This window comes from Leptopilina boulardi, unplaced genomic scaffold (genome assembly GCF_019393585.1).
Source record: "Leptopilina boulardi isolate dan_hultmark-lab unplaced genomic scaffold, ZJU_Lbou_2.1 LbouV2_368, whole genome shotgun sequence".
Classification (NCBI taxonomy): domain Eukaryota; kingdom Metazoa; phylum Arthropoda; class Insecta; order Hymenoptera; family Figitidae; genus Leptopilina; species Leptopilina boulardi.
In genome coordinates, this window is record NW_026137938.1 from 925,952 (window position 1) to 1,157,218 (window position 231,267).

General features: G+C 26.5%; 9 protein-coding genes and 2 non-coding genes across 15 annotated transcripts; 6 read left to right on the top strand and 5 right to left on the bottom strand.

Annotated features, from left to right (window-relative positions):
- Positions 1 to 7,793: 7,793 nt before the first annotated feature.
- On the top strand, positions 7,794 to 19,432 carry LOC127287267 (probable deoxyhypusine synthase). Its single transcript, XM_051314107.1, has 8 exons — positions 7,794 to 7,944; positions 8,152 to 8,303; positions 17,173 to 17,447; positions 17,558 to 17,776; positions 17,918 to 18,110; positions 18,340 to 18,443; positions 18,892 to 19,017; positions 19,080 to 19,432. Exons 2-8 carry the CDS (start codon positions 8,159 to 8,161, stop codon positions 19,176 to 19,178), a joined length of 1,161 nt encoding a protein of 386 aa, XP_051170064.1. The 5' UTR covers positions 7,794 to 7,944; positions 8,152 to 8,158; the 3' UTR covers positions 19,179 to 19,432.
- An 8,180-nt stretch (positions 19,433 to 27,612) lies between these two features.
- On the bottom strand, positions 27,613 to 64,331 carry LOC127287263 (ecdysone-induced protein 78C). 2 transcript variants are annotated; one of them, XM_051314101.1, is made up of 9 exons: positions 64,200 to 64,331; positions 63,045 to 63,124; positions 37,347 to 37,471; positions 36,804 to 36,945; positions 34,411 to 34,868; positions 34,042 to 34,341; positions 31,244 to 31,648; positions 30,736 to 30,887; positions 27,613 to 30,637 (listed from the first exon to the last, which is right to left on the bottom strand). In XM_051314101.1, the coding sequence occupies exons 1-7, from the start codon at positions 64,268 to 64,270 to the stop codon at positions 31,256 to 31,258; spliced, it is 1,569 nt and encodes a 522-aa protein (XP_051170058.1). In that variant the 5' UTR covers positions 64,271 to 64,331; the 3' UTR covers positions 27,613 to 30,637; positions 30,736 to 30,887; positions 31,244 to 31,255. The 2 variants fall into 2 exon arrangements, with proteins under 2 accessions (XP_051170058.1, XP_051170057.1); XM_051314100.1 differs by lacking the exons at positions 63,045 to 63,124; positions 64,200 to 64,331 and adding exons at positions 44,671 to 45,375; positions 49,094 to 49,845.
- Positions 46,989 to 47,059, top strand: Trnag-gcc (transfer RNA glycine (anticodon GCC)). The gene has a single exon. It is a non-coding gene; the product is annotated as a tRNA-Gly (tRNA).
- Trnag-gcc (transfer RNA glycine (anticodon GCC)) lies at positions 53,945 to 54,015 on the top strand. The gene has a single exon. It is a non-coding gene; the product is annotated as a tRNA-Gly (tRNA).
- A 5,564-nt stretch (positions 64,332 to 69,895) lies between the features above and the next one.
- On the bottom strand, positions 69,896 to 96,928 carry LOC127287250 (protein PFC0760c-like). Its single transcript, XM_051314076.1, has 13 exons — positions 96,577 to 96,928; positions 92,499 to 92,690; positions 90,706 to 92,424; positions 88,411 to 88,645; positions 87,657 to 88,168; positions 87,298 to 87,521; positions 85,742 to 86,054; positions 84,426 to 85,423; positions 82,513 to 82,676; positions 81,546 to 81,712; positions 79,013 to 81,464; positions 78,266 to 78,348; positions 69,896 to 74,314 (listed from the first exon to the last, which is right to left on the bottom strand). Exons 2-13 carry the CDS (start codon positions 92,595 to 92,597, stop codon positions 73,595 to 73,597), a joined length of 7,686 nt encoding a protein of 2,561 aa, XP_051170033.1. The 5' UTR covers positions 92,598 to 92,690; positions 96,577 to 96,928; the 3' UTR covers positions 69,896 to 73,594.
- Positions 96,929 to 97,376: 448 nt separating this feature from the next.
- On the top strand, positions 97,377 to 106,392 carry LOC127287256 (uncharacterized). The gene is made up of 9 exons (XM_051314089.1): positions 97,377 to 97,570; positions 99,217 to 99,451; positions 99,594 to 99,824; positions 99,900 to 99,994; positions 100,274 to 100,343; positions 102,078 to 102,248; positions 102,338 to 103,525; positions 104,623 to 104,849; positions 105,903 to 106,392. The coding sequence occupies exons 1-9, from the start codon at positions 97,563 to 97,565 to the stop codon at positions 106,075 to 106,077; spliced, it is 2,400 nt and encodes a 799-aa protein (XP_051170046.1). The 5' UTR covers positions 97,377 to 97,562; the 3' UTR covers positions 106,078 to 106,392.
- Positions 106,393 to 110,102: 3,710 nt separating this feature from the next.
- Positions 110,103 to 138,045, bottom strand: LOC127287251 (mediator of RNA polymerase II transcription subunit 13-like). Of its 2 annotated transcripts, none has more exons than XM_051314079.1 (16): positions 137,898 to 138,045; positions 127,946 to 128,270; positions 127,126 to 127,294; positions 126,464 to 126,609; positions 125,950 to 126,382; positions 125,311 to 125,866; positions 124,583 to 124,792; positions 122,463 to 124,274; positions 118,125 to 118,509; positions 117,761 to 118,053; positions 115,957 to 116,148; positions 115,470 to 115,814; positions 114,934 to 115,272; positions 113,508 to 113,789; positions 113,033 to 113,304; positions 110,103 to 111,640 (listed from the first exon to the last, which is right to left on the bottom strand). In XM_051314079.1, exons 1-16 carry the CDS (start codon positions 137,964 to 137,966, stop codon positions 111,508 to 111,510), a joined length of 5,961 nt encoding a protein of 1,986 aa, XP_051170036.1. In that variant the 5' UTR covers positions 137,967 to 138,045; the 3' UTR covers positions 110,103 to 111,507. The 2 variants fall into 2 exon arrangements, with proteins under 2 accessions (XP_051170036.1, XP_051170035.1); XM_051314078.1 differs by having other exon boundaries at positions 125,311 to 125,881.
- Positions 138,046 to 138,263: 218 nt separating this feature from the next.
- On the top strand, positions 138,264 to 144,003 carry LOC127287273 (39S ribosomal protein L50, mitochondrial). The gene is made up of 5 exons (XM_051314113.1): positions 138,264 to 138,448; positions 138,513 to 138,607; positions 143,199 to 143,401; positions 143,584 to 143,703; positions 143,779 to 144,003. Exons 1-5 carry the CDS (start codon positions 138,266 to 138,268, stop codon positions 143,913 to 143,915), a joined length of 738 nt encoding a protein of 245 aa, XP_051170070.1. The 5' UTR covers positions 138,264 to 138,265; the 3' UTR covers positions 143,916 to 144,003.
- A 1,678-nt stretch (positions 144,004 to 145,681) lies between these two features.
- On the bottom strand, positions 145,682 to 151,477 carry LOC127287276 (trafficking protein particle complex subunit 4). The gene is made up of 2 exons (XM_051314117.1): positions 151,070 to 151,477; positions 145,682 to 146,233 (listed from the first exon to the last, which is right to left on the bottom strand). The coding sequence occupies exons 1-2, from the start codon at positions 151,242 to 151,244 to the stop codon at positions 145,755 to 145,757; spliced, it is 654 nt and encodes a 217-aa protein (XP_051170074.1). The 5' UTR covers positions 151,245 to 151,477; the 3' UTR covers positions 145,682 to 145,754.
- A 493-nt stretch (positions 151,478 to 151,970) lies between these two features.
- Positions 151,971 to 177,259, top strand: LOC127287254 (HEAT repeat-containing protein 6). Of its 3 annotated transcripts, none has more exons than XM_051314085.1 (11): positions 151,971 to 152,252; positions 157,760 to 158,008; positions 158,144 to 158,371; positions 158,436 to 159,258; positions 173,230 to 173,513; positions 173,603 to 173,944; positions 174,270 to 174,517; positions 174,594 to 174,891; positions 175,027 to 175,233; positions 175,360 to 175,476; positions 175,544 to 177,259. In XM_051314085.1, exons 1-11 carry the CDS (start codon positions 152,091 to 152,093, stop codon positions 175,670 to 175,672), a joined length of 3,087 nt encoding a protein of 1,028 aa, XP_051170042.1. In that variant the 5' UTR covers positions 151,971 to 152,090; the 3' UTR covers positions 175,673 to 177,259. The 3 variants fall into 3 exon arrangements, with proteins under 3 accessions (XP_051170042.1, XP_051170044.1, XP_051170043.1); XM_051314087.1 differs by lacking the exon at positions 151,971 to 152,252 and adding an exon at positions 154,095 to 154,399; XM_051314086.1 differs by lacking the exon at positions 151,971 to 152,252 and adding an exon at positions 154,095 to 154,289.
- A 279-nt stretch (positions 177,260 to 177,538) lies between these two features.
- Positions 177,539 to 183,531, bottom strand: LOC127287268 (serine/arginine repetitive matrix protein 2-like). The gene is made up of 2 exons (XM_051314108.1): positions 178,970 to 183,531; positions 177,539 to 178,854 (listed from the first exon to the last, which is right to left on the bottom strand). The coding sequence occupies exons 1-2, from the start codon at positions 180,081 to 180,083 to the stop codon at positions 178,850 to 178,852; spliced, it is 1,119 nt and encodes a 372-aa protein (XP_051170065.1). The 5' UTR covers positions 180,084 to 183,531; the 3' UTR covers positions 177,539 to 178,849.
- Positions 183,532 to 231,267: the final 47,736 nt, after the last annotated feature.

The following is a 231,267-nucleotide window of genomic DNA, read 5'->3' on the forward strand; positions in this document are numbered from 1 at the left end:
AAATTATTCTCTATTATGAAATATTACTCTAATTAAACTAATAAAATGATTAATTAAAAAAAATTGAGGTAAGTTTCATATTTCTAATTTCAATTAATTAGTAAAAAAAATTTTTCAGAAAATTTCTACTTTATTTAGTTATACTTGCAATGTTTAAATAAAAAGTTATTTTAGTACATTGTGTATGTAAATAATTTTGAGTAATATTTTTTAGAATTTTTTTCAATTTTTAAAAAATTGTTAATTGGCTTAAATTTGATTATCACAATTGGGGCCATGAATTTTTTATCAAAATAATTAACTAGAATTTTTATTTTAAAGAATTATATTAAGAATAATTATTTGTTAGACGAATTTTCAATTTTCGAATTAAAATTTGGCACATTTTCTTTTTATACGAATTTTTACATGAAAAAACTTTTAACTACAAAATTTTTTATTCGCAGAATTATTATTTTAGTCATTTTCTTTACATGACTTTTATTTATAAAAGAATTTTAATTTAAGCAAATTTAAATTAAGAGCATTTGAACCTTCGTGACGTCACAAATCATGGCGCATGACACGCAAACTTCTCAGGTATGTGAAAAGCACAATTTTGAATATTTTTTAAAAAAACCTTTTGGAAAATATTCAGAATAACACAGACTCTGTCTGTTATGTGCGAAAAATTCAAAATTTTGCGTTTAAAACGTTTTTTAAACAATGCCTACATATAAGCAATTCGTGTATTTTTCCTTACTTGTGACAACCAACTTAAACAGGTCCGTTAACCTGGCTTGTCCACATTGTCCGATCTGGATAAAACCTATTTGAAAATTAAGGGCTAATTTAAGGCTAATTTAATGCCCTAATGCCGAATTTAATGCTCGGCATTTTCTTTAAAAAACTTGTGGACAAGCTAGCTTAACATTAAGGTGGCTTGTCCACACAATGAAGGAGCACTCGTAGGAAGGTCTACTAAAGGTCAAAATTTAGGGCTTTTTTAAGGCTCTTGAATGCTCTATTGTCGAATTTAATGCCGGCATTATTTCGCGAATTATTTGCAAAAATTCAATTTTTACGTTATCTCAGTTTGTCCACATCATGAAGGAACACTCGTAGAAAGGTCTACTATAGGTCAAAATTTAGGGCTTTTTTAAGGCTCTTGAATGCTCTATTGTCGAATTTAATGCCGGCATTATTTCGCGAATTATTTGCAAAAATTCAATTTTTACGTTATCTCAGTTTGTCCACATCATGAAGGAACACTCGTAGAAAGGTCTACTATAGGTCAAAATTTAGGGCTTTTTTAAGGCTCTTGAATGCTCTATTGTCGAATTTAATGCCGGCATTATTTCGCGAATTATTTGCAAAAATTCAATTTTTACGTTATCTCAGTTTGTTCACATCATGAAGGAACACTCGTAGAAAGGTCTACTATAGGTCAAAATTTAGGGCTTTTTTAAGGCTCCGCAATGCTCTATTGCCGAATTTAATGCCGGCATTATTTTAAGAATTATTTGCAAAAATTATGTTTAACATTACAAAAGTTTGTCCAAAAAACGAAGGAATACTCCTAGGAAGGTCTACTATAGGTCAAAATTTAGGGCTTTTTTAAGGCTCCGCAATGCTCTATTGCCGAATTTAATGCCGGCATTATTTCACGAATTATTTGCAAAAATTATGTTTAACATTACAAAAGTTTGTCCAAAAAACGAAGGAATACTCCTAGGAAGGTCTACTATAGGTCAAAATTTAGGGCTTTTTTAAGGCTCCGCAATGCTCTATTGCCGAATTTAATTCCGGCATTATTTCACGAATTATTTGCAAAATTTATGTTTAACATTACAAAAGTTTGTCCAAAAAACGAAGGAATACTCCTAGGAAGGTCTACTATAGGTCAAAATTTAGGGCTTTTTTAAGGCTCCGCAATGCTCTATTGTCGAATTTAATGCCGGCATTATTTCGCGAATTATTTGCAAAAATTCAATTTTTACGTTATCTCAGTTTGTCCACATCATGAAGGAACACTCGTAGAAAGGTCTACTATGGATCAAAATTTAGGGCTTTTTTAAGGCTCCTCAATGCTCTATTGCCGAATTTAATGCCGGCATTATTTTAAGAATTATTTGCAAAAATTATGTTTAACATTACAAAAGTTTGTCCAAAAAACGAAGGAATACTCCTAGGAAGGTCTACTATAGGTCAAAATTTAGGGCATTTTTAAGGCTCCGCAATGCTCTATTGCCGAATTTAATGCCGGCATTATTTCACGAATTATTTGCAAAAATTATGTTTAACATTACAAAAGTTTGTCCAAAAAACGAAGGAACACTCCTAGGAAGGTCTACTATAGGTCAAAATTTAGGGCTTTTTTAAGGCTCCGCAATGCTCTATTGCCGAATTTAATGCCGGCATAATTTCGCCAAATATTTGCAAAAATTTAATTTTTACTTGATATCAGTTTGTCCACACAATGAAGGAGCACTCACAGGAAAGTCTACTGTAGGTCAAAATTTAGGGCTTTTTTAAGGCTCCTTAATGCTCTATTGCCAAATTTAGTGCCGGCATAATTTCGCGAAATTATTGCAAAAATTCAAATTTATCGCTATATTAGTTTGTCCACACATTGAAGGAATACTTTTAGGAAGGTCTTCTAGGTGTCAAAATTTAGGGCTTATTTAAAACTCTTAAATGCTTTTATGCCAAATTTAACACTATCTTAGCAAGTCTAAACGATTTTTTTTTAAATAAGCACTTAAGAATTACTTGCTTATTTATTGCTCGTAAATAGCACTGTATTGGCTGTTTAAAAATGATCTACCAATCCTAAAAACTACCCCCGACTAGTTCAAAAATTTAATTTTGAATTTTTTTATAGAAAATAACGATTTTTTTATAAACAAATTATTTTTTTTAATTTTAGACCCGTTGTTTTACTTTTTTTATATTTACATACATGGAAATACTACTAAAATACTTTGTAAAATGTTTTACTGATAACCTGATTACCCTTTTTGGATGACTACTCGAAATTTTTTTTTGCAAAATGTTCTTACTATTTTCAGGTATGTAAAAATAAAAAAAAGTAAAAATAATAGCTTTCACAGTTTAAAAAAATTAATTTGTTTATTAAAAATCGTTATTTTCGATAAAAAAATGTAAAAGAAATTTTTGAACTACTGAGGCGAAGTTTTTGAAGTTGGTGGATCGTTTTTGAAAATGCAATTTAGTGCTATAATAATGAGCCTTAAATTAGCCCTATATTCCAAAGTACTTGTTTTTTGTAAAAACTGAGTTTGAAGTACTCAGGGGTAGTTTTTGAAATTGGTGGATCATTTTTGAACATCTAATTTAGTGCTATTTAAGAACCCTAAATTAGCCCTAAATTTCTAATTACTTGATTTTGAAAAAATTGATTTTGATTTTCTCAGGGGTGGTTTTTGAAGTTGGTGGATCATTTTTGAATATCCAATTCGGTGCTCGTAAAGAGCCATAAATTATCCCTAAATTCCTAAGTACTTTTTCATGAAAAAATTGAGTTTGAAATACTCATGTATAGTTTTTAAAATTAGTGGATCACTTTTGAACATTTATTTAGTTCTATTTAAGAGCCTTATATTAACCTTAATTTCTAAGTACTTGTTTTTTGAAAAAATTGAGTTAGAACTACCCAGGGGTAGTTTTTGAAGTTAGTGGATCATTTTCGAACATTTAATTTAGTTCTATTTAAGAGCCTTAAATTAGCCCTAAATTCATATAAGTACTTGTTTTTGAAAATATTAAGTTTGAATTATTTGAGGGTAGGTTTTGTGTTTGGTTTTCTATCAGTTACATGGTTGGGGTGCTTGGGAGTGCATTTTTAAAAAGTCAATTTAGTGCTATTGAAGAACACTAATTTAGCTCCTATGTCCTATATGATTATTGTTAGGTTAAATCAAGTTTTAATAATTGGAGATGTTTTTTTGAACTTAGGGGTGGTTTTTGAAAAATTTAAATAGTCTTAGTTGAGAACCCTACTCTCTAAATCTGAATTAGTAGTTTTCTACTAATGAAAGAGTGCGTATTCGTTTACTAATTGAATTAGTAACAGTTATGACTAATTTGTAGTAAAAAAAACTACTAATTGCTAGTAGAAAACTACTAATTTATGGAGTAAGTCGTATTTTTTACTATTTCAAATTAGTAAGCCGATTTACGCTATGAATTAGTAGTTTTTTTTACTAAAAATTAGTAAAAACTGTTACTAATTCAATTGGTAAACGAATACGCACTCTTTCATTAGTAGAAAACTACTAATTCAGATCCAGCTTGACGTCAAGCTAGCAGTACGAAGGGTTACTTTAAATAGGTAAAGGGCCCTAAATTTTTGCATGAGGTACTAAATTAGCACTAATTGAGCCCTAAATGTTAGCATATATAAAAACTTTTTTCGTGGAAGTGGTACTTCTAGGATTAACAACCTTTTTGGCTAGACTTTTCAGACGAGCGACGCTATTTAGGGTCTGACTAGTGGCTGAGTAGCAGCAGAAATGGGCAAGCTTATCAAGTAAAAGTTGAATTTTTGCAAATATTTCGCGAAATAATGCCGGCATTAAATTCGACAATAGAGCATTCGAGAGCCTTAAAAAAGCCCTAAATTTTGACCTATAGTAGACCTTCCTACGACTAATCCTTCGTTTTGGAAAAACAGTTGTACCCCCCCCCATTCGCTAAATAATGCCGGCATTAAATTCGACAATAGAACATTCAAGAGCCTTAAAAAAGCCCTAAATTTTGACCTATAGTAGACCTTCCTATGAGTGCTCCTTCATTGTGTGGACAAACTGATATCAAGTAAAAATTGAATTTTTGCAAATATTTGGCGAAATTATGCCGGCATTTAATTCGTCAATAGAGCATTGCGGAGCCTTAAAAAAGCCCTAAATTTTGACCTATAGTAGACCTTCCTAGGAGTATTCCTTCGTTTTTTGGACAAACTTTTGTAATGTTAAACATAATTTTGCAAATAATTCGTGAAATAATGCCGGCATTAAATTCGGCAATAGAGCATTGCGGAGCCTTAAAAAAGCCCTAAATTTTGACCTATAGTAGACCTTTCTACGAGTGTTCCTTCATGATGTGGACAAACTGAGATAACGTAAAAATTGAATTTTTGCAAATAATTCGCGAAATAATGCCGGCATTAAATTCGACAATAGAGCATTCAAGAGCCTTAAAAAAGCCCTAAATTTTGACCTATAGTAGACCTTTCTACGAGTGTTCCTTCATGATGTGGACAAACTGAGATAACGTAAAAATTGAATTTTTGCAAATAATTCGCGAAATAATGCCGGCATTAAATTCGACAATAGAGCATTCAAGAGCCTTAAAAAAGCCCTAAATTTTGACCTATAGTAGACCTTTCTACGAGTGTTCCTTCATGATGTGGACAAACTGAGATAACGTAAAAATTGAATTTTTGCAAATAATTCGCGAAATAATGCCGGCATTAAATTCGACAATAGAGCATTCAAGAGCCTTAAAAAAGCCCTAAATTTTGACCTATAGTAGACCTTTCTACGAGTGTTCCTTCATGATGTGGACAAACTGAGATAACGTAAAAATTGAATTTTTGCAAATAATTCGCGAAATAATGCCGGCATTAAATTCGACAATAGAGCATTCAAGAGCCTTAAAAAAGCCCTAAATTTTGACCTTTAGTAGACCTTCCTACGAGTGCTCCTTCATTGTGTGGACAAGCCACCTTAATGTTAAGCTAGCTTGTCCACAAGTTTTTTAAAGAAAATGCCGAGCATTAAATTCGGCATTAGGGCATTAAATTAGCCTTAAATTAGCCCTTAATTTTCAAATAGGTTTTATCCAGATCGGACAATGTGGACAAGCCAGGTTAACGGACCTAACTTAAACATTGTTTAAAAAACGTTTTATACGCAAAATTTTGAATTTTTCGCACATAACAGACATAGTCTATGTTTCTCTGAACATTTTCCAAAAGGTTTTTTTTAAAAAATATTCAAAATTGTGCTTTTCACATACCTGAGAAGTTTGCGTGTCATGCGCCATGATTTTTGACGTCACGAAGGTTCAAATGCTCTTAAACAGAATTCTCATTCAATCGAATTTTTAAATTGACAGAAATTCAAATTCACCGAATTTCAAACTTGTCCGAATTTTAAATTAATAGAATTTTTTAAGGCGCCGAATTTTCATTTGACCAAAATTACAAATGACCGAACAAACAAAATCGATAAAAAGAAAGATTTCGACGCAATTTTTAAAATTGACCAATCACGATTTTCTTGATAATAACTAGTAAGAAATTGAAAATTATTTCTATAATTGGTCAATTTTTAAAAATTGAGCCGAAATCTTTTTTTCTGTTGATTGTTTGGTCATTTATAATTTTGGACAAATAAAAATTCAGACAAATTTGAAATTAAGTGAATTGGAATTTAAAATATAAAAATTCGAATCAAATAAAATTCGATTGAATGAGAATTTTGTTATATTAAAATTCGATTGAATTAAAAATTCCCTTAAATAAAAAGTCATGAAAATTAAATAACTGTAAAATAAAAATTCGGTAGCTAAAAATTGTGTTAATTAAAAATTTGTATAAAAAGAAATTCTGTCGAATGCTAATTTGAAAAATGAAAATTTTTCAAAAAAATAATTATTTTCTTATTGTCATAGTTGTCCTTTAACCTAATTTTTTCTTTGTTCAAAAAATTTATTAAAATAAACCAAACAGTTATTTAGATCAAATAAATATTTATTTGAATTAAACAAATTTTGTTTGAACTAACCAAAAAATTGGGTAAATATAAAAAAATGGTACATTTGGTTCAAACATATCTTTTTTCTGAGTGAATTCTTCGATATTTAAAAAAATCGTCCGCCATCTTGAATCTATTATGAATTTTGAAAATATGTCATCGAATTCGTGTTCAGCGACCCTAAAAACCCTCGAGTAACAAAATATACAAGCAAATACAATCGATTTTTAAAAAAATCATCATATTGGATCCGCCATTTTGAATTTTGAAAATCTGACATCGAATTCGTGTTCAGTTATACCGAAAATTTGCAGAACTATTTGAAATTTAGATGTTTATAGTTATATTCTTTTCTGTTATCAAAGTTTTATCTGTTCCTATTTAGTTTTGGAATATCGAAGAATTCACCATACTCAAGGCGTTTGTATACCTCACCGATCCCAAGTATACTTGCGTCATGTACCATTGGAGTAAAAAAGACAAAAGATATGTCTGTCTCTTTTACTTCAATGGTACACGACCTCGTGATCGGTGAGTAATGGAGCGGTCACACCTCGGCTGCAGGAGCAATTGCCCATGGCAACCGTGTAAGAGTAAGAGAGATAGAAGATTTTCCATCTCTCTTACTCTTACATGGTTGCCATTGTCAACTGCTCCTGCAGGCGAGGTGTGACCGCTCCATAATACAAGCGCCAAACGCCTTCAGAAAATTGAATGAACGATTACTCAGAGACAAACAAAGATTTTTAAAATTTTCAAAATGGGTTTTAAAGGGGAAGAATAGCACTTTCAGATGCAATATTGATCTTTTGGAAAAAAAATTATCTCTTGAAGCTGTATGACCTCAAATGCAGTTAAAAAAAAGGGTTTTTTTTTGCACATTAAGGTTAGAATATCTCGAAAATCTGATATGCATGGTCAATTCTGAGGCCGGATTCGGATTCAGCACGTCGAAATCCTTCGGAAAAGTATTGTCTGATTCTTGGAAAGTAAATCTTGTTGCCCTGTGTTATAAATTCATTGGGTATGTTCCCAACCCTGACTCGGTAACTAACATTCGAACTAGTGACTTGGGGATAATATCATGAGTCGATTCTGTTCATGACTGTAGATCGAGAAGCACATGTGCGGCTTGTTTGGCTGTCATTGTATTTTAAATAGCAGATAATTCTTGTTTTCATAGGTATCAACTTTTATTTATTCTCATTTTTCTAAAGGAATCATATTATTTATCTAACATTTCAATGTTAATTAACATCTGTTGAATCAGAAAAATACTCCTTTATACATAATTTTATTAATTATAAACGGTTTCAAAAAATTCAGATATATTATGAAGGTTAGGATATCTCATGAAATATATATTTATATTGTATTTAATTTTATTTAGAATAATTATGGATAGTCAAATTACTAAATCTCATTCATTGGAAACTATGAAAGAAAATAAGGACAATTTCATTGACAAAGTATCAGATGAATTGAAAAAAGCTGTTTTATTAGAAAGTGATCCACTTCCTTCCTCCACACCTGTTGTAAAAGGTAAACAAAAATAGAATTTTCAAATTATAATTTAAACTGATCGAAATTAATCTCGAATTATAAAATTTTTCTAAAATGGTGTTTATATTTTGAAAAATATTATAAAAATCTAAGTTTAACATAGATGGTTAAAATTAATACTTATGAACAAAAAAGTTCAAATCTAAATAATTAAATGTGATGTAAAAAATTTTATTGTCCACAAAATTCATTCAAATTCATAAAATTAATTATTTAATTAATAATTAAGAAACCTATTTATAAAAATAATTAAATTTTTTCCAGATTTACAGTTTAGATTTTTAGAAATAATTTCATTTCGGGTGAAAATTACCCAACTGGGCCACCTAAAACTGACTTTTCAAATTTAAAATATTTTTTTTCATAATCTATTGCAGGAAGCCGAATTAAAAACATTCCTGAAATGCGTTTTTAAAAAAATTAATTTTTTAATTATTTATTAACAATTGAATATTTTGTTACCTTTCCACTAAATTTGCAATTACTCTGTTGCTTGTTAATGAAATTTAATGAAATTTGGTGAGTATAAAGAAAAATTATGTGTCTTTGAAATGCAATAGAAATTTCAATTAACCTTTATTGTTAATGCAAAAAAAATTGTTTATTTATTAAACAAATGTATATTTAAACTATTTCTCACATGTTTGACTAGAGTTATTGAATATCAAATTTTTTCTTTATTTTATTATTTAACAATCATATAACTTTTTATTACAACTGTTCTCTGAGAATTTTTTCAAAAAACGAATATTCATTGAATTATTTTGCAAGTAACAGAATTAGTATCACTAGAGAAAATTTTACATTCCAATGTAAAATTTTCTCTAGTAATACTAATTTATACCAATACTAATTTGGCTAAATAAAAATTTAGTATAGCGAACATTTAATTAAATAAGAATTTAGTTAAATAAAAATTAGGCTTTAATAAAAAATTCTATTAAGAAAAATTCGATTATATAACAATTCGGTTAAATAAAAATTCTGCTATTGAAAAATTTGGTTCTACGTTAAATTAATTTTCTAAAATTCAAACTTATTACACATTGAGCGTCTCAATTAAAATTTTTTTTGATGAAATAACAAATTCATAAAATTAATTTTAATAATTAATTTATAATAATTTAATATATAATTTTAAAAAAAAAATTTATTTCTTATAAATATATGAACAAATTTAATTTTATGAATTTGTTATTTCATTGAAATGATTTTAATTTGGACGCTCAATGTGTACTAAATTTGAATTTTAGAAAATTAATTTAACGTAGAACCACATTTTTATTTAACCGAATTTTTTTTAATAGAATTGTTATTAAAGCCTAATTTTTATTTAACCAAATTCTTATTTAATTAAATTTTCGCTAAACCAAATTTTTATTTAGCCAAATTACACTGAAAAAAAATTTATTTGAATCAAATAAAAAGTATTTGATCCAAATACATCATTTACTTGTCTATTATCCAATAAATATGTATTTGAACCAAATAAACATTTACTAAACCTAAGTATTTTATTTCATCGTATCAAATAAATAGTTATTTGAATCAAATACAAAGTATTCAAATCAAATAAATGGAATATTCAAACTAATAAATAAGTATTTGAATGAATTATGAAAATTATTTTATTCAATATTGTATGTTTTTTGATTCAAATAAATATTTATTTGCATTAATAAAATATTTTTCTTAAAACAACTAAAAATTTTCTTGAATCAAATATTCGATTATTTGTCGTAAGTAATTGTTTTAATTTAAACTAAAACCTCTTTAATTGCGGCAATTATTATTTTATTTGATCCAAATACATAATTTATTTACATAAAATGTAAGAATTTTTTGATTCGCAAATAAATCAAAATTTGAATGGAATTAATAACATATTTATTTACTCATTCTTCCATTTCTAAATTAAATTCCTACTCAAATAAACAAATTAAAAAATATGTAATTTCTACATACTATGATCGCATATTTTCATTTTTCAACTAATTCATACATAGAATTAATGATGAAACGCAAAACTTGAGAAATAAATAAATCTAACTAGAGCTGTGCAAAAGTTCGAATTTTGTATGGGCTCGGATTGAATATTCGATTCGAGCCCATGTTAATTCTTATGGAGCGGTTCGAATTTTAAAAACTTGCACAGCTCTAAATCTAACGCATTATTATCATTTCAAATGAATATTTAATTGATTGAAATATTTTTTTATTTGTCTTGATAAAATAGTGTATTAGGATTAAATAATGAATTATTTGTATTAAATAATTCAGTTTATTTGAATCAATTACATAAATTTATTGTGTCAAATACTTTTTATTTTTATCAAATAAACGAAATATTTGAGTGAAATAAATGAATGAATAGTTTCAAGTAACTCATTATTTGTATTAAATAAATTCATCTATTCAATTCAATTAATTATTTAATTGAACCAAATACGATTTATTTGGTTCAAATAAATGCGATTCAAATAATTCAAGTTATTTGAATCAAATACATATTTTTTTTGATCCAAATAAAGAGTATTTGAACCAATTAAATATTTTTCAAATAATTTAAAGTATTTGAATCAAATAAATTTTTTTTTCAGTGTAGTATTAGTATAAATTAGTAATTAGTATACTAGAGAAAATTTTACATTCCAATGTAAAATTTTCTCTAGTGAAACTAATTCTGTTACTTGCAAAATAATTCAATGAATATTCGTTTTTTGAAAAAATTCTCAGAAACCAGTTGTAATAAAAAGTTATATGATTGTTAAATAATAAAATAAAGAAAAAATTTGATATTCAATAATTCTAGTCAAACATATGAGAAATAGTTTAAATATTCATTTGTTTAATAAATAAACAATTTTTTTTGCATTAACAATAAAGGTTAATCGAAATTTCTATTGCATTTCAAAGACACATAATTTTTCTATATACTCACCAAATTTTATTAAATTTCATTAACAAGCAACAGAGTAATTGCAAATTTAGTGGAAAGGTAAAAAAATATTCAATTGTTAATAAATAATTAAAAAATTAATTTTTTTAAAAACGCATTTCAGGAATGTTTTTAATTCGGCTTCCTGCAATAGATTATGAAAAAAAATTTTTTAAATTTGAAAAGTCAGTTTTAGGTTGGCCCAGTTGGGTAATTTTCACCCTTTCAGAAGATTTGAAATTGAGATTTTTTGTAAATTTAAATTGCTGAAGATTTTTTTTACAAATTTCCTACAATAATTAAATTTTTGTAAAACATTAAAATTATTAAAAATAATTATTTGTCAAAGAATTTTTGATAAAAATTTATAAATAACTGAATTTTAGAAGATTTGAAATTGAAAGTTTTGGTTAATTTGAATTGTTGAAAATTGTTTACAAATTTTTGATAATTAAATTTTAGATAATTTTTAAATGAAAATTTTAAAATTATTTGAATGTATAAAAAAACTTTATACAAATTTCTGAAAAAAATAGTTTTTCTAAAAAAAATTAACTTTCTAACGAAAAATTACAGTTTTGAAAATAATTAAATTTTCGAAGATATCTAGATAAAACAAAATTTTTATTAATTGAAATTTTGTAAAATTTGATTAAAAATAATTAAATTTTATTTAAGGAGAGGGACCAGTAAAATTTTAACCTTTGTCTATTTACGCCAATTTTTTGTCTAACGTAATTTCGTCATAATTTTGATACCTGAAACCATATTCTATGATAAAAAAATTTTGGAAATAATACTTGACAATTAAAAAAAAATTTTTTAATTTATTTTTTGAAAAATTTGAAATTCTTTAAAATCCGTACTATTGATTGTTCAGAATCATTAAAAAAATGTTATAAAAAATTGTTAGTGAAAAATAATTAAATTTGTAAAAGAAGTTATTAATTTCTTGAAAAATTAATTTTCCTTTTTTAACTTTACGCCATGAGTCAATGGTATTGTTTTGACGATATTGCTGGAGCCATTTACTGATGTTTTATCAACCGAACCTTCTAATACTATGGTTACTTGATTATTCATTAAATGATGTTGAATATAAAAAGTTTTATGCCACCGCAGGTCATATAAATTCTTATCATCTAAACTTAAATGCAAAAAATTTCTTACAGCAACACTCAGCCTGAAATGTTATTTAGTTTAATTAATATGATGCCAAAAAAATAGTGGTGAAATTATATTAATGCTTCCAAAAACATCATTGATTTTTGTTATGTTGTATATCAATTTATCGTTCAACTCATTCTTAACATACTTAAACGAATAAGCAGTTAAAAGATCAGAATAAAACTTTTCCTGTGATTTTTTAAAAACTTGTATCCGAAATTAATGTCTTTTTCAGTATCTCTGGTCGAAATTAATATAAAAAAATCTATTAAAAACTGATCCATTGTACTGAATCGTTTTGCAATACTTTTTATTTTACTATTTAATAATTCAATTCTATTACACTGTGTTACAAAAAAAATTGAAAAACACTTTTTATCGGACCTATTAGAGGTTGTAGGTAACAAAAAACTAAAAAAGAATGGTATATTAAAAATTTCCCTAACACCCCCAAATTTTAATTTTAGAGCCAAAAAACCGTTTTCACGTATATTTATGACTAAAACCCTTGTAACTTTTTTATTTTTGCACCGATTTAAAAGTTTTTTTTATTTTTAAGCTAAAAAGCAGGGCTTCTCAACCCACATGAGTTTTTTTTAAAATAATATTTACAAGAGAAAAGTTACAAAAAATTTAGAAATTGTTAGTTTTTCCTCAATTTTTCAACTTTAACTGATGTTTACCGCATTAATTATGTTTCAAACATTTTTTTTCTTCATGTAATATTGAAGCGTACTAAATTGTGCGCCGAACGAACCCTATTTGAATAGTTTTCTTTAAAAATTGACTGATTTATTGCAATTTTTCTATTTCAAAGACCAGTAGCAAATTTAAGTATTTGTCAGTTTTCCTTAATTTTTTATTCTTAATTGTTTTATGTAAAGTGCTTTTAAAGTTTTCATCATTTTTTTGTATCTTGATCTTTCTAAAAATAAGTTTTTCTGTAAATATTAATATTATTTTTCCATATAAAAAAACGTAGCTAGCCTCAAAAATGAAATTGCAACATATATAAAAATTCATTTTTTGCACTTCCATTTGGACCTCTTTTCTGTAAACCTTGGGCAAGTAAGTGATGATCAAAGTGAAAAATTTCATCAAGAAATATATAAGCAATAAAAAACACTTCTAAGAGAAAAGCACAGTGAATATGATCTCCGAATATTGCTAGACGCTTAAATGTCACGAGGACGATTCAAAAACACTTTACATGAAACAATTAAGAATAAAAAATTAAGGAAAACTGACAAATAGAAAAACTGCAATACATCAGTAAATTTTTAAAGAAAACTTGAAAGCTTAAAGCTTGAATATTACATGAAGAAAAAAATGTTTAAAACATAATTAATGCGGTAAAGATCAGTTAAAGTTGAAAAATTGAGGGAAAACTGACAATTTCTAAACTTTTTTGTAACTTTTCTCTTGTAAATATTATTTTTAACAAAAGAACTCCTGTTGTCCTGCTTCAAAATGAAAAAAAACTTTTTAATCGGTGCAAAAATAAAAAAGTTACAAGGGTTTTAGTCATAAATATACGTGAAAACGGTTTTTTGGCTCTAAAATCAAAATTTGGGGGTGTTAGGGAAATTTTTAAAATACCATTCTTCTTATTTTTTGTTATCTACAACCTCTAGTAGGTCCGATAAAAAGTGTTTTTCGGCTGTCGCACAGTGTTATTTGTTGTATTTAAATAACTTCTCATCAAAAAGTCACCACACATAGACCACTCTGTCCTGATGTTGTGCCAATTTGAATCGAAGTAATCTTGTACTGATTTCGGTATTGGAGATTTAAATATTTCATAAAAAGACATATATTCTTCTTGCGTTTGGGAAACTTTCCTGAATCACATCCCGCTCCAACATATCCTTATCTGCCATAACTGTTTTAATATAGAGATCCAGTTCTTTTTTGAAGCAGTTAAATAACCACTTCAAAGTTTCGTTCGTTTCATGGATGCAATGATACATGCTGCAACGAAATTAGTGAAACCTTCACCATCCTCGTTAACAACTAGGTATACGGAACATCTTAAATCTAGCAACTTATATGTTGCATCAATTCCAATAAATTCCGGATACTGCAACATATCTTTTTTCATGGCGGGTGTAACAAGAAAAAAGACCTTAAAATACTTCATCCTGTTCTAAATATTCGCAATTTTCATCTGTAAAATTAAAAAAGAATTAAAAAAATAAATTTCTTATACTTCATTAATTTAATTAAAGTTATTGAACTTACTGTAGTCTTCTTGTAACATTTTCATAACGTTATAAAGATTATTCCCGTTTAAACAAAAAATTGTTTTTTTACAACAACTTTAATTAAAAAATTAAATAATACAATAATAATAATAATAAAACATTAAAAATATTAAATAATAATTTAAAAATTGACGTACCTTCTAAACTTTTAAAAATTTCACTCATGATTCAAATACTAACGATAACTTATTATAATAATGTAGTAACCACAAGGGTTGACAAACGACTACACTCACGAAATACAAATTTTGGATAACAATAATTTTTGACAGTTGACAATACTCACCTTGTTTAAACGAATAGTCTAAAATAAACAACCTTAACAAAACAATTCATTTTGGAGCTAATAAACTTTGTATTAAATCACATTAATATATTTTAATAAACAATTACCTCATTCTTAATTGCACTTAATACACTCTAAATCTGAATCAGTGAAATTTTCACTGATTCAGATTTAGAGTGTATACAATTTATATAATAAAATACATTTTATTATTCTAGAATAAATAAATAAGAAAAATAACAAAATATTTTAAATATACTTACTGCAAACTAAATAATGTTCATTTTGGTGGTTTTTTAAAATAAGCGGGCTAAAAAGCCAAAATCCTGTATTTCTCCCGCTAGCGGGCTAAATAATCTACACACTATTCCTCCCGTTAGCGGACTAAATAGACACAGCGTTTTCATAATATATATTTTTAAATACTCAATATTGTCTGAAAATAACCTTAAACCGCCTAAATTTCGATAGGTTAAAATTTCACCGGTCTCTTCTCTTAAAGAGTGTTATTAAAATTTTTGTAAATATACAATTTGTTACGTATGAATTTCGTAACGTATTATTAATAAATTATTAACATTATTAATAATTCATTAATACAATACTTGAAAAAGAGGACACATTATGCAATACAGAAAACAAATAACACTTTATAAACATTATAAGAAATGCCTTTAGAATTTCTTAGAGCTGTTCAAATAATTATATATTAAATATTAACTTTCAATTAATAACCTAAATTTTAAGGAAGACCTATTTAACTTTCATGAGAAAATTGAGAAACTAAGTGATTTAATTTAATACAAGAAACAAAGGATGATACAATATAAAGATTGCTGCATCCGTGGTATGTCCATTCAAACTGAACTGGAACACTACCTAATATTGCAAAGGTTGCAATAAAAACATTGACAACAATAAATTTGTTAAATAAAATATACTTTTCCCCACCAAAAGTCAACTTAATAAAATCAGTTGACACACGAAGATCGAGGTCTTCCAAGTGTGGTCTCCGAGTGAGACAGGTGGAACAACCCCTTACAATTAGACCAGGGTTGTTTAGTGTCAGTTGTTGTTTGGGAGAGAAGAGAGAGAGAGCTCAATGTGGAGCTTGGAGTTTTTGAGAGTTTCGAGTTTGAGTCTCTAAGTTGAGAGACTCTTTGAAACAAAGCTCTACTTTCGAGGTTGTTTCCATTTAGAGTTTTATTCTGAATTTTGAGTTGAGATTATTTAAAGAGTATTTATTTTTGAGTTGAGATTATTTGACAAGAAGAGTATTTAGTATTGAATTGTGATTTGATTTAAGAGTATTGAGTTTTACAAAGAATTAATAATTGAAGTTTTTGAATAAAGAGAATCTGATTTTGAGTTTGATTAAAGAGTATATAAATGAGTTTTTTGAGATCACTTAGTTCTGAATTGAGATTGAAAATAAGTAGTAATTGAGTTTATGTTTTCTATTGAGTTTTGAGATTTGTTTGTCATAATTGATTGAGATAAAGAGAATATTAAATAACTATAATAAATTGGAGAATTGATTTAACGTTTGAATTGAGTAACGTCGAGTATATTGGAAGATACAATTCTGAGGAATTCCAAAGGTAAATATACGAAAGAGTCAAGAGACTCTTAACAAATTACACACACAACATCCTTACACTTACATTACATTCATACGTAAAATTGTATTTGAATACAAAATACTGTACTATTGTAATATTTGGGTTTTTATACAATATATATTTATATACAACTATTTAAATATTTGTTTAATCTTTTCTTTCAAATATTTCTAAACCAATTGTTCTATTAATATGGAATCTCAACCAACTCACTGAATAATAGTGAGGTAAGGAGGGGATCCACTACGTATGTTAAAGTACCAAGATCTTTTAGAGTTTTTGAAAATATCAATCTTTGATTGATATTGTTAAAAACTAATTTTCTAATTTTCAAAATTCATCTTTAACACAATTGAATTTTTGAAGAATTTTAAATGAAAAATATGTAAATAACAGAAGTATTGAAAAATTATGATTTCTTCATCTCATAAAAAAATTTAGATTTAAAAGGATTAAGAGTTACTACGTTAAAATGTGAATCTCGAAAAAAACTATTTTAGACCTTGGAAATCTTAAAAAGGCTTTAAATTGTTTTTTCAAAAACTGTTAGACACCGTTACATAAATTTCAGGTTTTGATTGGAACAGTGGTGTTAATTACGATGCACTATTAAAAAGTTACACACAAACAGGATTTCAAGCAACAAATTTTGGCTTAGCTGTAGAAGAAATCAAAAAAATGTTAACAGCACGAAATGTCAGTTTAGATAAAGAACAAATAGATTCATTTGAAGAAGATGAATTTATTAAAAGAAAACATTCTTGTACTATTTTCTTGGGATATACATCAAACATGGCGTCATGTGGAATTCGTGACACAATACGATTTTTAGTTCAACATAAACTAGTATGTAGGATCTATTTAATTTTTTAATTTTTTTTTTCCATGTAAATTATTGAAAACTTTTTTGTCAAAGTTTGTAAAAATAATTCTTTAGGAAATTTTAATGCATCTAGATTGATTGTATTGTAACAACAGCCGGCGGTGTCGAGGAAGATTTAATTAAATGTTTAGCACCAACATACATTGGAGATTTTTCATTAGATGGAAAATTCCTTAGAGATAAAGGAATTAATCGTATTGGAAATTTATTAGTTCCTAATAATAATTATTGTCTTTTTGAAGATTGGGTTATGCCTAAATTTGACGAAATGTTGAGGGAACAAAAAGAAAAGGTAGAAATTAATTTTTAAAAACTATTTTTTATCATATATGATATTTAATTAATTTTTGAAAATTATTTTTTATCCCATATGATAAATTTTTTATTTTTAAAAACTATTTTTTATCCTACATGATGTTATTGTTGTTTTAAGGGGATGCTGTGGACTCCATCTAAAATCATTGAAAAATTAGGTAATGACATAAATAATACGGAATCAATTTGTTACTGGGCTGCTAAAAATAAAATTCCAATATTCAGCCCTGCTTTAACTGACGGTAGTCTTGGTGATATGATGTATTTTCATTCGTTTCGAAATCCAGGATTAGTTGTCGATATTTTATCAGGTATTTATTTCTACTTTGTCTAAATATTCATTTAGAAGAATTGTAATTTTTTAACATTAATTTAACATTAATTTAACAGATATTTAATAGAATTTCAATTTGAACATGTAGTTGGATTCGTTTCAATAAAAATTAAAAATTATATAAGAAGAGCATCCATGTAAATATATATTTACACTTCCTCCTTTTTTTTACATTTTATTCACTTAAATTAGAAAAATATTTTCAGATTTAAGACGATTGAATACTATGTCGGTAAAAGCCGTTAATACTGGAATTATTATCATTGGAGGCGGTGTTGTGAAACATCATATTTGTAATGCAAATCTAATGGTAAATAAATGTTTATGTATAATTATAAATGTAACATTAAATGATAGTACATTTGACTTAGGTATTGCAAAAAATATCATATTTCACTTACAAGTAATGTTATAAAAAATGAACTGCTATTAAATGAATTAAAGTTATTGCATACAATTAGTACAGTCAGAATATAAAGTGACAATACATTACAGAATTTATAGCATCAAACGTAGTTTTCAAAAAAATTTATTTAATTCTCACTTTCTATTCTATGTATTAACATATAATTAGAAACAGGAATTTTATGCTTTTCACAAAGAGGAATTATGCTCTCAAAAAATTTGCAATTATGCTTTCAAATAGTGTCAATTATTATGATCTTAAAAATTTATTTTTACGCTTTTATTATGTTTTACATCTGAGAAATTTTCACTTAACTATTAAATATATATAATTTTAAAATTATTATTTTTAGAGGAATGGTGCTGATTATTCTGTATTTATCAACACATCTTCTGAATTCGATGGCAGTGATAGTGGTGCTCGACCTGACGAAGCTGTTTCCTGGGGAAAAATTCGCAAAGAAGCTACTCCAGTAAAGGTAATTAATTTACAAAATGTGAATTTATTTTTTTATTAAACATACCTTAAATTTGATTTTAGATTTATGCTGAAGCAACCTTAATTTTTCCTCTTCTTGTGGGAGAAACATTCGCTAAACATTATCATTCCTCTAAAGTGAAAACTGTGTCAGATGTTTAAAATAATTTAAATTATTTAAAAAAACACATTCTTAATTATAATAGACATAATTTTTTTTATTTCAAAATATAAACTAAGCAATCAGTTATTGTTTTTATATTTCTATAGTGTTTTTTATTGCAAGTGAATTTTATAATGAAAATAAAATAAGTGCTCCCTGTATTTTAAATATCCCGATAAGGATTCAACGAATAACGAGTTATTGTCGTTTTTTTAAAAAATTAAATTAAAAAATAAATTTTTTAAAAATTAAACCAGTTTTACTTCATGTCAAAAGGCATGGACAGTTAATCGTGGAAAATTTTTGTTAAATGTAGTGATATATTAGTAAGTAAATATTAATTATTATTCAAGAATGTTGAATGAAGAACTTATCCGAAAATGAGACCATTTGTTTGAACAAAGTTTTTATATAAAACAACAAAAAATATTAAAAATAAATTTCTTTAGCTAAATTATTAGGTCTCGCAGCAAAAGGGTTTGTTTAATATTAATGATGAATAACAAATAACATTAAAAAATATGGTATCTCATATAACATATTTCTATATAGAGGAAAATATGCTTCGACCACTTTTAAAAATTTTATAAACAAAAGGACTACAAAGCTTATTCCTCCAAAAGAAAACAAAAATAATAAAAGTCACATATTGCAAACTAAAAAATTTGATAAAAAGAAAATTGCTTTAAAAGTAGAAAAATTTTTAACACGGATTATTTTCATTTTTTGATGTAGAAAAATATTAAATTAAATTACAATCTAATTTATTAATTTTGTTTATTTATGAATCTCAGAGTTTATTTTTAAAAAATTAATATGAAGAAGTATAGCACCATTATTATTATATAGTATTAGAAACATTTTTCTATTTGTAGTTTTTAAAATTATATTATTAATAATTGTTATATATATTTTCTATATTATTTTGTGTTCGAGCAATGAAAGAATTGGACAATTTTTATTTATAATTGTCCATGTATTAATAAATGCGGAAAAAAATATATTGATAAGGCTTTTACTAAACAGATTTGTTTTTGGACGGATGATCATGACGATTTTGTATTTACTGAACCGATATTGTTTTTAATTTTTTGTCAATGAGAAATAAAATGAAAATTCTTTTTTCTTATTTGGCATTTTCAAAAGTTATACATTTTTTTAATTAAATAATTTTAATACTTTAATTAAAGAAAAAAAAAATTGAATTTGTCCTATTATACTCTGTTTAGTAAAAGCAGTGTTACAGTACGTGAAATACGTAGCTATTTTATTTAGATTTAATTATAGTAAGAAAGAGAAAATTAAATGGCATTAAAACGTGTGAATCTAAATTAATAGGTAATTAATTGCCTTTACAAGTTATTGAAATAACAAAGTTTTTTCTTAATTCTTTATGTGAATAAAATTATTGCTTTTTAATTATTTCCTTCTTACTAATTATCATTTTGTTGCTCACTAAACTTGTTAGAGCATGTCTAAGTTTTTAGTCTGCAGCAAATAAACTTAATAAATCATAAAAGCAGATAAAAAATACTTTATGTTATAGATTTGAAAAAAAATTATTGAGATTATTTCAATTAAAAATTGAATTCAATTATTAAAAAATTAATAAAGTAACCTTTGACATGCTCTTAAAAAGTAGAATTTACCGCAACTCTTCTCTCCTTCTGATTTGCCATTTTTTAGGAACATTTTTGAGTTCTGATGGAAGTTTTAATTAAAGAAATATTCGCTTGAATTTGATTTATTCAGAAAGCTGTTTTTTTCTGGTTGCTATTAGTTTCTTTTTCACTAAATCTGAGCAAAAACATAAATAATAAATTTGAATACAATATCTAAAAGATGATTTGTCAACATTGCAGAGTGATTTAAAAATTATATGTTTACGGATTAAAAAGAACTATATATGTATGTATATTAAGACAGAATAATAAATATATAGGAAGCCAGAAATGTTCGACATATTTCGGTTTCGAAATCGATTAACAAAACATTTTTTTTTTATTTGTTAAAAGTTCATTTTTTTTTAGAGATGCAACAGTAGTGTAAAAACATGGACTTTTATTAAATTACTGAAAAGAATGAAAAACTTCTGATTTCAGAATTAAATAATTTAATTTTTATGAAACTTGGTTCGATAATTTCATAGTTTAAATCGGATAATAAAAATTAAAAATGGTAAACTTAGTATGGAGGACAAATTTTTAAATTTTTATCGAATTCAATTGAAACAGGCCTCGGATTGTACGGCTTTTTCGACTTATTTTACAAAATAAATTTAAAAATTAGTTAATTTTTTTAAATTAAAATTAAAAAACCTAAATTTTTTTAGTACAAACTGTTGCTCTTCCAAAACTCAATTATTTAAAAAATTTGAATCTAAAAAGAGTTTGTGAGAAATTATTTTAAATAATTAAAATTCTTCGAGAATTGAATTATTTAAAATATTTTTCAATTAAAAATTCTCTGAAATTCAATGATTGCCTAAAATTCTTTTAAAACAATTTAAATTCAATTTACAAAATTTTTTGATTTAAAATCTAAAAAATGATAAATTCTAAATATTTTTGACTGTACTCCTGTAAATTCAATAATTTTAAACATTTTCTTTTCAAATTCTTCGCTAAATTAATTATTTTCAATTATTTTAACCAAATTCTTATAAAATTAAATTATTTAAAATATTTTTTAATTATTTAATTAAAATTTTTTAAATATTCAATTAGTCGGTAATTTAAAAAAAATCTGCAATTCAATTTTACAAAAATTTCAATTTAAAATCTCTTAAAATTAATTTATTTAAAAAAAATTTTAATTTTCTTAAATTACTCTTCCGAAACTCAATTATTTTTAAATGTATCTAAAATTCTTCGCCAATTATTTTTAACCATTTCAACTTCAAACTTAGACAAAATTTTAAATTCTTAAATAATTTCAATAAATACTTAAAATATTTTTTTAAAACTAACTTTCAGATTTTTCTGCTTAAAAATTGTTAAATTCATGAAAATTTGTTTTAGTTCTATTTTTTTTTTAATTATCTTTTTTAATTTGAAATATTATCTACATAAAATTTCTTCATAAATTCTTATGGAATTATTCTTATTAAGGAATTATTAAAATTTATTTTTAACATAGCAATTGCCTTAAGGCCAGGTCCAAGTCGTGTGAGCTGATCCATTGAAACTTCAAAGGAACAGCTGACTCGACTTGGACCTGGCCTTAAAGTCGATCCGAGGCCTGGTAGTAAGAATCCTTTTAAAAAATAATTATTTTATAAAAATTTTATAAAAAATATTTTTCAAAATTATCAGTAATTTTGAAATAATTTTTTTTATACATTATTGAATGAAGTTAAGAATTTTTTTTTATAAATATCTTCGATACATCAATGTTTCTAATATTGCACCTCTAATTTTTTTTTATTTTCAAATAATACAATAATTTTTATTTCAAAAATTTTCATAAAATTCTTCTTTTTATAATAATTCCGAAAAAATTAAAAAAGTTTTCGTATAGAAAATTTTAATGAGCAAGGCGTACACTTTTTTTACCTGGCACAAAAAAAAAAACTTTTAACAAAATTATTGTACTGTCTGAAATTATTTTACAAACATTCGACAGTGATGAAATTTTGAAATTTATACTTTTTTTTAAAAAAAAATATGCAAGATTAGCGGCAGGATGTTTAGTTTTCATTGTACGATTTATATACTTTTTTTATATTTTATATATTATTTATTATATAGATCGAATGAGAAATGAAGACTAGAAATTTAGAATAAGTCGATCATAAATGATACATTTGTTTTTATACACAACTCGGTGCATCTGAACTGATTGAGTGATTTTATTTGAAAATTGTTTATACATGGAAGTTTTTTTTTTTTAAAGTTTCTCACGTTAAAATACTCATAACTTTTATAAAGTGTTCCTTTTATATTTTTATGAGCCCAGATAATCGAATTTTGGTGCCGTATATTCAAAAAATTTCAGTAGAATTTTTTTTTGTATTTAGAAAATTTTTTCGACTTTTTTAACTTAAACTTTTTACTTTTTAGAATTTAGAAAAATTTTCCATTTCTTTGAAATTTGAAAATTGCTTTCCAAGGAGAAAATTTTTTAGTTTATTTTGTTTTTAGAAAAAGTTAATTTTTGAAAATTTTTTTGTTTTTTTTGAACTTAGAAAAATTTGAATACCAATTGTTACAAGTTTGTAGGGTAAATATTTTAATATACTACTGACTATCTGGGAGTTTATTTAAAAGTAATTGAAATTTTAAGTATTTCTTTTTATCAAATAAAAAGCAATTGCAAAATTGTTAATAAATTTTTGCTTTTTGATATGAAATTTGAATTTTTAATTCAAATCAAAAAACAAAAAAAAATATCAACAATGACATTTAAACTACAGATTATTTTCTTATGAAAATATCTATTCATCTTGACATTACATATTAAATATTCACCAGAAAACTAAATTTCACTCTTTTATTATGTTATATAGAAAAATATTAGGTACTATTATTCACGTTTTACTTAATAAGCACATTATTTTTTTTTCTCTTAAAATAATGTAAATTTTGGCACCTATAAATCATTTTTTTTTTATTCGTAGAAAAGGCGAAAGATTAAAATATAGTTTTTGGTATACTTATTACAATACATATTATATATATATATGTAACATAAGTGTAACAATTTTTAAAAACTATATATATATATTTTTTTTTTAATTAAAACATGTGAGTCCATATATAAACAATTTCCACTAATTGATTTAAATGCATATATATTTTTTTTTCCTAATATATATTTACAACATTATTCTAGAGCAAAGTATTCGGAATCAGACGTGTCTAACACTGTTTTTTTAAAAGTTAAATTAAAAATTGTACACATTATTTTATCGAAAGTGATAAAATAAAAACAGTCATATTATTTTACGTTTTACGAATTAGAGAATATATTATTATTATTATTATTATTATTATTAATATTAATATTATTATTATTGTTTCGGAATAACATTAATGCTAAATACAATATATGAAAAGAAACTATTTCGACACTCCCACGTCTGAATCAGTACACTATGTGACAATTGATTTTTCTACTTAAAATCTTATCAAGGATATCTTATTTTTCACTTTTTTTTTCTAATCCACTTTGATAGATTATAATAATCACGGCACAATTTTCTAATCTCAATCATAGTAGATTTTAATCACTTATGATAAAACGATATTTATATTCTTCTTCTTTTTTTTTAAATATATTAGTTTGATATGATATGTTTATTCACAACTTGATGTGAGCGCTTATAAGTTATTTATTAAAGTGTAAAGTTTTATGCAAATTAAAAAAAAACATTGGCGGATATTTCTGTTTCACATTGGCAAGGGGTTATTTTCAATTTTAAAGAAAAAAAAATTCATATTTATCTTTTTTTTTTCCTCAACCGTTTTATTTTGATAAAAAATATTTATTTTATAATATTTTTGTAATTAAAATTAGTTTTTTAAACAAAAATAGAGAAAACATTATGTTTTAAATTACTTAGATCGTGGTAAGGTGGTTAGCGTTCTCAATTTGTGTACAATGAACCCGGGTTCGATTCTCCATGACTCGCAATGATTTTTTCTTGAAATTAACTTGAAAAAATATTTAATAAAAAATGTAAAAAATTTATTTAGAAGTAAAAAAAAAAAGTTTTAAATAAAAATAAATAAATACAAAATATTGAATATTAATAACATAATGTTTGCAGCAATTTTTTGTTTCAGTGCCCTTTAAAAACACAATAAAAAAGAATTTTTTTTTGTTTTTTATTTAAAAAAATTTTTTTTTCTCAATTTAATTAAAATTCTCTTTTTTCAAACGGTTGGGAAAACTATGTATCCGTAACAATTTAATTGTTTCTTATTTAAAAATTGAAAATCACAACCTTCAATCAGTTTTGTTCAACATTTCGTTCGTTCAACGAAGCGTAATTTCTTTTTAATTTTTTTAATTCGAAATCCAATTTTTTTTAAAACCCGTTAATTTAGAAAAATGTAAAAAAAGAAATTCTGAAAATAAATAATAATAATAGTTATTATCGATAATAATAATAATAATAATAAAAATTATTATTATTATTATTATTATATTTCATATATTTAATAATTTATAAAATATATATTAAATTATAATAAAAAAGTAAAATAATTTTAAAAAAATTAAATTTTGATTAAGTAAAAATTTCAATTTAAATTAAATACGAAAAAAAACTGATTGAATGTTAATCCATTAAATTATCGCCAAAATATATCGTTATAAATAAAATATCATCTTAATGTGTAAAAAAAAATTGTCATAAAGCATTGTAGAAGGAAAATGAAATGCAAAAAAAAAGAAAAAAATATCGTGCGTTTCAGTTTTGGCAAGTATGCTTTTAAAGCTTTAGAAAAAAAAATTGTTTCAATAATATTTACTTTAAAAATATAAATCATTTCTACAGACATTTTAAAAAGTAATATTTGACATATTTCTATATCAATAATAATGTATAGTTGAGTTTTTTTCTGTTTTAAATCATTCAATTGTAAAATAAAAACGAAAAATATTTTATCGTTGATCAAATTTTTTACATTATGTTGTACGCTATCACACACATATTTTCAAAATGCTTCTCTATATAATAAATTGACGAAGTTTATGACCATCGGTACAATTGAAGTTCGCAGCACAGGAAGAATTATTTATTAAAGTAGATTTCATCATTTTACATCTAACAGTATGAATTTTTTTTTTTTTTTTTTTTTTAATGAATTCTTTTCCACAATGGCATTTATACAGTTTTCGAATATGCAAATGAAATTCTACATCTTTTTTTTAAATGGAGATTTCTTATTACAAATGGCATTTTCTAAAAGATTTAATTATACAGATGGTAATGAAAAACATTATTTTTCGAGTGTCATTGAAACAAAAATAATATTTTTTTTTATCAATTTGCAATTTTTAAAAATATTCAAATTAATTTAAACTTATTTTTTCTATAATAAATTGAAAAGTAAATTAGAAATGTAAAGAAAAATTAAAAGAGAATTAGGTTTATTTGTTCATTATATTTGGTCAATGTAGTGGAAGAGGATGAAATTACAATTTTCAAAAAATCGAAAATTGATATCTGTGGAAGCAATACTTTACAATATAAATACTACAACTTGGCAACAGTATATTTTCATAATTATGCTTAGAAAAAAAAATTGAAGTAAAATAAGAATAATCGATATATATCGAACAATCGATGTGACTATATATATATATATATCGATCTTTCGATATATTGAACTATCGATGTATCGATATTTCAATTTTACGATGTATCGAACTATCGATGCGTCCAACTATCGATATGTCGATCATTCGATGTATATAACTATCGATATGTCGAACTATTGTTGTATCCAACTATCGATATATCGAACTATTGTTGTATCCAACTATCGATATATCGAACTATTGATGTATCCAACTATCGATATATCCAATGATTAATATATCGAAGAATCGATATATAGAACTATCGATATGCTTAACTATTAATATATCGATCGTTCGATATGTCGAACTATTGATGTTTCCAATTATTGATATATCGAAAAATTGATATATTGAACTATCGATTTTCGATACATCGAACTATTAATTATCGATATATCGATTCCATAAATTATGTTTAGAATTTTGCTGCCCAATTCCAAAACATTTATTTAATTAAAATGAAAACAAATATGGAATTCCACTTCATATATAGTGGCTTATTACAAAATTATTTTTATTCTCCTTAAAATATGCAGAATAGTTTTGAATATAAGTTTTTCATTTGCATTAAATCACATTTTGTAAAAAGATTTTTTTTTCAAAAATATATAAGCTGTTATCTTAAGTATAAATCTCTCAAATAAAAAGAAAAAAATTGTTGACAAAATTCTTTTTCTTCAGTTTCCTTTGAAAAATTGCATTATTAATTCTATTAGAATGTAAATAAATGTTTTTTTATATTTTTTAATTTTTAGTAAAAAAAAACTTTTATTCTTAGCAGTGACACTTGAGAAATCATGTTCTTAATGTTTAGATATGTTTAGATATAATAAAAATTGATTACGTGAATAGAAACAGATTTGTGAATGGTATTATGAAGTTCAATTGAGATTTTCTTGCTTCTAAGAAAATAGAATTACAATTTTACTTTTATATTGCAAGTTCTATATATTTGGACTACACTTAAAATTTAATAAATAGACCTATTTACATAATGTTGGTTTCAAGACGAGAAAATTTGAGATTTTCAATATATTTATATATATATATTAATTTTCTATAGATATTTATTTTTTTCACAACATTTTTCTATAGTATTTATAAAGAATTTTCATTACTGCGTGCAATTTAAGAAAATGCATTTTATCACTAAAATAAGAATTCTTAGTTTTATTATATTGCACATAAAAATTAAAATAATAAAATAAATTTTAAATAAACATTAAATTTAAAAAGAAATTTTTTTTCATCTTTAGCAGATTTAAAAGTAAATAATAAATTAAATATATTTAAGAGATAAATAATTCTTTTTTATTTAAAAATTAAAATTTTTAAATTATTTTGCAATAAACGATTTCTAGATAGAGACCGTTTTCACTGTGTGGATAAATTTAATCTTCCGATAGGTTTAAGGCAGTAAATATATTCTGCGTCTGCGCAGAAGCTGTATAGAAACATTCTGAATAGACGCAGAATATAACGCACATATAAAAATGTAAATATTAATTATAATTCAAAAATGTTGAATGAAGAACTAGTGCATCTTCTCCGAAAATGGGACATGGAGAAATATATAAACGCTTCAATAGTAAATATAACGAATTCAGTTTCGTACACTTAATCTAAAAATGAAAATTAAATATTTTATTATTAGAACAACATTTTTATATAGTAAAAGAAAATATTAAAAATTTTCTTTTTATAATTACATCAATTTTCTTAATAGAAGAAAGAATTTTTAAAAATAATGACCATGTGCCTTATGTTTGAGGAGAGCGTGAAAAAATTATTTCCCGAGAAGAGATTGAGGTTGTAATTTTAGATTAACTTGAGAAATTCCCAAAGATACATATTTTTTGTTTCGTAAATTTTTGTTCATTTAAATAAAATAAATTTTAATAACAATATTTATCGAAAATATTTAACTTTATTGCATTTCATAAAATTTTTTTGCATAAATATTGTTTTAAAATTCACGTTTTCTTCAAGAAGCCTATCACGATGCAACTGCCAAACCTCATGGTTATCTACTTTTAGATTTAAAACAATCAACGCCTGATAATTATCGTTTTCGTATTGATATTTTTCCTACAGATGGTTTTCCTCAGGTTTATGTACCAAAGAAAAATATAAAAAGAGGTACATCAATAGATCAAGTACCAGTTGTGCGATTATAATGGCGTTGAATAGAGTTCTTTGTAAACATATTAGTAAACAAAATGCTGCCGTTTTGCATGCATTATATCATCTCAATTCCAATCAACGTCGAGCAATTTTATCCACTGCGGATTATAAACTAATCAAGTGTATTTGCAAATGTGCTCTTAATGTTTTGGCTGGTAATATTTCTTTAAAAAAATGTGAAAAACGTAAATTAAAAAAACACAGGAAAAATTTAAGAAAATTGGCAAATTTTAGTGGAAGTTGGAAACAAAAGAAACGTTACATTGTTCAAAAAGGTGGAGGATTTCTACCGCTTTTACTTGCACCTATTATTGGTAGTATAATCTCTAACCTCTTCTCAAGTAATGATTAGTATAGAAACAACCGTTTGAAGACAAGGATTGCAAGAAAACTCATCTCACCTCTCATTTGTTTTTTCTCATTGAATTCTAATATGGAACATGCAAAGAAAATGGTTTTAATTCCCAGCGAACAAGTTCATAAAATACAAGAACAACAACAACAGTCTAACTTTTTACAATTAAATAATGGAAACAATAAAAATTTTAATAATAGTAATGAAATTGGAAATGCCAAAATACAAACACCTGGAAATATTATGAGCCGCCTTGACAGCGAAATGAATAAAATATTATATTCGCCAGTTTTAATAGATGAAAGAGAAAAATGGAAAATGTAGCAACAAATTTTACAAAAATATTTATTCTTTATTAATTTAAAACGCAAACCGTTCAGATCTAAAAAAATATTAAATAATAGCAATGATAAAGAAATTGATACTAATGAAAATGAGGAAGATGATGGTGATGATAATTTTAATGAAGATAAAATAATGAGTAATGAGGAAATCCTTGGTACTGTACCAAAAACTTTTAAATTAAAAGCCAAATCTTTATTAGAAAGTATCAGTAGACCCGGCATACGTAAACGTATAAAATGGGACTTGCGTGGTAAAGTTATTATAGATGGAAAACCAGTAGAAAATTCAAATATAATTGATCTTATTAATGATGCTTTAAGGTATAGAAAAACTGTAAACCCATCAAGACGAGGTCAGTTTGCTAGTTTTAAAATAAATCCATAAACTGCCTTTAACCTTTCGGAAGATTAAATTTATTCACACGGTGATAACAGCCTCATCAAATATTTTTTCTGAAAATATCAGTTTAAACAAAATTTAAAATCGATCGAAAAAATTCTTCTCTTAAAAAGAATGTGAATCCTTTAAGAAATGATTTTTGAACTTTAAATCTAAAAAGCCAAAATATTTTTTATAATATTGCTTCTTGAAAAGTGGTGATTTTTTAATTTTTCTAATTATCAATTTTTTGTTTCAGTCACCTAAGATGTTTCTCCAACATTATATATATAGAGTTACCTTTCCATATATATTTAAAATAGCATTGAACATTAGTGTTACGCAACTTTTTATTAATTTCTGTTTGCTATCAATAAATATATGCTGTGTAGTATATAATCTTAGTTTTTTTTGTTTCTTTTTTAAATGACTTGTTAAACAATTTTGGCAAGATTCTCAACCATCTTTTTTTATGTAGTACAATTCACTTCCTTTGACAAAACTTTCTTTTTAAGAAGTTTTCATTCTCATGGAATTTTAACATTTCTTATATGAAATCTACATTATTTTTTTTTGTCCTGTTTTCGATGTAACGGAATTGTATGTATATTGCATCATTGAAATATGATTTTTAAGAATCGAATAATGGAGTAGAAAATTACATTTTTTTGCTAATATATAGGGCCCGCACCAATCCGTTGGCAGGAAATCCTTCCAATAGTTAAATAGTGAAAATGTTTTTTGTTCTTTCACTTTTATGAAAGTAAAACGTGAAAATACCTCAATGTAGATGACAATTTCTTCGATACAATTCATTTTTCTTCTTTTTTTCCAATGATTTCGACTAGGATTTGATGTGATCGAAAATTCAAATTTTCTAAATACCTGAAAAAAAGAAAATTAGAGAAAATATATTGTTTCGATTATGAAAAACAAAATTTAATTAATCTCTGAAAAAATTTAATTAATGCAAAATTACTTACGCGATATACATTTTCGCAAAAGTTTCGTTTTGTAGAAATTGAACTAAATGTAATGTCTTTTAAAGTATTTTCCTTCCACTTGCTATAACTTCTAGTGATTATCATCGCATAACATTTTTTCACCATACTGAGCAATTTTTTGTAGATGAAATCTAAAAATATTATTTCATTATTATTTTATAATTATATTTATTACTCTTCCAACTTTTGTTTATCGTTAACGGAAGTAATAATAATGAAGTAAAATAACATATTTTTAACTTTTAAATTAAAAAGAAAGTTATTTGATTCAAATAATCGGTTACTTGACTATTATCAAATAAATATTTACTTGAAACAAATTATTTTTATTTGCATTAAATAAATTGAATTTGAACTAATAATTTCTGATTTTAAAACAGAATTAATAATTATTTAATAAAAATAAATATTTATTTGATAATATTCCAGTAACCGATTATTTGAAAAATTTGTTTTTCAATGTATTTTGAAAAATATTTATAATAACCTTTTTTTTGTTTTATTGTAAATCCTCTTCACATTTCGGAATGTCAAAAATTTCAGCAAATAATCCTGGTAACTTGAGTTTTGTCCAATTTTTTTTATACCAATCAAGAAGATTTGAATGTCGAATACCAAGTGATCTGAGTTCGGGTATTCTTTGTAAAATGCTAGGATTGCTTGTACTCATTCCATTAACATTGATTTCATTAGTTACTGAATTACTTCTTGACACTAGTGTATTAAAAGCTTCAAGTAAACGATCCTGTGACCTTTGTACTGCTTTCAAATCATTTAATTCAGGTCTCTCACTAAGAAGAATAGCACCAGAAAATAAACCTAATTCATCATCCGTGAGCTTATGAGCATTTAATAATGTAGTAAACTGCAATACGTCTGACACGAAATCGGGCTGTTTAAAAAAAAATTAATTATAATATAGTCCAAAATTATTATTTACTATCAAAATATATGTCTGATTTTATTTCAAATTCATACAGGGCGAATTGGTTGAAAATTCTAAATTAAGTTTAATACAATTTTTCTTGTTTTTTAGGACAAATAGAGAAACACATATTTTTTTGTTTTGCAAAAAAAAAAATTTTTTTGTTACGGGCATTTAAAAATTGTAGGGCAAAACGTCTGATAAATTTCAAATCTTTATAGTTTTTTCAACAATTAATATTTTTCAATTCTGTTTTTTGACTTCAGTGTGCTCTTTCTTTTCTAATTTGAAAATTATTAAATTATTATTTAGAAGTACGACATTCGGCCAAAAATCAATATATCCAAAAAATCCGACGCTTTTTTTTAGCTACTGTAATAAGGAATAAGAAACAATTTTGATAATTATGATATTTCAAAATTTACAGGAACGGTTGGTGAGGCTGCAGATCCCTCCCACTAAGAACGAGTTTACGGAAATCGGCTGCAGCGCCGCACACTCTAAATCTGAATCAGTGAAAATTTCACTGAATTCAAATCAGTGGCTCAGATTTAGAGTGCAAAACACCATGAAATTTAATAATAATTATTTTTTACATTTCGATAAATGTACAATAAAGTCCCCAGATCATAATTTTGTTCATAGTTTCTTTAAATAGTCGAAAGATAGTCGAAAGACAAAAAGGTAAAGGACTGTAGAAGTTACAGTCAAAAATGTCCATGAAAAAGGAACCTGTAATGTGTTATATCGGGTGTTGTTTGTGAGGTCAGGGGAAATCGGAAAGGAAAATAGGAGAAAAGGTTCTCTTACAAAAACAAACTTAGATTCGTTCTGACTCAGAGCGAGAGCAAACCAGTCAGCCTATGCTGGTGCTGTCTCTAATAAAAGTTAAATCCATGGTAGCTTATTTTAATCTGTTTGTTTAACTCCATTCTAAAAAATCCAATTGGTGCAACCAAAAACCCTGAGTGACAATTACATGTTGGTGAAAAGTGCACGAGCCAAGGTCGAGTGATTGCAACTCTAGGGACGTCTAGAATTGTACCCTGAAGGAAGATTTGGTCGCAGCCACACTCAACGATTCTGGGAGGACCAGGAAGACTTCTTGATTAATCAGCGGACAAATTGGATGATATACTATTGTGAATCCCCGGCATGGTGATATCATTGTAATTCGACGGAGATAAATGTAAGTTGTTTGCTCGTATGCGTGTGAATGCTCTCGGAGAATGATTGTATATTGTTGAAATTATAATAGAAGGTTCCACTTAATAAAATTGACATTTTGATTAATTTTAATTGATTGATTTAATTATTTTTGATTAATAAAAATTCTAATTGGAAAAAATGTATTCTACGCCGCCACAAACTGTGGTGCACTCTCCTCAAACCCTGATGACGAAATCTAAGGAAAGTGCGGTTAGTAGCGGAAAACTTGCGAAAACTAAGTCTGTTACAAAGTGGTCCTGCCCAGAAGGCACCACTAGAGCTTGTCAAGGTGGCTATCATAAGGGCCCCATGAATATCGAAAGGGTGAGACAGGTAAAGAGACAAAGAAGCGAGTACTTAAGCTGGTGAACCCAACAGAGAAAAGCTTCAAGTTCAAGGGGGTTAGAATGATGCGTGAAAAAGGAATTGTCTTGGAAATGGTCACTGACCAGGACCTCGACAAAATCATATCATACGATCAGGTAAAATCAGATGGGTACAATGTCAAGAAAGCCGGAGCGGCGAAGCCGAGAATCCTCATCTTTGACGTTCCATCTGAGTTGAACGAATACGAAGTTGCTTCTACCGTTCTGGAACAGAATGACAACTTAAAGTCAAACCTGAACGTAGCTGAATTTATGACGAACTTTAAACTTAAGTGGGAAAAATGGGAAAAAGAAACGAAGCTCTCACAAACTGGGTGGCAGAAGTAACTCTAGAAGTGAGAAACTCCCTCCGAAGTACCAATAGATCTCGAATTTACATCGGTTGGTCTGCCTGTAGATTTGAAGATTTCATAGCTGGAACACGGTGCTTTAAATGCTAGTGTTATGGTCTATATGTTATAAAGTTTAGACGTTTCACCCTACACCAAAAAAAACGAGAAATGACTTCCCAATTTCAGGCAACTGAAATTATTTTTTTACAGGCTATAATGTTATCAATAGCTGAACCACAAATTAAATATCAAGATTTTACTTTAAATAATTAAAAGATTTGCAACTAGAAATATTAATGGATAATCGTAAACTAATTCAAGTCGACTTAATCCAATTAGAATTGCACCTAAACTTGGAACCATTTGCACATTTCTGATTTATATCTAAACTGAATTTAAATATAGATATTATACGGGTGGACTTAAAACTTACCTCGTATATCAATTCCAATTGCTGCTTAGTAATGTAAGTACCATCTTCAAAAGTCATGGAGATGTTGGTGGTCATTTTTGAAATATGACTTAGCCATATTTCAAAGAAACCCAATTTTATTAAAATTAACTGATCGTCTTGTAGGAGATCAGAAAAACCAGGTACTTGTTTTGCAAATTCAACAATTTTTTCAATCGATAATTTCACTTTATTTGCAAACTGTTGACACAACCAAATTCTTTGTGATTCCACTGTTTCCGCCATTGATGACGCAACTTCAGGATCCTTTGGACTTGAAGGCTAAAATTAGAAATATTTTGTTAATTAAAAAAGAAAATAATTCATTTTTTTCTATGTGATAATACTCACTGGTATTATGATAGGCTTTTGAACTAAATCTTTTATAGACTCCTCCGTGTAGACGCAATGAGTACGATAAGCTTGTGAAACTCGAAGAATAACATCATAAATCGTCAATTGCTTTTCATCGATGTCCGATTGATCAGCTTCAACGATAGTAGGAGGCGGTACACGGGAAACAGTATTCTGACATTGGATATTGTTATTGTTATTACTAGTACTACTGCTGCTACTACTGCTGCTGCTATTATTATTATTGCTACTATTATTATCGTCATCATTATCATCGTCATTATTATTATTGTTTGAATTATAATTAATGCTGGATGCGAGTTGATGTACACGTGAGGTCGTCGTGGTTGTAGTAGTTGTAGCTGTTGCTGTTGTTATCGTTGTTGGTGGTACTGCTCCTACATCATCAGTCGTTCGATCTCGCGATCTCTTCGGAACACGACCATATCTTACCGCTGAAACAAATGAAAATAATTTCAAATCTCTTACACTCAAGTAAGTGATCAGTGTCATAACTTTTATTAATGAATTTTGTATTTATCTAGCAATCAGTTCGGGCAAAAAGACTAATCCAAGATCAATCCGGAATTGACATTTTAACGTCCCATTATATTTTTCGCTTAATTTTTATTTTTTTTCTTATTGATTCTACAAGGAAAAACATCTGTTTCGCTAAAACCAGATCTTTAGTATCTGGTATACTATCTTTAGTATAAATTATTTCTTTCTTTCTTGTAGAACCAATAATGAAATACTAAACCTTAAGTGGTAAATACTTGTAGGTTGCACTTCGAAATTTAGAAAATTCATAGAAACCGAAAACATTTGTAAGCAATAAAATGTAAAAAATATAACCATAAAATCGACACAAAAGTCTATGAGTGCATCCTCCAGATGTTGACCACTGGGGTTTTTTCCTCTCTTTTTCTCACGACAGGTCCAAGAGTTTCTGTTGCCCAGATTTTCTTCTGTTAGTAAATAAATACTAACTAAATAATTATAAAAATATGTGTTTTCTAAATAATTTTAAAAATTCGTGTAATTTTAAAAATTCGTTTCAAAAATAAATCTTGGCTCCATCTTTTAAAAATAGTTTTAACTTTAGATCACCACTTTTTCTAGACACCCTAATCTTAAGATACGCCCACACAAAGTCATCCCTTGCAAAGGCTGGGCCTAAAAGACCCAATCACATTTTTCTTTCGATAAGGATTTTCTATTCTTGTTTTTAATAAATCCAATCATTGATATTTTCTAATTTCACACTTTAAAAGATACTTTTAAGATACGCCCACACAAAGTCATCCCTTGCAAAGGCTGGGCCTAAAAGACCCAATCACATTTTTCTTTCGATAAGGATTTTCTATTCTTGTTTTTAATAAATCCAATCATTGATATTTTCTAATTTCACACTTTAAAAATATTCATCCCCAAACTTACACCCGTCTTTAAAAAATTAAGAAGGGATAGCAATATAAAAAACTAAAGACCCTAATGAAAAAGTCAGTAGTTTTTAAGTTTTCAAGTTCAATTCTCTCAGTTCATTCTTCTATTTCCAATTCTTTCAAGTTCCAAGTTCATTCTTTTAAATCATTTAATTTTATAAATATTTCTCCAGTGATTTGTCAATTTTATCTTCAAGTTCCAGTTCAAGATATCATTATTATATACCAAGGGTCCAAGGTTCATTATTAAACGAGTTTTTCCCACAATTATTATAAATAAAATTGTAACAAGTAAGTAATTTTATTATTTATCAATTCTCTTTCTTTTCTTCAATTCACTTTTCAAACTTCTAGTTCCGAAGGACGTAGTGCGATTAATTTGCGCATTTTTAAATTCACCCCTTTTTAAAAGAAACCAATTTGAAAGATTCCTGAGTTGTGGACAATGAGTCTAGTCTCAAAAGTAAATTAAAATTTACTAATTATGTTGCGTTGTCGGACGTAACATTAATATAACTTCAAGGAACAAAACTTATGATGCAAATTCGAGCGCATATCCTTTATGATTTGAAGCCTCAATTGTCGAGAAGGCGAATTCTAGGTGAATGCTTTGTCGATTTGTCACCATCAGGAGGATATATATAAGAGTTGTATATCCCAGTGGTGTAAATCCAGTTGTTAAGTTACATAATCAGATGAATTATGTAGGATTGTATTTATCAAAATTGTAATTTAGATATCGAACTCTAGATTTCAACTTTAGTATGCAGCTGAATAATTCGCCAAACCAATCCCAAATATATTTATTCTAAGTTCAATGAACATTTAAGTTTCCCATATTTATCTTATATCGCAATTATTAAGAAATCTGAGTCGATGGAAAAATTTAAAAGATATTGTTTGGTTCCTTCTATAAAAATGAATAAATTGAAAGTTAATACTCACAGTCTCTAGACATGCCAACTGCTAGACATTTCTTGAACCTGCAATATTGGCAGCGATTTCGATTTAGCCTTATAACCAAACATTTTCCATCCCTTAAGCATCTGTACTCTATCTGTTTTTGAATACTTCGTCTAAAAAAACCCTGAAAAATAAAAATCGATTGTTAGAAAGCAATTACATATTCGAGACGTATTGTTCCTATTGTTATAATATTGTCGTTAATATAAGTAGTATTTGACTCTTTTAATTTAGATTTTTCTAAGGGTTCTTAGGGAAAAGTTTTAATTAGTTCGCATTAATTGCCTAACAACATCCGGATATTCAAGATATCCTACGTATATGCTAGAGATATTCAAATTTCCAGATACGGATAGGACGTTCATAGGATATTCTGAAATGTCCGTGGCTGTTGGGGTTTTTAATGATTTTTGAATCATCTTCCATTAATCCTCTATAAAAGCGAGTTGCCAGATTTTGATCATATATTTTCAATGATCGAAAAGTGTATTCAAATTATAACAAAGATAAAATTTTCAAACTCACCTTACAACCCTCACAACTTGTGACGCCATAGTGATATCCACTTGCTTTATCACCGCAGACCTTACATGGAACGAAACTTTTGGCAGGCGTTGAACTATTGGAATCAGCAGCTGCATAATGTTGTTCTGTAGAAAAAAAAATTTTGTTTAAACAAATGTCTTTTTTAAGACAAGAATAGTAATATTTAATAATTTCTTAATAATTATCTATAATAATCTTAATAATTCTTAATAATTTTCGACATAGTTTTCTTCACTTTGTACTGAAGCACAAATAGAATCTCATGGTGACATTTTTCAGTAGGTCTAATATAAACTATTTGCGGTTATTTTTCAATAATTTCCTTAATTCTATTTATCGGTAGTGAAAATCTTACTGTAATTCAAGAATGTAATGGTCATCAAAAACAAGAATTAAAATTATTATTCTTATTCTATATATCAAATATTCTAAAGATCTTTATTGAAAGTGAAGATTTGATCTGCTTATATCAAGGATATATATATATATATATATATATATGAATAAACTATACATTAGAAAGCGTTCCACATAATGTAATCCAACAGTTTCTCTTTCAGGATATTTTTTTAAAGATTTTCTTATACAGCTTCAACTTTAGTCCTCAAACACCATTTACTTGTTGCTCTTATATTATTTTGCTGTTATATACACGTGGTTGTATATCCATAACGTGGTCGCAAATTATAAGCCCCGTTGACCTTTATGACTCACACACTGGTGCAAATAGAAAGTTCTCAAGCTTAAATCGCGATCAATAAACATGCTCATTGTACTCTCTGTACGTACATGATCTACACGTATATATATATATACCTTCATTTGATAAAATTTGTGAAAGTCTAAGACAAAAACTTTAAATACCTCATATATAAATTATTACAATTCTTAACAAATATTCAATCTCATTAAATGCGACCGAAAGAAAATAATACAGATTGTTTGATTGTTTCAATGTTGAATATTTTAATTAACCAAAAATATTAAATAATTGAGTAATAAAAGTTTTTGATCAATTTTATATAAGTGTTACTGATGATAAGGGGTCGTCCATAAACTAAGTTACCAATTTTTTATTCTTTTTAGACCCCCTTCCACCCTCATTACCATTGCGTTAAATGCATTTTGTAGACTTTTTGACCCCCCTTCCCCCTAAAATAGGTAACGTAATTTATGGACGGACCCTAATAGTTGAAATTTAGCAATTACTTCTTAGAAACCATTTTCCCTGTGTTGATAAATTTAATCCTCCTAGAGGTTGAAGGCAGTAGATATTTTTTAGATTTTCTGCGTCTGCGCAGAATGTTTGTATACAGCTTCTGCGCAGACGCAGAATATATCTACTCCCTATAACTTCTTGAAGGATTTAATTTAATTATTTATTTTATTTAAAATAGTTTAAATTATTTTTTTGGATGCTGTGTAAAAATAAAGTAAACTACATTGATTTTACTTTCATTCTATCTTAACAGTATTTAGTGTTAAGAAAATTTTGAAAAAATGGAGTTTTGAAAACCAGAAAAGACAATTTCGAAGAAAGATTTAGCAAGATCTTATATCTATAGGTTTCATGGCTGCTGTATAAAAAGCTAGTGAACTACATTGCTTCTAATTTAATTCTATCTTAATCGTATTAATGTTAAGAAAATTGAAAAAAGGATTTTTGAAAACCAGAAAAGACAAACAAATTTGAAGAAAGATTTAACAAGATCTTACAACAGGTTTCGTGGTTATACTGTATAAAAAATAGTAGACTACATTGATTCTGCTTTCTATTTGACAGAGTTTTCATTTTTTCGAATAAACATTTCTGAGTGGTTAATTTTAAGTTTCGCGCTCAAAATTTTCCGACCTAAGTTAATTCGAACAAATAAAAAAATTCAATCATATAGAAATTCTGTTAAATAAATATTCGTTCAAATTCTGAAAGTTCAAACAGATAAAAATTCTGCAAAATGAATATTCAGTTTCATAAAAATTGTATGATATAGAAAATCGGTTTAATAGAAATTCTGTCAAAAAATAATTCAAACAAATATAAATTCGTCTAAAAATTTAATTAATTGAATTTAATTATTAATTTTTTATTATTATTTAATTATTTAAAAAATTAATTTCACTTCTAGCCGAATTTTGATTTCTTCGAAATTATCATTTCATAGAAATTCCATGTAACCGATTTTCTAAATTACAGAATTTTTTATTGGTTTAAAAAAAATTTGCATGTACAAAATTTGCAAAATAAAGTGTTTTTAACAATTTGGACATTATTTATATTATTTCTTTTTAATAGGCACATTAGAAAGAAGGGAGTTTTTTTCCTCTACAAAAGTAGTAAGTTTCAAGATGGGGTGAAAACAATTAACAAAAATACAGTGTATGGAATGAGATAAATCCAATCGTTTGCACTGTATCTTTCCTAATTGTTTCATCCTATTTTGAAACCTACAGCTTTTGTAGAAAAAAAACACCTTCTTTATTGTAAGCCTATTAAAAAAAGAATTACAAATGTTCAAATTGCAAGAAACATTTTATTTTGCAAAAATGCATAATATTTTTTTCTTAATAAAACTGATAAAATAATTTTACAAAATAGGCGAAAATTTTTCAAAATATAAAAATTTAAAAAATACAATAATAAAACTAATTATTAGTAAAAAGTAATAACTAATTTTCGTTGGAAATAGTTGAAAAAATAAGTAAATTTAACTAATAATTAGTTACGTGTGAATTTTATTTTTTTTTAAATTTCTTTAATTCGTAGAAAAAGAATTTTTTACAAAAAGTTGCAAATATTCGAAATTATTTTTCAATTTTAGAGAATATTTTGAATTTGTAAGTATTGAGAGAAAATTTTTTTTGTTTAATAAAATTAATGTCGAACATAATAATATACATATATCATGTCTAAGTATAGACAAATTTGAAATGAGTGTAAAATTTCATTTCTCACTCATCCGGTTTGAATCGTAAGCGAATGTAAGTACGATGGTACGGAGTACGGTTAACGGTAATTCGAAGGTGAATGCTCGGGCAAATTGTGCATTACGATGCACGTACATTTTTACTCTTACCTAAGACATAAGTGAATATATCACTGTCTATTAATTAAAAAGATGTAATACCCAAAAAAATAGTTAATTGTTTTTCACATCCCACTTAATAGTTATAAGCAGAAATTCTATTTTTTAAATACCTATTACATATTATTTATTTATTTAAATTGTATTTATTTAATTAAATTTAATAAAATTGAATTTTATTAAATTCAATGCAATAATTTAATTTTTAAAACAAAATTTTTACAATTGCACTAATTAAAGTTTTATGAATAAAATATATTAAAATGACGCGACAATTAAAAATTACTGAAAAAATCAATTCACTATTTTAATGGAAATATAAAAAAATGTTAATTTTGTGTGAATAATAATTAGAGTTTATATATTATGGCACTAAACCAACAAGAAACGTATGGAAATGGGGACAAATACTTAAATTATTCCAAAGAGTATCTAAGTGTCTTGGATACCAGAATAGTTTGTCCTGTGATGCATTATTAGTCGGTTATTTTGGAACACGTGTCTCTCACTCATAGTCCAGCAAAACTCGATTTCATTTCATGCAGAATGCATCCTCTTTTTTATAATTAATTTTTTTTTAATTATTACTCTTATTTTCAGTTTAAATTAATCTAAATAAAAAGTATTCTATTTAGAAATTAAATTTTTAATTGTAAACAAATTTATATTAAATAAATGATTAAATATTTACTAAATTTATTTATTAAATTTATTTAATATATAAATTAAGTAATTTTGTCAATAGAAATTTAATTTTTCTAATAATTGTAATTGTATTTAAAAATAAACGCGAATTATATTAAAATTAATTCGAATGAGAACTGCGGTAGTAATTCAACATTTCCAAATACATATAATATTTATAATTAATTAATTAATTCAATTGCATAATTATTGTTATTAATAAATCAATTTAAAAATTTAGTTTTATTAATTATTCGAATTCGAATGTGCAATTCAATTTTTTTAATTAAAGGAATAACTCATTTGACTCATAAGCGAAAATAGTACGATATTAATTCAATATGCGCAGATTTTTATTATTATTAATAATTATTTTGATCAATTAAAGATTAAAGATATAATAATAATTTTAAATAAATTAATTATTCGTTTTATTGATAAATATCATCAATAGCTGATTTATAATAATTGTTTATACCTATATAGTAATATAAAATACTTCCCCTACGGAGGAAGAAATAATTCAATTCCGAGCAATTCTTATAATATAATTAATTCAGTTACGAAATTTATTATTAATAATTCAAATTCAAAATCAATGTGGTTCGATTATAATTTTTCAAATTTGGATCTCGGTATGCAATTCGATTATTAACAATAGTTCATTCAATTACTTAATAATGAAAAATTAATTTAATTTAATTAAATCGATATTTAATTATTATCAATCCCAGTGTGCACGAGTAACATGCATGTAACAGTTCCATAACAATTCCATGAAAATGTCCGCTTATTCGTGTAACGTGTTACTGGTACATGAATGTTATGTAACAATTATATATACCAGTAACACGTTACACGAATAAGCGGACATTTTCATAGAATTGTTATGGAACTGTTACATGCATGTTACTCGTGCACACTGGGATAATTATTTCGATTGAATGAAGATTCAACACGAATCAATTAATTATTCAAATTTGAATAACATTAATTTCAACTTATCGATAATTAATAAATATAATTAAAACGAAATTTTTTTGTAGAATTATGGATTAATATGATTATTTTATTCAAAAAGAAAAAAAATTACTTATAGACATTTCAATACCATTCATTTAAATTATAAAATTTAAATAATTAAATTAATTTGATTAATTAAATTAAAAATAAATAAATAGTTAAATTCACTTTTAGGTTAAGTTCAAATAACTAATGGTAACTAAATTAATAAGAGCCCTTTTTCACGGTGTGGATAAATTTAATCTTCCGAGAGGTTAAAGGCAGTAGATATATTCTGCGTCTGCGCAGAATGTATATAGCTTATGCGCAGGCGCAGAATAGATCCACTGCCTTTAACCTCTCGGAAGATTAAATTTATCCACACGGTGCAAACGGGCTACTATTTTTTTGTTATTTTACACTGAAAATTAGTTATTTTTTATTAATTACTGAAGGAGAAAGTCAAAATTTTATTAATAATTAATTACTTTTATAAGAGAATTGCGTAATACGAAAGGCGGCATTACTCGTATAATTGAATAAATAAATATAATTTTTTATTTATAATTTTATTATTATTTGATAGAATTTCATTGGATAGAATTTTTTTTAACTGAATTTATATTTGTTCAAATTATATTTTGACAGAATTTACATATAACCGATTTTTTTATATTACAAAATTTTTTACTTAACCGAAAATTCATTTCACAGCATTTCTAATTTTCATTTGACAGAATTTTCTGATAAATGATTTTTTGGTTATGTATAAATTCTGTAATAAGAAAAATCAGAAATTTTGTCAAATAAAAATTCGATCAAATAGAAATTATGTGAAATAAATTTTCGATTATATAAAAATTCTATAATGTAGAAAATCAGTTAAACGGAAATTTGGTCAAAAAATAATTTAAACAAAATATAAAAATTTTGTCCAATGAAATTCTAAGGAATTAATTTAAGACATTGATGCATCCCTTTTTTTTATTCAATTTTGAATTGATAAATTTTTTTTTTTTTGGTATTTAATAATTTATTTATTTCAATAATTAATTGTGTAAATATATGAGATGTATCTTATATAAAACAATAAGACCAAGGTGTACTTTGGAGTGCACGAAACAACTCACCTTTCTACATGTAAAGAGCGTAAGTGAGTACCTCAATAAGCTTACATAAGGTGGAGGCAGTATAACCAGGGGATCTAGGGAGTATTGCATATACAATCACGAATCACGCATATTTGCCATAAGCGGTTGCGCGAACACGGAAGAGTCTGCGCGCCTTGGAGAAATGGCGATATATGCAATACATGTAACCAACTTATAACGCGCGTTCACGTGCTCGTAAGAGTTACAAACCATAACAGAGTCGTTTTCCAAGCTGCTGGTAATTTATCTTCAATTTCATATATATCATGGTGTTAGTTCTGATCACGATATACTTTTCGGGAAGTTGCTGCAAGACTTGCTCTCTAAATATAAATTAACTATTGGTTTATTATATTTTCTTCTTTAACCTTTTCAGAAAGGAAAATAAGTCGCCTAAAGATCAAATTCCATAAAGTCGAATAAGATCCTCTAAGAGACTTCCTTTTACTTCTTTTTTAAAAAAAAAATATTTCCTTTGACTGTAAATGTTTTAAGGTTTCTATAAATACAACATTCTATCTTAATCGTAGAAAATTGTTTGAAAAAGGAGTTTTGAAAACCAGAAAAGACAAAAAAATGTATCAAAATCTTATATCCATAGGTTTCATGGTTATTATGTAAAAACATAATAAACAAATTGATTTTACTTTCATTCTATCTTAACGGTATTTAATGTTAAGAAAATTTTGAAAGAAAGAAGTTTTGAAAACCAGGAAAGACAATTTTGAAGAAAAATTTAGATTTACAACAGGTTTCATGGCTGCTGTATAAAAAGATAGTGAACTACATTGCTTCTACTTTAATTCTATCTTAATCGTATTAATGTTAAGAAAATTAAAAAAAAAGGATTTTTGAAAACCAGAAAAGACAAACTTTGAAGAAATATTTAACAAAATCTTACATCCATAATTTTTATGACTGAACAGAATTAACCAGAATTCTACTTTGATCATAGCTTTATTTTAATATTAACCTGCATTAAACCAACTTCGACCCTTCCTGAACCTTTTTTTGACTCTAATTTTACCCAATATTTAATCTTTTTTGATTCTACATTAACTTACACCCTACTTTTGATTTACAAAACTGAATTACAATGATTCCAAAGAGAATCAAATTCCATACATTCGAATAACACACTTCCTTTTACTTTATTCTTTAAAAAAAAATATTTCCTTAGACTATAAATGTTTTAAGGTTTCTATAAATAAAACATTTATATTGTTAATATAAATAAATAATCTTTTAATATTTTATTCATTTAACTTGAATAATTTTCAAATCTAAATACAAAAATATATCATTTTCGTAGCCAAGAGTTAAGAATAAGAGTTAGTGTGTGATAAAGTAAGGAAAATTTTCAACAGATCAGTAAAAACCAACCTTGTTTGATGACAATTCCTGATGGTAATTGAGCAGTTGGTAATGTTATGGTGGTCGATGTAACTGTACTACCAGAAATCACTGGTGGTGGTGAAACGCTTGCACTACCAACAGAACCTGGATCACTAAAACCTTGTGTACTATTTTCTTCAGGTCCATCAAAAAAACTTAAATTAAATTCACCTCCTGTATTGAAAGTCACTTCTGGACTGAGAGTATCCGGTGCTGTAGTACTACCCAAATTGGCAGTAAGTGATTGATCAATTTTATAAACATCCATTGTTTAAAAATTCTCTATTAATTTCTTCAGTTATTGCATCTTGTTGAAAATATTCTTTAAAAACATTTCATTCACAAAAATAAGCACTGAGAAAATAATTAATTAAAAAAAATTAAATGTTTTTAAAACTGATTTTGATTCCATTTTTTTCTGTAGAGAAAACAGTTTTTTTTTATTTCATTCAGAACAAGTTCTTTATTTAAAAATTTCTTTTTCAAAAATAGTATTTTCCATTGTATTCATAACAAGTCAAGATAACAGGTAACTTCAACCCATTATTTTTAAATTTCATACAGAGTTCCATTTCCATGAAATTTTTACACTTCTTTCCTTTTTCTGTTTGTACTTTGCTTTCTTTATTACATCATCGAAGTTTATTGGTTTTCCTTTACTAGGCATCATTTACTGCATCTTTGTTCCCTTTGCTGAAATGAAATAGGGAAAATAAAATAGAAACAAAATAAATTAAAGATAAGACAAATAATATTCTAGATTATTTAATTTCATAACGATGCTATATTGATTTTTTGCGAAAACTTTTGTTTAAACTAAACAAATTTCGGACAGACAGACAGACACTATAAAATTATATTTCACTTAAAATCATTAAAAGAACATTAAATAAATATAATCGTAAAAAACAGGAAATGTCCATCTCATTTCTATCGACTATCAAAAATGAAAGCAAATCTAAAACTTGATGAATGTTTTTATTTTATGTGGTTTGCATCATATGCCATGTTCTTTCTTACTTTCTCTTTCCCTTTTATGCAAAATATTTTTCTTACAAACTTTTCAAGATTAAATAAAGAAAAAAGAATATTATTGATATAGAAAATGTTATAGAAAACAAAAAATAAAATAACGTAATTAATTAACGTTTTATATAATTAAAAAAAATTAGCGCCTACATCCGAAGTTTTCTTGGCTGCTGTGTAAAAATAAAAGTGAACTACATTGATTTTACTGCAATTCTATCTCAACGGTATTTAGTATTAAGAAAATCTTGAAAAAATGGAGTTTTGAAAACCAAAAAAGACAATTTCGAAGAAAGATTTAGCAAGATCTTATATCTATAGGTTTCATGGCTGCTGTATAAAAAGCTAGTGAACTACATTGCTTCTACTTTAATTCTATATCTTAATCATATTCATGTTAAGAAAATTAAAAAAAAGGATTTTTGAAAACCAGAAAAGACAAACTTTGAAGAAATATTTAACAAGATTTTACTTCCATATAGATTTCATAACTGTTATACATAACAAAATGAATTAACCAGAATTCTACATTGATCCTAACTTGATTTTAATATTAATCCTGCACTTAGAAGATCATTCGCTATATTGTTAACGTTTTTTAAAAATAAGACATTTATCCACGATAATTCAAATGAATTTTCATCACATCTTCCAGATTAGAATGTTGAGTAATTTGTTTATAGTTAAAATGTAGATTTTCTACATCAGTATAGAAAATCAAGAACAAAGTTTGGATTCATCTTTGAAGATCTATTTAATCCTCCTGAAAAACCTTGCCAAGTTTGGTTAGAAAGTAAAAAAAAAACAACTAAAAGTTTTCTTTGGAAAAAGTGGCAGGCAGAGAGGATCTAATACACCACAAGGTCCATCAGTAGGAATCTCAACTGCAACTGAAGCGTCAAAGAAACGATGAACTCAACCAACAAAAGCGCACAAATCTCCTTCTTGCACGAAAAGACTAGCGTATATCTATCTTCAATGGTCCACTATACAGCTTTGAATCCAACTCATACAGATTTTTAAATAATCGGAAAATAATTTATTTTTAAGGATACTACATCCTACTACAGAATCTTTTATAGGATCTGTCGGTCCGCATAAATTTTTTCTTAAATCGTCAATTTTAAAAATTTTACAAAGAAAAAATTACAAATATTCTATATTCTGAATGGTTAATTTTATAAACAATTCCTTTCAGTAAAAAAAACAAATAATTTAGTTATAGCACATTTAAGAAAACTTAAAATTTACTAACTAATGAATATGATGATTTTACATAAGCATCGGTGGTTCAGTGGTAGAATGCTCGCCTGCCACGCGGGCGGCCCGGGTTCGATTCCCGGCCGATGCAATTTTTTTTATTACCGAATGCATTTTTAATTAATAAATAATTAATAAAAATTAAATTAAATGTGTTTTTTTCTAATTAATTACAGTGAAAAAAAAATTGGATTTTGATAATATTAACGAAAGGTAAAATAAAAATTTTTCATATCGAAAAAAGGCAAATATAAGTGTAATAACTGAATATTCAATAGCTATAATAACTTTTATTTAATAAGTATAATACGATAATAATAGAAATACTGTAATCCATAAATAAGTTATTTTCATCGTATAATAATAATAATAATAATAATAATAATAATAATAATAATAATAATAATAATAATAATAATTTTCTAAAACTTTTAAATATCTTTATCATCATTATCATCAGTCATTAGAAAATAATAATATAAATAAATTTTTTTATATATATATAAATATTTACAAAAAATAAAGAAAAAAAACCCAAAAACTCTCTAAATCTGAATTAGTAAAAATGTTTACTAATTTGAATTAGTGACTCACTTTTTGCTTCTGAATTAGTAAAATTTTACTAATTATTAGTAACTTTTACTAACTATTAGTAAAATTTAACTAATTCTAAAGCAAAAAGTGAGTCACTAATTTAAATTAGTAAAGATTTTTACTAATTCAGATTTAGAGAGAAAATAATATAATTTCATACTCATTTAATTTATCTAAAAAAACGTTAGTTTTTTACTGAAAGGTTTTAAATAAGAAATATATGTACTCTCTAAATTCAAAATTTCTACTAATTTTTAGTCAATTTTCACGAAAATTTTAGTAAAAGAATAGATATATAATATTACTATATCGAATAATAATAATAATAATAAAGTAATATTTTACTAAAACTTAATAAAAATTTACACTATAATTTTTAGCAGCAATCTTTTACTAAAACTTTAATAAACAAAATATTACTAAATCAAATAATAATATTTTATTAAAAATTAGTGAAAATTTTTACTAATTTAAATTAGTTAACGAATTCTCACTAATTTAAATTAGTGAAAATTTTTACTAATTTAAATTAGTTAACGAATTCTCACTAATTTAAATTAGTGAAATTTTTTACTAATTTAAATTAGTTAACGAATTCTCACTAATTTAAATTTAGAGAGTATAAATTATTAAATTTATTTTTAGTTATATCCTAAATTATATTTTTATAATTATTAAATTTTATTAAAATAATTATATATTGTAATTTCTTCTTTAAATGTTGAGTTTAAAATAAATTGTCTCTCTCTAAATCTAAAATTAGTAAAAAAAGTTTACTAATTTGAATTAGTGACTCACTTTTTGCTTCTGAATTAGTAAAATGTTACTAATTATTAGTAACTTTTAACAACAATTAATAAAATTTAACTAATTCGAAAGCTGAAAGTGAGTCACTAATTTAAATTAGTAAACATTTTTACTAATTCACTTTTTGTTTTTGAATTACATAGTTAAATTTTACTAATTTGATATAATTACTAATTACTAATTTCTTTTTATTATTGATTAGTTAAATTTCAATCAATTAAAATTTATAATTAAATTATAATTTACGAATTATATTTTAATTACGAATGATATTTTACGATAGTACATTTTTAAAAAAATTTAAATTAGTTAAATTTTACTAATTCAAAAGCAAAAACTGAGTCACTAATTCAAATTAGTTAAAATTTTTACTAATTCAAATTTAGAGAGTATTTTGAGAAATAATTTATAATATTGCAAAGAATGTAACAGTCGCGAATATTAGAATATAAAGAATGAGGAAGTAATCCAAAAGAGAAAATGAATTTTTCACTAAGGGTTAAAATAAAAATTATTTTAATATGATTTTTTTTATTTTCAAATACTATGGGCAATATACATGGTGATTTTTATGTGACCCCCTAAAAAAAAAATTTTTAATTCGTTTAAAAAACGAAAAAATGAGATTAAAAAAAAAAATTTTTTAAGGGGTCCAAATCATAAAAATCATCACTCTTATTAAAAAATTAAAGAAGTAAAAATACTTCTACTTTTATATAATTACCATATAATTTGTTGTTCTCCAAAATATTTTCTTGACAATTTTCCATAGTATTTTATTAAATATCATCAAGTCATCAACTGTGTACTCCAAAAAATGTCACTTTTTATATCACTAATTACTTGATATTTCCTCATATTAAACTTTTGATTTTCCATTTCTATTTTCTCTAAAAAAAAAACTTTCAGTTTTAAAAAATATCTCTTCTTTTTTTGATAAAATATTTTTAAAAAAAATCACATGGATTTAAATATCGTTCACTTTCACCTTTTTTATCGCTTAAAACACAAATCGATTTTTTTTTCTTTAAAAAAAAAGTCAAGCACGTGTATTATGACACAATTGTTATACACTTTTATATTAAGTCACTGTTCGTTTATTTATATAAAAAAAAATTCCCAAAAAATTTAAAAAGAAGAAATTTCTAATTTTTAAATATCACATTTTTTTTAACAATTGATGAAAAAGTGTGTTAAAAAAATGCTGCAAATTGAATATATTGCTGGAAGTTGTCTTTTCTCATTTGCGTTCAGTTTTCGCGTACCTGGTGAAGGTAAATAATAAAAGAGAAGATAAGTTGGTGGTGTTACGGCACTGCACTCGCGCAGGCAGGGAAGTATGTACAGTAAAACGATGTTTCACCGCACACAGGAGTGAGGAGAGATTTTTGAGAGAGAGAGAGAGAAAGAAAGAGAGAGAAAGAGAGGAAGGGGAGGTTAGAAATATTGGAAGGAGGGAAGACTAGAAAGAAGAGAGAATCGAGTGGATAGTTGTATATATGTTTACCTGTTTGGAGTGGGGGGAGTAGTTGGCAGAAGCCATTGGATGTCGAGGGGAAGAGCTGTCCAGGAACGTGAGGAGTCACTATACTAGCAGAGTATGGTGGGACCGGACGGAACAAGCTGCTGCTGCTGCTGCAAAAGACAGAGCTTGGAAATCGGTGAGGAGGGAGTGGACCAACTGGGTTCACCAACGATAATAGTTCAATGACCGAAAAGTACCGAGAAGGCTCTAACAGTTGCTATATACCTATATAGTTCTATACCCATGATCACGGTACCCGCTTGCTTATGCTAAAACAGATTTTGCTCTTTATATCCCATGCTTTCTGTTTATATATAAGCATCAGATATATCTATTTTTCTTCTTAATTCTCATTATCTTCTGTATATTAAATTCCTTTATGTTGGAACAACAACTATATTTGCGACATATTTATTTTCTATGTACAAATAGTGAAATTCAAGAAAAGTTGTCCGTTTATGACCTCCCCACTTCATGTACATCCCCGAACGAAGGTCCTAAGGTCTGTACTCAGGTAATTTGATGCCAGTCCTCGTTTACCCGTTGTCAAAATAAAGCCTATACTATTTTTCATGCCAAAATTCCTTGTGTACATTTTATTTCTCTATCCAGTCTTTGCGCGTATATTCTCTGTATTAAGTTAATATTCTAACACTTTAATATACTGTATATAATAGTATCTACACCTTAAAATTTTTTTCCTCTATGGAAATTTTTCAAACCTGATACCACTCCGTATCTTTAGTTACTAGCCTGGCGCTAACTATTAATTTTAAATTCGTTCACTAAATATTACTATTTCCACTAATTTTTAGTCAAATATTAATATTTGATTTCTTTTTACTAAAGTTTTAGTGAAAAATAACCTAAAAATTAGTGGGAATTTTCACTGATAGTGAACGAGTTCAAATTACATAATTACACTGGGACGAAAAAAATTCATGTTCTAAACTCGAGGTCAAACAATACTTTATATTTTTGGGGTCGATGAAACCGAATCTGAAGTCAGTTTAACCCTATAACGTAAGGCATTTGACAGAACCTCAAAAAACCTCAAAATTTGTCCTCAAACTTTTAAAATTAAAAAAATTCGGATCTATATTATGTTTTTGGTGTCGCTGAAGCCGAATCTGAAGTTCTCTCTAAATCTGAATTAGAAAAAATGTTTACTAATTTAAATTAGTGACTTACTTTTTGCTTTAGAATTAGTGAAATTTTACTAATTGTTAGTAAAATTGTTAGTAAAATAACTAATAATTAGTAAAATTTTACTAAATCAGAAGCAAAAAGTAAGTCACTAATTTAAATTAGTAATCATTTTTACTAATTCAGATTTAGAGAGAGTTCAGTTAACCCCATCACGTCTTACTTTGTCTACTTTATGTTTTTAGGGTCGCTGAAGCCAAATATAAAGTCTATTTAACCCTGTCACGTCAGGATTTTGACATAACTTTAAAAAAACATTTAAAAAATCAAATTTTGGAATTGTTTTTAGGTTATGTGAAACCCCAAAAACATAAAATAGACATGGTAAGACTACACTGAGAGCAAAAATTAGTTAGGGTTACCATTTTGAGATGACCATTTTTAGTTAGTAAACTATACTGCTGCTAATTTATTAGTTATGGTTACTATTTTTATTGGTTGGCATAACTATTTTATTAGTTGGTTTAACCAACTGGTTTGTTGGAATAACTATTTAATTAGTTACCTTACTAACAAAATGGTTAGGTACACTAACTAAATGGTAACAGTATAACTAATATAAATTAGCAAAAATACTCTTACTAACGAAATAGTAATTGCGCAACAAATCGTTTCTCTCAGTGTAGAATTTTTAATTACGAAATTTTAGGGTCAAATTTTGGGATTATTTCAGTTTGTTTCAAAAGCCTGACGTGATGGGGTTTAATAGACTTCAAATTCGAATTCAAATTCGACTTCATCAGCGACCACAAAAACATAAAGTATATAGTTATTGTAAAACTTAAAAATACGAATTTTTCTTGATTTTAATTAGGTTTTTTGAGGTTATGTCAAATATCTGACATAACCGAATTATGAAATGACCGAAAAACGCAATCAATAGAAAAATTTCGTTGCGAATTTTGAAATTAACCAATAAAAAATTATCAAGAAAATTGTGATTGGTTAATTTCAAAATTCGCGCCGAAATCTTTTTTTTATTGCGTTTTTCGGTTATTTGCAACTTCAGACAATTGGAAATTCAGTTATGTCAGGTATTTGACATAACCTCAAAAAAGCTAATAAAAAAAAAAGAAAAATTTTTCAATACCTGATACCACTTCGCATCTTTAGTTACTAGCCTGGCGCTAGCTATAAATTAAAATTATAATAATAATAATAATAAAAATAATAATTCTAATAATAGTTAATAATAGTTAGTTATTTAGTATAATGAAAACTGAAATGAAAATAAATGTGCCGATATCGAATAATTAGATATCATAAGGAATTAATGTTAATTACTATTAACAATTATTTCGATTGAATAAAGATTCAACATGTAACGATGAATTTTGAATCAATTATATAATTATAGAAATTTGAATAAAACATTGTATAATTATATAGGAGTTTGTCTATATATATATATGTTTTATCATATATAGTCTGATAGTTCATATTTATTATGGTATAATCTTTAGATATAGTTTGAGAAATAAAATTATATAACCCATTAATGGCTATATGCTTGTACCTACTACGAGTTATGATATGAAAGTAACTATATATATATTGTTTCAAGAAATTTCAATAAACTACTCTCTCACTTCAAAAGGCCAATATTACCGCCGCTTTTAGTGCAGTATAGAATTTTTATTTTTCAACTCAATATTTTTATTGAATATTGTCTAAATATTTATCAATACGATTCTTCAGTTTTAATAAATTTTTATTTAATAAAATTTAAATTTAACATAATTTTTATTTAACTCAATTTTGATTTTTAAAAAATTATAATTTTGAACAAAATTTCGAAACCGTATTTTTAGATTCTAGATTTTTCATTTAAATGAATTTTTATTTTAAAAAAATTTTTAATAAAATTTAAAAGTAAAAAATAAAATTTTTAATAAATTTTTTAATTTAAAAGCTTTTGATACTCTAAAAAAAATTCTCAAAATCGTCAATTTTGTTTATTACGCGCATTGTGACTTTACCCCTTAATTTTTTGCAATGAGTAGTTTCGAAAGTGAAATTTCTAGTTGTAAACAATTTTTTGTAAAAAAAAACTATTTACTATAAAAATTTAGTTTGAAGGTTAAATTTCTAAATATCTCAAAATACGTTGTCTCCGATTTTGACAAAATCTATGTAAGAAGAAAGCTACAATATTCTATTTTTCTTATTTATTTATTATAGGTACGTTATTTTTGAGCAGATATTTGAAAAATTTAAGAAAAAATGAACAAATTTCAGATATAGCATAATTTTTAATTTATTAGTGCAATAGATTAAAAAATGTCCCAAAAACACACTTCCATCGTTGACGTTAAATTTCAAAAAATCATAACTTCCTTCATTTTTATCAAATAAAAAAATAAAAAAATACGTATATCCTTATTTTTCATATAGATATCGAAAAAAATGTTTCGGGGAAAAAAAAAATTTTCAATGAAAATCTCCCGTGAAATGCCCCATATCTAAAAAATCAAGTTATACTCCAAAAATTGGGAATATGAAAGATCAGATAATATTCTTATGCTCAAAAAATTCAAATAACCGTTAAAAAAAAATTCCGAGCTAACTTTTACAAAACTCAAAACAAAAGCAATGTACACCAAAAAATTAAACCAAAATTTATCATCTCTACTAAAAAGTAAAAATGACAACTCTAAAATATACAAACATATTAATATACAAAGGCAATGCTCACCAAATACTTTATAAAAAAAACAGAAAAAAATTACAACTCTACAATATACAAAGGAAATTTAGTTAAGGTTTTCATATGTAAGGAAGTTTATAATATGTTACGCGGGCTACCCTAGATTTGTTGAGAACGAACGGACCAATACCATATAAGCATCGGTGGTTCAGTGGTAGAATGCTCGCCTGCCACGCGGGCGGCCCGGGTTCGATTCCCGGCCGATGCAATTTTTTTTTTTTTTAAGTTTTACAGGCATTTTTAATATTTTTTGTACAAATATTGTCCAACTTTTTTTGAATTATCTTAAATTTGATATTATCTTCGATGGTACATTGAGAATTAACTTTACAACAAAATATGTTTTTCTAGTTAAAAAATTAAAAAAGGAATTTTTTTACATTTCCATTACATTTTTTTTTTAATTTTTATTTTTTTACTAGTAGAAATTAAACGCGCGCAAGCGCGCCAAATTTAGTATTTAATTGTTTGTTATAAAGAAATTAAAGATTAATATTATCAATAATAATTTAATTTATTAGAATATTATTACATATTAAATGATAATAATGAAAATTATATGTTTACAGGCCTCGGATTATACAACTTTTTCCGACTTTTTTCAAAATACGACTTTTATCGACTTATTTTAATAAAATGCGACATTTTTTATTACATTTGAAAAAAAATGTTAATAAAATACCTTTTTTTAGTATAAAATTTATATCTTCTTCAGATCTTCTTCAATTCAATTATTTAACAAATTTTGAACTAAAATGATTCTTCACTAAATTAATTATTTTTAATAATTTTAATGAAATACATCACAAATTCAATTATATCAAAATTCAATTATTTTCTAAAATTTCTATTCAAATTTCAATTCTAAATCAACTAAAATTCAATTATTTTCAAAAATTTCAATCCAAAATTAATAAAAATTCAATTATTTCCCAAAAATTTTCAATTTAAAATCAAATAAAATTTAATTATTCTCAAAAATTTGAATTCAAAATTAATTGAATTTTCAATAATTTGAATTTAAAAGCATTTAAAATTTAATTATTTCTAAAATTTTCCATCGAAAATTTGTTTTTCAAATTTAATAATTTCAATTATAACTCTAAAGAAATTCAATTATTTTTAACTACAGTAAAACCCCGTTTATCCGAGGTGGTGTCCCAGTAGAAAATTCTGTATTATCTAAGTCTAGTCTACTTCATCCGAGTTATTTTTAATTTTAGTTTTTTATAAATATGAGTTTACTTTTAATAAATTCAAAGTGTTTAAATTATTATGGGATATATACAATATTATTTTCCCGTTTGTAATAAATAACAATTGTTTAAACAATAATAATGTTAAATTGTAATAACAATTCGGATTATCCGAGTTTTCGCCTTATCCGAGGTAGGTCCGGTCCACATTAGCTCGGATAATCGGAGTTCTACTGTATTTTAATAATATTCTTTGAAATTTCAACTATTTTTCAATTAAAAATGATTTTCAAATTATTTTATTTTGTCCGCATTTTCTAATAAATTTTTAGTGAAATCATCTAAAATTTTAATTACAAAACACTTAAAGTTTCAATTAATTTCAAAAATCTCAATTTTAAATCTTTGAAAGTTAAATTAAATTTAAAAAATGTTTTCCAAAAATTGTTTGATAAATTATTTTTAGTTCTGTAAAATTTTATAATTCTTTGAAAATTAACAATATCTTTTGAAATTTAATTATTTCTAAAAATTTCAACTTTAACCCTTCGAAAAGGATTATTATTAAAAAAAAACATTTTGATTTAAAAATCTCTAAAATATTTTTGATAAAATAAAAAACAAATCCACTTTTTTTTGGAATAAAAATCGATTAAAACGACTTTTTGTGTCTTTAAGTTGATTCGAGGCCTGTGTTTTTATAATTAATATTTAATAGGTATTCGTTGGCCCCTGGTACCTGAAAAATTAATTTTTAAAAATAAAATTTTTTCAAATTACTATCTTGTACGAAATTTCCTGGCTCATCTTTTTTCTCATCATAAATTTTTTTTATTTGTATACAATTTTTGAATCAATATACAACTTTAAAAAAAATTTCGTTGGTAAACGTTGTGTACTTCAGCTTCGTAAATTGAATTTTCGAATTTGGAATTTTAAAGAAACTTATTCCGAAATTTGGAAACACAATTATACAACTTTGGCAAAAATGAGAAAAAGAATTGTCAAAATTTGACACGTCATAAGATTACTATTCAAAAAAACACGTGAAATCAGAAAAGGCCAACTTCAAGGTAGGACAGAAGGACTGTTTAAAATTAAACTTTAAAAAAATGTTACGTAAGTAAAAATAAATGTGATTTTATCCAAAAAAATCAGATTTAAATAAAAATAATCGGATTTTTTTATTTTTATTAGTCCTGTTGCTTCCTCATAAAGGCAGTATTTTGTTTTTTTTCTTCTTTTTTTATAAAACATAAATTTGAGACAAGGAAAATTATAAGTTTATTTTTCAGAAGGTTCTTTGGTACAAATTAAAAGAAAAAAAAATTATTAAATTTCTTATATAATTAGCAAATGTATATTATACAACAAATTATTTTCGTGCAGGGGACAAAACCTTAATATAAATTTTTGCACTTATAACTAGACTGCGAGTATCCGATCATTGGATTGAATTGCAGTGAAAGTTATGGCTTTATGTATATATATACACTTTATTTTACTTCAACTATATACTGATGTTTTATTATAATGCATTATAATGTGAATTCGATTTTCCAAACAAAAATAATTATTTTATTATTTATAAAAGTACATATTTTATTAGAAATAATAATTTTTTAGCCGAATTTTTTTCAATTTTTGAATAAAAATTTAACAGAATTTTTTTTTTATACGAATTTTTACATAACAAAATTTTAATTTACTTAATTTTTGATAGAATTTTTATTTGTCCGAATTTTTATTTGATAGAATTTTTAAAACGTCGAATTTTCATTTGTCCGAAATTATAAATGGCCGAACAAACAATAGACAGAAAGATTTCGGCGCAATTTTTGAAAATTGACCATTTAGAAATTATCAAGAAAATCGTGATTGGTCAATTTTACAAAAATTGCGCCAAAATCTTTCTGTCGATTGTTGGTTCAGTCAATATGTAATTTCGGACCGATAAAAATTCGGCGTCTTAAAAATTTTAACAATTAAAAATTTATGCAAATAAAAATTCTATCAATTAAAAATTCATGCAAATAAAAATTCTATCAATTAAAAATTCTATCAATTAAAAATTCGGACAAATTAAAATTTCTGTCATTTATAAATTCGTATCACATAAAATTCGATTGAATAAGAATTCTATTAAATTAAAATTCGATAAAATTAAAATTTTCTCCAATAAAAAGTCATATAAATTAAATGACTATAAAATAAAAATTCTTGTCAAAAATACGGTAACTAAAAATTTTGTTATGTAAAAATTTGTATAATAAGAAATCCTGTGAAATTTTAATTCAAAAATTGAAAATTCGTCTAAAAAATAATTATTTTTAAAAAAAATTCTTTAAAATGAAAATTTTTTAATATTTTTTAAGAATTTTGTTATAAAAAAAATAAACTTTTTTGCTTTTGTTAATCAAAATTCAAAAATCTTATTTATATATTTCTATGTATTTTTTTCTCTCTTTCTTATAGTTGAAGAATTTTAACTGAATTTTCATTTTCTTACAGAGCACATTCTCACTATAAGTATATATAAAAACATCTCAGTATATATATGAAAGGAGGAAGTATGTGAGAACGGAGTAGAAATGGAAGTCTTCTACTTTCATTTCTTCTTTAATAATTTTATTTCAAGTAATGTATTAAAAATTAATTTTTATTTTCTCTTAAAAAAAAAATTTTTTTTTAAATTTATTTCTTTTACCCGCATCGAAATTGAAAAAAAATTATAATATTAATACTTTGCCATTCTCTAAAACTATCATTGACATTTCACTATATGATTAAATGTTACAAGACATGAATCATTGAATCATATTAATGTCATTTTTATTTTCTATTGAAATTTATATTATTTACAATTCAAACAAATTTTTATCAAATTAGATTTTAGGAAAAATTTGTCTAACTTTTTAGACTCGATTAAAGTTTAATCAGTAAAAAATAATAAAATTAAAGTAAACTGAGATTGGAACTGATACTATTTTATAATAAATTGAAATTGGATCACCGAAAAATTAATACAATTTAATTTTCGTTTTTAAATAATTTTTTTTACTCCTAAAATAATCATAATTATTATTTGAGTTAAATGTTTCTTTCAAATAGAAAAATTATTTATTCAAGTAAATATTTATTTGCAATTAAGTAACCAATTAAATATTTTTTCTCATTGTATCTTTATTAAAGATATTTAAAAATTGAAAAAATTATTTAATATGAAAACAAGTTTTTCGTTTACTAATTTACTTTTTTTCCATTTTTCGAAATAACTTTATTGTGCGAATATCTTATAAAATAAATTGGACTGTAAGTTTTGAAAAAAAAGTGTTTCTATAGCTTAAATATTAAATATTGGTATAGAACTGTATTATGAAAAATGAAATGCATTTTTAAGTATTTGAAGTAGTGATATAACATTACTACATAGATAAATCTGAATTAACCGGTTTTCCAGGTTCATTACTCTCAGCAGCACATCTCCTTTCTCGACAAGTGAACACTGTGTCTGGTTACCACACTCAGTCGACAAATTTTCTCAAATGAAGCTTTATCCTTTTTCCAAACAAGTACTCTTATTTTTATACAATATATTATTTATAACATATTATTGTCATTAAATAAATATTTTTAAAATTAAAAAAATAACATTTTGCGAAAATCAATATAAATATTCTGTTATAAAATATTTCTAATGAATTCGAGGGAAAACAGATTTACAACTAAATTTTAATTAGAATTCGTTTATTAATTTAAATTAGAGAAATTTTTTACTAATTTTTAGTTATTTTTCACTAAAACTTTGATAAAAAAAAAATTAAATCAAATAGTAATATTTTACTAAAAATTAGAGAAAGTTTCTGTTTACTTATTTTTCACTAAAACTTTAGTAAAAAAAATACTACTAAATCAAATAATATTTTAGTAAAAATATTACTGAACGTAATTGCAATATTTTACGAGTTAATTTTTTTATGTTTGCAAGAAATAAAAAAAAATTGTAAAACTTTGTAATAAGTACACAATGGAGAAAAATAAATCTAATTCAATCTAGTAATATTTAACTAAAAATATTACTAAATCAAATTCTGATATTTTACTAAATTAAATAGTAATATTTTTTACCTTAAATTAATCACTAATTTTACTATAAATTAGTAAAAATTTCTACTAATTTTTAGTCATTTTTCACTAACACTGGTTTAAAAAAGAATGAATCGAATATATTTTACGAAACATTTTTACTTCATTAATTACTAATTTTACTAAAATTTAGTGAAAATTTTTATTAACTTTTGGTAATTTCTTATTCAGGGTAGCCACGGGTCAAGGAAATCAGGAAAATCATAGAAAAGTTAGGGAATTTTATGAAAAGGACTGGAAAAATATCAAATTTTTAAAAATGCTACTAAAATTATAATTTTTGAAATTTTCAATTCATGTTTTTGCTTCTAAAAATTATTGTCTTACATTTTTGTAATTGTAGGCCTCGAAACGACTTTTGAAAGAAAAAAAAGTCATTTTAGTCGATTTACATTACAAGAAAAGTCTAAAAAGTCCATTTTTTTATTTTCAATAAATTTCATTAGTTGATAAATATTTTATTATCATTCAACAATTTATAAAAATTAAATGAAATTTATAAATTTCTTAATAAGAATGTTTCACAGAAATATTTTCAACGATTTTTCTTTTTAAATCACCGGATTAAACTGAAACAAATTTTCAGAACAAATTTTACCAAAAATAATTTAAAGATACATTAAAAAAAAAAAGAAAATTTTTTCAAGTCTTATGCATATTATTCGAATTTAGAATTTCGGAAAATGTTTAAAAAAATTAAATTTTCGAAGAATTTGATTAAAATATTATTGAAAGAAAAAATTAATTTTAAATAAAAATTTGTGAAATAATTGAATTTCAGAAGATTAAAATAATTAATTTAGCGAAGAATTTTTAATAAAAGTTTTAGAAATAATTGAATTAGAGAATTTTAGAGCATTTTTAATTGAAAAATGTATTAAAAAATTCAATTTTTGATTTATGATTTTTGAAATCTTTTATTTAAATTTTAATAAACTTGAATTATTGAATTTTTTTAAAAATTAGTCTTGTATTTTATTAATTATTATTATTAATCAAATTTCGATAAATAAAAATTTGAACAAAATAAAAATTGTTTAATGAAAAATTTTATAAAAACTTGAATTTTTGAAATTTTTTAAAAATTATAAAAACAAAAAATTTAATTTTAAAGAATTAATAATTAAAAAACGTTTTATGTAATTGAATTTTTGAAAAACTTGATTAAAATTATTAAAATTAAATTATTCAACAATTTCAATTTTAAATTGAAATTTTAGAAATAATTCTATTTTAGAAGAGTTCGAGTTAAAAATTTGAGAAATAATAATTGAATTTCAGGAGATTCTTAATTGAAACTTTCAATTTGAATTGGTGAAATTTTTTGTAAAACTTTAGACAATAATTGTATTTAAAAATTCAAGTTAATATATTTTTTTTAATAATTCAATTTTTAAAATTAAAAAAAAAAGTCGAAAAAGTCGTACAATCTAAGGCCTGTTATTGAAAAGCTCTTGAAGTATTTTCATTAGGGTCGGGGAAAAAATTTTAATTTTGATTGGAAATCAGGGAAAAAGAAAATAATATTTGTGTGTCAATCCTGTTAATTTATTTATTTAATACATATACCCACAGTCCTTTGAGAACCATAAACGGTATAATAAAACTTTGCTAAAAACAATAAAAATAAATCAAATAAAATTATACTAAATATTTGTAAAAGTTTGTATTAACTATTAGTAATTTTTCACTAAAATCTTATTAAATAAACTAGTAAAATTAAAAGCGCGCCAAATTGAGTATTTAATTGTTTGTTAAAAATAAATTAAAGATTAATATTATCAATAATAATTTTAATTCAATTATTTTCTAAAATTTCTATTCAAAATTTATTATCCAAATTTTCAATCAAAAATGAACTTCAATTAAATTATTATCCAAAATTTCAATTCAAATTCAATTATCTCTCAAAATTTTCAATTCAAAATGAACTGAAATTCAATTATTTTCCAAATTTAAAATCAAATAAAATTTAATTATTCTCAAAAATTTGAATTCAAAATTAATTGAATTTTCAATAATTTGAATTTAAAAGCATCTAAAACTTAATTATTTCTAAAATTTTCCATCAAAAAATTTTTTTTTTGAAATTTAATAAATTCAATTATAACTGTAAGGAAATTCAATTATTTTGAACTATTTTAATAATATTCTTTGAAATTTCAACTATCTGAAACCATTTTTCAATTACAAATGATTTTCAAATTATTGTATTTTGTCCGCATTTTCTAATAAATTTTTAGTGAAACATCTAAAATTTTAATTACAAAACACTTAAAGTTTCGATTAATTTCAAAAATCTCAATTTTAAATCTTTGAAAATTCAATTAAATTTAAAAAATGTTTTCCAAAAATTGTTTGATAAATTATTTTTAGTTCTGTAAAATTTATTAATTGTTTGAAAATTAACAATATCTTTTGAAATTTAATTATTTCTAAAAATTTCAACTTTAACCCTTCGAAAAGGATTATTATTAAAAAATATTTTTTATTTAAAAATCTGTAAAATATTTTTGTTAAAATAAAAAACAAATCCACTTTTTTTTGGAATATAAATCGACTAAAACGACTTTTTTGTGTCTTTAAGTTGATTCGAGGCCTGTGTTTTTATAATTAATATTTAATAGGTAATCGTTGGCCCCTGGTACCTTAAAAATTAATTTTTTTCAAATTACTATCTTGTACGAAATTTCCTGGAGCATCTTTTTTCTCATCATAAATTTTTTGTATTTGTATACAATTTTTGAATGAATATACAACTTTAAAAAAAATTTCGTTGGTAAACGTTGTGTACTTCAGCTTCATGAATTGAATTTTCGAATTTGGAATTTTAAAGAAACTTATTCCGAAATTTGGAAACACAATTATACAACTTTGGCAAAAATGAGAAAAAGAATTGTCAAAATTTGACACGTCATAAGATTACTATTCAAAAAAACACGTGAAATCAGAAAAGGCCAACTTCAAGTTAGGAGAGAAGGACAGACCAAGCATTTTATTATTATATAATATTACTTTTAAAAAATAAAATACATAAATATATAAATAATAATAAAATAAAAAAATTTTAGTAAAAATTTTTGAAAATTTCTTTTTTTTAGTCATTTTTTACTAAAACTATAGTAAAAAATATTTCTAAATCAAATACATATTAATATTTTACAAGAAATTACTAATTTTGCTAAACTAATTATTAATTTTACTACAAATTAGTGAAAATTTCTATTAATTTAAATTAATAAACGAATTCTCACTAATTCAAATGTAGAGTGTTACAATTTTTTTTTTCCTTTTTTTTTATAGATTTGTACACAAATCGTTATTCTTTAATAGGCCCAACTTCAATATGACATATTGAATTATTTGTTTACTTGCAAATTAATTCAAATCACCAATTTAATTTTAAGTAGCATATTAAGACCCAACATTTAAAAGAACGCCTGCAATTGGTGAACACACTATCTATATATGTATATAAATATATATATATATATATATATATATATATATATATATATATATATATATATAGTTGGTACACTTTGAGCTTTATTCATAACTCAGGTAAAAAAAAAATTCTAGGAGAACCGGAAAAACTGGTATCAGTAGCTATATATACAGCAATTTCATGTTAGTCATTAAAAATATTTAAATGAAGAAAAATATATTTTGGTAGTTACGAATTTTCTATTTATGTTATGTAATTTATTATGTAGAAATAATAATAATAATAATAAAAATGATAATAATTATAATGTAAGACGAGATAAAAAAATTAATCCTGCACAAATTTTAAAAAATACGGAAAATTAACATATAAAATAGGCAATATACTTTGAATTGTCAAAATTTATTTTCGCATATAAACTGACAATAAATTTTTTTAGGAACTTACCTGCGTTACGTACTTCGGCACCAAAACCAACAGTTTCCAAAGAATTTTTGCTTTCCTCTACCTTTGTCTCGTTCTTCACACTGCGAAAAAAATTCAAATTATTAAAATTTAAATGAAATTGAAAATTTTAATTTACACCATATTTTTATTAAAAAAAAAATTAATTAAATATTTATATATTTAAAAAAATATTTATCATCTTTTAAAAAAATTGAATTTTTCTAACAATTTGTATTTATATTTATAATAAATATTTGTATATTTCATAAATACAATATTGTATTTATTATTTATTTTTTATTTATAACAGTTACTTACAGTAATAATAATAATTAATAAAAAATATTAATTAAAAATAATAATAATAATAGTTAATATTTTTAAAATCAGTCTGATTTAAATTATTCAACATTAAAGTCCTGTAATTACCTCTTTTTTCAAAAAAAAAAAGTTTCGTTCAATATTAATGACCTTTTATTATTTAAAATTAAATATATATGGTTTATTAATAAACCATCGTCAGTTAATCCTTTATAACTAATATTTATTTTAAAAAAAACTAAATGTTTTTACTCAATAATAATTTACAAAAAATATTAATTATTCAAATAAATATCAATACGATTTGAAAATAAAAAAGTATAAATTGATAATTTCAAAAATATTATTGTTATAAAAGGAAAATTGAAAATTCTGTAAAAATTTAAAATCATTATTAAATATACATATATAGAGATAGGAAAAAATCTAATGAATAATTCTATATGATTAAGTTGCAAACATGCTATACAGACGTTATTTAAATAATATTGTCAAGATAAAAAAAAAAAAAAACGTTTTTTATTTCAATAAAAATGATTATTCTTCATGCTACATGAATTCAAAATACAACCCTTTTCAAAAGAAATCAATACCCCGAACAGTAGAATTGTTTACAGGCCTTTAAATTTTACTTAAGCTGAATTACACGTTAGCTAAAAAAAAAAAGAAAGAAAAATGACATTAAAAAGAAAGGAAAAAAAACTCGATATATTTTTATTTGCATTTAAATAAGTAATTGCTTTTTTTATTTATTAAAAAAAGAAAATAATTTTTTTTTCCAGAATATTAGCAGAAATGAAATTGGAAATTTCCCGTCTTTGGAATGACAGTTACCTGATGACAGTTGAATCCGCTATTGGACTTGAGGGTGTAATTGAGGCCGTATTTCTGTCCTCCAAATTCATTGTTCATTATTACGTTAAAGGATAAAAATCTTCATTAGGCCAAAAATTCAACTATCACCGAAAAAAAAGGAAAAAAAAATGGAAATCACGTTATTTCACAATAGTCACTGATAAAAAAAATTAATAACGAGAGAAAGAGAGGGAGAAATATATATATATATATAATTTTTGACTTTGGTTTTATTTTCGTCGCACTGCAGAATAATAATAATAATAATAATAATAGATGGATTAAATTTTTATTATTATTATAAATATATTGGAACTATCGATATATATATATAAAAAGAAACACAGAGTCTATTTTGTTGAAATCGACCACGAACCCGGATGTAACAAAAACAATTTATAAACGACGTTTCCACCACCTCTATTCTCTTTACTGAAATCTATTCCCTGCAACCCTGCGCCGCGTGCACCTGTTTTATCTGTTGGGGTTGAAAAATAAATGTACGCAAGCGCAAAACCTTGCGAGGGTGGAAAAGCTTCTTATAATATGCAGTTATATACTTGAAAATTAAAAACGTTCAATTATTATTATCAAAATCAATTGGTGCATTGTATATGTATCTTTAAATTAAAATATCATGAAAAAAAAATTACATTTTAAAAAAATGCAATTTTTTTCCAAAATTGCAAAAAGAAGAAAAATATCTTCAATTTTAATGGGAAAAAAAAGCTATGAGGACTCGAAAAATGTTTAAAAATTAAAGAAACTTTTTGATTTGCTTTTCTTTAAATTAATCCCCTCTGAAAGTGCCTAAAAACAAAACTCCAAATACTATAAATTCGCAACAATCAAAAGTAAATTGAAAAAAATTTATTTTTAAAAATTAATTTTTAAGGTAACAGGGGCCAACGAATACCTATTAAATATTAATTATAAAAACACAGGCCTCGAATCAACTTAAAGACACAAAAAGTCGTTTTAGTCGATTTATATTAAAAAAAAGTGGATTTGTTTTTTATTTTAACAAAAATATTTTACAGATTTTTAAAAAATTTTTTTAAAATAATAATCCTTTTCAAAGGGTTAAAGTTAAAATTTTTAGAAATAATTAAATTTCAAAAGATATTGTTAATTTTCAAACAATTATTAAATTTTACAGAACTAAAAATAATTTATCAAACAATTTTTGGAAAACATTTTTTAAATTTAATTGAATTTTCAAAGATTTAAAATTGAGATTTTTGAAATTAATTGAAACTTTAAGTGTTTTGTAATTAAAATTTTAGATGATTTCACTAAAAATTTATTAGAAAATGCGGACAAAATATAATAATTTGAAAATCATTTTTAATTGAAAAATAGTTTCAGATAGTTGAAATTTCAAAGAATATTATTAAAATAGTTAAAAATAATTGAATTTCCTTAGAATTATAATTGAAATTACTAATTTTCAAAAAAAAAATTTTCGATGAAAAATTTTAGATGCTTTTAAATTCAAATTTTTGAAAATAATTGATTTTCAATTGAAATTTTGTATAATAATTGAATTTCAATTGATTTTGAATTAAAATTTTGGGAAATAATTGAATTTTAATTGATTTTTAATTGAAATTTTTAAAAACAATTGAATTTTATTTGGTTTAAATTAAAAATTTGGAAAATAATTGAATTTGAATTGAAATTTTAGAAAATAATTAAATTTTAGTTAATTTTCAATTGAAATTTTAGAAAATAATTGAATTTTAGTTGATTTTGAATTGAAAATTTTTAAATAATTGAAATTTAATTACAATTTTAGAAAATAATTGAATTTTAGTTGATTTTGAATTAAAATTTTGGGAAATAATTGAATTTTAATTGATTTTGAATTGAAATTTTTAAAAACAATTGAATTTTATTTGGTTTAAATTAAAAATTTGGAAAATAATTGAATTTGAATTGAAATTTTAGAAAATAATTAAATTTTAGTTAATTTTCAATTGAAATTTTAGAAAATAATTGAATTTTAGTTGATTTTGAATTGAAAATTTTTAAATAATTGAAATTTAATTACAATTTTAGAAAATAATTGAATTTTAGTTGATTTTGAATTAAAATTTTGGGAAATAATTGAATTTTAATTGATTTTGAATTGAAATTTTTAAAAACAATTGAATTTTATTTGGTTTAAATTAAAAATTTGGAAAATAATTGAATTTGAATTGAAATTTTAGAAAATAATTAAATTTTAGTTAATTTTCAATTGAAATTTTAGAAAATAATTGAATTTTAGTTGATTTTGAATTGAAAATTTTTAAATAATTGAAATTTAATTACAATTTTAGAAAATAATTGAATTTTAGTTGATTTTGAATTAAAATTTTGTGAAATAATTGAATTTTAATTGATTTTGAATTGAAATTTTTGAAAATAATTTAATTTTATTTGATTTGAAATTGAAAATTTGGAAAATAATTGAATTTTAAAAGATTTTGAATTAAAAATTTTGAAAATAATTAAGGGGAGGCACCACCCCCAATTTTGACCCACTTAAATTTAAATTATTAAATGAGGTTATATTTTTTTTCTTGCATCATTTGGGTCCTAAAAACATATAAGGTGGTCAAAAAAAGAAAATTTTAATTTTTGACCATTTTAGAATTTTTATTTTTTGAAAAAATTAATATTTTTGAAAATCCATGCGAGAGATTCTGACAAATCATTAAAAAAGTGTGGAAAAAATTTGACGATGAAAAATACTTAAAATTGTGAAAGAAGATACATATTTAATAGGAGAGTGCAATGATGTTTTAACTTATATTTTTCGCTCTTTTTTTGAAAAAATTAAAATTTTTGAAAATCCATGCGAGAGATTCTTAAGAATCATTAAAAAAAGCGTGGAAAAAAATTGGCGATGAAAAATAGTCAAAATTGTAAAAAAAGATAGATATTTAAAATATTAATTTTTTTAAGACTTTAATTTCTAAAATGGTCATAAATTAAAATTTCATTTTTTGGACCATCCTGTATGTTTTTAAGACCCAAATGATGCAAGAAAAAAAATAGAACCTCGTTTAATAATGTAAATTAAAGTGGGTCAAAATTGGGGGTGATACCTTCCCTTAAATTTTATGTTTAATTTTGTATTGAAAATTTTAAAAATAATTGAATTATAATTGATTTTAAATTAAAATATTTGGTAATAATTGAATTTGAGTTGATTTTGAATTGAAATTTTGGATAATAATTTAATTTAAGTTCATTTTTGATTGAAAATTTGGATAATTAATTTTAAATAGAAATTTTAGAAAATAATTAAATTTTATTTCATTTTAAATTGAAAACTTGGTAAATAATTAAACTTTAAATTGAAAATTTTGGATAATTATTGGATTTTTAATTGATTGTGAATTAAAATTTGAGTTAATAATTGAATTTTAGTTTATTTTGAATTGGAATTTTTAAAAAATAATTCAATTTTATTGTGGTATTTTTTTTTAAATTATAAACAATTGTTAAATTTCATAAAAATTTTAATTGAAAAATAATTTTGATGTAATTGAACTTGTGATGTATTTCATTAAAATTATTAAAAATAATTAATTTAGTGAAGAATCATTTTAGTTCAAAATTTGTGAAATAATTGAATTGAAGAAGATCTGAAGAAGATTTAGATTTTATACTAAAAAAATGTATTTTATTTACATTTTTTTCAAATATAAAAAAAAATGTCGCATTTTAATAAAATAAGTCGATAAAAGTCGTATTTTTGAAAAAGTCGTATAATCCGAGGCCTGTAAACATATAATTTTCATTATTATCATTTAAGATTCTAATAAATTAAATTATTATTGGTAATATTAATATTTAATTTCTTTATAACAAACAATTAAATACTTAGTTTTTCGCGCGTTTAATATTGCTAGTAATTAATAAAATACAAGACTTGATGCATTATTATTTAATTATTTATAAAAATACATTTTGAAATTAGTTTTTAATTGTTTAAAATAATTTCATTTGTTTAAACAATTTTTTTAAATTAATAATTTTAATGATAATAATAATAATATAAAGTTAATAATTTAAATTAAATAATTTAACAATAATAATTAAATGTAACATAAAATTTATAATAATTAATAATCTTATCATTCTTAATACAAAAAAAATGTTTATCAAAGAAAATATTTTTTTTCATATTTTTATATTTAACTAATTATTTTAATTTATTCAAATCTGAATTTATTAAATATTTCAAATTATTCAAATCTAATTAATTGATTAAATAATTTATGTATATATCAAATAAAATTCTATTCGGTTCAATAACATTCAGTAGATATAAATTTCAATCTTATCGGGGGTTTTTTTTTTATTTTCATGAAAAATTATTTTAACAAAAAAGTAAATATTTTTTTTCATATTTTCAGATTTAATTAATTTTTTTAAACTTTTTTTTTTAATCTTCTGTTAACTTTATAGCATTTTATGAAAAAAATGTTAAATATTGTTTATAAGAAAAATTTTCATTAAAAAATTTTTACTTTTTTCAAAATTGTTTAAACAAATAGCATAATAATAATAATTTTTTCTCTCTTTAGTTTAAAAAAATGGTAAGTTATTAGAAAAAATGTGTTAAAAAACAGAATTAGATGAATAATAAATTGTTTGAACAAATAAAAAATTATTTAAATAAATAAAAATTATGTAAATAATTAAAAATATATTACAAATAGTTATTTAGTGAAGAATGAAAGAAACCTAAATAATTCTAAATGAATTTAATAAAATCTAAATAATTCAAATTGTTTAAAAAAAGTAGTAAAAAATTAACAAAAGAATTAATAAAATAAATTTCTTTCACCCTTTTTTTCTATCGTTAATATATTAAGAATCGGCAATATTTATTTTTTTTTTCTTTTGTATATCTCTCGTTACCCATTTATGGTTCAATTCTTGACTGCGGGGAATGTATATAAATAAATATTATTTTTCAAAAAATAGTTAAAACTGAAAATAAGGTTAAAAAATTGTTTAAAAAATTAAAAAATAATTAAAAAACCAAATCTTGTATTTTATTAATTAAAAATCGTCAACAAAAAACGATGTAAAAATTAGAAAAAAAATGTAATTCTTATAGGCCAAATAATAATTTGGTTAAATAAAAATTAGGTAAAGTAAGAATTATGCCAAATAAGAATTCGGCTAAAGAAATATTAGGCAATACGCACCGAAGAGTTTGAAAAATTTTTCATCATCTCCGAAATAAAGTGATAACTTTCAATTATCAAAAAAAAAAAAAAAAAAAACAACGCACAAAGAACTTTGACAAATTTCTATAATTTCAAAATGACAACTAAAAACTTTATAATATCAAATGAAAGCAATTCTCACTAAGAACTTTAGAAAAACTTTTCATTACGTTCAAAAAATAAATGACAACAACTTATTGTTTTATTTAAAAGTTTTCGTAAAAATATATATTTTTTTTTTTTTTGCTATGTGAGTTAATTTTTGATTATAATTTGATAAATTAAGTAAAATAAGAAGTGGATTTTTACACTTTTATGAAAACAAAATAAAATGAAAAAATCATGTAAGAAGGAAAACATTATAATAACAGATACGATATATATGTATAATAGACTTTTAATGAAAATTAAGTAATTATTAATTAAACGGGAATTCTATTTTATTTACATCACATTAATAAAAAGAAAAAAAAAATTAACAATATGTAAATCGAGTCATCATAATGCCACTTTTGTTATTGAAATACATTTACATTTATATAAAAATGCAAAGCTGGTAACCAGTCAAATAATTCAATACAACATTTTATAATATATATATATATATATATATAATGTCTTGAATTTTTTTTCTAAATATGTATTATTTTAATCAGTTATTATCATATATTTTTGTTTGACTCGAAAAATTCTTAATTTACTTAAAAAATACTATTTCGTTGTTGATATCATCACTGTCAGAAAATTTGCAGCACATTTATGCAATAAAGTGCGTGCGATTATTATTTTTTTTTTTTTTTGTATTATTTTCAACATTTTTACATTTTTATTCATAGAATTCGAAAGTTCTCAAGAATTATTAATTTGGATGAAAATGGCCCCGAAATATCAGTCTTTTAGGTATTATAATTTTGTTTACAATTATATTATGTATAATAATAATAATAATAATAATAACAACAACTGCAATATTGAGCACAGCTTCTGGAAGCTCAGAACAAAATAAATGTTAATAATATGTATATTAAATACGACAACACATATTTAACTTTTTTTTAAAAAGTTCCTTATCGTTATGCACAGTCAACTGTCTCATAATATAATAATGAAGAACTTATTTTAAAAAACATATAACAAAAGTTTTTTTTTTTTTTATTCCATCATTATTTTCAATGAGCACACCCAGAGAAAATATATTTATTTGTCACAGAGCCAAATTAATATTTATTCGTATCAAATATTTATTTTTATCAATTATTTATTTGTATCAAATAAATGTTTAAATAAAAAATTTATTTACGATAAATAAACTTTTATTTGTACTAAATATAATTTTTTATTTAAAACAAAAAATTATTAGGCTCTGAGACAGACATTTTTATTTGATTCAAATAAATTGTTTGTTTGCCTTAAATAAATGCAAATAAAAAATTTCTCTAGGTGTAGAGAAAAATTGTTTTTTTTAACATGTTTATAATTTACGCAATTAAACAAGTACTTTTTTAAGAGATAAATTTTTATGTACAATTTGCATTCACTGATCATGCACAACTTTACACTAAATTGTTGATTATATCCCCAAGTAATTTAATAACAATAAAAAAAAAATTCTGATTAGAAATTTTTTTTATTGAAATTTTACTTATAGTTAAAATTTTAAAATTATAATTTTCGATATCGTCAAAATTCATTAAAAATTGATTAAAAATTCATTGAAAATTCATTATCATGAATTTTATGGAAAGATTTTTTTCCTTTATTACATAATAATAATAGTTTGTGTTTTTTGAATCATTTTATGATTTTTAAAAATCATAAAAATTAACAATCATTTTAAATTTCGATCATCTGAGATAAAATTTAGAAAATTCATTAATTTTCCAAATTAAAATCATTTTATAATTTTTGTTATTATATTAAAATGCAAAAAATTTAAAGATTTTTTTAATAAAAATTTTTTTTTCCCAAATAAACAAATCTTAAAATTTTTAATAAAGTAATTAAAAAAAAAAAAATTTATTGGTTACAATTTTTATATCCAAATGATTTTTTTTTATTTTTCAAATTTGTTTTCAAATTATTCTTTATATTCTTTCACATAAATTTAGACTTTTTTTTGAAAGAATATAGAATATGATTGTTTTTTTGTATTTTCATTAAATTTCATCGAAAGTGTAATCAAATCAATTATTATTAATAAAATTATTATTAATAAATGTTATTATTATTATTAATAATATTGATCATAAATTATAAAAATAAGCGTAAAAATTTCTTTTTAGATATAATCAACGTTTCAGTGTAGTTTTTACTGCCCAGATAGCACAACTTTTTGCACAAATTTTTTTTTTGACAATAATTTATGTTAACGAAAAATTCAATCGAAAACCAAATTTAGTCCAACTTTATATTTTTCTATTTCAAAAACAAAAAACAATTAATAATTAAGAAATTTGTGGAAGTATATGAAAATTTTTATTTTAATTTTAATTTTTATATTTTTAATATTTTATTTTAAAATTGACATTGAATAAATATTAAAATATTCTGAGATTAAAAATAAGAAATAAATTTTTTTAACATAAACTAAATTTATTATAATCGTATTTTTAATTTCAGATTTTTTTTTCGTCTTTATATAAAGGCAAGTTTTAATGGTTCGAAAAGTAGCAAAAATTATAATTTTTCACACTTCCATTGTAATAATTTTAAATTATAATCATTCAATTTTGAAATAGAAAAATTTAGAGTTGAACTAAGTTTCAATTTGACTTTTCGATTTCTCTTTAAATTCGCCTTAATATTACATCCTTGTTTTTTATGCAAAAAAGTTCTCGCTATCTTGGTCCATTTATATAGAGATACATGAATATTCCCCACTTTGAATTTATTGGAATTTCTATGGTTTTTCTATTTCTAAGCTCGAATTTCTATGATACAGAATTTTATAAAGTAGAATTTCTAATGAATTTAATTTTTATTTTACTGAATTCATATTTAATCGAATTTTTATACAACAGATTTTCTAGTTGACCGAATTTTCATTTGACCGAAATTGCAAAAAAGTTTTGGCGCGAATTTTAAAATTAACCAATCAGAAATAATTTAAAAAATTGCGTGGATGAATTTTAAATTTCCCGCCAATTCTGTCGGATATTTGTTCGGTCATTTACAATTTCGGTCAAATGTAAATTCAGCGTTTTTAAAATTTCTGTCAAATGACAATTCGTACAAATAAAAATTTTGCCAATTACCGCCAAATGAAAATTCGGCATTTTTGAAATTTTTATAAAAATTATAATTCGTACAAATAAAATTTCAGTGAAATAAGAATTCTGAGATTTAAATATTCGACTCAGTCATGAATTTTTATTTAACTGAAAAATTATTTTACAAAATTTCTAATTGATAGAATTTTTATTTGTTTGAAATTGCAATTTTTAAAACTAACCAAACATAATTTTATGAATAATTTTTGATTGGTTTAATGAAAATTCTGCTAAATACAAAATTCGAAGAAATAATATTCTTCTCATTAGAAATTGTATCCAACGAAAATTTTCGTAAAATGCTAATTCGAAGAAATAAAATTCGTCTCAAAGGAAATTATATCCAACGAAATTCTATTATTGAAAATAATTATTAAAAATTCTAATTGATTTTTAAAATTTATCCCCTAAATTCAGTGTCGGAAATATTCTCATTTATAAATAAAATTGTCTCCATTAAACAATTTTTGCATACATAAGTACTTACGGTAAGAGTCAAAAACAAAAAAAAAGGTAATTAAAACTCACACTTAACAAATAATGAAATCTAAAGCTATTACTAAATAATTAACAGTAGTAGTATTAATTAATACCTTAATTATACTAATTCATAATTAATAAAGGAAAAAACCCTGAAATGTTTCAGTACTGTCATTAAAATTATTTCACTTTAAGAAAATAAAGTACCTTCTTTTTTTTTAATAATAATAAATAATAGTCAAGTTTATAAATATTGTAAAATTAACTAACAAAATTGAATAAACAGTAATTATTTTTTTTTTGTACACTTGTCTGAGCTTTAAAAAAAAATTTCTTTTTAAAATTTTCTTTTAAAAATGTTATTCTTTTTTTTCTTGAAAATACTGTTACGCTATACTTTAAGTTTACGTTTTTTGGTGAAAGCAGTTTTTACCACATTCACTGTTTCTAATATGATACTGTCTAATATCGCTACTGTGAGTTCATTTTTAACAGCTAATTCATCATAATGAAACTTTGTCCATTCTTCTTCTTCAGCTTGTGCTTCTCTCGCAAGTAATTCATCAACTCGATCTCTACGTTTTCGACTCCAACGCATCACCATATTTTCACGTTGTAATTTTGTCTTAAAACCAAAAAGTGTTGCAACTTCTTTATTAACATAATCAGTTAATTCATCTAAACTTTTTGGAACTTTAATCGCTGTTTTTGTTTTGACATTTGGTCGTGTCCAACTTGGACCTGGTTTATCATCATTAACACAATAAACTTCGGCAATTGTCTCTTTACAAAGATCAAAAAGAAATGTATTATATATTCTTCTATCTTTTTTCAATGAATCATTGTCCTTTCTTAATTCCCATATTTCAGGCGGCGCTTCTAAATTCATAATATTTTCACCATTCTCTTTGGCTTTAAATATAATTGATGTTGCTCTTTCAATAAACACTGTGAGATCATCGGCATTTGTTGGAATCACTGCCGGTGGTGGTGATGGAGAACTTTTTGATGAAGAAAGTTTTCCACTACTAGGAGGCGTGTACGGTGGTGGAGGTTTGTTTGGTATTTCCCTAACATAGAATGATACCTCTTCGGCTTCTAATTTTTTTATCTGCAATAATAAAAATGTAATATTTAATAACATAAAACAGACCTCGGATTGACTTTAAGGCGCAAAAAATGCTGTTTTAGTCGATTTACATTCACAAAAAAAAGTCGAAAAAGTCGAAAAAGTCGATTATTTTATTTTAATTAAATTTAATCAATTAATAAATATTTTACTTTAAACAACTAATGTTACTAGATATTAAATTCATTATATTAACTAGCAAAATTAAACGCGCGCAAGCGCACCAAATTGCGAGTATTTAATTGTTTGTCATAAAGAATTAATTTATTAGAATATTATTACATATTAAATGATAATAATGAAAATTATATGTTTACAGGCCTTGGATTATACGAATTTTTCCGATTTTTTTCAAAAATACGACTTTTATCGACTTATTTTAATAAAATGCGACATTTTTTTTTATATTTGAAAAAAATGTAAATAAAATACATATTTTTAGTATAAAATCTAAATCTTCTTCAGATATTCTTCAATTCAATTATTTCACAAATTTTGAACTAAAATGATTCTTCACTAAATTAATTATTTTTAATAATTTTAATGAAATACATCACAAATTCAATTATATCAAAATTATTTTTCAATTAAAATTTTTATGAAATTTAACAATTGTTTATAATTTGAAAAAATATATCACAATAAAATTTAATTATTTTTTAAAAATTCCAATTCAAAATAAACTAAAATTCAATTATTACCCGAAATTTTAATTCAAAATCAATTAAAAATCCAATAATTATCAAAAATTTTCAATTTAAAATTTAATTATTTACCAAGTTTTCAATTTAAAATGAAATAAAATTAAATTATTTTCTAAAATTTCTATTCAAAATTAATTATCCAAATTTTCAATCAAAAATGAACTTTAATTAAATTATTATCCAAAATTTCAATTAAAATTCAATTATTTCCCAAAAATTTTCAATTTAAAATCAAATAAAATTTAATTATTCTCAAAAATTTAAATTCAAAATTAATTGAATTTTCAATAATTTGAATTTAAAAGCATCTAAAATTTAATTATTTATAAAATTTCCCATCTCAAATTTTTTGAAATTCAATAATTCCAATTATAACTCTCCTGAAATTCAATTATTTTTAATATATTCTTCGGAAAATTCAACTATCTGTATTGAAATTTCAATTCAATATCAACTAAAATTCAATTATTTTCCAAGCATTCAATTCAAAATAAACAAAAATTCAATTATTTTCTTAAATTTCAAGTGTAATTCAATTATTTTTAAAATTTTCAATTCAAAATCAACTAGGGTTAGTTCACTGACTTTCGTCTAATAGTGGTTGCGACCAAATTTTAAAAAAATCTAGTTTTAATATATGTGAAACTCGATGATTCCCTGAGTTCATTAACCATAATATTATGATAAAAATTTTATTCCCTTTAAAAATATTAAAAATCAAAAGTAGGAGGTTCACAATGTGATTTTGTAACCTTAAGAGCATTTGAACCTTCGTGACGTCACAAATCATGGCGCATGACACGCAAACTTCTCAGGTATGTGAAAAGCACAATTTTGAAAATTTTTTAAAAAAACCTTTTGGAAAATGTTCAGAATAACATAGACTCTGTCTGTTATGTGCGGAAAATTCAAAATTTTGCGTTTAAAACGTTTTTTAAACAATGTTTAAGTTGGTTGTCACAAGTAAGGAAAAATACACGAATTGCTTATATGTAGGCATTGTTTAAAAAACGTTTTAAACGCAAAATTTTGAATTTTTCGCACATAACAGACATAGTCTATGTTTCTCTGAACATTTTCCAAAAGGTTTTTTTAAAAAATATTCAAAATTGTGTTTTTCACATACCTGAGAAGTTTGCGTGTCATGCGCCATGATTTGTGACCTTAACATTGTTTAAAAAACGTTTTAAACGCAAAATTTTGAATTTTCCGCACATAACAGACAGAGTCTATGTTATTCTGAACATTTTCCAAAAGGTTTTTTTAAAAAATATTCAAAATTGTGTTTTTCACATACCTGAGAAGTTTGCGTGTCATGCGCCATGATTTGTGACGTCACGAAGGTTCAAATGCTCTTAAATTTTTCAATTTTTTTAAAAACGCTATTGTTAAAAAGCTATTAAAAATTAGATGTTGGAACTCACCAAAAACATAAATCACTTTATTCTGCACAGAGGAACGAAAGAATTATTGGAAAAATTTATTAGTTTTGGATGATTTACGATTTTAAAAAAAATTTTATTTAAATATTCTCAAGATTTTTATTTACTTATAACTTTTTTGTCGGTGCTCCGAAAAAATTGAGGTTTTGCACAAAGATTTTTTATAATATTCTTTACATTCTATTAAAATCTTACGAAGGTGTTTTGCTTCGTTTTGGAGATATTAATTTTCAAATTTTTTTTATTTAAAAAGGTTAATTAAAAGACTTGAAGTTAACTGACCAATTTCAAATCGCTACATTTTAATATATTTTTATAAAAAATGGAGCGATTTGAAATTGGTCAGTTAACTTCAAGTCTTTTAATTAACCTTTTTAAATAAAAAATTTTGAAAATTAATATCTCCAAAACGAAGCAAAACACCTTCGTAAGATTTTAATAGAAGGTAAAGAATATTATAAAAAATCTTTGTGCAAAACCTCAATTTTTTCGGAACACCGCCAAAAAAGTTATAAGTAAATAAAAATCTTGAGAATATTTAAATAAAATTTTTTTTAAAATCGTAAATCATCCAAAAATAATAAATTTTTGCAATAATTCTTTCGTTCCTCTGTCCAGAATAAAGTGATTTATGTTTTTGGTGAGTTCCAACATAAATTCAATTTATTACAAAAATTGAATTTCAAACGTTTTTTTAAATTGAAAAATGCTTTCAGTTAATTGAATTTTTGAAGAATATTATAAAAATCATTAAAAAATAATTGAATTTCAGAAGAATTAGAATTGAAATTATTAAATTTCAAAAAGTTTTAGATGGAAAATTTTAAAAGATTTTAAATTGAAATTTTTGGTAATTAGATTTGATTTTTTTTAATTGTCAACAATTTATTGAACTTTAGAAAATTTTTAATTGAAAGAATTGAATATAAAAGTTTAAAAGAATTGAATTTGTGAGAAATTTCATTAAAATTATTAAAAATAATTAATTTAGAAAAGAATTTTAGTTAAAAATTTATTTAAATTCAAAATTCTTTAAAATTTAATTGTTTAAATTTAAATTTAAATTCTGGAGCTAGGAAAATTTACAAAAAATTACAAATTATAATCTAAAATTCAATAAATTCTAAAAATCTTAATTGTAAATCAATAGAATTCAATTCAAGTAAATAAATTTTTATTTAAAATTTTTTGTTAAATCAATTTTTTAAAATAATTTTAAAAGAAATTTTCATATTAAAAATTCTCTAAAATTCAATTATTTTTTGCAATTTGTAAAAAAAAATATGTAGAAATCCTTTAAAAAGAAAATTAGTTTAAAATCCCCTGAAATTTAATAAATTCTAAAAATGTGAAATTGTAAATCAACGAAAATTCAAATAAACAAGTTCCTATCTAAAATTATTTAATAAATCAATTATTTTTAATAATTTTAATATAGTTTATCGAAAATTAAATTATTTAAAAATTTTCAAATTAAAACACAATTTCCTCTTTCAAGTTTTAATGTGACTTTAAAAATGTCTTTTAAGATTTATACAAAGTATACATTCAAAACAAATTAAATCTCAACGTTAAATAAGATTTGAATTTTTTTTTTAAATAAACTAAATATTTATCTTAAATGATAATTAAAGAATTCACTTAGGTTAAAAGAAAAATCAGTTCTAAAATTTGTTTTGGTGAAATTTTGATTTCTTCAAAAAAACTTTTAACATGATTAAAGTTATTTTTTCTATTTTTAAGGTAAATAATTATTTAAATTAATTTTTTATAAGCACAAAACTTACCTCAAGTTCAATTTGAAGCTGCTCTATTTTGAGGAGTGTTGCATCACATTCTGCAACTTCAAGGCCAGGTTGTTTAAGAGAAGCTGTAAAATGACAAATTTCACATTAGTGTCCTTTACATTTAAATGAAAATGAAAATTTCAAAAATTTATTAAAACAATTGACAATTTTCATTTGGCTTAATTCGTTCCAATTTTTATTTGGACTGTTATTTTAAATTCGATATAATTATTTTTTTGAATCTAATTATCATTTTTTGAATTAACAGTAAAATTTTTTTATAAACGAATTTTGTACATAACAAAATTTATAGGTACCGAATTTTTATTTTACAAAATTTAACTTTACCAATTATTTACTTTGAAAAAATTCTAATATAAATAAATAAATATATTCGAACATTAATTATATAAGATTCTCATGTAATAGAATTTTAAGTGATTTAAATTTTTAAGTAATAGAATTTGCCAATTAATCGAATATTTATTTGTCCGAATTTTTTGTCGATTTTTAGTCAGCGATTTATAATTTCGAACAAATAGAAATTCGATGTTTTAAAGAATTTTTTTTGCTAAAATCTTAGAACATATAAAAATTACAAAAAAGAATTTTATGTTCAAAAAAAATACGTGTTTCTCTATTTTTCAAGTAGAAAAACACATTTTGTGATTTTAATTCTCAATAAAAATCTAATTTTGAAATTATTGAAAAATAATAAAAAAATTTTGAAAATTAAAATATTCCTACCTTTTAATTTGTCTATCGTTGCCATAATTTCTTTCTCCGCATTTGTGACAATAGGCGTTACTTGATAATCGCCTTTTGATTCCAAATTTTGATGAATCGTAATACTACTCAACAAATCATCATTTAAATTATCAATTTCCAATCTCGAATCATCTTTATCTCTCGGTGATGTAATTATAGGTTCAGAAGTATCTTTATTTGTATCATCTTCACTAGATTCCGAAGAATCATCACTTGAATGCTTTTCATAATAATTCATTGAAATTTGATGATCATCATCATCAATTCTTGTCTCTCTTTCATCTTCCTCTTCTTCCTCTTCATCATCATCTTCTTCATCATCATCCAATGATTGTATTTCATTATTTTTTCCCAATGAATATCTTTCCGTTTCTATTTTCTCCGACACTGGACTCGATTTTTCAACATCATTTGTATTAAAATTCTCCTCTGAAATATCTTCGTATTTTGAATTATCAACTATAAATGTCTTTTCCCAATTCTCTAAATTCGATGTTTTCTCCAAAGTTTCCAATTTATCTTCAACTATTTCAACCAAATTATCCAATTGCTCACCTTCTGAACTATATTGTTCTTCTGTTGATTCTGAAATTTCGAAATTATTTATTTCTTCGGAAAATGAAAATAATTTTCTTATAGATTCTCCCATGTCTTCATTATCATTTTCCTCTTCTTCACGTAAGGAAATATTGACTAAAGATGATTTTCTATTTTCAGAATCAACAAAACTTGATTTTTGAATCAAAGGAGAAAAATCGTCCCTTTTTGTCGAACTTAATAATTCGTGATTTTTTTCATCAAACCAAATTTCATCATTAGGTGTTTCTTCTTCTGTTTTTTTCAAATCATTTTTTTCAATTGTTATTGAATTTAAAGTGTCGCTAAATTCTTCTTTTTCTGAATTTAAATTTTCTAAATTTTCATTTTCTTTTTCCGATTCTGTTTTTTCCAATATTGATTCAATTAATTGTGAATTTTCCGAATTTATTTTTTCTTTATCACGAGATTCAAGTGAATCTGATAATTCTTTTTCATGAATTTCTTCTGAAGATGAAATTTTATTTTCTTCCGTTATCGCTGAATATTCTTCAGTAATACTATTTTCATGATAATCGAGTTCCAAATTTTCGGAATTTTTTCTATCATTAAAAAATTCATTATTTTCAAGGAATTTTAAAGAATTTTTTGTATTTTCATTCAATAATAATTTTGATAAATCATTATCGTAAATGGCACTATTTTCACTGACACTTTTTTCAGGACTTTTATTTCTTTCAGTGGGAGTTTTTGATAATGATAAAATTTCCGATATTGTATCATCTTTTAATGTAACTAAATCGTTGGATAAAATTTTATTCTCATGTAAATTATCTGTTTGATGAATTTTCATGTGATCGCCAATTATTGATTTTTCAATTTCATTCAATATTTCTTTACTTTTTGCTTTGAAATCAATATTTTTCGATAATTTGTCATAACTGTCATCGTCATTAGAAACAATGTCGTCAACTTCATTAATACTGTCAGCGTCATTGATTTTTTCAAATAACGATGGTATAGACGAAGTTTTTGATTCGAAAGTTTTGGAATTTTCCAAAATTTTCTTCTTGTCACTATAAATATTTTCATTTTTATTAATTGATTTATTAATCGATTTTTTATTACTCAATTGAAGCATCATTTCGGAAAGTGTTTTAAGATCACTCTCAAGAACGCTGATATCATCGTTTAAATTTTTTCCATTTGCACCCAATGAATCTAATTTTTTTGAAAATGAAATATTTTCCGTTGAAATTGTTGGCAAATCATCATTTTCAACAGAATGGGTTATTGAATCCGAATATTTGTCCGTTATTATTTTTTCCTTTTCCGAATTAATTGATTTTAATGTATCAGATTTATTCAGTGAAATATTTTTTATTTCCGAACTATTTTCTTGAAATAAATTATCTGATGTTTTCGAATTATTTTCTTGATATAAATTTTCTGATATTTTTGAACTATTTTTTTGATATAAATTTTCTGATATTTTCGAACTATTTTCTTGAAATAAATTTTCTGATATTTTCGAACTATTTTCTTGAGTTTGTGTCAAAATATTAAATTCACTATTAGATTTATTTGTAGTGTCTTTGATCATTTCCGTTTCTTCGAATTCATTACTAGTGGAAAAATTTGATTGTTTCGTAATTTCCTGACGATTTCTCAGTAATTTACTATTTTGAGCAATAATTTTATCATTATCTTCAATTTCTTGTTGTGGCAATAAATCGCTACTTTTACAAATGTCATGAATTTTTTGAATGGGAATTTTTGGTACTCTAAAATCAGAAACTGATTTTGATTCAATTGGCATTTTTTCACAATTTTTTATAATCTCTTTCTTTGTTTCTAATGCCTTGCGCATATCGTGAATTGTTGCATCGTATTTCTATTTTGAAAAAAATAATTACACATTAATAAATAATTATTAAAAAACGATTATATAGAAAAAAAAAAGATGTAAATTTACCTTAATTTGATTAAGTAAACTGACTTCCATAGCACGAAGCCTCTGTTTCGCTTGTCTTTTGGCTTCTTTTTTTAATTTCGCCATTTCTGCACGACGATCTGCTAATTTTTGTGCTAAAGCATCAATTCGTCCTTCTACATCGCTAGCCTCAGATGAAACGCTAGTATCTATTAATTGCAATTTATTTTATTATTTATAAGTATTTATTTACAAAAATTAAAAATATCTTCAATTATTCATTTTAAAAATGAAATATATTTTCAATTATTTCATTATAAATATTTAACATAATTTCAATTAATGTATTCATTATGTGTCGATATTTTCAAATGATTAAATTATTAAATATATTTTTAAATATTTAATTAAATAATTGAAATTATTTTCAATTATTCAATGAAATAATTGAAATTATCTTCAAATATTTAATTAAATAACTGAAATTATTTCCAAAGAATGAATAAAAATATTAGAATTATTCTTGAAATAGTGAATAAGATAATGGAAATTATCTTCAAATAATTAAAAATTGTTTTCAAATAATTAATTAAAATATATATATTCAGTATTATGCAACAATAATACACTTTTGGTAACTCTCTTTTAAAGATTTTTGCTATTTCATTTCAAATATATATTTCAACTAGAAAAATGCCACTCGAATTTAAAAAGAATCGATTAATCGCATTTTATACTACAAAAGTCGAAATATGTCGCATTATTTTAAAGTCGAAAATAATCGTAAAACTCATACACTTCAAACTCAAACCTTAAATTTGTGATCTTTGGTTTAAAATTAAGGTCCTTGAAAACTGTTTACTGATTATTTTCAGTAAAAATTTATTTATTTATTCTTTTCTTTTTTTGGCATTTAAATCATAATTTACGCAATTTTATCGTGAACGAAATATTTTTAAATAAGTTCGAGGGGATATTAATAATCACAAAAGAAAAGAAAAATACGAACCATGATAAAAAAGTGCTTTTGAAGTTGCATTAACCAGTTTATAGGCAGCTTGTTCCATACGAGCCACGCGATTTTCTTCCTCACGAAGTCTAGTATGCCAAGCGATCCACTCTTCAACGCAACTTCTGCGCGAAGCGAGTGCAGCTTCTCGTGCATTTAAAATTCTAAGAAATCAAACATTATCATATTTTTTTAGAAAAATTTTCATTTTTTTCAAATAATTGTTATATAATTGATCAAATTATTGACTTTAAAACAAAAAAAAATTATTTTTCTTAATGACATCACTGCGCGCACAAAATACAAATAATTAATTTTGCGGGACCAAAAAAAAAAAAAACGAAAAACAAACGAATCAAAATATTGACATTATTTTTACTGACAATATCTCTTAGTTAAGTACAAACTATATAAAATGCAGATAGCCACTACACAGATTCTATTTTTACAGTGGCTCACATCGTGGTGAAGACACGTTTTGCGACTATTATTAGAAATCTAAAGCCTGGGAAAGAAAGTTTAATTTAACAAATTTTTATGTTTATTATATTTTTTAATTTTTGTTTAAATTTATTTTATTTCTTTGAAATTGAGAAATTTTATTTGTTCAAAAAAATTTAATCTTCCAAGAAGTGAAGGAAAGAATTTCTACTTCGTCAAGTACGAAAAGGAAATTAGTTGAAAAGTGGCTAAAAAATTTAATTCTCCGATTTTTTATTTATCCGAATTTGGGTTACTACTATTTTTTTCGGTAGAACTGAAAATTAAAAAAAAAATTAGAAAAATAACTAACATACAAAAAAAAAAACTTAAAAATATTTTCTAAATTCAGAAAAACTGAAATTTACTGCTTATTTTTAGCTCAGAAAAGTTATTTTGAGAGAAAAAATTTTAGTTTTTCTGTATTTAGAAAATTTTTTAGTTACTTTCTTCTTTGTTGTGGAAAATTTCGAGTTTTTTGTATCTTCAAAAAATTCAAGCTCTAAAATTAATTTTTTATAATTTTCAATTTACAGAAATTCATTACCTATAATTTACATTTTAGCCGAATTTAAACTTTAAACTTAAACGAATTTTAATTTTACGCGACTAATTATTTCATCAAATTTTGAATTTGACAGAATTATTATTTACTTCAATTTTCAATAAACAAAATAGTCATTTATAAGAATTTTTGTTTTTTTTCAGAAAGAATAATAGAAATAAATTCTTTTCTATTCGAAATTTTATTTGTTCGAATTTACATTTTACAAAATTCTTAAAAAGGCCGAATTTTCATTTATCCGAAATTGCAAATGAACAAACAAATCAACAGAAAGATTTCGGCGCGAATTTTAAAATAAACCAATCACAATTTCGTTGATAACTTCTGATTGGTTAATTTTAAAATTTGCGCCAAAATTTTTCTGCCAAATGAAAATTCTGTAACATAGAAAAATTCGGCGTTTTTAAAAGTCTGTAAAATGTAAATTTAAACAAATGAAAATTCGGCTAGAAAAAAAAAAAATAATTTTCAATATTCTTTCTTTAAAATAAAAATTCTTTTAAATGGCTATTTTGTTTATTGAAAATTGAAGTAAATAATAATTGTATTAAATGCAAATTCGTTGAAATAAAAATTCTTTTAAGTAACAATTCTTTAATATAGAAATTCGGTTAAATTTTTATACGATAATTATGCGCCCTAAAAAAGTTTACAATTTTTCAGAACTTACAATTTTTTTGTTACTTTTTACGAATATTTTTTTTAATTTATTAAATTAATTAATTTGTAAAATAAGTCGAAAAAGTCGAAAAATAGTAGAAAAAGTACAATTCTGTATAAATAAAGAAGCAATAAAGAAAAATTGAGAAAATAAATGAAAGAAAAAAAATTTATAATAAAAGAAAAGCAAAATAAATAATATACTCACTGCTCAAGTTTTTTTGATGTCTTAAAACGATGATCATGTGAACGAATAACAACAGATCTCGAATAACTTTTTTCACTATCACCTGAGCTATGACGAGAAATTGTCAATGTACTGACTTGTGATCTTGTTGACAAATTACCCATATTTGAACCAACTTGTTCTTTTTGTGAAAAATTTTTCGATTTTTCACTATTCTTCTTATCGAGAGCATCAAAATTTTCAATATTATTACCTCTATCCTCTGAATCGCTGGTAATATCTCTCAAAAGTTGATAATTTTTCTCATTCACTGCTTTTGAATGTTTCAATAATGCATGCAATGAATTTTGACTCTCGCTAAAATCGAATTTTTCCAATATTGAATTATCATAATTATCATCCGATTGTTCAATATCTAATTTAGAACGTTTATTATGATGTCCCGATAAATGTTGACAAATTTGTGAATCACTTTTTGATTTTAATACACTTTCCAATAATTCATTGTTTGCAACTTTTGTCTTTTGACTTTTATAACCTTTACGTTTAGAATTTGTTTTACAATCGGAAATATTTTCAATTTTTTTCACATTTTTTTCAATTTTTTTCGAAATTATCGAATTAATTTGTAAAAATTCATTTGTTCTCTCATCAATATCAGATTCAGAATTTGTTGTTATTTGTTGTGATTTATCTGAATTTAATGTTTTTGTTTTTCTTGTTAATTTTTCATCAGATTCACCTCTTTCATCGATGCAAATTGATTTTGGCGAATTTGTCGATGATAAACAAAGATTTTCACTTTCTTTACTTGATTCAGGTAATTCACAAAGAGAATCACGTTTTAATTTCGAATGTAATTCTATTTGACGTAATACATCACCACCAGGCATTTTCTCTTCAAATTTTCGTGATTTAATATCATATTTTGTATTTTTCACTGGTTTTATTCTACAGATATTTGATAAATTATCGTCATTCTTAATATTAATATTCTCCAAATGATCGCTATCGGATTTCTGAAAATTAAATTAATTTTTTATAATTTTTTACGCCCACAAGAAAGATGTTAATAATTTTCACAGCGTCGATTTTGAAAAATAAATTCAATTTATTAAAATTTTATAAATAAAACTGAATATTATATCAACGTAAAGTTTTCTTTATAAAATTCTAATAAATTTAAATTTTATATTATTTCAAAATGTGAAAATTATAACAACTTTTTTGTGGTCCCATTTTATAATAATTTTGTATTAATTTTAATAAATTTAATAATAATAATTTAAAAGAATTTATTAATGAAATAAATATAAGAAAATTTGAAAGAAATTTACCTCAGCCGCAACATTGTGAACATCAACTTTAAAAAATTGTTTACTACTTTTTTGAAAACTAGTATCGCATGTTTTAAGTTGTGATCGATCTAATTGCGATTTATCAGAATCAACTAATGAGCTCATTGAACTATTACTACGAATATCATAACCCTTCATTGGTCCTGATAAACGTCGTGGTGATTGACAGTCTGCACTTCTCTTGAGTTTTGTTAAAATATTTTTTGTCGACATTTCAGGATTAAACATATCTCTATGTTTTTGTAACATGAGCTTTCGTTCTTGACTTGCTATCTTATGTAGTTCCTTTAGTCTTTGAAAAAAAATAGAAAACATTCAAAAAAAAAATCTCGTATATGAAAATAATTTTCTAGACAATTTCACAAAATTAAAACTAATGAAAATTGATATTTTGAATATAATTTTTGTTAATTAAAGTACAAAAAGTTTCAAGAAAACTGTTTCTAAATTGAAAGATAAAAAATTTATTTATTAAATTATTAAATTATTTTTCTAAACAATTTGGAATTTTAATGTTTTCTTTTCTTTTATTTTTAATTAATAATAAATTTTTAAACAATTTTTAAAAATTCAATTAAACAAAAAATGATTTATTGTAGGTTTAATTTAAATATTTTGTAACTTAATTAGGATTTTTAAATTGAATTGTTTTTAAATAACATTTTTTTTTTATTATTTGTTATAAACAAAATTGACATAATGTCGTATCAACAACTAAATTTGTAAATATTAATTTTTTTTCAATTTTAACTTCTATAAAATATATAAAACGATAAATATAAAAAAAATATATGTAAAACAACAAAAATAACATACCGCAGAACACAATTTCGAAAATAGATGAGAATTTTAAAAATGAAAATTTCCAAAAGGTTGAGATAAAATTTGCAAAAAATTGTAAAATAGATTTTGCAAAAAAGTAAATGGAATAATATTTATTTCATATCGAAAACATCGATATTTTCAACTTGCAGTTTTTAAATATTTTAGGTTATGTATAATCATGATAACAATCGTTTTAAAGGAAAAAGATAGAAAAATTTCCAATAATCATTCAAATAGATAATCCATATCTTCTCTTATTCCTCTCGCAATTCTTATCATAATTATAATTAACCTAAAAATTATTTTAAATTGCAAGTTGAATTAGTGATTCATTTTTTTTTTATTTGAAAATTCGAACAATTTTTATAATCGTTTTTATATTTTTTTCTTAAAAATTTTAGAAAAGGATTTCAAACTTAAATGTAATACTTTGATTTTAATTCAATAAATAGACTTTAATTCAAGATTTATTAACTTATAACTATATTTATTCTACAATAAAAAAAATAATAAATTAATTTTTAGGGATTTATTATTATTTTCGATTATTGTAATGAAAAAAGTTTTTAATTTGCAATTTTCTTCGTAAATAAAATTTTAAATCTAATTTAAACATTTTTTTAAATTGCTTCAATCCTTTTATTTGACTTCAATATTTTAAAAAAAAATTAATGAAATAAATAAATTCTTAAATAATAATTTTGACTTACCTATTCATTTCATCTTTTTCTTGTTGAAGTTTCAAAAGTAGAGCGCGCTGCTTCTTTTTAACAGAACTTATCCGACTATCTTGACCAGTATCTCTCAATTGTCGTTTTTGTTCTTCTAGTTTAACTAATTTTTTTGTACGATCATTAAGTGTTTTTTCATGTGATTTAAAAAGCATTTGAATTTTATCATATCTTTGCTTTTCATCCTGTACAAGTTGAGCCATCTAAATTTTTAACAAAAAGTCAAATAAATAATATAATTTAATAAAAAAAAATTCAAAATGCTAAACTATTAATTTACAAACGTTTTAATAAAACTAAATTATTTTGGTACGCATAATAATATAATTTGTACTCACCTCAAGCGCTAAATCTTTATTAAATGAACATGTTACATCTCTAGTTGATATACTAATTTCAGTACCGCTTTCAGTCTTAATGGATGATGTTGTTTCATGTAAACTTATTTCTGACATTGCTTTCATTCTACTCGCTAATGAAATATCATCTAATTGACCAAAATCTTTATCTTGATCTAATGATTCTAATGAAAATTGTGGAATATCCCTTGAATTTATTGCTCCTCTTTCATAAGTAATACCTGATAATTCTTCAAGTTTTTTCAACATTCTCGATTGATAGAAATTAATATCTGTCTGTGTTGCAATATCATTTGCCGTTTGTGTTTGAACTTCTGCCATTTTTACAATTAATTTAAGTTTATTATCAATATTATTAGTGTCCAATTTGTCAGTTAAATTTTTTGTTAATAATTCCTGTCCATGTATATTTTCCTCAAGGGTCTTTTTCAATAACGTGGATCCTTTTGTTGGCGTTTTATTTACAAAGCAAATATCCGCATCGTGAAGAGCTGAAAAATGTTATAATTAAATTATTTTCTATCTTTTCGTTAATGGCGCAGAGTATCATTTTTTCAGAGACAAAAGAATAACAAATAAATTTTGTTTGAAATTCTGTCTAAATAACTAATGAATTTGAAAGGATATTTTTGCGCCTCACTTTTGGTTATAACAATTTTTAATTACATTCGTGTAATGAAAGTTGGATTATTAAAACTAATGTATTGTTAAATTAAGAAAACAATAAACATACCTTTAGTAAGTGAACGATTTTCCTCTTTATTAATTTCTTCATTTGCTTCACTTCGCAGGGCAACTAATTGCTTTCTAATCTCATTATTAACTGTTTCTTCACTCTGCATTCCGTCTTCACAACTTGAATTATTATAAAGATTACTTTCATAAGTAGCTTGACGTACAGATTCACTAAAACTATTAAGATGTCTTTCTTCTGCTTGAAATTTCATTTTCAAAACTGCAGGATGTAACTAAAAAAAATATTTTCTTGGTTAGTCAATAGTAGGTCAAAATTTCATTATTTAAAAAAAATCAGATCAAAAACTAATTCAACTCTATGTAGTCTTTAATTTTTTTATTTTGGTAAATAATACCATTATATACTAAATCAAATAAATGTTTTCGCTTTTACAACATATTTTTTATTTAACAAAAAAAAATCCCGGTTGCTTCAAGAATAAATTTTACAAATTTTCTCAAATTTTCCTGAAATTAAAAAATATTAAATTTTATTGAATTTCATGAATTATAATACCAATCTAATAATTTGAAATTAGAAAATCCGTCTTCAGTCTTTTCACTAGAACAAGGATTCAATTTCCTTTTTTCTTGAAAATAAGTAAAAAGGTTAATTATTAACAAAAAAAAAGGTGAGAAAAAGTTAATGAAAAAAAAAATAAATAAAAAACTGATATTTAAAACTAATCAACGTGAAAAATAACTAATTTTTTATCAATTCAAATTTGAATTAATTGAAATTTTTAATCAATGATTGAAATATTAATAATTTAAAGTTTCATTAAATTAAATCTTTAATAAATTAAATTTTGATTAATTAATCAAAATTTGGGTTAATTAAAATTTGGATAATTTGAAACATTAATCAATTAAAATTCGTATAATTTGAAATTTTAATCAATTAATTTTGTGATAACTTTAATTTTAAGTCAATTAAAATTTGGACAAATTGAAACTTGGTTAATTTGAAACTTAAATCAATTAAAATTCGTATAATTTGAAACTTCAATCAATTAATATTTTTATTATTTTAATTCCAAGTCAATTAAAATTTGGAAAAATTGAAACTCGGTTAATTTGAAACTTCAAAAAATAAAAAATTTGGTTTAATTGAAATTCTGATAATTTGAATTTTAAGTAATTAAAACTCGAATAATATGAAACTTAAATTAATTATAATTTTGATTATGATACAGTTGAAATTTTTATAAATAATTGAATTTCATGATTTTAAATTGGAAATTTTTAATTTAAGATATTTTTAAATTATAAAAAGTAATTCAATTTTTACGAAATTTTTTGTTTAAAATATTTCAATTTATTCAATTTTCGAAGAATTTAGTGAAAATTATTGGTTGATAATAATTTAACTATTTAAGATAAATTTTTTTAAAAAATAATTGATGATGAGTTATGATTAAAATTTTTAGAAATAATTAAATTTTAGTAGGTTTCTAACTAAAATTCTTAGAAGTAATTGAATTTCAAAATATTTTAAATTAAAATTGTTGAAAATTTTAATTCCTGAAGATTTTTTTAAATTTCTGGCGAATAATTAAATTTTTGTTTTTTTTTGGTTTGAAAAATTGATTTTTTGAAGAACTTAAAATTATTGGATGAAATTTTTTAGAAATTTCAACCAGTTATTGAATTTTTAAAAATATTTAATTGGAAAATATTTTCAGATAATAGAATTTTTGATAAATTTTTTAAATTGATTTGAAATTATTGAAAGTAATTAATTTATCGAAGAATTTTAGTTAAAAATTTATTAAGTAATTGAATTTTTAAATAGCTGCACTGTATAATAAAAAAGGCGCATGTTTTTTTTTATTTAAAAATGTTAAAGCAATCAAAAGTCACATTTTAATAAAATAAATAGAAAAAAGTCGTATTTAAAAAAATAAAAAAAATTGGAATAAGTATAATCCAAAGTCTGTTAATTAAAATTTTCGATCAATGATTGAAGCATTAATAGTTTAAAATTCAGGTAAATTTTGATAAATTGAAACTTAAATTAATCCAAATTTGGTTAAATTGAAATTCGGATAATTTGAAATGTAAATCAATTAAAATTTTGATAAATTAAAATTCGGATAAGAAATTTAAAATTCATCTTTAAATGGATTAAAATTTCGTTAATTTAAAGCTTGTGTTAAAGTTTTAAAAATTCAAATAATTCACAATTTCTTTTTTTATATTAGCAACAAGAAAAATATATAATTTTCTTTTATCTTCCTTTTTCCTTAAAAAAAAGTAAGTTTATAATAATATAAAAAATATAAATATTTACCGATTGACTGCTTTTTTCCTCAGTTTCCATTATCATCGTTTGTTTATTTTTCACATTTTTCTGTGGCGATTCCTTATTACTTTGCAAAAATTGTCGTCTCCTTCTGTTTGATCGTAACATTAAATTCATATCGGGAGTAACTAAATCGGAAAATTCATTTTGCTGTGAATAACTATTATCCCTAAAGGAAATTTTTCTAGGATCAAGAAGCATTTCCGACAATGATGTATCCATTGATATTTGTGATTCTGTATTTATTTCATCATTTGTCATACTATTATTAACATTATTATTATTATTATTATTGAGCGATGAATTATCATTTTTAACACTATTTTGCGGATTAAAAAATTCCACTTCCGAAACACGTGATTCATTTGTTTGAATTAAATTTTGCAATGGTACTTTATCCTTAATTTTTGTTGCTTGAGAAAATGTTTCACACGATTCACTTTTTTCCTTTTTTGGATAACTAACATTTGAATCGGAAGCAGTTTCAACTTCCTCTAAAATATCTGATGTTGAAAGACTATATGAATCAATTTTACTATTACTGTATTTATGTTTAATTCTCTTTATTTGTTCCTTACATTCAATATCACGATTATTATAAATTTTCGATTTGGAATGTCTATTATCGGATAATTTATTTTGATCATCCTCATGTAAATTATTTTCCTCTTTACTTTTCCAATCGTCTGATTCTGTAAATGTATCGCTATATGATTCTTTTGTTGAAATTCTATCTTGTAATTTAGCGCTTCTTTCGGATAAACTAATTGATTCACTATTAATAAATCGGCCTTTTAATTTCAATGATTTGTCCTTTAATGATTTAGAATATTGAATATTTGAGCAACGATATTTTTTCTCATCGTCTTTTTTCAATGTTGACGTTGTAAAATGTTTATTTCGCGATTTTTTCATTCCAAAATCACTAACTCTTGGCGTGTGACATAAAAAATGTTCAGCGCCAATTTTTTTAAATACCAATTCAGGTACATCACGTTTAGTTGTTGATTTTGTGGATTTTAATCTTTTTGATGAATCTTGTGAAAAATTATCACCTTTTGATGAACAACTTGAATCATCTTTTTTAATTCTTTTCGATCTATTTTCTTTATCTCGCGAATGATCACGATCTTTTTTCTTTATTAAACTTAAAACTGACACGTCCGTTGGATCATTGTCGTCATCATTATCAATTTGTAATAATGATGCATCTGATGATGAGAAATCTAATTTACGTTGAACACGATCGGATGATTTTAATAATTTAACTTCCTTTTGTATATTATCTTTTGAAATCATATTAAATTTTTTCACCGATGAAACTTCACTTAATGATGAACTTTCTCTTTGTGGATAATCAATTGTTTTTGGTGAAATTTTTAAATCGGGTACTTTTAATGGTTTTATGAAATCCATTTTTTCTGCCAATTGACAATTTGAAATTTGTCGTTTAGTTGTTGATGATTCATTGGAAATTTTTTGTTCACGAATTTTTTTACAAATATCACTACTCATTGATTGTTCACCTAAGGCAAATTTTCTTTTTACTGCCGTTATAAATGTAAATGGATAAGGTTTAACGTGATCTAATGAAATTTTTAAATTTTCCCCTCTCTCTGTTTCATTTCGTGAATCCAATTCCGTTATTAATTTATTTTGATTTTTATGCCATCCTTTTTCATTTTGAGAAATTTTTTCAACTTCTGACTATAATAAAATAGAAAATTACTTATTTTTTCTAATTAAAAAAAAAAATTAATTAACCAAAGAATAATTCTTACATTTATAGATGTCTTAATTTTATCTCCACTATCATCTGAATTATTGGATACATGTTGCTTTTTATGATTATGATCATCGATACATTGACAATTCTTCATTCTATTCTTCCATACACCTCATTTCCTTCGATCATTATTGATTTTTAATATTTCCAATTTTATTGGAATATTAATGATAAATAATCCATACTTCTGAAATTAATAATATTATTTAAAAATTTAATTACAGTTCTTCAACACTGATATAAAATTTAGTAAAAGAAAAAATTTTTATTAACAATAAAATTTCCATTTAAAAAAACATCTAATCAAAATTAATTATAATTTTAATTATTTTTTGTTAGAAAAGGGGAAAATGGGATAAAAATCATTAATTAAAATTTTCTATGATTTTTTAAAATAAAAATTTATTCGATTATTTTATTAGAAATGGATTTGTTAGACGAATTTTCAATTTTCAAATTAAAATTTCTTAGATTTTCTTTTTATACGAATTTTTACTTAAAATTTGTAGCTATCGAATTTTGTTTAGTAGAATTTTTTATTTTTATTTTCTTAATATGATTTTTTATTTAAAAGAACTTTAATTTAATCGAATTTTTAATTTAACATAATTCTTATTCATTCGAATTTTATTTGATTTAAATTTTTAAATAACGGAAATTTTAACTTTAAGTTGTCCGAAATTAAAATTGTCCGAACAAACAATCGACAGAAAGATTTCGACGCAAATTTTGGAAAATTGACCAATTTGAAATATTAGAAATCGTGATTGGTTAATTTTGAAAAATTGCGCCGAAATCTTTCTGTTGATTGTTTGTTCGGCTAATTGTAATTTCGGACAAATGAAAATTCGGTAACTTTAAAATTCCATCAATTAAAAATTCAGACAAATTTTTAATTCGGTGAATTGGAATTTGTCATTTTTAAAAATTCTAATCAAATTTTGATAAAATACTTTAAAATGAAAATTCTGATTAATAATTTTAATGGGATAAATATTTTTAGGAAAAAGTAAATACATATTAGAAAAAATGAATTAAAAAAAAACGTTGGTAAGGAAAATTTTCATTTAGAATTTTTTTTTCTCTTTTTCTAAGAAAAAAGTATTAGGTACTATAATTTTCTTTTAAATCGTTTCTATTTAATTTATATTTTTACATTTTTTATTATGATTAAAATTCAATAATCCCAGGCCTCGGATCGACTTTAAGACACAAAAAAAATCGTTTTAGTCGATTTATATTTCAAAAAAAGTTGATTTTTTTTATTTTAACAAAATTTAATTGGTTAATGAATATTTTACTTTAAATAATTAATGTTCTTAGATATTAAATTCATTTTATTAATTCTGTAATGAGAATAATTCTATAAAAATATTATCAAGAAAATTTATTTCGAATATTTCAGAATCGAACTAATTATAAGACAAATTTGCAAAATTTTATTTAAGTAGGACAAATTTCTAAAAAAAATTCTTAAAGTTCCAGTTTTATAATTTTTTCAATTCTGATTTAAGCAATTTATCAAATTTAAAATTTTGTCATAGTTTTTAGTTTTGATGATCAAATTTCGGACAATCATTAAGTTTTACAGATTTTTAAATTCTTTTTTTTTAAATAATTAATCAATTTTAGAGTTTTTATTTAAAACTTTTTTTAATAATTGAATTTTTGAAAAAATAATTGAATTTCAAAATAATTTTTTAAATTTCAGGCATTAATTAAATTTTACAAAATTAAATTTAGATGAAATTAGATGGAAATGTTTTAGAAATAATTAAATTTTAAAAGATTTTAAATGAAATTTTTGAAAATAATTCAATTTCAAGTGATTTTGAATTGAAAATTTTTGTAATTTTAATTGATAATTTTTTTTTTATTTTAAACAATTATTGAATTGATATTTTTATATTGAAAATATTCAAATTTTTGCCTGATTTTTATTGAAATTTTTTTTTTATGTTTTTGATAGATTTAAATTGAAATTGTGAAAAATAATTGAATTTTTGCCTAATTTTCATGGAGATTTTTTAAACAAATAAGTTTTCGACAAATTACAATTCTAATTTTGCAAATAATTGATGTTTCGAAGATTTACAAATCAAATTTTTAAAAGTAATTGAACTTTAGAAGATTTTTGTTTCGAATTTTCGGTTATTTTTGTTACAAAAGAATTTATTAAACTTATTATTTATTTATTACATAAATTGAATTTATTACAAAAATTGAATTTCAAACGTTTTTTTAAATTGAAAAATGCTTTCAGTTAATTGAATTTTTGAAGAATATTATAAAAATCATTAAAAAATAATTGAATTTCTGAAGAATTAGAATTGAAATTATTAAATTTCAAAAAGTTTTCGATGGAAAATTTTAAAAGATTTTAAATTGAAATTTTTGGTAATTAGATTTGATTTTTTTTTTTAATTGTCAATAATTTATTGAACTTTAGAAAATTTTTAATTGAAAGAATTGAATATAAAAGTTTCAAAGAATTGAATTTGTGAGAAATTTCATTAAAATTATTAAAAATAATTAATTTAGAAAAGAATTTTAGTTAAAAATTCATTTAAATTCAAAATTCTTTAGAATTTAATTGTTTAAATTTAAATTTAAATTCTGGAGCTAGGAAAATTTACAAAAAATTACAAATTATAATCTAAAATTCAATAAATTCTAAAAATCTTAATTCTTGGCGTGTGACATAAAAAATGTTCAGCGCCAATTTTTTTAAATACCAATTCAGGTACATTACGTTTAGTGGTTGATTTTGTGGATTTTAATCTTTTTGATGAATCTTGTGAAAAATTATCACCTTTTGATTTAAGCAATTTATTCAAATTTAAAATTTTGTCATAGTTTTTAGTTTTGATAGTCAACAAAATTTCAGGCAATACATAAACAAAAGATTTTATTAATTTTCAGACAATAATTAAATTTTACATAACTAAAAATAATTTATCGAATAATTTTAGATAACATTTTTTTAAAAGTAATTGAATTTTCAAATATTTACAATTTAGATTGAAAAATGCTTTCAAATAATTGAATTTTCGAAGAATGTTATAAAAATCATTAAAAATAATTGAAATTTTTGCAAATAATTAAATTTTAAGTGATTTCGAACTAAAATTTTTTGGTAATTTTATTTGTTAAATTTTTTTTTTTTTAATTATTTGAAAAAAAATCTGAAAAAGTTGAAAAATTCGTATAATCCCAGGCCTGAGTTAAGATAGAAAATGAAAATTTTTCAAAAAGGAAAAATAACGATTTAATTTACAATTTTTAATGAAATATATATCTTACTTTATGTAGGTCAATCGATTTATTTCAATTCGAATAATTTATATTTTTTATTTATTAGAATGTATTTTAAATCGAAAAAAACCGTATTGAAAATATTTGCTAAAAAAAATTTGTTTCAGTATTTTTTAAAATTTCTGCCTAACTTTTAAAAGTTGGTTCCATTTCGTAGTTTTATATTTAAATTATGTTCAATTTAAAAAAAAAAACAATAAAAAGCTAAAACCTTTGATTTCGCAAAAATCAAGTAAAAACTGTGGAAACTAAGAAAGTATTCACAAAAAATGTTGAACTGTTTCTTAGATAAATATTACAGCAATAAAAACGAATTTTACAACAAATAAAAAAAGTTAAACAATTTAAATTAATAGAAAAATTACAAAAATATAAAAAAAAAATGAAAAATTAGAAAAGATAAATTTTTGTGTCGGTCAGTCGCTTACAACTTTTAAAATCTTAAAAAATTATATCAGTCTTTCTAACAACAAAAAAAACATAGTTATTCACGTGAAATTTAAAAAGTAAAAAAAAAAATATATTTCAAATGTTCGTTTATAAATAAAATATCAATATCCTTCGATTGTAAAAAATTTATAAATAGTATTTTTAAAGCAATGCATTTGCTGAAATAATAATAAAACACATTATTTTGATCAATAAAAACCTGCTGTTTTGTTTGCAATCATTTGTACATTAATATATATGACACATACGCGTACATGTAAAATTATATACTTTAAAAAAAATGTTATTGGAGAAAAAATAAAACTTACCTGCAGCAATGTGATATTATTAATAAGTATATATATTGATATGTAATATAAACCGACAATTATTAATAATACATAGAAATAATTAAGTATTCAGAAATTACGTTGATATTCCTAACCTCTATTTACACTCGAATAGATTTTTACATTTTTTTTTTTTTTTTTTATAAAATCCATACGTATAACTGCACAGTAGTTCAAAGATTTAACTTAAAAATATTAGAACATTTAAAAAAAAAATTACGAATTACGCGTTTAAAAAAAAATAGTAGAAAAAGACACTTTAATAACTGACAAACTTGTATGCATAAAACTCAAACAAACGTCAATTTAGACGCTCTGAATGTGATGGCCTGTTCATGGCCATGAACTATGTGGCTATATGTACGGCAAATAGATGTGATAAGGGATGATATAAAGGTGCTTTGACAATGGACATACAAGGAATCTATTCGGCTTTAACGTCGGCGAAAAACGTCAAACATGAGAGTGACAGAGATAGTGATATCTTTTTGTCTCTTTCATTCTTATGATTTTTTTCCGCCGACACTTTTACATCATGTAACGGCTTTATACATAAAATATCGTGAAAATCATGTATTATTTCAATTATATAATTTCAATTCATGGAATTTATATATGAATTTATTTTGCAATTCTATCAATTATATTAATAAATTATTATACCAATTAATCTTTTTTTAACGATAAAGCATGCGCGCGCATTCAATTTGAATCATACTGTTGTGAAATCACCCTAATTATGTCACTCAATAATTTCACATTTCGAATCTTCTAACTTTATGATAAAATTTTTGTTTTTATATACATATGAGGAAAACCATAATTAACCAAGAAAGGCTTAGTTAAATATGGAATAATTTATTTTTAATATTGTTTATTGTTGATTCAAAACAATAATGCATTGAAAACAGTAAAGAATACAATTTTTGTGATTTATATAAAGCAGCAGATTGTAAATATTCAACATGGCAAAGTATGAAAATTTTAAAATCAATTATTGTAAAATTTTATGTTTTTATAAAACAATTTCTTTTTTTATTTAGACAAAAATGTAGAATTCTGAGTAGTTTAATAATTTATAAAGTATTTTTATTTTAAAATAATTATGTGCATGCAATGAATTTAAAAAAAAAAGATGTAAATTTTTAATTACACAATTTTTTTTTCTGTAAAATTGTAAGATAAAATATTATTATTAAACATGTGTAGACTGGCATGTGCATAATTTTACAATATGTAAATAAATACAATAAAAAAAACAAATTTTTAGAAAAAATATAAGAATATAATTTTTTATTTCGCTTTTTACATATTTATATTTCAGTTTATATATTTTTTTGACATTATTTATTAAATATAAGAATTTTTTACGTCTTAAATCGTAATGAATTTTTTAAACAAATAATTTAATTTCGTTTTATATTTTAATTTTCTTTTGTAATTTTCTTTTTATTGTATCTTAAATTTTATTTATTTTTATTTTATTGTATTAATTTATTTTAGTAAAAATAATTAAAATTTACTTTTTAATAAAGAAAAATTCAAAAAATGTGAATTTAATTTATTATTATGAAAAAAACGAGTAATTTTTTTCATATGAAATTAAATTGAAATAAATTCTATGTACTTTTCATTTGATATTTAAATTATTTTAAATTATTAAATTTTTTTTTCTTTTCTTGATATTTCAATTTGTTAATAGAAATTTAAATTTAATAAAATAGTTTAAAATTAAATAATATTTCAATAGCATTTAATTAATTATAATTTACCTTTTATTTCATACATTTTCAAGAGTTTTAATTAATTGTTAAAAGTTTAAATTTCCAAAAGTTTGAAATGTTAAAATTTTGAATTTCCAAAAGTTCAAAAGTCCAATAAAAATATTGTAGATTTTCCGAAATTTATTTTCAATTTTATTTTACACTTTATTTAAATTTCCTTTAATTTATTATAAATTAAATTTAATTAAAAAAAGGAAGTTCTGTTTATTTTATTGTATCTATAAAATGAAGTTAATAATATAAAATTTTATTTACTTCTACAATTGAAATTAAATAACACCAATTAATTATAGCACTTTTGTCTTAATTAGTAATTTTGTAATTTTACTTTTCAATTTGATTCACATTATGATTATTCGTTTAAATTAAAATAAAAATGTAATTAAATTATTATTTAATAATTCATATTATCTTTAAAAAAATTATTAAATTATTTTACTTAAATTACGTTTCTTCAAATTGTTTTTTAATTTAATTTTTTATTTTTATATTCTCGTGTGAATTTTATTTAAACAAAAATTTATAAGTTTATGTTAATTTTATCTAATCTTTTTACAATTAGTTAATAATTTTTTTTTCTTATTCTTTTTTTCTTATGTCAAATTTGGAGATTTGTAGATTATTTATTTATTAAAATATTAAAATTAATAAAATTCAATTATGTCGTTTTTAAGTGAAATAAAAAAAAATTTAACAGTAATAATTTATATAATAAATTAAACAAAATATATTTATTTATGGTATTTAAAATTGTAATTTTTAGTATTTTAATAATATTTAATTTAATATTATTAATTGTATTATTATTAAAATTTTCGTATTTTTTTCCAATTAGGGAAATGATGATAGTATTTGTTTATAATACAGCAAAATGTAAAAATGAGGACGATGATCCCGCTGAATCTGTTATGTATTTTCATCCATCATGGGTTTCACCGTCACAAAAATTACTTTTGGCAGGTCAATTAATGGGTGTTAATCAATTTTTAATGTCATCATTTTCTTCACCATCTCTAATTTCACTGCGAGGTGGAAAATTTGTTTTAAAAAAATTAGGCCAATACGTTCTCGTAAGTTTTTACATAGAATCGATTAAGAAATTAATTTTTATTGTCTATTAATAATAAAATAGAAAATTAACTTTATTTTTAATATTTAAATTAATAAATTTTTTTTATATAATTTATAATAATTTTTTGTTTTCTATTTTAGGCAGTAGGTACAGATAGAAATATACAAGATTGGATTTTACAAAGGCGAGCAAGCACTTTGGAATCATTATTAAAATTTTTTCACTGCGACATTGAAACAATATCAACTTCACTTAATAATGACAAAAATAAATTTACCGAAAAATTATATCAAATGTTTGAAACATATTTGCCTATATTACAATATAGTTCAAGTTTATTTTCCAGTAATCCATCTTTAAAATTACCAAGGGTTCGTAATCTTAACATTGTTATAATTTTTAATTTTCCAATTAAAAGAAATGTAAATATTTTTCTTTTTCTACAGAGTGCAAGTCATGTTTTTTTAGAAGCAATTCAAATTTTACAAAATTGTCAAGAAATAAATGGTATTATGGGTGGAGCTCTTTTTTACAATAATAAGTGAGTTTTTTTTTAAATTTACATACAGTGAAACAATATAATTTTTAAACGTTCATAAATTATTATTTTCTCCCATTATTGAGGAGATTATCTTCTAATATTAAAATGAATTATTTTTTAATTTATCGGTCTCCTTTAAATAAAACGTAATTTTTAATTAAAAATCTTTCAATGAAAATTTTAAGTAGCTGCAAAATTTTAATTATACAAGGGTAGTATAATAAAAGAAATTTTTTAAATAAAAGTTATTAATGTTTATAATTTTTATTTAAATTTCAGAGTCGTAGCATCTCAGTTAAGTGCGGAAATTACTAAACAGTTGGTCATAACGGATCCTTATCGAATTAAGGTAATTATTATACTTCAATGTTAATTTTAATATTATTAATTTTTCTAAAGTTATTTTTTGGTAAATTAATTATTTCAATAACTTTTATTAATTTTTTTTCAGTAATTATATTATTTGAAACAGTTTTTAATTTAAAATTCACTAAAATTCAATTATTATTTAAAATTTTGTTAATAATTTTCAATAATTCAAATTTACAATAATTTCAATTATTTTCAATTTATTTGTTGAATTATATTTCTAAAAACTAATCTAGCTTTTCAATTGTTCAGCTATTCAAAACATTTCTTAATTAAAATTTTTCTAATATTCCATTACTATTTGAAGTATTTCCCGAACTTCTGAATTCAAATAATTTTTATAAATTAGACATAAATTTTCTTTAAAAAAAAGTAACTAAAAAAATGTTTTCAAAAATTTTTTCTATTCAATTGAAATCTTGAAAATTTGTCTGAATTCAGTTTTAAATTTTATTCTTAATAAAAATGTTTGAAAATATTTCTATGAAACATTTTTATTAAGAAATAAATATAATTTATTTAATTTCTGATAATAAAATATTTGTTAACTAATTGAATTTATTAAAAATAAAAAAATCAACTTTTTTTCCATGTAAATTGACTAAAACGACTTTTATTTGATAGATTTTGAAGTAAAATGCTTTATAAAATTTGATAAATTTTTGAAATTTTTTCCCCTATTTTTAAATTTTCAGTCCCCTATTGCCCCTAAATTATTATTTATGATTACTATAAAGCCTTAACGCTTGAATGAGCTCTAAAATAAATTTGTTAGAATTGATTTGATTTGCAATTTTCCATTTTAATTTATGAATTTTTAAAATTTTGATTTTTCCTGAAAATTTTTCTTTTATTCTGAGAATTTCTCATTTTTTTGATTTAATTTCCTAAAATTCTCTACTTTTTCTTAAATTTCTTCGACAATTTGTTTTCTTAAATTTGTTTAATTTCCTTTTATAAATAAAAATCGTTTTTTAAACCATAGTTTCTCCCAGTCTTTTTTTTTAGAATTTTTCTTTAATTATTTAGAAAATTTTAATACCAATTAGTCCAAAATTTACAATTTTTCTTGTAAATTCTTTCCTTTTTTTGGAGATTTCTAAAATTTTTGATTTTTATTTCAAATTTTCTCTTTAACACTCCATTTTCTTAAATTTTCTATTTTCTTTCAAGTTCTGTAAAATTTTCACGAGATTAATTCTTTTTAAATTTTTTCCTAAAATTTCTTTTTTTTCTTGATTTTTCCTCGTAAACTCTTCGGTATTTAAAAAAATTTTTTTTTACTTTTTTTAAATTGAATAATAAATAGTAAATAAATACTTGAATAATAAAGAAATGAAAAATGTATATTTATAATTATTATTGTTAGGTATTATTTATGTTAATTTTATTTAATCTTTTTATATTTATATGTAATTAAATATTTTATTATCAACATTTATTGAATAATTCTTTCAAATGTAAAATTTTATTATTTATTGTGAAAATTTAAAAACTAATTTAATGTTTTAATAATTTAAAGTCAATATAAAACTAAAAAAATACTATAAAAAACGAAATGTTTTGAATATTATTTTGTTCTTGTAAATGCAAAAATATTTTTTTGCACGTTTACATTTTGCTACTTTTTATTTACTAACTAAGGAATGCGAAGCGATATTAATTAAATAATAATTATTATTAGCTATTTATTAATTAATTAATTTCTCTATAGGCTCCAGCTGAGAGAATATCTACCATGTATCATTTACCTGTTGGAGTACAACTTTTGTACGTTTACATTGAGCAAAGTCAAATTAGAAAAATGATTCATAATGCAAATCTCGAGAGAAGTTACAGTTCTCATTTGGCAGCTTCTATTAAAAAAGTACTGCATAATAAGAAGGTAATATATTTATTAAAATAACAAATTTTCTTTGAATTCTTCAAATTATATAAATAAATAAATTATTTTAAATTAAAAATGACTTTTAGAATTTCAAGAATAATTCCAAAGATCAACCGCTTGTTTTAAAACGAGATATTTCACGTATTTTCACTGTACCAGAAGAGGGTGAACTTGATTCAATAAATGATAATTCTTTCTTTAAATTTCAATCTGAAACTTCTCCAGTTAACCAAAAAGAAGAAAGTATAAAGCAACAGCAACAAATTCCCATAACGCCAAGCGTTTGTTGTACACCACTTAAAGATGTTCAACGTGTTTTACATGGAACTGCTGTTTCAATATGTAGCACCACAGACGAACCAGAAATGTGGACGGAAATTGTCAATAAATCCGATGAACGAAAAAAAGACTGCAATGACATTCCCGATATTGTGAAGGAAGCCCTTTTATGTAAAAAATTAAATAAATTAAAAAATGCCCCATCAAGTGATAGATTTATTAAATTTGACGATAGTAATAATAAAAAATGTTTAAGTTTAACTGACATTAAACATGATACAAATCAAGATTTATGGGAATCAGATGATTACAAATCGCGAAGAAAAACAAATAAACGATATTACAATACAATAACTGATCCTAATTTTCCGGTATTTAGATCCGATGGCGTACAAGTGACACATTCATTGTACAGTCAATACATTGCTTCTCATTATCAAGAATTGAATCAAGATACAGAGACATCGAAATCTTCGAAAAGAAAATTAAATTCATCTGATAGTGAAAAATTAAAAAATGATTCTATTCTCAAACAAAAATCAAAAATTCCCTCTAATTTAAAATTACAAAATATTAGTAAACAGGAAGTACATCGTAGTGCATTAAGTCTTCCATTAAAACCACTTAATGTACTTGAAAATGAAGAAAAATCTAAATCAACTGTATTTGAAAAACAACGTAAACTCGATGGTCTACAATTAACGCCTTTAATGTCAAAATTAAGTCTTATTATTGATGAAAAAAAAGGGGGATTTGAAACAACACCAAGTGAATTTCGTGATTTTTCTAATTATTCATCATTAACAAATAATATAATTAAAAATAAATTTGATTCATTGACAAATGAACATGAAAATGATGAAATTGATTTTAAGGCAAAAATTAAAAATTCTGTGGAAAAAACTGAATTATTTTTGTGTGGACATCAAAATATGGTTTTAATGTTGTTATTAGAAAATGGAATGTGCTCGGATCCGGAACTTATACATTCTCTTGTGAGTATTTATATCTATTTTATTTTTTATTACTTTCATTTATAATCGCACAAAAAAAAAATATTTTTGCCCCTTTCGATAATAATGTAAAAACACTGAATTAAGTTAAACAGAAAAAAACAGATTTTCATATATTCTATAAATAATTGACCCAAGCTGGAATTTATTAAAACTTTTCTTCAATTTAAAAATTATTTATGTCAAATTTTAAAAAAATTTAAATAAATTGAAGCATTTATTGATTAAAATTTATTGTAATCGCTATAAATTTAAGTTTAATTTATCCAAATTTTTAACAATCCAAATTTCAATTAAGTCTAAATTTTAATTTTAATTAAAAATTATCTAACTTTCAATAAATTCTAATCTTTATTTATCAAAACAAATTTATTAATTATATTTCAATCAAATGCAAATTCAATTAATTAAAACTTAAATGTATAACAATATTTCAATCTATCTAAAGATTAATCAATTTTAATTTCAAATTTTTCGAATTTTAATTCCTTTATTTTTAAAATTATCCAAATTTCAATTTATCGAAATTTTTATTGATTTATAAGTTTAAAATTATCCGAATTTCAATTTATCCATATTTGAATCTATTCAAATTTTAAATTCATAAAAATTTACGATTCATTTATAAATTATCCAACTTTTAAATTAATTCTAATTTTTGTTGACAATAGCAAACTTATTAATTAAAATTTGAATCAAATGCAAATTCAATCAGTAGAAACTTAATCAGAATTAACTTATCCAAATAATTGATTTAAATTTTAAATTATCCGAATGATTAATTTCAGCTTCAAGTTATCCGAATTTTAATTGGTTAAGGTTTAAAATTATCAATTTCATTTCATCCAAATCTAAGAATCTCTTAAAATTTGAAGCGATCCAAATTTAATTCAATCAAAAATTTTAATTTAAATTTCACGTTTCAAATTATTTGAATTGCAATTTATTCAAATTTTAATTGATTTAAGTTTCAATTCATCCAAAATTCAATTTAACTATAATTTATTGAATTTAATAAAAAAAATATATTTTGCCACGGAAATTAAAAAATTTTTTTTTGGCAAACTGGTTCATTTTAGTGGAGAACTTGCATCAATAATTTAGGAAAATTGGAAATATGCTTACAACAATGTTTAGATCCCTTGCCAATAACTGAAAATAAAGAATTATACAGTGTTCTCTCAGTTAATTCCGAATGGGATACAACCTATCGTTCCGGATTGTGGGGTGTTACTGAACTCGATATATTGGCAACACTTCACAATAGATTTTCAAATAAAAATAATCTCACGGACATAATAATAAGGTAAAGATTTTAATAACAAATAATTTAAATAGTACAAGGGCAAAATTAAAATAAATACTGTAGCGTAAAACAACTACTTAAAAATTTTTTTAAGTAATTATCAAAAATTTATTCTACACCTTACTTCATTAAAAAAAAAAAATTTCTTTTTACGCTACACTATTTTATTTCATTTTTAAACGTACAATAAATGTGACGCGCTTTAAATAAAGATAAGAAAAAATTATTGGTTATGTTTATGATTGTTTTTGTGTAAAAATAAACAAAAAGGATAAATTCTTTAAAATATTCAAGAAAAATTGATTTTGATTTTATACTACTATGTAAAATCAAAATTAACTGAAAAGAAACTTTTAATCAAGGTAAAACAATCATAAACATAACCTATTATATTTTAGGTCCTTTTCTTCAGAGTGCGTAACAAATATAATACTATTCAAAAAGCCATAATTAAAATAAGAAGAAAAATAATATTATTAATTTAAGTGTGACTAGCTGTGAACAAAAGACAGCAAAAAATTATAGGTTATGTTTATGATTGTTTTGAAGTGAAAACAAAAAAAATATAAACTAAAATATTGAATAAAACTTGATTTTTATTTTATATTACTAATGTAAAATTAAAATTAACTGAAAAGAAACTTTTAGTCAAGGTTAAACAATCATAAACATAACCTATAATTTTTTTGCTTTTTATGTCCCTTTCTTTAGAGCGTTTAACAAATAATATTATTCAAAAAGCCATAATAAAAATAAAAATAAAGAAAAAATATTATTATTTTAAATGTGAAGACCTCTGAACAAAGGACATCAAAAAATTATAGGTTATGTTTATGATTGTTTTACAATAAAAACAAACAAAGAAGTTAAATTCTTCAAAATATTCAAGAAAAATTTATTTTGATTTTGCACTACTATGTAAAATCAAAATTAACTGAAAAGAAACTTTTAATCAAGATAAAACAATCATAAACATAACCTTTAATAGTTTAGATCCCTTTTCTTCAGAGCGCATTACAAATAATATATTAATTATATATTATCCATTAATAGAAGCGACGATGCAGTCGTTTATGGAAATCAATGTGGAAATGTTGAAGTTTTTTATCAACAAACATTGTCATCTGGTACTTATGGAGGACTTCCAACTCCTGCTGATTTAATGGGAATAGTACCGCTTAAAGCAAAACGAAGAATTGAAAGAGATCATGATATTATATTGTTGTAAAAAAAAAAAGAACAGACAATCTGTTCTCTTGTTATTCTATTTCAATAAGAGACAATTTCTTTATAACAAAAATAATATTGAATCCCATCAAATTTTTCTGCAGATAAATCAGAAATTTATAAAATTGAAAAATCCTATTTACATTTTTATACAGTACAATTTTTATAAAAAAAAACAAACAACAACGCAAAACTCATTTTCCAAAATAGAAGTAAAACAAAAGCTATAAAGAAAAAAAAGAAGATTTATGTAATTTTAAATTAATTTATTGTAATTATGTGAATGTTTATTGTTAATTATTATTAATGTGAATTTTATGTTAATTATTAAATTATTGCTTATAAATTATTTAATGTAATTTTTGTATAATTAGTGTTATAATTATACAGCTGAAATTAAAAATATATTCATTAATGATTATTTTATTTTGTAATTATTGAATTATCTATTTTATTTCGTAATTATTAAATTATTTTATATATTTTTAAATGGTAATTTTATATTGATTAATGAATGACGTGCTTTGAGCAAAGGAACTCTAAATAAAAACCATTCAAATTTAAGTTTTCATTACATCCAAAATAAAGTGATTTTGATTTTACGTAATTAAAACACGGAACTTTTAATTAAGTAAAACTATCATGAACATAACCTATAATTTTATCTTTTAATCAAAATAAAACAATCATAAACATAACCTATAATTTTTTGCTTTTTAGGTTCCTTTCTTCTAAGAAACTATATTAATTAAAATAAGGGACTTTTAAGTAAATCTATCATAAACATAACCTACAATTTAATCTTTTAATCAAGGGAAAACTATCATAAACATAACCTATAATTTTTTGCTTCTTAGGTTCCTTTTTCCTGAGAAACTATTAATTAAATTTAATTATTAAAAATTATTAATAATAATAATAATAATTTTAATAAATCCCTTATTAAAATAAAGGACTTTTAATCAAGATAAAACAATCATAAACATAACCTATAATTTTTTGTTTCTTAGGTTCCTTTTTCCTGAGAAACTATTAATTAAATTTAATTATTAAAAATTATTAATAATAATAATAATTTTAATAAATCCCTGATTAAAATAAAGGACTTTTAATCAAGGGAAAACTATCATAAACATAACCTATAATTTTTTGCTTAAATTCTTTTCTTCAGAGCGCATCATTTTATTTTATTGAAAGACTGTGGATTTATTCAGTGTAAAAGGAAAACAAGAGCTGAAAAACCGAACAAAATATTGGAATAACTTTCTTTAATATTGGATTTAAAAGCGACACGTTCGTACTTTAAAAGAGAAAAAAATAATTAATTTGTCGATAATACATTATAATAAATATTTACACATGCGTTTTTATACGATTCACACATGTTTTTGAAGTCATTCATTTTTCGGAATTCGATATTGAAGTCATTGATCAAATTTTTCAGAATAGAAATTTTCATTCATTTTAAAATTTTCTCTACGAGAAAAGTTAAATATCTATTATGCATTTGGAATATTCTTATATGTAATGTAAATTTGATTGTGTTATTATAGTAAAAAAAATTTATCCAGCTACATGAACTTTTTTTTTAATAATACTTTTCACTTAGTGTGCAAATAATTCCAATCTCGGTAAATATAAAAATAAATTAAGAAAATAAAATCAAAAATATTATGTAAATTATGATTAATAATTTTTTTTAATTTTTCAACTGAAAAAAACATTGTTTTATATTTATATGGGTAATTTAATCTGTTGAATAAAAATTTTGAATAACAAAAATTTTAAGACAATAATATCACTTTTTTTTATTTTAAAAAATGATAAAAACATAAAATACGAAATTTAAAAAATGAGTTCTCCATTCAAATCTTTTTCTTTCGTAACTCTTTCAGAGAAAGTAGAATTATTTTTTTTATGAATACTGATTATTTATATAATCATAAAGCTTTAAAAAAAACAATGGCTTTTGTTCATACAATCGGTATATCTGCAAAAGTTACAAAAATTTAACGGGTTGAAAATTTCCGTAAATCCTATTCAACAGAAATAAATTGAAAAATTTTTTTTTTAATATGTAATAAAGTAATTGAAATCAACTTCAAATAATGAATAAAATATTAGAAAATGTCTTCGACTATTTAAACAAATTATTAAATTTATCTTCAATCAAATTATTAAAAATATTTTTTTAATTCAATAAAATAATAGAAATATAAAGTTTTTAATTACCAATTAATAATTAAAATTATTTCATACGTTTTTTTAAAAATATTTCATCGTGAGTTTCAAAATTAATCAATTACAATTTTTTTTTTAATAATTTTTAATTTTATTAATTTTGAAATCAACATTGAAAGTTCACTTAATAAATTATTTTCAGTCATCGGTTACATGACTTTCTGTTAAATGAAAATTTCATTAAAATTTCGAAGGGAAATTTTTTACATTGAAAAAATTAGTTTATGTTTATTCAAAGCTTTTCAAAAATTTCTTTAAAAACATAATCTCAAATTCCCGACTATGTATTTGTGACACTATCTAAAGGGACCCTAAGAAGCAAAAAATTGTAGGTTATGTTTATGATAGTTTTATCTTGATTCTGTTTTAATTATGTAAAATCGAAATCACTTTTTATTTTCGACTCAATGGTTTGTATTGAGTTTTTTTTTTTTATTTGAAAACACCTCGTTATGTGTTTTCGTTCCAAACGATCATAAACATAACCTATAATTTTTACTTAGGGTTCTTCAAATCGCGTCACTAGAATAATAAAATAATTTTTCTCCTATTTTATATTGTAATCCAAAGAAATGATTTCTCATCAATTTTGTTTTACCGTTTTATTTTTGTTTAAAAAATTTAAGATAATTTTCGGAGTTAGGAATTTGAGGTTGTGTTTCTAAATAGCATAAACTATTTTTCTCCCTGTAGTATATTTATATCGAATGTTAATAAAAAAAAAAAAATTTTTTCTAGAGGAAAATTAATTCTAATCTCTGAAAGAGTTAAATTAACAAACTTTTTGAATTATCATTATTTACAAAATAATTCTACTTATCTGTTCGCATCGCAAATTTAACAGTATTCAACAATATATAAATATTTTTATATACGTAATTAAAGAGCGCAATTAATTTAATATCGTTAATTCACCTCATAAGTCAAATATATAAATGTTGCGTAACTTTTAGGAACCAAATAGAAAATACGCATTTTTATGATTTATATAAAATCTGCAAAAAAAATTGATTTATTTTTAAGTGATTTTTTAAAAAAATTTAATTCCTGGCAAGTTTTGATAGAAGTTAAAAATTAATTTTTTTAAAAAATGCATATTTTCGGTTCTGCTGTGAAAAATTACACCTCGTTAAATATATTCAACTTAGAATGAACAATATGGTGACGTTCTCTATATAAAGAAAGGGATCTAAGAAGCAAAAAATTATAGGTTATGTTTATGATAGTTTGAAGAGTGGAAAATAGAAGATTTCAGTCATTCATTAAATCTAAAAATTTATTTTTATTTTACACAATTAAATGTAAGGAACTTTTAATCAGGGTAAAACGATCATAAACATAACTTATAATTTAATCATATTAATCAGGGTAAAACGATCATAAACATAACCTATAATTTAATCATATTAATCAGGGTAAAACGATTATAAACATAACCTATAATTTAATCTATCAATCAGAGTAAAATGAGAATTTTTGGTACTTTTTGAAAAAATTATTATTTTCCATTGAAATTAAGTTTAAAGAATAGGAAAAATTAAATTTTAAGAACTTTTGGTAATTTTTGATAATTTGCTTTAACGAAAAAACTCTAATGAAGAAGAAGAGTAAAACGATCATAAACATAACCTATAATTTTTTGCTTCCCTTTCTTTAGAGCGTCACGTATATATAAATATAACATAGTATAAAAAAGTTTAGTCATCAGAATAAAAGATAGGATTGATGGAAGTGCCATAAGATATTCAGAGAGGATCTGGTATGCAAATATATATACACGTAAAATTGTATTTTGTAATATTAATATAATAATAATAATAATAATAATAATAGTAATAATAATAATAATATAATCCCAATAATGAAGTACTACCCAAGTAATAAATACTATAGATACAGAGTGAGTGAGTGAGGGTGAATTGTGAGTAAATTAACTAATGGGGCTTTAAAAGGTTTTCCTATGTACAAGTCAACTTTGTACTATGCAACTGACGCAATTGGCCACCTAGGCTTTCAAGCAGACGCACTTTTCTCTCTCTTTCTCTCTCTCTCTTATTCACGATTTCAGTACTCTCCCAATTTCTTCTTCTTTTATCTCTTACTGATCTACTTGACTTTTTTTTGTGCCCTCATCGCCTCTCTTTTATTTTTTTCTTTTTCGTTCAGTCCGCTTAATACATAATTACCTAATCTCAGTGACATTTTTTCACTTTTGATAAATTATTTTAAAAACAATATTTTACACTATAAATGGATATTATAATATAATGACGTTACTGGATTTTTTTTTTTTTTTTTTTAATCTTCAACTTCATTGGAGAAAAGTAACAGCGTAAGGATCTAAGAAATAACACAGACCCAATACTGTGCATATTTTTACTTACTTATATATACTTATCACCAGGGGCTTATACGAGGCTTGCGTTCATTAATTAAAAACAGAAGGAAAAAAAAAGAGAAAAAAAAAAATCTACCATAAGTTTTATTATAAGATTATTTCAAGTTAAAAGATCATTTTTTTTTTTTTATCAATATTGATTGGAACACTATGTAATATAATAAAAACTTTTTTACAAAATCTAATATACAATTAAAAACATTTGGATACAACACCTTAAAATTTGATGTTCAATTCATCTATCTACTGTAAGAGAGCCTAATGCAAAAAATCACACCCACATTTTTAATTCATACGTACAATACATACATACAATATCATTTTTCGCGAGAAACAATTTTCTCATTTTCACCTTTCTACCCATTTTACAATTTTTTTGATATTTACTAATTTAACGTAATTTACGTTAATAATTAAAAAAAAAAAGAATTAACCTATATGCTAATTGTGTGGGTAAGAAATGTTTTTTTTTTTACTGCATTTCCGAAGTCTATTTTCTTTTTTTTTTTTGTTAAAAACCACTTTCCGATGATACAGTAGTACAATATAATTGATGAATTTTAATCAATGTGAACCTATATCAATAAACGTTCAGTATATTTTTTTTTGTTTTTTTTTTTTTTTTTTTGCTTTTTTGTTTTTTTATTATAATAATCTCTATGGTCAAACCGACGGTAAAGATGAGGCGTATGAAATAAACTTTTCTCGCAAAGCCCCAAGTGATGACGGAACAATAATAAGTGCATGAGAAAAGTGCGCATCTTGTTGCGCAACATCAAAAGACATTGTTGGTCAGACGAGAGCTGCTGCTGTGTGATAGAGTTTCATAAGTGCTTGAACATGAACTGGCAAACATGAAAGTCTGTCTTTCGTGTTTGCATCAACTGCTAACCAAGAAAGTGCATTATACCCTTCTAATACGTATCTGTAATTAAATAAAAACAAATATTTCAATAAAAAAGATCAATGTGAATGTAAAATAATTTTTAATTTCATTTTTACCATTTTCTTCGGAACTATATTAACTATATTCGCGAGTGAAGAATTAATTTATTTGAATTGTCAATTAAAATTTTTTGGTGCATTTCATGAAACTTCTAAGGAAAAAAATCAAGTTCCACATTCAAAAATTTAAATACAAATTTTCACAATAAATAAAGGAGAAATAAAGTAAAGACATTCGAACAAATTAGTATAAAAATTTTTTTGCTGTAAAGTTCCGAAATCGATTTCTTCTTTAGAAAATCTCTCAAAGAAGAATTACAAAATATAATACCAAAAATAAAAAAAAAACAAACAAAAACAAATGCATTATTAGTACAGGTTGACAGAAAAATATTATTTTGTTTTTCCCTCAATTTTCCCTGATTTACAGTCAAAATTAAAATTTTTTCCCTGACACTAATAAAAATATTTCAAGAGGTTTTCAATAAAATCAATTATTTTCAATAATTTATAACAAAATCCTCGAAAATTATATGATTTAAAAAAGTTTTCAATTGAAAATTTATATTAAATTTCGATTATTTTATATTAAATTAGTTCAAAAAAATTTAACTAATTGCTCTTTCAAAACTCAATTATTTCTCAAATTTTTATTTTCAATTTCTTTTTCAATTAATTATTTCTAATAATTTTAATCAAATTTTTCAAAAATTGAATCACATAAAATATCGTTTAATTATCAATTCTTTAAAATTAAATTTTTGTTTATATTTTTCTTACAAAATTTCAATAATTCAAGTTTATTAATTAAAAAGTTTTCTAATTAAAAATACTCTAAAATTTTATTATTCTATAAAGTTTGTAAAAAAAATTTTATCAAATAAAATTTATGAAGATTTCAATTTAAAATCTTCTGAAATTGAATTACTTAAAAAAAAAAATTTTAACTAGAACTCTTCCAAATTCAATTAGTAATTGAATGTTAATTCAATTGAAAATTTTTTTTCCAAATTTTTATCTATATAATTCAATAGTATTAATCTCCTGAAATTCAATTATTTCCGAAATTTTTGTTTAAAATTAATTTTTTTTTCAATAATATTTTAATAATATTCTTCGAAAATTTAATTATTTAAAACAAAAAAACAAAATAATTTTTTAAAATCATTTTGCAAAGTTATATTAAATATAAAAGTAATAATAGTTATTTTTTATGAACGCGCCGGAATTGATGCACTTACACTAGCACAATTTTTACTTTATTAAAATTTTAATTCGAAAATTTCGAAGGTTAAAAATTTGTCCTCCCTGGTTTCAGGTCAGAAATTATTAATTATTTTGAAATAAATAAATAAATAATTGTAATACAAACCTTAATACATCGGTGGTAAATTGGGAATCAAGTGGATGAGCAGTGAGAGCACTTTGTTGTTGTAATAAATCATCACTATTCTGTTGAATTGCGGGACTATGTAAATGAAGCGCATTTTTCAAAAATACTGGACAAACTCCTTCCAAATGTGGACATGCTGCCCAAAACCAAGAAGGCATACTACCAGTTGGAGCCGTTGATACTAAATATCCAAGAGCCAATGGTTGTTGTAAAAGTGTACCAACTTCTTCCGCTTGCTCGGATGCTGCGACCTAAAAAGAAAAAAAAAATCAAACTTCCTCTAATTTACATATTACAAATGTAATATTCTTTTTTTATTCTCTCTATCTCTTTATCATTCCGCTTCTGGTATTGTAAATTTAAATTATTTACTTCTGGATATTTTTAATAATTGTCAAAATTGTAAAAAAAAAAATGAAATGAATTGAAAAATAAATAATTTTTCTTGACTTACTCTTGGTGTGTTGCACTGAAATGGACTACCAGGACCGTCATGATTTCCTAAACCAGAACCACCACCTTCACCACCAAGTGGCGACTCTTCCTGACGATGAGGACTTCCACTAGGACTTTGACCACCACCAGCACCAGCTTCCGGCCATACATTAAATATATCATTAAAATCTCCCATTCCTTCCATTCCCTCTGGCATATCGTCATTTAATGCGGAGAATAATTCTTCATCTCCAAGTTCCGGTCCATTAATATGTTGTTCTTGGAATGCAGTCTGAGAAGACTGAAAAAAGAACAAGAGAAAAATATTTATTTCATCTTTTTTTTAAAATAATCTCTTTTTAGAAATAATTGAATTTTTCGAGATTTTTTTATTGAAATTATTGGAAATTAAAGTTAATGAAAATTATTAATAAAAATTTATATAATAATTGAATTTTAGAGAAATTTTAAATTGAAAAATTGTTTTAAATAATGGAATTTTTAAAAAACTTGATTAAAATTATTGAAATAATTAATTTACCAAAGAATTTTAGAAATAATTGAATTTCATGAGATTTTTAATTAAAATTTTCGTAAATTTAAATTGCAGAAGATTTTTTTTAAGCTTAGAACAATAATTGAAGTTTAAACATTTTTTAAATTGTAAAAATGATTTAAATAATTCAGTTTTTTTAAGAACTTGATTAAAATTATTAGAAATAATAAAAACAACAAACAATTTTTGATAAAATTTTTAGAAATAATTCAAATTTGAAAAATTTTTAGAAACAATTGAACTTTTGAAGATTTTTTATTGAAATTATTGTAAATTAGAGTTAATGAAAATTATTAACAAAATTTTATACAATAATTAAATTATAGAGAACTTTAAATTAAAAAATTGTTCCTAATGGAATTTTTAAAGAACTTGTTTAAAATTATGGAAAATAATTAATTTAGTAAAGTATTTTTTAGTTTATATTTTTCTTAATAATTCAAATTTGCAAAGATATTTATATTTTATCCCCAAAAAAAAATTTGTATTTATCTAAAAACTGTTTTTAAAAGTCAAAGAAGCGATATTTTATTAAAATAAGTCACATTCATGGAAAAAAAATCGAAAAAGTCGTTCAATTTGAAGTTTGCAAAATATAATTTGATAGAAATTCTATCAAAACTTTTTGATAAGTATTAAATATTCCATTGAATAGACTTTGATGGATTTTGAATCCAAATTTTTTAATTACATAATGCTTTAGATATTTATTTGATAAATAATTATTTTATCCAAATATTTCTTATAAATTCATTAAATTTTGGATACGAAAAGAAAAAAATATTCTCTTAAAATTCATAGCTTTATACTAATTTTTTTTTGTGAATAATAGGGGAAATTTTTCAAATATGGGTACTTTTAGGGACAAATAGAGATAAAATTGACTTACTTGAGTAGTAGCTGAAGTTGGAAATACAAGAATATGAGTACACGTAACATCTTGCGGAGTTGATAACTGACAGTTAACCGATGCCTGACTAAATCGTTCGTCAGGAGTAAACTGATCAGCCATTAGTCGTAATGTCGAATCCGGCTCTAATGACACTAAACAAGCACTAAGAACACATGGAGCTGCGGTAGGATACAAAAGACTGCATTGTCCGCAAATTTCCTTTAAATGTTTTGACGCCTTCAAAAGAGCTTTTCGTGAAAGTAACCAGCTCCAACCTTTTAATTCCCCATGTCCAATGCGACCTATTCTTCCCACAACCAATCTCCATGGTTGGACCTTTCATAGCAAAAAAAAAATGCATCTTTTTAAAAACAACTTCTTCGGAAGTAAAAATAAATTTCATAAATCAAAAAAATTGAATTTTTCTAAAATGGAATATTAAATATAATTTTAGAAAATATTAATTTCGTTTAAAAATTAATAAGTCAAGGGTCAATGAATTGTAAAAAAAAAGAAAGATAAAAATGACTCACCCCCTGTGACATAACACCAAGAATGAAGTCCATTAATTTTTGCAGACCAATACGTCTTGCGGAAGCACGTTTCCTTCGTTTTCGATTTGGGACGTCAATATTAATAGCTGTATTCTCAAATATTTCTCCACGATCATCAGTTGCAACGGCCAACAATAAAGATTGATCCTCACTTAAGCAATAGCTCAAATAAAGTACAGCGCATTCTTCTGGTCCAGCAATTCCAAAAGATTCGGGTGCTTCACTTTTTGCTCGCAACGGTGCGAGGACATATGCCGGTGCGTACAGTCGATATGGTGATTTATTTCGTTCCTGATGTAGAGTGGCAATAGAATTACTAAGTGACTGAAAACGATTTGTCCATGGCTAATCGTTTCTTAATTATCATTTATTCTTTTCTTTTTTTTTTTATTTTTTAAACGTATTTCTAACAAGAAAATAAATCTATTTCTAAAAATAAATAAAATAAAGAAAGAAATATACTTACATCTTTACTTTTGAGGAAAAGATCGGCAGCGGCCGCAGTACCAAAACCAGTTAGACTTTTAACAGTTGAATTATGATTGAGAAGACGTCGACCTTGTAAGAAGACAGTTAAAGCTAGGGCTCTCATTTCCTCCTGAATTTTTAATTTTTCACGAGCTCGCCCCAATTCCATTACACTTTCTAACGATATTAACTGTTAAATTAAAAATAAAAGGCAATTTTATTTTTCTATGATTACAACAATTGCAATTACATAAGATTCTTTACTTCAAAATTATATTTCAAAGAATTTCACTAGATTCAATTCTTTTTTAGGGTCGCTCCAGCAAATATTATCTACAACGGATTGTTTCATATTTTAAAAAGAGGCACAACCTTTTATTTGATCTCTTTCTTTAAATCCATACGCTTGACTTTAAACTCATGAAAAAAGCCTATAAAAAAATTGGCAATGAAAAACAGAGTATTTATTTAAAAATCCCTTGGGTGAAGATATATTTTCTTCATGGTATATACCATGATTGATTTAAATCAGATCATTTTAAAAAATCATCTTTCAAAAACATATTCTTTCAAATTCTTGTTTAAAAAATAAAAATTCGTCTGAAAAAAATTCTTTAAAATGAAAATTTTAACTCATGATTATTTTTTGGGGAAAATTCATACGCCCTATAAAATACAGTGGTAACGTTGCGTTCTATTACAGTACTATTTCTACATAATTAAAAGCAGTTTTAATTAAAGAAATTTTTAAATAATTACATAATGAATTTAAATATGGATGAATTAGAAATTAAAATTTCCACCATTTTTATTAATAGAAATTAGAACATTTTTGAAATTTCAATGAATTGAAATATAAATTGATCAAAAATTAAATTGAAATTGGGACTAATTCAATTATCAGGGCTGATAATAAATAATTAAATTTTCCAAAAATTGTAGTTGTAATTTTTAAGAATAATTAAATTTTTCAACAGATTTAATTGAAATTACTTTAAATAATTGAATTAATTTTTTAATGAGCTGAACTTGAAATTTTTGAAAATAATAATTGAATCTTTTAATTTCAATTCATCAATTTGAAAATAATTGAATTTTTAAAGACATTGATTGAACATTTTTTAAATAATATTGAATTTTTTTAAAATTTTAATAATTGAAAGTTTTTGAAGCAATTGATATTTCGATGAATTGTGGTTAAGAATTTTTTAAATTATTGGATGTTTTAAGGATTTTAATGGAAATTTTTGAAAATAATTGAATTTATAATGGTTTAAATGAAAATGTTGGTAATAATTGAAATTTAGAAAAATTGTAATTGCAATTTTTGAAACGAATTAAGTATTTCAATTAAAATTATTGTCTTTAATAATTTAATTATTAAGTGTTTAATTGCAATTTTTTTGAAAGTAATTGAATTTCCAAGGATTTCAATTTTAAGTATATAAAATAATTGAACTAATTAGAAATGTTATTAATATTTTAAAAAATAATTGAATTTTTGATGAATGAAGGTTATTCAAACAATTGAATTAGGAGAATTCGTCTGAACAACTGTAAATTAATCTTAATTATCAATTAATAGACTTAAAAACTACACAATTCTGGCAAAATTTTTTTATATTTATTTAGAAAAAGTATCATTTAGTAGCTTCGGGTTAAAATTAGTATTAAAAAAGTAGCCCTACGGAAAAAAGTATCAAAAAAGTAAAAAAAAATTGTGGTAATATAAAATTAAAACTGCTTTCTATTATCCATGAATGAAAATTAAAATTTGAAATTAAAATAATGATTATTCTTACCTGCACGTTAATATTTGATCTAATATTTTCTGGCATACTCCGAACAGCAGCGGAATATGCCCTTAATAAAGCTAAAATTGCAAGCCTTCGTCGATCAACATTTTCCGTACCACCAAGAGAAAATGGATCAACTAAATAAACAACAATTGATGGAGGTTCAACTTGTTCATCATCAGGACCAATAGTTGCAGAAGCAGCAGTGGAAGTATTTACAGAAGTTGGCGTTGTATTGCCAATTGTTGAATTTGCATTTGGAGTTGCATTCGGAGTTTCACTACGTGCATTTTCTCCTTCTTTTGCAAAAAAACAGATTTTTTATTTAAATGTAAAAAAAATGTGTTTTAATTATTATTTTTTCACTCACCAATAGATTCAGGCTTACTCAGCGTTCCATCAGGAGTGACAGGCATATTTTCTGATGGTGCAGTTGTTGCGTGCTGTTGTGTTTGTTGTTGATGCTGCTGTTGCGTTTGTGATTGAGATTGTAATTGCTGTTGTTTATTAGAATGATTGTCACCAGTGTCTAATAAACTACGATCCTGAATAACTTGTGTCAAATACGGAGCTAAACGATGATTACAAACTGTAGCATAGAGTCGTAATAATTCTCCTATTTGATTTTCGCCTAATAATTTGAACCAATCGTCGACAGGTTGTTTCGAGAATTTTTCAGTTACCGATTTACCTACTCGAAGAATACCATCACGTGATGCTTTTGAAATAGGAGTGTGCCTTCCCAAACGACAAATCTTTAAAAAAAAATTATATTCAAATTATTGAAAATTTCAAACTCAGATACAATTTTTTTTTAGCTGTTTCCGTTAATAAATTCTTTATCGAATTTAAATGAATATTAAATTTAATTAAAAATTTTCCAATCATTAATTTGTATCAAGACTTGGTACCTGAATTAAATATAATATTTAAGCCAGGGCATAAGTATGATCATAGTTTATTATTCGAGTTCCTGTAGCACCATCCATGCATATGTGGCAAGGTAGGTGACTCTAGGCTCGATTTTTTCTTAAATTTACATGATCCAGCTTCTAATTCTGATCTAATTCTAATTGTAAATCTAATTCTAAAACCTGTTTTTATTTAATCTAATTCTCATTTGGTGTAATTTTTAATTAACTCAAACAATTTTATTCTATTTCTTTTTTTAAATTCATCTGACCTAATTTTCATTTGACATAATTCTTACTTGGTTTAATATTTATATATTACAACTCTTTTTTTACAAATAATAACTTACTTCTAAAGCCTCGTATTCTAATTTCTATTTCTTCGAATTATAACTTAACCTACTTTTTATTTTGACTAAAATTTAATTAAATTCTTTTTTGGCCTAATTCTAATTTGAACTTGCATTTAATTAAATTATAACTAGTTTTATTTTTTATTTAATAAAATTCTAATCTTTCTGTAAACTAATTTTTACCTTTATCTATCCTTATTTTTATGTGACCTAATTTCCATTTGACATAAATTCTATTTAGCTTAATAATAACTTAACCTAATTCTTATTTGTCAAAAGTTTTATTTGTGTCAATTTTTATTATTCTTACTCTTAATATATTTTTTATTAAGCCAAATTTTTCACTAAAGTAATTCTTATGTGGCCTAATTTACAGAATCCCATAAAAATCATTAGCCAAAATTTCCATTTGTATAATTTCATTTAACAGAATTTCTTTTTAGACGAATTTTCATTTTTCAAATTAGTATTTGAGTTACATTCTTTGTAAACTTTATTTAAAATAATTTTTAGGTAATTATTATTTAACATAATTTTTATTTTAACAAATTTTTGTGTTATTCAACTTTTTATTTTAAAAAATTATAATTTAAACCAATTTTAATTTATCAAAATTCTCATTCAACAGAATTTTAGTGATTCAAATTTGTTTAATGTCAGAATTTTTAATTTATCGAATCTTCATGTGTTTAAATTTTTATTTACACGAATTTTTATTTGATAGAATTCCTAAAACAGCGAATTTAATTTGACAGAAATTACCAATGTCCGAACAAACAAAAGTCAGAAAGATTTTGGCGCAATTTTTAAAATAAACCAATCACAATTTTCTGAATAATTTCTGATTGGTTTATTTTAAAAATTGTACCGATATCTTTCTGACGGTTGTTTGTTCGGCCATTTGCAATTTCCTGTCAAATGAAAATTCGCTGTTTTGAGAATTCTATCAAATAACAATTCGTGTAAATAAAAATTCGGACACATGAAGATTCGATAAATTAAAAATTCTGACATTAAACAATTCCAGGCATCGGATCGAGTTTAAGGCACAAAAAAAGTCGTTATAGTCGATTTATATTCCCAAAAAGAACCGAGAAAGTCGATTTTTTTTTATTTTAACAAAATTCAATTGGTTAATCAATATTTTACTTTAAATAACTAATGTTATTAGATATTAAATTCATTTTATTAATTCTGTAATAACAATAATTCTATAAGAATATTATCAAGAAATTTTATTTCGAATATTTCAGAATCGAATTAAGACAAATTTTCAAAATTTTATTTAATTAGGACAAATTTCTAAAAAAAAAATGCATAACGTTCCATTTTTATAATTTTTTTAAGTCTGATTTAAGCAATAATACCGTGAGTGGCCCAGTTTCCGTCCATTTTTACAAATATCTCGTATAATAATTTAAATTATTTTTCAACAATATTTTATTCTTTTTGGCATGCAACGGACTTATTAGTTGAAGTAAATAAATAAAAGAAAATAATTTTTTTATAAATGTTATGTTCAAAATTAAAGTGGACGGAAACTGGGTCTTAGCTGGACGGAAACTGGGCCACCCACGGTATTCGAATTGAAAATTTTGTCATAGTGTTTAGTTTTGACAGTCAAAAAAAAAATTCAGGCAATATTTAATAAAGTTTTACAGATTTTTAAATAAAAATTTTTTTTAGTTGAAATATAATGGAATGACTCAATAATAATTGAATTTTGGAAGAGTTAAAGTTGAAATTTTTAGAAATAATTGAATTTCAAAAGATTTTGTTAATTTTCAGACAATAATTAAATTTTACAGAGCTAAAAATAATTTATCAAATAATTTTAGATAACATTTTTCGAAAGAAATTGAATTTTCAAAGATTTACAATTTTGATTTTTGAAATTAATTGAACTTCAAGTGATTTTCAATTTTTGATGATTTAACTAAAAAAATTAATTAGAAATTGCTGACAAAAATAGAAAACCTTTCAAGTGAAAAATGATTTCAGACAGTTAATTTTTCGAAGAATATTATAAATTGTAAATTCAGATGTTCATTACATGAACATTTTGCTTCCTCTTTACGATCAGCAAAAAAATTTGCTTCCTCGTGGAGAAAGCATTAACATTCAAATAAACATACAAAAATAATATAATATTATAAACATTTGAGTACCTATACATTTGAGTTAAATTTAAAGAATTAATGGAAGTTAAAAAATCAAAAATTCACATTTTAGCCGAAATTTCTAAATATTAATGAAAAATAATATATAATTTATAATTATTTACAATTATATCGATTCGTTTCAATGCAAGGAACACAATTATTTTATATTTAAACTTGAATTTAAATAAATACAAAATTTTTCAGCTAAAATGTGAATTTTCTATTTTTTAACTTTCATTAATTCTTTAAACTTAAATGAAAACTATACTTTATATATATTGATCGATTTGTCTTGACGTAAGGAATACGATTTTATTATATATAACCTTAAATTTTTCTTTTTAAAAATTTTTTCGATTAAAAAAAATTTTTGGAAAAAAGACGATAAAAATTTAATTTAAATTTTAATTTAAATTAATTAAATAAAAATTTTTAATTATTTTAAATAAATAATTTTAAATTTTAATTTTAATTTTAATTTAAAATTATTAAAAATAATTAATTTAGTGAAGAATTTTAGTTAAAAATTTGTTAAATAATTGAAATAAGAAAGATTTGAAGAACATTTGCATTGTATACTAAAAAAAAGTATTTTGTTTTAATTAAAAAAAAAATGTAAAAAAGTCGAAAAATTCGCATTTTATCAAAATAAGTCGTATTTTTAAAAAAAAAAAATCGTATAATTCGAGGCCTGCAATTCGAATAACAAAAATTCTGTTGAATGGGAATTCTAATAAATTAAAATTGAATTTAATTATTATTCTTTTAAACAAAAAATGGATAAAGAGAAATTCGTTATAATAAAAATTATATCAGATAAAAATCCGGTACCTAAAAATTATGTTAAATATAATTTCGTTTACAAAGAAAGTAACTCAAATGCTTATTCGAAAAATAAAAATTCGTCTAACAAGAAATACTGTCAAATGAAATTCATACAAATGAAAATTCTATCTAATTATTTTTATGAGATATTCATGCGTCCCACAGAGCCCGTTTTCACCATTTGAATAAATTTAATCCTCCGGGAGGTCTCATAGTACTATAATAATATTGATTTCATTGTATATCCCCAAGGTATCTAAATTTTTTTGGCTGTTTTATTAGAAGCATTCGCATTTTCCTGGACTTTTGTCCAGGGAAGTGGAAAATTACAGAAAATCTCTTCCAAGCACAGCCGGTTTATTGACAATCGAGTTGTGAATGTATATTTGGATAGTCATCACAAATGTGATAATAAAAAATGAGCTGTAGAATAAGATAAAAAAAATGAATACTTTACCTCATAAGTAGTGGAGAGTTCACGAAAGAATGTCTTAACTTTCTTGATAACACATTCATTGTCTGGCGCTAATATAACATAAGCTACATCCCTAGGCCCAGCGTATGGTTCAAGTAAAAGCTTTTCCCAATAACTAAGAGCATATGGTGAAAGTGAAAGCCAATCTCTGTCGTAGCCAACAACCAATGCTGGTATTGGTTGTGGTTCGCAGCGATCATCAGTACCTCTACCAGCCAAACGATGAAATTGCCTCCACGTAAGTGGTCCAGTAACAGTATACGGCGCTTCCCACATTCGTGTTGTACATTTTTTCTGCACCGCCTCTTGCAACAGTGGTTGAAGCACCCTCATCATACGTACAATATCGCCACTACATTGCGGTCCTTTTGCACGTAAAAATGCCCACTGATGTACACCGCTATTACGATTAATTCTTTCATTATGTGTGCCATCAATTTTCCCTTGATCTAAAGCCGTTAATGAAACTTCATTGCCATCATTAAATTCTAATACATTAACCGTTGGTAGCCATGAGGGATAACTTTTAGTCATGGCATAAATTCTTGACGCTCTATATAAACTACTTGCTGAACTTTCAACAATTAAACATTGATCTCTCAATAGATCTAGTATATCGGGTGGTAATGTATCCAAAGCTTCGGGTATTTTATTACCATTGCATAGGAATGGCGCGAGGGAACCTTTCTTTTTCTCCGCGGGATCATCGGCAATTCCTGTTATTTCCATTTCGTCTTCGTAAAATAGTCCCGCTCTGTGTGACAATCGTCGATTAACAACGGCACTAAAACCACAGCTACAACGAATTTGATCGTCCTCTTGAAAGAATGCACTATTTGTTGACCATGAATTTGTCAAATATGTACCGGCGTCAGCGCCTTTAATATTGCCAACAACTTTTGGACTTGCATTACAAACGCATAGACTGCAACTATCGAAATTATGGTCCCGAAATATATTGAGGGCCGTGTCACCAAGGAGAATATTGACGACAAGTGAATTTGATTCCGGTACACGTATTGGTCCGGGTGTGTCAGCTTCGATGCTGTTTGGATTTTTATTCAAATAGGATGATGTAGTGGAAGTGGCGGGACTGGGTTGATCGTAAGGTGGAGGTGGTGGCGGTGGAGGAGGCGGAGGAGGTGGCGGCGGTGGTTGTTGTTGCTGTCTACCGGAAATATTAACTCGATAAGGAGTTGTGCCACCAGAAGCTGCTGGACTTGGTGGACAAAGTAATTGTTGCACTGAACTTGGTCGTGTTGGTGGCGTTGTTGTTGTTGTTACTGCAGCAGCTGTTGTTGCTGTCGCTGCTGTTGTTGTTGTTGTTTTCTCGGAATTATTTGCATTGCATTGCCATGAAGGTCTATAAACACAATGCGATGGCAGTGAAATGGGCGATAGTGCTTGACTTGGCAAATTTGTAAGTGGAGCATATTTCGAAGAACCAACGAGTTTACAAATTGTTGCCGGCTTAAAAACATATGACCAATCGTCAATTGGCTCTTCGGGTGGTGATCCCATGTTGGGATAAATATCGGGAAGATGCCTAAATGACCTTTGAGAGGTAGATAATTCCGATTGATCAAGTGGCATATCACTTAATTGGCAGGGCGATGCTACCGGATTATGTTCCAATGATGGTGGAGTGGGAAACATTTTTGACAATTCCTCGGGTCTTAATACGCTTACATTTCGATTATTATGTTTATTTATGCTATCCAATTTTGATTCCTCGTGTAGGCCACCGGATTTATTCGATCCTGGTGGTGTTTGTATCTGTAGTTGATTTAAATTCTGTAAGGACAAAAAAAAAGAAAAACAAATAAATATTTGCCGTGCAATTCCAATTGTCGGAAAGTGGAGGAATTCTAGTTTGAATGTGCTACGATCTCAATTCGAGAAATCTACCCATGTCGATGGCGCTGAACACCCAAGATTTGAAAACTTCAATCCTTGGGATTGCAATAGACGCATCTTGGGCGCTCAGCACACACGAATTAGAATTGTAGCTCCTCCAAATTAAAGTCGTATCGCATTCGTGAATTTTCGGTCTATTTGGAACGGAACCCAAAGTTTTTCCGTGCAAAGAAAAAGAAACTTACTGTTTCATCGCTAGAAGTATCAGGATCAGAGTTGTCGAAAATTTGATCTAAATCTTTGTAGGATGCTTGTAGTCCTTCGTTGGTGAATAGGGAGCCAGGTTTTGGAGGATCTTCCCGCGGCCTTTTTAGTCCATCAACTGAGCCACCATTTTCATCTCCAGCTGCATCAAATTCATATGGATCTGGTCTTCCACCGCTGTTAGCAGCATCCTAAAGAAAATTTAAATCAATATTATATTTCATTTAAAATTTTCAATCATTAATATGTATCAAGACTCGGTACCTGAATTAAATATAATATTTAAGCCAGGGCATAAGTATGATCATAGTTTATTCTTCGAGTTCCTGTAGCACCATCCATACATATATGGCAAGGTAGGTGACTCTAGGCTCGATTCAATTTTAAAAAACTTTAGCGTCCGTTCTTCTCACCATCAAAAACATGTCTCAACATTCTCTAATCAATAATATTAAGTCACAACACTTTAAAACGTCTCAATAATTTCAAATCTAAATTCTCAAGTTTCAATGGTTTTAACGATCTTATGTCTTAAAATTTCTAACGGTCTCAAGGATCTCAAATCTTAATGGTTCGACGACTTAATTAATTATAATTATAATTAATTTTATTTATTTAAATTAATTTAATCTTTTGACTATTGGAATATCTCTTCAACGGACGCCATGTTTTGGTATAAAAATGCAAAAACCGAAAAATTGAAACTTACCGTATTATTTGTAGGTTCTTGTTTGATTTCCATTTGTGTTGCCTGAGGTTGAAGGAGCTGACACGCCATAGGAGGATACAAATTATTATTGCGACTGTTTACTGGTAATGTTGTGAGTCCTTTAAATCGTTTAACGGGATGATTAAGCCATGCCTCTTGTGTTGAATAGTCATACAACCAAGCGAGTGGTTGTTCCTCCTCCATAAGTGCACCCTCATATTCTTTAGATGACAAAATCGGTCTCTTGAGAGTGGGTCCTGGAACTGGACTGAACACCTGATTATTAACGCAAGTTGACAATGCGGATTTTGGACCTTGCAATGGTGTTAAAGGTGGACCAGTGTTTGTATGACTAGGAGGTGGCTGTGGGCTGAGAGTTGGCATTACTGGATCTGCTGGTGGCACTGATGCTGGTTCAGAGTGTGGCGTTGGAAGAGGTGACGGTACTGGAGATCCCGGTGATCCCACTGAGGGAACAGGCAAACAATCACCACCTGTCGGTGGACCCCTTGAATATGATGGTGGACCTCCAGTTGGAGTATTTGGTGTTTCCATTCTATTGAGAACGATCCTATTAAATTAAAAAAATAAAATAAAATTTCACTCTACAGAAAAATACTTGTAATACAAAATACTCACTTGGAACAAGTGCAGGAAGACTTTTGAGTAGGATCAACAAATGTCCATGTGCCTACTTCTAAGGAAGAATCAGAACATTTGGAAGATGATATTGGCGTGTCTAAAATACATTCAGCCCAAACGCGTTCTGGTAATTCGGTGGCTGGTTTTAGAATACGTTGAGTCAAAAGAGATTGATCATAACCAGTGGGACTGCTTGGTGGTGACAATGGACTGTCAACAATTACTTCATCCAAATCAGTAACCAAAACATAACAAGAAGGATAACGCATTCGCACACCACCAACGAGAACTTCGACCAATGGTGGCAAACCAGATTCTTGTGAACTGCCATTTATTGGATAAAAATGTTTCCATTCTTCCAAAAGTTGACTATCAACGCGACTCACTTGGCCAGTCAAAGTTCCAGCAAGTCCATAAGGTGCTAAGATTACTGTTGAAAAAATAATATACAGGTAACAAAACAATAATCATCGCTTCGAAATAATTTTTCTTTTTTTTTCATTGAAAATACCTTTGACGGCAGATTGTGATGTTTGAGCACGATGTAGACAGGCTCTGGTCAAGTGTCGTACAGCAGGATGTTGTCTGACATCTACGCTTGCACAAACAGTACTCTCTCCGTGAACAAAGAATGCAAATGCGAAGGACAAATGAGTACTGTAACATGAAAAAAAAGGAAAAAAAAGTAACGTAAGTTTGAGGATCTTTCTCGCTTTGGCATATTAATTTTATACTTCTCATGAGATAAAAATACGTGCAATGCCATTTTATTTTTTCAAAAAAATAATTTTTTTATCACCAATTTGTGATAATTTTGTGCAACAAATTTTTTTTCTATATATCCTATTAATTTTCTAAGAAATTTTTTTCCTGACCTAATTAAATGATCTTTTTAAAATCTTTTCTTAAGTCTCTACATATCCCAAATGAATTAAATTCCAAGGAATCAACATCTCTTTTTAATCATGATTTCTCATGTCTGATAAGCTGATAAAACAATAAGAAAACATCAATATCTCCATTATAATTAATAATATTTTGAAATATACTACAAATAGGTAGATTCAAAATTTTTTCGTAAAATTCAATTTTTTGTTCTGTTATTCTCAATGATTTTGTAGAAATCGATTAAAAAATTAATTTATTAATAAATTTAGATTGAAAAATTCTTACCTATTACAACGATGTTTCTCGAAACCATCGTATGGTTGTACAAACCATTTCCCAAGACGAATAAAATCTCGAGATAAGAGGCATCGTTCAATCAAGTTGTGTAGAGCTTTAAAGAGAAGGGATCGACACTCATACGATAAACCACTTTCCCAAGATCCTTGTTCACTGTCTGTAATTAAAATACATAGAAATTAATATCTTTCATATTTTCTTATTGCTTCCTTCTTAGGGTAAGTTTTATAGACGATGATGCGATTTTTATAATTACTAAAAATAACTTGTAATTTGCTTATAAATTTTTCATTTAAATATAGATTATTAAATTTTAAATCAAATAGAAGAATTTTTAATAAATATCAAATACAATTTTTTTTAACATTTTCTCATACATATATAATTCACTGGACTTGTTTTATTACTTTTAAAAAAAAAAAAAATTCTGTTTTCTAACTTTCAAATTTTACATACGAACCGAACCATAATTTTATACATCGTTGATTTCGATTTTTTAATAAATCATACTTTTGAAAATTCGATCTTTTGGTAATTCTTTTACAAATGCGATCTTTTGTTAATTCGAACTTTTAACAATTCGATAAAATTGTGTTTCGACTTTATGGAATTCGATCTTTTGAGATTTAGGTCAAAATAAAGCGATTCGATTCGTAATCAGCGATCGTAGGATTCTAATTAGGTGAATTAGGTGTCCTATTTGTTCAGATTTTCACCTAGCACAGTAATTTAAAAAAAAATTCTTTTCATTAATAAATATTGCAAATTTGAATAAAATATTCAATGAAATTGTATTTAAATAACTCACCGCAACTTAGAAGTTCCGAAGAAACTAAGCCACTAAGCTCAGGTTCTTCTCCGTACCAAAATATCCATAGTTCCTTGGCGGCATTTAAGGAAAGTGGCGGTGGTGCAGGTGAAGTTGTGATGCCCATATCGAAAATGCCACCACCGGTTCCAGAACCTGGACCATTTGATGGTGAGGCAGCCACTCTCCGCCATACGCAAAGAATATCTCCCGCCAAACAGCGGGAGAAGCTCGACAATATTGGATCTTCAAGGGGTGTACCCCCAAAGCTTGTAGTGGTCTCGCCATAGACAAGCTTTCTCCATTTGATGCCGCAAAGATCAGTCTGTAATTAAAATTGCAAATAATTAAACATTTTTTTTTTAATAATTGTAAATTATTGTAAATAATAAATAATTTTACAGGGTTAACACAAAAATATTATTTTGTTTTTCCCTGACTTTTCCTTGATTTCCAATCATAATTAAAATTTGTTTCCTGACCCTAATGAAAATATTTCAAAAGGTTTTCAATAACAGCCCTCGGATTGCATGACTTTTTCGACTTTTTTTTTTATTTTTTAAAATTGAATTTTTCAAAAAATTTATTAACTTGAATTGTTTATAAAATCAATTATTTTAAATAATTTCAAACAAATTTTTCGAAAACCACATGATTTCAAACAGTTTTCAATTAAAAATTTAATAAAATTCAATTGTTGTTTAAAGTTTTTCAAAAAATTTCACCAATTGAAAATAAAAATTTCAATTAATAATCTCCTGAAATTTAATTATTATTTCTAAAAATTTAAACTCAAACTCTTCTAAATTACAATTATTTCTAAATTTTCTATCTAAAAATGAATTTGTTGAATAATTTAATTTTAACATTTTTGAAAATTAAAATATTTAAAACATTTTCCAATCTAAAATTCTCCAAAAATTTTAACTATTGCTCTTCTAAAACTCAATTATTTCTTAAATTTTTAACGTCAATTTCTTTTCCAATCAATTAATAACTTTAATCAAGTTTTTCAAAAATTTAATTATATAGAAAGTTTTCTAATTAATACTTTAAAATTAAATTTTTGTTTATATAATTTTTAAAAAATTCCAATAATTCATGTTTATTAAAATTTTTATTGAAAATTTCAAAAATCCAAAATCGATAATTCAATTTTTTAAAACATTTTTCAATTGAAAATTCTCTATAATTCAATTATTTCTAAAAATTTTATTTAAAATTCTTCGCTAAATTAATTTTTTTAATTACTTTAAATACAGTTTTTTAACAATTCCGGGAAATAAAAAGATTTTTAATTAAAAATACTCCAAAAAATTTTATTATTCTTTAAATTTTGTAAAAAAATTTTAATTAAAATTTATGAAAATTTCTACCTATTTCTTCTGAAATTTTACAATTAATAATTTTATAATTAATTGAATGTCAATTCAATTGAAAATATATTTTCCAAATTTTTATCTACATAATTCTTGTTTAATAATTTATTATTAATTATCATGTTTATATTTACAAGAAAATTATAATTTTTGAAATAACAAAAAAAGCAATTATTTCTAAAAATCTTAACTGTAACTTCATGAAAATTCAATTATTTAGAACATAATACAGTTGAAAATTGTCTAAAATTCAATTATTGTTTAAAATTTGTAAAAAAAATGTCATTAATTCAAATTTATAAAAGTATTAATTAAAAATCTCCTGAAGTTCAATTATTTCTAAAAAAATTAAATCAAACTCTTACAAAATTCAATTATTTGAAAAATTTTAATTAAAATTCTTCTGAAATTCAATTATTTCACAAATTTTCATTTAAAATTAATTTTTTTTTCAAAAATATTTTAACTTATTCTTGGAAAATTTAATTTAATTATTTATTATTTGATATGGAATTCGTTTCAAATACAAAAATTATTTATTAAAATAAAATTTATTTTCTTATTTAATTCTACTAAAATTTATTTATTTTTGAAAAAAAAATTCGGAACAATTTAATTGAAATAAAAATCATTTGGTTGAAGTAAATATTTAAATAAATATTCATAAATATTTATTTAAATATTTATTTTGATAATCGTCAAGTAAAGGATTATTTGAATCAAATAAATTTTTTTTTCAGTGTATCCTCTAGGAATTTTAATTTTTTTTTGTACTTTCGGATTGAGTCAAGAGCGCGCCTCTAATCAATCTCTTGATTCTTACAATCTGACCTGTTACCAGAGAACAACTTTAATAACAGAAGCGCTTCCATACAAAGTTCCCCCTCCAATCAGCTATTCCACGAGGAAAAGTCTTTCGTGAGTCAGTCTAGCGCAGGTCAGAGAAGCTCCTCGAAACCCACCATCGCCAGCCAGTATTGAAATTTCGGGAAACGGGCGGCACTTTTATAAACGGATTTATCAATCCAGAGAAAGAGTATAATTTAACCCGTTAACTCTATTCCTCGTCCTTCTACAATTTTTTTTTACACTCTCTCTTCCACCTTATAATAATCTTATAATATTCCCGTTAGTTTGACAAAATTATTTACAGATGCGCAGTGAAAAATTTAGACCTATTTTCTTGACCAAAACATGTACCGGAAATCAATCGAACGAAAAATTGTTTTACTACATAAACTTCAAATTTTTATAAAATATTCCTTTCTATAAAAAATTTATAATTTATTAAATATTTAATGTTTTTTTTATTTTTTTCAAATAAATATTTACTTGAACCAAATAATTTTTATTTTAAAAACTGTATTTAAATAAATAATTTCTGTATTCGAAACAAACATCATTTAATTGACTCTAATAATTATTTAATACATAAATAGTATTTATTTAGTATTATTTCAAGTAACCAATTTTATCTGAATCAAATAATTTTCTTTTCAGTGTTAGAAAAAAATTGACTAGTAAAAATAATTAATATTTTTTTATTTTATAATTTTTTTTTTTGGATCCAATGGACTTCAATGTAGCAAGTTTGCGATTCTACGAAGGTTTGCACCCAGAGAAATATTTTATTTGCATTTTTTTGAGACAAAAATTTATTTGAATCAAATAAAAAATATATTTGTTTCAGAGCCTAATAACTTTCTATTTGTTTTAAACAAATTTAGCGCAAATAAAATTTTATTTCTTTCAAATAAATTTAGCCAAAATAAAATTCTATTTCTTTCAAATTAATTTAGCACAAATAAAATTTTATTTCATTCAAATTAATTTAGCACAAATAAAATTTTTCTGTTTCAAATAGTAATTTCAAATAAATTTAGCACAAGTAAAATTTTATTTGTTTCAAATAAATTTAGCAGAAATAAATATTATCATCAAATAAAATATTTTAAATATGCAAAATGTTTAAATAAATAATTTGTGTAAGTTTTTAATTTTTTTTATTAATATTTGTTCTTTCTTAACATTTTTAATAATAATATTTTAATTCGTTAAATGTCTATTTATTTTTTATAACAAAAATAAATAAATTTCATTTTTTTCAAATATTTTTTTCTGAAGTTCTGCATTTTTGGATTTTATTTTTTCACATTTTATTAATTTTTATATTTTATTTTACTTTTCTTTCTTTTTACTATGAGATGAAAAATAATTTTGCGCGAATAACAAAATTAAGCAATAAAAACTTATCGCGAAAGTTAAAATATTAAAATCAGCACTAAAATACTTTCGTCATCTGGGTGTCTAACAAGGATTGAGAAAAAAATTCCCTGACTTTTCTCTGACTCCTCCTTGAAATTTTTTGATTTTTCCCTGACTTTTTAATAACCTTATTTCTGCTTTCTTTGGACAAAAATATGGTTACTGACATATTTTACAATAAATTAATTTTTAATGGTAGTAATAAATGGTAATAAAAACTATTCAAGTTTTTTTAGATTAAAAAATTTTTAAATTCACAAAAAATTTTAATTTTTGTAGAAATTACCCTTATGAAAATTCCTTATAAGAAAATAATGTTAAAGCTGAAATGTTTTCAGTATAATGTTTTTTGTATAATATTTTCGCTATTATAGGTAATTTTTTATAAGAAATTCATTATAAAATTTTTTTTCTCAAATAATTATAAAAATATAACTATTAGAGACTCTGTAATGAAATCATTACAATTTTATAATTTATTTATTTTTAAAAATTAATTTTTAAGATACCAGGGGCCAACGAATACCTATTAAATATTAATTATAAAAACACAGGCCTCGAATCAACTTAAAGACACAAAAAGTCGTTTTAGTCGATTTATATTCCAAAAAAAAGTGGATTTGTTTTTTATTTTAACAAAAATATTTTACAGATTTTTAAATAGAAAATTATTTTTTTTAATAATAATCCTTTTCGAAGGGTTAAAGTTGAAATTTTTAGAAATAATTAAATTTCAAAAGATATTGTTAATTTTCAAACAATTATTAAATTTTACAGAACTAAAAATAATTTATCAAACAATTTTTGGAAAACATTTTTTAAATTTAATTGAATTTTCAAAGATTTAAAATTGAGATTTTTGAAATTAATTGAAACTTTAAGTGTTTTGTAATTAAAATTTTAGATGATTTCACTAAAAATTTATTAGAAAATGCGGACAAAATACAATAATTTGAAAATCATTTTTAATTGAAAAATGGTTTCAGATAGTTGAATTTTCAAAGAATATTATTAAAATAGTTAAAAATAATTGAATTTCCTTAGAGTTATAATTGAAATTATTAAATTTCAAAAAAAAAATTTCGATGGAAAATTTTAGAAATAATTAAATTTTAGATGCTTTAAAATTCAAATTATTGAAAACTCAATTAATTTTTAATTCAAATTTTTGAGAATAATGAAATTTTATTTGATTTTAAATTTGGAAAATAATTGAATTTCAGTTTATTTTGAATTGAAAATTTTGGGAAATAATTGAATTTTCATTGAAATTTTAGTTAATAATTTAATTTAAGTTCATTTTTTATTGAAAATTTGGATAAATTATTTTGAATAGAAATTTTAGAAAATAATTGAATTTTATTTCATTTTAAATTGAAAACTTGGTATAAATAATTAAATTTTAAATTGAAAATTGTGGATAATTATTGGATTTTTAATTGATTTTGAATTAAAATTTCGGGTAATAATTGAATTTTAGTTTATTTTGAATTGAAATTTTTAAAAAATAATTCAATTTTATTGTGATATTTATTTTTAAATTATAAACAATTGTTAAATTTCATAAAAATTTTAATTGAAAAATAATTTTGATATAATTGAATTTGTGATGTATTTCATTAAAATTATTTAAAATAATTAATTTAGTGAAGAATCATTTTAGTTCAAAATTTGTTAAATAACTGAATTGAAGAAGATCGACATATTGTTTAAATAAAAATTCGATCAAATATAAAAAATTATATCAAATAAAATAAATATAATTTTCACACTCCTCGAAATGTTGACACACATGTGTGTATGATTTGTAAGTTTAGCGGATGATAACAAATTAACAATAACTATTATATTCTTCTTCTTCATGTTAATTATGATAAATTAATATATGCTTATTTAAATTTTTTTTAAATTGTCTGTTAAAATTTGATTCATTTACAAATTATTATTATTTTTTTTAACATTACGTACGTTAGTTTGCTCAACTTGAACAAGAGTAAATAATTGCTTATATATATATAGACAGCAGGCCGATTAACCTATACAGTAGGTTGCTATTCCCTCATAAAACGAATAACAAAATCATCGCTTCTATGTCATTAACACAAGAAGAGATTTTATTTCCTATGATTCGAAACACAGATAATTACATATATCAATGAAAACCGCAATGAAATAGTTTCCTCAAATTAATACTGAATGTTTAGTTGAGAAATTTTACTTGACTATTTTTTTTTTTTTAATAAATAATTACACTGCAGTGGAAAAAAAATTTATTTCATTCAAATAATCGGTTACTTGATTATTATCAAAATATTTATTTTGCTCCAGGAAATAGAAAAAATTACTCACGAAATAGTAAATTTTACTCCGGAAATAGTTGTTTATTTTTTTTTTTTACTATTTTCTGAACAAAAATTTCTAGAAATGCAATTTTAGATTTACTTTGAAAGTAGTAAAAATTACTTTACTATTACTATTTTATTATTATTATTATTATTTTGTAGTTATTTGAAAGTAAAATATAAATTTATAACAAAAATTGAAATTTCTTTCTTTTTTTTTTTTTTAATTTCTGAGAGGCAAACATTTTTCATATACAGGAAAAATTTTTTTTATTTCAATGTCTACTTTTGAAACTGCAACTTTTTGTGTTAGTTAAGAGTGGTGAAAGTTGAACTTTCCTCAAATCCTTTGAGAGTGGCGAAAGTAAACTCAATTAATTTGAAAAAAATCAAATATTACTGATATCAAAAATATTTTTTTTTTTAAACAAAATACACGAAGCTAAAGTACACAACGTATATGAAAAACGAATTGAAGAGAAATAATTTTTAAAAATGAAAGATTCTATAATTTTTTGTTTAAAAAATATTTTTTTATAATGAAAACTACAAGAAATATTTTTTAGGCAAAAAATTATAGAATTTTTCATTTTAAAAAATTACTTCTTCAAAAATCGTTTATCATAAACATTGCGTACTTCAGCTTCGTTAAAATGCTATAATTGCAGTATCAGTTATGTATAAAAATGTAATAATCGGAGTTAAAAAGAATCTTTTTCTTCTAAGAATAAAAACCATCATTTATTAAAATTATTAGGAAAATTTTACATAATTTTAAATATAAATTTAAAAATTATGTAAAATTCACCTAAATTGTAATTATTTATTATTTTTATAAAAAATAAATAGGCCTTAGATCGACTTTTAGTGACAAAAAAATATGTTGTTTTAGTAAAATTATATTGTAAACAAATCAAGTCGAAATTTTTCCTAAATTAGTTAATAGATATTTTTTTATTATTAATAAATATTAATTACAAACTGTAATATTAAAATTTTAAATTGTTAATTTTTTGAATTTCTAACTCAAAAATAAACTTTTCAATTAAAAAAAAATTTCCATAATTTTAAAAGGGAAAAAAAAATTAATTTCCAACAGCGAAAGGTTTCATTATTTGAAAGGTTTAATTGAAACAATTAAAACTTTTGCTATTACACTAAAGGCTTTGCTGTACCAGGTAAATCTTTATTTCCATGTTTATAAAAATATCAAATTCTTTTTTTTTTAATTATTCAAAAGGCAATAATTAAAATTTTCTCTACAAAAAAAAGTTAGTAAAATAAATTAAAATAATTTTCAAATATTTAATCAAGTTATTTAAATTATATTATTATCAAATAATCGAAATTATTTTGAATTTTTTAATCAATTAATTAAAATTATATTGAAATTTTTAATCAATTAATTAAAATTCTATTAAAATTTTTAATTAATTAATTAAAATTCTATTAAAAATTTTAATTATACAATTTAAATGATTTATTATTATTATTTATTATAATTCAAATTATTCGTATAATCAAAATTATATAAAATTAATTAATTTATTAATTTAATAAATAAAATTACAATCCCTCTTGTAAATAAGGATTTATTTTTACACTATTAGTATAATAATTACAAATTTAAAAAAGAATATCTTTTTTTTTGTAAAATTCCAAAAATTAAATAATTAAAATTATATTCTATTAAATGATTCTAGATTTCCAAATAATCAATAAAATAATTAGAAGTCTCTTATCAAATATTAAATCAAATAATTGAAAGTATCATTAAAATTTTCAACTTTAATCAGATTTACAAAATGTTTCCTAATGATCATTGATGGAATTATTATAGAGTTTAATATTTAAAACAACTTTTGAGTTGAAATGATTCTCAAGATTTGAATTCATAAAATTTTTCATTAAAATTGTATTTCAAATTTTTAAAAAGAGTTTTCAAAAATTTATTTAAAACTACGTTTTTCAACGAATATCATGGAATAAATAAATAATAATTATCATTAATAATATAATTATTTATATAATTATAATAAAATAATAATAATTATTATTATAGTAATAATTATAATAATATAAGAATAATTAATAGCAATAATTATTATAATACAATTATAATAATTAATAATTATTTATTTAATAATTATTATTATTATTATTAATTTAATTATTTAATTTCCCGAATGAAAATTATAAAATATATTTTTATAAAATTATAAAAATAATAATGAATTAACAATAAAAAAATATTTTATTACAAAAAAAAACTGTGTGTTCAATTTAAAACATAATTTTTCAAAAAAATACAATTTTTGGTAAAATTCTCTTAATTGTTTAAATTTTGAACCTAGAAGGTTTAAAATTTTTTTTCGTATTGATAATTTTATGATTTTCACTTTTTGAAAATTAAACACTGCTTTATTATATAAATAAAAAAGCAATTATTATCGTACTAGTTTGTTAATTATAATTAATAAATAATTAATTATAATAAATAAATAAATAATAATAATAAATAAATAATTAATTATAATAAATAAATAATTATAATAAATAAATAATTAATTATAATAAATTTATAATTAATTATAATTAAATAGAAATAAATAGAAAAATTAAAAACATAAATAGAAAAATAATGAATTTAAAATAATGTCGATTTTTGCATTTCACACTATAAAAAAGTCGAAATCGTTTTAAAAAAACAAAAATTGAAAAGAATTCAAAAAGTCACACACTCCCAGCTTCGAAATCACAAAATAAAACCTAATATATTTAATAATTTACTTTTATCGTATTCCGCCTATTAGAATTATTAATACAACTACAATGAAAAATATTCATTGTACGAATAATGACTATATTGGTTCGCGTAGTAAAAAAAAAAAATTTTGTTGCAATGTTATGCGCTCCTGAGATTGTTTAGAAAGTTGTGTTGCGTTAAATAGTGTAGAACGGCTTTGGGAAAATATATATATATATATATACAGTAAGGTCAGTTTCTTGTCAGATGGTTGAATCATTTTTATTTCAAAAAAAGAAGAAAATCTCAGGAAAAAAAAATATATAATCGGATGCGCACATTACACACACACACATTAACAAAACAAAAAATAAATTCTTTTGATGAGAAAATAATAGAGAAAAATAAATTTAAAAAGAACATTGCAAATTAGAACATTAAAAAAAAATGGTCAAATAAATTTTTATAAAACAGAGAGAATATAAACTCTAGACCCTGTTGCATGTTTAACATTCTAAGGCCGATGTGACGATGGTGGTGGTGGTGTTCAATGCATTCTCGAGTTTCGTCCTTGCAACCAAACATGACAGAAAACAGAAATTGAGAGATCTGAATGACGTGATTCGAGTTGGATTCTCATAAACGAAAAGAAAACAAGTTCACATTCTAGGAAAACGATCGAAACTGACTTATACTGCAATATATATATGTATATTATACATATATGTACAATTTGTGACACTTGTGCATCTTACATGTGCATATTAATTGTTGTCTATGTGCGTGGGATAATAGACAGCGCACATACAAGCGCGCGCTTACACACCCATAGATACACAAATATGTATATCTATATATAAAAATTTCTGCATTATATATATGTACATTATTTTATACATAATATTAATAAAGAAATAACTGCAGTAAAGAGAAGAGCATAAGAGAATAGATATATAAACAGAAAGCATTGGAGCGAGAAAGAAAGAGAAAGCGTGAGAAGAATAAGATGTACACTTATAGGAGCAATAATAATAATAATAATACTAGTACTAAACAAATGGAGAAAAAAAATTTTCTAATTCTAAATAGAGATTTAAGGAGGATTTAAGAGAAATAGATGAACTGAAAAGATGGTTGTCATATGACAGCCTGTAACAGTTAAGTGTTCTCTCTAGTCTAGGGTGGACATTGCAAAGTCAGAGAGACAGTAGTTCACTTACCAGAGCAAAGAAATTTGTGTGGCAATCCTCTAAACTGGCGCCGTTGGTTTGATGCGACGGATGCGTCATAGCTTATCCATTGTTAAGCACTTGATTCACTATTTAACTACACAAACACGATTATTAGGCCCGAATTTTTATAAACCAGATCACTACTTGTCGAGAACATTTAAGAGGGTTTTCACCTTTCAATGGCGACTATAAAATGGCGGATCATGGGAAACAACAAGCGCAGCCGCCGAGGGCGCCTCTAACGTTAAACTGAACAAGTTTTTTCTTCCCTCTCACTCGTATTGCTTCGAAGACAACTTTTCACCGCACACTTCTCTCTCTCTCTCCATTACACCAATGAACCCAAGTTGCTGCTGATGCTGCTCTATCACTACTACTACTACTCCTACTATTGCATCCTCGTCGTCGTCGTCGTCGTCATCGTCACAATTATTGAAATTGGAACCAAGAAAAATATGGCCGCGCTTAGGAAGCATGCTTCTTTTTTTCTTTCCAATTCACTTTTAAGAACAATAAATTCACTTGAAAATACATTAACGGTAATTGGGGCAATTTTTTCCATATTAAAATACACAATTTTTTATCTCATTATTGTTTTTATAGGGAATAACACTGATAGTCACACGGGGAAAGAAAAGAATAGTTCCCGTCAAAAAGGTCACTATCGAATCAACACGAGTGTCTCTTGCTTCAAAAGGGTAAGTCATTGACTAAATTCCCTTTAATTTTGTAAATTCACATTTTTTTTATTATATTTAATACACAATTTTTTTGGGAAAAAATAAATAAACTTGACAACACTTTCAACAATATCTATCTCTCTCTCTTATTAGATTATCCCATCTGTGATTATTCGTCCATGTTTATCCTTTGATCGTTTACCCCCACTTCAAACGATAAAATTTAACGTAAACTGCATTGTTTGTAAGAGTTGCTCTTTTTTCCGTCTCACAACAACTAGAAAAGGACGCGACTAACGGCTTTTCTTTTTTATTTTTCTTTTTACCTTTTACGCGTATTTAAAGAAAACTGTATAGAACTGAAAACAGTGAATTTAACCTAAAATTATAGTTTATTTATTGTATTGAATATGTATCTATTTTTTTTAAATATAAATTATTGTTTTTTTAAAAAAATTAGTTTCACTGTTTCCTTAAATAGAATTTTAAATCTATTTTAGATTCGCAATATTTTTTATAGAAAACTAAAATTCAAAAATGTGCAGTATTTAAGTAATATATTTAAAGGGTTGTCCCCACTTGTGTAAACATTTCCAAACATCGATTTTTTTGCTTAACTTTTCTCAACACTAATTCTTATTTGCGGGGGGTCACAAAATGTCACCTTTTTTTTTAATTTTATTAGGATTACAAAATAATTTTATTATATAAGATCTATATATTAACAAAAAATAGAGTATTTCATCGTTCTGAAGAACAAAAATAAAGAATAAGATCCTAATTCTAATATAAGATCTATATATAAACAAAAAATAAAATATTTCATCGATCGTCAGAACAAAAAATAAGATCCTAATTACAATGATTATTAAAAAAAAATTATATTATTTAATAAACTAGACTTTTAGTAATAAAAAAAAATTCTTTTTTAATTAATAAACTTAATAATTTAATTTATTAAAAATTGAAATTGATATCTAAATGTAATAAATCAAATTTTAAACAATTTGCTCTTTAAATTTTAATTAGTTATAAAATTAGTTCATTAATTTAAATTAGTGAAAATTTTTACTAATTTTCAGTCATTTTTAACTAAAACTTTATTTAAAAAAATATTACTAAATCAAATAGATAGTAATATTTTAATAAAAATTAGTTAAAACTTTTACTAATTTTTAGTCAATATTTCAGTAAAACTTTAGTAAAATTTTGTTACTAAATCAAATAGTAATATTTTACTAAAAATTTGTTCAAATTTCTACTAATTCCTAGTCATTTTTCACTAAAACTTTAGTAAAAAAAAATTACTAAATTAAATAGATAGTAATATTTTACTACAAATTAATGAAAAATTCTATTTATTTTTAGTCATTTTTCATTATAACTTTAATAAAAAAAATATTACTAAATTAAACTGTAATATTTTAATAAAAATTAGTGAAAATTAGTATAAATAATTTAATTCAATTTTCTTCGAAAATCATAAATAATTTAAAACATGTTATGATTACCTAAAAAAATTCGCTATAATTCGATTATTGTCTAAAATTTGTAAAAAAAAATTGTATCATTTGAATTTGAATCATAATTTATGAAAATTTCAATTTAAAATCTCCTGAAAATTAATTATTATTAAAAAATTTAACTCAAACTCTTCTGAAATTAAATTTTTTTTTCTAAAATTTTCTTCACTTTTATTATTTCTAATATCTTTTATCAAAATTTTCTGAAAATTTTATTATTTGAAACACTTTTTTAGTACAAATTATTCTAAAATTTAGTTATTCTCTGAATCTTATAAAAAAAATATTCCGCAATTTAAATTCACGAAAATTTTGATTAAAAATCTGAAATTCAATTGTTTTTAACAATTCTAACTGCAACTATTTTAAAATTCAATAATTTTTCAAAATTTGTAACTTAAATTCTTTGTTGAATTAATTATTTCTGATAACTTTAATCAAAGTCTTCAAAACTTCCATTAATTAACAAATTTCTCAATTTAATTTTTTTTTTAAATTCAATTATCTTCTGAACTTTGTAAAAAATCTTTCTCAATTTAAATTTTTGAAAATTCTTAAATTGGTATTTAAATATTCTTTCCTAAATTAATTATTTCAATCATTTTAATTCAATTTTTTTTTATTAAAATTTCTTTAAAATTCCATTACTGTTTAAAATTTTGTTGATAAAATTTCAGTAAATTCAAATTTACAACAATTTTAATTAATAAATTAATTTTTGCTTCCTCATGAGGAAGCTTTGCATTCGTGACGTTTTTCGATTTTTTAAAATTGGATTATATGGACTCATTTTCATCTAGAAATAATATATATGAAGTCCTGAGCAAATGTCCAGATGTATGTGTGTGTGTATGTCACAAAATATTGTGTACAAATTATTTCAGAAACGTTTTAACGGATTGTTCTGAAATTTTGTATGCTTATTGTAATCATTAATACCTAAAATCTGACACAAGGATTTCCGAATATATTCACAACATTTTATTTTTTACAATTTTTTCAAAATTAAAAAAAAAATTTTTTTCAAAATATTTTTTTCTTTGTAAATTTAATTTTGTTAAGTAAAAAAAATTATTTCTTGCATTAAAACGAGTCGATTAGCCTATATAAAGTTCATATTTTACTTAAATCTATAGATTAAATCATTTTTTTTGAAATTTTGAAAATAATCGTTTTTTGTATTTTTTGAAATAACTTTTTCTGATATAAAAATTTTAAATTAATTCTTGTAAAAATTGTATTCCTGGCATAAAAACGAATCGATTGAGGTATACAAAGTTTACATTTTACTAATATTTATAAAATTGATCGCATATTTTAGTTGTAATCCTTCTTTTAATCTTGAATATAAGTGTATCATGATGAGAAAGCTAAATGGTCATGAAATGAACACCTAGTTATCAATAATGTTTTAATCAAGTTCTTTGAAAATTTAATTATTTAAAATATTTGCCAAAATTCTGAATTCGAATAATTTATACAATAACTTGAAATTTTTTCTTCATTTAAAATAACTTTAATTATTTTTCAAAATTTTTCCTACTGAATTGAAATCTTGAAAATTTCTAAAAATTAAATGTTAATAATAATGAAAATATTTATTAACTAATAAAATTTGTTAAAAATAAAAATATATCGACTTTTTTTGATTTTTGTTGTAATGAATATCGACTAAAACGACTTTTTTCTCTTTCTAAAGTCAATCCGAGGTCTGAATTAGTAAAATTGGAATTTTTTTTATCTGAAAATTAATTTAAAACTTTTTTTTAAATTAAAAATTTCAGTTTCTTTGAAAAATATGAATAAAATCAAGATTTGTATATTTTACAAGACGATTTTCAATTTGATAATATCAATAATTACTTGCATTTTAAAGAAAAAAAAAATTAGTTTAGAAGTAATTTTCATTGTGTGGAAAATTAATATTATAATTAAGTTTAAAAAATAAATTGAAAATGACAATCCAAAGAAAACGAACTGAAAAACAAAAAGACAATGTTACTCGCAGAAACTTCTAAGTCAATTGCTTTATCGATGAAAAATTAAAAGATTTACATAAATGTAATGTAATGTAATTTGATTTATGTTATTCTTTACTGTATAAACTTATAATGAACTTTAGCCATTATAGCGCCTACCTAGATTTAGTTAATATTTTATATTTTGTATTGTTACTTACGTAACTATTAGAATTTAGGAGTACTTTTGTACGAAAGGGCATGTCCCGTTATGTTCTAAATAAATAAAAAAAAATAAAAATAAATAATATTTTTTTTGTGTTACTACATCGTTTTCTTAATAATTATATTATATAGTTTTCACTAAAGACACTAAATTTGAATTTTAAATAAATTTATTTATTTTTAAATAAATTTTAAATAAAAAATTTTATTAAATAAAATATTTAATAAAATGTAAATAATAATAATAATAATAATAATAATAATAATAATAATAGTAATGAATAAAGTAACTAAAAAATCTCATATCAAGCTTACCGCAAACTTACCGGAAGCTTACGTGTTATTTAAGTTTGCAAAACATTTAATCTACATTAAAAATAGTTTCTTCGCGACATTCTTTGACAAAAGTTGAAATATTAAAAATACAATTTTTCTTTTATAAATTTTCAAAAAAAATTGTGTCGTTCTGTAAATGTAATAATTGTTTAAAAAAAAGATAAATTTTTGCTTATCGTAATAATAATTTACAAAAAAAAAAATTCATGTCAAACGAAGAAAATTTTTGTTGTTGGTACACTTGAGATGAAATTCCCGATTTATTGATTTTCCATCTTACACAATTTGCATCGAGACGTATAAAAGGACATTTTTATATTGACGTGTTCTAATATTTACATTATTATGTAATTCATATTTTAAAATTTTTATTATCTTCAAGCAAAATTTATAGTTTTGTTTCAGCCAAATAAATTTATGAAAATAAGTAGATGTTAATTATTATTTGGAAATTTAGTAATAAAATAATATTTTTTAAATTTATTTATTTTTATAAATAATATTTTATACATTTATTTATTTTATAAATTATATTTTTAATTTTATTATTTTATAATTTTATTGCAGATTTCTGCGTAATTACAAAGAATACCATCCGGCTGAAGATGTTTCTGAACGACTAAATGTTTTGTGCGAAGAAAATGGAATTGCAATATTAAATGATACACAACTAACAGATAGAATTAAACGTTTTAATTTACTAGTTTGTTGCGAAGAAGAATTTCAGCACACAATACCAAATTCTTTACTATGCTCTATTGAAACAATAGGTAATATTTTCAAATATTTTTTTAATAATAAAATATCAAAAATTAAAATTGTTTATATTTTTTATTATCAATCACTCCGGGTCAATAAAAACACAATTGTTTTATGTTCAATACAATATTTCTTTTTACCGAGTGATTTATTAAAATTATTTTTTTGTAAAAAATATAATTTTTTTTTTTAGGTGATTTGAGAAATTTTTATGAAACTCCAGTAAATACAACAACGCCTCTTGATTCACTTCAAACTGCAGATTTACCAAAAAATTTACATGTGATTTACGATTATAATCGCTTCCATCCAGGTTTTGTTAAATTTATTATTTTTAATAATAAAATAAAATAAACAGATATTTTTAATTCTCTTTTTTCTTTTTCAGAAACTGACACAAAGTTTGATGGTAAAACTGCTTTTCCAATGAGCTCTACAATAGTAACAGGTTTAAAATACAAGAAAAAATATCCTGGTCATAAGCAAAAGTTAACACTTTATGAGAAAGACGTGTTAGACTTATAATAATTTTGAGCTTTATTAATTTCGGTATTATTGTAATATAATGTTGTACAAAAAAAAAAAATAAATAAAATTCAAACTACAAAATTCATTAATGGTAATTTTAAAATATTTTTCAAAATATTACAAATTACGAAATTTCTTTCTTAAATTAAAAAATGAATGGAATTAAGAAGAATCTTGTTCTTTTTAATTTTTTCTATTTTTTGTTTTTTTACTTTTCGCGAGTATTTTTTAAATTTCTTTTCCTTCCTATTTTTTTTCCTTTTACCTTCAAATTCATTAATCAGTCATCATTCAAAAAAAGATTACTTTTTTTTTTGTTAATTGTTAACCAACAATTATGAATTTCGTGATTAAAAATTCAATTGTTAACTTTTTTTTTTTTTGGTTGGCAACGAAATTTCCTTGAAGAATAATAAACAAAATCATTTATTCATTCTATATAGTGAAATCATTGAGAAAAGATATTTTTTTAATAATGAAATTATTTTTTTTGTGAATTTAAGTTTGTGAATTTTTAATATTATTGTTGAGTCTAATTTGGAATCAATTTTGGATTAATTTGGAAATAAATCTTTAAAAAAAGGAAATGACAGGACTATTGCCCAAAAATAAAAAAAAATCTTCCGAATGTATTTTTTATTAAGAGCATTTGAACCTTCGTGACGTCACAAATCATGGCGCATGACACGCAAACTTCTCAGGTATGTGAAAAGCACAATTTTGAATATTTTTTAAAAAAACCTTTTGGAAAATATTCAGAATAACACAGACTCTGTCTGTTATGTGCGAAAAATTCAAAATTTTGCGTTTAAAACGTTTTTTAAACAATGCCTACATATAAGCAATTCGTGTATTTTTCCTTACTTGTGACAATCAACATTAAACATTGTTTAAAAAACGTTTTATACGCAAAATTTTGAATTTTTCGCACATAACAGACATAGTCTATGTTTCTCTGAACATTTTCCAAAAGGTTTTTTTAAAAAATATTCAAAATTGTGTTTTTCACATACCTGAGAAGTTTGCGTGTCATGCGCCATGATTTGTGACCTTAACATTGTTTAAAAAACGTTTTAAACGCAAAATTTTGAATTTTCCGCACATAACAGACAGAGTCTATGTTATTCTGAACATTTTCCAAAAGGTTTTTTTAAAAAATATTCAAAATTGTGCTTTTCACATACCTGAGAAGTTTGCGTGTCATGCGCCATGATTTGTGACGTCACGAAGGTTCAAATGCTCTTAATTAAAATTACAAGATTTTTTAAGAGATGTTGATTTAAGATGTTATTTTTTCAAAATAATTTAATTTATTTTTAAGATATCTAAAAAATGTGTAAAACTTTTTTATTTAATTTTTTCTATGAAAAAAAAAACGATTGAGTTTACTGTAAACGAGTGTTTAATTTTTTTACTTCTATTTTTGAATTTCCGCGCAAAATCAAAGATGATTTTTTACTCTAATCTTTTTTTTCTATCTATTTTTCAATTTCGGCGCAGAATCAAAAAAAGATTAACTTTAATTTTTTTTTCACTTTCCACGCAGAATCCGCGAGTATTTTCTACTTTTAATTATATTTTAAAACAGGATCATCTAAAATAAAAATAAAACAAAGAGATTTTATTAATCGATTTCTTGTAAGACCTAAAGGAAGGATTTAAACAAAATCTTTTTTTTTATGTAACTTTTTTTAATTAAATAAAAATAAGTCCAATCTGTTTTAAATTACGTCGCTTTGTTGATAGATAAAAAATACAAAATATGTTTTTAATATAAAACTTTTATTTTCAACACATAAATATTTACAAAATTTTTTTTTAAATACCCCCTTTTCATTAAGCATTATTTGCACCTGATTTCTCAACTAATTCCAATAATAATTGTAGACTTGTATCGAATAATTCACATCGAATAGGCATTTCTAGGGAATAAAATGGATTTTTTAAAGCATAATCTGCATACAATTCATAAACTCGTTTTGTTAAAATTTCAACTCCTGTTTGTGATGGTTCAGCAATAATTATAAATTTAACACCAGTCAATGTTTGATAGCAATATAATCGAAATGTATCTGCTTCTAATATTTCAATACCTGAACAACGTGGTTCTGGACTTAATTGACTGGCAATTGCAAATAGAGGATAAAACATTGATGCGAGAAAAATTTTTTCATTTGTTGTCATTTTAGCGCGACTAAATTTTAATGTTATTGGAAAATTTTCTTGTTTATCCAATAATTCCATGATATTTCTTCCATCTGAAAGTTCACATCCTGTTACTGGTTCACCATTAACAGCAGTCAATACATGTCCAACTAAAAATAGTTAGAAAAAAATTTATTATTGTTTTCTAAAATTTTTTCCCCCTTTTTTTTAAGTTTTTGGCAAAAATTAGGATTTTTTGCATTTTTGTCTTGTCGTTTTTTTTTTCAAAAAATTGTAGGGTAGATGCACTAATTACGGTGCTTTTATAAAAAATAACTATTATTACTATTATATTTAATATAACAGTTGCAAAATAATTAAAAAAATTATTTTAATCTTTTTTTGATATAATTACTAATACAGATGCACATTTAAACAATTATTAATTTAATTATTTGAAATCAAATTTTTTCCCTCGCCGCAATTGAAAAATTTTTAAGATTTCCATTGGCACCAATTACGGTGGACAAAGTATCTTCAAAATACACGTAATTTTGGTCACCGTAATTGATACCCCGAAACTGACACAAACGCGCCGTAATACGAAAATTACGGTATTAGTTTTAAATTCTCATATTTGTTTGAATAATCGATTTTTATAAAGTTAAAAATTTTCTATTTCAACAGTGTTTTGAATCTAATTGCACTGTAATTAGTACATTTACCCTAGATATTAAAAAAAATTTTAACTTTATAAAAATTGATTATTTAAACAAATGTGAAAAATTAAAACTAATACCGTAATTTTCGTATTACGGAGCGTTTGTATCAGTTTCGGTGTATCAATTACGGTGACCAAAATTTCGTGTATTTTGAAGATACTTTGTCCACCGTAATTGGTGCTAATGGAAATCTTAAAAATGTTTCAATTGCGGCGAGGGAAAAAATTTGATTTCAAATAATTATATAATTATATAATAAATAATAAAATGCTTGGTCTGTCCTTCTCTCCTAACTTGAAGTTGGCCTTTTCTGATTTCACGTGTTTTTTTGAGTAGTAATCTTATGACGTGTCAAATTTTGACAATTCTTTTTCTCATTTTTGCCAAAGTTGTATAATTGTGTTTCCAAATTTTGGAATAAGTTTCTTTAAAATTCCCAATTCCAAAATTCAATTCACGAAGCTGAAGTACACAACGTTTACCAACGAAATTTCTTTTAAAGTTGTATATTGATTCAAAAATTGGATACAAATACAAAAAATGTATGATGAGAAAAAAGATGCGCCAGGAAATTACGTACGTAATTTAAAAATAATTTATTTTTAAAAATTAATTTTTAACGTACCAGGGGCCAACGAATACCTATTAAATATTAATTATAAAAACACAGGCCTCGAATCAACTTAAAGACACAAAAAGTCGTTTCAGTCGATTTATATTCCAAAAAAACAGTGGATTTGTTTTTTATTTTAACAAAAATATTTTACAAATTTTTAAATAAATTTTTTTTTTTAATTATTATCCTTTTCGAAGGGTTAAAGTTGAAATTTTTAGAAATAATTAAATTTCAAAGATATTGTTAATTTTCAAACAATTATTAAATTTTACAGAACTAAAAATAATTTATCAAACAATTTTTGGAAAACATTTTTTAAATTTAATTGAATTTTCAAAGATTTAAAATTGAGATTTTTGAAATTAATTGAAACTTTAAGTGTTTTGTAATTAAAATTTTAGATGATTTCACTAAAAATTTATTAGAAAATGCGGACAAAATACAATAATTTGAAAATCATTTTTAATTGAAAAATGGTTTCAGATAGTTGAATTTTCAAAGAATATTATTAAAATAGTTAAAAATAATTGAATTTCCTTAGAGTTATAATTGAAATTATTAAATTAAAAAAAAAAAATTTCGATGGAAAATTTTAGAAATAATTAAATTTTAGATGCTTTTAAATTCAAATTATTGAAAATTCAATTAATGTTGAATTCAAATTTTTGAGAATAATTAAATTTTATTTGATTTTAAATTTGGAAAGTAATTGAATTTCAGTTCATTTTGAATTGAAAATTTTGGGAAATAATTGAATTTTAATTGAAATTTTGGATAATAATTTAATTTAAGTTCATTTTTGATTGAAAATTTGGATAATTAATTTTGAATAGAAATTTTAGAAAATAATTGAATTTTATTTCATTTTAAATTGAAAACTTGGTAAATAATTAAATTTTAAATTGAAAATTTTGGATAATTATTGAATTTTAATTGATTTTGAATTAAAATTTCGGGTAATAATTGAATTTTAGTTTATTTTGAATAGAAATTTTTAAAAAATAGGTAATTCAATTTTATTGTGATATTTTTTTTTAAATTATAAACAATTGTTAAATTTCATAAAAATTTTAATTGAAAAATAATTTTGATATAATTGAATTTGTGATGTATTTCATTAAAATTATTAAAAATAATTAATTTAGTGAAGAATCATTTTAGTTCAAAATTTGTTAAATAATTGAATTGAAGAAGATGTGAAGATCTAAATTTTATACTAAAAAAAATGTATTTTATTTACATTTTTTTTCAAATGTAAAAAAAGTCGCATTTTATTAAAATAAGTCGATAAAAGTCGTATTTTTGAAAAAAGTCTGAAAAAGTCGTATAATCCGAGGCCTGTAAAAATATAATTTTCATTATTATTTAATATGTAATAATATTCTAAGAAATTAAATTATTATTGATAATATTAATCTTTAATTTCTTTATAACAAACAATTAAATACTCAATTTGGCGTGCTTGCGCGCGTTTAATTTTGCTAGTTAAATTAATAATCGTTTAAATGTTCATCTTTATTAGTAATTGTATCAAATAAAAATTAAAATCATTTTGCAACAGTTATATTAAATATAATAGTAATATTAGTTATTTTTTATGAACACGCCGTAATTGATACACTTACCGTAATTGAATTGTATAGAAATTTTAATAAAAAAATTTGAATTTTTGAAAAATTGAATTAAAATTAAAAAAATTAAAATTAAAATTCTGGAAGTAATCGAATTTGGAAGAGAAATTTAAGTTTTTCAGAAATAATTAAAATTTCAGGAGATATAGAAAATGAATTTTCATAAATTTAAATTGAGGACAATTTTTTAGAAAGTTCAGAAGATAATTGAATTTAAAAAGAAGTTAATTGAGAAATTTGTTAATTAATGGAAGTATTGAAGACTTTGATTAAAGTTATCAGAAGTAATTAATTCAACAAAGAATTTAAGTTAAAAATTTTGAAAAATTATTGAAGTTTAAAATAGTTGCTGTTACAATTGTTAAAAATAATTGAATTTCAGATTTTTAATCAAAATTTTTGTAAATTTAAATTACTGAATATTTTTTCTATAAGATTCAGAGAATAACTAAATTTTAGAATAATTTGTACTCAAAAAGTGTTTTAAATAATAAAATTTTCAGAAAATTTTGATAAAAGATATTAGAAATAATAAAAGTGAAGAAAATTTTAGAAAAATTTTTAATTTTAGAAGAGTTTAAGTTAAATTTTTTAAAAAATAAATTTTCAGGAGATTTTAAATTGAAATTTTCATAAATTATAATTCAAATGAAACAATTTTTTTTTACAAATTTTAGACAATAGAAATCTTAAAAATGTTTCAATTACGGGGGGCGGTTCAAATACTACACAATTAAATTCTACATCGTTAAAACCCTACACGTCAAACTCTACACAGTTAAATTGCACACCGTTAAACCTTATACAATTTATTTTTTAAATTCTACACACTTAATGTGTACAATGTTAAACTCTACACAAATTTATTTTGTAGTGAAAAATTAATTTCTTTAAATTCAACACGGTTAAATACCACAACGTTAAACTCTACATATATTTCTTTTGTAATAAAAAATTAATTTTCTTAAATTTAACACAGTTAAATTCCACATCGTTAAATTCTACACATATTTATTTTGTAATGAAAAATTAATTGCATAAAATTCTACACAGTTAAATTGTTCACCGTTAAACTCTCCATAAATTTATTTTGTATTATAAAATAAAATTTGTTTAACTCTACACAGTTAAGTTGCATATTGTTAAACTCTACAAAAACTAATATTATAACATAAAATTAATTTTAATAAATTCTACACCTTTAAATTGCACACCGCCAAACTCTTCACATAATGATTTTATAATAGAAAATAAAAATGATTAAATTCTACACAGTTAAATTGCTCACTGTTAAATACTAAACAATTTATTTTTTAAATTCTGCACAATTAAATTCCACATCGTTAAATTCTACACAGATTTATTTTATAATGAAAAATTTGATCTTAAATAATTAAATTAATAATCGTTTAAATGTTCATTTTTATTATTAATATTGTATCAAAAAAAGATTAAAATAATTTTTTTAAATCATTTTGCAACAGTTATATTAAATATAATAGTAATAATAGTTATTTTTTATGAACGCGCCGTAATTGATGCACTTACCCTATTGGTAAAAAAACAGATAATAAAAAAAATTATATACTTAAAATGTATAACAATGTAATTTTAATAATAATAATAATAATGATAATAATACCTAATAATAATTGTAGTTATAATAATAATAATAATAATAATAATACCATTTATTATTAATATTATTATACTTTGAAGGGGTGATTTCACCAGAAACCAAAGTTTAAAAAATTAATACCAAAAAAAAAATTTGTTCGTTCCATAATAAAATAAAAAATACGTATAAATTAAATTTATAAATAACCCAAAATTTTTTTTTCTAAACTAAATACTTAAAAAAGTAAATAATAATAAAACCAAAAAAAATTGCACAAAAATGTCGTATTTTTAATTTAAAAAAAAAAAATTTGTAAAATAATTAACATAAAAGGTGTTAAAAAAATTTATATAAATCCTATTTTTTTTTTTAATTTAATAAAACTGGATATTAAGAAAAAATATTAATTTCACACTTACCATTAATTCCACCTCTTTGTCCAAAAACAACAACAGTCTTTTTATTTTCATATGACAATTTAATATCGAGTGGATAATTAAATACTTTTTCAGTTTCTACTTTTGGTACATTATGATCATGATTAAAAATTAAACCTCCCGATTTTGAAACAATGTAAACACCGTATATTACCATTGTTAAATTTTTAATTGAATTTTAAAGATACTCGAAATAAATTTCAATTTTACAAGATAATATATATTTACATAATATAATTTATAAATGCATAGTGCATTATTATTCAAGAGCGGTATGTTTTATTTAATAAATAAATTATCTAATTATTTCTGAGAAAATAAAGCAGAAACTAAATTTTTTTTTTAATCACAATGAAAACATATGTCAAAACAATCATTGGGGACAAAGTTGTGAAAGATAAGGTGCATGTGTGCTAAAGTGCAACATCCGAAATGCACCACACATCTATAAATTAAGAGAAAGTTCTAAAATGTGACAATTTACAGGTTGATAGGGATGGGTAGGTAACTTACTTGTAAATACATGTTACGGTTGCCGTTACGGAATTGCATTTCAAGTGCTCCCGAAGCGCAATTCCGTAAACGGCAAGCCGTTTGAACGCAGTCTTAGGCTGATTTCACAACAGTATGTTTTGAATTGGATGCGCGCCCAATCCTTTGACAATTGTCCAAGAAAAAATATTTAATTGATTTATGCAATAATTATCAATATAATAGATTTTATTCGCAAAATAAATTCATATAAATTGCAATTATTGAAATAATAAATGATTTCACGTCATTTTACGTATAATACTATTTACGTATTTTACAGTTGTTGAAAATTTCAAAGTTAATTACACAACCCTGATTGGAACTTCAAATTACGTCATATTACCGGTTTGGAAAAGAATACATTTTCTGTGTTTGTTTAAATGCCCCAGTACTTTAAAAAAGGAATGATTTAAAAAGAATCAAATTCCTGTGTATTAAATATAAAAATATAATAAAATTATTTAAAATAATGCACTCTAATCAACTGATAACTACAGATGATTCTGCTAAAATTAAATTTCTTATAAAGTATCTAATAAATGAAAAGCAGATTAATAAAAAAGTAATAAAGGATTATCTATGTGAATTAAATAAATCTAATCATAAATTATTACTTGCAACTGACAATAGTGTAAGTTTATATTTTTAATATTTATATTAACTTAATTATAATAATTCTTCAAGTTATTTAATTATTTGATATCGATGTTTTCTAACCTATAAAAATATGCACGTGTCAAATTTAATAAAATTAACATCAATATTATACGCATGGAAATAAAAAATATACAATAGAATTTTATATAATTAGAATTTTTTTTATTATTTTAATATCTTTTTTGGTTATACAAGTGTAAAAAAAATTTTGTTTCATCAATTCAGACCAAAATTTATTTATCAAAATTTGAATCTGTTCAAATTTTAATTTATACAAAATTTCAAATGATGAAACTAATTTTTAATGATCAAAACAAAATTAATTAAATTTTTTAGTAAATCCTTAATCAATAAATTGAAACTTAAAATTAATGAAATTCCAATTTTGCTAAAGATTAATGGATTTAAATTTTCAATCTATTCGAATTTTAATTGATTTAAGTTTCCAATTATCTGAATTTTAATTTATACATATTTAAATTTTTTTTTCAAATTTTGAACGATTCAAATTTAAATTCATTCTAAATTTTAATTATTCAATTGTCTTAAGTTTTATTGATGAAAACAAATTTATTAATTAAAATTATAAACAAATGCAAATTCAATCAATCGAAACTTAAAATTATTGAAATTTCAAACAATTTAAGTTTCAAATCATCAGAATTTTAATTTATCCAAAAAATAATTGATTTAAGTTTCAAATTATTTGAATTTTAATTGTTTAAAAGGTTAAAATTGTCAGAATTTAAATATATCCAAATTTGAAAATCTGTTCAAATTTTAAACAATCCAAAATGAAATTAAATCTAAATACGTAGCTGAAGTAGGCAACTTTTATGATAAACGATTTTTAAAATAATTTTTTAAAATGAAAAATTCTATAATTTTTTGCCTAAAATATATTTCTTGTAGTTTTTATGAATCAACAAAGTATAAAAAATATTTTTTTTAGGTAAACAATTTTATAATTTTCTGTGTTAAATAAAAATTGATTTCTAATCGTTGACCATAAACGTTGCGTAATTCAGCATTGTATTTAAATTTAAAATTTAATTTCCACTTTTAATTAATTTAAGTTTTAAATGATTTGAAATTTAATTTTTCAAAAATTTTAATTGATTTAAGTTTAAAATTATACGAATTAAATTTTATTCAAGTTTTAATTCATTTTGAGTTTTAAATAATGCGAATTTTAATTCATTTCAATTTTTAAATTATACGAATTTCAATGAAACCAAATTTTTATTACCTAATTTAATATTAAATTTATTCAAAAATTAATTTACTTAAAATTTCAACTATTAATGATTTAGTCATTGATTAAAAATGTCAATTAATTTAAAGTTGAATGGATAAAAATTAGTTATTTTACATCGTTAATTACCCTTTAACCTTTCGTCACCTATTTTTGGCAAATAATGATTTAAAACAAGTAAAAAGATGAATTATAATTTACTTTTTTATTTATTTTCAAGAAATAAGGTATTGTGATCCCTGTTCTAGTGAAAAAATTGAAAAACACATTTTTCGAACTTCAAATTTTTAGATTTCCTTTTATAATTCATTAAATTTAATTGAGAATTTTATAAAAAATAATTTTTTTTGAAAAATCCATACGAGAGATTTTAAAGAATATAATTAAAAAAGCGGATATGTAATATGTAATAGAATTCTTTAAAATGAAAATGGTAACTAATGATTTTTATTGGAAAATCATGCGCCCCCGATTTGGGTTTTCTTTCTGATTAAATCGTCCCTGTGTGTTGCCATAGAAACAACGCATGTCAATTAGCGTTTAGCTGAATGAAATCGACCGCGTGGAAAGCGAAATCACTCTTGGATTAATCGCCATTAAAATCATTATTATATCGATTTTTATTAATTCAATTTTAAAATGTGAAGTGAAAGTTTAATTTACATTAATTGATAATAAAAATTATCGACGAAAGAAGAATAATCATGTTTAATAGTCGACATAAGAAGAAACAGTTGTTGATTACGAGAAACAAACGTGAGGAAAATTAATATATAATTTACGGCCACGCCGCTTTGGATTGTACGACTTTTCCGACATTTTCCAACTTTTTTCAAAAATGCGAATTTTTTCATCCTATTTTATTAGTAAGATTCGATTTTTTTTTTTGTAAAATTTTTGACAAAATTTTTAAAGAAAATACGACTTTTTTAGAATACAGCTTTTTTTAAAAATTAATTACTCAACAAATTTTTAACAAAAATTCTTCAGACTAAATTAATTATTTTCAATTATTTTCATAAAATTCTTCAAAAATTCAATTATCTGAAAATATTTTTCAATTAAATATTTTGAAAAATTCAATAATTGTTAGAAATTTCTAAAAAAAAAGAAGAAAAAAACAATTTCTCCAAATAAAACTACAAAGAATTTCAGTTTTAAATCACATGAAATTCAATTATTTCCAAAAAGCTAAACTTAATAGAAATTAAATTATTTCGAAAAATTTTAACTTAATAGAAATTCAATTACTTTTAAAAATTTCATTTGTATCTTTTCCAAAATTAAACAATTTTTTTTTAAATTCAATTATTTAAAAAAAATAAGTTAGTTAAAAAAATTAAACATTTTTTGTTCCTACTGAATTTAGGAATTGTGCCAAGAGAGGAAAGTTTTAGTTTCGCATCGTGTATTGAAATATGTTAACGAAATTTTCTTTTTAAATTTTATATATAAAAAATAATATTTTTTTTCAACTTTAAGCACGATTTTTTTTTTTTTTATTTTTTCATACCTGGATTAATACTAAGAACATTTTGCAAAATGTTTTATAAATTTGTTTGTTATTCGTTTATTTTTTTTTTAAAATAATTTGTTTACAAAATTTTTTTTTCTTTTTTCGCGCTTTTTTAAATAAATACATTTTAGTTTGCTTTTCTATGAGTAAAGTCAACGATCCTAGTGTTCAAAAACTTTATTTTGAAAAAAAAAAAAAAATTAATTTTAAACAAATTAGTTAAATAAAAAAGAATCGTCATTTCCACTCTTAAACTTTTTGCAAAATAATCTTTTAGTAATTTCCAGATATAGGGCATTCAATTCAATTTTTTCAAAAAATAAAATTTCTGAAAAATAAATAAAATGGCAAAATTGTTAAAAATTACAAGACCAATTATTTTTTATTTAAATTTTATCAATTACTTTTTAAAAATTGAACTTTTTCCACAAATTTATTATTTTTTATCGGCAATTTTTCTTGATTCTGAACAATTGTATGGATTTTTAAAAATGTTAATATTTTCAAAAAATAAAATTTCTAAAATGGTCAAAAAATTCAGGCCTCGGATTATACGACTTTTTCGACTATTTCCGACTTTTTTTCAAAAATACGACTTTTTTCGACTTATTTTAATAAAATGCGACTATTTCGACTTTTTTTACATTTAAAAAAAAAAATTTGTAAATAAAATAAATTTTTTTTAGTATAAAATGCAGATCTTCAGATTTTCTTTATTTCAATTATTTAACAAATTTTTAACTAAAATTTTTCACTAAATTAATTATTTTTAATAATTTTAATGAAATACATCACAAATTCAATTATTTCAAATTATTTTTCAATTAAAATTTTTATGAAATTTAACAATTGTTTATAATTTTAAAAACATATCAGATAAAATAACCAAAAATTTTTAATTCAAAATCATAAATCAATTCAATATCAAATAAAATTCAATTATTTTCCAAAATTTCAATTTAAAATCAAATAAAATTCAATTATTTTTAAAAATTTTAATTTAAAATTAATTATCAAAATTTTCAATAAAAAATCAATTAAAATTAAATTATTATCCAAAATTTCAATTAAAATTCAATTATTTCTCAAAATAATTGGAAACATTAATTATTTTCAAAATTTTAAATTCAAAATCAACTAGAATTCAATTATTTTCCAAAATTCCAATTTAAAATCAAAAAAATTCAATTATTTTTAAAAATTTCAATTCAAAATTAATTATTATCAAAATTTTTAATCAAAAACCAACTAAAATTGAATTATTATCCAAAATTTCAATTAAAATTCTATTATTTTCAAAATTTTCAATTCAAAATCAACTAAAATTCAATTATTTTTAAAAATTTTAATTTAAAATTAATTATCAAAATTTTCAATAAAAACTCAATTAAAATTAAATTATTATCAAAAATTTAAATTAAAATTCAATTATTTCTCAAAATTTTAAATTCAAAATCAACTAAAATCAATTATTTTTAAAAATTTCAATTCAAAATTAATTATTATCAAAATTTTCAATCAAAAACCAACTAAAATTAAATTATTATCCACAATTTCAATTATTTTCAAAAATTTGAATTTAAAAGCTTCTAAAATTTAATTTTTTTATAATTTTTTGAAATTTTATAATTTCAATTATAACTCTAAGGAAATTCAATTATCTGAAACCATTTTTCAATTAAAAATGGTTTTCAGATTATTGTATTTTTGTCCGCAATTTCTAATAAATTTTTTATTGAAATCATCCAAAATTTTTAATTAAAAATCACTTGAAGTTCAATTAATTTCAAAAATCTCAATTGTAAATCTTTGAATATTTAATTATATTTAAAAAATGTTATCTAAAATTATTTAATAAATTATTTTTATTTCTGTAAAATTTAATTATTGTCTGAAAATTAACAAAATCTTTTGAAATTCAATTATTTCTAAAAATTTTCAACTTTAACCCTTCCAAAAGTATTATTATTTAAAAAAAAGATTTATTTAAAAATCTGTAAAATATTTTAGTTAAAATAAAAAAAATCGACTTTTTCGACTTTTTTTTAAATATAAATCGACTAAAACGACTTTTTTTGTGCCTTTAAGTCGATTCGAGGCCTGAAATTTTTTTTTTTAATTTTGATAATTCACAATAATTTTAGATCCGAAATAATGCCAGAAAAAAAAATTGACACCCCTTAACAACATTAATTTCGATGAGTTGAAATTTCACCGGTCCCTTGCCTTAATAATAATTAAATCTATAAAAAGGTAAAAATTTGTTAAAAATTTGATAATTTGGTTTATTCAAAAATGATATAAATTTGCAATATTAAATTGTTTAAAATGCAAAATTCATAGCAACATTATTAAAATACATTATTTGTATTAAAAATAAATAATTTGTAAAAAAAAATAAATTAAAAAATCTTGATGAATGCAATGTCATTTTTGGAACATAAAAATTAAAAAAAGAAACGTTTGGGTTACCCCGCGTATAGCTTTTGGTAGTCCTCGTATACAAAACTTCTCAGTAGCGCGAAGGTTAATTGAAACTTATTTCTTGGGTGTTTTTAGGGATAAAATATTAAATAAAAATAAAGCGGCATTAAGGATTCTTTTTTCTTTGAGAGAGAATAAAAATTAATTTGTGATTGGACCCAATCTACCGTCAAAAATCAGACCAAAATCTGTAATATACTTTTATAGCGCCTTTTTTTTATTACAGTCAATAATGCTTCTGGTTAATCAATTATGTGCCTCTGTACAACCGACTGAAGAATGTTTAGTTAAAGCTACTTCTGAGTATTTAACATCACTTTTGAAAAATGGTGCTACATTTCAAGATCAAACGTTGATGATTTGTAAACGATGGCTTTTGGAAACTCTAGAATATTCAGAATCGGAATCACAAATTGACGTTCTTATTGCGCTACAAACATTTTTTTCAACTTGTGCCTATAGTAATTATTCTCAAGTTAGTATCCTATATATTTATCGAAAATTGTCGATACAGTTGCAATTTAATCTTAAAAATAATTTTGACAAAACAAATTTTATTTAAAAATTTCGATAAATCTGTTAAATAGAAAGCAAAATTTTTGTATTACAGGACATAAGAAAATTATTGGGAGAAAATTCCCTATTATGTCGTTTCCTTTATAGTTCGGGTTCCCATAGTGACGAACTAAATTTTCATTCATTATGTTGCTTGGAAGCAATATTAATAAACAAGGAAAAAAATCAAATCACCATGTCAATAGATTATTTACTACTAATCAAAGAAATTGTACTGAAAATTTTATTTTCATCTCTTGAAAATGAAAAATATTTCAAAAGAGTAAGTAAAAATATTTTTATATCGATTTTTGTCTGAAGAAAGACTAAAAAAAAATTTATTTCAGAAAATTTGCACATGTGTACGTATTTTACGGATCATTAGTAGTGAAAAAGTAATTATTAGTTCTGTGGATAATATCGGTGAATTACTAGGCGTAATACAGGCTTTTCTATTTTGTGGTATTAAAGATTATCCATTTCTAATTCCACAACAACTTCGTCCAGCAATTATGAATATACCAGTAAATACATGTACAATTTCAAAAACAAAGTGTACAAAAAAAACAAGATCAAAAAAACAATTACCCCCAAAAGCAGTAACTAATACAAAAAATGAATCATCATCAAATCCAAAATTTATTCCAAAATTCTCTAGTGATTCTGATACATCAGATACTGAATTATCATTTGATTTAATACAAATGGATTCGAAAATTCGACTTGAAACTGTACAATTATTGTACAATATTGTTATGAATTTTTCAAGTCGTGAATTATTTGGTTATTGGACACAAATTGTTGCCAGTGGTTCACAAATTAATGCTCGTGTATTAACGAGACTTATTTTAAAGGATTCATCATATAAAGTGAGACAAATATCGTGGATGATAATGTGTGAACTTCTCAGAGGTTCTAGACATATTTTACAACATGCTGAAGATAATGAACATTCTTCATTTATAACAGTTTTTGCACTTTTAAGTTCAGTGATAAAAGAAATACATTATACGGTGTCATTATCATTAAATACTGAACACAATGTTGCTGTTTTAATACATGTACTCAAATGTGCATCAACATTAGCAGAATGTACACCTTATCATCGTTTAAAACCTGAACTTGCTTCGGAATTAATAAGAAATTGCAAAAATCTAACAATTCACAAAGGTATTTAGAATTATTTTTATAATAATAATTAATTTTACTAATAATTATTTTAATCTTTTATAAAAACGGGAAACATTTTTATAAACCATTTTTTAGTGTCATTTTTCTCTAAGATTGCAAAAAAAGTAAGGAATTGGTAAACTTTTATGTACTGCATTGGATAAAATATTATTTTAAAATATTAAACAAAACTTTTCCTATAGTCGACTAAAATTAAAAGACTAGGGCGAATTTTATTAAGGGTTGTTATCTCAATGTTGTCATATCAACGGAGGCAGGACACACTGCCGTCCCAACAAGAGTAGCAGTAACTACATTTTGGATAAGTCACTTATTGGTGGCAGTGGCAAGTAGGAAACTCATCTGAAATGCAGATACGGTTATTCTTGTTAGGGCGGCAGCACACGTTCGATGAAAAATCCATTCCTGGATAAACCATTGTAAAGAGTGTCGACTATCGATAAATCTATATTTTATATTATAATTGTATTAGTGTTCGTTGGAGGTGCATGAATATTCTCCAAATTTTAAATGACCTGAAACTTAATTGTCCTAAATTCAATTGGCCTAAAAGTCGTATGGACTAATTGTTACTTGGCCTAAACATCATTTGCCATAATTCTCATTTGAAATAATTTTCATCTGGCCTAATTATTATTTGGACTAATCCTTAACTTGACCTTATTATGACCTGGCCTAAATTTTTATTTGTCACCCGCTTGTGAACGTGACTCATAAGAGAGAAAAAAACAAAAATATGTTCTGTCACTTTCTCTCTCATGCTTCGCGTTCATGAACGGGTGACAAATAAAACTTAGACCAAGTGAGAATTAGGTTACATTAAGATTAGGCCAACTGAGAATTAATACAAATGAGAAATTAGATTGAATGAAGATTAGGCCAAGTAATAATTAGTCCATGCGACTTTTAGGCCAATTTAATTTTGGTCAATTAAGTGTTAGGCCATTTGAAATTTGGAGAAAATTCATGCGTCTCGTTGTTTGTTGCGGAGGTACCTCATCGTACAACGCTTAGTTTTTATTTTTTTGCTTTATCCCATTTTACCCCCTTCCTTTTTTTTGTCAAAATACTAAAGTAAATGTTAAAAATCAATTTTTAAATTTAATTATTGATTCATTGTGCAAAGAAAGTTAAAAGAAGCCTTTTTCTGACGAGTTTGTAAGTTAACGTTCAAATGAAGCAAGAGCTGCAATCAATTTCGACGAAAAATGCTACTTTCCGCTAGAGTTTTAAGTGCTTTGTGGCTCGGTCAAGAAGACTAGAACCAGGAGGGGAAACTCCGTTGTAAAGATGCGGCGTGACAAACAAGCCACTAGAAGGCGTGGCTTATCGTTCGTGCATTGCTATTCAGACGAATTTCAGTGTTCTGCGCATACTTTCTTGACACTGATATTTGAAATGTAGCAGACGCTGTTTTTAAGTTTCTGTTTATGCGGTTATGGCAAATGGTTTACCCATAAATTTTTTGATGCGATTATATTTAATTAATTATATGTAACTAGCAAAATTAAACGCGCGCAAGCGCGCCAAATTGAGTGTTTAATTGTTTGTTATAAAGAAATTAAAGATTAATATTATCAATAATAATTTAATTTATTAGAATATTATTACATATTAAATGATAATAATGAAAATTATATGTTTACAAGCCTCGGATTATACGACTTTTTCTGACTTTTTTCAAAAATAAGACTTTTATCGACTTCTTTTAATAAAATGCGACATTTTTTTTAACATTTGAAAAAATGTAAATAAAATACATTTTTCTAGTATAAAATGTAGATCTTCATCATATCTTCTTCAATTAAATTATTTAACAAATTTTAAACTAAAATGATTCTTCACTACATTAATTAATTTTAATAATTTTAATGAAATACATCACAAATTCAATTATATCAAAATTATTTTTCAATTAAAATTTTTATGAAATTTAACAATTGTTTATAATTTTTAAAAAAAAATATCACAATAAAATTTAATTATTTTTTAAAAATTTCAATTCAAAATAAACTAAAATTCAATTATTACCCAAAATTTTCAATTAAATATTTAATTATTTACCAAGTTTTCAATTTAAAATGAAATAAAATTCAATTATTTTCTAAAATTTCTATTCAAAATTAATTAACCAAATTTTCAATCAAAAATGAACTTAAATTAAATTATTATCCAAAATTTCAATTAAAATTTAATTATTTACCAAGTTTTCAATTTAAAATGAAATAAAGTTCAATTATTTTCTAAAATTTCTATTCAAAATTAATTATCCAAATTTTCAATCAAAAATGAACTTCAATTAAATTATTATCCAAAATTTCAATTAAAATTCAATTATTTCCCAAAAATTTTCAATTTAAAATCAAATATAATTTCATTATTCTCAAAAATTGGAATTCAAAATTAATTGAATTTTCAATAATTTGAATTTAAAAGCATCTAAAATTTAATTATTTCTAAAATTTTACATCGAAATTTTTTTTTTTTTGAAATTTAATAATTTCAATTATAACTCTAAGGAAATTCAATTATTTTTAACTATTTTAATAATATTCTTTGAAAATTCAACTATCTGAAACCATTTTTCAAATTATTGTATTTTGTCCGCATTTTCTAATAAATTTTTAGTGAAATCATCTAAAATTTTAATTACAAAACACTTAAAGTTTCAATTAATTTCAAAAATCTCAATTTTAAATCTTTGAAAATTCAATTAAATTTAAAAAATGTTTTCCAAAAATTGTTTGATAAATTATTTTCAGTTCTGGAAAATTTAATAATTGTTTGAAAATTAACAATATCTTTGAAATTTAATTATTTCTAAAAATTTCAATTTTAACCCTTCGAAAAGGATTATTATTAAAAAAAAAAAAAATTTTATTTAAAAATCTGTAAAATATTTTTGTTAAAATAAAAAACAAATCCACTTTTTTTTGGAATATAAATCGACTGAAACGACTTTTTTGTGTCTTTAAGTTGATTCGAGGCCTGTGTTTTTATAATTAATATTTAATAGGTATTCGTTGGCACCTGGTACCTTAAAAATTAATTTTTAAAAATAAATGTTTTTCAAATTACTATCTTATACGAAATTTCCTGGCGCATCTTTTTTCTCATCATACATTTTTTGTACAATTTTTGAATCAATATACAACTTTAAAAAGAATTTCGTTGGTAAACGTTGTGTACTTCAGCTTCGTGAATTGAATTTTCGAATTTGGAATTTTAAAGAAACTTATTCCGAAATTTGGAAACACAATTATACAACTTTGGCAAAAATGAGAAAAAGAATTGTCAAAATTTGACACGTCATAAGATTACTATTCAAAAAAACACGTGAAATCAGAAAAGGCCAACTTCAAGTTAGGACAGAAGGACAGACCAAGCATTTTATTATTATATAATTTACCTAACCAAGCAGACGCAAACATTTGCAGCTGCTTGCTACGAAATTTCCCCTTCAAAACCTACATGGATAGTATGCGCAGAATTCGTAAATTCGTTCTATTAGCAGTGCACGAACTTAAACGACACACCCACCGTGTGCACGCTTACCATGCCACTACTCACTGCGGTAAAGCGTGGAAGTTTCACCTCCTGGTTCTAGTCTTCTTGGGCTCGGTGCAGCTAGCGACCCGCCAGCCGTCAGCCATCGGAAGAACCCATATGCGTACAATTGCGCAGTCGACCTAAAGGCTTCAGACCCTACCAACCGTCGTTAACACAGTTAATTACTATTAATCATCATCACATTTCGTGTAACATATACATTTTGCACATTCTTGACCACAAAAAAATTATTAAATAACAATTACATTAACCAATAAACTGCCAAGCGACTACAATTCAATAAAAAATAATTTTCAATGAAGAGAAAATAGTATAGCTAGCAGTATTAGCAATATGAAATTAATAAATCAATATTATTAATCAAAACCAATAAATCAAATTTACACAATAGTTATTTATGTGGCAAGGGCGCAAAAAGTAGGGGAATCGAGACTCGCGTGAGTCTCGATTCCCCTATTTGCGCCCGTGCCCCATACATAATTTTTTATAACATTTTGCGTCAAAAACTCGATTAAAGTGAAGTTTTTTAAACACTAGCGTGCGTAAAAAGTACTTTTTACGCACTAGTGCTTAAAAAATTGTACTTTAGTCGAGTTTTTGACGCAAGGTGTTATAAAAAATTATTTGTTTAACTAACATTAAAACAATAAATTTTACAAAGGAATCTGTTGAATTGTTCGGTTTTCTGATGCGAGCGGGTCAGTACGCTGGCTATTTAATGTTCATAAAAAAATTCGCACTACTTACAATTTAAAGGAAAACAATCCTCCTACAATTTCTGACATTTAGAAAAATGTTTGAACCAAAGTTATTAAAACTAGACCTATTAGCCCCAATATAAAATATTTATTAATTATATGTATAAGGACACAACAATACCTCCTGTTACAATGTACACTGAAAAAAAGCAATGGATGTCACATCCACACGTCTGGTTGCCCCAACCATATTATATTGAAAAATACGTCCCATCCATATCTATGGATTCTACATCCATATAAAATAGTTAGCTGTATATTGATGCAATAACAAAGCTATATAGCTGTGTGAACCATATAATATGGAAGTAGCACAAATCTCACTATGGATGTCACAACCATTTTTAATTGTTGCTGCAACCATTGACCTGTGTACTATATTAATATAGTTAACGTATCTATTTTATATGGTTATACTTAATATTTATTTTATTTTCTTAATTATATTATTAATAAGGTTATTTTTAATAAATTTAAAACATTGCGTATCATATTAACATATTTATTTTTTCCAATAAAACGTAAATGTTTAATTTGCGATTATCTCATTAAATAATATATTGAAATATAATATTATAATATTATTTATATATATAATTATTATATAATTATTAATTATATATAAATATATATAAGTATAATTTGTTCAATGGAATGTTTATTACAATAAAATATAATATTATATATAATAATTCGCGCGAACAACTTAAAATAATATCGCGATATACTTTTAATAATATTATAATTATAATTTATGGCGTAAAGTTGCAAGCATGGAACCATTTCCCCATTTGCAAATTATGACTGAGAAAGAAGAATGCAAATCATCACAGTGGTCCTCAAGCATCGACAGGTTCAACTAAAATGGATCCAAAAATTGAATGAACAAGCTTTTAAAAGACTATTCGTAGATGTAAAAACTGGTTTTTTTAAAATCCTAGCTGATCGTTTTCTCGAAAAAACTCAAAATTAAGTTTTACGAAATGTATTTTTAACATTGTATTATATACTGTTCAATAATCAACAATTATATCTTTAATGTTCTTTGGTAAACCATTTTAGTGCACAGTACGTACTCACTAAGCATTAATATATTTGACTTATAGTAAAATAAATACAAAAGCTTGTAGAATAGCTCATTAGATTACTCTTTATAGACGCTAAAACGACTTTGTCTGAAATCAAAACCAATTTTTTTCGAAATATTTTTAAACTGCGTTTTACAATAATTTTTTATATTTTAAGATTACCATTATGCTTAACTTATCATTTAAGCTTTATTTATCTATTTATATTTAAGTTGAAATTCCATTCATTCATCCATTCATATCAATGTATTTGTGCATTAGTTTAGTAACGTTTTGTAACAACTGACTGATTAACTTATTGCTTGTGCTCAAGACCAATTGCTTTTTCTCTATTTTAAAATGAGTTCACATGAGGAGAACAGGAAGAAAATATGTGCACCTTGCGGTCAGAAAATTGCTTTTAGAAAGGTTAAACCAGAAAAGTTTCTTATAAACAAAAAGTTCACTAATTTAATTAAAAAACTTATCAACAATAGTTTTAATTTAAATGATGAGAAATTTTTATTAAGCATTTGTAGAATATGCTATCTTACTTTTCTTGATTACGAAAAAAGTATCTTTAAAAGGCCAATTTAAATTAAAATTATTGTTGATAAATTTTTTAATTACATAAATTAGTTAACTTTTTGTTTATAAGAAACTTTTCTGGTTTAACCTTTCTAAAAGCAATTTTCTGACCGCAAGGTGCACATATTTTCTTCCGGTTCTCCTCATGTGAACTCATTTTAAAATAGAGAAAAAGCAATTGGTCTTGAGCACAAGCAATAAGTTAATCAGTCAGTTGTTACAAAACGTTACTAAACTAATGCACAAATACATTGATATGAATGGATGAATGAATGGAATTTCAACTTAAATATAAATAGATAAATAAAGCTTAAATGATAAGTTAAGCATAATGGTAATCTTAAAATATAAAAAATTATTGTAAAACGCAGTTTAAAAATATTTCGAAAAAAATTGGTTTTGATTTCAGACAAAGTCGTTTTAGCGTCTATAAAGAGTAATCTAATGAGCTATTCTACAAGCTTTTGTATTTATTTTACTATAAGTCAAATATATTAATGCTTAGTGAGTACGTACTGTGCACTAAAATGGTTTACCAAAGAACATTAAAGATATAATTGTTGATTATTGAACAGTATATAATACAATGTTAAAAATACATTTCGTGAAACTTAATTTTGAGTTTTTTCGAGAAAACGATCAGCTAGGATTTTATGAAAACCAGTTTTTACATCTACGAATAGTCTTTTAAAAGCTTGTTCAGTCAATTTTTGGATCCATTTTAGTCGAACCTGTCGATGCTTGAGGACCACTGTGTTTTTTTTATTTTTTTATTTTAATTTATGTCACGAGAAAAAGTCTATCAATGTGCAAAGTTTAAGTTTCTTCTTATTAATTGCCATTGTGCCTCGCCCGATAAAAAATATTTAAAAATTACAAAATAGCAGCGAATTCAAAAAATTTTTCAAAAAAAAAGGGTTTTTTGGTTAGTTTTTGGGTCGTAGCTAAAAACCAAAATGGAATAGATAATCGGTTTTAGGAATAATGTCTCCAGGCATTAATTACGAAGAAAATAGTTTTTTTTTTTGATAAATAGAACCCGAGTTATGCTTTCCGCCAGTTTCAAAAACATGGTTTCGAGAAAAACGGGTTTAAAATTTTAACTCCTAAATGTACAAGTTTTTATCAAAATATGACGCTGTATTTTCGCATTTAAACTCTGTAAAAAAAATTTGCAATAGCCATTTCTTATGTGCCAAAAACCGCTCTTTCGAATGGTGCATATGAAAATTTTGTAAACTTTTATGTAAACAAATTATACTTCTTTTTAAATAAAAAACGCAAAACTGTCGCTGTGCGCGTAAATACACTGCGCTGCATTTTGTTCTGTAACTTTTTTATTTCGTCGAATTTTGATTTAATATTTTGGGATTATATTTCGAAGATGATTTGGAACAGTAAAATGCAAAAAAAAATTCCATTTTTTTTGACGGTGTAAAGTGTAATACTACCTTAAAAGTACCAATACTATACTAGCGATTTTCGTATGTCTGTTTTCTTAACAAAAACGCTTAAAGTTATACTAAAATAGTTCCAAAAATTCCCATGCGTTAAAAGATCACTGGCATTAACGTTATTAGTAGCAATTTTATGTCTATATTGCACGAATGACAAGTGAACATAGTTCCCCGCTCTGCCGTGCGAGATTCGTTCAAGGCACATACCAATATAGCGTCAACATCGAGCGATTATTCCAATTAGTTGTCAAATAATCGCTCAACGTTTGATGCTATATTAGTATATGCCTTGAACGAAATTCGCATGGCAGGATGAAAACCTATATTCACATGACATTTATACGAATATAGAAGAATCAACGACACTTTATCTCTCGGGAACAACCCAAACTATTTTAGTATGTCCAAGAGTGGTATTGGTATAAATTTTATGCTATTAAAGTCGCAATAGTTGTTTTACTAAATGAGTAAGTTGTTTTCATACGAAATTAGGGACAAATTTCTCTCCGTGTGGGTATTATAAATTTATTTTGAAAAAATGTAACAACAATCACTTTTACACTTGCATTTCGGGACACAAATATGTAATATAAAATCATTCTTTTTTTTAAGGTTGCATCATGGGGACAAAGCAAAACTGCTTCAGCCCGGCTGCAAGGTTTGGGTGAGGTCGGGGAGTTTTTTTTGGCCGTCCAAAATCATCAATGTATGTAATGATACATACGAAGTGAATGTTTGTGGGAAAGTTGGATTGAAAAGTTTAGGATCAATACAACTTTTCCACAAACATTCACTGGAGGAGGAAGAAAACAAAATGACTACAACGTTACAAAAAAAAAATGGCAGACAGCATTGTCTGTCATTAATGAATAAATTACTTTTACCGAGTAGTTAAGTGGAGGCGCCTCCACTCGGTAAAAGTTCGTCTTTCCAAACTTGTTTCACAAATTATTTTTGTCAAGTCTTCGTAGAAAACTTTTAATAATGGTTACTTATCAAGGTTTTTTTTTATCATTACTACTATCATTACTACAATAAAATTATTTATTTAAAGATAATTATATTGTATAAATAAATAAATATTTCAAATAAATTATTGTACAGGTTGTGATTTTTTTCAAAACAATGAAATTCGTGTTTTAAATCACTCTAACTCTAAACTCTAAACTCATAAACTGTTTTTTACGTTCATGTTTACGACTGTAAGTTTATTTATTTATGTTATTTTTTTTATTTTTTTATTTTAATTTATGTCACGAGAAAAAGTCTATCAATGTGCAAAGTTTAAGTTTCTTCTTATTAATTGCCATTGTGCCTCGCCCGATAAAAAATATTTAAAAATTACAAAATAGCAGCGAATTCAAAAAATTTTTCAAAAAAAAGGGTTTTTTTGGTTAGTTTTTGTGTCGTAGCTAAAAACCAAAATGGAATAGATAATCGGTTTTAGGAATAATGTCTCCAGGCATTAATTACGAAGAAAATAGTTTTTTTTTTTTTGATAAATAGAACCCGAGTTATGCTTTCCGCCAGTTTCAAAAACATGGTTTCGAGAAAAACGCGTTTAAAATTTTAACTCCTAAATGTACAAGTTTTTATCAAAATATGACGCTGTATTTTCGCATTTAAACTCTGTAAAAAAAATTTGCAATAGCCATTTCTTATGTGCCAAAAACCGCTCTTTCGAATGGTGCATATGAAAATTTTGTAAACTTTTATGTAAACAAATTATACTTCTTTTTAAATAAAAAACGCAAAACTGTCGCTGTGCGCGTAAATACACTGCGCTGCATTTTGTTCTGTAACTTTTTTATTTCGTCGAATTTTGATTTAATATTTTGGGATTATATTTTGAAGATGATTTGGAACAGTAAAATGCAAAAAAAATTCCATTTTTTTTGACGGTGTAAAGTGTAATACTACCTTAAAAGTACCAATACTATACTAGCGATTTTCGTATGTCTGTTTTCTTAACAAAAACGCTTAAAGTTATACTAAAATAGTTCCAAAAATTCCCATGCGTTAAAAGATCACTGGCATTAACGTTATTAGTAGCAATTTTATGTCTATATTGCACGAATGACAAGTGAACATAGTTCCCCGCTCTGCCGTGCGAGATTCGTTCAAGGCACATACCAATATAGCGTCAACATCGAGCGATTATTCCAATTAGGCTGGAGTCCCATGGCAGCGTTTTGCGTTGCGTTTTGTCACTAGACCATGAGTGTAAAAGAGATGCAAATATATGTTTGCTATGTTTACACTCAGGGTCTAGTGACAAAATGCAACGCAAAACGCTGCCATGGGACTGCAGCCTTAGTTGTCAAATAATCGCTCAACGTTTGATGCTATATTAGTATATGCCTTGAACGAAATTCGCATGGCAGGATGAAAACCTATATTCACATGACATTTATACGAATATAGAAGAATCAACGACACTTTATCTCTCGGGAACAACCCAAACTATTTTAGTATGTCCAAGAGTGGAATTGGTATAAATTTTATGCTATTAAAGTCGCAATAGTTGTTTTACTAAATGAGTAAGTTGTTTTCATACGAAATTAGGGACAAATTTCTCTCCGTGTGGGTATTATAAATTTATTTTGAAAAAATGAAACAACAATCACTTTTACACTTGCATTTCGGGACACAAATATGTAATATAAAATCATTCTTTTTTTTAAGGTTGCATCATGGGGACAAAGCGAAACTGCTTCAGCCCGGCTGCAAGGTTTGGGTGAGGTCGGGGAGTTTTTTTTGGCCGACTAAAATCATAAATGTATTTAATGATACATACGAAGTGAATGTTTGTGGGAAAGTTGGATTGAAAAGTTTAGGATCAATACAACTTTTCCACAAACATTCACTGGAGGAGGAAGAAAACAAAATGACTACAACGTTACAAAAAAAAAATGGCAGACAGCATTGTCTGTCATTAATGAATAAATTACTTTTACCGAGTAGTTAAGTGGAGGCGCCTCCACTCGGTAAAAGTTCGTCTTTCCAAACTTGTTTCACAAATTATTTTTGTCAAGTCTTCGTAGAAAACTTTTAATAATGGTTACTTATCAAGGTTTTTTTTTATCATTACTACTATCATTACTACAATAAAATTATTTATTTAAAGATAATTATATTGTATAAATAAATAAATATTTCAAATAAATTATTGTACAGGTTGTGATTTTTTTCAAAACAATGAAATTCGTGTTTTAAATCACTCTAACTCTAAACTCTAAACTCATAAACTGTTTTTTACGTTCATGTTTACGACTGTAAGTTTATTTATTTATGTTATTTTCACAGTGGTCCTCAAGCATCGACAGGTTCAACTAAAATGGATCCAAAAATTGAATGAACAAGCTTTTAAAAGACTATTCGTAGATGTAAAAACTGGTTTTTTTAAAATCCTAGCTGATCGTTTTCTCGAAAAAACTCAAAATTAAGTTTTACGAAATGTATTTTTAACATTGTATTATATACTGTTCAATAATCAACAATTATATCTTTAATGTTCTTTGGTAAACCATTTTAGTGCACAGTACGTACTCACTAAGCATTAATATATTTGACTTATAGTAAAATAAATACAAAAGCTTGTAGAATAGCTCATTAGATTACTCTTTATAGACGCTAAAACGACTTTGTCTGAAATCAAAACCAATTTTTTTCGAAATATTTTTAAACTGCGTTTTACAATAATTTTTTATATTTTAAGATTACCATTATGCTTAACTTATCATTTAAGCTTTATTTATCTATTTATATTTAAGTTGAAATTCCATTCATTCATCCATTCATATCAATGTATTTGTGCATTAGTTTAGTAACGTTTTGTAACAACTGACTGATTAACTTATTGCTTGTGCTCAAGACCAATTGCTTTTTCTCTATTTTAAAATGAGTTCACATGAGGAGAACAGGAAGAAAATATGTGCACCTTGCGGTCAGAAAATTGCTTTTAGAAAGGTTAAACCAGAAAAGTTTCTTATAAACAAAAAGTTCACTAATTTAATTAAAAAACTTATCAACAATAGTTTTAATTTAAATGATGAGAAATTTTTATTAAGCATTTGTAGAATATGCTATCTTACTTTTCTTGATTACGAAAAAAGTATCTTTAAAAGGCCAATTTAAATTAAAATTATTGTTAATAAATTTTTTAATTACATAAATTAGTTAACTTTTTGTTTATAAGAAACTTTTCTGGTTTAACCTTTCTAAAAGCAATTTTCTGACCGCAAGGTGCACATATTTTCTTCCGGTTCTCCTCATGTGAACTCATTTTAAAATAGAGAAAAAGCAATTGGTCTTGAGCACAAGCAATAAGTTAATCAGTCAGTTGTTACAAAACGTTACTAAACTAATGCACAAATACATTGATATGAATGGATGAATGAATGGAATTTCAACTTAAATATAAATAGATAAATAAAGCTTAAATGATAAGTTAAGCATAATGGTAATCTTAAAATATAAAAAATTATTGTAAAACGCAGTTTAAAAATATTTCGAAAAAAATTGGTTTTGATTTCAGACAAAGTCGTTTTAGCGTCTATAAAGAGTAATCTAATGAGCTATTCTACAAGCTTTTGTATTTATTTTACTATAAGTCAAATATATTAATGCTTAGTGAGTACGTACTGTGCACTAAAATGGTTTACCAAAGAACATTAAAGATATAATTGTTGATTATTGAACAGTATATAATACAATGTTAAAAATACATTTCGTGAAACTTAATTTTGAGTTTTTTCGAGAAAACGATCAGCTAGGATTTTATGAAAACCAGTTTTTACATCTACGAATAGTCTTTTAACAGCTTGTTCAGTCAATTTTTGGATCCATTTTAGTCGAACCTGTCGATGCTTGAGGACCACTGTGTCATTTACAAGAATACAATCAAATTCGGCAGTTTCGTAGACATTGTAGACATAATTCTAGAACACTCGCCACACATCATAAAAAAGCTCTTCTAGAGAAGTAGAGAAAAAATTGGAATTAATACATATCTAATAATCGTTATTTTTGAAAATTAAAAAAAGGTAAAATTATCATGTGAAAACATTATTATATTTAACTTAAAAAAAGCAATTAAAAATCCAACAAAGATTTGAGCACGTGGAATTTTAACCTATAATTTACTGATATTATTGCTTACCTTCAAAATGCGGTATGTATTCCTCGAATCCATCTTTTTAAAAAAATTGAAAGCACTCAGCTTCCATGTTGTTTATATCCAACCCGAACCACTTAGAGACAATTTTAAATAATTTAATTTATGCCAAAATTGCTTTTTTTCTTTCAAACACGCTTTTAGGACGCGAAATAGAATGACGCAATATGTGACCAGCTGACCGAGTCTGATTACCGCGCAAACGCGTACATCTATTTAGATCAACGAGCGTAACCATTTAAAAATGGATAGGAGATCCAAACTAGTAAAATCCATAGCGATATTGAAAACACAACCAAACATATGGTTGGTACATCCATATCAAATTTACAAATATTATATGGTTCCCACAACCATTTTTTTTGTAAATTCTTCCATACTTGAAGTTGCGCCAGCCATATGAATGGATACCCCAACAATATTATGAATAACAATATTTTTATGGTTATGATATCCATTCATTTTTTTCCGTGTAATAATTTTTTTGTGGTCAAGAATGTGTGAAATGTATAAGTTACACGAAATGTGATGATAATTAATAGCAATTAACTGTGTTAACAACGGTTTGGTGGGGTCTGAGGCCTTTAGGTCTCTTCACAATTGTACGCGTCGACGCCTATGGATTGTTCCGATGGCTGAAGGCCAAAGCAGAACAGCTTCGCGAACGAGATGCATGCGTTAGAAAAGGACAGAGATATATTTGAGTTCTTTTCTATCTCATGAACCACGTTTGCAAACGACTTTCGCGAATTTGTTCTGCTTTGGCCTTGACGGCTGGCATGTTGCAAGCTTTACTGAGTCCCTAATATGCCTGAAAGAAATGACAGACTGACACAATTTATTAGAATGCAGAAATCAACAACTTTGTGCTGCATTTACGTTAAAGTAAAGTAGCCCTTGTTTTAGAGGTGTTGTACAAATAATTTTTTATGAAAATTTTTCTAGACTTTTCAGTTATTTTTATAGTGTTATTTGAAAATTCGATATATTGGAAAATCTTCTTCACTAAAGTGTAGTTAAATCGAAATTCTATGAAATGAAAATTCGACTTCTTATAAAATTCTTCTAAATAAAAAGTCCATAATTATTAATTTGACATTGCCATAATTCCGTCAGTTTTAATGTGGGAAATATCGGTAATTGTTTACTTTACTACCCGAATAAATAAACAATTACCAAAATATTTACTCGTTTTGGAATGGAAATTCAAATTCCTGAAAATTTCCAATTGTAGAGAAAAATAATACTATAAACTATTTTAAAAAATGTGCCTGTCCTGTTCCTAATTAAACTGCAATAAATTATGAAATTAAATTACATTTATTCATTATTAGATCCGGCAGTAAGAGTCGCTGCACTTGGAGTATTTGAAAGTTTGGCTTCATCAGAACCAATTACACCAGAAATAATAAATAGTTTCGAAATGTCTTGTGGCAATGATGATTCTAAATGTTTGCCTCTGAAAAATTGTGGATCGTGCCATGTTCATAATCAAAACGAACTGCATATTGAAGGCTCAAGTAATCATAATAGCATAAAAGATTTTAAATTAAAATACGAACATGATAAAGAAATTAGCTGGATATTAAAAATTTGCTTAGAAAATATTTCTGATGAGGTGAGATCTATGAAAAAAAAAAAATTAAATGATTTACAAATTCATGTAAATGTAAAAAATTTAAAAAGAATAATTAATTTCAATTTTAGACAGTAAGTGTTCCTGTACGACTTCAATCTTTAAAATTACTGGGCGTACTTGCTGATAATATTGAAAATCTTATTTATCCACATCTTACGATAATGGCCGAAAAATTAATTATAGCTGCAAAAGACTCAGTACCGCAAATAGTTCTTCATGTTTTTCGTGTTATTGATACTATTGCTAATCAACTTGAGACAAATAATAAAAAAGACGATGCGATTATATTGTTTTGGAATATTATTTGCGAGCCAGTAATTAATCTTTTACAACATTCTGAAGCAATTTTAAAGGAAGTTGCTTGCAATTGTTTAGGTAACATTGGAACGAACGTTTTTTCACAATTGACGGTAAATTAAAAGAAATAAAATTTTATTAAATGGGTCAGAATTTCTCCAATTATAACAAATTATAATTTTTTGATTAAAATATTTGAAAAATTTGTTATTTAATAATTGAATAAGTTGAGAACCAAGTTTATAGGCCAAAATGTTATATTGAATGTTTATTGAAATTTTACTTAAAGAAGATAACGGAACTGATTAGTAGAATTTGAGAAATTCTTACCCAAATAAAAATATTGTAATTAATTTTTTTTTTAAATTTTTGATCATAGTAAAGACACGTCACTGATTAGGTGAATATTTTCTCTGAAATTATTTCTTATGTTTTCAGAGAGAAAAAAGTATATTAATAATTACATTATTATTTGGTGCAACTCGTGATCAACAAAGTGCAGTTAGAGCTGCAGGCCTACGAACTTTAGGACTTTTAGTAACATTAGCTGCATTAGAAGAAAGTACTGGATTTCTGATGGATTTAGCTGATATTACATGTTTATCTTTGTTAGATGAAAATCTTGGTGTACGCATAAAAGCCGCGTGGGCATTAGCTAGTTTATGTGACTGTCTTATTAGGATAGAGTGAGTAAATTTTTTTTAAATATGTTTTGTGCATCTTTAGGGAAAGTAAAATTTGATTTAAAATTTAATATTTCAGAAATAATACAGAGCTAGAAACAATACAGTTAGATATTTTATTACCAAAAATTTATGAATCAAGTGTCAAGGCAGCAAAAGATAGTGACAAAGTCAAATGTAATATAACAAGGGTCATTGGAAGTATTTTGTATTTGAGTTCTAATTGTCAAATTTTAGCTGACACTTCAGAAGGTTTGGAATCTCTTATTGAGTGTGCAACTCTCAGTAATGATCAGAAAGTTAAATGGAATGCTTGCCGTGCTATAGGACTGATTTTAAGTCGTGAGCCGGATTCTATTCTTCCTACTTCCTGGAAAGTAAATATATTTCTATTTTATTCGTCTTTGTAAATGTTTTATAAATTTCTATTTTTAAATTATAAATTTTTATTTTATACATTTTTATTATGAATATTCGTGTAAATTTGTAATTGTAGAAATTTGTAATTTTAGGATCAGGTATTTCCAACATTGTCAAAATTGATACGTGACAGTATAAATTTTAAAGTGCGCACAAATGCTGCTTGGGCTATTTCAGTTTGTAATTCTTATGGTAAATATATTGTATCACTGTGGAAAAGTGTGATATTAGCTTTAGAAAATTCACAACATGTACCTAATTATGTTGAATATGCACATAGAGACAACCTTGTTCAGCAGGTAATATTCTCTCAATCACATTTTTATTCTTTTTATTTTTGTAGAGCAAAAATATTTTAATTAATATTTAAAAATTTTTCTCCTTTATTTATTCTTTGAATTAATTTTGTTAACGTCTGATTATAGTTGTGCCTAACACTCAGTCATCTTGCTGTTCATACACACATGAAAGATTTACTATCACTATGGACGGAAATTGGAGATCATGTTGAAGATGTTACAATTTATATGAAACAATTTCAGGTAAAAATTGAAATTGTTAATTTTTTTCAATATATAAATATTTTAATTAATATTGTTATCGTTACAGAATCATATATTACCTGAAAAAGCCGGCGATGTGATAAATGCTCAAATAACATTTTCTAAATATAAACGAGAATGTTCTACACTGGAGGAAAGAGAAATTGCAAATACGTTAGAAAATTTGTTTACATAATGATGGTCATAACAATGATTTAAAATTATTTATTAAAATAATATTGGACCTACTGAATTCATCATTACGAAGAATTCGACGACTTCAATTATCATCACATTGCAAGAGAAAATCAGGTTATGTTCTACAATATAATACAACTTGAAAAAAGGTATGAATTTAAAATAGATTCAAACTTCAACAAAATATCCTTTCGGATTTACTGCGTTATAATTTTAGCCTTATTATAAATCGTTTTAATTTATTTCAACTAAACAAATTCTTGACATAATCAGTGGCGGATCCAGATTTTGCTCCAGGGGTGATAACCTTTAGGAGCAGTATTTGATGACCAAAATGTTGGTAACCTTTTTTTTAGTTATAATTTTTCGTCCTGTATCCGCCACTGAACAGAATAGTATTATGCAAATCATGTTTCTTAACACTGTAAAACTTTAGTAATGGTAACTCCAGTGAATTGAATGTGTGATTGTAGTCTAACATTTTTACTTCTAATGAAAAGAAGTATCAATTGCGAAAGCTATTAAATAGATACATCAAAAAGACTAGAGACAGGAGGGGTAGCTTGGGTGGTGGAGTATGATAGAAAGAGTGGTCAGTGAAGGAAGTCATTTTCCTTTTTTCATTATCGCTCTCTGTAGTAATATACCGCTGTTACTCCTCCTGTCTCTAGTCATCTTGAGACTTCCGAAAAATTTGGAAAGGGTTCTTTCGAATTTGAATTAAATATTAGAACTATAAATATGTTACATCCCCCCTGACCTGATCAGGACGAGCATTATGCTCCTAATAACACGAAATAATTTGTTGTGAAATCTATAAATTCTACACTGCTTTAATTGTTCGAAAATTTGTGACCGGTAAATTTAAAATATTGACCCGAAAATTGCCGGGAATACAATTTTTATAAAAAAATGTCCACCACCCTGTGCTTTCATATTCCTTTTCTTATACCGCTTTGAATCCTTTGAAATCTACAAAAAAAAGAAGCAAACATTTTGCAATAAATAAAAGTTCCTTTCGAAATGTGTAAATGTTTTCAAAATCATATGAGAGAATTCACCTGAAGTAATCATGGTAGAAAAACGTTTTTTTCAATTGAATAATGAAAAATATTTTAACTTCATTACCAATTTCAATAGCTTTTTTGACGATCTTTAAAATCAAAATAAAATAACCCGGACAGCACCGAAACTTCCCTGAACCTTGACTGGACCTCGCTTGACGAGGTTCGGGAATTTGAGTCGCGAGGTCCAAACGAGGTTGAGTTGATGTTTAAATGTCCGCGCATAATAAAGGTCAGTCACAGAGGTTGGCTGAATATTGGATTTGAATTTCTGTTAAATATTAACATTAAAGATTCTTGGCATATTGTGAGGGGATATTTAAGGAAATTATTCATCATAACTGTTTCTCGCAGTTGAGGTGCCATTAGATTGGTATATAAGTAGTGATCGAAAATTTTTTTCTTGTCGAATTTTTTTTTCTGCCCCATGTCTCTCCTATTTTTTGGATTTGAGACAAATTCTTTTTTGGAAGAAATGGTTTCACTAATACTTTGATGACCATTTTTTTAATTTAATTTAATTATTAATTATTAATTTTTCCCATTGGGTTTTTAAATTCATTTGCTTTCTTTTTATTTTTCCGTATTTATGCTCATTCTAAACCAGAATATTTAACGATTACATTTAACAAATCCTGAATCTTTAATTTCCTTAAATATCCCCTCACAATATGCCAAGAATCTTTAATTTTAATATTTCACAGAAATTCAAATCCAATGTTCAGCCAACCTCTGTGACTGACCTATATTATGCGCGGACATTTAAACATCAACTCAACCTCGTTTGGACCTCGCGACTCAAGTTCCCGAACCTTGTCAAGCGAGGTTCAGTCAAGGTTCAGGGAAGTTTCGGTGCTGTCCGGGTAGCTAGTAGCGCTAGATTGCATACAAAATAGCATTGTATCTAGTACTACTAGCTAGTGCCACGAAATTTTTCTATACGGGAGGTTGATTATTCAATCAACCGTCATTTTGTTTCTTTGTCTAATTTATTGGTTAAGAAAAAAGATAGTAAAAAAATTACCTTCGCGCAGATTCTCCTCTTCGCGTTGCTTTCTTCTTTCCTCTGTGGAAAAATTATTACTTTTTTATTAATGTCATTATTTTTCCCTTTGGGCAGACTTGTTTCAAAAACGTTCCTTCCCACACACGCCGAAGCATTAATAAACACTTAAAGCTTTACGTGATGGTTCCGGAACTTTTAATTACAAGCTTTAATAAAGTGTAATGATGGAATTCCGCGCGTTATTAGAAACTCGCGTGCACCTTCCACATTATCGAAACGCTCTTATTACTTACTGAAAAACTCTCAAAGGGAGATTCCCAACCAAAAAGAACCACTGGTGCATTAGTGATTCCCAAGATTTATAATATGACTCACCCACGTTGACCAAATGACTGCTGGACGCCGACAACGCTGACAGAATGCAAATGAAAGGTACTGTAGAAATCACTTAGACTACGGGTAATTAACCGCTAATATTTATTATAATTATACTGAAATAATACTATCGTGCAACTGCACTAATACAAATAAAAACGACAAAGTAATACGTAAGTATAATCTTATGACAAGAATGACTCGAATAGACCGCTGTAGAATATCGACTGGCTATCGACCGCAAAACTGCCCAATATCACAACCTGTCTCGGGAAACGGGAACCATCGCTGACAATGAGACCCTAAATCTACACACACGTGCGAGAATCCCAATTCCAAGACTTGCTATGAACACCTGTTCATAGCACGCTGACGGACCGAGAGGGACAAAACACTAACTCAACGACATTACATATAAGGAACGATTTACATCGTTACAAACCCCTCCCCTAGGCTGATAATAGCCCGCTAATATCGCCGTTCAAAACCCAAAACGAAAAATTAAACGCTGACTTCAAGAAACAGATTTATTTCAGAAATAAAGGGGGGGGTACAAGGTACTAAAAATGTCGTAAGTAATTGACCCGTCGCTCATCCAAAAATTGTGCCCTTGCCATCTGATCCAATTCATCTGGCCAACTGGTCCTCCAAAACCCTTATATCCTCCAGAAGAGATCCCCTCTCTCTGGACGCTGACATCGACGCTGATGGGGGCAAATCGGTGGGGGCGCTAATCTGAAAAGAACGTCGATTAGTACCCCTATCGTCACGCTGACTATACGACGTCCCTGCTACGAAAACGGACGCGGGATGGCGTCAGTGTCCCTCCACAGGGACGCACGCTGAATACCTCGTTCGTATTGGCGTTGAACCTGATGCCGATCCTCATAATAATCGGCGCGACGTCGCCGATGGTCCTCGTACTCGGCCTCACCAAACTGACGCATCATGTCCCGCTTATGCACCTTTGCACAACGCGGGCACGAAGAGAGGACAACTCCTCGCCTGCCACAGTTCCAACAAAACGAGCGTATGTCTTGTGGACACTGCGACAAGCGATGTCCTTTCTCCCAACAGTTGTGGCACGCATTCCTCGGCGCATCCAATTCCCGATCCGTGGGGATAACGTCCAATCTGCCAAACATCCTACCATGCCGAATGATCGGCAGAGATGCCCGATCATCCGACCGGCGCTGACTGGCTGGCGGGTTGGACGGACGCTGATATGACGACGAAACCGCTGGACGCTGACTTGGTGGAGACCTCGAACGACGCTGACTAGAAGAGGTCACTTTAGGGGACCGAGATGGAGGTCCTGGTTCAAAATCTGTGGACAACCTTGCGGGGACAACCCATGTCGCTAGTGTAGAGGGCCTAGGCGACACGAAATCCTCCCTACAAAGGTGGCCCTTCTTCCGACGCTGAATTTCATCTCTTTGTTTGGTCCTTAACTCATCCACCTTGGACCCTGCCCGCGGAGAAGTTGATCCCTGGAGAACTTGCTCCAATTCGGCAACTGCGCGTCGACTTTCCTGAGCCTCTTTACTCTCACTCAACCTTTTCAACGGAATCTGGACCCTTTCGTCGCTCAGGACACTGGGTTTGACCGCTGACTTCGACAATTTGCTCGACGTTTTGGAAATAGCGCCGAGAGACTGCGTTACGACGCTATCCACTGACGCTGACGGCAGTCCTCCCACTGCCCCGGAAGCACCTGGCGACGAAGTCCTGCTAGTCTCCGCAATCTCGTTCAAGAGGTACTTCCGTGCGACATCCATTGGTGGTGGGAACTCGGGAAGGCTACGGTGAGCCACTTCTCGACGGCCCGACAACTGTCGACGGTGTGCAGCGGAACTCCTCCACATCTCGCGTCTACGAATTGCACCCTTTGAAGTGTGACGCTGATCCTTCCTTGCCGACTCCCGACGGCACGCTGACATCCAACACCTGAAATCAACGAACATCAAGTTCCCATTTCCTAAGAATGCCTACAACGAGGAGGTATAAACCGTTTCAAATCGGAAACGTGGACCTTAGCAACACGGCGCTTATCTTCGGACTTTAACTCGTAAACCGACGCTGGCAGCTGCTTTATTATTTCATACGGACCTTCATACTTAGGTGCTAATTTGGCCGAAAACCTTTGAGCCGCATTAGACAACTTATGTGTCCGCCATAAAACACGATCGCCGACGCTGAAAACTGCTTCACGCTTATTTCGATTATAGTGAGCCGTTTGCTTTTCCCTCGCTGAATCTATGAATCTGGCTACTAGATCGCGCAAAGCGTCCAAACGCTTCATACGATTGACCCATAATTCCGGATCAAGACGCTGAATTTCGCTGACTTTCTCGACTTCGCGACGCAAACTCTTAACCGGCTCTGGATGACGACCGTAATTTAAGAACGCGGACGACGCCTTAGTCGACGACTGCTCAGCCGTGTTAACCGCATGCCGGAACTAGTGGACATGTTTGTCCCAGTCGCAATGGTCCGCAACAACGAACGTCGCTATCATGGTTTTGAGGGTACGGTTACTCCTCTCCACCGGATTGGCCTGAGGGTTTCACTATACCTACAAGTTGCGCTAGGTCTACATGAAAGTATATTTTCACTGTCGCACAGTATTATCAAATCAACTGTCATTTTGTATTTTAGTCTTATTTATTGTTAAAGAAAATATATAGTGAAATAATTACTTTGCGCCTCAATCTCTCGATTTCTTGTTTCTCGAGCAGCATTTTCCTTTTCCTTATCATCTCCATTATTTTCTATGGAAGAATTATTACATCCCAATCGCCATAAGGATTTCCCCCCTTCGCATTTTCTATTGTCAGTAACGGTTCCGGCAAAAGTTACAGAGTGACTAGTTGTTGTGTTTATCTTTAGATCCCTAACAAAGTGATTATCATTTACTTTAATAATTCCTGTGCTATGAACCTCTCTACACGCACTCTCACTCACCTCAGAAATATATTCATTTTCAGAGTTTTGAACTAACGATATATGGGAAAACATACCACAATCATAAATAGTTCTATGTATTTCTATTTTTCACTGTTTGACGAGGACCTCATTAAAATTATCGATTTGTAATAATTGTATATACTTTTCTTGTACACTTACATTAGTAACAGGGATATTGCATTTCCCCACCTCTCTTAAGGATAAGGTGGTAATGTTTAAATTACCAGATCCACAGTCATAACCAATTAAGGCTTGGGAAGAAGAAATAAGAAAAATACATGTTATAATAACCTGCAACATTTCTGTAACAAAAACTTTTTTAACTAATTAGTCATTTATTCATAAAATAATAAATTTAAGAAAGAAGAAGAAGAAGCATTAATCATTTTTATCATATTGACCTCTATTTTTTTCTAAATTAATGTGGGAAATTCTTAATGTATTTGCATGCACTATTTTATGATTTTTTCCTATTTGTAATTTAATATTATTTTTATTTAAAACTTCTATAATTTTAAAAGGACCAGAGTAATGATTGCCAAATTTACCTGGCAAAGGTCCGGATAATAAAAAGACATAATCACCTAATTTAAAAATTTTAGGATTAATATTTTTATCATAATATCCTTTTGATTTTTCTTTAGATACGTTTTTATTGTGATATACAATTTTCTGGATGCCATTAAGCCTAGTAACCAATTCAGAAACGTAACCTTCAAAGTGGGGACTAAATCGTCCTCTCTTAAGGGAACGTTCGAGGGAAGTCGAGCCAATTTACCAAATATTATTTCATAGGGTGTATGTTTGGTACTTTCATGAATGCTAGTGTTATAACTCAACATCGCGATATCAATCCATTCATCCCATTCATTATCAATATCTTTCTAAGGATCCATTGGACTGAGGATGAAATGCGGTAGTTCTACTGCTAAACAAAATTTTGAAAATAGATCTTGAATAGTTAAAATGTATTCATTTCCTTTCTGAGTTTTCTTTAAAGGACCTACAATGTCCATAGCAATTTTTTCTAAAGCTACTCCTGGGGTATCAGTTATAACCATAGGTTGTTTTGTTTTGAGTCTAACTAATTTTTTTAATTGACAGTCTAAACATTGTTGTATCCGTCTTGTGACGTCGTCTTTTAGTCGTTCCCAGTAATATTTCTGTCGAATTCTGTTATATGTCTTGCTGACACCTTTATGTCCCCCTATAGGACATTTATGGAATTCATAGAAAATTTCTTCGCGTTTCTCCAAAGGTACATAAGTAACAGTACCATAACAAATTAGAACATTAATTTTTGAGTTATAAAAGGTTAATTTGATCAAATTAAAAATTTCTTCCCAACTAAAATTTTCTATAGTTTCACTTTTAGCGATAGAAATTTCTTTTTGATTTAAACTTTCTAATCTCTTTTTAAGTTTCTCCAAAAGTTTCTTTATTCTTTCTTTTGTTATTAACAAGGATTGGTGTTCTTCGTCCTTCAAACATAAGGAAATTAAATATCTATTATTTTTTCTTTAAATTTCTTGGACTTCACCTAATAATAAAGATTGAATGGAAGTAATTTTATTATGTTCTACACTGGAGACTCCATCCACTGGACGGCTCGAGTCTTAGTCCAGTCGATGGAGTTCGTACTTGACGCAACCTCTACGCCGAAAACCGTAAATATTCAGGGCTGTACTACCAATAAAAAAGATGGGGTCTTTCACTGATACAGTAAAATATTAATAAATTTTATTTATTAATAAATATTTTTTATTCCATTAATAAATATTTTAGTTTCTGATGAGGACAGCAGTGCTGTTGAAACGTCAACAATAATTTTTTTATTTTATTGACCATTTTGACTTTGGACTTGTCAATGATACACTTTAAACAGACGCTACTGAATATTATTTTCTGAGTTTAGTCACGCCCACTTTTCCCCCTCCGACGTTTTACCGCGCCGCGCCACCAACGTGTCCAATGGATGGAGTCACATTGGATGGAGTCTCCAGTGTATTAACCTTTTAGCACCTACATCACATGGTGACCCATTAGTTGAAACAAAATACGCAATATTGGCTTGCCTATACTGAATTGGTATTTGTGTTTTAATAATGTTTGTTTTCATTGATTTCGATTCAATTTTAAAGGATTTTTCTGGTAAATCTGAAGCACTACTGCTTACTGATTCATCATCTGAATTTTGCTGGAAGTATCTTCTCTTTTTAGCCGTTTTTTCTGGATTTGGATAGGGGTTCATACGAATTCTTAATTGTTCGTTTTCGCGATCCGAGTATTCTCGTAAATCTCTTCTTTTTCTCGCGTCATTTCTGGGGTAGGGAGGGGTTTAGTTTTCGCAACTAATTCTTCAATAATTTCTTCGTCACTTTCAACATAAACAGGTTTTGGTTTTTCCAAATTACGTTTGGGATATTTTTTGTTTAAGGAATCTGGGACAAAAAGTTTCTTTTGGTGAAGAATTAATGTTATTATATAATTTTTATGTAAAATATTAAATAATTAAATGTATAAGAATAATTATTTAAATAATTATAAAATTTTAAACAATATTCGTAGTGAAATATTTAAAACATCTAGATTCATATATTAATATGAAAATATTTAAAAACATTATAAAAATAATTAATATACAAATGATTACAATTTAATATATTTTAGGTATTCTAACAATTCAATACTATTAGTTTTCTTAGCCTCATATTTCAGGTATTGAAATCCTCTTAATAAATTTATATCTTCTTTGGAGTTATTAAATAAACATGGAATTTTTAAAATATAAAAGTGGCCAATAATTATTTTTAATTATTTTCATGGATACATTATTCGTCTCTAGGAATAATGCTTGTATTCCATGACAAACAGAAATTTTTTTATAAACGATTGCTAGCATTATGACACTATTATCATATGATGCCCATATAATTGAATGTTCCTCAATTAAATCATAGAAATGATAATTTATTTGATTGAAATGTTGCATTTTTGTTAATGGATATGCCCCAAATTTGTTTTTTGATAATAAAATATTACTTAAAGTTTTTATAGTTGTTTTCTTCTTTTTATCTAAAAAAAAAATTTAATTATTATTTCATATGTACATTTATATAAATGTTTATCTAATATCTTACATTAAATTTCTTTTAATATTAAATAATACATACAACAAATAAAAAACTTTGGAATGATTTGAATTTTTTATTGAAAATTACATAAATTTTTTTATTAAACTATGTTTTAAAACATAAATATTGAAACGCGAACTATAAATACTTAATTTTAACAATTTCATTTGAATTATAACATTATTCATATAAATATTAAATTATTTAGAATTTTATTCTATCACATTCATAAATATTCTATTATAAATTTTTCATATTTTTAAATAATCCAATGATTCTATAACATTCGTCAAATGATGTTCTATTGCCCAAACTTTAGTTATTTTTAGGGTGCAGTCCCATGTGGGTAGAATAGTGGAATAGTAGAATAGTGGAATAAATGTCGACCAATGAGATGAGTCTAGGGGAATTGGACTTAAGGTGTTAAAATGTGAATATCGTTTTGAAATCTATGTGTTTGATGGTTCGTGATAGTGAAATCATTTATTAAGAAAAATGACTTTTTATCATTAAAACTTAAAAATTTAATAGTAATATAATTTGAAAAAAATGTTCTATTTTTTTAATGTACGTTTAAAATAACATTAAAAAAAAGAAAATTTAAAAATTGATGCATCTTTTAGGAAGTTATGAGCATTCAAATATTAAAAGCCATGAAAATTCTCCAATTTTCAAAATTGCATAACTCGAAAACGGCTTGTTAAAAAAATTTGAAAAAATTCATGAAAGCTAGTCTCAATTAGTAATAAAATAAAAAAAACGGAGATGCAATTGTAGATAGAACGTCACTTTGGCGTGGAACACATCATATACCTACAAAAATATTTAATGAAAATTCAAAGATTTTATACATAGTGTTGAAAATAACCTCAAATTTTATATTTATTTATTATATAAATTAAATAAATTTATATAATAATTTATATAAATTATTATACATTTATTTATTATATAAAGTGATTTTTTATTATAAAAGAATTATTAATGACTTAGTTTCATACCTATTATGTCATATAGTTTAAATATTATTATTATTATAAATATACGTTGAATGTATTGTACTTTGTTATTATTTTGTCTATTCCACTATTCTACCAAAATCAAAAAGCGCGTGTCCCATGTGGTAGAATAGAAATAGTGGAATAGTTGAATTGCTGTTATGCAGCCAATAATAAGCTGCATTTCCACTAGATCCCAATCTTACAATTACCACGATTCGCTTTTTCTGTTCCTCTATTCCACTATTCTACCAGCTGGGACATAGGTACCCTAAATTTGGTAGAATAGGTAATTGGACATTTTTTAAAAAAATTAAAAAAATTATTAAGTTTACAAATCACTCAACTGATTTTATGAATATTTTAATTTTATATTTATTGTTTTGTGTTGTACTTATTATGTATTTATTTAATTATTGTTTTAATTATTGATTATTCTTCAATTGATTGAGTCGAAGTTATATATATATATATATATATATATATATTCATTAAGAATTTAATTTGTACAGAATGTGTTAATTTTTTAATTTTGAAAAATAAATTTAACATCAGTATTGTCCAAATTTAATTTTTGAGTAAATAAAATTAACACCAAAATTTTTTATTTAAAACTTTTAGTTGGTAGTAGGGATATTAAAGTTGTATATTTAAATATGTCATTTACTTATATTTCAATTCCGCAAAATTCTTTACCTCTAAAAATTATGTGCATCACTCACACATAGTTAAAAATACACTTTAGTAATTGTCATTGAATTGTTTGTTCATTTTTCTTAATAAATGATTTCACTATCACGAACCATCAATCACATAGATTTCAAAACGATATTCACATTTTAACACCTTAAGTCCAATTCCCCTAGACTCATCTCATTGGTCGACATTTATTCCACTATTCTACTATTCCACTATTCTACCCACATGGGACTGCACCCTTAGGTATTCCAAAAGTTTGATATTATTTTCTTTATTATTAAATTGATTTGGTGTGATATAATATTCCCATGGCCAATATTTAGATGTTATTTTATAAATGTCATTACTGCTATCAAAAAATGATATCCTAATTCCCTCTGTAATATTGATTTTACTAGTCACCCTTGCCGGTAGTATATTATATTTTCCATAATGGACCCAAACAACATCATTTTTTTTTACTAGACTGTAGTTATGTTATAGGGTTTATTAAGATCAGGAAATTGCAAAAGAGGAGAATTACATAACATGTTTTTTAAAGTTTCAAAAGATTCATTAGTTTTATCATTCCATTCAAATAGAACATCTTTTTGTAATAATTTAGTTTATGGCTTAGCAATTTTAGCAAAATCTTTTATAAATCGTCTATAATAACCGGCCAATCCTAAAAATTCGCGAATGTTTTTAACTTTTTCTGGAATGGGAATTTTTTGTACAGCTTCGATTTTCTTTTTATCTACACCTAAACCTTTTTGATTTAAAACATGACCTAAATAATTTACTTCCTGTTTTAAAAATTCACATTGTGACGAGTAAATTTGAATGTATAATTAAATTATACACTTCTGCTCAAATATCACAAAAGGCTTCCAACAATAATAATATAGAAATTTAAATACTTAAATTTGCCGTCAGGCGCCAATTAATTTTTATCTAAAAAATCAATAAAAATAATAATTCACAATTCAACATAACTACCAGAGAAACTCTCATAGACCTCTCAACCTCAAAGGAGATCCTGTCAGAACAAAGGATCAGCAGAAGATCCGTCGTCGAGACACGACTGGCTCAAGACTGGCTAGACTTACCGTGGCTGCTCTGGCTCCTCAGCTGGGCTGTCCGTGTTTCCCTACAATCTCGGGCCTTAGGAATTGTTGTAAATAAATATACTCCACCAATACACTATAATCCTTCTTTATTATGTACACAGATGTCCCCTGTCCTCACACAATATTCCCTTACAATCTCCACACTCAAAACTCTACACAAAACTCACAAAAACTCTGTATGTATCGATTCGCGATGTCGCGTATACAAGAAGAAAATCCATAATGGACGTCAATGTATTGATTCTATATCGCGTCAGTACATTGACGCCGTTCGCCTTCTTCCTATATCTCTCTCGCTCTCTCCGCTGTCTTGGCCGCATCACGCGTTCTCTCTCATACGCATGGGAAGTGGCTTCTCCTTGAACCTGAAAATGAATAATTAGTTCGGCCGAGTGACACACTTGTTGTTACCCCAAGTGGGTCAAAACTAATCCAATCTCTACCTTACCGGGGACTAGTAGCGGCCTTATATTTCGGGGAGAGCCAGAGATGTCGTGACGATTCACTCCGTCACAACATTTATCTACTTGTAACTTTAATCCTGCCTCTGCTAACCTTTGCACCAAAAGATTCAATTTATGGTCATGTTCTTCAATAGAATTCGCATATATTACTATATCGTCTAAATACACGAATAATATTTCGCCTTGTAAACCTTTAAGCACATTGTCCATTAGTCGTTAAAATGTCGCAGGGGCAGTTTTGAGTCCAAAAGGCATTCGAGTAAACTCATAATGTCCAAAAGGAGTAATAAAAGCTGCTTTATGCGCGTCCCTAGGATCCATTTTGATTTGTAAAAATCCTTTAGCCAAATCTAAAACCGAATAGTATTTAGTGCCCCCTACTTGATCAAAAATTTCAGTTATATTTGGCAAAGGATATGCATCTCCTGTAGTCTTTTCATTAAGAGCCCCAAAATCAAGAACTACTCTCCATTTAATTTTACCTTCCGAATCCGGTTTTTTCTGAACTATCCAAAGAGGTGTACTATACTGAGAATTTGAAGGTTTAATTATACCTGTACCTAATAATTCTTGAACCTGTTTCATAATTTCTTGTTTCATGGCATGAGGAAATCTATACTGTTTTGAAAAAACTGGAATGTCATCAGTAGTAGGAATTCTATGCATTACCCTATTAGTACCTGGCAATTCATCTCCAGGTAGAAAGAAATGTTCCCTGTGTTTTAATGTGATTTCTAGTACATGTTTTTCATTTTCATTTAAATGATTTAACATTAAAAAATCCTCTAATTTAGGATTTTTGATTTCTGTTTATGGTTCCTCTTCTGAAATAAAAGTTTCTAATTCACGTGAAAAATCATTCTCGCATGTATCAATGTTGAGATCTTCATTCATTTCAACATCAGAAACACAAAAGATATGCTTTTCTGCGTGACTTTCTATGCCTTTTAATTCATCTAATGCCTTTTTGACATCGATTTCTGTTTCTAAATATGTTTTAAGTTTATAATGAAACGGGTGCCGTTGACCCTGAATTTCAACATTAGATTCTTTGAAATTAATTATGGCATGAGCTTTTTGAAGATAATCTGAACCTAGAATGGCTTCACAAGGTAAATTAAGGTTATTCTCTACTACTTGAAATTCTGATTCTATTCCGAAAATATCTAAATCAAGGTTTCCCAATGTGATGGAAATATTAGGCCCTATTCCTCTAAGTATTATTTTTTTATTTGAATTAATCTCTTCATCTTTTTCTAACATGCAACTTTTTATTATATTATATTCTGCTCCTGTATCAATTAAAAAGTCTTCTTTATTTCCACTTAAAGCATGCTGTATTGTAAAAACAGGTAATCTACCTTTAATTTTGATTTTTAAAGAATGGATGTTAGAGGATGAATTTGAATTTATTTTAAGCAATCTTTTTAATTGAATTCTGTGATTATCAATTTTTAATTTTTGTGTCTTTAAATTTATTCTACATTTTGTATCAAAAAAGAATTCAGTACCGAAAACACCATCATATGGGATTGGAGTGTAGTCTGGGACTACAATGAATTCGACATAATAGGTTAATATTTTAAGTTTAATGGATCCTAGAGTTTCTGAAGATTCACCACCTATACTATTAAGATTGTAAATGATTGAGTCATTAACTTTGTGTTTTTCCAGTACGGCTTTTAATTTTATTAACTTAGCTTCTGCACCCGTGTCTAATAAAAGTGAAATAGTTATAAGAGAATTTCCTATCTTCAAAGTAATGTATGGACTATAAGCTTCATTATTTTTGTTTACGGTAGTAATTCGGACGTCAGGTCCTCGGACTCCATCACGTTGATTGAGCGCCTCTGAGGTGGTAAAGTCCCTGAATTCGCGCCCTGTTGACGGGGACTCTGACCGTTTCCCGAATTGTTCTGTGAATTGATATAAGCTAATTTTCTGCATTCATTAAAAGAATGACCAGGTCGTCTGCAATAATTACAAACAGTGTTAGACGACATTGGGAGGTCTTGTGATTATCATTTTTAAAATGAATACAGAAGTTTTGCTTATTCAAATTTTGGGTAGACTCATCATTTCCCATTGGCAAAGTGGTGTACACGTCGCGACGTTTGAAATTTCTGGATTCATTTGATTGTCGTCGATTTTTTTGGAACACTAATTTTTTTCTACTCTTATAGCTTGTCTGATTAAATTATTAATATTGTCCTGAACGGTTAACTTTTGTTCAATTTCTAGCAAAAGGCCATCTTTAAAACACTCTATAATATCATTTTGTGTTTCTTCTTTAAAAACCTTATTAACTGCCCCCGCTTAGAAGCTCTTTGTGCTTGAAGAATTCTACTACCAATATCTCTAATTCTATTCGCAAACGTTAAAACATTTTCATTTTCCTTTTGGAATTCATTTCCTAATTCCCCATACAATTGTTTAACTGATTTTGTCAAAGAATAAATATCTTTAAGAAAATTACCTAAACTTTCTATAGTAGCAAATTCTTGTCCTAATATTGTTTCTCTAGCTTCACCGTAAATTTTTGTTCTTATTAATTTTACGAGATTACCTGCGGCCGCTTCCCCAATAATGGACTTTGCCTCTAAACAGCCACGCAAAAATTCATAAACAGAAATGTTTGACCCATCAAATTCAGGTACTATTTTTAACGCGTCTGCTAAACCAACCATCTGATTAGCGGGAACAGCCATGATGTTTTTGTTAGGTAAAGTTATTTCGTTTTCAAAATTTTCTAACTGAATGGTAGATTCTTCTAATAAAGAGAAATCCAGCAATAAATTTCTATGAGGAGTAGAATGTGCAATTTGATTATTAATATCTGGTATAGGAGAAGGGAAAGTTTGTTGATTTGGTTGTAGTATTGTATTGTCGAAATCTGTACTACTTCCAGATAAACTATTAAAATTTGAATTATTTAATGAACTTTCAGGTGTAGGATTTTTGGGAGGAGTTCTTGGAATTTGTTGGCTGATGCAAAAAGGATTAAAAGCTTCTATTTCATTAAGCAAATTAGGATCTTCTTTTGCTTGCCCCCTAGTTATTGTTTGATTACTCATACAAGTTTCTAGGAAAAAGAAATAAAATAATTATACAAAGAAAATTTATTGTTTATTTAACTTAGGTATTTTAAATGTTCTTTTGAGTTTTTCTATATAATTAATGCAACGTTCTGGCACTAACATATGTTAACACAAATTTTTGCAAATAATAGCAATTTTAGTGTCTAAACTTAGGCTTTTATAAACACTATTATGTTTTATTATCAATTATTTTATCATTATTACTCTTTTTTAATTTTTCGACATTTTTCAATTTTTCTGCTTCCAGGGCTGCTTTTTCTTTAAGGTCCCTCCTCAAATCCCGCAATTTCTCTAAAGAAAGCCATTTTTCCCCATTAAGGGCTTTTTGTTTTCTTAATTTTTTATTGAAACTTTTCCTCTGTTTACGAGAAAAATTTCAAGGTATAGTCGAATATCCGGACACTAAAAAAAAATTAAAAGAAAAAAGAAAAATTAATCAATTTCTATTAATTCAATGTTTAAATTTCTGATAAAGTTCTCTACTGCAGGATGTAATACATTTACTTCTTCTACAGTTAAATCTATTGTAGATAGATCTATTTGTAGATTTGTCTACTCTACTGCGGTTTGTCTAATAATAGTTTTTACTACCGCTACTGGTACACTTTTAACTTGTTTCTTGAAAACAGCCTTCATTTTAGCGCGTCTAAAGTGGGTAGTACATTTACCTTAGTATCTTTTAGTCGAAGAGTGCGAAGCTAATTTATTCATCAATGACAGACAATGCTGTCTGCCATTTTTTTTTGTAATGTTGTAATCATTTCATTGATCCTAAACTTTTCAATACAACTTTCCCACAAACATTCACTTCGTATGTATCATTACATACATTGATGATTTTGGACGGCCAAAAAAAACTCCCCGACCTCACCCAAACCTTGCAGCCGGGCTGAAGCAGTTTTGCTTTGTCCCCATGATGCAACCTTAAAAAAAAGAATGATTTTATATTACATATTTGTGTCCCGAAATGCAAGTGTAAAAGTGATTGTTGTTTCATTTTTTTAAAATAAATTTATAATACCCACACGGAGAGAAATTTGTCCCTAATTTCGTATGAAAACAACTTACTCATTTAGTAAAACAACTATTGCGACTTTAATAGCATAAAATTTATACCAATACCACTCTTGGACATACTAAAATAGTTTGGGTTGTTCCCGAGAGATAAAGTGTCGTTGATTCTTCTATATTCGTATAAATGTCATGTGAATATAGGTTTTCATCCTGCCATGCGAATTTCGTTCAAGGCATATACTAATATAGCATCAAACGTTGAGCGATTATTTGACAACTAATTGGAATAATCGCTCGATGTTGACGCTATATTGGTATGTGCCTTGAACGAATCTCGCACGGCAGAGCGGGGAACTATGTTCACGACGAAACGACGATCGCAACGACTCTGCGATTTCGCATACATGTGGAACCGCTGTTAAGTGGAGGCGCCTCCACTTAACTACGGCTTGTGCTGGTAACATCCCACTCGGTAAAAGTAATTTATTCATTTAATACAGACATTGCTGCCTGCCATTTTTTTAATTGGAGATGACTTGTCATTTTTGCTTCTTCCTCCTGAAGTGAAGTTTTTTGGAAAAATTGTATTGACCCTAAACTTTTAAATACAATTTTTCCACAAACATTCACTTCATACTGTAATATGTGTAATGTACGCGAATGCTAGAAAGTAAATGACGAATGACTTGACGAAGAGAATTACGAATTTAGACGATTATGTCCGATTAAAGGAAAGTGATAAGAGGAGATGGGCAGAAGCTCGTCGACCGTGGTTTATACTTGTCGGAAAAACGATGTATAGTAATATTATAAAGGAGTGACAATTTTCTTAAAATATATCCTGACTTTCTTTTAAATTGTGTTTGTTTTTATTTATTTTATTCCACTACAGATTTCATTTCTATTAATTCAATGTTTAAATTTCTGATAAAGTTCTCTACTGCAGGATGTAATACATTTACTTCTTCTACAGTTAAATCTATTGTAGATAGATCTATTTGTAGATTTGTCTACTCTACTGCGGTTTGTCTAATAATAGTTTTTACTACCGCTACTGGTACACTTTTAACTTGTTTCTTGAAAACAGCCTTCATTTTAGCGCGTCTAAAGTGGGTAGTACATTTACCTTAGTATCTTTTAGTCGAAGAGTGCGAAGCTAATTTATTCATCAATGACAGACAATGCTGTCTGCCATTTTTTTTTTGTAATGTTGTAATCATTTCATTGATCCTAAACTTTTCAATACAACTTTCCCACAAACATTCACTTCGTATGTATCATTACATACATTGATGATTTTGGACGGCCAAAAAAAACTCCCCGACCTCACCCAAACCTTGCAGCCGGGCTGAAGCAGTTTTGCTTTGTCCCCATGATGCAACCTTAAAAAAAAGAATGATTTTATATTACATATTTGTGTCCCGAAATGCAAGTGTAAAAGTGATTGTTGTTTCATTTTTTTAAAATAAATTTATAATACCCACACGGAGAGAAATTTGTCCCTAATTTCGTATGAAAACAACTTACTCATTTAGTAAAACAACTATTGCGACTTTAATAGCATAAAATTTATACCAATACCACTCTTGGACATACTAAAATAGTTTGGGTTGTTCCCGAGAGATAAAGTGTCGTTGATTCTTCTATATTCGTATAAATGTCATGTGAATATAGGTTTTCATCCTGCCATGCGAATTTCGTTCAAGGCATATACTAATATAGCATCAAACGTTGAGCGATTATTTGACAACTAATTGGAATAATCGCTCGATGTTGACGCTATATTGGTATGTGCCTTGAACGAATCTCGCACGGCAGAGCGGGGAACTATGTTCACGACGAAACGACGATCGCAACGACTCTGCGATTTCGCATACATGTGGAACCGCTGTTAAGTGGAGGCGCCTCCACTTAACTACGGCTTGTGCTGGTAACATCCCACTCGGTAAAAGTAATTTATTCATTTAATACAGACATTGCTGCCTGCCATTTTTTTAATTGGAGATGACTTGTCATTTTTGCTTCTTCCTCCTGAAGTGAAGTTTTTTGGAAAAATTGTATTGACCCTAAACTTTTAAATACAATTTTTCCACAAACATTCACTTCATACTGTAATATGTGTAATGTACGCGAATGCTAGAAAGTAAATGACGAATGACTTGACGAAGAGAATTACGAATTTAGACGATTATGTCCGATTAAAGGAAAGTGATAAGAGGAGATGGGCAGAAGCTCGTCGACCGTGGTTTATACTTGTCGGAAAAACGATGTATAGTAATATTATAAAGGAGTGACAATTTTCTTAAAATATATCCTGACTTTCTTTTAAATTGTGTTTGTTTTTATTTATTTTATTGCACTACAGATTTCATTTCTATTAATTCAATGTTTAAATTTCTGATAAAGTTCTCTACTGCAGGATGTAATACATTTACTTCTTCTACAGTTAAATCTATTGTAGATAGATCTATTTGTAGATTTGTCTACTCTACTGCGGTTTGTCTAATAATAGTTTTTACTACCGCTACTGGTACACTTTTAACTTGTTTCTTGAAAACAGCCTTCATTTTAGCGCGTCTAAAGTGGGTAGTACATTTACCTTAGTATCTTTTAGTCGAAGAGTGCGAAGCTAATTTATTCATCAATGACAGACAATGCTGTCTGCCATTTTTTTTTTGTAATGTTGTAATCATTTCATTGATCCTAAACTTTTCAATACAACTTTCCCACAAACATTCACTTCGTATGTATCATTACATACATTGATGATTTTGGACGGCCAAAAAAAACTCCCCGACCTCACCCAAACCTTGCAGCCGGGCTGAAGCAGTTTTGCTTTGTCCCCATGATGCAACCTTAAAAAAAAGAATGATTTTATATTACATATTTGTGTCCCGAAATGCAAGTGTAAAAGTGATTGTTGTTTCATTTTTTTAAAATAAATTTATAATACCCACACGGAGAGAAATTTGTCCCTAATTTCGTATGAAAACAACTTACTCATTTAGTAAAACAACTATTGCGACTTTAATAGCATAAAATTTATACCAATACCACTCTTGGACATACTAAAATAGTTTGGGTTGTTCCCGAGAGATAAAGTGTCGTTGATTCTTCTATATTCGTATAAATGTCATGTGAATATAGGTTTTCATCCTGCCATGCGAATTTCGTTCAAGGCATATACTAATATAGCATCAAACGTTGAGCGATTATTTGACAACTAATTGGAATAATCGCTCGATGTTGACGCTATATTGGTATGTGCCTTGAACGAATCTCGCACGGCAGAGCGGGGAACTATGTTCACGACGAAACGACGATCGCAACGACTCTGCGATTTCGCATACATGTGGAACCGCTGTTAAGTGGAGGCGCCTCCACTTAACTACGGCTTGTGCTGGTAACATCCCACTCGGTAAAAGTAATTTATTCATTTAATACAGACATTGCTGCCTGCCATTTTTTTAATTGGAGATGACTTGTCATTTTTGCTTCTTCCTCCTGAAGTGAAGTTTTTTGGAAAAATTGTATTGACCCTAAACTTTTAAATACAATTTTTCCACAAACATTCACTTCATACTGTAATATGTGTAATGTACGCGAATGCTAGAAAGTAAATGACGAATGACTTGACGAAGAGAATTACGAATTTAGACGATTATGTCCGATTAAAGGAAAGTGATAAGAGGAGATGGGCAGAAGCTCGTCGACCGTGGTTTATACTTGTCGGAAAAACGATGTATAGTAATATTATAAAGGAGTGACAATTTTCTTAAAATATATCCTGACTTTCTTTTAAATTGTGTTTGTTTTTATTTATTTTATTCCACTACAGATTTCATTTCTATTAATTCAATGTTTAAATTTCTGATAAAGTTCTCTACTGCAGGATGTAATACATTTACTTCTTCTACAGTTAAATCTATTGTAGATAGATCTATTTGTAGATTTGTCTACTCTACTGCGGTTTGTCTAATAATAGTTTTTACTACCGCTACTGGTACACTTTTAACTTGTTTCTTGAAAACAGCCTTCATTTTAGCGCGTCTAAAGTGGGTAGTACATTTACCTTAGTATCTTTTAGTCGAAGAGTGCGAAGCTAATTTATTCATCAATGACAGACAATGCTGTCTGCCATTTTTTTTTGTAATGTTGTAATCATTTCATTGATCCTAAACTTTTCAATACAACTTTCCCACAAACATTCACTTCGTATGTATCATTACATACATTGATGATTTTGGACGGCCAAAAAAAACTCCCCGACCTCACCCAAACCTTGCAGCCGGGCTGAAGCAGTTTTGCTTTGTCCCCATGATGCAACCTTAAAAAAAAGAATGATTTTATATTACATATTTGTGTCCCGAAATGCAAGTGTAAAAGTGATTGTTGTTTCATTTTTTCAAAATAAATTTATAATACCCACACGGAGAGAAATTTGTCCCTAATTTCGTATGAAAACAACTTACTCATTTAGTAAAACAACTATTGCGACTTTAATAGCATAAAATTTATACCAATACCACTCTTGGACATACTAAAATAGTTTGGGTTGTTCCCGAGAGATAAAGTGTCGTTGATTCTTCTATATTCGTATAAATGTCATGTGAATATAGGTTTTCATCCTGCCATGCGAATTTCGTTCAAGGCATATACTAATATAGCATCAAACGTTGAGCGATTATTTGACAACTAATTGGAATAATCGCTCGATGTTGACGCTATATTGGTATGTGCCTTGAACGAATCTCGCACGGCAGAGCGGGGAACTATGTTCACGACGAAACGACGATCGCAACGACTCTGCGATTTCGCATACATGTGGAACCGCTGTTAAGTGGAGGCGCCTCCACTTAACTACGGCTTGTGCTGGTAACATCCCACTCGGTAAAAGTAATTTATTCATTTAATACAGACATTGCTGCCTGCCATTTTTTTAATTGGAGATGACTTGTCATTTTTGCTTCTTCCTCCTGAAGTGAAGTTTTTTGGAAAAATTGTATTGACCCTAAACTTTTAAATACAATTTTTCCACAAACATTCACTTCATACTGTAATATGTGTAATGTACGCGAATGCTAGAAAGTAAATGACGAATGACTTGACGAAGAGAATTACGAATTTAGACGATTATGTCCGATTAAAGGAAAGTGATAAGAGGAGATGGGCAGAAGCTCGTCGACCGTGGTTTATACTTGTCGGAAAAACGATGTATAGTAATATTATAAAGGAGTGACAATTTTCTTAAAATATATCCTGACTTTCTTTTAAATTGTGTTTGTTTTTATTTATTTTATTGCACTACAGATTTCATTTCTATTAATTCAATGTTTAAATTTCTGATAAAGTTCTCTACTGCAGGATGTAATACATTTACTTCTTCTACAGTTAAATCTATTGTAGATAGATCTATTTGTAGATTTGTCTACTCTACTGCGGTTTGTCTAATAATAGTTTTTACTACCGCTACTGGTACACTTTTAACTTGTTTCTTGAAAACAGCCTTCATTTTAGCGCGTCTAAAGTGGGTAGTACATTTACCTTAGTATCTTTTAGTCGAAGAGTGCGAAGCTAATTTATTCATCAATGACAGACAATGCTGTCTGCCATTTTTTTTTTGTAATGTTGTAATCATTTCATTGATCCTAAACTTTTCAATACAACTTTCCCACAAACATTCACTTCGTATGTATCATTACATACATTGATGATTTTGGACGGCCAAAAAAAACTCCCCGACCTCACCCAAACCTTGCAGCCGGGCTGAAGCAGTTTTGCTTTGTCCCCATGATGCAACCTTAAAAAAAAGAATGATTTTATATTACATATTTGTGTCCCGAAATGCAAGTGTAAAAGTGATTGTTGTTTCATTTTTTCAAAATAAATTTATAATACCCACACGGAGAGAAATTTGTCCCTAATTTCGTATGAAAACAACTTACTCATTTAGTAAAACAACTATTGCGACTTTAATAGCATAAAATTTATACCAATACCACTCTTGGACATACTAAAATAGTTTGGGTTGTTCCCGAGAGATAAAGTGTCGTTGATTCTTCTATATTCGTATAAATGTCATGTGAATATAGGTTTTCATCCTGCCATGCGAATTTCGTTCAAGGCATATACTAATATAGCATCAAACGTTGAGCGATTATTTGACAACTAATTGGAATAATCGCTCGATGTTGACGCTATATTGGTATGTGCCTTGAACGAATCTCGCACGGCAGAGCGGGGAACTATGTTCACGACGAAACGACGATCGCAACGACTCTGCGATTTCGCATACATGTGGAACCGCTGTTAAGTGGAGGCGCCTCCACTTAACTACGGCTTGTGCTGGTAACATCCCACTCGGTAAAAGTAATTTATTCATTTAATACAGACATTGCTGCCTGCCATTTTTTTAATTGGAGATGACTTGTCATTTTTGCTTCTTCCTCCTGAAGTGAAGTTTTTTGGAAAAATTGTATTGACCCTAAACTTTTAAATACAATTTTTCCACAAACATTCACTTCATACTGTAATATGTGTAATGTACGCGAATGCTAGAAAGTAAATGACGAATGACTTGACGAAGAGAATTACGAATTTAGACGATTATGTCCGATTAAAGGAAAGTGATAAGAGGAGATGGGCAGAAGCTCGTCGACCGTGGTTTATACTTGTCGGAAAAACGATGTATAGTAATATTATAAAGGAGTGACAATTTTCTTAAAATATATCCTGACTTTCTTTTAAATTGTGTTTGTTTTTATTTATTTTATTCCACTACAGATTTCATTTCTATTAATTCAATGTTTAAATTTCTGATAAAGTTCTCTACTGCAGGATGTAATACATTTACTTCTTCTACAGTTAAATCTATTGTAGATAGATCTATTTGTAGATTTGTCTACTCTACTGCGGTTTGTCTAATAATAGTTTTTACTACCGCTACTGGTACACTTTTAACTTGTTTCTTGAAAACAGCCTTCATTTTAGCGCGTCTAAAGTGGGTAGTACATTTACCTTAGTATCTTTTAGTCGAAGAGTGCGAAGCTAATTTATTCATCAATGACAGACAATGCTGTCTGCCATTTTTTTTTTGTAATGTTGTAATCATTTCATTGATCCTAAACTTTTCAATACAACTTTCCCACAAACATTCACTTCGTATGTATCATTACATACATTGATGATTTTGGACGGCCAAAAAAAACTCCCCGACCTCACCCAAACCTTGCAGCCGGGCTGAAGCAGTTTTGCTTTGTCCCCATGATGCAACCTTAAAAAAAAGAATGATTTTATATTACATATTTGTGTCCCGAAATGCAAGTGTAAAAGTGATTGTTGTTTCATTTTTTCAAAATAAATTTATAATACCCACACGGAGAGAAATTTGTCCCTAATTTCGTATGAAAACAACTTACTCATTTAGTAAAACAACTATTGCGACTTTAATAGCATAAAATTTATACCAATACCACTCTTGGACATACTAAAATAGTTTGGGTTGTTCCCGAGAGATAAAGTGTCGTTGATTCTTCTATATTCGTATAAATGTCATGTGAATATAGGTTTTCATCCTGCCATGCGAATTTCGTTCAAGGCATATACTAATATAGCATCAAACGTTGAGCGATTATTTGACAACTAATTGGAATAATCGCTCGATGTTGACGCTATATTGGTATGTGCCTTGAACGAATCTCGCACGGCAGAGCGGGGAACTATGTTCACGACGAAACGACGATCGCAACGACTCTGCGATTTCGCATACATGTGGAACCGCTGTTAAGTGGAGGCGCCTCCACTTAACTACGGCTTGTGCTGGTAACATCCCACTCGGTAAAAGTAATTTATTCATTTAATACAGACATTGCTGCCTGCCATTTTTTTAATTGGAGATGACTTGTCATTTTTGCTTCTTCCTCCTGAAGTGAAGTTTTTTGGAAAAATTGTATTGACCCTAAACTTTTAAATACAATTTTTCCACAAACATTCACTTCATACTGTAATATGTGTAATGTACGCGAATGCTAGAAAGTAAATGACGAATGACTTGACGAAGAGAATTACGAATTTAGACGATTATGTCCGATTAAAGGAAAGTGATAAGAGGAGATGGGCAGAAGCTCGTCGACCGTGGTTTATACTTGTCGGAAAAACGATGTATAGTAATATTATAAAGGAGTGACAATTTTCTTAAAATATATCCTGACTTTCTTTTAAATTGTGTTTGTTTTTATTTATTTTATTCCACTACAGATTTCATTTCTATTAATTCAATGTTTAAATTTCTGATAAAGTTCTCTACTGCAGGATGTAATACATTTACTTCTTCTACAGTTAAATCTATTGTAGATAGATCTATTTGTAGATTTGTCTACTCTACTGCGGTTTGTCTAATAATAGTTTTTACTACCGCTACTGGTACACTTTTAACTTGTTTCTTGAAAACAGCCTTCATTTTAGCGCGTCTAAAGTGGGTAGTACATTTACCTTAGTATCTTTTAGTCGAAGAGTGCGAAGCTAATTTATTCATCAATGACAGACAATGCTGTCTGCCATTTTTTTTTTGTAATGTTGTAATCATTTCATTGATCCTAAACTTTTCAATACAACTTTCCCACAAACATTCACTTCGTATGTATCATTACATACATTGATGATTTTGGACGGCCAAAAAAAACTCCCCGACCTCACCCAAACCTTGCAGCCGGGCTGAAGCAGTTTTGCTTTGTCCCCATGATGCAACCTTAAAAAAAAGAATGATTTTATATTACATATTTGTGTCCCGAAATGCAAGTGTAAAAGTGATTGTTGTTTCATTTTTTCAAAATAAATTTATAATACCCACACGGAGAGAAATTTGTCCCTAATTTCGTATGAAAACAACTTACTCATTTAGTAAAACAACTATTGCGACTTTAATAGCATAAAATTTATACCAATACCACTCTTGGACATACTAAAATAGTTTGGGTTGTTCCCGAGAGATAAAGTGTCGTTGATTCTTCTATATTCGTATAAATGTCATGTGAATATAGGTTTTCATCCTGCCATGCGAATTTCGTTCAAGGCATATACTAATATAGCATCAAACGTTGAGCGATTATTTGACAACTAATTGGAATAATCGCTCGATGTTGACGCTATATTGGTATGTGCCTTGAACGAATCTCGCACGGCAGAGCGGGGAACTATGTTCACGACGAAACGACGATCGCAACGACTCTGCGATTTCGCATACATGTGGAACCGCTGTTAAGTGGAGGCGCCTCCACTTAACTACGGCTTGTGCTGGTAACATCCCACTCGGTAAAAGTAATTTATTCATTTAATACAGACATTGCTGCCTGCCATTTTTTTAATTGGAGATGACTTGTCATTTTTGCTTCTTCCTCCTGAAGTGAAGTTTTTTGGAAAAATTGTATTGACCCTAAACTTTTAAATACAATTTTTCCACAAACATTCACTTCATACTGTAATATGTGTAATGTACGCGAATGCTAGAAAGTAAATGACGAATGACTTGACGAAGAGAATTACGAATTTAGACGATTATGTCCGATTAAAGGAAAGTGATAAGAGGAGATGGGCAGAAGCTCGTCGACCGTGGTTTATACTTGTCGGAAAAACGATGTATAGTAATATTATAAAGGAGTGACAATTTTCTTAAAATATATCCTGACTTTCTTTTAAATTGTGTTTGTTTTTATTTATTTTATTCCACTACAGATTTCATTTCTATTAATTCAATGTTTAAATTTCTGATAAAGTTCTCTACTGCAGGATGTAATACATTTACTTCTTCTACAGTTAAATCTATTGTAGATAGATCTATTTGTAGATTTGTCTACTCTACTGCGGTTTGTCTAATAATAGTTTTTACTACCGCTACTGGTACACTTTTAACTTGTTTCTTGAAAACAGCCTTCATTTTAGCGCGTCTAAAGTGGGTAGTACATTTACCTTAGTATCTTTTAGTCGAAGAGTGCGAAGCTAATTTATTCATCAATGACAGACAATGCTGTCTGCCATTTTTTTTTTGTAATGTTGTAATCATTTCATTGATCCTAAACTTTTCAATACAACTTTCCCACAAACATTCACTTCGTATGTATCATTACATACATTGATGATTTTGGACGGCCAAAAAAAACTCCCCGACCTCACCCAAACCTTGCAGCCGGGCTGAAGCAGTTTTGCTTTGTCCCCATGATGCAACCTTAAAAAAAAGAATGATTTTATATTACATATTTGTGTCCCGAAATGCAAGTGTAAAAGTGATTGTTGTTTCATTTTTTCAAAATAAATTTATAATACCCACACGGAGAGAAATTTGTCCCTAATTTCGTATGAAAACAACTTACTCATTTAGTAAAACAACTATTGCGACTTTAATAGCATAAAATTTATACCAATACCACTCTTGGACATACTAAAATAGTTTGGGTTGTTCCCGAGAGATAAAGTGTCGTTGATTCTTCTATATTCGTATAAATGTCATGTGAATATAGGTTTTCATCCTGCCATGCGAATTTCGTTCAAGGCATATACTAATATAGCATCAAACGTTGAGCGATTATTTGACAACTAATTGGAATAATCGCTCGATGTTGACGCTATATTGGTATGTGCCTTGAACGAATCTCGCACGGCAGAGCGGGGAACTATGTTCACGACGAAACGACGATCGCAACGACTCTGCGATTTCGCATACATGTGGAACCGCTGTTAAGTGGAGGCGCCTCCACTTAACTACGGCTTGTGCTGGTAACATCCCACTCGGTAAAAGTAATTTATTCATTTAATACAGACATTGCTGCCTGCCATTTTTTTAATTGGAGATGACTTGTCATTTTTGCTTCTTCCTCCTGAAGTGAAGTTTTTTGGAAAAATTGTATTGACCCTAAACTTTTAAATACAATTTTTCCACAAACATTCACTTCATACTGTAATATGTGTAATGTACGCGAATGCTAGAAAGTAAATGACGAATGACTTGACGAAGAGAATTACGAATTTAGACGATTATGTCCGATTAAAGGAAAGTGATAAGAGGAGATGGGCAGAAGCTCGTCGACCGTGGTTTATACTTGTCGGAAAAACGATGTATAGTAATATTATAAAGGAGTGACAATTTTCTTAAAATATATCCTGACTTTCTTTTAAATTGTGTTTGTTTTTATTTATTTTATTCCACTACAGATTTCATTTCTATTAATTCAATGTTTAAATTTCTGATAAAGTTCTCTACTGCAGGATGTAATACATTTACTTCTTCTACAGTTAAATCTATTGTAGATAGATCTATTTGTAGATTTGTCTACTCTACTGCGGTTTGTCTAATAATAGTTTTTACTACCGCTACTGGTACACTTTTAACTTGTTTCTTGAAAACAGCCTTCATTTTAGCGCGTCTAAAGTGGGTAGTACATTTACCTTAGTATCTTTTAGTCGAAGAGTGCGAAGCTAATTTATTCATCAATGACAGACAATGCTGTCTGCCATTTTTTTTTTGTAATGTTGTAATCATTTCATTGATCCTAAACTTTTCAATACAACTTTCCCACAAACATTCACTTCGTATGTATCATTACATACATTGATGATTTTGGACGGCCAAAAAAAACTCCCCGACCTCACCCAAACCTTGCAGCCGGGCTGAAGCAGTTTTGCTTTGTCCCCATGATGCAACCTTAAAAAAAAGAATGATTTTATATTACATATTTGTGTCCCGAAATGCAAGTGTAAAAGTGATTGTTGTTTCATTTTTTCAAAATAAATTTATAATACCCACACGGAGAGAAATTTGTCCCTAATTTCGTATGAAAACAACTTACTCATTTAGTAAAACAACTATTGCGACTTTAATAGCATAAAATTTATACCAATACCACTCTTGGACATACTAAAATAGTTTGGGTTGTTCCCGAGAGATAAAGTGTCGTTGATTCTTCTATATTCGTATAAATGTCATGTGAATATAGGTTTTCATCCTGCCATGCGAATTTCGTTCAAGGCATATACTAATATAGCATCAAACGTTGAGCGATTATTTGACAACTAATTGGAATAATCGCTCGATGTTGACGCTATATTGGTATGTGCCTTGAACGAATCTCGCACGGCAGAGCGGGGAACTATGTTCACGACGAAACGACGATCGCAACGACTCTGCGATTTCGCATACATGTGGAACCGCTGTTAAGTGGAGGCGCCTCCACTTAACTACGGCTTGTGCTGGTAACATCCCACTCGGTAAAAGTAATTTATTCATTTAATACAGACATTGCTGCCTGCCATTTTTTTAATTGGAGATGACTTGTCATTTTTGCTTCTTCCTCCTGAAGTGAAGTTTTTTGGAAAAATTGTATTGACCCTAAACTTTTAAATACAATTTTTCCACAAACATTCACTTCATACTGTAATATGTGTAATGTACGCGAATGCTAGAAAGTAAATGACGAATGACTTGACGAAGAGAATTACGAATTTAGACGATTATGTCCGATTAAAGGAAAGTGATAAGAGGAGATGGGCAGAAGCTCGTCGACCGTGGTTTATACTTGTCGGAAAAACGATGTATAGTAATATTATAAAGGAGTGACAATTTTCTTAAAATATATCCTGACTTTCTTTTAAATTGTGTTTGTTTTTATTTATTTTATTGCACTACAGATTTCATTTCTATTAATTCAATGTTTAAATTTCTGATAAAGTTCTCTACTGCAGGATGTAATACATTTACTTCTTCTACAGTTAAATCTATTGTAGATAGATCTATTTGTAGATTTGTCTACTCTACTGCGGTTTGTCTAATAATAGTTTTTACTACCGCTACTGGTACACTTTTAACTTGTTTCTTGAAAACAGCCTTCATTTTAGCGCGTCTAAAGTGGGTAGTACATTTACCTTAGTATCTTTTAGTCGAAGAGTGCGAAGCTAATTTATTCATCAATGACAGACAATGCTGTCTGCCATTTTTTTTTTGTAATGTTGTAATCATTTCATTGATCCTAAACTTTTCAATACAACTTTCCCACAAACATTCACTTCGTATGTATCATTACATACATTGATGATTTTGGACGGCCAAAAAAAACTCCCCGACCTCACCCAAACCTTGCAGCCGGGCTGAAGCAGTTTTGCTTTGTCCCCATGATGCAACCTTAAAAAAAAGAATGATTTTATATTACATATTTGTGTCCCGAAATGCAAGTGTAAAAGTGATTGTTGTTTCATTTTTTCAAAATAAATTTATAATACCCACACGGAGAGAAATTTGTCCCTAATTTCGTATGAAAACAACTTACTCATTTAGTAAAACAACTATTGCGACTTTAATAGCATAAAATTTATACCAATACCACTCTTGGACATACTAAAATAGTTTGGGTTGTTCCCGAGAGATAAAGTGTCGTTGATTCTTCTATATTCGTATAAATGTCATGTGAATATAGGTTTTCATCCTGCCATGCGAATTTCGTTCAAGGCATATACTAATATAGCATCAAACGTTGAGCGATTATTTGACAACTAATTGGAATAATCGCTCGATGTTGACGCTATATTGGTATGTGCCTTGAACGAATCTCGCACGGCAGAGCGGGGAACTATGTTCACGACGAAACGACGATCGCAACGACTCTGCGATTTCGCATACATGTGGAACCGCTGTTAAGTGGAGGCGCCTCCACTTAACTACGGCTTGTGCTGGTAACATCCCACTCGGTAAAAGTAATTTACTCATTTAGTGCCGCCATTGCGGCCTGCCATTTCTTCAATTGAAGATGGCTAGTCATCTTTTCTTCTTCCTGCTGAAGTGAATGTTTGTGGAAAAATTGTATTGACCCTAAAGTTTTAAATACAATTTTTCCACAAACATTCACTTTATACAAACCATTAGTTATACTTTTAATCTTTGAGGGCCAGAAGTGGCTCCCTGAGCGAACCCACACTTTTGTGCCTATTTGTACCAATTTTTCTTTGTCTCCATGATGCGGCTGCTCCAACCTTAAAAAAAAGAATTATTTTATATTGGACATACTAAAATAGTTTGGGTTGTTCCCGAGAGATAAAGTGTCGTTGATTCTTCTATATTCGTATAAATGTCATGTGAATATAGGTTTTCATCCTGCCATGCGAATTTCGTTCAAGGCATATACTAATATAGCATCAAACGTTGAGCGATTATTTGACAACTAATTGGAATAATCGCTCGATGTTGACGCTATATTGGTATGTGCCTTGAACGAATCTCGCACGGCAGAGCGGGGAACTATGTTCACGACGAAACGACGATCGCAACGACTCTGCGATTTCGCATACATGTGGAACCGCTGTTAAGTGGAGGCGCCTCCACTTAACTACGGCTTGTGCTGGTAACATCCCACTCGGTAAAAGTAATTTATTCATTTAATACAGACATTGCTGCCTGCCATTTTTTTAATTGGAGATGACTTGTCATTTTTGCTTCTTCCTCCTGAAGTGAAGTTTTTTGGAAAAATTGTATTGACCCTAAACTTTTAAATACAATTTTTCCACAAACATTCACTTCATACTGTAATATGTGTAATGTACGCGAATGCTAGAAAGTAAATGACGAATGACTTGACGAAGAGAATTACGAATTTAGACGATTATGTCCGATTAAAGGAAAGTGATAAGAGGAGATGGGCAGAAGCTCGTCGACCGTGGTTTATACTTGTCGGAAAAACGATGTATAGTAATATTATAAAGGAGTGACAATTTTCTTAAAATATATCCTGACTTTCTTTTAAATTGTGTTTGTTTTTATTTATTTTATTGCACTACAGATTTCATTTCTATTAATTCAATGTTTAAATTTCTGATAAAGTTCTCTACTGCAGGATGTAATACATTTACTTCTTCTACAGTTAAATCTATTGTAGATAGATCTATTTGTAGATTTGTCTACTCTACTGCGGTTTGTCTAATAATAGTTTTTACTACCGCTACTGGTACACTTTTAACTTGTTTCTTGAAAACAGCCTTCATTTTAGCGCGTCTAAAGTGGGTAGTACATTTACCTTAGTATCTTTTAGTCGAAGAGTGCGAAGCTAATTTATTCATCAATGACAGACAATGCTGTCTGCCATTTTTTTTTTGTAATGTTGTAATCATTTCATTGATCCTAAACTTTTCAATACAACTTTCCCACAAACATTCACTTCGTATGTATCATTACATACATTGATGATTTTGGACGGCCAAAAAAAACTCCCCGACCTCACCCAAACCTTGCAGCCGGGCTGAAGCAGTTTTGCTTTGTCCCCATGATGCAACCTTAAAAAAAAGAATGATTTTATATTACATATTTGTGTCCCGAAATGCAAGTGTAAAAGTGATTGTTGTTTCATTTTTTCAAAATAAATTTATAATACCCACACGGAGAGAAATTTGTCCCTAATTTCGTATGAAAACAACTTACTCATTTAGTAAAACAACTATTGCGACTTTAATAGCATAAAATTTATACCAATACCACTCTTGGACATACTAAAATAGTTTGGGTTGTTCCCGAGAGATAAAGTGTCGTTGATTCTTCTATATTCGTATAAATGTCATGTGAATATAGGTTTTCATCCTGCCATGCGAATTTCGTTCAAGGCATATACTAATATAGCATCAAACGTTGAGCGATTATTTGACAACTAATTGGAATAATCGCTCGATGTTGACGCTATATTGGTATGTGCCTTGAACGAATCTCGCACGGCAGAGCGGGGAACTATGTTCACGACGAAACGACGATCGCAACGACTCTGCGATTTCGCATACATGTGGAACCGCTGTTAAGTGGAGGCGCCTCCACTTAACTACGGCTTGTGCTGGTAACATCCCACTCGGTAAAAGTAATTTATTCATTTAATACAGACATTGCTGCCTGCCATTTTTTTAATTGGAGATGACTTGTCATTTTTGCTTCTTCCTCCTGAAGTGAAGTTTTTTGGAAAAATTGTATTGACCCTAAACTTTTAAATACAATTTTTCCACAAACATTCACTTCATACTGTAATATGTGTAATGTACGCGAATGCTAGAAAGTAAATGACGAATGACTTGACGAAGAGAATTACGAATTTAGACGATTATGTCCGATTAAAGGAAAGTGATAAGAGGAGATGGGCAGAAGCTCGTCGACCGTGGTTTATACTTGTCGGAAAAACGATGTATAGTAATATTATAAAGGAGTGACAATTTTCTTAAAATATATCCTGACTTTCTTTTAAATTGTGTTTGTTTTTATTTATTTTATTGCACTACAGATTTCATTTCTATTAATTCAATGTTTAAATTTCTGATAAAGTTCTCTACTGCAGGATGTAATACATTTACTTCTTCTACAGTTAAATCTATTGTAGATAGATCTATTTGTAGATTTGTCTACTCTACTGCGGTTTGTCTAATAATAGTTTTTACTACCGCTACTGGTACACTTTTAACTTGTTTCTTGAAAACAGCCTTCATTTTAGCGCGTCTAAAGTGGGTAGTACATTTACCTTAGTATCTTTTAGTCGAAGAGTGCGAAGCTAATTTATTCATCAATGACAGACAATGCTGTCTGCCATTTTTTTTTTGTAATGTTGTAATCATTTCATTGATCCTAAACTTTTCAATACAACTTTCCCACAAACATTCACTTCGTATGTATCATTACATACATTGATGATTTTGGACGGCCAAAAAAAACTCCCCGACCTCACCCAAACCTTGCAGCCGGGCTGAAGCAGTTTTGCTTTGTCCCCATGATGCAACCTTAAAAAAAAGAATGATTTTATATTACATATTTGTGTCCCGAAATGCAAGTGTAAAAGTGATTGTTGTTTCATTTTTTCAAAATAAATTTATAATACCCACACGGAGAGAAATTTGTCCCTAATTTCGTATGAAAACAACTTACTCATTTAGTAAAACAACTATTGCGACTTTAATAGCATAAAATTTATACCAATACCACTCTTGGACATACTAAAATAGTTTGGGTTGTTCCCGAGAGATAAAGTGTCGTTGATTCTTCTATATTCGTATAAATGTCATGTGAATATAGGTTTTCATCCTGCCATGCGAATTTCGTTCAAGGCATATACTAATATAGCATCAAACGTTGAGCGATTATTTGACAACTAATTGGAATAATCGCTCGATGTTGACGCTATATTGGTATGTGCCTTGAACGAATCTCGCACGGCAGAGCGGGGAACTATGTTCACGACGAAACGACGATCGCAACGACTCTGCGATTTCGCATACATGTGGAACCGCTGTTAAGTGGAGGCGCCTCCACTTAACTACGGCTTGTGCTGGTAACATCCCACTCGGTAAAAGTAATTTATTCATTTAATACAGACATTGCTGCCTGCCATTTTTTTAATTGGAGATGACTTGTCATTTTTGCTTCTTCCTCCTGAAGTGAAGTTTTTTGGAAAAATTGTATTGACCCTAAACTTTTAAATACAATTTTTCCACAAACATTCACTTCATACTGTAATATGTGTAATGTACGCGAATGCTAGAAAGTAAATGACGAATGACTTGACGAAGAGAATTACGAATTTAGACGATTATGTCCGATTAAAGGAAAGTGATAAGAGGAGATGGGCAGAAGCTCGTCGACCGTGGTTTATACTTGTCGGAAAAACGATGTATAGTAATATTATAAAGGAGTGACAATTTTCTTAAAATATATCCTGACTTTCTTTTAAATTGTGTTTGTTTTTATTTATTTTATTGCACTACAGATTTCATTTCTATTAATTCAATGTTTAAATTTCTGATAAAGTTCTCTACTGCAGGATGTAATACATTTACTTCTTCTACAGTTAAATCTATTGTAGATAGATCTATTTGTAGATTTGTCTACTCTACTGCGGTTTGTCTAATAATAGTTTTTACTACCGCTACTGGTACACTTTTAACTTGTTTCTTGAAAACAGCCTTCATTTTAGCGCGTCTAAAGTGGGTAGTACATTTACCTTAGTATCTTTTAGTCGAAGAGTGCGAAGCTAATTTATTCATCAATGACAGACAATGCTGTCTGCCATTTTTTTTTTGTAATGTTGTAATCATTTCATTGATCCTAAACTTTTCAATACAACTTTCCCACAAACATTCACTTCGTATGTATCATTACATACATTGATGATTTTGGACGGCCAAAAAAAACTCCCCGACCTCACCCAAACCTTGCAGCCGGGCTGAAGCAGTTTTGCTTTGTCCCCATGATGCAACCTTAAAAAAAAGAATGATTTTATATTACATATTTGTGTCCCGAAATGCAAGTGTAAAAGTGATTGTTGTTTCATTTTTTCAAAATAAATTTATAATACCCACACGGAGAGAAATTTGTCCCTAATTTCGTATGAAAACAACTTACTCATTTAGTAAAACAACTATTGCGACTTTAATAGCATAAAATTTATACCAATACCACTCTTGGACATACTAAAATAGTTTGGGTTGTTCCCGAGAGATAAAGTGTCGTTGATTCTTCTATATTCGTATAAATGTCATGTGAATATAGGTTTTCATCCTGCCATGCGAATTTCGTTCAAGGCATATACTAATATAGCATCAAACGTTGAGCGATTATTTGACAACTAATTGGAATAATCGCTCGATGTTGACGCTATATTGGTATGTGCCTTGAACGAATCTCGCACGGCAGAGCGGGGAACTATGTTCACGACGAAACGACGATCGCAACGACTCTGCGATTTCGCATACATGTGGAACCGCTGTTAAGTGGAGGCGCCTCCACTTAACTACGGCTTGTGCTGGTAACATCCCACTCGGTAAAAGTAATTTATTCATTTAATACAGACATTGCTGCCTGCCATTTTTTTAATTGGAGATGACTTGTCATTTTTGCTTCTTCCTCCTGAAGTGAAGTTTTTTGGAAAAATTGTATTGACCCTAAACTTTTAAATACAATTTTTCCACAAACATTCACTTCATACTGTAATATGTGTAATGTACGCGAATGCTAGAAAGTAAATGACGAATGACTTGACGAAGAGAATTACGAATTTAGACGATTATGTCCGATTAAAGGAAAGTGATAAGAGGAGATGGGCAGAAGCTCGTCGACCGTGGTTTATACTTGTCGGAAAAACGATGTATAGTAATATTATAAAGGAGTGACAATTTTCTTAAAATATATCCTGACTTTCTTTTAAATTGTGTTTGTTTTTATTTATTTTATTCCACTACAGATTTCATTTCTATTAATTCAATGTTTAAATTTCTGATAAAGTTCTCTACTGCAGGATGTAATACATTTACTTCTTCTACAGTTAAATCTATTGTAGATAGATCTATTTGTAGATTTGTCTACTCTACTGCGGTTTGTCTAATAATAGTTTTTACTACCGCTACTGGTACACTTTTAACTTGTTTCTTGAAAACAGCCTTCATTTTAGCGCGTCTAAAGTGGGTAGTACATTTACCTTAGTATCTTTTAGTCGAAGAGTGCGAAGCTAATTTATTCATCAATGACAGACAATGCTGTCTGCCATTTTTTTTTTGTAATGTTGTAATCATTTCATTGATCCTAAACTTTTCAATACAACTTTCCCACAAACATTCACTTCGTATGTATCATTACATACATTGATGATTTTGGACGGCCAAAAAAAACTCCCCGACCTCACCCAAACCTTGCAGCCGGGCTGAAGCAGTTTTGCTTTGTCCCCATGATGCAACCTTAAAAAAAAGAATGATTTTATATTACATATTTGTGTCCCGAAATGCAAGTGTAAAAGTGATTGTTGTTTCATTTTTTCAAAATAAATTTATAATACCCACACGGAGAGAAATTTGTCCCTAATTTCGTATGAAAACAACTTACTCATTTAGTAAAACAACTATTGCGACTTTAATAGCATAAAATTTATACCAATACCACTCTTGGACATACTAAAATAGTTTGGGTTGTTCCCGAGAGATAAAGTGTCGTTGATTCTTCTATATTCGTATAAATGTCATGTGAATATAGGTTTTCATCCTGCCATGCGAATTTCGTTCAAGGCATATACTAATATAGCATCAAACGTTGAGCGATTATTTGACAACTAATTGGAATAATCGCTCGATGTTGACGCTATATTGGTATGTGCCTTGAACGAATCTCGCACGGCAGAGCGGGGAACTATGTTCACGACGAAACGACGATCGCAACGACTCTGCGATTTCGCATACATGTGGAACCGCTGTTAAGTGGAGGCGCCTCCACTTAACTACGGCTTGTGCTGGTAACATCCCACTCGGTAAAAGTAATTTATTCATTTAATACAGACATTGCTGCCTGCCATTTTTTTAATTGGAGATGACTTGTCATTTTTGCTTCTTCCTCCTGAAGTGAAGTTTTTTGGAAAAATTGTATTGACCCTAAACTTTTAAATACAATTTTTCCACAAACATTCACTTCATACTGTAATATGTGTAATGTACGCGAATGCTAGAAAGTAAATGACGAATGACTTGACGAAGAGAATTACGAATTTAGACGATTATGTCCGATTAAAGGAAAGTGATAAGAGGAGATGGGCAGAAGCTCGTCGACCGTGGTTTATACTTGTCGGAAAAACGATGTATAGTAATATTATAAAGGAGTGACAATTTTCTTAAAATATATCCTGACTTTCTTTTAAATTGTGTTTGTTTTTATTTATTTTATTGCACTACAGATTTCATTTCTATTAATTCAATGTTTAAATTTCTGATAAAGTTCTCTACTGCAGGATGTAATACATTTACTTCTTCTACAGTTAAATCTATTGTAGATAGATCTATTTGTAGATTTGTCTACTCTACTGCGGTTTGTCTAATAATAGTTTTTACTACCGCTACTGGTACACTTTTAACTTGTTTCTTGAAAACAGCCTTCATTTTAGCGCGTCTAAAGTGGGTAGTACATTTACCTTAGTATCTTTTAGTCGAAGAGTGCGAAGCTAATTTATTCATCAATGACAGACAATGCTGTCTGCCATTTTTTTTTTGTAATGTTGTAATCATTTCATTGATCCTAAACTTTTCAATACAACTTTCCCACAAACATTCACTTCGTATGTATCATTACATACATTGATGATTTTGGACGGCCAAAAAAAACTCCCCGACCTCACCCAAACCTTGCAGCCGGGCTGAAGCAGTTTTGCTTTGTCCCCATGATGCAACCTTAAAAAAAAGAATGATTTTATATTACATATTTGTGTCCCGAAATGCAAGTGTAAAAGTGATTGTTGTTTCATTTTTTCAAAATAAATTTATAATACCCACACGGAGAGAAATTTGTCCCTAATTTCGTATGAAAACAACTTACTCATTTAGTAAAACAACTATTGCGACTTTAATAGCATAAAATTTATACCAATACCACTCTTGGACATACTAAAATAGTTTGGGTTGTTCCCGAGAGATAAAGTGTCGTTGATTCTTCTATATTCGTATAAATGTCATGTGAATATAGGTTTTCATCCTGCCATGCGAATTTCGTTCAAGGCATATACTAATATAGCATCAAACGTTGAGCGATTATTTGACAACTAATTGGAATAATCGCTCGATGTTGACGCTATATTGGTATGTGCCTTGAACGAATCTCGCACGGCAGAGCGGGGAACTATGTTCACGACGAAACGACGATCGCAACGACTCTGCGATTTCGCATACATGTGGAACCGCTGTTAAGTGGAGGCGCCTCCACTTAACTACGGCTTGTGCTGGTAACATCCCACTCGGTAAAAGTAATTTATTCATTTAATACAGACATTGCTGCCTGCCATTTTTTTAATTGGAGATGACTTGTCATTTTTGCTTCTTCCTCCTGAAGTGAAGTTTTTTGGAAAAATTGTATTGACCCTAAACTTTTAAATACAATTTTTCCACAAACATTCACTTCATACTGTAATATGTGTAATGTACGCGAATGCTAGAAAGTAAATGACGAATGACTTGACGAAGAGAATTACGAATTTAGACGATTATGTCCGATTAAAGGAAAGTGATAAGAGGAGATGGGCAGAAGCTCGTCGACCGTGGTTTATACTTGTCGGAAAAACGATGTATAGTAATATTATAAAGGAGTGACAATTTTCTTAAAATATATCCTGACTTTCTTTTAAATTGTGTTTGTTTTTATTTATTTTATTGCACTACAGATTTCATTTCTATTAATTCAATGTTTAAATTTCTGATAAAGTTCTCTACTGCAGGATGTAATACATTTACTTCTTCTACAGTTAAATCTATTGTAGATAGATCTATTTGTAGATTTGTCTACTCTACTGCGGTTTGTCTAATAATAGTTTTTACTACCGCTACTGGTACACTTTTAACTTGTTTCTTGAAAACAGCCTTCATTTTAGCGCGTCTAAAGTGGGTAGTACATTTACCTTAGTATCTTTTAGTCGAAGAGTGCGAAGCTAATTTATTCATCAATGACAGACAATGCTGTCTGCCATTTTTTTTTTGTAATGTTGTAATCATTTCATTGATCCTAAACTTTTCAATACAACTTTCCCACAAACATTCACTTCGTATGTATCATTACATACATTGATGATTTTGGACGGCCAAAAAAAACTCCCCGACCTCACCCAAACCTTGCAGCCGGGCTGAAGCAGTTTTGCTTTGTCCCCATGATGCAACCTTAAAAAAAAGAATGATTTTATATTACATATTTGTGTCCCGAAATGCAAGTGTAAAAGTGATTGTTGTTTCATTTTTTCAAAATAAATTTATAATACCCACACGGAGAGAAATTTGTCCCTAATTTCGTATGAAAACAACTTACTCATTTAGTAAAACAACTATTGCGACTTTAATAGCATAAAATTTATACCAATACCACTCTTGGACATACTAAAATAGTTTGGGTTGTTCCCGAGAGATAAAGTGTCGTTGATTCTTCTATATTCGTATAAATGTCATGTGAATATAGGTTTTCATCCTGCCATGCGAATTTCGTTCAAGGCATATACTAATATAGCATCAAACGTTGAGCGATTATTTGACAACTAATTGGAATAATCGCTCGATGTTGACGCTATATTGGTATGTGCCTTGAACGAATCTCGCACGGCAGAGCGGGGAACTATGTTCACGACGAAACGACGATCGCAACGACTCTGCGATTTCGCATACATGTGGAACCGCTGTTAAGTGGAGGCGCCTCCACTTAACTACGGCTTGTGCTGGTAACATCCCACTCGGTAAAAGTAATTTATTCATTTAATACAGACATTGCTGCCTGCCATTTTTTTAATTGGAGATGACTTGTCATTTTTGCTTCTTCCTCCTGAAGTGAAGTTTTTTGGAAAAATTGTATTGACCCTAAACTTTTAAATACAATTTTTCCACAAACATTCACTTCATACTGTAATATGTGTAATGTACGCGAATGCTAGAAAGTAAATGACGAATGACTTGACGAAGAGAATTACGAATTTAGACGATTATGTCCGATTAAAGGAAAGTGATAAGAGGAGATGGGCAGAAGCTCGTCGACCGTGGTTTATACTTGTCGGAAAAACGATGTATAGTAATATTATAAAGGAGTGACAATTTTCTTAAAATATATCCTGACTTTCTTTTAAATTGTGTTTGTTTTTATTTATTTTATTGCACTACAGATTTCATTTCTATTAATTCAATGTTTAAATTTCTGATAAAGTTCTCTACTGCAGGATGTAATACATTTACTTCTTCTACAGTTAAATCTATTGTAGATAGATCTATTTGTAGATTTGTCTACTCTACTGCGGTTTGTCTAATAATAGTTTTTACTACCGCTACTGGTACACTTTTAACTTGTTTCTTGAAAACAGCCTTCATTTTAGCGCGTCTAAAGTGGGTAGTACATTTACCTTAGTATCTTTTAGTCGAAGAGTGCGAAGCTAATTTATTCATCAATGACAGACAATGCTGTCTGCCATTTTTTTTTTGTAATGTTGTAATCATTTCATTGATCCTAAACTTTTCAATACAACTTTCCCACAAACATTCACTTCGTATGTATCATTACATACATTGATGATTTTGGACGGCCAAAAAAAACTCCCCGACCTCACCCAAACCTTGCAGCCGGGCTGAAGCAGTTTTGCTTTGTCCCCATGATGCAACCTTAAAAAAAAGAATGATTTTATATTACATATTTGTGTCCCGAAATGCAAGTGTAAAAGTGATTGTTGTTTCATTTTTTCAAAATAAATTTATAATACCCACACGGAGAGAAATTTGTCCCTAATTTCGTATGAAAACAACTTACTCATTTAGTAAAACAACTATTGCGACTTTAATAGCATAAAATTTATACCAATACCACTCTTGGACATACTAAAATAGTTTGGGTTGTTCCCGAGAGATAAAGTGTCGTTGATTCTTCTATATTCGTATAAATGTCATGTGAATATAGGTTTTCATCCTGCCATGCGAATTTCGTTCAAGGCATATACTAATATAGCATCAAACGTTGAGCGATTATTTGACAACTAATTGGAATAATCGCTCGATGTTGACGCTATATTGGTATGTGCCTTGAACGAATCTCGCACGGCAGAGCGGGGAACTATGTTCACGACGAAACGACGATCGCAACGACTCTGCGATTTCGCATACATGTGGAACCGCTGTTAAGTGGAGGCGCCTCCACTTAACTACGGCTTGTGCTGGTAACATCCCACTCGGTAAAAGTAATTTACTCATTTAGTGCCGCCATTGCGGCCTGCCATTTCTTCAATTGAAGATGGCTAGTCATCTTTTCTTCTTCCTGCTGAAGTGAATGTTTGTGGAAAAATTGTATTGACCCTAAAGTTTTAAATACAATTTTTCCACAAACATTCACTTTATACAAACCATTAGTTATACTTTTAATCTTTGAGGGCCAGAAGTGGCTCCCTGAGCGAACCCACACTTTTGTGCCTATTTGTACCAATTTTTCTTTGTCTCCATGATGCGGCTGCTCCAACCTTAAAAAAAAGAATTATTTTATATTGGACATACTAAAATAGTTTGGGTTGTTCCCGAGAGATAAAGTGTCGTTGATTCTTCTATATTCGTATAAATGTCATGTGAATATAGGTTTTCATCCTGCCATGCGAATTTCGTTCAAGGCATATACTAATATAGCATCAAACGTTGAGCGATTATTTGACAACTAATTGGAATAATCGCTCGATGTTGACGCTATATTGGTATGTGCCTTGAACGAATCTCGCACGGCAGAGCGGGGAACTATGTTCACGACGAAACGACGATCGCAACGACTCTGCGATTTCGCATACATGTGGAACCGCTGTTAAGTGGAGGCGCCTCCACTTAACTACGGCTTGTGCTGGTAACATCCCACTCGGTAAAAGTAATTTATTCATTTAATACAGACATTGCTGCCTGCCATTTTTTTAATTGGAGATGACTTGTCATTTTTGCTTCTTCCTCCTGAAGTGAAGTTTTTTGGAAAAATTGTATTGACCCTAAACTTTTAAATACAATTTTTCCACAAACATTCACTTCATACTGTAATATGTGTAATGTACGCGAATGCTAGAAAGTAAATGACGAATGACTTGACGAAGAGAATTACGAATTTAGACGATTATGTCCGATTAAAGGAAAGTGATAAGAGGAGATGGGCAGAAGCTCGTCGACCGTGGTTTATACTTGTCGGAAAAACGATGTATAGTAATATTATAAAGGAGTGACAATTTTCTTAAAATATATCCTGACTTTCTTTTAAATTGTGTTTGTTTTTATTTATTTTATTGCACTACAGATTTCATTTCTATTAATTCAATGTTTAAATTTCTGATAAAGTTCTCTACTGCAGGATGTAATACATTTACTTCTTCTACAGTTAAATCTATTGTAGATAGATCTATTTGTAGATTTGTCTACTCTACTGCGGTTTGTCTAATAATAGTTTTTACTACCGCTACTGGTACACTTTTAACTTGTTTCTTGAAAACAGCCTTCATTTTAGCGCGTCTAAAGTGGGTAGTACATTTACCTTAGTATCTTTTAGTCGAAGAGTGCGAAGCTAATTTATTCATCAATGACAGACAATGCTGTCTGCCATTTTTTTTTTGTAATGTTGTAATCATTTCATTGATCCTAAACTTTTCAATACAACTTTCCCACAAACATTCACTTCGTATGTATCATTACATACATTGATGATTTTGGACGGCCAAAAAAAACTCCCCGACCTCACCCAAACCTTGCAGCCGGGCTGAAGCAGTTTTGCTTTGTCCCCATGATGCAACCTTAAAAAAAAGAATGATTTTATATTACATATTTGTGTCCCGAAATGCAAGTGTAAAAGTGATTGTTGTTTCATTTTTTCAAAATAAATTTATAATACCCACACGGAGAGAAATTTGTCCCTAATTTCGTATGAAAACAACTTACTCATTTAGTAAAACAACTATTGCGACTTTAATAGCATAAAATTTATACCAATACCACTCTTGGACATACTAAAATAGTTTGGGTTGTTCCCGAGAGATAAAGTGTCGTTGATTCTTCTATATTCGTATAAATGTCATGTGAATATAGGTTTTCATCCTGCCATGCGAATTTCGTTCAAGGCATATACTAATATAGCATCAAACGTTGAGCGATTATTTGACAACTAATTGGAATAATCGCTCGATGTTGACGCTATATTGGTATGTGCCTTGAACGAATCTCGCACGGCAGAGCGGGGAACTATGTTCACGACGAAACGACGATCGCAACGACTCTGCGATTTCGCATACATGTGGAACCGCTGTTAAGTGGAGGCGCCTCCACTTAACTACGGCTTGTGCTGGTAACATCCCACTCGGTAAAAGTAATTTATTCATTTAATACAGACATTGCTGCCTGCCATTTTTTTAATTGGAGATGACTTGTCATTTTTGCTTCTTCCTCCTGAAGTGAAGTTTTTTGGAAAAATTGTATTGACCCTAAACTTTTAAATACAATTTTTCCACAAACATTCACTTCATACTGTAATATGTGTAATGTACGCGAATGCTAGAAAGTAAATGACGAATGACTTGACGAAGAGAATTACGAATTTAGACGATTATGTCCGATTAAAGGAAAGTGATAAGAGGAGATGGGCAGAAGCTCGTCGACCGTGGTTTATACTTGTCGGAAAAACGATGTATAGTAATATTATAAAGGAGTGACAATTTTCTTAAAATATATCCTGACTTTCTTTTAAATTGTGTTTGTTTTTATTTATTTTATTGCACTACAGATTTCATTTCTATTAATTCAATGTTTAAATTTCTGATAAAGTTCTCTACTGCAGGATGTAATACATTTACTTCTTCTACAGTTAAATCTATTGTAGATAGATCTATTTGTAGATTTGTCTACTCTACTGCGGTTTGTCTAATAATAGTTTTTACTACCGCTACTGGTACACTTTTAACTTGTTTCTTGAAAACAGCCTTCATTTTAGCGCGTCTAAAGTGGGTAGTACATTTACCTTAGTATCTTTTAGTCGAAGAGTGCGAAGCTAATTTATTCATCAATGACAGACAATGCTGTCTGCCATTTTTTTTTTGTAATGTTGTAATCATTTCATTGATCCTAAACTTTTCAATACAACTTTCCCACAAACATTCACTTCGTATGTATCATTACATACATTGATGATTTTGGACGGCCAAAAAAAACTCCCCGACCTCACCCAAACCTTGCAGCCGGGCTGAAGCAGTTTTGCTTTGTCCCCATGATGCAACCTTAAAAAAAAGAATGATTTTATATTACATATTTGTGTCCCGAAATGCAAGTGTAAAAGTGATTGTTGTTTCATTTTTTCAAAATAAATTTATAATACCCACACGGAGAGAAATTTGTCCCTAATTTCGTATGAAAACAACTTACTCATTTAGTAAAACAACTATTGCGACTTTAATAGCATAAAATTTATACCAATACCACTCTTGGACATACTAAAATAGTTTGGGTTGTTCCCGAGAGATAAAGTGTCGTTGATTCTTCTATATTCGTATAAATGTCATGTGAATATAGGTTTTCATCCTGCCATGCGAATTTCGTTCAAGGCATATACTAATATAGCATCAAACGTTGAGCGATTATTTGACAACTAATTGGAATAATCGCTCGATGTTGACGCTATATTGGTATGTGCCTTGAACGAATCTCGCACGGCAGAGCGGGGAACTATGTTCACGACGAAACGACGATCGCAACGACTCTGCGATTTCGCATACATGTGGAACCGCTGTTAAGTGGAGGCGCCTCCACTTAACTACGGCTTGTGCTGGTAACATCCCACTCGGTAAAAGTAATTTATTCATTTAATACAGACATTGCTGCCTGCCATTTTTTTAATTGGAGATGACTTGTCATTTTTGCTTCTTCCTCCTGAAGTGAAGTTTTTTGGAAAAATTGTATTGACCCTAAACTTTTAAATACAATTTTTCCACAAACATTCACTTCATACTGTAATATGTGTAATGTACGCGAATGCTAGAAAGTAAATGACGAATGACTTGACGAAGAGAATTACGAATTTAGACGATTATGTCCGATTAAAGGAAAGTGATAAGAGGAGATGGGCAGAAGCTCGTCGACCGTGGTTTATACTTGTCGGAAAAACGATGTATAGTAATATTATAAAGGAGTGACAATTTTCTTAAAATATATCCTGACTTTCTTTTAAATTGTGTTTGTTTTTATTTATTTTATTGCACTACAGATTTCATTTCTATTAATTCAATGTTTAAATTTCTGATAAAGTTCTCTACTGCAGGATGTAATACATTTACTTCTTCTACAGTTAAATCTATTGTAGATAGATCTATTTGTAGATTTGTCTACTCTACTGCGGTTTGTCTAATAATAGTTTTTACTACCGCTACTGGTACACTTTTAACTTGTTTCTTGAAAACAGCCTTCATTTTAGCGCGTCTAAAGTGGGTAGTACATTTACCTTAGTATCTTTTAGTCGAAGAGTGCGAAGCTAATTTATTCATCAATGACAGACAATGCTGTCTGCCATTTTTTTTTTGTAATGTTGTAATCATTTCATTGATCCTAAACTTTTCAATACAACTTTCCCACAAACATTCACTTCGTATGTATCATTACATACATTGATGATTTTGGACGGCCAAAAAAAACTCCCCGACCTCACCCAAACCTTGCAGCCGGGCTGAAGCAGTTTTGCTTTGTCCCCATGATGCAACCTTAAAAAAAAGAATGATTTTATATTACATATTTGTGTCCCGAAATGCAAGTGTAAAAGTGATTGTTGTTTCATTTTTTCAAAATAAATTTATAATACCCACACGGAGAGAAATTTGTCCCTAATTTCGTATGAAAACAACTTACTCATTTAGTAAAACAACTATTGCGACTTTAATAGCATAAAATTTATACCAATACCACTCTTGGACATACTAAAATAGTTTGGGTTGTTCCCGAGAGATAAAGTGTCGTTGATTCTTCTATATTCGTATAAATGTCATGTGAATATAGGTTTTCATCCTGCCATGCGAATTTCGTTCAAGGCATATACTAATATAGCATCAAACGTTGAGCGATTATTTGACAACTAATTGGAATAATCGCTCGATGTTGACGCTATATTGGTATGTGCCTTGAACGAATCTCGCACGGCAGAGCGGGGAACTATGTTCACGACGAAACGACGATCGCAACGACTCTGCGATTTCGCATACATGTGGAACCGCTGTTAAGTGGAGGCGCCTCCACTTAACTACGGCTTGTGCTGGTAACATCCCACTCGGTAAAAGTAATTTATTCATTTAATACAGACATTGCTGCCTGCCATTTTTTTAATTGGAGATGACTTGTCATTTTTGCTTCTTCCTCCTGAAGTGAAGTTTTTTGGAAAAATTGTATTGACCCTAAACTTTTAAATACAATTTTTCCACAAACATTCACTTCATACTGTAATATGTGTAATGTACGCGAATGCTAGAAAGTAAATGACGAATGACTTGACGAAGAGAATTACGAATTTAGACGATTATGTCCGATTAAAGGAAAGTGATAAGAGGAGATGGGCAGAAGCTCGTCGACCGTGGTTTATACTTGTCGGAAAAACGATGTATAGTAATATTATAAAGGAGTGACAATTTTCTTAAAATATATCCTGACTTTCTTTTAAATTGTGTTTGTTTTTATTTATTTTATTGCACTACAGATTTCATTTCTATTAATTCAATGTTTAAATTTCTGATAAAGTTCTCTACTGCAGGATGTAATACATTTACTTCTTCTACAGTTAAATCTATTGTAGATAGATCTATTTGTAGATTTGTCTACTCTACTGCGGTTTGTCTAATAATAGTTTTTACTACCGCTACTGGTACACTTTTAACTTGTTTCTTGAAAACAGCCTTCATTTTAGCGCGTCTAAAGTGGGTAGTACATTTACCTTAGTATCTTTTAGTCGAAGAGTGCGAAGCTAATTTATTCATCAATGACAGACAATGCTGTCTGCCATTTTTTTTTGTAATGTTGTAATCATTTCATTGATCCTAAACTTTTCAATACAACTTTCCCACAAACATTCACTTCGTATGTATCATTACATACATTGATGATTTTGGACGGCCAAAAAAAACTCCCCGACCTCACCCAAACCTTGCAGCCGGGCTGAAGCAGTTTTGCTTTGTCCCCATGATGCAACCTTAAAAAAAAGAATGATTTTATATTACATATTTGTGTCCCGAAATGCAAGTGTAAAAGTGATTGTTGTTTCATTTTTTCAAAATAAATTTATAATACCCACACGGAGAGAAATTTGTCCCTAATTTCGTATGAAAACAACTTACTCATTTAGTAAAACAACTATTGCGACTTTAATAGCATAAAATTTATACCAATACCACTCTTGGACATACTAAAATAGTTTGGGTTGTTCCCGAGAGATAAAGTGTCGTTGATTCTTCTATATTCGTATAAATGTCATGTGAATATAGGTTTTCATCCTGCCATGCGAATTTCGTTCAAGGCATATACTAATATAGCATCAAACGTTGAGCGATTATTTGACAACTAATTGGAATAATCGCTCGATGTTGACGCTATATTGGTATGTGCCTTGAACGAATCTCGCACGGCAGAGCGGGGAACTATGTTCACGACGAAACGACGATCGCAACGACTCTGCGATTTCGCATACATGTGGAACCGCTGTTAAGTGGAGGCGCCTCCACTTAACTACGGCTTGTGCTGGTAACATCCCACTCGGTAAAAGTAATTTACTCATTTAGTGCCGCCATTGCGGCCTGCCATTTCTTCAATTGAAGATGGCTAGTCATCTTTTCTTCTTCCTGCTGAAGTGAATGTTTGTGGAAAAATTGTATTGACCCTAAAGTTTTAAATACAATTTTTCCACAAACATTCACTTTATACAAACCATTAGTTATACTTTTAATCTTTGAGGGCCAGAAGTGGCTCCCTGAGCGAACCCACACTTTTGTGCCTATTTGTACCAATTTTTCTTTGTCTCCATGATGCGGCTGCTCCAACCTTAAAAAAAAGAATTATTTTATATTGGACATACTAAAATAGTTTGGGTTGTTCCCGAGAGATAAAGTGTCGTTGATTCTTCTATATTCGTATAAATGTCATGTGAATATAGGTTTTCATCCTGCCATGCGAATTTCGTTCAAGGCATATACTAATATAGCATCAAACGTTGAGCGATTATTTGACAACTAATTGGAATAATCGCTCGATGTTGACGCTATATTGGTATGTGCCTTGAACGAATCTCGCACGGCAGAGCGGGGAACTATGTTCACGACGAAACGACGATCGCAACGACTCTGCGATTTCGCATACATGTGGAACCGCTGTTAAGTGGAGGCGCCTCCACTTAACTACGGCTTGTGCTGGTAACATCCCACTCGGTAAAAGTAATTTATTCATTTAATACAGACATTGCTGCCTGCCATTTTTTTAATTGGAGATGACTTGTCATTTTTGCTTCTTCCTCCTGAAGTGAAGTTTTTTGGAAAAATTGTATTGACCCTAAACTTTTAAATACAATTTTTCCACAAACATTCACTTCATACTGTAATATGTGTAATGTACGCGAATGCTAGAAAGTAAATGACGAATGACTTGACGAAGAGAATTACGAATTTAGACGATTATGTCCGATTAAAGGAAAGTGATAAGAGGAGATGGGCAGAAGCTCGTCGACCGTGGTTTATACTTGTCGGAAAAACGATGTATAGTAATATTATAAAGGAGTGACAATTTTCTTAAAATATATCCTGACTTTCTTTTAAATTGTGTTTGTTTTTATTTATTTTATTGCACTACAGATTTCATTTCTATTAATTCAATGTTTAAATTTCTGATAAAGTTCTCTACTGCAGGATGTAATACATTTACTTCTTCTACAGTTAAATCTATTGTAGATAGATCTATTTGTAGATTTGTCTACTCTACTGCGGTTTGTCTAATAATAGTTTTTACTACCGCTACTGGTACACTTTTAACTTGTTTCTTGAAAACAGCCTTCATTTTAGCGCGTCTAAAGTGGGTAGTACATTTACCTTAGTATCTTTTAGTCGAAGAGTGCGAAGCTAATTTATTCATCAATGACAGACAATGCTGTCTGCCATTTTTTTTTTGTAATGTTGTAATCATTTCATTGATCCTAAACTTTTCAATACAACTTTCCCACAAACATTCACTTCGTATGTATCATTACATACATTGATGATTTTGGACGGCCAAAAAAAACTCCCCGACCTCACCCAAACCTTGCAGCCGGGCTGAAGCAGTTTTGCTTTGTCCCCATGATGCAACCTTAAAAAAAAGAATGATTTTATATTACATATTTGTGTCCCGAAATGCAAGTGTAAAAGTGATTGTTGTTTCATTTTTTCAAAATAAATTTATAATACCCACACGGAGAGAAATTTGTCCCTAATTTCGTATGAAAACAACTTACTCATTTAGTAAAACAACTATTGCGACTTTAATAGCATAAAATTTATACCAATACCACTCTTGGACATACTAAAATAGTTTGGGTTGTTCCCGAGAGATAAAGTGTCGTTGATTCTTCTATATTCGTATAAATGTCATGTGAATATAGGTTTTCATCCTGCCATGCGAATTTCGTTCAAGGCATATACTAATATAGCATCAAACGTTGAGCGATTATTTGACAACTAATTGGAATAATCGCTCGATGTTGACGCTATATTGGTATGTGCCTTGAACGAATCTCGCACGGCAGAGCGGGGAACTATGTTCACGACGAAACGACGATCGCAACGACTCTGCGATTTCGCATACATGTGGAACCGCTGTTAAGTGGAGGCGCCTCCACTTAACTACGGCTTGTGCTGGTAACATCCCACTCGGTAAAAGTAATTTATTCATTTAATACAGACATTGCTGCCTGCCATTTTTTTAATTGGAGATGACTTGTCATTTTTGCTTCTTCCTCCTGAAGTGAAGTTTTTTGGAAAAATTGTATTGACCCTAAACTTTTAAATACAATTTTTCCACAAACATTCACTTCATACTGTAATATGTGTAATGTACGCGAATGCTAGAAAGTAAATGACGAATGACTTGACGAAGAGAATTACGAATTTAGACGATTATGTCCGATTAAAGGAAAGTGATAAGAGGAGATGGGCAGAAGCTCGTCGACCGTGGTTTATACTTGTCGGAAAAACGATGTATAGTAATATTATAAAGGAGTGACAATTTTCTTAAAATATATCCTGACTTTCTTTTAAATTGTGTTTGTTTTTATTTATTTTATTGCACTACAGATTTCATTTCTATTAATTCAATGTTTAAATTTCTGATAAAGTTCTCTACTGCAGGATGTAATACATTTACTTCTTCTACAGTTAAATCTATTGTAGATAGATCTATTTGTAGATTTGTCTACTCTACTGCGGTTTGTCTAATAATAGTTTTTACTACCGCTACTGGTACACTTTTAACTTGTTTCTTGAAAACAGCCTTCATTTTAGCGCGTCTAAAGTGGGTAGTACATTTACCTTAGTATCTTTTAGTCGAAGAGTGCGAAGCTAATTTATTCATCAATGACAGACAATGCTGTCTGCCATTTTTTTTTTGTAATGTTGTAATCATTTCATTGATCCTAAACTTTTCAATACAACTTTCCCACAAACATTCACTTCGTATGTATCATTACATACATTGATGATTTTGGACGGCCAAAAAAAACTCCCCGACCTCACCCAAACCTTGCAGCCGGGCTGAAGCAGTTTTGCTTTGTCCCCATGATGCAACCTTAAAAAAAAGAATGATTTTATATTACATATTTGTGTCCCGAAATGCAAGTGTAAAAGTGATTGTTGTTTCATTTTTTCAAAATAAATTTATAATACCCACACGGAGAGAAATTTGTCCCTAATTTCGTATGAAAACAACTTACTCATTTAGTAAAACAACTATTGCGACTTTAATAGCATAAAATTTATACCAATACCACTCTTGGACATACTAAAATAGTTTGGGTTGTTCCCGAGAGATAAAGTGTCGTTGATTCTTCTATATTCGTATAAATGTCATGTGAATATAGGTTTTCATCCTGCCATGCGAATTTCGTTCAAGGCATATACTAATATAGCATCAAACGTTGAGCGATTATTTGACAACTAATTGGAATAATCGCTCGATGTTGACGCTATATTGGTATGTGCCTTGAACGAATCTCGCACGGCAGAGCGGGGAACTATGTTCACGACGAAACGACGATCGCAACGACTCTGCGATTTCGCATACATGTGGAACCGCTGTTAAGTGGAGGCGCCTCCACTTAACTACGGCTTGTGCTGGTAACATCCCACTCGGTAAAAGTAATTTATTCATTTAATACAGACATTGCTGCCTGCCATTTTTTTAATTGGAGATGACTTGTCATTTTTGCTTCTTCCTCCTGAAGTGAAGTTTTTTGGAAAAATTGTATTGACCCTAAACTTTTAAATACAATTTTTCCACAAACATTCACTTCATACTGTAATATGTGTAATGTACGCGAATGCTAGAAAGTAAATGACGAATGACTTGACGAAGAGAATTACGAATTTAGACGATTATGTCCGATTAAAGGAAAGTGATAAGAGGAGATGGGCAGAAGCTCGTCGACCGTGGTTTATACTTGTCGGAAAAACGATGTATAGTAATATTATAAAGGAGTGACAATTTTCTTAAAATATATCCTGACTTTCTTTTAAATTGTGTTTGTTTTTATTTATTTTATTGCACTACAGATTTCATTTCTATTAATTCAATGTTTAAATTTCTGATAAAGTTCTCTACTGCAGGATGTAATACATTTACTTCTTCTACAGTTAAATCTATTGTAGATAGATCTATTTGTAGATTTGTCTACTCTACTGCGGTTTGTCTAATAATAGTTTTTACTACCGCTACTGGTACACTTTTAACTTGTTTCTTGAAAACAGCCTTCATTTTAGCGCGTCTAAAGTGGGTAGTACATTTACCTTAGTATCTTTTAGTCGAAGAGTGCGAAGCTAATTTATTCATCAATGACAGACAATGCTGTCTGCCATTTTTTTTTGTAATGTTGTAATCATTTCATTGATCCTAAACTTTTCAATACAACTTTCCCACAAACATTCACTTCGTATGTATCATTACATACATTGATGATTTTGGACGGCCAAAAAAAACTCCCCGACCTCACCCAAACCTTGCAGCCGGGCTGAAGCAGTTTTGCTTTGTCCCCATGATGCAACCTTAAAAAAAAGAATGATTTTATATTACATATTTGTGTCCCGAAATGCAAGTGTAAAAGTGATTGTTGTTTCATTTTTTCAAAATAAATTTATAATACCCACACGGAGAGAAATTTGTCCCTAATTTCGTATGAAAACAACTTACTCATTTAGTAAAACAACTATTGCGACTTTAATAGCATAAAATTTATACCAATACCACTCTTGGACATACTAAAATAGTTTGGGTTGTTCCCGAGAGATAAAGTGTCGTTGATTCTTCTATATTCGTATAAATGTCATGTGAATATAGGTTTTCATCCTGCCATGCGAATTTCGTTCAAGGCATATACTAATATAGCATCAAACGTTGAGCGATTATTTGACAACTAATTGGAATAATCGCTCGATGTTGACGCTATATTGGTATGTGCCTTGAACGAATCTCGCACGGCAGAGCGGGGAACTATGTTCACGACGAAACGACGATCGCAACGACTCTGCGATTTCGCATACATGTGGAACCGCTGTTAAGTGGAGGCGCCTCCACTTAACTACGGCTTGTGCTGGTAACATCCCACTCGGTAAAAGTAATTTATTCATTTAATACAGACATTGCTGCCTGCCATTTTTTTAATTGGAGATGACTTGTCATTTTTGCTTCTTCCTCCTGAAGTGAAGTTTTTTGGAAAAATTGTATTGACCCTAAACTTTTAAATACAATTTTTCCACAAACATTCACTTCATACTGTAATATGTGTAATGTACGCGAATGCTAGAAAGTAAATGACGAATGACTTGACGAAGAGAATTACGAATTTAGACGATTATGTCCGATTAAAGGAAAGTGATAAGAGGAGATGGGCAGAAGCTCGTCGACCGTGGTTTATACTTGTCGGAAAAACGATGTATAGTAATATTATAAAGGAGTGACAATTTTCTTAAAATATATCCTGACTTTCTTTTAAATTGTGTTTGTTTTTATTTATTTTATTGCACTACAGATTTCATTTCTATTAATTCAATGTTTAAATTTCTGATAAAGTTCTCTACTGCAGGATGTAATACATTTACTTCTTCTACAGTTAAATCTATTGTAGATAGATCTATTTGTAGATTTGTCTACTCTACTGCGGTTTGTCTAATAATAGTTTTTACTACCGCTACTGGTACACTTTTAACTTGTTTCTTGAAAACAGCCTTCATTTTAGCGCGTCTAAAGTGGGTAGTACATTTACCTTAGTATCTTTTAGTCGAAGAGTGCGAAGCTAATTTATTCATCAATGACAGACAATGCTGTCTGCCATTTTTTTTTTGTAATGTTGTAATCATTTCATTGATCCTAAACTTTTCAATACAACTTTCCCACAAACATTCACTTCGTATGTATCATTACATACATTGATGATTTTGGACGGCCAAAAAAAACTCCCCGACCTCACCCAAACCTTGCAGCCGGGCTGAAGCAGTTTTGCTTTGTCCCCATGATGCAACCTTAAAAAAAAGAATGATTTTATATTACATATTTGTGTCCCGAAATGCAAGTGTAAAAGTGATTGTTGTTTCATTTTTTCAAAATAAATTTATAATACCCACACGGAGAGAAATTTGTCCCTAATTTCGTATGAAAACAACTTACTCATTTAGTAAAACAACTATTGCGACTTTAATAGCATAAAATTTATACCAATACCACTCTTGGACATACTAAAATAGTTTGGGTTGTTCCCGAGAGATAAAGTGTCGTTGATTCTTCTATATTCGTATAAATGTCATGTGAATATAGGTTTTCATCCTGCCATGCGAATTTCGTTCAAGGCATATACTAATATAGCATCAAACGTTGAGCGATTATTTGACAACTAATTGGAATAATCGCTCGATGTTGACGCTATATTGGTATGTGCCTTGAACGAATCTCGCACGGCAGAGCGGGGAACTATGTTCACGACGAAACGACGATCGCAACGACTCTGCGATTTCGCATACATGTGGAACCGCTGTTAAGTGGAGGCGCCTCCACTTAACTACGGCTTGTGCTGGTAACATCCCACTCGGTAAAAGTAATTTATTCATTTAATACAGACATTGCTGCCTGCCATTTTTTTAATTGGAGATGACTTGTCATTTTTGCTTCTTCCTCCTGAAGTGAAGTTTTTTGGAAAAATTGTATTGACCCTAAACTTTTAAATACAATTTTTCCACAAACATTCACTTCATACTGTAATATGTGTAATGTACGCGAATGCTAGAAAGTAAATGACGAATGACTTGACGAAGAGAATTACGAATTTAGACGATTATGTCCGATTAAAGGAAAGTGATAAGAGGAGATGGGCAGAAGCTCGTCGACCGTGGTTTATACTTGTCGGAAAAACGATGTATAGTAATATTATAAAGGAGTGACAATTTTCTTAAAATATATCCTGACTTTCTTTTAAATTGTGTTTGTTTTTATTTATTTTATTGCACTACAGATTTCATTTCTATTAATTCAATGTTTAAATTTCTGATAAAGTTCTCTACTGCAGGATGTAATACATTTACTTCTTCTACAGTTAAATCTATTGTAGATAGATCTATTTGTAGATTTGTCTACTCTACTGCGGTTTGTCTAATAATAGTTTTTACTACCGCTACTGGTACACTTTTAACTTGTTTCTTGAAAACAGCCTTCATTTTAGCGCGTCTAAAGTGGGTAGTACATTTACCTTAGTATCTTTTAGTCGAAGAGTGCGAAGCTAATTTATTCATCAATGACAGACAATGCTGTCTGCCATTTTTTTTTTGTAATGTTGTAATCATTTCATTGATCCTAAACTTTTCAATACAACTTTCCCACAAACATTCACTTCGTATGTATCATTACATACATTGATGATTTTGGACGGCCAAAAAAAACTCCCCGACCTCACCCAAACCTTGCAGCCGGGCTGAAGCAGTTTTGCTTTGTCCCCATGATGCAACCTTAAAAAAAAGAATGATTTTATATTACATATTTGTGTCCCGAAATGCAAGTGTAAAAGTGATTGTTGTTTCATTTTTTCAAAATAAATTTATAATACCCACACGGAGAGAAATTTGTCCCTAATTTCGTATGAAAACAACTTACTCATTTAGTAAAACAACTATTGCGACTTTAATAGCATAAAATTTATACCAATACCACTCTTGGACATACTAAAATAGTTTGGGTTGTTCCCGAGAGATAAAGTGTCGTTGATTCTTCTATATTCGTATAAATGTCATGTGAATATAGGTTTTCATCCTGCCATGCGAATTTCGTTCAAGGCATATACTAATATAGCATCAAACGTTGAGCGATTATTTGACAACTAATTGGAATAATCGCTCGATGTTGACGCTATATTGGTATGTGCCTTGAACGAATCTCGCACGGCAGAGCGGGGAACTATGTTCACGACGAAACGACGATCGCAACGACTCTGCGATTTCGCATACATGTGGAACCGCTGTTAAGTGGAGGCGCCTCCACTTAACTACGGCTTGTGCTGGTAACATCCCACTCGGTAAAAGTAATTTATTCATTTAATACAGACATTGCTGCCTGCCATTTTTTTAATTGGAGATGACTTGTCATTTTTGCTTCTTCCTCCTGAAGTGAAGTTTTTTGGAAAAATTGTATTGACCCTAAACTTTTAAATACAATTTTTCCACAAACATTCACTTCATACTGTAATATGTGTAATGTACGCGAATGCTAGAAAGTAAATGACGAATGACTTGACGAAGAGAATTACGAATTTAGACGATTATGTCCGATTAAAGGAAAGTGATAAGAGGAGATGGGCAGAAGCTCGTCGACCGTGGTTTATACTTGTCGGAAAAACGATGTATAGTAATATTATAAAGGAGTGACAATTTTCTTAAAATATATCCTGACTT

Bases quoted from the DNA above. Each gene is read 5' to 3' on its own strand.
- LOC127287276 (XM_051314117.1), bottom strand. From the start codon at position 151,244: ATGGTAATATACGGTGTTTACATTGTTTCAAAATCGGGAGGTTTAATT. The intron at 146,234-151,069 runs GTAAGTGTGAAA...AACTATTTTTAG, and splicing joins ACAAAGAGGTGGAATTAATG to TTGGACATGTATTGACTGCT.
- LOC127287251 (XM_051314078.1), bottom strand. From the start codon at position 137,966: ATGACGCATCCGTCGCATCAAACCAACGGCGCCAGTTTAGAGGATTGC. The intron at 124,275-124,582 runs GTAAGTTTCTTT...TTGTCCTTACAG, and splicing joins ATACTTCTAGCGATGAAACA to AATTTAAATCAACTACAGAT. The intron at 115,815-115,956 runs GTAAGTATATTT...AATCGTTTTCAG, and splicing joins TTTTCCTCAAAAGTAAAGAT to TCACTTAGTAATTCTATTGC.
- LOC127287267 (XM_051314107.1), top strand. From the start codon at position 8,159: ATGGATAGTCAAATTACTAAATCTCATTCATTGGAAACTATGAAAGAA. The intron at 17,448-17,557 runs GTATGTAGGATC...TAATGCATCTAG, and splicing joins TTTTAGTTCAACATAAACTA to ATTGATTGTATTGTAACAAC. The intron at 18,444-18,891 runs GTAAATAAATGT...TATTATTTTTAG, and splicing joins TTTGTAATGCAAATCTAATG to AGGAATGGTGCTGATTATTC.
- LOC127287250 (XM_051314076.1), bottom strand. From the start codon at position 92,597: ATGAAGAATTGTCAATGTATCGATGATCATAATCATAAAAAGCAACAT. The intron at 85,424-85,741 runs GTAAATTTCTTT...TTTAATTTTCAG, and splicing joins TTCACAATGTTGCGGCTGAG to AAATCCGATAGCGATCATTT. The intron at 78,349-79,012 runs GTAGGAATATTT...GTCATTTTACAG, and splicing joins AACGATAGACAAATTAAAAG to CTTCTCTTAAACAACCTGGC.
- LOC127287268 (XM_051314108.1), bottom strand. From the start codon at position 180,083: ATGTTCGTTGATTTCAGGTGTTGGATGTCAGCGTGCCGTCGGGAGTCG.
- LOC127287256 (XM_051314089.1), top strand. The intron at 99,825-99,899 runs GTTCGTAATCTT...CTTTTTCTACAG, and splicing joins CATCTTTAAAATTACCAAGG to AGTGCAAGTCATGTTTTTTT. The intron at 103,526-104,622 runs GTGAGTATTTAT...GGTTCATTTTAG, and splicing joins CGGAACTTATACATTCTCTT to TGGAGAACTTGCATCAATAA.
- LOC127287263 (XM_051314100.1), bottom strand. From the start codon at position 44,950: ATGGATGTTTATAAAATTGATCAATCACTTACTGCCAATTTGGGTAGT. The intron at 36,946-37,346 runs GTGAGTTTGAAA...TTTATTTTTCAG, and splicing joins CAAGTTGTGAGGGTTGTAAG to GGTTTTTTTAGACGAAGTAT. The intron at 31,649-34,041 runs GTAAGTTTTAAG...TTTTTTAAACAG, and splicing joins AATTGGAATTGATATACGAG to CCCGATTTCGTGTCAGACGT.
- LOC127287254 (XM_051314085.1), top strand. From the start codon at position 152,091: ATGCACTCTAATCAACTGATAACTACAGATGATTCTGCTAAAATTAAA. The intron at 175,234-175,359 runs GTAATATTCTCT...GTCTGATTATAG, and splicing joins GAGACAACCTTGTTCAGCAG to TTGTGCCTAACACTCAGTCA. The intron at 175,477-175,543 runs GTAAAAATTGAA...TTATCGTTACAG, and splicing joins TTTATATGAAACAATTTCAG to AATCATATATTACCTGAAAA.
- LOC127287273 (XM_051314113.1), top strand. From the start codon at position 138,266: ATGCTGCTCTATCACTACTACTACTACTCCTACTATTGCATCCTCGTC. The intron at 138,449-138,512 runs GTAATTGGGGCA...TTGTTTTTATAG, and splicing joins CACTTGAAAATACATTAACG to GGAATAACACTGATAGTCAC. The intron at 138,608-143,198 runs GTAAGTCATTGA...ATTTTATTGCAG, and splicing joins GTGTCTCTTGCTTCAAAAGG to ATTTCTGCGTAATTACAAAG.